Source organism: Macaca fascicularis, chromosome 16 (genome assembly GCF_037993035.2).
Source record: "Macaca fascicularis isolate 582-1 chromosome 16, T2T-MFA8v1.1".
In the NCBI taxonomy this organism is placed as follows: domain Eukaryota; kingdom Metazoa; phylum Chordata; class Mammalia; order Primates; family Cercopithecidae; genus Macaca; species Macaca fascicularis.
Window position 1 is genome coordinate 78702650 of NC_088390.1, and position 288358 is coordinate 78991007.

The 288358-nt window shown below is 47.9% G+C and overlaps 2 protein-coding genes and 1 long non-coding RNA gene across 18 annotated transcripts in view; all 3 read right to left on the reverse strand.

Moving 5' to 3' along the window:
- Positions 1-33283: 33283 nt before the first annotated feature.
- On the reverse strand, positions 33284-220590 carry LOC107127852 (uncharacterized). Its single transcript, XR_001486156.3, has 3 exons — positions 219986-220590; positions 58208-58270; positions 33284-34785 (listed from the first exon to the last, which is right to left on the reverse strand). It is a non-coding gene; the product is annotated as an uncharacterized lncRNA (long non-coding RNA).
- Positions 220591-226658: 6068 nt separating this feature from the next.
- On the reverse strand, positions 226659-269357 carry LOC102140719 (uncharacterized). 2 transcript variants are annotated; one of them, XM_045376771.2, is made up of 5 exons: positions 269182-269357; positions 267460-267563; positions 250725-250858; positions 245849-246098; positions 226659-226867 (listed from the first exon to the last, which is right to left on the reverse strand). In XM_045376771.2, the coding sequence occupies exons 1-4, from the start codon at positions 269326-269328 to the stop codon at positions 245869-245871; spliced, it is 615 nt and encodes a 204-aa protein (XP_045232706.2). In that variant the 5' UTR covers positions 269329-269357; the 3' UTR covers positions 226659-226867; positions 245849-245868. The 2 variants fall into 2 exon arrangements, 1 of the variants encoding a protein (XP_045232706.2); XR_012426084.1 differs by lacking the exon at positions 250725-250858 and having other exon boundaries at positions 267460-269241.
- Positions 269358-274734: 5377 nt separating this feature from the next.
- SLC39A11 (solute carrier family 39 member 11) overlaps positions 274735-288358 on the reverse strand; it is a 564073-nt gene continuing 550449 nt past the window's right edge. For all 15 annotated transcript variants that reach the window (XR_012426088.1, XM_065531931.1, XM_074020277.1 and 12 more), the window contains 3 exons: positions 277965-278063; positions 277592-277750; positions 274735-276444 (listed from right to left, as the gene is read on the reverse strand). Coding sequence is in view for 14 of the 15 variants with exons in the window: in XM_065531931.1 (XP_065388003.1) it covers positions 276366-276444; positions 277592-277750; positions 277965-278063 (337 nt within the window). In the remaining variant the exon portion in view is untranslated. The remainder of the gene's footprint in view (positions 276445-277591; positions 277751-277964; positions 278064-288358) is intronic.

The window sequence follows — 288358 nt, forward strand, 5'->3', positions numbered from 1 at the left end:
GCTGGTCTTGAACTCTTGACCTCACATGATCCACACGCCTTGGTCTCCCAAAGTGCTGGGATTACAGGCGTGAGCCACTGCCCCGAATTTCCAGAGAACCCAGCTAAAGGGGGAAAGTGGGGTATCTCAGGTTTGAGCTCATGTGAGCCCGACTGAGCACCCCCTGAAACAAACACCAACAGCACCTGACACTTTTAGAGTATTTTTCAGAAGACACTTTCAACTAGATCTCACCTGACTTGATTGTCATTCTGATTCTGGAAGCTATATGAGGTAGAATACTTTAATTGCAATAAATAAGTAAGGTTTACTGCAGCACTATTTACAATAGCAAAGACTTGGAACCAACCCAAATGCCCATCAATGATAGACTGGATAAAGAAAATGTGGCACATATACACCATGGAATACTATGCAGCCATAAAGAAGGATGAGTTCACGTCCTTTGCAGGGACATGGGTGAAGCTGGAAGCCATCATTCTCAGCAAACTAACACAAGAACAGAAAACCAAACACCGCATGTTCTCACTCATAAGTGGGAGTTGAACAATGAGAACACATGGACACAGGGAGGAGAACATCACACACCAGGGCCTGTCAGGGGGTAGAGGGCAAGGGGAGGGAGACCATTAGGACGAATACCTAATGCATGCAGGGCTTAAAACTTGGATGACGGGTTGATGGGTACAGCACACCACCATGGCACATGTATCCCTGTGTAACAAACCTGCACATTCTGCACATGTATCCCAGAACTTAAAGTGAAATTAAAAAAAAAAAAAATTAAAAAAACATAAAAAATAAGTGAGGTTCAAAAAATTTCAGGAACTGCCTCAAAGTCACACAGTGAAGCAGGGGCAAAGCCTTCACTAGCCCCAGGCCTCTGAACCCAGATCCCCTCTTAACTCCACTGAAGGCTCTGGCTCTCCCACACCATGGACTGAGCCTCGCAAGACAGTTACCAGCTCACATCCTCCACTTCAGGATACAAAAAACCAGGGACCCAGGCCTGCTGGCAGGAGGCCCCAAATTACCCAAGCTCTTGACTCCAAAATAGTGTTTGTGTGTCTAAGACCTGGTAACTTGAACTATGCTTCTCATTTTTGCCCTTTAAAGTAGACCGGGAGCCTGAGTCATGGCTAGCTGGGCTGGAAGGTGTGGCCACCCACCCATCCGCTCCTCCCACCCACAACCACTCCTGCCCTCCTGAGCTCCGGACAGGGCGGGCCAAGGGCCGTGAAGACAGGCTAAGCCCCCTTCTCCCCTTCTCTCTGCACACAGAAACTGGGCCTTGGTGCTGCCATGCAGCTTCTGACCCTGCACCAGTTTGGGGCGTCTCATGTAGGGGCAGTCCGCAGCATCTCTTAGTGCCAAATGCTGTGGATTGCATCTGGCTCCACTCACCTGATGCTTCCCAGCACAGGGAAGCCCCCCAGACACCTGAGACCCACACAGCAAACACAGGACTCTGCCTGCTAGATGGGGAGCATCTTGAGGACATTCAGAGGACCTGGTTCATCTCTAAAATGCCATGTCCACCGAGGTGACCACTCACCATGACCTCTCCACGTTATCTATTCAGCAGGCATTTGTCCATCCCTTCCCCCGACCTCCATCATCCTCACCCCACCAGCCAAGGGCTGTTCCTTTGGCATCTGGGACAGAGTCTGTGCCTTTAGAGAGCTCGTGGGCTGGTGGGCTAGACAGTCAAGGAAACAATTACCATTCAAACTGATTCATATGATTAGGGAAAGCATGGGGTAAAACTGTAAACCCAGGGGGAAAAAAATGTTAAAAACACATAAAATCCAGCCTGGGTTTATATGCGTTTAACTCGTACAGCCCATCCACTCCTTCCACCCACAGCCATTCCTGCCCTCCTGAGTTCTAGCCAAACTAAGCCCCCTCCGATCCACACATTAGAAAGAAGGTGATGAGGGAACAGAGACCTAAAACCTGGCTCACATCCTGTGTCCAACCAGGGCTCTGCTGGGTCAGTCTGGGTCAGCCCAAGGGACAGAAACTCTTGTCCGCGTTCTTTAGGTGCAGTAGGTACAGCCTCCTAGGAGTACTACAAGGACCACCAGAGACTCCATTCCCAAGTAAGTGGCTTTCTCCTGGGGCTGGGGGTGCGGGTAGGAATGCAGGTTTCCCTAGAACCAGGGAGCTAGGGGAGCAGGGAGAATTCTGATGAAAGCCTTCCTCACTGAAGGCAGTGTGGTGGCTGGAAGGGTGAACCCTAGAGGCAGGCTGCTCGAGCCACAGTGGCCTTCAGCAAGCAGGGGCATGAGGACCAGCAAGTAAGCCTCCAAAGGATAGCTCTCCAGGCCTGCAAAGAGCGAGATGCCAACTCGGCTTGGCGACCTTCCCAAGGGATGAGACAGTGCAAACCTCAAGGCCGGTGGTGTTATTCCAGACGCCAGGTTGAGCTTCCCTTCACCATCACATCAAGGCTCAGCTATGCCCAGAGAATGTGTCTGCACACGGGGAAGAGGGCCACCTCCCAGCCCCAGCCAGCCACCCAGGAGCAACAGGTTTGACTTTCAACCTGATCCTGTGACTAAATGTAGGCCCAGGCCAGACTTCTCCCAGGGGAAGACCAGACACAACTTGGTCACTTGGCTCCAAAGGAGTCCTGTGGAATAGGGTCTTATGGAAGAGAGTCTGTGATAACTGCCTGGGGGTGCATGGATGCAAAGCACAGAATTTGTTGGTGGGAGGGGGAGGATCTGTAGGACATGAGACAATTTACTCCTTGCTTGTTACATGCGGCAGATGCTTTACTAGGTACTTCCCATAGTTTAGTTCAGATCCTCTGAATCACACTGAAAAGTACGATTTGTCCTCAGTTTTCAGATGGAGGAACTGAGACCTGGAGAGGCTCAGTCACCTGCCTAAGGCCACCCAGCCCAAGTGATAGCACTGAGTTCAGAGGCTGGTGTGTCTGACCCCAGCATCCCTGCTCTCCTAAGACATAATCTGGCTTGAATGGAAGCACCTCTTCCAACTTACTCCATTTCAATTAGACAGAAAAGCTTTTCCAGCTGGGAGCAGTGGCTCACGTCTGTAATCCCAGCACTTTGGGAGGCGAAGGCGGGCGGATCACGAAGTCAAGAGATCGAGATCATCCTGGCCAACATGGTGAAACCCCATCTCTAGTAAAAATACAAAAATTAGCTGGGCATGGTGGCATGCACCTGTAGTCCTAGCTACTTGGGAGGCTGAAGCAGGAGGCCTCTCAGGCTTGAACCTGAGAGGTGGAGGTTGCAGTGAGCCGAGATAGCACCACTGCACTCCAGCCTGGCAACAAAGTGAGACTCCTTCTCAAAGAAAAGAAAAAAGAAAAGCTTTTCCAATTGTCCTAGGGACAGAGCTTGAGAGAGGACAGGGACAGGAAGCTGAGAGCTGGGACAAGGCTCATCAATGCAGTCAGTTCGGCTCAACCACAGGACACCATGCTTGGGGTACGGGGAGGATGATGGAGGGCCCACCAGAAGAAAGTGGTACCTACAGGTGGACCCCTGACACGGTTTGGCTCTGTGTCCCCACCCAAATCTCATCTTGAGTTGTAATTCCCAGGTGTTGAGGGACAGACCTGGTGCAAGGTGATTGAATCATAGGGGTGGTTTCCCCCATACTGTTCTTGTGATAGTGACTTCTCACAAGAGCTGATGGTTTTAAAGGGGGCTCTTCCCCCTTCACTCTCTTCTCTCTCCTGCTGCCATGTGAAGAAGGTCCTTGCTTCCCCTTCCGCCATGACTCTAAGTTTCCTGAGGCCTCCCCAGCCATGTGGAACGGTGAGTCAAATAAACCTCTTTCCTTTATAAATGACCCAGTCTCAGGTATTTCTTTATAGCAGTGTGAAAATAAACTAATACAGCTCCCGAGCTCAGCCAGTTGTCTTCACCAGAACCTCCTTTCTGAGATGCAGAGAGGACCTCCCAGGGGCCAAACACCTTTGTGCACCCAACTAAAGGCTCTGGCCCCCAGGTTCCATATCCCACATCCAGCCAGCTCCTGGAGCCAGGCAGCAGCCTCTCCACCCTCCTTGGAGGTGGCTGGGAACACTGGTGCCTGGCTCAGGGAGGCTCCTGGAAGCCCTGGTTATGGCTCACTGCACTCAGTCATCGGATTAAAGGGGCTCAGAGTGAGGACAGCCTGCACGGCTGGGCCTGCTGGGCTCCCCTGGAGCAAAGCCAGGCAGCCCTTCCTTCCTCTGGGCTGGCCGGTGGGGCACCAGGCAGCTTGAAGGAGCTGTGGACAGAAAACAGAAGCTGAGTTGGCCTCAACCTTTCCATCCAACTGCCACATAGGGCAGGGCCCCTCGGGGGCTGGAGGTGGCCTTTCCCAGGGGTTGGAGCCCCTGGACGGGGTGTTCTGGCCCAGCCCATTGGGGTGTTGCCCTGCTTGGCGGACAGCGTCCCACCCGGGTCTTGTTTAGAGTGAATCACTTGGAAAGAGACCTGTAACTGTATCCTGCAGGAAATCACAGGCTGGAAGCCAGAAAGAAACCAGGTCAAGCTTCATGGAATCAGGCCACCAGGAAGGAAGGCAAGGAGCCCAAAGCTTATGGAGTGTCTTCTCCCTGCTGGGCACACTCAGCCAAAGCAACGTGGCCCTTGTCCAGGGAGGTCGGGCTGAACCTCATTTCGCAGATGGGCCAAGACAGTGAAGTGATTTGGGGGTGGTTTAAATAAGCGGCAGGTGGCATAGCTGGGATGCAAATCCAGGTGTGCCCCACTCAAAGATCGATCAGTACACCATCAGTCACACCCAAGCCCACCCATTAATAATGCTGAGGCGGCCTCCCTCACCAGCACCCTCCTCCAAACCCCAACTTAGGAGCATAGCAGCAGACAACATGGAAGCTCTTGGAGGGCCCTCTCTATACGAGGGGGCGTAGTCTGGGGGTCAAAAGCATGCAACCTAGCTTTGAGTCCTGTGTCTGCACCTATGAGCTGTGTGACACCGGGCAAGTGTCTGAAATGAGGGATTCTGCATAATGTTCAGGAACATGGCAAGTGTTTCGCACATTTAGCTATTATTATTATCATTAATATGGATATTGAATCTCAAAGACCCCAGCTGGTGGCACCAGGCCTTCCCTTACCAAACCCCTCCCTCTAAACCCCAACCAAGGAGCAGGTCTTCCAGCAGGTTGCAGATCCCTCAGGGTAGTTCTGCAGAGGGAGTGAGACCGGCAGGAGAGGAGGAGCTCAGTGATTGAAAATAAACACTCCTCAGCAGACCACCCACTTCATCTCCCACCCCTCCCACTGTGACCAGGGCAGTGAGGAGAGAACAGATTCCTCCATCTAAGTTGAGTCAAGGCAAGCATGTTTCTCTTCTTCAGGGCACAGGAGGCCACGTGAAGTCAAACACAAGCACCCCAAACTACCACCGCGCGCCATCTCTCAGGTGCAGCCCCACCTGATGCACCCGGGGAGGAGTTAGAAGGTGGGAAACTGAGATCGTCACAGGCTGGGAAGCCAGAGGTGGGCACGGAGCACACAGATCGGTTCTCCATGCAAAGACACACGCACACTCCTGTCCGATGGTCCTCAGCTCAAATGTCCTGGCCTGTGGGTGAGCCACACCACCATCTGACCTTCCCCCCGAGGACAGGGCCCACACGGCCTGGGGGACTCTAAAAAGGAACTTGGCATCAGAGCCTCTCCAGGTCCCTAGAGACTGAACCTTTCTTATAGCTCCTGCCTGTGTCACACCCAGACCATCTTGGGATGTGGAAAATCCATTGTATTTGGAAAGAGAACAGCACCTTTTCCTCTTTCATCCCTCACTGGCCTCAGTCAGAATGCAGAGTTTCTGCAGGTCTCTCCGTTTTTGTTTTTGTTTTTGTTTTTGTTTTTGTTTTGAGACGGAGTCTTGCTGTGTCACCCAGGCTAGAGTGCAGTGACGCGATCTCGGCTCACTGCAACCTCCACCTCCCAGGTTCAAGCAATTCTCTTGCCTCAGCCTCCCAAGCAGCTGGGATTACAGGCAAGTGTCACCATGCCCGGCTTACTTTTATATTTTTAGTAGAGACGGGGTTTCACCATGTTGGCCAGGCTGGTCTCGAACTCCTGACCTCAGGTGATCCGTCTGCCTCAGCCTCCCAAAGTGCTGGGATTACTGGGATTACAGGCGTAAGCCACCGTGCCCTGCCAGGTATCAGTTTTAATACTGAACCCACTCTCTCTCCATGGAAGCCTCTGTCTACGTGTCCCGGAGACCCCGTGTTGCAGCCACGATTCCCGCTCCCCCTTAGACGTTCATAACACGGTGGTCTCGGAACACCCCCTCTCCAGCAGCTGCCAACCAACACCCGTGGGTGCCATCCAGGCAGCAAGCTCCACTCAAGCTGGGGCTCACCAGAAAGAACTTACTTCCAATTCTCAAGCCTCACCTCTTCAGCTTTGTTTCCACCCTTCACCACTCTCCACAGCATGCAAATAATACCGCATTTTATATGGAAAACACTAAAATAAGATCACACCTTTTAAAAGATATTTCCACCTCGCAGCCTGAAATCAGACTTCACCTTTCTCCCATTCCCCACAACCACCAGGCCGGCTCCCTCCCCTCACACACGCGCACGCACACATGCACACACGCACTCACACACTCACACACACCCGTTTCGCTACCAGACTTCCCTAAGCCACTTTAATTGAAAAGGCATGATTTAGACTAATTGACAGCAGATGGGTTCGGCTGCAAAATGCAGAGAAGCATTTGTTGAACATGATTTACAGCAACGAGGCAAAACTTTCTCCTTTTTATATCTTTCTCTGAGCTCCATGGCCAGAACAGCTCAGCAGAAATGAGAGGAGAAAAAAAAGTAATTAGTGTTTAATTTTTTAACAATTTTTAACTCCCTTTTTAATTGCTTTACATAAACCTGTCCTAGAATTTTACAGCCTTCAAATCTCTGTCTAAGTCTGGTCCTTGTTTCTGGTTTTAATTACAGGGAGGCTTGTCTGGCACATTAAATTAGAAGAAAAAAAAGCACACACAATTTCAAAACTATTTTGCTGTTGGACTCTCGACTGAACATCTAATATTTCAGCGTGCGAATGGGAAGGTACTGCCCGGGAGGGCTTTGGAAGGAGCAGACGTGGACCCAAGGGCTGCTGCAGCATTGTTGCATCGAACCAAAACTGTCTCTTAATGTTACGAGGAGGGAAAGAGCAGTCGGGAGACAGTATCTGATGGGCCATAGTGGCCCCTGGATGTTCAGCACTGCTTTGAATGCGGCTAGTTTCCTAGAACGGCTGTGTGCAGAGTTTTGCAGGCTTTGGTCAGGTTGTAAGTTCTTATTTTTAAGCCGGGCCATCGGATCTCATGCTCACTTCTCAGCAGTCCCTTTTAAGCAGGACAGCAACGAGAAAGAAGCACTGTGTGGAGAATACAAAGCAGATGGGTCTCCCCAGTGCAGAGTTCATATGAGGGGAGAGTCAGGGCAGCAGATTCAGGGCACACGATGGAGAACCAGGTGACTGTCTGCATCTTCCTTGCAGGGAGAGAGGGCTTGCACCTGGACTTGTATGAGCCAATGGAATCTTCTGTGCTATCCAGCATGGTAGCCACCAGCATCCATGTGGCTATTTAAATGTACATGAATGAACATTAAATATAATTTAAAATTATCTTCCTCGGTTGCATGAGCCACATTTCAACAACTCAATAGCCTCAAGAGGCAAGTGGCGACATAACATATCCCATAGCACAGATATGCGACATTTCCATCACCAAGGAAAGTTCTATTGGACTGGGATGCCCTAGACCCTTGCTATGGAAAGTGTGGTCAGTGGCTAGGCAGCTTGGGCATCCCCCAGGAGCTGGTTAGAAATGCAAGATCCAGGCTTGCTGACTCAGAATCTGCATGGTAACTAGACCCCCAGTGATCCAAGCACACATAATAGCATGTGTCCCGCTGGCTCATGAGGATGAAAGTCTCAGAAGCTCCCCCATCCTGTAGCCTGGAAGAACCCTTTCAATTTGCAGATTGCATGTGACCCTCTGGGTTGGGGGATTATGGTCAATTCCTCCTCTTTAAGCTTGTTTGTATCTTCTGGATTTCTGCAGTTACCTTTACTTTCTCAAAAAAGAAAGCCTGGCAAGGCAAAGTGGCTCATGCCTGTAATCCCAGCACTTTGAGAGGCCAAGACAGGAGGATCCTTGAAGGCCAGGAGTTCGAGCCCAGCCTGGGAAACATAGCAAGAACCCTCTTCTCCCCAAAAGAAGTTTTGAAAAATAGCCAGGTGTGGTGGTGCGTGCCTGTTGTCCCAGCTACTCAGGAGGCTGAGGCAGGAGGATCATCACTTGAGCTCAGGAGGTTGAGGCAGCCGTGAACGATAATCATGCCACTGCACTCCAGCCTGGGCAACAAAGCAAGGCCTTGAAAAGAGAGAAAGGAAAGAAGGAAGGAAGGAAGGGAGGAAGGAAGGAAGGCCGGCCAGCCTAAGAAAGTTATTTTACTAATACCACGGTTTTGCAAAACTTTGTTCTACCAGTAATACAAACTCCCCGCCTGCAGTTAATGTAAGAGCCGGCATCCATGCCACGGACACAGGAACCTGCTGGAAGCCGGCAGGGGAAGAAAGGTCACATCCCTGAAGCAGCAGCTGCCTGGGGCCTGGAGCAGGGCAACGGGGTGTGGATTCTCTTAAAGGTGAGTGTGCAGGCAGGGGGAGGGCGGAAAGATGGGGGCAAGGGGTGGTGTGTCATAAAATGTCCTGATGACATAAACCTTGCAGGGCCCAGCCCCCCACTCGCTGCTTGCGTTCATTAGCACTGAGGCCGCAGACCCCCTTGGCAGACCCTGCCCACGCCTGCCCTGGGCTCCTAGAGGACTCCTGCTGGGGGCCGGAGGGCTGCCTGGCGCCGCTGGGCGAGCAACTTCAGGGATGGAGCCAGGCCAGCGCCGGCTCCCCACACATGGTCATTACCTCCCGAAAACCCAGGAGTTATTACAATTAAAACACGTTGCAGGGGGGAGTAAGGGCTGGGGGAGGTCCCTTTAGGAAGGAACACTGGGATTAAAAGAAATTAGAGCGGTTGTCTTGGCAACGCAGCCAGGCTGGGCCTACCCTGTGATTATTTCAATGGGAACAGCAGGATGGGGGCTGAGTGGGGCTGGGATAGGGGGTGCTGGAGACCCATGTACCCAGCTGCATGGGTGAGAGCTGTGCTCTGCCCTCAGAATGGGACTCAGCAGCCAGGGAAAACGCTCCCCAGGGTGATTCCTGCTGGCTCTCCTGTTCTCTGTAATTGTTACTTATCCCATGAAACACTTAGTAGATGGCCTGCTGTCCTCCAGGGAGTTCAAACCCCAGACCTCTGTGATCCCTTTCTTTTTAAAATAGGAAACTCCCAAGAGGACCCCCGCTCTCCCGGCTTCACGGGGGGAAATGGCCCGGCCTGGTTTCCTATCAGTTCAACTCTGGCCATTCAGAGCCGCAGGTGAAACCCAACCGTCCCTTTTTCTAGGTGGCCTCGAAGCAAGTTGGAAGGGGCAGGAGAGCTGGGGGAGTGAAAACGTTTTGGAAGTAGGCCCATGATAATGAGCAAGATGGAATCTGTGCCTGGGACACCTCCAGGCACCAGCCCGGGACTGGGGTCTCCACGGAACGGGAATCCCGGTCTGGCAGAGCTACAGGCCTGCAAAAGAGAAAACAGTAATTAGTTCTCCATCTTTCTGCTTGTCTCAGCAGACCCGAGCACGTTTGGCAGACCGGCGAGGAGAACCTGTTTGGAAACCACTGGGGGAGAAGAGGAGGGGTGAGAGGAGAAGGGACAGGAGGAAGAGGAATCCAGTCTCCAAGCTTCCGGGGGGATTCTTGGCAAATTCCCACGTCCCCAGTCTCATTTCCTCTGGTACTACCTTAGGGAGGCTAACAGCAGAGAGAGGCCTAGAAACACCAGACCCAGTACACCAGAGGAGTTTCAGGTGAAAACAGGCGAGCCTTCCATGCGGAAGGTTAACTGTGCCAGAGGCAAGTCCCCCTCAGAACCCAAAGCTGGAGATCTCTGAGCTGCCTAAGCCCAGCCAGGAGATGACATTTAAGAACATTCTCTTCCTAGCCTCCCCGTCCCTTTTGAAAACTGATGATTTCCAACCTTAGGTAGCCACTGTTGGTTGTTTGGGGCCTTCAAGAGAGCTTTTCCTATTTATATGTGCCAGGTCTGAGGTGTCCTGATGGAAAACACATGGTCTTAGAGTTTGGCCTAAGTACAAGACTCAGCCACTGGATTCCATGTGACCTTCGGCAACTCATTCAACATGTTTCCTTATCTATAAAAGTATCATCTAATTTACAGTGTCATCATGAAGGCTTGAAATAATGGACTTAAAATGCCTGGCTTTAGGGTAACAAGTCGTCCCAATTTGTCTAGGTCGGACAGGTTCCCAGGACTTTCAGGTTTAGTGTCAGGCAGTCCCAGGTGAACGGGACAAGGTGGCCACCCTACCAAATACTGAGTATGCATGAATTGGCGGGGGTGGGTGAGGCAGCTATTTTATGTTGGGGTCTTACTCCTTTGTAAAATTCTTGACACATTCTGTGTATGTAAGTGCAAAAAGTATGTATACATACACACATCCATATACATGAACTTTCCAGAGAGAAACTGGGAGGCAGTTATTCACATTTCAAAAAAACCTCCACCTGGCAAAATAAAATGCAGCATCCTTCTGTACAAGATTGAGGCAGAGAAAGAGACTGTGTGTGATGGAAAACTCAGAGATAATAAGCTGATGGATTGGAAAGCAATGAGACATCATTTCTGAGAGCCTTTCATTTCTGGGGGAAACCCCAGCACTTTCAGAAGATTCTCTGAAAGTGAAGCTTTGCTGGACTCTCTCTAGCTACAGAGCCCAGTGCACCTGTAACGTGGCTCCTTCGTGCAGTGGCAGGAGATGCCAGCAGGCATGGGTCTAGGGAAGTGCTGTCAGGCTGGGGGTCAGAGGAGAGGGTCAAAAGGCTCCACGATGTGCTTCGAGTTCTAACTTGGCATTGCTTTTCATCACAGGAGAACTCTGTTTATTTTTCTTTCTTTCTTTCTTCTTTTTTCTTTTTTTTTTTTTTTTTTTTTTTGAGACAGAGTTTCACTCTTGTTGCCCAGGCTGGAGTGCAATGGCACTATTTCAGCTCGCTGCAACCTCCGCCTCCCGGGTTCAAGCGATTCTCCCGCCTCAGCCTCCCAAATAGCTGGGATTTCAGGCATGTGCCACCACACCTGGCTAATTGTGTATTTTTAGTAGAAACGGGGTTTCTCCATGTTGGTCAGGCTGGTCTCAAACTCTCGATCTCCAGTGATCTGCCCACCTTGGCCTTCCAAAGTGCTGGGATTACAAGCGTGAGCCACCGCGCCTGGCCCTCTGTTTATTTTTCTACTTTCCCCTTGGTTCAGAGGGTTCAGGTTGCCCAGGTTTTATCAACTCTGGAAAAACTTCAGGTGGGGAGTTCATGCACAAATAAAAAAACACCAACATCATAGTATCTTGCTGGAGTTTTTGTTTGTTTGTTTGTTTTTAAACCACCTAGTTCTTGGAACAACAGGTGACAGGGAATAGGAGAGAAAGGAAGACGACAAAAAGATCGCAATCCCCTCCCCATTCCCCCAGCTTCAAAACTCAGATGCAACGGGTGAATCATGCAGGCAGCTTGGTGTGGTGGGGGATCTTCAGAAGCAATAGAATCACGTGGAGCAGGCCAAGCTGAGACCCTAACCTGGCTCCACCACAACCCACCCCAGCCTGGGCTCCAGGGTCTGTAGGTGCAAGCCACCAGCTCAGCCAGGGGTCAGGGGAGGTGCAATGAGGGCCTTCTAGCTGTCCTCCCCACTTTTGTCCTCTCCTCCCCACCACCACCTGATGCTTTCAGGTGAAACCTGAGCCATGTGGCTACAACCACAACCCGTTTAATGAACTTCATTCACTCCCAGTCTCAATCGGGAAGAAAAAGGGCCCAGCTGGAAGCACATCCTGTCTCCCCCTCGGTGACGGTGACGGTGGGGCCGGGCACAGCAACAAGGAAGGATATTGGAAGGTGCTGAAAAGGGAGAGTTCTCCCTTCTCCCCATTGGAGGGATCAAAGGCTTTATTTAATGTGGCCAAAGCAGATCACAGAACCTCCAGGAGTGCTGGCTCCTCCCTGGCATCCCAGCCTGCCTCAGGCTCACAGGCTCACATGGTCCCAGATTCCAGCAGGCCAGCCCCATGGAGGCTAAGATTGCATCCTAGGGAGCCAACAGTGGCTGCTGGAGGTAGCCCAACCTTGTCAGACCACATAAGGTTGCAGACACAGGCAGCACAACGGTGTGTTGAGGGGTTGGGGAGGGGCTTGGCAGTGATGCCTGGGCTTATTTCTTGGATTGTTATTTTGGTAAGAGGTGCCCTCAACATCTTGGATAACTAAGGCTGGGCCCTGCGTGGAAGAGAGAGCTGAACCAAAGGTTATGTGACCACACGATGCACCCCCATCTCTATCCGAGCCTATTTCTGCCATTGCATTTACCAAACTACTTTGACATCCTATCTTTCCTTGCCCTTCTTCTCTCTCTTTCACCTCTTAGAGGGCAAGACTGAGCTTTCTTTCGTGCCTTTGTATCCCATGCAGACAGTAAGCACTAAATAAATGTTTGCTTACCTAAATAGATTCTTTACAGCTTTATCATGATGCACGTCTGCGGGGAGAATCTCCCTGGCTGACAGGCCAAATCCCAGGAGTCCAGACAGAGCCTCCAGGCCTCTTCCTACCTCTTGCCTCTGCTTTTCTACACATTTTCCCAAAGGAGGCTGGGAACTTGCTCCACTGCTGTGCCACACCAATTAACAACAACAACAACAAAAAACCAGAAGCCATAGAGGAGGAAAAGTAGCAAAGGAAAAAAAAAAAAAAAACAGACAAGGAGGAATGAAATGTGCATGTGTACACATATAATACGAGTTAGCCTATCCCAAAGCCCCCTGGACAGAAACCAAACAGGAAATCGAGAATCATTACCAAATGCACTTCCCCGGCTCACCCAGCTCCCGGCCCCCAGGAGTGGGTCAAGGATGCGCAGACGCAGCTCCTGGGGCCTAAGAGCTCCGGGAGGGCGGAGCTTTGATGGATTGATTGGCATTTCCTTCCCCAGCTTCCCTCCTGACCTCTGGAGAGGGCTTCTCCATGGATGGCTGATGGGATGGGACGGAAGCCTCTTGTTGCGGACACTGCCCGGGAGGAGAGGGGCTGGAGCTTTGCCACTGAGGCCTCCCACGGTGCTGGAGCAGAAGGTGACCGGCAGCTGGCCTCCCTCACCCCACTCCACAGAGAGCTGTGTGATGGCCCAGGCTTTGAGGTCAAGACCTTCTGCTCTTAAGAAAACAGATTTGAAATTTTGGCATCAAAATAAAATATGTGCAGAGGAAATAAGTAACCCTTGGAGTGCAACACAGGCCATAAGATTGAAATAAAATGTCCAAGCAGAAACCAGAGCTACGGTGGCCATAGGTTCAAGTTCATCCCGGCTGGGTCATTCCTTTTGCTCTGAGCTCTATGGAGGATTGAACCCTTGCTCGGTGCATTCTGCCTCAACAATCCATCAAGCTGTTTCTGTAAAGGGCTTGAGAGTAACTATTTCAGGCACTGTGGACCATCTCTGTTGCCACTATGCAGCTCTGCCCGTAGCATGAAAGCAGCCACAGACCATACATAAATCAATGGTTATAGCTGTGTTCCCATGAAACTTTATTTATAAAAACAGACAGCTGTTCAGATTTGGCTTGTGGGCTATATTTTACCAACGCCTGGCGTAGATCATGAAGACAACAGAATGATATAATGGTTCAAGGATATGGGCTTTGAAGTCAGGCAAACCTAGTTCAAATCTCTGTCCAAGACTTATTACTGCTGTCATCTTGGGCAAGTCACTTAACTCAATCAAGCTCAATTTCCTCATCTGTAAAATAGGATAATAATGCCTGCCTCACCAGGTTACTGTGATGATTAAATGATCTAATGAATGTAAAGTGCTTGACACTCAATAAATGCTGGCTGTTAATCATTCTCATTATGGGGAGAATTAAGTAGAATTGAGGGGAGGTAATTTTGAGCCTTTTACTATTCTTAGAAAAGCTATTGTTACTGGAAAGCTCATGCACACCTGGGTAATGAGGGCCAGCAGTGTCTTTCTGTGCAAAAATTTATTTCCTACAATTTAATATTCCGCAGATTCACTGCATGCTATTAAGTCAGTGGTTGCATATTAGCATCATCTGAAAAGCTTTTTTTTTTTTTTTTTTTTTTTTTGAGACGGAGTCTCGCTCTGTCGCCCAGGCTGGAATGCAGTGGCGCAATCTCGGCTCACTGCAAGCTCCGCCTCCCGGGTTTAGGCCATTCTCCTGCCAGCCTCCAGAGCAGCTGGGACCACAAGCGCCCACCACCACGCCCGGCTAATTTTTTGTACTTTTAGTAGAGATGGGGTTTCACTGTGCTAGCCAGGATGGTCTTGATCTCCTGACCTCGTGATCCACCTGCATCGGCCGCCCCAAGTGCTGAGATTACAGGCGTGAGCCACCGCGCCCGGCCCATCTGAGAAGCTTTTAAATCTCACTGCCCAGGCTGCAACCTAGACCAATTAAACCAGAAGCTCTGAGAGTAAGACACCCCCAGGCATCAATATAGTTTAAAGCTCCCTAGATGATTCCATTGTGAAGCCTAAGTGGAGACCCCCTGGGCTACACAGCTGAAAAGAACGGGGGAGAGTCCTCTTGTTCCTTACTACTCAAGGGTGGGTCCAGGGACCAGCACCATCAGCACTGCCTGGGAGCTTGTGAGATGTGCAGAATGTCAGGCCTCCAGCCCCAGACCTGCTGAATGTGAATCTGCCTTTTGACAGAATCCCCAGGGACTGATGTGCATATCTAGTTTGAGGAATATAGCTGTTCCACAGGCGCCCAAACTTGGCTCATGAGCAGAATCACATGCAAAGTTTAAAAAATTACTAGACTTCAGGCCAGCTCACATCTGTAATCCTGGCATTTTGGGAGGCCGAGGCAGGCGGATCACTTGAGCCCAGGAGTTCAAAGACCAGCTTGGGCAACCTGGTGAAATCTGGTCTATAAAAAAAAAAAAAATTAGTTAGCCAGGTGTAGTGGCACGTGCCTGTGGTCCCAGCTACCGGGGAGGCTGAGGTGGGAGGATCACTAGAGCCCAAGAAGTTGAGGCTACAGTGAACTGCGATCACGCCACTGCACTCCAGCCTGGGTGACAGAGCAAGATGCTATCTCAAAAAATAAATAAGACAAAAGAAAAAGTAAAATAAAATAATTTCTAGACTTCATCACCAACTCACTGAATCAAAATCATTGTTGGGTAGCTCAGGGATTGGTACTTTTCCCCAACATTTTATCTGAAAAATTTCAGACATATAGAAATGTTGTACCCACATACTTACCACCCAGATCCTGTGATTGTCGAGATTTTGCTACATGTGCTTTATCACAGATCTATGCGTTTATCCTTCGTTTATCTATCCATTAATCCAACTCATTTTTTCAATGCATGTCAAAGTAAATTGCAGGCATGAGGACACTTCATCTCTAAACACTTCAGTATGCACATCATTAATTTTTAACAAGGTCTGTAATTGATTCCTGGGCTGTGAACCCAACATCCTACCTTGGGCATTCAGGAGTTATTAATCTAGTGACACTCTCTCTGTCCTGAGGGGACAGTAGCTAAGACATTAGAGAACAGTCACTCACCACTCTCTGTATTCTATCTCTTAGTATTTAGTTAACAATGGCATTAAGTGTCTTTAGTCGTGTCTCCTAAACCTTCCCTGATGTTTTTCCTCCAAAGAAGTATCTCCAGGCAGAACACCCTACAGTCTTTCCACATTCCATTGGTAGAGACTAAGCAGAGTCTCCCACTGCAGTTATCAATTCTGCAGCCAACAACCTTAGAGGGGCTGTATCATCTTTGCTTCTGGATTTTGGCATATCATCGGTCAGGGTGCAGCAATTTCACCTACACATCTGGCTTTCCCTCCATCTTGGGTTTTCTTTTGACAAGCACCTGCCTAATACAAAAATCCAAGCCCTGCCAGGGCTGATGTGAACTCTAATAAGAGATATTTTTCTGGCTACGTCAACCCAAAAAGGAGGCTGACCCCAGGACACAAGGCAGGATCACTCATTCTGATCCACAGTTCAAGATCTTTTGGGAAAGAGGCTTATCATTCTACTACTGCACCCAGATTTTTTTTTTTTTTTTTTTTTTTTTTTTGAGACAGGTTTTTGCTCTGTCTCCCAGGCTGGAGTGCAGTGATGCAATCATAACTCACTGAAGCCTCAGCCTCCCAAGTAGCTGGGCCTACAGGTGCAGACCACCATGCCCAACTCATTATGTTTTTAGAGATGGGGTCTCACTATGTTGCCCAGGCTGATCTCAAACTGCTGGCGTCAAGCAATCCTCCCTCCTTGACCTACAAAAGTGCTGGGATTACAGGCGTGAGCCACTGTGCCCAGCCTGCACCCAGCTTTTTAGGAATCTTCCAGAATCCCTGAGGTGGGGCTGCAGTTAGTACCAGTTCAGTCTGTATTCTTCTGCTCCTCCCCAAGGTACTTGGATAGCCGCCAACGCTCATGGGATAAATTAATAGGAGTTACTGCCCCTAAAGAATTGCCTAACCACTTCCAAATGCTCTCTTCCAACAGTCTAGGAGAGGGCTGTCGCAGAGTCTGAACACACACAAGCCCCAAGACGCTCTATGTCACAGACAGAGACAGCTGGGTCACAAATAGTGTCATACATCAGCATTTCCACCTACAAAAATGGAAAGACACATGGGCTCCCCACTTCCAACCTTGCTCACTATTTTGCAGACCACCCACTCTCTGTTTGCACGGGGCCTCTAACCTTGAAACCCGACACCCTCCTTTCAGGAGCCACCCATGTTTAAACAAATAAATACCCCAAAGTAACCCACTCCCTGTTGGTATTCAAATAAATGGCCCAGGAAGGAGGATGGGGGGAGGGGGACTCCTGGGCCTCCTATGCCACTGGCCTGCCACAGAGCATCCTTGGGCCACTGCTATGCACAGGGCCATGTAGAGGGACAGCATAGGTGAGGGGAGAATTTGCTGTCACTGGAATTCAGGAAAGAGGAGGCAGAGAGATGGGTGGTGTCCAATCAAAGATGAAGCTCTGGCCCAGCAAGGTGGCTCACGCCTGTAATCCCAGCACTTTGGAAGGCCGAGGTGCGTGGATTACTTGAGGTCAGGAGTTTGACACCAGCCTGGCCAACATGGTGAATCCCTGTCTCTACCAAAAATACAAAAATTAGCCAGGCATGGTGGTCAGTGCCTGTAATCCCAGCTACTCGGGAGACTGAGGCAGGAGAATTGCTTGGGCCTGGGAGGCAGGGGTTGCAGTGAGCCGAGATCGCGCCACTGCACTCCAGCCTGGGCGACAGAATGAGACTCTGTCTCAAAAAAAAAAAAAAAAAAAATCTTTGAAAATCTTTGAAACACGTGCAGAGATTCTCTGTAACTCCCAGTTACTCAATCATAAGCCTTTAAATTCCTCTGGCCAGGGAGGGAGAGCTAAGAACCATTTGGTGGGTGGAGAGGAACAGGGATCAGTTATTTGATGAGTCAGAGACGCTTAAATGTAGTTCTGAGACTGCAGTTCTCACTCCTGCAGTGAGAAGGGGAGGGGGTTGGAGAGAAGTAGGAGAGGGACCCACACGTCCAAAAATCTCCTTGTCTCTGGCTCAGTGGTGAGAACCACTGAAATGTCTTGGTTTCATGGAATGTGGACAGCTAGGAATCAAGTCGCTTTGTCACGAGTCAGTTGGTCAACAGAGTTGCTACTATATTATTTAGGATATTTTAAAATCCTAAGAGGGATTTTAAAGCATAAGGAAGAAGATGACAATGGCCTGCTTCAGAGCTCTGGACAGCTTCCTATGAAGGAAAAGTAGGAGAAGAGATGCTCTCAAGGGTTGGCCTAGTCGGTTTATAGATGAGCAAGGAAAGTGTGAACTAGATTGTACTAGAAAGCTGGCCCCACCCCCCTAGTGTGTAAGGAAGTGAGGAGGAAAAAGGAGACCACGTTTCAAAAATAAACACAAACCCCAAAATAAACACTGTTAATGGAAGTGACTAATCAAGGGTGTGCTGAACTTGGTGGTTCTTGATAAGATACAGGAAGAAACGTACTTGGAAAAAATAACAGATCCCCCCCTCCCCGACCTTTTGGTAAATAAAGTGTTGGGGAGAAGGTGGGGGGATTAGGGTTCGGACTTGGTTCAACGCTGCAGCAGAGGTTAAAGACACAATTTCTCAACCTTAGCGCTACCAACTTTTAAGTCTTGATCCAGACTTTGTTGTGGGGGCTTGCCTTGTGCCTTGTAAGACTTTTTTTTTTTTTTTTTTGAGACAGGGTCTCACTCTGTCATCCAAGCTGGAGTGCAGTGGTGTGATCAGAATTCACTGTAGCCTCAACTTCCCAGGCTCAAGCCAACCTCCCACCTCAACCTCCCAAGTAGCTGGGACTACAGGTGCATGCCACCACACCAGCCAATTTTTTGTATTTTTTGTATTTTCTTGCCACGTTGTCCAGGCTGATTTTGAACTCCTGGGCTCAAGTGATTCACCTGCCACAGCCTCCCAAAGTGCTGGGATTACAGGCATGAGCTACCGCACCTAGCCACTGTAGGATTTTTAATAGCATCCCTGGCCTTTACGTACCAGATGCCAGTAGGACCCTTGCCCCTAGCTGGGACAACCAAAAATGTCTCCAGACATGTGAACAACCCCTGGATGGGAGTAGGGGGAACAAAATCACCCCTAGTTGAGAACCACTGATTTGTAATATGGGGCATAGCTCCTCTCAGTGAGAGATGGCTTACCATGACATAGGGCTCGGCCTAAGCAAAATTTGAGGCTAATTCAGCATCTGCACTGCAGGCCTAGAATTTGTCCTTCTGCAGCACTTCTCACTGTAGCCAGTTTTCCCTCTCCAGGGCCTCTGGCCGCTCTGCACTCCTGGCAGTCGGGGAAGAAACAATGAAAGGATGTGCCAGAGCCTCCTTGCCCACCTCTGGCATGTATGGCTCTGTGGGACAGACCCAGCTCTGTGGGTGCAGGATGGGTGAGTAGCGGTGCCTTCCTGCAGGGGAGTGGAGAGAGAGCAGGAAACACCGTATCTACCTGGAAGCTGCAGCCCCGTGTGAGGTCCAAGTCTAGTATCGTGAACCCTGGGGATGGATTTCAACCCCCACTCACCCCATCTGGCCTGGCACCTGTGGGCATGATGTAAATCGCAGCCCTGATTGTACGATGACTCAGCTAGAATGCACCCTTTGCAGTTGCCCTCATCCTCTCTCTTCATGTCACTGAAGAACAGAAGACCAGAGAGGTGAAGAGAAAGTTTATAGCAGCTAGCTGTTTGAGTCAGGATGAGTTTCCTCTTACTGCTGCAACAAATGGCCATCAACTTAGCAGCTTAAATCGGGACAAACCTATTATCTTCAATTCTGGAGATTAGAATTTCAAAATGGGTCTCACTGAGTCAAAATCAAGGCATCAGCAGGGCTGCACTCTTACAGAGGTTCTAGAGGACGATCTGCGTCCCTGCCTTTTCCAGCTTGTTTAAAGGCCACCTGCATTCCTGGCCTCATGGCCCCTTCCACCATCTTCAAAGCCAGGACTACAGCATCTACAAATCTCTGACTCCCCTGCTTCTCTCTTAAAGGGACTGTTGAAATTACCCTGGGCTTAACCCAGAATTATCTCCCTGTCTCGAGAACCTTAACTTGATCACATGTTTATGGATTCCAGGGAACAGGACATGGGTATCTTTGGGGACCATTCTTCTGTCTACCACATGGACAAAGCCAATACTCAGCTCAGGTTTCCAATACCAAGTCCAGTGGGTTTTCTGGTCGAGATTGCACCAAGAGCAAGACCATTATGCACAGGATTGCACAGAAAAGCTGGCATTTTGGCTTTTATGGGAGGGGTCTTCTCAGTGGTCCTCCTTAAACAACTCCAATAAGAATCAGATATAAATACAAGAGCCTTCTCTTTTTCTTTCTTTTTTTTTTTTTTTTTGAGACAGACTCTCACTCTGTTGCCCAGACTGGAGTTCAATGGCATGATCTCAGCTCACTGCAACTCCAGCCTCATGGGCTCAAGGGATCCTCCCAGCTCAGCCTCCCAAGTAGCTTGGACTACAGGCATGGGCCACCAAGACCAGCTAATTTTTGTTGTTTTTTTTTTCAGTAGAGATGGGTTTTGCTGTGTTGCCCAGGATGGTCTTGAACTCCTGAGCTCAAATGATCCACGTGCCTCCGCCTCCCAAAGTACTGGGATTACAGGTGTGAACCACCATGACTGGCCCTGAGCCTTCTTACCACGAAGACAGAGGCTGAAACCTGTAGATGTCTACTAAGGCCGTCGGTCATGAAAGCAATTATTGCCAGCCAAGAAAGCCTTCAAGGCCCACCACAATCCAGATGGGCTAGCCAGGAACCTCCACGGTGTGAGCTGTAACATGATGGGGTTTTATTCAACGGAGGATTTGTCTACTGAAGGAGGGAGGAACACTTGAATGAGTCAACTCCAATAGTTCAACAAATGTTCTTTCAGACTCTGACCTAGGCACAGAATGTAAGGGAGAAATAAGAACAGCCCTCTCAGCCCTGGGCCTCACAACCTGGGGCGGTGGGTGTTGCTCTCATTGTCTTCACTTTACAAGTGAAGAAACAGACTTAGATCACAAGGGCAAGAGCAAAGGAGTCAGAATTAAACTCAGACCTGCCTAACCCTACAATTTGACTCTTAACTGCGTCACTATTTGGAATTCCATGGGACCTGTATTAGTCCATTCTCACGCTGCTATGAAGAAATACCCGAGACTGGGTAATTTATGAAGAAAAGAGGTTTAATTGACTCACAGTTCCATGTGGCTGGGGAGGTCGCAGGAAACTTAAATCATGGCAGAAGGCACCTCTTTACAGTGTGGCAGGAGAGAGAATGAGAGCCAGCAGGGGAAATGTCACAGGCTTATAAAACCATCAGATCTTGTGATAACTCACTAGCACAAGAACAGCATGGGGGAAATCGCTCGCAAGATCCAATCACTTCCCGCTGGGTCTCTCCCACAGGAACTACAATTCAATATGAGATTTGGGTGAGGACACAACCAAACCATATCAGGACCCATTCTATAAAAGATATGTAGGAAGTGCTTCCTCAGGGGTAGAGGTGATTACTTCTACCTGGGGAAGGTTAGGGGAATGTTTATCAGGGAGATAGTGACACTAGCAATAGCTAACACATGAGCTGGATGTGTGACTCAGGCCCTGGGCTCTGAGAGTTACATATATTAATGCATACCTCCCTCTCCCACAAAAAAAGAAAAGAAAACCAGTGAGGTCAGTACTACTACAATCTTCAAATTATATAGGAGGATGCTGAGATGCAGAGATATGAAGTAACAGGCTTAAATCACACAACCAACACGAGGTGGGGCTGGAATTGAGATGCTATCCCATCCCCTTCCTCTGAGAATTAGAAAGGCATCTAGGAAGGGTCTAATCCCGAGCTGGAAAGGCATCCATGGGCTCTCTGTAGGGGCTCAGAAGGGCTAGACAGCCAGCCAGCTGGAAAGCAATGCGTTATCTCATGCATTTGAACATGTACAGGTCACCAACAGCTGTGCACAAAAAGGACCCCAGCAGGAAGCCATCCACTGGCCCCTGGACCAACACTACCAGGATCTTATCTGTTAGGAGGCCAGAAAAACAAAGCTCGTCAATGTGCAAGCACAGAGCTCTCTGGCTGCTTCCATTGGTCTCAAAGTTGCCTTGGCCAGGGGGGTCATTGACTATAGTCCATTTTAAGGAAGCGAAGAGACATCCAGGATGCCAACTGGGATCCAGGAGACAGAGCCACCTGTCCCAGGAGCTCCAGAGTGAGCCTTCATAGGGCCAATGGAAGCCACTCCTCAGACATCAGATTTCTCTTGCAAGACAAAGGCTAATGTAGGGAAGAGTTGTAAAAGACACTGTTTCCAGAAATCCTCTGACCACCCACAACGGCCTTGGCTTACAGAGTTTGCAGTGACCTAATCTGTATTTAGCAATGCTATCCCTTTGGTGGAGGAGGGTAAAGATTACCCAAATCCTGTAAGCAAAGCATCAACCACATCCTATGCTGTCTTCACTGACACATGCCACTGTGCTATCCAGGAATCAGGAGAATCACATCGTATGCCACTGTGCACCCAGGAAGCCTGACCTGCTGTGTCCTGAGTCTCACTCAACAATGCAGGCTACGGCGGCAGGTGTTCACTGCACCCGGGCTTTTTATTGGGTAGACTTGCGGAATTTAAAATCTCAGTTGCCTATCTCACCTTGAACAAGTGAAAATGGTTTCAGATGTTTCTGCCTTGCCCCATTTAAGTTTTCCCCAGCTTTGCTGAGCAGAGCTGGTCGGGACGTAGGGGATGGTTATGGGCAGTGGAGAGACAGGGAAAGGTAAGACCAGACCGCCTGGTCTGTCTTGCTCAAAGCCCTTACCTTTCCCTCTCCGTCTCCCCAACCCACGATTCAGAAAGCTGCAGCAGAATTGGCTTCCCCCAGCTGCCCTGGTGCATTCCTCCCCAACAATCTGCTTTCTACAAAAAAAAAAAAAAAAGTGTTCTAAATAGAGCGGAACTGAGCATGGGGCCACAGCCCGGATGAAGTCTTCCTCCCTGGAGAGCCCAGCGCCTCACATGGAGGCTGGTCCACCCCCAGCGCCTCTTACTGAAAGCATTTTTGACCCGGGAGCACCCGACCTTGACTGAGTGCACAAAGCTACCACAAATGGATTTTGCTTCTGCAGCATTTTGCCTGGGCTGGAGCCTTCCTCCCTCCCAGGCATCCCAGATGCCTTCTCTGGTCTCCTCTCCTTGCATCTGCCCTTACAGGCATCTAGGGGATCCTATTCCAGGTGAGGACTCAGAGTTCTGCAGCAGTCAGAGTTCTCCAATAACTTGCCTAGTGAGACTGGATGGCTCAATTAACCTCCCTGGACCTCAGCATTCCCAAGACGGAGGCCTGAGAACTAGGACCACCAGCTCTCTCTCACAGGATTAGAGGGTTGAGTTATAATTTTTAAGTTACAGTCTCCTGTTGCTGTCAAGGAGGCCTGAGCACCAGTCTGGGGGTGGGTCCCTTGACATTCCTCCTTGATTCTGGAAAGGTCTACCCAAAGCTCATACCCACCAGGTGCACAGCCAGCAGCAGCTTTCTGGAACCAGCCATGGCACACACATGGTTCTGTGCATTTCACCCATTAACACACACATCCAGAATCATTCCAATGCCAGCCCGGTTTATTAATGAGGTTCTCACACCCTCTGGAATAAGCACCCTATCCTTCAGTACTCAAAAGACAGGGCTCCCAAAGGGGAGAGTGACTGGTGGTTTCTCTTTTTTTGTTTTGAGATGGAGTCTCGCTCTGTCGCCCAGGCTGGAGTGCAGTGGCCGGATCTCAGCTCACTGCAAGCTCCGCCTCCCAGGTTTACGCCATTCTCTTGCCTCAGCCTCCCGAGTAGCTGGGACTACAGGCGCCTGCCACCTCGCCTGGCTAGTTTTTTGTATTTTTTACTAGAGACGGGGTCTCACCGTGTTAGCCAGGATAGTCTCAATCTCCTGACCTCGTGATCCGCCCGTCTCGGCCTCCCAAAGTGCTGGGATTACAGGCTTGAGCCATCGTGCCCGGCCAGTGACTGACTGGTTTCTCTTACCACCATGACACCAACTCATAACCCAGGTACCAAGCCTAGGCCAGGTGACCCTGTGACAGCCCTGGACCATCTTTGGAAGAAGGGTGGGGGGTGGGTGGCAATCTGGAAGGGAAGAGGTAGGCAAGCAGAGGTAGGAGGACCCAAGGGGAAGTCATGAGTCCCCCCTCTCCATCCCCACTTCTTGGGGCCTCCACTGAGTTAAAGCATAAGGAATCTGAAGCCAAACTGATTGTATGACCAGTCAATGAGTCAGTACCACCCTGCTCTTCATGGCCTCTCTGAGGTCAGCACCTCCAGGATATCCATTCACCCAACCAGGCAGAGGCAAGGAGTTTAGAAAGTGAAATTAACTGTGGCGTATACCTCCTTCCTTCGCCATCCCAACACAGAAAGAAAAGAGAGAGAAGAGGGGAAGGAGGGGACCGGAGGGATAGCTTCAAGTGTGTAAATAGGAATCCTGGATTATACAATGCATTCATAAACAAGAATAACACTTGTTCAAAGACTGTTTTTTGGTTTTGTTTTTTGCCTCCCGTCATGCACTTCTGAGCTAGGAAATATCTGTTCTTCTCTATTCCCTTCCTCTCCAGTCTGGTTCAGAGCAAGAAGAAAACTTAAAATGCTGAAACAAGGTATTTTTCCCCCTCTGGATGAACTGCTTTACAATAAGCTACCTGCTGGGGTCAGGAAACGTTAGATCAGAGGTTTTCTGCTCACACAAAAACTCATGAAGGGGGTCAGGCTGAAGACCGCCCCCTCCACCCCCCCCCCCCCCCAGAGAGATGGTCACCCATATACCAACCCTGTGGATCTGTGCCGCCTTTTATTGGAAACAATTTCTCCCTTTCTCCTTCACCACTTTGCCTCTTGGTTCTCCTGCACGCTGGAGGGGAGCAACCCCCGGCCAGCGCACCCGGGGCACTGTGTCCACACGGTCATGGGAAGTTGGAAGGTGAGGGGTAGTGGGAAGAAGACACGGGAGAGAAGGAAAGAGCTGTGCCCCATGTCCCAGTAGGAAACATATTTCCTTTACTATTAGGTGTGTTATACTCAGAAGAGAGAGGAATGATCAAAATCAAAATAAATAGCCAGCGGAAATAGGCAGCCCCTCCCTGGGAATGGTAATTACACAGGATGGAAGTTTATCCAAACACAGGAGAAAAAATGGTTCATGTTGGAGGACAGGGAAAGGAACGTTCTTTACTGGAAAGGAAATTTGTTTATGACATTTTATTTGCTCCTTATTTTTTAATGCGCTTCTGGCCCCAGGTCCTGTAAACAGACCAGCTTTTCCATTCTCTGGCAGTGCCAGGAGAGCTAAAGACCAAACAGGCAGAGCTGATGCCAGGATCCCGGGCCACTGAGGTCCCACAGTTACAGGAGCCCAGGCCCAGGCCGGGGGCTCTGGGAGGGCGCCTTGCTGGCTTCTGCAGTATGCAGGGAAGGGTGTGATTTGAAATCTAGGTGTGGAAACAGGGAGAAGGTTCTCTGCCTCGTGGGCTCCCCCAAGGCTTGGAAATCAGCTCTCTCTCTGCCCCAGTAGAGGGAGAAACAGGAAGGGCTTCATGCACCCAATGTATATGTCTCATGAGTGTTTTGCGGGGTCTCTGTAGTCGGTAGATGAAACTGACAGATTCTGGAGAGAGCTTGGCCTTTAGGAAAATGCCTGACTGATGTTAGAGTCACGTGAGACTGATGTGGTGTGCAGCATGGCTGGAAATAGAGACCACTGAGCAGTGTCTGCAGCTCAGCTCTGTCCCCAGTACCAAACAAAACCGCCACAGCCAGTAAGAGTCAGCGACACCTTCCCACAGCTGGACAACACAGACGCAATGGCAGAAGTTCACATTGGATGTTTCCTCTTCCCGTCTGGGCACAGAGACCATCTGAGGCAGAGTTATGGCAGACGGGCCCTGATGGTGCCATGTTCAGAGTATAGAGAGAGAGCTCCAATGCCACACTGCTTGGGTGCTGTGTTCCTGGCACTATCTTGGGAGCTGCACCTGTAATACCTTGGCCAAACTTTGCACCACCCAAGGAAGCAGTTTAAAGGAAGGAAACTGAGGCACAGAGGGGCTAAGTCACTCACTCAAGGTCACACGGCTAGGGGTGGGTGAAGAAGCTCAGGCCCGGGCACTCTGGGCCAGAGCCGTTGTCCTCCACCACGACTCCGTCCTGCTTCCCTCTGAGAGCCAATAAGCCTGGGCAGGAGTCCTCACCTGTCTGAGCCTGGTAGTAGAAAAGCACTAAGCCTGCACACCCAGGCCTGTCACAATGGGGCATCCAGAAGGCCAGACCCATGGGCCTCAATGACCACCACAACAGAAGCCAATAAGCTGCACCTCGGCAGCCCCACAAGGGAGTTCAGTTTGCATGGCAGGAGCTGCAAGTCCTCCCCAACACTCCTGCTCTCCACCCCTTCCTTCCACGGAGTTGGACATTTCCCAGCTCTCTTGCATCCAGATAGAGCCTTGGGATCAATTCCTGCCAATGGAAAGTGAGCAGAAGTGATGGGTGTTTCTTCCCGGCCAAGATGGTCAAACAGGTGCATATCCTCTCACAGCACTTTCTCTGTGTTCACTGGTAGAAGAGGACGCCTCTGAAGGTAGTGATATCCTAAAACAGAGGGAACCTGGGTCCCTGAATTTCTTCATGAAAAAGAGCCTCCGGCCCCCACTACTGCTAAGTCCCATTTGACTAATGTGCAAATGAGAAAAACTCATCAGGTGAAGGAACTGATATATGGAGGTGTTTTGTTACAGCAGCCTATGGTGACTGATACATACAGAACCACAATACTGCCCTTAGGGACAGGGGCCTATGGGTGGTCTCTACAGCAAGTCAGTACACCTCCCTCAGCCTACAAAACAAGGTCTCCATCCTTCTACCAAAGCCTTTGAGAGATTCCAAGGAGAAGTTTTACAAAGAGCTTGAAAACTGGAAAGTCCCATAAAACCACTGAACTTCATTATTTCCTGAATGGCCTGATCTTTCTTGGCTGAATGTTGTATCATTTCTCTCATGTCTGAAACCGTGCCTAGTGACTGCGGTTCACAGATGACATCCTCTTGGTTCAAACTCTTATTTTACGGGTGTGTATGAATTAAGAACGGGGTGAATTTTCAGTGTCTCTCTTCTCCAAAACAGGCAAAGCTTCTGCCCTACATTTCTGTTCTCCTCAATCCTCCTTTATCAGCTCCACACACCCCCATCCCCCCACCCCACCCCAGCAAACCCCCAGGAGGAGAAATCAGGAGTCAAGGGAGACAGACTCTTCCTCCCAGAGCCTGCTTGCCCCTGAGTGGTGCCTTTTCTCCCTTGGCCTTTGGTCCCCAGGTGGTAAGACCTTGAACCCAGGTCCAGTTCATATGGCAAGGGATCTGCCCATTAATACCCAATGTCTCTACCTGGGAGGTTGGATATTAATGGGCAGGTCCCTTTTGTTTGTTTTTTCTGTAGTTCTCCCTATTAGACAGAGTGAAATTATTTGGATATTATTGGGCAGATCCATTGTTTTTGTTTTGTTTTGTTTTTTAGTTCTCCTTATTAGGGGGAACGAAACTCTTTAGAAATTTTTATCTAAACTTTTGAACTGATATTTTTATTTCCCACCTTAAAAATGAAACGAGCTCATGGGGTAACTGGCAAAAATCAGACAGGATTCTATTTTCAGAAAGAGTTTCTACATGGAAACCAAGCAATCAGGCAACAAACAAAATTTCACTGCTGTTTGGAAAACTCTTTCTTTATTGATTTTTTGAGTCAGGATTTTACTCTGTCACCCAGGCTGGAGTGCAGTGACTCAATCATAGTTCACTGCAGCCTTGATCTCCCAGGCTCAACCGATTCTCCCACCTCAGCCTCCCAAGTAGCTGGGACTACAGGCATGCACCACCACACTTGGCTATGTTTGCTTTTGTTTTTATATTTTTAATTTTGTAGAGATGGGGGTCTCCCTATGTTGCCCAGGCTGGTCTGAAACTCCTGGGCTTAAGTGATCCTCCTGTCTTGGCCTCCCAAAGTGGAAAACACTTTATTGATTACTCCTGAACAAGCAAAAAAAAAAAAAAAAAAGAGCAAATTTGGTGGTACACACAATAACAGGTTGGTAATAGGAAAAGTCAACTCAACATCATTCTTGTACATCCTACCACGTAAAAGCCATCATACTGAAACTTCACAAGCTCTGAATTTGAGATTGTCCATGACCCTGGTTTTGAATCCCAAAGTACACATAAAAGACTTGGTCAAAGCGATTGATTCCTGCAAAGTCTTGTTTGCTGATGATTAAATGAGAAGTACATGAAATGCCCATCACAGTGCTTCCCATGTGACCCTGGCCATTTGGGAGCATTTCAAGGATAAATTTCAATGAGTAAAGGATGACTCAGTTCCTGTTCTTATAAAAGACAGAGAAAGAGAGTTGGGAGAGAAGAGGTGCTGAAACAAGTCCATTATAAGTGCAGTACATGAGATACTAAAGTGCTATGGTTAAGGAAGGAAGATTGGCATTTTTTTGAGTACCTGTGTCAGAATATGTGAGGGAGAGGTCACAACTGGTTGAGAGGGAAGGAGACATTCAGGAAGGCTTCTGAGAGAAGGAAGCATTTGAGATGAGCCTTGAAGCATTCGTAGGATTTCAGTACCCTGAATGCCCAATGTGTATCCTTTAAAAAATAGACTCTTCTGTGAAGAATTGCCAAAGGATTAACGATCATGCTGAATTCAATACAAAATCATTACTGGGCCGGGCATGGTGGCTCACACCTGTAATGCTAGCACTTTGGGAGGCTGAGGTGGGAGGATTGTTTGAGTGGAGGAGTTCAAGACCAGCCTGGGCAACACAGTGAGACCCCATCACACACACAAAAAATCATTACTGGAATGTGCAAGAAACTTTCTGAAGTAAGTAGTTCTAGAATGTGAGTAGTGATTTCGGAAGCCATAGTGCCCCAGGTAGATGAGTAAGATGCATGCTGAACGGTCACTGGGGTGGACCAGGAAACGGGCACTTAGGGTCTGACATGGAGCAGTGTGTCCTGCTGTGCTGTACCCGACAGTGGGTGGCTGTTAGCAAGCACCACCCCGGAGACCTTAGCACCCACAAACTGCAGTGTTTTAGAATAGGGTGGATTACGCTGTGGATGTTTAAAGCAAAGGATAAATAATGCTCCATCTAGTTTAGTTTCACTGCAGCTCCTACTTGAAAACTGAATAGACTCAGTGGCCATCCAGCCCCTCTTGCCCTGATATTTCACTCCATGGTGAGTCACAAGCCCTGGTCAGACCCTAATGGGCACAGCCTCACCTTGAACAGTTCCTCTTTCAGGCTGAAATCATCTGCCATGGCTGGGTATGAAGACTCAGATAGGGAAGTTAAAACTTAGAAATAGGCATACTCTGTTCTTTTCCAGTGCTTGTCATTATGCTGATTTTCGTGAGGGACAAGGCCTTTGCCTTACACCTGGGACCTAACATTAAGAGTCCAGGAGAGAGGATGGAAGGGACCCGCGAGAACCACCTGCTGGGGTCACTCCCCGGAGTCACCACATCCCAGGCATCGGCAATTCCCGGGCTAGCCAGAGCCCTGGGCAGAGACGGTTCTACAAGCAGAACATGTTTTTCACCCTTGCCCTTTTCACCCCTCCAAAACCCCCATCTAAGTTACCGTAAAAGGTGGGACATAGTGGGAAGGGGCAGGTGAAAGAGGAAGAGAAGACGGAGACGGAAAACAATTAAAAAAAAAAAAAAACCTTCAACAAAACTCGATAACCCAAGGGCCCAGTGATCGGCGCCGCATGGCATACAAAAGCCAAAAGGCAGGTCCCAGGACGGGTCAACTTAAGATTTAATATTTGCCTTTCACTAAGCAAACTAATAAATCCCCTACGGTTTTAGCCACGCAGAGCTCCCAGTTTTTATTTATTGGTCAAAACGGCAGGCAGGGTTTCTTTTTTTCCCTCACAGCCACCCTGGGGGTAAATAGTGGTCCCCCTTCCACCCCTCCTGTCATCGGCCTATATGTCTATTTACCTTCTCCCTCAACAAACTCATGTTCAGTGCAACTGACAATGCGTGCAAACAGCTTTGAAGTATTCTTTGGTAATGGACTTCCCGGACAGCCCTGTTTTTGACTGGCACAGCCAAAGGCAAAGGGAGAAAGGGCTACTGCTTGTCAGGAACCAGCTGGGCCAGGCAAGGCTGAGAACTTGATGCATGGCAGGAACCTCAGAGGATCGTCAGACCAACCCCTGCCCCTTCTCTGTCCCTTTTATAGATGAGAAAACTGAGACCCAGAGAAGAGGCTGGAGTGACTTACATGTGACCCGGACTTAGCCGAAGCCAAAGGCAGGGCCGGTGTCCAGGTTTCCAGACCCCTCAGTTCAGGGCTGTCTTCAGGCCTCCCTCCACCTGTTCTCCACCAGCGTGGCATAGAAGTGTCTTATCCAAAGTCAGCGGCCACTTCCAAGGTCACCTTGAAATCCTTTAAACTGCAGCCTCCTGAGCAGAGGGACTTGTTTCACCACGAGAACCTCCTATCTCTCTTGTCAACGTGACTAATATTTTCCCACATGGGTTTCCAGGGCCATTTGAAGAGGATCGAAGTTCTCCTGTGGATCAAGTTCCAATGCCATGGAAATCTCACAGGCAAGGCTGAACAAAATTGGGGGGTGGGGGCGGTGTCAGGGAGCTAATTTGAAATTGTTATGTTCATAATGAAATTAAGGCAAGATGAAATCCCTTTACATTGTACCTTGGACAATATCTAATGTCCTATTCTAAGATGAGACCTAAAACCCCAGCAAATCTTTAAGACATGGACTCCTAGAAGGCTGATAGCTTACCCATCAAATATGCCAACATTGTGGATGTCAGAACTATTAATAGAATAGGCTCCAGGGATCATGTGGCCCAAATCCCTCATTTTATATGGAAGAAATTAAGATGATGAGGGGCTTTCTGAGACAAAAACTTAGGTCTCTGCCTCCCTGCACTGCATTTTTTTGTTTGTTTGTTTTACCAGCATAAACATGGGGGAGAGGGCAAAATGCATTTAGCACAAAATCTCTAAGAAATTGACATTTGTGGCCACTTGGCAGTACATGAAACACTCTTTAAAATTCAACTGCTTCCCCATCAGGCTGAGTATCACTCAGCCTCTCTCATAGTCCTTTCTCCCCTGGGCTGAACGATCCCTTGCCAGATTTGAAAGGGGATTCCTGCATGAGTCAGAGATAAATCTAGAGAAGAGTGATGCTTCAGACCACTTCAGCCTCCTGGGTTCTGTGACTGCATGTGGATAAGGAGATAAGAAAAGAGAGGGCCAGGCACATTGGCTCACATACTTCAGGAGGCCAAGGCAGGAGGATCCCTTGATCTCAGGAGTTCAAGACGAGCCTGGGCAAGATGGTGTAGACCCTGTCTCTACAAAAAAATAAAAATAAAAAAATGAGCTGGGCGTGATGGCATACAGCTGTGGTCACAGTTACTCAGAAGGCAGAGACAGGAGGATTTCTGGAGCCCAGGAGGTCGAGGCTGCAGTAAGCTGAGATCACGCCACTGCACTCCAGCCTGGGTGACAGAGTGAGCCGGAGAGAAAGACAGAGAGAGAGAGATTGAGAGAAGAGATTGTTGCCTTTGACATAAGATCAGGACTTCTTTCGAAACCAAAGAGTGAAAGTGGAACATAAATGAAGGGATCATCTGAAATGCCTTCATCTTTTAAAAAAGAAAAATGGCACCCAAAGAGGTGGGTGAGCATCCCTCCAATGGTAGTGAAGGTCGTGAGTGAGAGTCGCTACAGGGGCAAACACCAAGGTGCATGGTATGTCCATACGTTCATCCCTACCCTAGCATGTAATTCCCTCCCTGTGGTCTTGCCATGCCAGATGAATGAAATTATCTGAAGGCCCCTGTTCCAGCACTGTAAACACTCATGCCTGTCTTTCAGCAGAAAAGATGGAGGCCAGATGCTCCGACAAGCAGCAACAACTTCAGGATGCCACGCAATCCTGAAAACCTGACTTTTTCTAGTCCACGAAAGAACCTGTCATTTGCCTTCAGATTGTTCTTACTTGTTATGAAGACCAAAAAAGTTGGGCTGGTGCAACTCTCCCTTACCCACTCCCCCTGCCCCTGCCCCGACCACCACCTCCAAGTTCTGCTCCCTCATCCCAGATAAAGTCAGTGTCTAGAAAGCTAAGTATAAACTGGGAGGCCCCACTGCACACTGAATTGAACTCAAAGGTTATCTAGGAGACTTTAGAGAGAATGTACATACTTAGCCCCAGTTTACACACCCTTGATATTTTAAAGGATTCTAGAGTTCAAAGGAATTTCAGGAAGTCCTCGAGCCAACTCCTTTGCTCCCCAGACAACACCATCCCAAAGATTTTAGTTCTTGATCTCTGTCTAGCAAAGATGCAGATTTGGAATCTTGGCTCATTATTCTACAGAGAGCATGTGTATGCGTGTGTGTGTGTGTGTGTGTGTGTGTGCTTGCACACACATTACAGGCTCTCTTCCTCAGTTCCCCGTGACTGTGTTAGTTTTGTTTCTTAATGAACTGTTTCTCCTGAGAAAGTTAGTTTCTCCTTTGTAAGTAAGGTTGTATTGGAGAGGAATCCCTGATACTTTGAAGGCCTGCCATGCCCACCATCTACAACACTCAGAAGGACATGGTCTCAGTTGGTTCTTCATACAACTCTACCATCCTGGAAACAATTGATTTGGTCAGCATTGGTGCCTGATCCAATAGCATCCACCTGTGGCTGCCTGAGGGCCAATGAAGTAACCAGATACAAGAGCTCTGAATGCAGATTGGCTAAACCAGTCAACAGCATCAGTCAGTTAATAGTAAGTAACAAAGTAGAGGCAGAGTCGTTGAGTCACCCAGGAGGGTGACCAGTTGTCCCAGTTTGCCCAGGACTGTCCCAGGTTTAGCACTGAATGTCCTTCATCCCAAGAAACCCTTTAGTCCTGGGCAAACTGGGACCATTGGTTACCCTCAGCTCATCACCACAGCAGAATTCTAGAGTCAGGGACAGCAAAACCTGCTGCTGAACAGAGGATCAAGATGACCATGATGGGATTGCTCGTTATCCTTGGAAACCAACTAGTGCTTCTGCGTCTGCTGAATGACCTTGGACTTTTTGAAAAGGCTTAGCTAGGCAGTGGTTGGGACTGTTTCCTGTCTACCTTACTATCACTGTGACTTTTGAATAAACCAGCATTTATGAAAGTAATGTAAGTGGATCTCTGTTCTTTGACACTTGTAGGAATCCAAGGAATACAATGCCTGTAACTGTGTGTCAAGCAAGGAAGGAAAAGGTGAAAGCCCATCAACAATCTGTAAATTTTAATAGCTCTAAACATTGTCAAGAGGTTCTCCTCAATCATTTTGTGATGAATCTGAGATGTCCACAAAGACTCCATTGTTCCACTTAGAAGACACCAGATTCACTAAATGTTCATACAAGCACACCAACTGCAACATACAAAAGCTTTAATTCTTTTTGTAAAAAGCAAGCCATCTATTTGCCTTGGAAATAATAATAAAGTACAAGTAGCTTTGACTCTGCATTTGGACAAGGGTGAACTATGATAGATATTTAGGAAGGGTTTTAAATCATGTGTATGGTGGCCACAGAGTAAAAAAGAACAGAGAAGACTCAAGCTATTGTCAGGTGTGTATGTGTCATCAGCACACACTGGGGGAGGAGGGTCCTCACTAAGTGCCACCATCCCTGGTAGCTGTTAGTCTGTCACGAAGCACCATGATCTGGCATGGACCCCCAACTGCCACTTGCGAGAAGGTCTTCACAGCAGACTGCATCTGTGTCACAAAACACGGCTGCAGTGAACAACAGTGTTCATTTTTTGCCCTTCCAAATGTATACTTATGTGTGATCCAAGCAAAGAAAGTTGAGGATGGAGAACACCAGCCTTCACCATCAGTTCCCCTGCTGAAGACTTCTCCAACAGCCCTAAGGTCCGAGAGCCTGATGAACTTCTGCACTGATCCATGTATCATTCTGGAACTTGATGGCTGAGGAATACAATGAGATCCCAAACAAATGAGAAGAGTTACTATTCCGAGGCTGCTTGCAACGCACAAACACTGGCCTCTTTAGACGGAGCAGGAACAAAAATTCAGATCCTATTTGACCTAAGTGTGGTTAACTATTCACTCTGTATCCGGCTGGAAGATAATGGAGCAAACAAGAATTGCTGAGTACAAAGGCACAGCAGACATGGGAGGCGGGGGGCAAGAAAGGGTGTGGTAGAAAGCCCTTTGGTTGCCTGAGACAGGGAGGGGGAAGAGTCTCATGAGCAGCAGCAGCAGGGGAAACATTTTCCACAAAGAAGAAGGACAAGGTCTGGCATAATGAGTCTTCTCCAACTGTAGGTCACCTCCAGCGATGCATCCCTCTGCTCCTTCAGGTCAACACAGACTATTTCTCATTGTGAAGGTCTTTGCTTTCTATCCAAATGGCTCCTCAAATCCAGAGGTTTCTTTATTCTCCAAAATAAGATTATTAGTAGTATTATTTTGAGACAGGGTCTCTCGCTCTGTTGCCCAGGCTGGAGTGCAGTGGGGTAATCACAGTTCATTGCAGCCTCAACGTCCCAGGCTCCAGCCATCCTCTTGCCTCAGCCTCCTGGGTAGCTGGGACTACAGGCACATGTCACCATGCCCTGCTAATTTTTTATTTTATTATTACTATTCTTTAGAGATGGGGTCTCCTTATATTGCCCAGGCTGGTCTTGAACTCCCAGGCTCAAGCGATCCTCCCACCTCGGTTTCCCAAAGTGTTGGGATTATAGGCATGAGGCACCATGCCCAGCCACGAATTTCTGATCAAATTTGGAGCTCTTGCCTCTCAAGAGGTGGTTCAGCCTTGGCCAGGTCCTTCCAGGGGGTCCAGGTGGCATACGGGGGTTCCACTAAGCTTCCTGGTGGGAACGTGGATCAGTCCTCCTTCCCATCCTGTGGATCAAAAAACAGCATGAGAGATCTATTCTAGCTTCTGCCTTTTCAGGGGCTAACATCACATTACTGTCTTTGGTTCATAATGTTTTAGCTGTTGAACAGAACACATACTTCAAAAAGCAGTATTTTAGTTGAGTGGGGTGGTGGGGGGGAAGCCTATTTATACCTCTCAAGGAACGATCCATCCCCTGAATCATCACCAGGAACCCTCCTACACAAATCCCACCACGACATCCAGAGCTGATTTTTTAAAATGCCACTGAGCACAGCCAGTCCTGAGGAAGTGGAAAATTCTGTTTTTCAGCCGGTCACCATTATTTCTGTGATTTACGGGGCAGGGAGCATGGGGGTGGTAGATCACCTACTTCATAGTGGAAAGCCAAGGCACAGAGGGTGCCGGTGTTCTTGCTACAGAACAGCAGGGCTCTGGTTCCTAATCCTCATGTTTAGGATTTACTAGGAACTTCTCTCTGCTTCTGAAACACCCTTAACAATAAATTAGGAACTTACCCAGAGTGGATAGCTCAGAGGAAATGGTAAGACACCATTAAATATATTTCTTCTTCCCTAATTCTGATAGCAAATAAATTAAGATGGACTTGGACTCATGACACTTTCCTTGATGTTCACCCCCCAGCATTACCTTCCATTACTGAGTAACAAATATATTGAATAAGACCAAATGCCCTCAGGAGACTGCCCTATTTTAAAACTGATGAGTCTCAGTAGTGCAAGTGAGGGGCCTTGTATTAGTCTGTTTTCACACCACTATAAAGAAATACCTAAGACTGGGTAATTTGCAAAGGAGAGAGGTTTAATTGACTCTCGGTTCCACGTGTCTGGGGAGGCCTCAGGAAACTTACAATGGTGGCAGAAGGCAAAGAGGAAGCAAGGACCTTCCTCACATGGTGGCAGGAGAGAGACGAGCAAGCAGGGGAAATGCCAGACACTTATAAAACCATCAGATGTCATAAGAACTCACTCACTATCATGAGAACAGCATGGGGGAACCAGACCCCATGATCCAATCACTTCCCACCAGATTCCTCCCTCCACACCTGGGGATTATGGGGATTACAATTCAAGATGAGATTTGGGTGGGGACACAAAGCCAAGCCATGTCAGGCCTATTCACAGATATAGATAACACAGGCCTTACTAAAGAGACTGCCCTCTGGGTCTCTGATTCTAGCAATCACTATCAATCCACAAGGAATACCTGGGCAACCACAAATCCATGCATTCACAAGTACCATATTGGATTAGATGCTGTGGATACAGGAATCAACCAGACAGGCAAACCCCACCCTCACAGGTCATAATGGAGACATAACATGGATCGAAGGTTTCCTTAGGCAAGCATGGGGCCAGAGGACAGCAAGGCCTTGAGGGAAATGCACCACGGATTCTGGGGGCATTCGGAAACCAACAGGCCCCCTTCTGTCCCTCAGAAGACCTGGGGGCCCTGCTTAACCTGGTGCAAAGGAACTCTCCTTCACAAAGGCTCTAGCTGAGACCCTGGTGGAGATGTGTGCAATGGCCAGGAAACCCAGAGAGAAGGGCACTAGTGACCAGAGATGAGACAATGACACTGTGGTGTTATTATACATACACACACACACACACACACACACACATGCGCGCACGGGTTTTCATCCAAAGTTGCTAGCTCATAACTCCCATAGCCCTCGTTACAGTCTTTTGCTATAACGTTGGGCCTCAGGAAACAGAATCCCACTCCTGCGCTCCTTACACCTGCTCCAAGACAGAACTCTAATCTTCCCCACCTTTCTGACTATGGGGCTTGAGGCCCTCCCCAGAGAGGGACTTGCCCTACACCTCGGGGAAGGAATGTTGATGTCATGAAGCTTCCATGAAACCTCAAGAGCTCAGGGTTCTTCAGGGAGCATCCAGACAGCTGAGCACACGGAAGTTCCTGGAGGGTGAAGCATCCAGGGAGGACAGGGAAGCCCCACACCCCTTCCCCCACACCTCATCCTATGCATCTCTTCACCTGTATCCTTTGTAACAGCTTTTAGAATAAACCACTAAATGGGTTTCCCTGAGTTCTGTGAGCTGCTCCAGCAAATTAATTGAACTCAAAGAGGGGAGTCATGGGAACCCCAACTTGAAGCTGGTCGGTGAGAAGTTCCAGAGGCCCGGACTGGCAACTGGTGTCTGGGGAGGAGGGGGCAGCCTTGGGTACTGAGTCCTCAACCCATGGGATCTGATGCTATGTCCAGGCAGATGGTATCAGAGTTGAATTGGTGTCGGGGAAAAACCTGCACACATTCAGTCACCGACGTCTTCCGTGTTGATTGTTGCAGTGTGAGAGCAGAAGAAGAGCATGGTTGGAAAGAGTTTTCCCTGCACAGTCATGATGAGAGCCCGGGAGGGACTGACGAGAAGAAAATGGTCCAAGACATTTCTCTGCGGATGAACTGGGACAGGAGAGTCTGCATTTTAGAATCGATTAAAAAATAAAAGGATGAAAATCCAAAAAAGCAACCAATGTGCAGACACAGAAGTGCTTGTTCGCTCTGGGCAGCTCTCTGATTGGTGGCCAAGAAGGAAGCCAGGAGCCTTTGCCACAGGTGTCGCCAGGGTCCTCTGGACACACCCTTTCACGTGGACCTGAAAACACCCCACACAAACCCAAAGTTCTGCCGACCTTCCTCTGGTTTCATTCCTCCGCCTGGGCAGTGGCCCTGTGAGCTATCTCAGAGACAGCCCTTTTCCCCTGGGAGACGCACGCAGCTCGCAAATTAATTGGCAACAGTCGGGTGAATCACACAGGGACCTTCCTTCTTGTTGCCGGGCAACTGCATGCACTTGGCAGTGGGACATTAAACACAGAGGGGAATGCTGTGAGGCATTTGCAAAATAAAATAAAAAGCAAAACATACAACACCCCAGACTCTCGTCCCAGCAGGGCTGGCCCAGCCAAGGGGTGTTTGGGCGCGATGAGGGAATCCACACAGGGGAGGAAAACGAGGTTAGGCCATAAGCAGATCCTAACTCTCCCTCCTCCTCACAAATCTAACGCTTCTAGATATGGCATTTGTATTCCACTAAAGACACACCTCTGTTAGCCTAGAGAAAGACCATAGGAGGCACAGGAATTAGAAGGCATCTAGAGATCTGATCCCCTAGAATTACAGGGAAGCTTTGCAAAGCTCGCTACGGAACTACCATAACTACTGATTATGCTTCTCCATCATACATCACTCCACAGGTTAAGTCACCTGGCTGAGGTGACACAGGCCCCTCCAGGGCAGGATCCTTCCCTCCACCCCCCTCTACCCCCAGGTCATTTCTACTTGAACGTTTTCATGTCTGTTGCTGTGGCCACTGGGAGCTGATTAGACAAACCCTCGCAACACTTTGCCTTGCCCTGTAGACCATATTTCTGGCCTCTTTAAAAAAAAAAAAAACCAGACAGAAGTGAAATCTATGTACATTCTGTGTTTGGAAAAAAAAAAAAAAGATGGGGACAAGAAATGGAAGAACAGTAGCAAGAGGGCTACTATGAGGGGCTGAATAGTAGCCCCCAAAGCTGTCCACATCCTGATCCCTGCAAGCAGTGAATCCTACCTTGCACAGCAAAAGGACCTGTGCAGATGTGAGTAAGGATCTTGAGAAGTTGGCCTGGACTATCCAGGTAGGCCCTAACTGTGATCCCAAGGGTCTTTATAAGAGGGAGGCAGAGGGAGATCTGATCCCGGAGAGGTAGTAGGCAGTGTGATAATGGAAGCAAGAGGTTGGAAGGATTTAAGGAAGGGGACAAAGAAAACAGATTCTCCCCTAGAACTTCCAGAAGGAAGCCCCACAGATGCCTGGACTTTTGCTCAGTGAAGCCAGTCTCCAGAACTGTAAAAGAATGAATTTGTGTTGTTTAAAGCCACTATCCTTCCCCAGGGCAGGACTAATCTTCCCCACCTTTCTGACTATAGGTCTTGAGACCCTCCCCAGAGAGGGACCTGCCCTATACCCTGGGGGAAGGAATGCTGACGTTATGAAGCTTCCATAAGACCCCAAGAGGACAGGGTTCTCTGGGAAGCTTCCAGATAGCTGAGTACATGGAGGTTCCTAGAGGGTAGAATATCCAGGAAGGGCATGGAAGTTCCACATCCCTTCCTCCACACCTCACCCCATGCATCTCTTCACCTGTAGCCTTCATAACAGCCTTTAAAATAAACCACTAAACGTGTTTCCCTGAGTTCTGTGAGCTGGAGAACCATCTTCTTCCTTGTCAGTCCCTCTGGGCCCTCATCGTGACTGTGCACGGAAAACTCTCTCCAACCGTGCTCTTCCTCTGCTCTCACCCCACGACAATCAACACGGAAGATGCTGGTGACCAAATGTGTGGGAATTTCTCCCCCCGACATGGAGCTGTGGACACCTGCTGGGTGTCCTCCAATTCAATTCTGACCACCGAGTTTGTGGTCATTTATCACACCAGCAATAAGAAACTAATCTTGTCAATACAGTGTTTGTATTTTCCCAGAGTTCTTTTGAAGAGAGTATCACAGGAGGGATATGGGTAACAGTGAAGGGGAGCTGGGCAAAAGGGGTGGGATCCGGAATTTAGCTTAGAAAGGTCGAACCAACACCCTGCAGCCTCAGCAAGAAAAGAGCAGGTCTGTGAGAGCATCGGCAAGAAGTGGCACTGGCTTTGAAGTGGGATGTTAAATTAAACCATTTGCTGACTATAACTTGGGCAGGTGGCTCCATCTCTGAAAGCCTCAGTTTCATCATTGCAAAATAGAGATATTATCATCCACCTTGCAAAGCTCTTAGGATTAAATGAGATAATACGTGAAAAGCAGCTGGCCCATGGTAAATGCCAAATACACCACAACCCTTAGGAAAGAGTAGGTGTGCACAGATGAGCATAATCTGTGAGTTGCCCACTGCCATATCTATTCTACCCTTTCCTCTTAGTAACAGAACTCTAATTTGGAGTTCACACGTTGCAGCCCACAGTAAAAAAAAGACTACATTTCCCAGCTTTCCTTGCAGTTAGATATGACCACATGACTAAGATCTGGCCAAGGAGACGTAAGCAGAAGCGTTGCAGGACTTCTGGGGAGGCTGCTTCAAAAGGTGCTGGAAGGAGCCCAGTTTTTACTTGCCTGCCTTTACTATCTTCTGCTTGCAATGAGGACATGATGGCTGGTGCTCCAGCAATCATCTTGGACTCTGAGGGACATGGAAAATGGAAGGCATGCAGTCAGATGGTCTAACAAAAAGATGGGAGTCCAGATGTCTGACCATTCCACAGCTATCACACTAGCCTTCAGTGGCCTCCCTCTGGATTTCTATGTGAGAGAGAAATGCTCTTCTGTCTTAGTTTAGTCATTGTTGTGTTGTCTTGGATTTTTTCTTTTTTTTTTTTTTTAGACAGAGTCTCGTCCAGGCTGGAGTGCAGTAGCACGATCTCAGCTCACTATAACCTCTGCCTCCCAGGTTCAAGTGATTCTCCTGCCTCAGCCTCCAGAGTATCTGGAATTACAGGTGTGTAAAACCATGCCCAGCTAATTTTTTGAATTCTTAGTAGACATGGGGTTTCACCATATTGGCCAGGCCGGTCTCGAACTCCTGGCCTCAAGTGATCCACCTGCCTCGGCCTCCCAAGGTGCTAGGATTACAGGCATGAACCACCATGCTCAGTCCATTGTCTTGGATTTTTAGTAATCATCATGGGTACAACATATCACAGATCTAGGCAAGTAGGATTCAGGAGTCACTCAGAGACAACGGTTCTCAAACTGTAACCCTGATCAACAAGCTTGACATCCCCTGGGAACTTGTTAGGAATGCAAATTCCTGAGCTCCACTCCAGATTTACTGAATAAAAAACTCTGAGAGTGCAGCCCAGCAATTTGCTTTAGTAAGCTCTCCAGGTGATTCTGATGCAAGCTCAAGTGTGAGAACGACTAGTCTAGAGCAAGATTTCTCAACTAGGCATGCTCGGGGCTGGACAATTCTTGGTTGTGGGAGACTGTCCCGTGCATTGTGCGATATTCAGTGCCATCCCCAGCCTCTACTCGCTAGATGCCAGAGCCACCCCCCACCCAACCCAGTCCTAGGCGTGATCATCAAAAATGTCTCAGACATTGGGGTATGCCTGGGATAGGGAGAGCGGGGAGCAAAATTGTCCTCAGTGTAGAAACACTGTCCCAGAGGAGTGATTCTTTCTTAATCTTGGCTACGCTATAGAATCACCTAGGAAGCTCTTCAAAATTCCACTGTCTCAGCCTCATCCCAACCCAGTTAAGGCAGAATCTATGAGGGCAGGACGGAGACAGCAGTGAAAACTCCCTAGCTGAGTGCAATGATGAGCCAACGTTAAGAATTGCTCATTGCAGAGGGGCAGCCAGCCAGAAGAGGAACTGTGTGCTCCGAGCTGGTGAAGGTACTGAACCCTGATTGTAAGCAGGACATAAGAGGTTCCAAAGCAAAAACTGTAATAAGAGTGGCTGGGGTAGACTTGGGAACCAATGTTGTACCTGCCAGATGGGTGACTAGACGGGGTGGAATTCCTGGCAGCTGTGTCACCTCATTTCCCATAAGAACAGGGTGGACACCTTTCAGTCTCTCACATAAATAACCACACAAAGCCTCAGTTTCCTCCCCTAATAAACAGCACACAATAAGCCAGCTCCCACAAGGTGCTAAGCATTAGCTCATCCCACGAAAAGAACTGTCTTAATAAAGGCAGCCATGTGACCGTGGGCCTCTTTCAAGATAAACTCCATGGGCACAAGGATACTCTCTGAGCAAGCACAGATTTCACATATATTTAATGGATCCCTGACAATAAGCTTGGCAATGGGGCCATAATGGAGGTGGAGTGGAGAAGGAAGAATGAAATGAGAAACCAGCGACCAAGAATGAGGGAGGGATGAATAAGCAGATGCCCTCTCCTTAAAAAGAAAGATTAAGTCCCATATAAATTCTTTCTCCTGCCGGGACTGACTTTTTTCTTCATGATTTCATTCCCAGCCTGCTCTGCTAAAATGCTGAGCCGAGCTTTTCCTTGTTTCCCTTGGCCTAAATCATTAAGTCCAGGATGTCAGTAGGGGGAGGCAAGGGGGTGTGGAGAAGAGGAGAAGAAAAGGAAGAAGCTAACTGACTCTCACTCTCTCAGGTGTACCGAGTCACTGCAGGACCAGGATCAACGGCTTCCCTGCACTCTGCATTTTCAGCCCCACTTGGCTAGCCCAGATGGAAAGATAAAGGAACAGGTACCAGTCTATAAAGCATACAGAAAAAGCCAACTCCCAGGGCATCTCCCAGAGGCCTTAGGGCCAGCATGTCCATTCTTTCCCAAGGGATTTGCCTCCTATTCTTTCAGTCCTTTTACTGCAGCTGATTGGGACAAGGAAGAAATCCAATTGCTCCATACCAGCAAGACCAGAAAGACAAGGAACCCAGGATTCTGTTCCAGGTTCCTTTTCTGTGCCTAAGGATTTCCAACAGGTCACTGCAACAAGTGAGTCTGAAGAATATAGGGCCTTGTTGCTTCCAGTGTTCCTACCTTCCTTTTTCTTTCTTTTTTTGAGATGTCATTTTGCTCTTGTCACCCAGGCTCGCTGCAACCTCCGCCTCCCAAGTTCAAGCGATTCTCCTGCCTCAGCCTCCCGAGTAGCTGGGATTACAGGCACATGCCACCACGCCCGGCTAATTTTTATATTTTTAGTAGAGACAGGGTTCCACCATGTTGGCCAGGCTGGTCTCGAACTCCTGACAGCATGATCCACCCACCTCGGCCTCCCAAAGTGTTGGGATTACAGGTGTGAGCCATTGCACCCAGCCCACCTTCCTTTCCTTACCCTCCCCACCCCCTCCTGACAAAGTCAAAGAGATCTCCCACTTGACTCAAGTCCCTGGGTTCCCTCTGGCCAGTAAACCTCGTGTGCAAATGTCCTGACTCTTGCAAACGTGTTAAAAAACAAACCTTAAAAAGCTTCCAGATGTTCTGTTTGTATTGTGGTGCTTCTCTGCTCTGGTCTCCAGAGGCCAATACGCAGTGCACAGCATCCTGACTGCCCAGATAAAATATGAGGCAGCCAAAAGGCACAGCCTGGGGGTGAGTGGGGATGACCCTTCCCCAAGGACCACAGCTTCCCCAGTTCACCCATTAACTCTTCCATTGTCAAAGGGCAACTTTCCATGCAAAAACCTTCAAATGGCTGCAAAGGAACTAAGCTTTTAGGTTTTGCCTCCTCTGAGTGTCCACCTCACCTCACCACTAAACTTCTCACACCAACTGCCTTTGGGATGTCGAGTCGGGGACTCAACGACACAAGAGTGACCCTCCTACTTAAGATGCTAAGTTACCATTTTCAAGGATATCTTAGGAGCTGGACCATCCAGAATGAGGGAACAGAGTTCATGCATTGTCGAGGCCCCTCTGGGGCTGGTGGCCTCTGATCTACAGAAAGGTAATTGCCAACGGGCCAGCTTGTGCACACACAGCCACACACGCAACCCAAGGTGCCCGCACCTGAGGGCCCACGATTCTTTGCACAGGGTGACGCCTGCTCCCTTTGATGCTTGCCGGATGTGTTCCCTTTGGGCAAAAACCAGGCCTCAATAAAACCCGGCATTATCAAGAGGCCGGTGGTTTGTGATTGCACCAGCCTGTTATCTCCGAGGCCCTGGGTGGGGCTGCTTTGCGGTTCTCCATTGAAAAGCATTAACTTATAGGTAGATCAAAGACCCTCCCGAACCAGCCGACCTGGATCCCTTGTTTGTCCCGGTGGACTGTGCCAAAAGATGGACTTTAAAGATAATAGGTACCCCAGTCCCAGACTCCCTTCTGCCCTCTCCTTATCATGCACTATGTCCCTCAGGGGCCATCCAACAGCCAATCAGAAAGCCTTTCCTTCTCTTTCTTCAGATGACCCATTTAACAGCAAGTGGGGAACCTGGCCGGACAGAGTCCTCGCCCTACTGCAACAATGAGGGTCGAGGGGGAGAGAGAAACAGTGACTTTGAGACCAGGCAGGAGCTCTTCTCCCCTTTGGGAATCAGGCCAGGAGTGAGATTCCAGAGAGAAGGTCGCTGGTTCCACTCTCTCCTCATGAGGGATAAACTGCCAGGTTCTCTTCCCTTGGTCCCTAAAGTTCCCTGTTGGCCTCTACTGCCCACCCAGATGTTTGAGAGCCCGCGGTCAGTCTGCAGTGAGGACACAGTGGGACCTCTGAGTTGTTTGGATCTGGGTCACCGAGCAGGACTGCCCATTGATATGGGAGAGAAAGAGCATGTATCCCCAGACTGTGGGTGCTGGCAGCCTGCTCACCTCCTGATGTTCCCCAGCCCGGTAGTGCAAGTCGACCTGGCCAGCTGCAGGCTGCAGTAGCAACCATGTTTTCCTTCTTGTGTTGAGGGTACCAAGCTCGCTGTCTGGCAATGAGGAGGCAAACGAATGAATGAATGAACAAACGAACAAATGAATGGATTGTGAGCAACACAAGCTAGTCATCTCAAAGCATGGGAGGCCCTTAGAACACGGACGCACTCACTCCTGCCAGTGGGAAAACACTTCAGGTGGTAATTCTCAGAGATCCCACAGCTTACTGATACGAAGTTGGATCGGGGTTCCAGTCCTGGGTTAGTTACCCTCTTAGGAGCGGTAGGCTCCTGGGCAAGTAACCTCAAATCTCTTGAGCCCATCTGTAAAACAGGGATAATTTCTAGGCTTGTTGTGAGGACTGAGTTAAGTACGAAAGACCCAATTTTTTTTTTTTTTTTTTTTTTGAGATGGAGTCTCTTTCTGTTGCCCAGGCTGGAGTGCAATAGCACGATCTCGGCTCACCGCAAGCTCTACCTCCCGGGTTCACGCCATTCTCCTGCCTCAGCCTCCCGAGTAGCTGGGACTACAGGCACCCACCACCTCACCCAGCTAATTTTTGTGTTTTTAGTAGAGACAGGGTTTCACCATGTTGGCCAGAATAGTCTCGATCTCTTGACCTCACGATCTGCCCGCCTCGACCTCCCAAAGTGCTGGGATTGCAGGCGTGAGCCACCATGCCTGGCCTATTTGTTCTTATTGCTCTATTTCCCTACGGCATTATCTCCATTTCAAAAATACAGTCAGCACCTTTCTGAAGAGGAAGGACATTAAGCCACTTCCATGGTTATTTTTCTGCTATAAACCATTCCTAAAAAGTGTACAATAAAGCCCAGATCCATCTTCCATTACTCCTTTTCTTTTCCTTTTCAAATCAATAAATTGTTTGTTAACATTTAGATTAACTCTTACCTCGCCTCCTTCCATATTCCCTCAACCACCCCTAAAAGTTCTGAGAACTTGTGTCCACGAGCAGGGAGGAAGGAGGTAATGAAGGCAGGAGTCATGATCAGGGCCCTTAAAACACCCTCACCATGAATGATTTAGCTCAGCTACTGGTAAAGATATGATTCCAAAACAGCTAAGACTCATCCAAACTCTAGCTTGGCTATTATTTCATGCTACCTTACATAGAAATCCAACTCCTGTATCTTTCCCTTGTATCTTTCATCTTTCTAATTTGTGTTCTCTCTTCCTTGAACCCCTGGTTTGTCTGTCTCTGTCTCACTCTCATTAGAGACACCACGGCCTTATGAGCCAAGATAGGCCAACTCAACTGGAAATGATGCTTATGGGGGCTCTGTCTGTTCTGCCTGGTCCTGGCCCCGCATGGCCTGGCCAGCTTGTGGCATCTGTGCCAAGGTGAGCGGGGGAGCTGGGCCTCGGCACCCTCCCATCACGACGGGGCCAGGCTGTTACCCAAGGCTGCAGCTGGACTCTCAGAGGCACGGGGAGGTCAGGCAGCAAGTTCACAGAATAGGCCACCCACACGGCACATCAGGGCTGCTGGACTGTCCCCAGGGCCAGAGCCGCTCTGGCCCTTGGCCCTGACTCGGAAGACTCCACCATATGGCCTCCCTCTGGGAGGGTGAGAGGAAGAAAAGAAGTAAACCAGGGGCTAGGAAGAGCCATGCTACCCTCTGAATGCCAGAGACCCTTCTTGGGGTTGGTGGGTATTAGATTTGCTCCCAGCAGGTCTGAGACAAGAAAGGGGGTGTCCAATAAATGAAATGGGTAACAGCTGATAGCAACACGATAGATGAGCAGATGAGATTGGGCTCTCCTTTCTGCTCTTCTCGGGTTGTCTCTCTCTCTCTCCAGCCCCTAAATGTGTTTCCAGGGTTTAATCTGAACTTCAAAAACCCTAAAGTTTTTGGGAGACTTCACACTTTTCTAATTAAAGACCCAAACTGGATTTTCATGTTTGCAGAGAACTTTGACCAAAAGTGTAGGCAGCAGAGCAAAACAGGAAGAGAATGATCTCTCTCTTGTTCTCTTGTTTTCTTGTTTCTCTCTCTCTCTCTCTCTTTCTCCTCCCCCTAAAAAGTACTGGGGGTTAGGGGAAGGAAGCAAACAAAACCTCTCTGCAGCTTTGGCCCCTAAGTCCCCTGAGCCTGCCAGTGTTCTGTTGACAGCCTTTCTCTTTCTGCGGTCCTATAGGCAAGAGTTCCATCCCTGTTGGGGCAGGGGTGGGGGTGGGGAGAGCTGGGCAAGGCTCTGGGAAAAGAGAGGAAGGAGGCAAAGAGTAGATTCTCTGGCACAGCTGCCAAGAAAAGAGCCCGAATGCCTCGTCTCAGCGGAAGGCAACCCTCCTGGACTCCCAGGCATGCTGGGGCTTGCTAAAAACCAGAGCCCTGGCTGGCAGAGGCGGTGGACAGGGAACCAGAATTCAAAGGGGCGGCCGAAGGAGGGGGTTGCGGGGGAAGAGGGGGAGGTTTCAGTGAATCATATAAATTAGAGACAGAAAGGATGTCAGGCCACCTTCATTTCCTTCCTCTTCTAATGGGAATTATCTCATTAGCCCCGAGCTTCCTAGAGGCTAACTTTAAATGATTCCTGTAATGGGGGTTTCAATGTACACTCCACCTCCCCATCCGATCTGACTCTTAGGAGAGCTAAGAAAGGCTCTTAAAGGAACAGCAACAAAAAGACACCAGTACTATTTACTGACCACTGAATATGTCATGCAACCTAAGGATGGCCCTTTCTCCTTCTAGGTCCACTTTTAGGAATTTATTGTGAGAAAATAGTCATGAATATAGTGATGAGCTGAATAATGGCACAAGCTCTTGCTCCCTTCCACTGCCTAATAAAAGACAGCCATGTTCTAATCCCTGCTATGTATGAATGTTACCTTATGGTATATGGTAAAAGGGACTTGGAAGATGGAATTAAGTTAAAGGTCTTGAGATGGGGAGATTATCCTGGATTATCCAGATGGACCCTAAATGTAGCTATAAGAGTTCATATAAGAAGGAGGCAGAGGGAGACTTGACTACAGAGAGGAGAACTCCACAAAGGCAGAGACTGGAGTGATGTGGCTCCAAGCCAAGGAATGCCAGCAGTCATCAGAAGCAAAGAAACAATTATTCCCTGAAGCCTCCAAAGGAAACCTGTCCTACTGACAATGACTTGGTTTTAGCTTAGCTCCAGAAGTCTCAGTCAGACTTCTGGCCTCCAGAGCTACAAGAGAGAATCTGTGTTGCTCTAAACCACCAAGTTTGTGGTAACTTACTACATCAGCTTCAGGAAGCTAGTACAGATAAAAATAACATTTTTGCTGCAAGGATTGTCATCAGAGCCTTATTTTACAGCAAAAGGGTAAAAAATATTGGAAACATAAAAAAAAACTATTAAAAAGTAACCATGTCATGTTCCTACAATGAAATACTAAACAATCAAGAAAATATTGAACTATTACTTAATGATAAAAGATTAACATCCTATAACTAAGTATAGTTCCTAAGTATTTCCATTTGATACATTTTTCTAATAGTAAGCATCTTATAATTCCTTCTGTCATTGTATAAGTTACACGTTTATTTGCAGAGTGGTATGAGTGTTAAGGATGGTTTGATCCCTTTCTATGAATAAAGATGCAGGAAATGGTGGAAATTTAGTAGAGGAGGTCAAACAGAGCAGGGGGTCCAGAGCTGGCATCCTTCTGGGCTCTGAAAACCCCCAAGGTTCCTGGCAAAAAGACTCTATACACACCTCATCCTGGCACCATGGGGCATCTGGCCTGCAGACCCTGCCCGCTAACAAATGAACGAGTCCAGTCTCCTTACCATGCAGCGCAATTCCCCAACCCCCCACCTCAAGTCTGTTTCTCCCAGACTTTTTCAAAGCATGGTTATTTTTGCTTCCTTACTCTTATCTGTCTCTCAAGGTTGGGTGGTGTATTCGTTTACTAGGGCTGCCATTTCAAGTTAGTACAAACTGATGGCTTAAAACTGTGAGAGAACTTATTCTCTCACAGTTCCAGAGCCCAGAGGGCCAAAATCAAGGTATGGAGAGGGTTGATTCCTTCTGGTGGTTTTAGGGGAGAATCTGCTCCCTGCCTCTCTCCTAACTTCTGCAGTCAATCCTCAGCATTCCTTCGCTTGTGGATGCACCACTCCAATCTCTGCTCCATCTTCATAGTGCCTTCCTTTCTGTCTTCTTCTCTTCTAAGGATGTGTCACTGGATTTAGGACCTGAATCCAGGATGATTTCATCTCAAGATCCTTAGCTAATTACATGTGCAAAGGCACTATTTCCAAAAAAGGTTAGATTCTGAGATTCTAGACGGACATGAATTTTGGGAGATCACTATTCAAACTATTACAGAAAGCCTTCAACTTCTCTTTCTCTTTGGAAACAGGGTCTCACTCTATAGCCCTGGCTGGAGTAAAATGGTGCCATCTTGGCTCACTGCAACCTCCACCTCCCAGGCTCAAGTGATCCTCGCACCAGGATCATCTACAAAAAATACAAAAATTAGCCACCATGCATGGCTAATTTTTATAGAGACAGAGTCTCCCTATGTTACCCAGACTGGTCTTGAACTCCTGGGCTCAAGGAACCCGCCCACCTCTGCATCCCAAAGTGCTGGGATTACAGGTATGAGATACCATAGCCCGCCTCCCTGCTCTCTCTCTAGTTTAGTTCATTTTTTTCTCTAAGTTTCAGTAATTCCACAAGGTCTTCTCTGATTCTTCCAGGTCCTATCCCTTCACAGAACTTTTCTGTAGTCTGCATTCCACAATTCAGCCATACTGCCATACTCCCATCCCCTGTTCATTGCCTAGGACCTACAGATGGAAGTATCCAAAGGCAGATGGACACTCCCTAAACGGATGAACTTCCCACCAACTGCAGGTGCCAATGTTAGAATGGGTAGCCTCAGGAGAGATAAAATTCTCCATCATTAAAGTGTCCAAGCAGAAAGCACCTATCTGGACAGGCTGGGAGGATGCTGTGGGTCTGAATGGGAGATGGAATTAGGTGGTCAAAAAGAGTCTGATTTTATTAAATATGAGAGCAAAGACTATACTCAAATAACTTCGCACAGTGCTGAGCACTGAAAAACCACTAAGCAGATGGGTATTACCCCACTAGGGATGCTCCCTTAAATCTCAATCTTCCTCCTTTCAACAAATGCATGAAACTCTACAAAGCAAAATAAACCATGAGAAAGAAAATGCTAAGACTGAGGCTATTTGTATATTCAATGGCCATTTGCAGACCACCTCCTTGGTATACTGCACTATGGGATAGAATCTGACACTCTTATGCGAGTCTGTCTTCTTTGACAGTAAGGTGACAAGCAGGGCATGGTGACATGAGCCTGTAATCCCAGCTACTTAGGAGGCTGAGGTGTGAGAATCATTTGAGCTTGGGAGTTCAAGACCAGCCTGGGCAACATGGTGAGACCCCATCTTTGATTTTTTAAAAAAGCAGCAGCAGCAGGTGATAAACCAGGGCAGATCCCATGCCAGGAGACCCCTAAATCAGCACCCCCAATGGTTACGTGACCTGAGAAAGGAAGTCAATGCCACCGGAGTGTCTAGATGAGCAGCTGGAGAGTCCCTTGGCTAAACCTAAGAGATGGGGTTCTGGGATCTATTTTTGCGCCTGCCCAACCCACTAAGGAAGGGAGAGAAGGCAGAGGAGCTGCTTTCTGCAGCAGCCAAGGGCAGGCTGTCTGCTCATCCTGGAGCCCAGACAAAGCACACCCACCCGGTGGTGATTTATCAGCCGTGGGAGGCCCAAGAAGCTCTTAAGCCGCAGGTGGGTGCCTGTAAAGCCACCCTCCCTGGGGAGCACAGACCTCAGGCCTTGCTCTGCTGCTAATCACCATAAGCACCCCGGTGCCTCAACCCCAATCTGGGTGGCCCTTAACCACTCCCACAGCCCTGTCACATGCTCGGTGATCTCAGCCGGCCTCACAGAAACCCTGTCAAGTAAGCAGGACAGGTGTTGTTATTATTCCCACTTTACAGATGGGGAAACTCTGGGGGAGCAGTTCGATGGTTTGCTCGGGGCCACCCAGGGAGCGCATGTCCCAATTCCTCCCATAGACTAGGCAGGCAAGTGGCATCCCCACTCCCTCTGTGCTGCCCGCCAGCGCTTGAGGGTTTTACAAAGGTGGCAACAAATACCAGGAATGTCTCTTCCCCCTGGGCCCTGGGCCCCTTTTTGGATGCTGGAGAGCCTGACTCACTAAAACTCCTGTGTCTTTCTGTTCAATCATCCTCCCTCCTCCCGCTTGACAGTTGGGAAGTGGAGGGGCAGGGCCCTGGCAGGAGTAGGCATAGCTTGTGCCCAGGCTGAGCCTCCCCCAGGAGCAGTAAAACATGCCTTTTGGGATCTGGGAGGAGAAGCTGCCCATTCTGTACTTTTCCAGACGTGGAGAAAGAAAGGAGAACGCGGAGCTGATTTGAACTCCTGGCTCAACTCATGAGCCCTGCAGAGGTCCTCAGAGATGAGCCTTGTGTTTTACTAAGCAGGCCCAGGAAGTGGTTTGGGGGACTTCAGAGCAGAATGGAGCAAGAGGAACACTGCCCTTGTTGGGAGCCAGAGGTCAGTGTGGTGTGAGTTAGTGATCCTTAGGCCAAGGGCCTCCACGGGAGGGTGGGGCCCCTGGACCCACATAACCCACGCTTCCCAAAGGCCTTCACTGCAGATGTGATGGAGCCACAGGAACCAGGACTCAGGAGGTGGCACCTGCAGGGCCAGGAGGAGAGAGACGTGCAGATGGGGCCAGCCCCTCCACAGCCCACTCCTCCTGGAAGCCCAGAGTCTGGCTGGCTCCTTGAACCTGATCTCCTAAACAGGACAAAAAACAAAAAACAAAAAACAAAAAACAAAATGTCGTTGTGATTTCCCCTGACCAACAAACTTCTTTTTCCCCCTTTCCCAACCCCTGTGGAATCTGCACCCTCAAGAGGCACCTGGGGAGCCACCAGCAACTAAGAGTTCAAGGGCCTCCTCTGCATTTGGGGTCAGGCAGAGAGGAGCCACAGCAAGGGAAGGTGAGTGGACAGTTGCAAGCTGTGAAAAGCCAAGCTGCCTCCAGGCATCTAGGCCTGCGTTTGGTTCCCATGACACTCTTACTGGCAGCGTTAATAACTAACCACGTCCCAGACAGGTGCTGGCGGCCTAGCCTTAGGAGTTCTTGTTCAGGGCTGGAAATGAGTCACTTCCCTTTTATAGTTTGCTAGGAGACTGAGTCACCCAGGGGCCGACCGTTTCACACAAGTTCTCACACCCTGGCCAACTAATGTCCATGTTCATACCCTAGACCTACCCATCTACCAGGTCAGCCGGGCCCAGTGGGGCTGACCCTCATGGTCTATGTCAAATAGCATCCCCAGGAGTGATCCAGTCCCTGCCTTCTCCCTTGGTCCCCCAATTCTCCCAATGGAGATGGCCCACTCAGCGTCCCAAGAGGCAGCTCCTGCCCGGGCAGCTGTCTGAGAAGGACAGAGTCTGACAGGTGGGCGCCCATGCCTGAGGCCCAGTTAGATCCACCTCATCTTTGACCTTCCTCTAAACATTGCTGTCGTGCGTCCTCAACCCTTTGTTTGGAAACCAAAAATACCAGAGGTGGAAAGTTCCAGAGCTGATGGACTAAAGGACAAAACTGCGATGCAGTAAGTCAGCTTCGTCCCTCTCGGGAAGGGCAGAGGCTGAAAGCAGGTAAACTGAGGTCAATGACTGTTAATACACTCCCCTACTTCAGGAGTCAGGTGGGAGGCAGGAGAGGTCACCGAGTCCAAGGCTCCGGGCACCCACACTCCTCAGGTGACTCTGGTGTTAATCTCTCAGGAGTAATCTCTTGATAGACAATAAATAAATGTCATTCAAAAAAACAAGCTCATATATATTTGTCAGTAACCCTTCTTTCCCACTCCCATATGGCCTCTCTTATGTTTGCCAGCAGGTGGGTACCCATGCCCAAGACCCAGTGACATCCACCTCACCTTTGACCTTTACCCTAAACACTGCTTTCATAACTCCTCAACCCAAGGGGTGCATTTGGTCTCTCTTTCTTAATTTAAAAATTAATTCTTCTTAATTATAAAAGAGAGTGTATTTAAGAGAAAAAGAAATAATGAAACTAAAAAATGGGAGGTTAAAAAAAAAAAACCTCCCCAAAATAGTTTGGGGATTTACTTTTTTTTAATCCTCAGAAAGTCCCTCTTGCTACCTGGTTTCTAAAACAGACAATCAACAGAGATGACATCAGATTAAACAGCACTGGGTGTCTCACTGCCAGGGGCTCCAGGCAGGTGTGAGACTGACAGGTTGAGAAAAGATGACACTATTTCTTCCCTTAGAAGATGAAAACCGAGGAGGAGAAATGACAGCAGAGGCTGAGCCCCGGGTGTGGTGGGAAACGTGACACCCTGCCAGCCGTTGGCCTTTTGGGTGAACTCCGCTCGCTCCTCTCCATGGGATGACACTGCAACCCAGCGCTTGTTAGCTCCCCCGTCTCTCTCTCAGGTATCACAGCCAAACTCAGCCCGGGGGCTCGGAAAGCTCCGCCTGTGGCTGTCTCACCTCCACAGAGCCCCCCTGGACTTTCCAAGCCTGCATTTTGAACTCTGTTGGCCGCGGCCGTGGCTTTCACTTGACCTCTGCAGAGAGAGAGGGGCTTTCCCTGGGACACACGTCTTGCACATAGCAGCTAAGGGCACCAGCCAAGCTTCGTCGATAGCACCAAGGGTCCAGATGCCAGGAGAGAGACTCCACCCCCGGAGGCGGCTCGAGAGTCCAAGTGAGTCATGAGGTCTGACCAGCAACCATAATGTCCCAGGGTGAAGTGGGAGGCCTGGAGATGGAGCCTGCGCAGGGACAGGAACCACAGTGACTCACAGTTGGACCCTGAGGGGAAGTTCCATCTGCAAGTCCTCTAAATGGCTCTGGTCCCCGGGTGAGCTCATCCCCACTGCCGCTGACACTCAGAACCAGGACTGGCTTCTTTCTCCCAGGGCCCGGGTTTTTCACTCTCAATTATGGTTATGGCAGAAACCAACATTCGAGCCGCAGCACCTCTCCCCTACCCACCACACACATACATGATGGATGGACCTGGGGAAAGAGAGTGTCCTCCTGGAGCGTCAGAGTTTTCATCTTTAAAAATAGTCCTTCCTCCTCATGATCTCACCACAGAAACTTTTGGAGCTATATGGTAGGGAATGTGACAGTTCTTTAAAAGGAAGTATGCGAAATCCACACAAGGCAGTAACATTGTAATATCACTGTTTATAACTGTGGCTCCAGGGACCCAGCCATGAGGCTACCATCTTGCTCCATCTCCCTGGGCCATTGGTCTGGGAACGGAAGAATGCAAGGCACTGGAGAGGAAAGGGTCCACACTGCCCAGGAGCCTGGCGGGATCACTCTGGAAACACACTCAACCTTGGGAGAAACACACAGCGAAAAATCCCACCACTCCCATTGCCCTTTCCTTTCTCTAAGCGTTTCCAACAGACAGCAACATGTACACAATTCTAAGGCTTCATCAGGTAGAAGGGGGTTCTGGTGTGGCCCTCAGCTAGCTCTCTGCAGTGTGCATGAACAGCAAGGTCCCCCAACAAAGGGCACCAGGCATTCATTCCCTTATAGATTCTATTTTCAGGTTACGTGCAATTACAGGAGAGTTGCTAATCACCACCAAGACGGGGCCGTCCCGGAAGCATTCTGAGAAAGACACGCTGGTTCTGTGAGCTCTGAAGCACCCTTAGTCTGTCCTGCCTGGAGGATCAATGTGGCCGGAGGATGAGAAAGACAAAAGAGGAAAGACGGCTGAACCAGTCATTCCTGCCGTGGTCAAGTTGTCCTTTCTTAGAGGGAGGAGGAAGACGGGAGGGAGCTAAGAGGCGGCAAGACAACAAGGAGACCCCGCAAAGAGCTTCAGAGGGGCCACGAAGAATGATCTCAAGCAGTATTAGCTGCTCCATGGCATGCTACTGTCCCGTTGGGTGTTCCCTGCACTCTGTACCCCTCAAGCCCTAACACCATCAGAACAGGAGGAAGGGTGCATTTGCTGTCTCTCTCTTCCTACCCATCTTCCCCTCTCCATTTCCTTTTTTTTTTTTTTTTTTTTTTTTTGCTGCTGGGGCTGCAATCTGCCAGTGTGACCCCTGGTGGCTCTGCAGCCAGGAGGGTGAGGAGAGTGGCCCTCATATGAAGCCACAACCCCAATGAAAGAGGCTATCCTGAATCCGGGAGTCACACGGTTGTTGAGTATCAGTCCCTGAGATGTGGCACCGTGGCGTGTCACCTCATCACCACCATCAATGTCATTCTATGGTAACGTGTGTGTGCCACTGTGTGCCAGGGACATAAACAGGCACATTCAATATCCCTCCTGCTTGGACCCTTCCCCCGCCCGCCCTCCCCTCCTCCTACTGGTCTCCCTGTTGCTCTCAGCTTCCCTGTAAAGAAGTCTTTTTCACACTGAGTTGGATCACAGCATGCTTTGCTCAAAACCCTGCCTGGCTCCCAGGTCCCTCAGAGGGAAGGCCCAAGGCCTCCGGGCCTGACCTGGTCTGGTGGTCACCGCCCCCTCAGCACTCAGCGCTCACTGAGCTTGATTCTCAAGCACACTATATACTCGCACCTGCTTTGGGCCTTGATGTACCTGCTCCATCTGTTTCAAAGGCTCCAAAACATCCTCCTGCAAGTCTGTGCTCAAATGTCGCCTTCTCCGTTCAGCCCTGCAAACTGCCCTCCACCTCTCTCCCTGCGTTGCACACTGGAGCTGCCTTTCCTGACTGTCTTTTTTTTTTTTTTTTTTCCTCCATAACACTATCACCTCCTTACATACTAGAAAATTTACATACTTACTATTTTTTACTGTTTAGCCTGCCCCACCTTGACAGCCAGTGTGGCTGCAGGACAGGAAAGGCAAAAGAACAATGATGGCTGACCCAATGCTTCCCGTCTTTCCTGGCCCCATGATATGGTTTGGCTCTGTCCCTATCCAAATCTCATCTTGAATTGTAGCTCCTATAATTCCCAGTGTTGTGGGAGAGACCTGGTGGGAGATAATTGAATCATGGGGACAGTTTTCCACATCCTGTTCTCATGGTAGTGAATAAGCCTCACGAGATCTGATGGTTTTATAAGGGGAAATCCCTTTTGCTTGGTTCTCATTCTCTATTGCCTGCCACCATGTAAGACGTGCCTTTTGCCTTCTGCCGTGATTGTGAGGCCTCCCCAGCCGTGTGGAAACGTGAGTCCATTAAACCTCTTTTTCTTTATAAACTACCCATTCTCAGGTATGTCTGTATCAGCAGCATGGAAATGGACTCATATACCCCATTAGAAGTCAAGCTCCATGCCAGCAGGATGGAGCCTGTTTTGTTCAGTGCCTGTTCTCTGCCTAGAGCAGTCCCAGTGAACAGTGAGTGTCCTGTAAATATCTATTAGGTGAGTGAATGAATGAATGAACTGATGAACAAGTGAAGGGTGGAAATGCTGCCACTTACAGGGAGGAGGCTATGCATCTTATGGAATGAGCTGGTCTTCAGGATGGGGTTCCCTGGGGAGGCGGGGAGAGGGCTGGCAAAGGCAGAAGGTGCTGCTTCCAGAAAGGCAGGCCTGCAGTTTGCCTGGAAATCCCCTTGGCATCACTCATCAACCCCCACCCCAATACACATCCAAACCCAAACAGTAGCTGAAGAGTAACTTCAACCATAGACTCTCTTTCCAGGCCCACGCTCCCACCGGTGAGTGCATGCCGTCATCTGGGCCCCTACTGCATGCTCCTTGGATCCCAGGATGACCAGTAAAGAAAGGATGGTGGGGAATGAAAGAGATCCCCTCTTACCCTCATCCCACTCTCAATGCACTAGCTGGGAAGGCAGAGCCAGCACTGCAGGTGAAGCTCTGAAGGTGAGATGGTGGGCAGGTAAAACAGCTGCCAGTCCCATGGACCCATGGCTGTGGGTTTTTAAGCAATGAGGTACACAGATGGTGACACAGGGAGGGGGTGTGCTGAGCACAGTGGCAGGGTGCAGTCAAGTCCAGTCTTGGGGTGAGATACAGACCAGGTGAGCTGGGCTGAAAGGATCCAAATGTGAGTAGGAAGTGATGGGAAGTGAGGTGGAGTGTCCAGTGAGATTTGGTTGCTCGGACAATAAACAGAGCCACGATGGTTTTTTTCTAATAAGAAAATGCCATGTCCAATGCTGGATTTCAGAAAGAGGCTTAGGGAAGAAACCAATAGGATTACTTTGGGGAGGAAAGACTTGGAGTCCAAAGGCTGGGGCCCCTTGTGGTTATCCCAGCTTGCTCTATGAAAGCCAATACCAGAGGGGTGGCTGGGAGAAGGGAGGGGAAGGATCAAATGGAAAATTGCTGTGGAGTCATTGTCAGGACTTAGTATTCTAGTGGGTGGGGGAGTTAAAACCAATGTCCACCTTCCTTCTACTTGAGCTGCGTGGAATAAGATAAAGATAAATAAGGAAGGGAACGAATAGGCATCCACTATGACCTAGACTTTGGATTTGGTTATTTCATTCAATTCTCAACCTCCCCTGAGGACAGGGTATTAGCATCAGCATCTCACAGATGAGGAAATTGAGGCTTTGTAATTTACCCAAGATCATATCCAGAGCTAGGGAGACTGTAAAACACAGAAAAAAAAACCACTGACATTCATTGTAAATGCATAATACATCCCAGGCACTGAACTGTATATTCTCCCATTTCACTTCAAAACATGGAAGAGATTATTTTTATTACCTCCATTTTATAAATGTGGAAAGCATAGTTCAGAAAAGTGAAGGTCACCAGCCCCAGGTCACAAAGCAAAGACGCAGTGGAAATGGGATTTGAACCCAGGGCATCCGGGTCTACACTCTACCGCTATACTAGACTGATAGTGACAAATTTGCAACATAATCTATCTAGTTCCAAAAATGTGTTTGCATTGTACAGCAACTCAAGCAGTATTAGCTGCTCCATGGCGTAATGTCCCCATTGGGTGTTCCCTGCACTCTGTAACCCTCATGCCCTGACACCATCAGAACAGAAGGAAGGGTGCATTTGCTCTCTCTCCTACCCCTTTTCCCCACTCCCTTTCATTTCCTTTGTTGTTGTTGTTGTTGTTGTTGTTGTTGTTGTTGCTGCTGCTGCTGCTGCTGCTGGGCCTGCAATCTGCCAGTATGACCCCTGGTGGCTCTGTAGGCAGCAGGGACAACCCTCTCCCAGGCTTCATACTACTTGAGATGATTTGCTTCCAATCAAATCTGACCATGTTCTGAGCTTCCAGCTTAGTACTTACGACTGAGACTTACAACCAGTGCTGTAACCGCTGTGGATGGTGGAATCTAGACAACCCTGGGCAAACCCAGCCCTTGCAGTAGGAGAGCGGCCCCTTGTTCCACATCCTGTTTTATTGGGAGCAGACTTCAGTTGGCAGCATGCCAGAAAGCCCTGATATCCCATATAACCCCATGGACAGTCTCTGTGTTTCTGAAGGCCAGCAGGTGCAATCCACCTGTTTATCTCCTGGACCCGCAGGCTTTGAGTCACCTGCCTCATGTTCTCCCTGCAAACTGCAAGACCTCTGTGCCCTGCAGGGGACTCAGTGTGCTCAGGGCAGGTAGCAGGACCTGTTGCATGGTGCCCCGGGGAGCTGGGAAAATTCACAGTCACTCGAAACAGCAATAGATCCCAGCAACAGTCCAGGCCTGGCTTCCTCACTCGTTAACTGTGTGACCTTGGGCAAGTGACTGAACTTCAGTCTCCCCATCTGTAGGTTGGGCATAACAGGACCTGACGGCTAGAGTTGTAAGAGGTGAAAATGAGTTGATTCAAGTAAAAGCCAGGAACACAGAGCCTGGCCTGAATTAATTGTGATGACTGTTTGTACTTATTAGCCCATGTCCCTGGGTCTCTCCGATGGCTAACTGCAAAGCTCCTGCCTGCCAACTGCTGCTCTGAGCTGGGGGCTTTAGGGATGTCTGGGCAAAGAGTTGCACTGAAGAAGGAGCAAAACCTCGAAGTAAGAAGAGCCACAGGGAGGCAGCTGTACTATGACTGCCAAGTGCAACTCACCTCTTTCTTGTCCTTCCCTGGTACAAAGCACCCACCGAGTCAGCCAGAAACCTCTGATTCCGCCTAGAAAAATAGGAGAAGAGTTACACCAGGAAACAAGATAACGAAACTCATCTTGAAGCTTAAATGTGGACGGAGTGGTTCCTCAGTACCAGACAGCTCCCCACAAGCACATAGGAGTTTAATAGCTGTTTATTCTTCCATATAGACTAAAACTACATTCATCAGAAAAAGGGGAGTAATTCATTTCCTATGCCAATTATGGATACGGCAAACTGAAGAATATTTTCAAAGAAATACAGTTTATTATGATCACAAACTTGACCTAGAATAAACTACGATGTCAATGGATATTTACACTGGATAGTAATTTTTTCAAGTTATAAAAATACTTAAGTTTACAATGGACATTTACTACAAAACAATCTAATGCCACAGTGCCAAGTTGTTCTGTTTTTATTGGGTCTTTTACTCCTATGATCCTATTTCTGAATTTTTATATGTTCTAATTTATTATATGTCTGAATTCACTCAATGGGATGACATATGAGGAGCGTCTAGTACCATGTCTGGTCCCTGTTAAGCACTCAATAAACATCAGCTATACTATTATTAATTATACGTTCCTGTGTGGGTTTCTCTTTCATTCCACCCATGTAATTCCTGAACAAACATACACAGATATCAGCATAGTTTCTGCTGCTAAAATAGATATTCAATCTTTAAACCCAACCTCTGTTCAATCTAATTCCGACACCAGGAAGAGTAGTATTTCAAAAGGTGTTTAAAGATAATAGCCCCATTCTAACTTTCCCCATCATTAGGCTCAAAGAAATCACTCTAGACCCTTAGGTTGGCAAATGAAAACAGAGAGAAGAAAGAAAAAAAGGAAAAAGAATACCATCAGATTTGAAACAGAAAACTTGTAACCTTCACACACAAGAGAAAGGATTGTCTCTGGCTGGTGTTTGTTCTTTTGCTGGGTGTACATTATACATTATCACTCCGGTAGTTTCTGAGTTACTGAGGACAGGGCTGAGCTGGTACCCTGCGGCCAACTCCATCAACCAGCACCTACCACCAGATCAGATTGGAGGTCCCCCTGGGCTCCGGCACCCCCAACCCCCACAGCAGCAATACATGTTTGCTGGGCCTGCCTCCCACTATCACACCCATGAACTTAACCCAGGACCAACCTCGAATGCATAGGCTCTTGAATGCAGGGCAAAGGAGGTTGACAGTTTTAGCCCTGATGAATCATGTAACACTTGGGACCTAACTGGCCAATGCTGGACCTACCCTGCAAATGCTAGAAAACTCACCAAAACAGAGCAAGCAAAACTTCACAAGACCCACCAACTCCAACCCTGGCATCTGGAATGGGTTGCTGTTTCTACTTTATACAAAGCCACCCCCATATGCAACCCATTTTCAGTTTGTTATTAGGTGGAAAGCATCCAATAAACTCATTCAAGCTAAAGCCCACCTGAATGGATGTAGCTTCAGTGTTACCCCTCCATGGGGGGTGCACACTTTATCCTGACTCAGTCTTGACTCTTCACCCTGTCCCCGTGAAGCCTCAATTCTGCCAATGTAATAATCGCAGGGATTGGGGAGAGAGAGTAGTGGGACACTGGAGAGGGATCCTTTTGAAATCCTACAGTGCGGAATAGATGAAAGAGGGGAGGCAGAGGCTTACAACCGAGGCTCTCAGACCTGGCTACTCATGGCAATTCCTGCCCCCTCCCCTGGACAGCTGGAAAATCATTCTGAAGCCTGAGCCCCACCCCAGAGGTTCTGATTGCTATAGGTGAGGCCTGGGCACTAGGATTTTTTTTTTTTTTTCTTTTTTAAGTTCCCCAGGTAAGTTTAATAAGTAGCAGATTCTGAGGATCATCTGGCCGTCTTGCTGAAATTTTGCATTCGGGGGGTCTGGGGTGGCAGCCTGAGACTCTGCCTTCCTAAACTTCTCCTGGATAAACCCAGCGCTGGGGGTCCTCAGAACATCCTGAGCTGCAAGGACTCAGAGGTATCCCCTCTTGCCCCTCCTATGCCCCTGAGGAACCTCAGGCAAGCTGACCACACCCCTACCTCCAGCCACAGCTTTCTCCTCTGTGTTGGAGAACACCACTTTTCCAGGAGGCCCCAGAGACGTGCCCCGTTGACTTCTCAAGTGCCAACTGGGTAAGAGACATTACTCATGTCCCAAGAGACAGCTGCCCCCTTCCCCCTTTCCTGTAATCCTGTTCGAAGCAGTCCAGCTTGTACCCTGAAGTGCACCTGGATCACTGCATCCAACACAATGGTTTGTTTCTGCTCTGGTCCTTAAAGGGAGTAGGGGTCTCTTGCCTGCTGGCTTTTTGCATCGGCAGGTTGACCAGGGCCACCAAGACGCAGGGCCGCCCAGGGAGCCTGACTCTGTCCGGGGCCCACTGGCCTTGGCATCTGCCCTGTGAAGCTCTTCCGTGACTTCACACACACCTCCCCACCACGTAGCACTGCCCTTACTGTCCTTGCCGCGGACGGCGGTGGGACAGGGAGTGGATGGCACTCCCTCGGAAAGAGGCCAACAGCAGCACACCACACCCGACTCCAAACCTCTGAGGGAGGCCACAGACTGCAACTGGCTACCCACAACCTGCCCCCAAGGGTCCCTCCCTGCCTCCCGCACCCCCCGCCCCACCCCTCCCAGTTCCTTCCAGACATTCCCAGGGATGCCTGGAGCCATACACCACCTAGTGGTTCCCAGCTCAACACCAGCAACAAGACACCTCCAACCAAGAGGGAAGAGCCCTCTCCTCCAGGACACCTTAGACTGAGGAACCGGGAAACAAAAGGCCCAGCAGGTGAGGCCACAAGGAGACATTAGGCTGGAATACGTCCAGTCCCACAGACTCGCCACCTTCTCCAAAAAGTGCACCAGGAACGCAGGAGGCCATGCCGGAAAAGGCTGCCACACGCTACAGGAGAAGACCAGGGTGGAAAGGGAAAAATACCTGGAACGGGAATGGGATGTCAACACTTTATGAGCTAGAGCCCCCTCTTTGGCCAGAATAAGAATTGCAGGTTGGGGGAATTCTTGGATATTCGGGATGGGTCCAAACTCAAAGTGGAGTGATTTCTCAACAAAACAGGCCAAGTAGTCAAGAAATCAAACCACTGGGTCCAATTTCTAGAAACCTACCCAAGGCCAACACATCTACTGGACTCCCAATACTTTTAGGGGGCCCAAGAAAATGTTCTAATTCTTTTTAAAACCAGAATGAATAAAACGACAGGAATACGAATGCCTAGATAACAACGAATCCAGCCTGACTTCTATTCATCCTTGTATCACTGTAATTGTAAAATACAATATTTGTTTATTTATTTATTTATTTATTTTTGAGATGGAGTCTCGCTCTGTCCCCTAGGCTGCAGTGCAATGGCGTGATCTCGGCTCACTGCAACCTCTGCTTCCCAGGTTCAAGTGAGTCTCCTGCCTCAGCCTCCCAAGCAGCTGGCACAAGCCACCACACCTGGTTAAGTTTTGTATTTTTAGTAGAAACGGGGTTTCACTATGTTGACCAGGCTGGTCTCAAACTCCTGATCTCATGTGATCCACCTGACTTGGCCTCTCAGAGTGTTGGGATTACAGGCGTGAGCCGCTGCGCCCAGCCGTAAAATACAATGGTTTTGTTTTTGTTTTTGTTTGAGACGGAATCTTGCTCTGTCGCCTAGGTTGGAGTGCAGTGGCGCGATCTCGGCTCACCGCAAGCTCTGCCTCCCGGGTTCACGCCATTATCCTATCTCAGCCTCCCGAGTAGCTGGGACTACAGGCGCCCGCCACCACGCCTGGCTAAGTTTTTGTGTTTATAGTAGTACAGACGGGGTTTCACCGTGTTAGCCAGGATGGTCTCGATCTCCTGACCTCGTGATCCACCCGCCTCGGCCTCCCAAAGTGCTGGGATTACAAGCGTGAGCCATCGCACCTGGCCCGTAAAATACAATTTTTAATGTTTTATTTTTATGGAGGAAGGGGCCTAGGAAGACAAAAGTGCCAAAGATCATGAACATCATCATGTGGTTCTGAATTTACCTACTTTTTTTTCCAGTCTCCAAACTTGTCAGCCTTTACTGAAACCCCTTGTTGAATGCTCTTTCTCAGAGACCCCCACTTGAGCCAGGGGACCCACCCCCACCTGCCTGCCATAGGTTCATCCTTTTTACTCCGGGTTCTATTGAAAGTTTTCTGACCCACTCCAGGCAAGTTCATCCCAGGCCCCGGCACCCTGGGCCTGTTTCTGGACAGGCAGAAGCTCCAACAGCTGCCACCCCCGCCTGTGTGTGAGAAGTGCAGACTGGCAGGATGGAGCAGCAACTCTGAAGGCCAAACACACACACTCAGCCCCCTGCAGCATAAACACGGAGCACACATCACACCCAGGCCTATAAAAGATAATTATACAATCTGATCTGGCAAATTAGTGCCACAGAATGTCTAATTCTCACAATGAATCCCAGGGTTGGATCGGCAGGAAAAATTAACCTGGATCTTTATTGGGATTTGCCCCCAGGTCAGGATTAGGGTTTATTTATCTCCTTTATTTTCCTGTTGCAGGAGGGTGGAAGGCCTTCTCTCCTGCCCGCCCCTCCCCACCGCATCCAGGCTTGGCTTTTTGATAAGCAGGCTGCCCGGTGATCTTTCCCACACACTACCTGACCCAGCTCAGCTAAAATCAAAGAAAGCACCAACTAGGAGATATGTGTGATGTTTTTTTTTTTATAAGGAAGAGAAGTTCAGGTATCCCATATCAAGGGATTCACTAGTTGGAACAAACTCAATACAAGGTAAACAAAAGAATGAACATTTCCAGATGGCAATGTACCTCCTAATTATTCTGGCCCGGCTCTGAAATGTTTACTTGGAGAACACTCACATATACACATTTCTCCAAACACCTTTTTCTTTCTTTCTCTCTTTCATTTGCTCTTCCTTTCCAAGGAGTCTTTCCAGAGGAGATAGTGATTAACAGGAGTCGGTGCTCATCTCGTATGCTCATTAAAGAGCTAGATCACCAAAGAATTGTTACCGCAACGCCAAGACAAGTTGACACCAAGCAAGGATTATCTTTCATCTAACAAAAACAAACCTGATGGCAGGCCGGCAAGTTCTCTCCTCTCTTTTACTGTCTTCCTGGGGGTTTCCCCTGCGGAAGATCGTTCCCTATCCAACCTCCCAAGTCAGCCCTGCAATGACCACACACCCAGAGCTTGAAAGACAAGGCTCCGGTCAATATAGAGGGTTAGCATTCACCCTTTCAGCCTACAGAAAATGGGAGTCTGTCAGAGAAATAACTCAAGCTTCCCTGCATCTAATACCCGTGTGAGCTACTCACAAAATTCTTAAAAAGTGCCTCTCTCTGAGACTGACCTGGGTGAAAGAGAAACTGTGCTTTTCTAGCCTTACCAGTGGAGGGTTACGGTATTTTGCTCTGGCGTGGGCACCAAACTCTTCCACTTTGGGCTAAGGTTTATCATATGTGGGCAACCTCACCCAAACAAATATATGTACAAGGGTAGAGGTGTGTATGTGTGTGTGCCTACATGTGTGCATATATATATTTTTTTGTTTTCAAGGACAATGACATTATGGAAAAACAAACCAGTTCTACACAACTGCCTCTGACTTAAAGCAATGAAAATGTTGTTTTCTTGTGCCTCGCCCAGAGGGATTCTAGGTGACCCAGTGAGAGGTGGCGGAAAGAGAGACTGGAACGTGCAAACCTACCATCAGCTGGAGTGCAATCTTTGTAGAGTTCTAGCCAAATCACAAACTCCAGCTCCAAATTGGGTGAGACGAGCGTGCACTTTTTGGAAGGAGATAAACACCCACTCCCCACAGGCTACATTGAGGAGCCTCACAAGGAGCTGAGAGAGAGCAAAGAAAAATCTCCCTCTTCCTGAAGGTGAACACAGGAGGATGCAGGCTTCATTCTGAACAGCCATCCATTCTAGGTGTGAATAGAGGCCATGGATGAGGAGTAAGAGAACGCTAAGGAGTCAGTAAAAATGCTGCAGACACAAGGACAAAACAATCTCAGCATATTATCAAATGATCAAAATCATGTCACACATGCATGGGTTCTACAGGCAAAGAGTTGCAGACTAAAATCTTAAGTCTAGACTTTTTTTTTTTTTTTTTTTTTTTTTTTTTTTTTTTTTTTTTTTGACACGGCGTTTCATTCTTGTTGCCCAGGCTGGAGTTCAATGGCACAACCTCAGGTCACTGCAACCTCTGCCTCCCAGGTTCAAGTGATTCTCCTGCCTCAGCCTCTGGAGTAGCTGGGATTATGGGTGTCCACCACCACACCCGGCTAATTTTTTGTATTTTTAGTAGAGACAGGGTTTCGCCATGTTGGCCAAGCTGGTCTCAAACTCCTGACCTCAGGTGATCCACCCGCCTCGGCCTCCCAAAGTGCTGGGATTACAGGTGTGAGCTGCCACACCCAGCTTAGTCTAGACACCTTCTGGGTGTCCGTTTTCTCAACTGAAAAATGGGGATAGCTGTAGTGACTACTTCTTGCCCCTTGTAAACCCTCTACAACCATAACTGTTATTTTTATTTGAGGATGTAAAATAGGACTATGCTTTTTTCTATATTGCTTGTTTCTCTCTATATAATTAATTCTAAATTAAACTGTGTATTCAACTGCTTTGCATATTTCCTGCACTATAGCAAGTAATCCATAAATGTTAGCTATTGCTAATACTGTAAAAAAAAATTATAGAATTGCATGGGTTATAAAAGCAAACTTGGAAGAAGGAAGCAAAAGGTTAGCATTAGTTATCTCTGGGTAGTCAGTTTAACAGTGATTTGTTTTCCTATTTTTACATGTCTAAAATAAACAGGCATTGTTTGATGAAGACAAAAGTGTCATGGTATTTAAAAGATAATAAAAATAAGATAGACATTCATTGTTTTGAACTAGAAATAAAACTATTAAGTGAACTTAAAAAAAAAAAAACAGTAAAAACAGAAGCTACAGACTTGTTTGCTACATCAGAGATGGATTAGAAATCAAGGATAAAGAGTATCCCCAAAAGGGTACTCTTGGGACCACCGACATGACCCAAAGTGAGACAAGAGCCAGACACACCCAGATGGCAAGTGCTGCTGTCAATTACAGGGATGGGAGGACAGTTCTTTCCACTGAATGATACAGTCAATATTGGCTTGAATGTGAACGTGACTGAGAATCCTAACCCAGCTGACAGGCTGCAGGCCACAGGGTTGAACAGACCTGCTCTGTGGCATTTCCCAAATACCTGTGCCATTATAGACAGACGGTTCTCACAACACCCGCCTTTCGGTTCAGGACCTACAGCCCCTTGCACTTCCCCACGCCTGTTACACAAGCCCAGGCTGGGAGCAGAGGCCATGCTAGAAATACGGGGTCTGTGGCCCCACATGAGCCCAGGAAAGCAAGAGTAGACTTGATCCTCGGATTCCTTCTGCTAACTCTTCAGGCTTCCCAAGAAGGTGGGAATTCAGGTGACAAGGGGGCCTCGCTCAGGTGCCCAGACCTCCGAAGCTCCCCCTTACTTTCTTGGCTCCCCTTCTTCCTCCCAGGTCCAGCACAAAGGGGAACCCGAGGCTCAGTCCTCAGCCCATCCTAATTCCTGTTGCTTCCCCTTTTCCTTGAAGATGTCCCAAACCCCTGTCCCGGACTTTTTTCCTAAGCCCCATTTTGCCAAATGCCTAGAGGGCAGGCTGATGACTGATTCCAGCCAGGATCTCAAATTCACCACATCCAAACAAATCCCCATACATCCTCAACCAGGCTCCTCTCAGCACCTCCCCATTTCAGGGAACTGAACCTCACTCTCTTGGTCACCCAGATGGGATGCCCTCCCCTCCCATAAAGCTCATCACTGGATCCAAGCACCTCTGCTAATGCTGTTCATGATCCATCTTCTCTTATATTCCTATGACCATCAGGTCTGGGATATTCCCATAATAATAATGTCATATGTTCCTTCCCTTCCCTTCCCTCCCCTTCCCTCCCCTTCCCTTCCTTTCCTTTCCTTTCTTGGTCCCTTCTGTGCTGCCCCCCCACCCCAACCACCACTCCTTCTCCTCTTTCTTTCATTTTCAGTTTTGAGACAGAGTCTTGCTCTGTCACCCAGGCTGGAGTACAGTGGCCTGGTCATGGTTCACTGCAGCCTCAACCTTGTAGGCTCAAGCAACCCTTACGCCTTGGCCTCCCGAGTAGCTGGGACTACAGACTTGCACCATCAGGCCCAGCTAATTTTTAAAATTTTTGTAGAGATGGGGTCTCCCTATTTTGCCCAGGCTGGTCTTAAACTCTTGGCTTAAGCCATCCTCCCACCTCAGCCTCCCACAGGGCTAGGAATACAGGTGTGAGCCACCGCACCTGGCCTCATCTCTTTACATATGTTCCTTTACTTAATTTCCTCGACAATCCTCCTTCATCTTGCATCATTTCTTGCCCTGTACACTGCTCTTCCATTCGCTATCTCTATTTCCATGCTGGAAATCTCCAAGATCTTTGATGCCTCAAGGTCTCTGTACTTGCTGTTTCCTTAGCTTGAAACATTTTGCTTAACTTCCAAAGTCTCCACTCAGACCACACTTCAGAGCCTAATCTAAAATCATTCTTGTTTATTTCATTTTGGTTTGTGTCTCTGTCCACGAGACTGTTAAGATCCTTGAGCGCAGACAGCTTGTCTGTTTTATTCTCCATTTTACAATCAGCACCTGAAACAGGCCCTTTTGGGGTTGAACGAATGAATGAACACGAGCATCTCTGGGTGAAAGATACGGCAAGGAGGTACAGGAAGATTTAAGACTTGCTCAGGGCCCTATGGCTGGTAAGCGGCCGTGTCAACCTTTGCACCAAGGTTCTCTAGATCCAGGGGTAAAGCTGTGAGTGACCTTCTACTGTTAAAGCAACACCCCATGTGGCTCCTTGATTTCAGATTTGCCTGTTCTGGTTCCTTCTACAGAGTTTTCCCAGCTGATCATTCTAAAACATCAATTAGTTCTTCCAGTCTCTGCTAAGTAGTTGTCAAGGGCTCCCTACTGCTTTCCACGTACAGACCCAACCTCTCTGCCCGAGGCCAGAGATGAGAGGCCATCTATACTCTGACCCCTTCTCTTCCCTCTCCAGCCTTGTTTGTAAGATGTCCCTATAGGCATCTTATCTCATCTCTACCCCGCCCAACACTAAAGCTCACTGCTCCCCACCACCTGTAACACCTTCCCTGCTTTGCCTCTCTGCAATACCTTCCCTTGAAGCCCACCCCAAGTCCCACCACCCATGAAAAGCCTCCTGATTTTCTGGCCCTTGGTGAAGGCTCATACTTGAGCCACAGGGTTCACTGCCTATGTCCCACACTTAGCAGTAAGCATAAGATAATGGGGGACCAGGCGTGGTGGCTCATGCCTATAATCCTAGCAATTTGGGAGGACAAGGTGGGTGGATTGCCTGAGCTCAGGAGTTCGAGACCAGCCTGGGCAACATGGTGAAACCCCGTCTCTACTAAACTACAAAAAAATTAGCCAGGTGTGGTGGCATGCACCTGTAGTCCCAGCTACTCCGGAGGCTGAAATACAAGAATCACTTGAACCCTGGGGGTGGAGGTTGCAGTGGGCTGAGATCGCACCACTGCAGTCCAGCCTGGGCAACAGAGCAAGACTCTGTCTCCAAAATAATAATAATAAGATAATGGGAAACAGGCTATCCATCCTCTTGCTCCAAAAATACCTTAAATTCCTTTAGGGTGGGTAATAGGCCTCATGTGTTTGAATTCCCAGAGCCTAGCACAGTGCACAACTCATTCTTTGGAGTAGCCCTGGTTAACTGAGAGCATGCTATGCCCTTGGCTCTGTGGTCTGTGGTCCTCCACCAACCTGTGCAGACAACCTCTGCAACAGCAGAGCTCTCTGGAGACTGCTAAACTAGAAGGGCTGGACTTTCTGCTCTTGGTGGCTTGTCCATCCCTCCAGTCTTTCCCAATCCACCTCCACCTGGAGCTGCTAACGACTGTCCAACTTTCAGCTCTCTCCCGGGTCTTCCTAGAGCAGAGTAGTCACTAACTTGAACTTACAGATGGAGCCCAACCCACTGTGCTTAAAAAAAAACAAAAAGTTTATGAGCCCATCGGGGGTTTTCTCCTTTAAAATCACATCTTTGCCCCTAGGGATACCCACTGAATACAGTGTCTGTAGCCATCAGCAAAGCAGAGGCCACAGAGGCCGAGCATCCCCTGGCAGAGATCATGATGTCACTGTGGTCAAACGCTGCTCCCAGCCTGTGAAGGCGGAACGACAGAAGGTGTCCTAGGCCCAGGTCCACCAACCTCATGCCAAGCCTTAGCCCCTATGTCTCGGTTTCACCATGTTTAAATGGAAAATAAAATGCTCCACTCAAAAACACTTTTCCAATGATATTTTAAGGAAAAATGAGATCACAGAAAATTAGGGAGGTAAGTTTAAATGGTGTGACCCCAAGCAACATTTTTTTTTTCAAAGAATCCCAAGAGGCTTGTTCACCAGAATGGTGGGAGGGGTGGGGAAGGACACTGGGGAAGACTGTAAGCCCCAGAGACCACCTGCACAGCAGCAACACTTACGCTAACGTGAAATGCTCACAATGCTACAAAAACCCACACCTATTGCACACAGCTCTGTCCTCCCCGGTCCTCATGCGCAACCAGACCCTGAAGTCCTTAGGTTTGTAAAAGCTGCCGACCGGCCAGGTCAACATCTGTCCCTGCCAGAGATACCAAATGTTTCCTAAACCCACCCCAAGCCCAGCTCACTGAGCTATGAATAGTTATTAATGTTAACTCACAGCATTAATTAAAAAACGTTCAGCCAGGCAAATTCTCATACTTTTAAAAAGTCATTTGGGTAATCGCCTTTCCATGCCGCAAATTTTCCAAACGACTGACAGGTTGACATTTCACAATGTTGTTTGTTTTAATCAAGAAGGGGGGGAAAGTCAGTGTGGTTCCCCAGTTCATTTTTCAGGTGCCTTGATTTATTGATTGGCAAATCCGCACTTAATAGCTATATAGCGAGGCTGGGGATGAAGGTGGCTCCCGCCGCCCTGGGTTGGTGTCTGGGCTGGGGAGGAGGGAAATGTCCGCAGGGCCATGCCCCAGCCCTTCCTCCCCCTTCTCTTGAGTTTTAACACCCAGCCCCCAGGGACCAGGGCCACACTGCATGACTCCCAACGCTTATTTCAGAGGCTCACCCTCCCTACCAGACAAGGGCGACTTCCTGAACCAACACCGAAGGCGGTGGTGCTGGTTCAGCAAACTCAGGAGTCGGGGGCAGTGTGGACTAAACCCTTGGTGGTTTTCCAACCTAGTCTTCAAAGCAGCAGAACCCACAGTCAAGCCAGTTCTATGAGTATGAATCCCATCTCCACTGTTTATCATCCTTGGACAAATGCTTTAACTTCTCTGTGCCTCAGTTTCCTCATCTGTCAAAAGTGGATATAATAATAGTATCTACCTACAAGTCTGTTCTGAGGGTGAAATCAATTAATATTTGTAATGCACTTGACATGGTTTGGCTGTGTCCCCACCCAAATCTCAACTTGAATTGTATCTCCCAGAATTCCCATGTGTTGTGGGAGGGACCCAGGGGGAGGTAATTAAATCATGGGGGCCAGTCTTTCCCATGCAATTCTCATGATAGTGAATAAGTCTCACGTGATCTAATGGGTTTATCAGGGGTTTCCACTTTTGCCTCTTCCTCATTTTCTCTTGCCACCACCATGTAAGAAGTCCCTTTTGCCTCCCATCATGATTCTGAGGCCTCCTCAGCCATGTGGAACTGTAAGTCCAATTAAACCTGTTTTTCTTCCCAGGCTCTGGTATGTCTTTGTTAGCAGCGTGAAAACGAACGAATACAGCACTTCAAACAGTATCTGCAGTAAAGTAAATGCTGTGTTTGTGTGGGTTTAAAAACCTCCCTTGTCCCTCCCAAACTGTAATCCAGGACCCCAACAGTCAACTGACAACAGAGTTGGATGTGCCCTGGCTGACGTGAGCAGGACAGGTTGGACCTCACCCATCGCTCTGGTGCCCTGTTTCCCCAGGGCACCACTGATGCCTCTCCAAGGCCCAGCCAGTCCCAGAGCACACGGTTTGAAAGCCACTGCTTATTCTAAGGACCATGGAACATCTTCAACTTTCTACTGGACACACACGCCTGGCCATGGCAAGAAGTCTTTTATGGAAAGCCAAACGCATTCTCCTGGCAAGGCCACGCGGAGCACTCCAGGCTCCCTCTCCAGGTGTCCCCCCACCCCCCGTGTCTGGCGGCAAATGGCTAATGACAGATGGGCAGCCAGGGGAGGCCTGAGGTTTGCACGGAGGCTCACACTCACCCCCCAGCGCATCACCACCAGGAGCACACTGCAGCCAAGCAGCCTAATGGAAACAGACAGCAGCGACCACACAGCCCTTAGGGAAGAAGGAGTTTTCTTAAAGAAAAAAAACATCACTAAGCCCTCAGGCAACCTTATAACAACAAAAGACAAGAAACTAGTGGGCAAAGACCTTGCTCTACAATCACCCACACACCATAAGGTATTTCAGCATTGATGGAACACCTACTATGTGCCAGGGATTAGACCAGGTACCAGAAATGCAAAGAAGAGAAGGCAGCTTCTAGGCTTTCCAGAGTGGAAATCTACTAAGAAAGATGATGCCAACTAACACTTATATTTTGTGATATGGATTATATATTATTTGTGATATGGATATACATTAATATATAGAATATGATCCATGTGCACACTGAGGCTGGGGGAGAAGGTGGCTCCCACCTCCCTGGGTTATTGGGCGGGGGCATCTGAGCTGGTGAGGAGGGAAATGGCCACAGGATCATCTGCCAAAGGGTTAACTTGGAAAGAAAGCTGTTGGGTGTATCTGAGTATGAATGGCAACTCTGGTATTCTTTAGCTGTGCCATCTTGGACACCGAGGTTTTTATAGCTTTTTAAGGCATGCACACCACCAGGCAGGCAGATAAATAGGTGATCAATTAATCGCCAAGGACAGGAAATGAGAAAGCCTGGCAGAGGTGGTATGTGAATGAGGCCATAGGGAGGTACTTGGCTGTGCTCAAAGTCAGATGAGTAAATGAAAGGAGCTCACAGGAGTGCAGGGATCGCGTGGCCTCGGGCCTGCATTTACCCTGCTTTATCATCTCCATTGGCAAGATCTGAACCATCCTTCCTCTTCCTTCCTGTCTCTCTGGGGTGTCTGGAGACACAGGAGAACCAAGCTGGGGGGCAGTGGTCAAGGGATGGGGAAAGGTTGAAGATCTTCGATTGCAGGAGGAAAGCCAGCTAGGAAGTAAAAGGATGATTCTTTTCCTTGAGGAAGCCATGTATGGGCAACGGTTGAAGGTGTCTTTGGGTTTATCAGAAAATCCTAACAGAAAAGAAATGATTTACCAGGTAAGAATGTGCAGATATTCTGAAACACTAAACTGAAATCCTAAAGCCCCATAATATGGCATCTTCTTTGCCAGGCTCGGCTGATTTTAAAGCCTCGTGCTGTGACCAGGAGCCTGATGAGAAGGTTGTTTAACTGGGTTCTCCTAATCCCAAGGCCACCCCAGAGCACAGGACGATGGGCCCCTCTTGGAACCAGGCAACCAGGGGAACCTAGGCCTGCTCCTCGTGTCACCCCACTGGCTTTTGTGCTGTGGTAGGAGTGTGGTTTTCAGAAAGTTACTTAAACCCAAAGTCTGAGATAAAGACAGAGATGGGAGCCTCAGTCATCCCATTCTAGGCTTCCGACATGGGACCTGCCAGTATCCCGGACACCTGCTAGTCCAATAGACATGATTAACCAGAGAGGAAGGCAGGGAGGAAGAAGGTGGGGAGCAAAGCAATAGAGGTCTGACCCTCCTCCTGAAAGTCTCAGAAACCCCAAACATGTGGTTCAACAGCCTCTTGAGGAGTATCACTTTGCACACTATGGCATGCGTATAAAGGAGCAAAGAATAAACATATGCCTTGCCTCCAAGGGCTTACAGTCAAATGCAGAAACTCAACGTAGCCCAACTCCACAGTGCACATATACAGGCTGTAGAATCATGCATGAAACCAAGACACGTGCAAGCAAAGTTTTACCAACGTATGCAAGTCAAGGTTCAAGTTTATAACCGAAGAGGCGGAGATTGGGTATGCCAATTGCCTTAAATGTTTCAGGAAAAAAAAAAAAATAGGTAGAATTTCAAATTAATGTAGGCATCAGTACAAGCTTAGGACTATTGGTTTCCAGTATCATTTAGTATACATTCAACTCTTTCTACTGGGCTGTTCGGAGTCCCACATCGTCTGCCTCCAACTCTCACGGCTTGTAAGTTTCTAGCTGGGTTTGTATTACAAGAACTTTGTAGGCTTATGTTTCTGTTAAGATGGATGCCTCTTGAAGGCATGGTCCAGAACCAACTATCTTTTTCTGTTGTGAGATGAATGTAAAACATTTCAGAGTTTCACCTTAAGAAATCCTACTCCGGCCAGGCATCGTGGCTCACACCTGTAATCCCAGCACTTTGGGAGGCCGAGATGGGTGGATCACCTGAGGTCAGGAGTTCGAGACCAGCCTGGCCAACATGGTGAAACCCCGTCTCTACAAAAAATACAAAAAATTAGCTGGGCGTGGTGGCAGGCACCTGTAATCCCAGCTACTCAGGAGGCTGAGGCAGGAGAATCTCTTGAACCTGGGAGGCAGAGGTTGCAGTGAACTGATATCGTGCCATTGCACTCCAGCTTGGGCAACAAGAGCGAAACTCCATCTCAAAAAAAGAAAAGAAAAGAAATCCCACTTCCCAAAACATCTTCCATTTAGTATAGGGGTGGAGATTATTCCAGTATCTTACGTGTAGAAAGATGTAGAGTAGTCCAATTCTGCCAGGCCGTTTCCAATAAATAACAGGCAAAACGTCACATCATGTAGTCAAGAGAGTGTTGAGAGAAGTGAAGGCTGTAACTCTGACTACTAAATGACTTAGGAGCCTCAGAGAGACACTTGCCTTATTTACATCTTTGCAAACTGTATACAGTGGATATTTGTACCTTGGGTTTTTTTTTTTTTTTTTTTTTTAATCTATGGTTATGTAGGATCAGTGAAATATGGGTGCCCAAATTTGGGGTAAAGAGAAGCCTTGGGGTGGAAGCAAAGCCAAGCCTAAAACTCCAAGCCCAGCCATTACTGTCTAGACCTCAGGGCCTGCAAGATTCCTACTGTCCTCCCGAAAAATGTCCTGGGCCTCTTGTGTAGACATATTCATACCAACTAGGCCCTTCAACCAGAAGGTTCTGACTATCAGAAGATACTTGGAGAAGACTCCAAAGTTCCCAACCTCCAGGCATTTGAGAATTCATAACCAAAACCAGGCTCTCAGTTTAAAGGGATACTGTGATGAGTGATGAAACATGTGAGCCTTTTGAGCCCATCTTCAGAAAGTGTCCACTTGACATGGTCACACAATGAGTAGCCTCTGAGGTGCCCAGGGCCACCTCTCACCCAGGCAACCACAGAAGGAACTGGGGACTTATACTAACACCAAATCAGAACCCACTACTTTTAGATACTGCCAAGAAGCAGAAGACTACAATTTATTGGTTAAGAAAAATACTCCCACAATTAATTATTCATCTCTGCAATAACAATAACAACCAATAGTGAGAACACATGATCCTGTTTGCACTTCTTTTCTCCATCTAAAATAAATACACCAATAAAAATTTAAAAATACATAAGGCCAGGCACAGTTGCTCACACCTGTGATCTCAGCACTTTGGGAGGTAGAGGTGGGAGGACTGCTTGAGGCCAGGAGTTCAAGACCAGCCTGGTCAACACAGGAAGACCCTGTCTCTCTACCTTATTTCTTTTTCATTTTTTGAGATGGAGTCTCGCTCTGTCATCCAGGCTGGCGTGCAGTGGTGTGATCTCGGCTCACTGTAACCTCTGCCTCCTGGTTTCAAGCTATTCTCCTGCCTCAGCCTCCCGAGTAGCCGGGATTAGAGGTGCGTACCACCCACACCCGACTAATTTTTGTAGTTTTAGTGGAGATGAGGTTTCACCATATTGGCCAGGCTGGTCTCAAACTGGCTGGTCTCGAACTCCTGACCTCGTGATCCACCCGCCTCAGCCTCCCAAAGTGCTGGGATTACAGGCGTGAGCTACTGCGCCCAGCCTCCAGCTTTTATAAAAAGAAAAAATAAAAATAAATAAATACTCCATAATCCCACAGCTCTGAGCATGCTGTAAGTCTGAGAGGTAAATAATCAGGTTTCAATGTTAAATGACAATCCCCTTTTATCCCCCTTTCCCTAGAAGCAGCCAAGTATAAACGAGAGTTGCAGGGACGTAGGAATCCAAAATGCAGAACTGCCCAACAGCAGTCGGGGTTTAATTTGCCACACATCTCCCGCTCTGGAGGTATTAACTCAAATCCTGACGGGGCATCGATGGCGTGGCTGATGCTATGTTGGGAGCTAGGGCTTCGCCTCTGCCTGGGTGGTGTGTATTCCAGAGGGACACAGGTCAAAACAAGTAAACACAAACACTCGGTTATAAATCATGAAGTTTCTGCAAAGTAGAATGATATGGGGGTAGGAACAGCATCATGGCGACTGCAAAGGCCCCTCCAAGAAAATGACATGAAGCAGATGCCTGACACAGATACAGTCAGCTGCAAGAATGCACCCAGGGAACTGCCTGCTGGCTGCACCCCAGGCAGAACTGGGGTGGACCCCAGCTCCAAAGTCACACTGTAGAAAGGGGAAATTCTGAAAATGTTTTAAAAAAAATAATTAGACTTGGGAGAACACAAGACCCATGAGGATACAGCCTGGGGAACACTCCTTTTTACAAACTGCAGGCATGACCTCGAGGTAAGGTGAGAAACACAGAGAGCCCTGGAGTGCAGTCCTTGTTCTAGCACCTTCCAGCCAGCTCAGTAACATGACAGTACGTTTTGAAGCAACGGGAAAAATCATGAGCTGTTGCCTTTTCCAGATACCCTTTCATCTTGCTAAGGCACCTTTACCCCTTGTGGTCTGGAGGGTTCTGGGAAGGCATTGATGAGGACCTCCAGTACATCCACCCAGCATTTTATCATCATAAGTGCGAAGCTTGATTACAATTTTACAAAATAAAATGAAGGCTTCCTGATTCCTAGTCCCTAGTTGGGATAACCTCCCCAAAGCAAGCCTGGAAAATCCCTGGGCGGCCAGGTCACTGGGGCTCAAAGTCCTCCTCCTCCCCACCCCACCCACCCACGGAAAAGTACTGGCATCTCAGAGGCTGGGTTTCTTCCAGGAGGCCCTGCTGGGGATGCGTCAGTGCCCCCAACCCAAAGCCCACAGGGAAATCTCACCCCACTGGGTTGAGCCCCAACCTCCCTCTCTGGCCCCATTGGTTTCACACCCTTGAACAATCCTGCCCAAATAACCTAGCAGCTAAGTGTGGCCAGGGGCCAGGAAAAAAGCCCTGAAAAGCAGTGAACTCTTCAGATCCGAGAGCTCACAGCTTGGCTGGGACGCTGCCCACTGTGGAAAATGGAACGTGAAGATCTGGTACAGTGAGGGTGGTGGGGGAGGGAAGCCCTGACCCCACCCAGCCTGCGTAAGAGCAGAGGGTCGAGTCCCCAGGGTATCTGGAAAGCTCTGGCAAGAGTGAGCAAAGGTGGGTGGCGATGGGGCCGGCGGACACACAGCCTCGTGCTTTTCATGCGATGACACACCTGACTGGCCAGGCACACCTGGACGTCGGGGCAGGCCAAGCTTTCCAACAGTCGCTCACTGTTCCTTGAGTGGAGAGGCCTGGCAGCTACGCTCCTCACAGACAGGGGGGCTTTTCTCCTCCTTGGTGGGCCACGCCTCCCCCAGGCACATACCGCCTCTGTCCGAGGGTTTCGTCCAAGCCCTGGGCTCTGACCACAAAAAGCGCCCTTTTCTTTGGTGGACTCACCTCAGACGTGAGGTACCAGAGAGCCAAACCGTCTGCTAAAAGGACATCCCCAGTACATTTCTCCCTGGGCAGAGGGTCTGTGGCTGGCGGCCACAAACAGCACATCCTCCCTCCATGCTGGGGCCTTACAGAATTGCCCATTGGTTCCTGCTATATTCATGGCACAAGGACAGCAAACTAAAGGAGCTCTTGGCTTGCTCAGGGTGCTCCTGTCTGACCCAAAGCAAACTGGGTAAATCCCTGGTAAAAACCAAGTTGTTGAACACAGAATTTCAGGTCTCGGCCCATTCGGTGCGGCCGTTCCCACTCCAACGTCTCTGTAAAAATGCAAAAAAAAAGAAAAAAAAAATACGAATGGTGACACCTTCCTCCAGCAGAGAGAGATTATGGCCTCCACCAAAACACTCAACGTGTTCCCGGCAGGGCGTCCACCCCAACTGTGGACACTAGATAGAGGGATACTTCTCATGAGAGTTTTGAGGGTTTCTGGTAAAAAAAAAAAAAAAAAAAAAAAAAAAAAAAAAAAAGTGAGTTTTTTGTTTTTTGTTTTTTGGTCATACAAAACCTGGTTGTGAGAGGAAAAGAAAATGCCAGCCCTGTTTGACAGACATCAGATTTACGATCGTTTTTTAAGCCTCAAGTACGTCACAAGAATCGGCTCACCCACTGCACTGCCCTGATTGTAAACACGGCCAAGTGCCCATCCCTGCTCTTCCCCTATCGGACCTGGGCTCCTCTGCTTCTGAACAACCCTTGTTTCCCTCCCCTGGTCTCTGGTGGGTTAAAAAGATGCCTGGCTGTATATATATGGAGAGAGTACACCATGGAGCTCTCCAAGCTAAAACCTCCAAGACAAACACAACCCGCTCACGCCTTCCCCGTCTGCCGGCAGGCCGCAGATGTTAATAAACATGGTTGGGGTTTAGGGTTCGCCCATTGATTCCTCCATCCATTTTACACTCGACAAGTCAGGAGAGCATTTTTTCCCCCTTCCCTTAACGTACAAACTCAGTAAACTGTTGTAAGGCTTGGCAATAAACTTGTGAATTTTGGACTCCAGATGTGGCTGGAAATAAAAGTAAACACAGGGTGTGAGCAACTGTGTTTCAGGCTGGTGTCCTGTGAGGCTGAGTCTGCAAAAACCAGTGCTCGGGGAGACTCATTTGCCCTTTGCCATGAGACACTGGGAGAGAGTTTTCCTAAAGGTAGGGATGCCGATTGGTACAGGAAAGAGATGTAGGGGTCCACTAGAAAATGTAGGTGAAGGATTAGAGTGCAGAGATTTGGACCCCTCTCCAGAGCACCATTCATAATCCATCCCTCTTGGCCAGGGTGGGTCACAGTGTGTCCTCCAGCAACTCTGGCTAGAACACAAGCCTATAGGAAGAAAGTGCTCAGATCAGAAGAAAACTGAAAAAGCCTTATCATGAGATCCATTTCCGGTACCATTCCTATGGAAGCAGGACACAGAGAGATGTTCAGAAAAGAAAGTAAAGGGTCAAGTGTAAACTGATAGGTCTACTTCAAACATGAATCAATAGGTTTTATTTGATTTTATAGGTCGAAAGACTTGTGGGGCTTGAGGGCGTTTCAAATCAGAAGTCCAGCTTATCTATCCATAGCAAGAGGAAGGACAGAAAATAACACGCACATCTGAGAAATGTACTGTGTATATAAGTTGCAATTATAAGATCCGTTTTTCATCATGCAGATAAAGACTGGATCAGGTAAACTACTGATCCAATGTCTGGAGATAAATTATTATTATCTTCTTTTCTGGGACCGAACAAAGATGGATTGTGAGGACCACTGTCCCCTTGTTAACACATATGCCCAGATTGTCATTTTCCCCCTTGCTACGAAGTCATTTCCAGGGGGGGATCATCTTCAGTATGTGCAGTTGGTCAAGACTTCACAAATATTTCCTCTGAATTCTTACCAAGAAAACCTTCGCTTTATAAATTTTTGTTTTATTACTTTGCTAAAGCAAATACACACCAAAAAAAACATGCGGTATTCCACTTCAGTCAAACACTATGCCTAGAGCTCCATCTCTTTTTATTTTCTTCTAAAGAAAAATCACAAATGCCAACTTATAACACAGCACATTTCTCAGATGTCCATGGTATTTTCTGTCCTCCTTCTTGCTATGAGTAGATAAGCTGGCTTCCGATTTGTGGGGCCCTCAAGCTCCACAAGTCTTTTGACCTATATAATCAAATAAAACCTCTTGGTTCATGTTTGAAGTAGACCTATCAGTTTACACTTGACCCTTTGCTTTCTTTTCTGAACATCGCTCTGTGTCCTGTTTCTATAGGAATGCTACCAAAAGTGGATCTCATGATAGGACATTTTTCAGTTTTTTCTCATCTGAGCACTTTCCTCCTCTAGTCTTATGTTCTAGCCAGAGTTGCTGGAGGACACACTGTGACCTCCCTGGCCAAGAGGGATGGATTATGAATGGTGCTCTGGAGAGGGGTCCAAATCAGTTTTCATGCAGGTGAAAACTTAGAAAACTACTGGGAACGGTGACTTTGGGTGGTGGGGGAGGGCAGTCTTTAGCTATATGCTTGCAATTTACCATGGAAAGAAAATGGTTTGGGTGTTACATGTATGGATTTTACATCTTGTTTTGTGTTTTTAATAAAACTCTAAAGGGAATGTTAAAGGCTTTCACTTCTAGATAAGAAATCACAGAATCATCAGATTCTATCCTCAGACTCAGGAAAGGTCAACTTTTAATTCTCTGACTCTGTACTTTGATATAATTATGGGCTAAAAGTCCTTCAGCGAGCTGGCTTGGCTTGTAGAAATGAAATGTGCTGCATATTTTTGGAATTAGGTGATGAGATGTAAAGACTAGAACATTTTAAGATGTTACATAAAAATCTGGATTTCTGGATGGTCTTGAAAAAATGAGAAGATCTGGCAATCCTGCACCTGTGTTCCTACATAGAAACAAATCACTAAAGCTGAGAAGCTGCTGTCTCTTTAAGGAAGGGTATGTGCTCTCCAGTGTACGACAATCCACATCACACTAAGGCATTGGCCTTATTCATTCATTTGGATCTTCTTCCTGAACCTTGCAGATATCTGAGTTTAGAATTCCTGGTTTAAAAAAATCATCATCTCCACTTGAAGATTCTTGTTTGATCTTTCTCATGTGAATATCAAAGATGGATATTAATATGCAACACAGCTTGGTAAAAAGAGGCTCACAGATAAGAGAGAATCTAATATCAAAGATCAATACTCTTAGAATTTCCCAGTGCAAATCAGTAGAACTTTCTGGTGCTTTGACATGTCGAAGTTCCTAACCATAAAACAATTTGGTTGGATGTGGTTTAGATCTTTGCATTATAGATGTTACTTAACAATAGCAAGAAGGAACCCAAGAAAGTATCCAAGAAACACATCTTACCTCCCAACACACACACATTCGAGTTACCACCATATGTGGGTCACAATACTAATGTGTTCTCAAGAGGCATATAATGTTTCAAGGGGCTTACAATAGAGCAAAGGTGTGTTTGTGTAACAGCATGGGAATCAGTTTGAAGGGGCTCCCAGAGGTCAAATCTGGGACAATTTGGGCACCAAAATAATTAAGCAAAGTAGTGATAGGTGAACCATTGACTAATTAGGAATTCATGAGCCTATACCAATAATAAACAGACACACAGACAAATAAATAGGAATACAGGAAGGTCTCTTGCTAACAGTGGAACGCCAAGAGCCAAACAGCAAATATTGAGGGAGAACTGGAGTTGGAAAATCATTTACAACCATTATGGTGAAGACCTGATCAAGCAAGAATCATCACCGGATGCTAAATCTGAAAGGCAATCTTTGAGAATGAGAATCTTTGCATATCCATATCCTTAAAGTGTCTCTCTACTAATTGCTTATTAGCTACAAGGGAGGAAAAACACATTAATTGTACAGTGAGGAAATCAGACAACATCTTACATAGATAATCAAAACTGACATCACCCATCAGAAAGAGATGGGCATTGGGTACCTCCAGATGTGGCATGCTGAGAACAATATCACGTCACCTATGCAGCATTGTAGCCAAGAATTCATAACTTCAATCTAATCAAAAGCAAACTTCAAACACAAATGGGGAATTTTTCATTAAAAAAAATGGAGGGAAACTATAGTCTTCAAAAATATCCATGTCATCAAAATCAAAGAAAGGCTATAGAAATCTTCCAGATTAAGGAGGCTAACGAGATATGACAATTTAAAGCAATATCTGACGCTAGATTGGATTTTTTTTTTAACTTTAAGTTCTGGGATACATGTGCAGAAAGTACAGGTTTGTTACATAAGTATACATGTGCCATGGTGGTTTGCTGCACTTGTCAACCCATTGTCTAGGTTTTAAGCCCCACATGCATTCAACATTTGTCCTAGTGCTCTCCCTCCCCTTGACTCCAACCACCTGACGGGCCCCAGTGTGTGATGTTCCCCTCCCTGTGTTCATGTGCTCTCGTTGTTCAACTCCCACTTATGGAGTGAGAACATGCAGAGTTTGGTTTTCTGTTCCTGTGTTAGTCTGCTGAGAATGATGGTTTCCAGCTTCATCCATATCCCTGCAAAGAACATGAACTCATTCTTTTTTATGACTGCATAGTATTCCATGGTGTATATGTGCCACATTTTCTTTATCCAGTCTAGACTGGATTCTGTACTGGAGAGAAATTGTGTCATAAAGGATGGCATTAGACCAACTGAGAAAACCGGAACATGGAAGGAGAACAGATAAAATAATCATATCAATGTAAATTTATAAAGGTGATAACAGAGTTACGGTTCTATAAGAGAATCTCTCTTCTAAGGAGACAGACACGGATGTATTTAGAAGTAAAGACCCATGTTGTATGAGCTTACCTTCAAATGGTTTAGGAAAAAAACTGCAGAAAGAGATAAAGGAAGATAAATTGAAAAAGTGAATGGGGTACAATGTTAGTAACAGGTGAATCCGGGTAAAGGGGTTATGAATGTTCTTTGTGATGTTTTGATAATGTTTAAAATTATTTCCACAGTAAAAGTTTTTTTAAAAAGTGTGTGCACATGCACGTGTGTGTATAAAAGCAAGACAGCACATGAACACACATTAAGTACAAACCTGTGGCACAAGCCACTCAGAGGTGAAGGAGGAAGTACCACTGACTGGAGAGGTCAGAAAGGTTGAACATGGGTCTGAGAGAGAGGGAGCTCTTAAGAGTTGAAAGGGTTGGGCTTTTAAGTCTAATAATAGGAACCAGCATCAAGCAACTGGAGCCTCCATGGCTGCCAGGGGAAAAATTTTTGCACAGAATGGACTCTATATGTCAAAAGGGAATTCATTTTAAGGCTGGAGAGACAAGGAGCCAGGGGTGGACCTAGGTACCAGGTCAAGGAGCTCACTTTCAGGATAGAGTCCAGCGTGGAAGCAGAGAACCTCTTAGCAGGAGGCAACACATGTATAACCTACTAGTTATACATAACCTACAGGTATGTAGGCTAGATTGCAGTGACAGGCAATCAGGAACTGCTGCAAAAATCTGGGTGGGTGGTCACCAAATGTCAGCCATAAATTCCTGAGAGGCCACAGCACTGACATTAGGGTCCCATAAGACCCAAGGACACTAAGCATTGTTGGAAGATTGAATATGTAACTTCTTACACAAACATGTTGTATTTTCCAACTCCCATAGACCACTATTTTCCAAATATTTACTAGATAAAATATTAAATCATTAGTCTACAGGAGTCTGTGAAACAATGTAGTACTAAATGGGTCTTCAATGTTCAAAAGAGTAAGAAGCTCTGGAGATGAGGCCTCAGCCTGCTGGCCAGGGCATTGCCATGGAGATCTGTCCAGGTAGGAGAACAATGCCTTTGGTTCACTTAGAACACATCTAAAGATGGCAGCATGTAATGTACTCCCAGAAAGTAGAGAGAAGAACAAGGTAAAGCTCTTATTTGTAAAAAGCTAGTGTTATGGCTCATGCCTGTAATCATAGCGCTTCAGGAGGCCAAGTTGGGCAGATCAGTTGAGGCCAACAGCTTAAGACCAGCCTGGCCAACATGGTGAAACCCCATCTCTACTAAAAATACAAAAATTATCCGGGTATGGTGGTGCACGCCTATAATCCCAGCTACCTGGAGGCTGAGGCAGGAAAATTGCTTGAACCTGGGAGGTGGAGTTTGCAGTGAGCCAAGATCATGCCACTGCCCTCCAGCCTGGGCAACACAGTGAGACTCTGTCTCAAAAAAAAAGTAATAAATTAAAAGCTAGTGTTACAGGTAGGGCATTTAAATCATGGTGACCAGCTGAGTAAGAGCCAAAAGGTCAAGGAATAAAAATAGAGTTCAATGTTGACGTCCAGACACGTTATTTTACCCTAATGAGAAATGCAGGAGCCTAGAGCAGAGATCAGCCTGGAAATGAGGACGGGTACGCTGGACTTCCAGGATCACAGGACTTGAAGTGGACGTACAGGGGGCCACACAGAGCTGACACTTGGAGAAATCTCAAGGGCTCAGATGCAAGGTTGGGAGTGATTTTTATGAGGGGTGTGGTCAAAACCATGGCAGGAGATTGGACTTCAGAGCAGAAGCCAAGAGCCAAAGCTCATTCCTGTTCAGAAAGCAGGAGGTGAGGTCTGCAGGAGCCTGGGGTAGTCAATACTGAATTATCAGGAGCTGAGCAACCACAGGGAAGAAGGACTAAGGAGGGGCGACTAGATCTGATGAGGTTTGCAGGGTACCAAACCACAGGGTCATAAAAGCTGGACTTGGATTTCCAAAAGGAAGGAATGTGTGAGCTGTTAAAATAAGATAGAGGATTCCCAGAAATCCCGACCTCTCTGTATAAGGAAGGAAAATATTAAAGGGCAGTGTCCAAGAAAAGTTTAAAGCTAATAAAGGCCCTTATAGAGGATCACAGACAGAGGGTTCAGAGAGAAGGGAGGGAGTAATGATTCATATCAATTCTCAGTTGCACCCACACTTCTTTGGGCTCAGCTGCGGAGAGAATCACAACCCAAGACTTGGGCAAGAACTAAGCAGCAACTGCTTGGGAGGCATGGGGTCGGGGAGTGTGGGCAAATTCAATGTCAGAAATTGTCTGAAAAGAGTCAAGGTGAGGATGAGGCACAAACAAACTGGAGAGGCTGTGCTCCTCAGTGACCTCATCTCTATTTGTGATTTGGGGAGTAAGGGGTTAAGGGCATAAGGGAAAGTCAGCACAGAAGTCGCTAGCAGAGAGAAGGGTAGGGAGGAGGCTACCAGCCAGGTAAAGTGCCCTGAGAGGGGTATTTTTATTTCAGTCTGAGCCCCGTCCCTTGTCCTCACCCTATTCTATCTGCATATCATTTACCTGCGTGTAGTTAGAAACCATGGCAACGAGGAAGCCTGAAGAAATGATTGAAATATTAGGAGGATACCAGGCCCCCACGAGGCCACACTTCTGTTTTCTGGGGAACCAGATCCCTTAGGAACAAAGGGTGGGATGACAGGTAGCCCACAGCAGTCGGTTCCAACAACCGGATTTGCCCTTTATGGGACAAATGAGCTGCCTGTGGTCAAACGGGACTGGAGATAACTGAAGCCTAGATTCCCAGTGCTGTACTGGCTCTGGGGGTCTTGGAGCCCCTCCTGCCAGCTCTCACAGTTCTGCGCATCCTACAAGTGGGAAGCAATGAAGTTCATGGACAAACACAGGAGGAATCTGCTGCTGCTCTTGGATCTGAGTGGTTAACTGTTCTGCATTCTTTTCCCCATCCATCCCCAGTGCTTTATTTTTATTTTTATTTCTTTTTAATTTTACTTTAAGTTCTCGGATACATGTGCAGAACATGTAGGTTTGTTACATAGGTATACATGTGACGTGGTAGTTTGCGGCACCTATCAACCCGTCATCTAGGTTTTAAGCCCCACATGCATTCTGTATTTGTCCTAATGCTCTCCCTCCCCTTGCCCTCCACCCCCCAACAGGCCCAAGCATGTGATATTCCTCTCCCTGTGTCCATGTGTTCTCATTGTTCAACTCCCACTTATGAGTGAGAACATGCAGTGTTTGGTTTTCTGTTCCTGTGTTAGTTTGCTGAGAATGATGGCTTCCAGCTTCATCCATGTCCCTGCAAAGGACAGGAACTCATTCTTTTTCATGGCTGCCATCCCCATCATTGTACCTATGATTGAGCAAGATCCCACAGAAAGGTGCTACAGGCTGAATGTTTGTGTCTCTCCCAAAATTCATACAATGAAACTTTAATCCCCAATGCGATGGTGTTTGGAGATAGGGCCTTTGGGAGATAATCAGGTCATGAAGTCCCCGTGACGGGATTAGTACTCCTATAAGAAGAGATATGAGAGAGCTTCCTCTTGCCCCACAACTCCCTCACCCCCAACCCTGCCTGACCTTGTGCGTCAAGAAGAAAGCCATCTATAAGCCAAGAATGGGGCCATCACCAAGAATCTGACCATGCTGGCACTCTGATCTTGGACTTCCCACCCTCCAGAACCGTGAGGCATAAAGTTGTTTAACCTGCCTGGTCTATGGTCATTTTGTTATAGCAGCCCAAGCTAGGACAAGAAAGTAAAGACTTTAGGAAAATGCACAGCTGTGAGCTGAGTGTCCACTTCTCCACGGACAAGATTTAGAGCAACTCAGAATGCCCCATGACTGATGGCAGGCACAGAGTGGTACCACAGAAAACTGACTCAACCCACACTGGTGGTGTAACCCAGGGGTCCCCACCCCCACCACCCCAGGCCACAGACTGGTACCGGTCCGTGGTCTGCTAGGAGCTGGGCTGTACAATAGGAGTTGGGCAGTTGGGGAATGAGTGAAGCTTCATCTGTATTTACAGCCACTTCCCATCACTGGCATGACCACTTCCTGTCAGATCAGTGGCGGTGGCAGGTTCTCATAGGCACGAGAACCCTATTGTAAACTACACATGTGAGGGATCTAGGTTGTGGGCTCCTTATGAGAACCTAATGCCTGATGCTCTGTCACTGTCTCCCGTCATCCCCACACAGGACCATCTAGTTGCAATGAAAGAAGCTCAGGGCTCCCACTGATTTACATTATGGTGAGTTGTATAATTATTTCACTACATAGTCAATGCAATATACAGTGAAATAATCGTAATATGTAATAATACTAATGTATGTAATAAATTACATATTACTAAAATGTAATACATAATAATACTAGCAATAAAGTGCACGATAAGTATAATGTGCTTGAATCATCCCGAAACCATCTCCCCAACCCCACCCCATCCCTGGTCCGTGAAAAAAATTGTCTTCCATGAAACTGGTCCCTGGTGCCAAAAAGGTTGGGGACCGCTAGCGAAACCAACATAAACAAAAACACACTCAGGCCCATCTCTCAAGCTCCAGCTTTAAGGACATTTTCTGCCTTGATGAATTCAATCCTGCAGTAGACAGCATGTGAAAGCCCAGTGCTGAAGGACCCCACATACCAGTGGGGTCAGCCCCCCACGAAACCACAGGACCCAGAGACACGTGGTGTTCCAGGAGCAGATTTAAATGTCGCTTGAATCCTGAGGATTTTACTTCATTATTTTTTTAACTTTCGGGAAATGGTATGAAATGGCTACTGTCATCCTTGCAGCATCTGCCTCCCAAGCCCACTGCATGGGTTCTCCCCTGACACCTCCCCTTGGCTCCCCTCCTGGCCAAGTTCAGAAGTGTGATGGGCGCAAAGGAAATGCCCCAGCGCCCACAGGCACCCAGAGGCTGCGTGCATCCTGGTGGTCCCTGTCGAAGCGGTCACGGCTCACCGCCAGACACCCTTGGTCCTTACGGCTCTGGCTCTGCCAGCCACAGACATCTTCAAACAGAGCCCATGAAAAGAAACACTGCTTCAGCTTTGCTCCCACCGCCATCCTGGGACCCAGGGTCCACAAGGAAAATATTTTCTTAAAGTAACTCCCTGATTTGTGGGGGTTTACCTGCCGTAGGGGAAATTTTTTAAAAAAGAAAAGGAAAGCATTAGGAGCTTCTGTAAGAGCAGCCCAGAAAAGAAATGTCACCCTTGCTCTCTCCAGACCCGCCTGAATTTGAGGTTTGGCACAAATACCAAGACAGGGCTGGCCAAGAGAAAGGTGTGGCCCGGTGAAGGACATGTCCAGGAGTCCAGCAACTGTAAACTTGAATCCCAACCCTAACCTCGCCTAACTCCCAGCCGGGACTGCCAGTGACTCACTCATCTCTCTTGCCTTGGTGGCACCATCCAGTAAAACACAGGACTTCTGACCTCACTGGGGAGCAGGAAGATTAGCTCATGTTTATAAAGCGCTTTGAAGATGAAAAAGCCTGTGCCTAAAGGGGGCTATTATTATTATAACTACCTGTGAAAAAAGAGAAAAAAGATTCCCATCTAGGTCTAATGATTAGCTCTCATATTCACAGAGCCAGAGGGGCAGGGAGGCACTGACTTAGTGGCAGCTCATACCTGTGTCCCTGGCACTAAGACGCTGCTTCCCAAAGTTTGGGATGGGGAATATCATGGGGGTGCCTGGATTGGTTTTAGTGGGCAGACAGCACAGAACAGTGTGTAATCACCAATGGAGAACGCGACTCCTTCTTCCATTCTTTTTTTTTTTTTTTTTTTTTTTTTTTTTTTTGAGACAGAGTCTCACTCTGTTTGCTCAGACTGAAGTGCACTGGCACCATCTCGGCTCACTGCAACCTCTGCCTCCCTGGCTCAAGTGATTCTCCTGCCTCAGCCTCCTGAGTAGCTGGGGTTATAGGCACGCACCACCACACCCAGCTAATTTTAGTATTTTTAATAGAGACGGGGTTTCACCATGTTGACCAGGCTGTTCTTGAACTCCTGACCTCAAGTGATCCACCCACCTGTCAATTCTCTTCTAATCCTACTGATTCCATTTCAAGAGAAAGGCTCCATTTGGCGCTGCCAGGTCTGTAACATCTGTCCCAGCACCAATTTCCCTTCATTATAGAAAGAGCAATAACCTCCCTCAAACTCAAGGGCTCGGCACACAACCGCAGCTACCTAGAATTTGTAAACACTGTTTCGATTTCATTGCGCTCATTATGTGTATAATTACTTTGAAATCTATGCTAAGTGATACCGACTTACTACATTTCATTTTAAAATCATGTTTCTTTGTTTTTTTCTTTTTCCAGGATCAAGCAATTCTCTCACCTCAGCCTCCCGAGTAGCTGGGATTATAGGTGCCTGCCACCAGCTAATTTTTGTATTTTTAGTAGAGATGGGGTTTCACCATGTTGGCCAGGATAGTCTCAAACTCCCGACCTCAGGTGATCCACCTGCCTCGGCCTCCCAAAGCGCTGGGATTATAGGCGTGCGCCACCGTGACTGGTCACAATCATGTTTCTTTAAATTGGAGTTTCTCAACCTCAGCCCTATTGGCATTTCGGGCCAGATCATTCTTTGTGGTGTGGGCTGTCCTGTGCCTTACAGGATGCTAATCGCCCTGTCCTGTGCCCTACAGGATGCTAAGCGTCTCTGGCCTCTTCTTCTCACGAGATGCCAGAGCATCCCTCCACCACCCAACTGGGACAGCCAAAAATGTCCCTAGACACTGCCCAATGCAACCTGGGGGTAACCCCCACAACACCTCCTCTGTTAAGAACCACTGCTTTTACATCAATTCACTTTAAAAAAAAAAAAGAAAAAAGAAAAAAGAAAAAGAAAAAACACTTAAATGGGTTTAAATAGTAAGCTTGTACTAAAATGGCTCCAGTTTAGGAAAACCTGTAACAGAGAAGCAGTCCTTCTCGCCCATGTCTGTTCTAGCTCCTGAGTCACGATCTAATGTCCCCAGGGCAGGCATGTGCTCTGGACCCCTGGTAGCCAAATACCATCATCCCAGTGGCTCCGTTCACGGCAGGGGTCCGATCTGTGCTGACTGATGAGAAGAGCTGTAACCATTTCTGGAAGTCATAAACAAGGGTGTTTGGAAACAATTTTCATTCCAGGCCCCTTCCCTGGTGTCAGGGCCCGCTTATCAGATCTTGAGATCTCAGTGGACACCTGCTTGTCATGGCTGGAGCAACTGCCTAGAGGGCAGAGAAAGGAGGCTAAAGGGGCATCAATGGAAAACAAGGGTGGGCCCATTCAGGAATGTTGTTAAGTCCCAGAAGGGCTTTACAAGAAAGATCTAGTCCTTTCTTCCACCTAATCAAACGAGAAACTGAGGCCCGGGAAGAAAGGCTCTATGACATGTCCCAGGACAGATTCAGCCTGTAACAGAACATGGCCTAGAACTCAAGGCTTCCTCCAGTATTAATGTTCTCCAGCACCACACTATGCATGGCAATCCCCAGGCTAAAGAAAATGTCACTGCTATAATACTCAAAATAGGAGGTAAAGGCTTATACATATGCTGCTTTTGATGTTTAAAAATCAGCAGCAGCAAAGCTACACAAAGGAAGTAATTAAAATCTGCATTGGCAGCCACCCAGTGGGCAGGGGGAGAGCCTGCTCCATTACCTCCTAAGCCCCCAGCACCCAACTGGCGATGCCGCTATCAGAGGCTCCTTGGCCCGCCTATCGCTGGGCTTTCCATGGGATGTTTTCCTTCCATCTGCCTCTCCTATCTGGCATTTTCTTTGGGATGGAGTCTCGCTCTGTCGCCCAGGCTGGAGTGCAGTGTCATGATCTCAGCTCACTGCAACTTCCACTTCCCGGGTTCAAGTGATTCTCTTGCCTCAGCCTCCTGAGTAGATGGGATTACAAGCGCACACCACCATGCCTGGCTAATGTTTGTATTTTTAGTAGAGACGGGGTTTCACCATGTTGGTCAGGCTGGTCCTCAAACTCCTGACCTCGTGATCTGCCTGCCTCGGCCTCCCAAAGTGCTGGGATTACAGGTGTGTGCCACCGCACCCGGCCCTCTCTGGCATTTTCATTCCTCACCTCCTTCTCCCGAGATCACAAGGAAGTTAAATTGCCAAACTTCCTGGTTCATGCAAAGTTAAGACTGTCAATTAAATCGATGCCAGAGAAAATAAAGTCTAGTTTTGAAGATTTGGTATCAGCACTGCTCAAAGTACTTCTCTGTCTCAGGGACCAGCACCAGGCTTCTAAATGAAATCACAACCACAAAAGGGGCTTCTGGAACCTTCAGCAAAACATGCTCACTGTCCTCCAGCCCTTTCTCTGGGGATCCCCCCTCTGGAGTGGGAGTAGAGGCCCTCTGTGCACTCTGCTCTGTGCACTTCCAAAGACACCCTAAGAATCAGCTTTTATTATTCCCAGTGTTCAGGTGAGAAACCTGGAGGTCACACGTCCCATAAATGACAAGACTGTGGACTGAGGCTTTAACCAGATCTGCTCGTTCCAAAGCCCATAGGGCTATGCCCTCGACATGCTGCTTCCCTATAAGCAAAGCTGATGTTGCCTGGAGATCCTTACTTTGTAGTTAGGAAAGCCAAGCCCAGATAGGCTAGGGACAGATATTAACAAGGCAACTTACCATTGCTGTCCTATCAATGGTCTGGGCCGTCAATCAATCCATCCATCTTCACTGAACCTGCCACATAAAATCCCGGAGTCAGCCATGCAGGGACCAGCCAGGCATGGGAGCCACGGTCTAACCAAGAACCCTGTGTTCTCGCACAAGCTTAGAGAGATGGCACATTCACGATGCGTGATTGATTGCTGATGAATGGCACAGTTACTACATGCTATAAAGTCCAGAGAAAAATCTGGACTTTCTTTCCCAGAAGCCCAGGAAGCTTCTGGGCTAGACTGGAGGACCTTGAAGGAAGATGAAACACAAACACACATTCTAAAAATCTATACTACGGAGAGGTTACAACACCGCAGTTCAGAACAGCACCACATCCCCTCCCCGCCCCTGACATTTCCCAGGCCTTTCTGGTTTTCCCAGTGCCTGTGTAAATGTGGTCCCTGGTCCCAGATGCCTGGTTCATTCATTCTCCACGTTTGATGACACAGGCAAACCCCTGAGAATGAATGAGCCAGAGGTAGGACAGGCCCTAAACAAAGCCAAGTTCGTCCCCGAGAGAATCAACAACCCCAGTATGAAAAGAGTGCTGTACAGTGGGATGGGACGGGGCAGGTGTTCTGATCTGATTACAATAGGCTGTCGGCAGTTTTCCGCTCCCCTGCTCACCTTAAATCTATCAAGAAGCTCCACTCCTGGAATCCCACACAGGTAAACCCCGTGACCTGGGAAGGATATTGATTGAAGGGTTGTCTCTCGTGGCGCCAAAGAGTTTGGGACAACGTAGGTGTCCATCGCTGGGGGAATAGACAGGTAAAGAAGGGCATATGCACTCTGCTCCTGCCTGGATCAGAAGCTGGCAAACTTCCTCTGTCCAGGGCCAGATACTGTTGGGCCAGGAGGCCCCAGTCACAATTCCTCAGCTCTGCCACAACAGTGAGAAAGCAGCCATGGATGACAGGGAAACAAATGGGCGTGGCTGGGCTCCAATCACACTCTGTTTACAAAAGCAAGTGGCCAGCCAGATTTGGTTCAAGGGACACAGTCAGCTGACCACGGGTCTAGAACATTCTTCCCCCAAGTATCTGCCCAGTCTCTGTTCAAATGTTATCCCCTGAGGAAACTTTTCTTGGCCACACTTTTTTTTTTTTTTTTTTTTTTTTGAGGCAGGGTCTCACTCTTTTGCCCAGGCTGGAGTGCAGTAGTGCAATCATGGCTCACTGCAGCCTCAACCTCCCCAGGCTCAGATGATCCTCCCACCTCAGCCTCCCAAGTAGCCGAGACTACAGGCATGCACCACCATGCCTGGCTAATTTCTGTATTTTTTGCAAAGAAAGGGTTTCACCATGTTTCCCAGGCTAGTATCAAACTCCTGAGCTCAAGCCATTTACCCTCCTTGCCTCCCAAAGTGCTAGGATTACAGGTGTGAGCCACTGTGGCTGGCCACACTCTTCTTTTTTTTTTTTTTTTTTTTTTTTTTTTTTTTTTTTTTTGAGACGGAGTCTCACTCTATTGCCCAGGCTGGAGTGCAGTGGCGCAATCTCGGCTCACTGCAAGCTCTGCCTCCTGGGTTCATGCCATTTTCCTGCCTCAGCCTCCCTAGTAGCACCTACAGGTGCCCACCACCACACCCGGCTAATTTTTTTGTATTTTTAGTACAGACAGGGTTTCATTGTGTTAGGCAGGATGGTCTCAATCTCCTGACCTCATGATCCGCCCACCTCAGCCTCCCAAAGTGCTGGGATTACAGGCGTGAACCACCGCGCCCGACCCATTCTTTTGTTTTGAGATAGAGTTTCGCTCTTGTTTCCCAGGCTGGAGTGCAGTGATGCGATCTTGGCTCACCACAGCCTCTACCTCCCAGGTTCAAGTGATTCTCCTGTCTCAGCCTCCCGAGTAGCTGGGATTACAGGCATGCAGCACCATGCCCAGCTAATTTTGTTTTGTTTGTTGGTCAGACTGGTCTTGAACTCCCGACCTCAGGTGTTCTACCCACCTCAGCCTCCCAAAGTGCTGGGATTACAGGTGTGAGCCACCACGCCCAGCCCTGGGCACACTCTTAACTGCATCCTCCATCACTCTTTATCCCTCACCCTTCTCTTTTATTCTACAGCATTTATCACTTCCAGATCAATTTGTCTATCAGCTTAGAGTCTGTCTTCACTCTAGCGAGGGAGAGCAAAGGTTTTTTCTGTTTTGTTCATCACTAGCGCCCAGCACTTAGTAAGCACTCAGTGAATATCTGTTGGGTGAATGGACGAGCAGCTGCCACGTTCATCCGAACACGTCACCCAACAATGTATGTGCCTCGCCTTTCAGGGCTAGAAAGGTCAGCCAGGTTGCCAGACCACCTCCCTGCCCCAAGGGAGGCTGCATGCAAAACCACCCCACACAGATCTCAATCTGTCTTTCCTTCCTTCCTTCCTTCCTCTCCCTTCCCTTCTTCCCTCCCCACGCCTTCCTTTCCCCTCTCTTTCTCTTTCCCTTTCTCTCCCTCTCTGTCTCTCTCCAGTGAAACAGGGCAGTGAGATGCTCGTTGGTACCAAGTCCCAGGTCATCGCTCTGTGCTGCCATTGAGACAACTCCAGGAGCCAACAGCATTTTCTTTTAGAATCTGCCAATCCCTTCCAAACATTCCACAGAGAACTTTAAAAGAGGAAAAAAAAAAAAAAAGAGAGAGAGAGAGAGAGAAGTAAAGAAAAGTGACTCCTGACAGCCCACCCTGTATCCACCAAAAGCCAGTCCCTCTTCTCTCCAGGAGACTCATAAAAGAATTTTTTCTTTTTAGCAGAGAATAACATTCACCTCTCTTCTTCTAGCTATTGTGGGTTTTTCCTCCCTAAATTCCAAAAGCAATCTTTCAGTGCTGACATAGTAAAATCTGCCTTCCTAAAAACCCTCAGGCCTTTTCAAGCAGCCAAAAACCTCAACCACTGCACAGCCCACAAGATTTTGCAGAAGAGATTATAATCCCCAGCCTCCCTCTCCTCCTTGTGAATCACAAACCAGCTCAACTCCAGTGACAGATTATGGAGCTGCAGCTCTGAACCCTCCATGGGTGGAGGCAGACCAGACAGGATTGCTGGCTGCAGAAAGAAAATCATTTCACCTAATCTGTGAAGGAACCAAACTGCAGCTTTTCTCTAAAGCGCAAGCTGATAGAACTTTGATGTATACTGTTCCTCTAACCCCAAGGCCACTCTTTTTTTTTTTTTTTTTTTTTTTTTTACCTCCTTGCTCTTGCAGACATGATTTATAGCAGGAGTCCCTAACTCCCAGGTTACTAACTCCCCCCGGTTACTGCTCCATGGCCTGTTAAGAACCTGGCTGCACAGCGGGAGGTGAGCAGTGGGTGAGTGAGCAAAGTTTCATTTGTATTGACAGCCGCTCCCCACTGCTCACATTACCACCTGAGCTCCGCCTCCTGTCAGATCAGTGAGGGTATCAGATTCTCATAGGAGCGCGAACCCTATTGTGAACCACACATGCGAGGAATCTAGGTTGTGCGTTCCTTATGAGAATCTAATGCCTGATGATCTGTCACTGTCTCCCATCACCCCCAGATGGGACCGTCTAGTTGTAGGAAAACAAGCTCAGGGCTCCCACGGATTCTACATTATGGTGGATTGTATAATTACTTTGTATTACAATGTAATAATAATGGAAATAAAGTACCCAAAAAGTGTAATGTGCTTGAATCATCCAGAAACTATCCCCACCCCACCCTACCACATCCATGGAGAAATTATCTTCCAGAAAACCAGTCCTGGTGCCAAAAAGGTTGGGGATTGCTGCTTGATAGCGCCCCAAGCGGCCTCGAAGTCTCTCACCTCTCAGTGTCCCTGGAAGACTTTTCAGCTACACTTTCTGTCCAACCGGTTCTGCCCTTTATTTTTGTTTCAGGGAGGATTATTGCCATGGCAATGTCCAGGTGACAGAAGCAGGAGGGGGAAGAAACCCACCTGTATTCAACCCCTAATCCCTTAAAGCCTGTCAGAAAGCAGCAGCCTTGGAAAATAAGAAGCCTGGCCAGTGTTTCCTATCGATCACAAGACAGAATAAACCAGAAAACAGCTCTCCACGAAGAAGTCCTGGTCAGTCAAGTGTCCCTCTGGGCTCTGCCAATCTCCCCACACAGGAGATCTGCCCGACACACATTTGCATTTTCAGAAAGAGCAGAGCAGAAAGGAAACAGAAAGCCAAGTCCATGGTGGGGGAGAAAGGAAAGTGGGTTTCCCATGAGATTCAGGTAGCTCCCACGTGTGCCTCCTATCTGGGCAGTGCTGGTCATTTCTGTTTGCTGTGCCCACAGTGTGGCCATCCTATCAGCACCTCTACCCAAGAGTGGGTGGAGCAAACAAAACAAAATTCAGTTCCTGGGTATTAGCTTAGCACCCAGTCCACAAACCTCCTCTGCCTCTGAGGAAGTGAGAGGCCCTTAAAGCTACGGGCGTTAACAAAAAAAAACAGGAGGAAATGAGGAATTCACTGGAAATTTTTGCCGTCTATGCTAAGAGGAACATCCCAGGCACCCACAGGGACTATTGACAAGTATCCACCCCCAAAAATAGATTCAATAAAACAATAAACTTACAAATATGAACTTGTAACTGTAGCTTATTATTCTTGGGGAAGTCTGTTTTATTTCTTTTTTATATTATTATTATTATTTTGAGACAGGGCTTTCCTCTGTTTCCCAGGCTGGAGTGCAGTGGCACAGTCATGGCTCACTGCAGCCTTGACCTTCAGGGCTCAAGCCATCCTCCTGCCTCAGCCTCCCACGTAGCTGGGACCACAGGTGTGTACCACCACATCCAGCTAATTTTCAAATCTGTTGTAGAGATGAGGTCTCACTACATTGCCCAGGCTGGTCTTGAGCTCCTGGGCTCAAGTGATCCTCCCGCCTTGGCCTCCCGAAGCGCTGGGGTTACAGGTGTGAGCCACCGCACTCAGCCTGTTTTAAATAAGTGTTGTATACTAGTGTGTGCCGGAAAACAGCTAATGGATTGACGAGCTTCTCCAACCAAATCGTGTCCCCAATTCATGCGTTATCCACTGACCCTCATTTAAACCTGGTCTCAGCTCCCTCTGTTTTCATTTCATTGTTAAGGAGGCATACGCTAGATCCTTCCTTTTTCTTGGGCTCAGATATCCACAGAGATACAATATTTTAAAGGTTTTCATGTCCTTGCCTGGCTTATCAAGGAAGTAAGGGACAGGCCAAGGGCTTCCCAGGTATGGAAAAATAATGGTTTTATAAAACCATGGCTGGTGACTATGCAAAGGGAAAGGCGGCTTCCCTTGTATCTGGTCATTGGGTTTGCTGTGTGCCTCTCAGGTTTACAAAACAAACTGCAGCAGTGACAGGCTGTGAGTGAGCGCTCTTCCTTCTTCCCCTATGAACTACCCATGCAGTAAGAAGGCCTGATGCACCCATTTAGCTGGGAATCGTTGCCAGACTTCCCCTATGAACTATCCATGCAGCAAGAAGGCCTGATGCACCCATTTAGCTGGAATCGTTGCCAGAACTTTAAGGCTGATGCCTGGGAGACCGTCAGTGGGCGGCACAGGGCTGGCCTCGCCTTTCTGAATTCAATCAGAGGTGGCCAGCCCCCTCTAACCATGATCCGAATGCACATGCCAGATGAGGAGCCGTGGTGGTTGAACAGGGAATGTTTCATGCAAATCATGGGTTTGGAGCAGGATTTTGTGGAGGGAGCATCCTTGAGAAAAATGTTGGGATGGCTACGGACTGGCGGGCTATTAGTCACAGAGCCGCCGCCTCCCCCACGAACCATGAGAGTTCTCACCACCCTGGATGCACAGATCAGCAGTTAATAATGAGGTCTCAGCATGGAGGAGACACATTCTTTCACACACACACGCACACACACATATGCACACCTGTGCACATGCACACATACATACAAGCATGCACAAGAAGCCTTAGAGCCCCATCTCCTTTTGGCTGGGATTTTGCATCCTGAGAGTCTTGGATGTTACCCATGGGAACAAGCTCCTCCGAAGCCACACATGGTTGAAACTCCTCTCCCAGTGACAACTGGGAGACGTCACGTCTCCCAGGCACTGTCTCCCTTGGGAATGTGTGAGTTGCTCCCCTGGGGCAAAGAGCAGCTGCTCGGGGTGACTCATAAATTGTGCTCTCAGCCCTGTCGCCCACTGTGCCTCCCGTCCATTACTCAGCCTTCTCCCTGCGCTTGTTCCTATGGGCTGCCCCTCAGCCCAGCTCCATGCTGCTCCCAGCTCACTAGGCACTTTGCAAGGATCGGCATTTACTTCAGGCGGCCTCTTCTCTGTCCCTGCCTTCTCTCCTCCATTAGACCCAACGCAACACAATTTGCCCTTTGAGGAGTTGGGAGTGGGAGCAGAGATCAGGGTGACAGGGGACAGAGAGATAAAGGCAAGAAAAGAATGTTCCCTCCACTGAAAAACAGTTCAGCCGCAGGGTCACCTCTTTGAAATCATCATACTCCCCTCAAACACAGCCCCCAGGCATTGCTTCTTCTAGGATCTGGGATCTTGGACCCTGAAGGGTCCTGGCTGCCTTAAATCCTTTCCAGAAGAAAGTGGAATGAGGCAAAGTATAAACAGACAAATACACCCAACAGGTGAAATAAAACTTGAGCTTCCTAAGCAATGCTCTGTTCCTACAAGTGGCTCCCGCTTTGTGGAAAGGCAGAGGGATGAGGAGGGTGGACATGAGTCAAGCCTCCCCCTTCCACTCCCCACGGCCAACCCCCACCCTGACCCATTCAACAGCCCAGGGAGTCACCTGCTTAAGGGAATCTTAGAACACACACCCTCTGCAAATACCTGCAGCTTGTGCACTGAAACTGAGAGATTACTTCCGGAAAAAATGACATCATCATCAGTACAGGATTCTCAAAGACTCAGTCCCCGTTTCCTTTTTACTTCTCTTATTTTAAAATACCAAAGATACCTGCGTTTTCTTCTTTTCCAACTGTTAGAGGGCTCTATTCCAATCAGCATTAAGCCCAGCAGTTTTTGCTCTAGGTACCTACTCCTACCCTCCCTGTTTAATAATCAGTCATCTAGAAGAGGGACTGGCAAGATTTTTCTGTAAAGGACCAGAGAGTAAACATTTTCAACTTTGTGGGCCACGATATCTCCATCGGAGCTACTCAACTCTGCCATTGTGGCGTGAAGCACCCATAGACAATGTGCAAATGAACAGGTATAGCTGAGTCCCAATCACACTTTATTTACAGACCTGGAAATTTACATGTCATATACTTTTCACATGTCACAAAATATTCCTTTTTTTGGTTTTAACTTTTAATGTGGAAACGATTCTTAGCTCACGAGCTGTACGAAAACAGGTGGTACGTTGGTCTTGGCCCACAGGCTGTAGTTAGCCAACCCCTGGTCTAGAATCAAATATTTAAATGGAAACCCTGAGAGCGTTCTTTCTTTTGAAAAGAAATATGATAATCATGATAATAGTTCCCACATATTGAGCACTTGTTCCATGAAAGAACTTGACATGGAAAAACAGTTGGTTTTTTTTTTTTTGGAAAAACAGTTTTTCATTCTCACATTAACATATGAGATAGGTAAATATTTTCTCTGCTTTTTGTAGAGGTAGTCACTGAAACTGATGAGAAGACAGTTAACTCACCAGGTTCACTGTAGCAAGGACTGGAACCTGAAATGCAATTCCAGACAGAGACACAGGATGTACGGGTTCAGCATCCTTAAAAACACAGATTCCCATATGTTAGGAGGTGATGAGAAGGAGGTGTCTGGGGAGCCACCCCTTGGGATTTATATCACTTGTTCAGAAAAACCTTCCATCAAGGCTACCACGAAGGAGTAGTCCTCCTGAACCAACTCCTCCTAAACATTTCACTCAAGTGAAACACAGCTCAGATGGACTCCAAGAACCCTTTAGAAATGGGGAGAGGGAGGAGAGTGGGTGCATTTGACAAATGGTTAAGGGCCACCTTGTACTGGGGGTCGTAGAAGGTACTGGGGGTGATAGGAGGAACTGTAATTGAGGAGCCAACTGCAGGGATGTGAGCCTTGGCTCATTATTTTTGGCTCTGGCAGATGCATGGACCGCCCGCCCCTGTGAGTACTACCCCAGGATGCCCCATGTACTACCCCCAACAGGAGGCCTCTGCGTCCAGCAGCCTCTGTTTCCAAAGATTTCCCGTTTCTGCCCTTCCTCTAGGCCCAGCCCTCCCCACTGTCCGCCTCCGAGGTCCAGGCTGGAGGCGAAATGGCCCAGAGCTGAGTCTGCTGCCACCCAGAGAGACGTCTATTCAAAATGAGGACCCTGGGAAAGAGTTGGGTGGCTGCTTTCAGTTCCTCTTAGGCCCGATGCCTGATTTCTTTTCCATTCCGGGCACTAAGGCGCATCTGGTCAGAAGAGCACACTCCTTGGCTGCCTCTGGGCCCACCACACCCAGTGGAAAGGCACGGATCCTGGATAGAAACCGACCAAAGCAAGACAAGGCCGTCTGCTGGAGCCGCCCTCCGCCCTCCAGACACACACGCTGGTTTCCTAATCCTTGGGATTTCAGGAAAAGGAGGCCTGACCCGCCACAGTGCTGAGAGGGAGGGAGAGAGGGAGAGAGAGAGGGAGGGAGGGAGGGAGGGAGAGAGAGAGAGAAAGAGAGAGAGAGAGGGAGAGAAAGACCAGGCGGGAGGCAAGCTTCTCATTATGTAAAACACTTGGCTCATTCCTCTTTCTCTGCATCCTGCTAGCGATTTTGTATCCGGTTTGGGAATTCCAGGAACATCTGCGATTGTCTTTTGCCCAACCACACATGTGCAAGCTGTAGGGCTCAGTCATGTTCCTACCTGCGGTGCCCTGTCATTAGCCCTGAACTGTGTGTGCTTTCTCTCCTCGGCAGCAAAACATATAAAATCCTGGCCGGCGACCACACCTGCAGGACTCCACCTCCCCGCCTCCTCCCACCGAGACCAAAGGCACAGAGACCAAGTCACCTTTCCGACAGTGAGAAATGCCAGGGCGAACAGGACTTGTCTGAACAGTCCAAGTCCTCTAACCAAACAGACAGTACATTTTTAACACAGCGCTCTCCCCTACCTCTCCCTGTTTGTGTAGCAAGGCCTGGGGAGGCCGGGTGGAAAAGGGGAGGTGCAATGAAGTTCAAGACTCTCAGAAGAGCTGCTCGCTTGCTTTGGTTCTATTTCAGCCAACACTGATGACCTCCACCCAGATCAGAAAGGAACTCTTTGGACTAGGAGCCTCCAAAGTGCGAGAAACATTGACCTGAGAAGCCAGCAACCACCTCTTCTTGCCAGTCTGAGTGTCAATCTGCAAAACGGTATAAAAAAGAATGCCTACTATTGCTGTCTTCTGAACTAAAAGAAGCGACGCATAGAATGCATTTGAAGACTGAATGGTACACAGTCTGCACTCAAACAGTTTGTTATGAATATTCATGATTACCATCAGTCCTCATCCTCTTTGTAAAACTCTTTCCCTCCTCCCTTTTCCACCATGCTGCACACTCCTGGCTCCCTTCCCCAGTCCCACTGTGCCCCCCATGTCCCCTGATCCCCACTGGCCTCCTCCCACCTAAACACTGCAGTGTTCTCCAGGAGTCCATCTCTCCTTAGTCTCCCAGCTCTCCCACTATGGACCCAGCCCATGACTCCAGGGTGTGGATACCCCCAGTCCCTTGGCACAAAGACTTTGGCTATCCCTGGGTCCAGCTCCATTCTTTGCTCCTACCTGTCTTGTAGCACTGCTGACTTCTTCATATGCTCATCTCCCACATGTCTGAGCAGCGAGACTCCATGCCTGCGTTTATCCCCACAGCCTGGTATTATGTGATGTGCGGCAGGAACCCAGTCAACACCGTTTAAACAAACAAAGTACTACCCCTGGCCCCTCCACCTCACTCCATAGCCCCATCTCTAGAGGTCAAGTCGACGTTTTCCCAAGCACTAGACTCAGGCGATTCCAGGAACTCACCAGAACCCCTCCTGTGTTCTCCATCTCAGCTTATTCACTGCACCCAGATCTTAGCACAGGGGAGACACTCAAGAAGTGTGTGTTAAATAATTAGGGAAAGAATGACCACTTGTCTAGCTCAGGTTTACACTTCTGACGTCATCTTGGGTGCACCCTCTCTTTCCCCACAAGCATTCTGACGCCATACTGTCACTTCGACCTCCCCAGTGGCACCTGCTTTCATCCCCGCTTTGTCTCTGCCACTGATGAGGCCTGGACCCTTATTGCTGCTCCTCCAGTCCAGCGGCCAGCCCTCACCGCCATCTGTCCCTCCCTAATCTGCTCTGAGAGGACCAGTCCAGGTCAATTTCTAACTCACAAGCTTCCCAAGCCTCCCACACTCACAGGTCAGCTATAGAAACCCTGTCCCTTCTTGGCCCCACCCACCATTTCAACCCCATCTCCTCCTTCACCTTCATGGCTCCAGTCCTACCCAGCTACTTACCAGTCCTGGGAAGCCCTGTCCAGATCCACCTCCGGTCTTCAGCTCAAAGCAAGCTTCCTCTGTCTCCACTGGCCATCTCTTCTTCCCCACTACAGCTCAGTCTTCACAGCAGCAAGCCTTCAGGGCCTCCTCCAAACTCCTCTCTGACAACTCTCCCTGTTTTCCCCAGACGCTCCGGCCACATTCACACACTGAAGTCAGGGGGATCACAAACCCAGAGGACACAAGCCAGACACTCTCCTTTATGTTATGTTTGTTTGCCACCCCTCTGAAGATAGGGACCGGATCTTACGCTTCTGGGCCTGGAAGAAAACACCTTCCACAGAGCAGACGCTCCTATGTTACGAGCATCTATTTACACATGAGTCTACATAAGTACGTTTCCTTCTCCTCACCCAGTCACCACAGGAGTAAGCCCTATGCACTTTACCAGCGACCACCTGGCAAACCACAGGGCTCCCATTTCGCTCACATCAGGTAAGACTCATACTATCTCAGGAAGCATCTAGTTTGGTGGCTTACGGTGTGTCATCTGGAGGCTTCCCCTTGGGGGCTTTCGGGAAGGATAGCAAACCGGGGCATGCCTCTCAGGACCCTCCAGCCCCCTTCAGCTGCCCCATTCAGACGTCCCACAGAGTCCACTTTTACGTAAGATTTTGTTTACACGAAGGGATGGCTACAAGTTGCCATCCCTTCGTGTAAACAAAATCTTATGTGAAAATGGTTACACAAATAGGTGGCTACAATTTTTTTTTTAACTAAACTATCAATATACTCCAATCAGTTTACCTTATACAAGAGGTGAGAGAGGACCAGAGAGGGAAGGCAATTTGCCCAAGGTCACACAGCTAATAGGGGGCAGATCTCCCTCCAAACTGGCCAGTGCGCTTACACCTGCCACATAAGGCCACATCCCAGGGAGGGGCCCTGCGGCACACAGAAGAGAAGCAGCTACACAAACCAGGGGTTCCCCCCCAGTTCCAACCACGGGTTCCACCACCTGCCTTATGTCCTTCAGTGGACCATTCAAGACCTCCTCAAAGGTAGAGGGGTCTCAAACTCAGTGGTCTTCAGGACCAGGTAGCAAAGAGGAATGTAGCTTCAGGTAGCTTCAGGAACCAGGTGGCAAACAGAAATGAATGAAGCTGGCTGGGCATAAGAATTAACTAGAAGGGGAGAGAAACCATGATGAACCCAAGGCACTTTGCATTCCACAAAGTTCATGGCCAAGGGAGAACCCTGACTTGGTGTCCTCAACGGGCCCACTTTTTCAATCAAAGCCAGAGATCCAAAACCTCATAGGAAATATCCACCATTTCAAAATTGGCAGCTAACTCAAACAATTTTAGCGCCAGGTATCAGTAAAAAATAAACACACCCATATCCAGGCCTCTAGGCTGTTGGTTTGTGAACTCTGCCCCTAAGGAATGTCTTTCTGGTTGAGAGATCAGTTAACAAGACAGAGATGCAAGGTCTGAGATCCTGAAGTTTATGATGGCCCTTGGGTCTGAAAGAAGCTTTCTAGCACAAGATGTAACTTTCCTTTTTTTTTTTTTTGAGACAGAGTGTCTCACTCTGTCATCCAAGCTGGAGTGCAGTGGCATGATCTCGGCTTACTGCAACCTCCACCTCCCAGGTTCAAGCGATTCTCCTGCCCCAGCCTCCCGAGTAGCTGGGATTACAGGCACGTGCCACCATGCCTGGCTAATTTTAGTAGAGACAGGGTTTCACTGTTTTAGCCAGGATGGTCTCAATTTCCTGACCTCGTGATCCTCCTGCCTCGGCCTCCCAAAGTGCTGGGATTACAGGTATGAGCCACCGCGCCCGGCTGATGTAACTTTTCTAAAACTGAGGTGATTTCAAACAACCTACACAAATCCAGTTCTTGTATCCACGGTGCCCAGACAGCAGCTTGGGATATAGAGTGTTCTGGGGAAAACAGGCAGCAGAAACAAACCAGTCGTGTTTTTCTAATAAAACTCTTAAAGTGCCCTCCTTAAGTAACTCCGGTTCTGATTTTAGAGCAATAATGACGACAATAAATTAAAGAGAGGAGTCCTAGCGGTTTCCAGCCCGAAGTCATTCTCTGATGGAACATCCTAAAATTCAGACAGACATAAGTAGGAGAAATGACCCTAGTTATCAGGGCCAGCCCATCTCCACATCACTTTGCATCCCGTCCATAAAACAAGATGATTTACAGATACAGAGGGAGGGACCTTTCGCTTCCCCTCTGCGAAATTTATTCCTCTTTAATGAGCTGCCATGCCTCTCCCTTCCTTCTAATCTCTTCCTCCCCTTGTTTGCTCACCCTCTCCTGCCTCTGCTTTCTCCTCCTCCAAGGGAGAGTCAGCGTGTCCAGGTGGCAGGATGCTACTGGTAGAATAAAATGCTTTAAGAACAAAAGAAACAAGTGAAGTTGGCAGAAGGAAGGGAAGCTACCTTCAGACTGAAGAGGCTGGACTGGCAGATGTGGGATTTCCTAGGCCCCACCTGGCTTTTATTGGGGAAAGAAACTTATTAAAGTGAATTACCCCACCTCTGGTGAAGAATCAGAATGTAGTGCACAGTGGCCAATGGGGAATGGGAGAATGGATTCCCATAAGGGAGACATGAATGATTTCTGCTCCTTGCACACGGCTTTGGGACTAATGCAGACCAGGATCTATAATCAGACACCGCTGCAATAACCCCACATGCTTACTCTTTCTTGCTCCCACATCATCCTTGTCTTCTCCAATAAGTGATCACCCTGAGCCCTGGAGGCAAGAGGTTAGCAAGTGAGAGAAGGGCTTGAAAGTTACACGCCTATTGATAAAGATTCCTGCCTTGGACTATGAGAAGGTCTCCTCTAGAAGAGAGTAAAAAAATCCCTCAACGCAAATAATAAAAAACACTTGTTTGATATATGAAAAAATGCTCAACATCATTAAGGATCAGGGAAATACAAATCAAAACCACAATGTGATACCACCTTACTCCTGCAAGAATGGTCATAATAAAAAAATCAAAACATAATAGATGCTAGTGTGGATGCAGTGAAGAGGGAACACTTCTACACTGCTGGTGGGAATGTAAACTGGTACAACCATGATGGAAAACAGTGTGAGATTCCTTAAAGAACTAAGAGTAGATCTACCATTTGGTCCAGCAATCCCACTCCTGGGTATCTTACCCAGAGGAAAAGAAGTCATTATCCGAAAAGATACTTGCACATGCATGTTTATAGCAGCACAATTCACAATTGCAAAAACGTGGAAACAACCCAAATGTCCATCAATCAACGAGTGGATGAAGAAACTATATATATACACACACACACACAAAAAAAATACATACATATACACACATATATACATATACATATATACACATATATACATATATACACATATATGCACATATATATACATATATACACACATACATACACATACACACATATATATGATGGAATACTACTCAGCCATAAAAAGGGATGAATTAATGACATTCACAGCAACCCGGATGAGACTGAAGACCATTATTCGAAGTAAAGTAACTCAGGAATGAAAAACCAAACATCATACGTTCTTGCTCATAAGTGGGAGCTAAGCTATGAGGATACAAAGGCATAAGAACGACACAATGGACTTTGGGGACTCAGGGGAAAAGGGTAGGAAGGGAGTGAGGGATAAAAGACTACAAATCGGGTGCAGTGTATACTGCTTAGGTGATGGTGCAATAAAATCTCACAAATCACCACTGAAGAACTCACTCATGTAACCAAACACCACTTGTTCCCCAATAACCTATGGAAATAAAAATTACAAAAATAAAACACTCTTTGTCATACTTCACAAAGCTCCTTCATTGTCATGAGCCCATTTGGTCCTTTTGACAACTTCTTCTAGGTCAGTATGACTTCACCTTATGAACAAAGGACTAGGACCCAGAGAGGTTCAATGACTTGGGCCAGGTCACACAGCTCGCTGGTGACAGATCTTCTTACTCCAAGTCTAGAATTATTCTTACTTAACAATCCTACCCAGGTTGCTTGGGGTCAGGAGACCAGGAAAGGAAAGGAGGAAAAAATATATATAAAAGAGAAAAGTGCCCTATCCATGGTGAAAATAAAAGATCAAACGGAATTTTTGCAAGTCCTTCTCAGACAACACTGAGAAACAGCCAAGCATGTATCTTGCTAAGTCACATTTTTCTTTTCAACAACAAGAGAGATTTTTTCCCCCTCTGCATCCCAAAATTATGTTGTCTCTCTTCCCTTCAGGCCCCAAATGCCTTTTAATGTTTGCAACAACTCTACAAGGAGGAGAGGGTTGAGGCGGAAGACAGTCAGGCGTGATGGACTCCAGATCGCCCATAACTACATCAGAGGCCCTCTGCACAAACTCCCCAGTGGCCAAGTAACCCAGATGGCTCCTCTGGGGCTTTTCTCTGAGTGAGACAAGGCAAAGTCAAGATTGTGCTGTGGTCTTCAGGCTCCAGACCCCCAGGTGCTCAGAAAGAAGGGTCTGTGTGGACTGGGTCTGTGTGTCGCCTCACATGAACCCAGGACACACACCCCCACTGCCAGACAGACACCTGGGGCCATTTGACGGAATCTGCTGGAAGTGAAATGAGGATTTCCGAAGAGTATAGACTGGTGTGAGCTGTGAGAATCTCACAGTACCCGCAAGAGCCTGTATGCAGATAGAATTGAGACCAGGTGGCCTAGCAAAAGGGCTCCACCCACCCTGAGTAAACTTCAAGGCCAACCCACACCTCAGACCTGGTAGATCAGTAGGCTGGTCTCTCTTTTTTTGTGTGTTGTTTTTTTCTTACTATTTCTCCACGGGAACTTCCATGCAGATGTGCTGACTGGCTCTGACCCTAGTAAGAGCAATGGGAAATTCCAAGTTTTCACTTTTGCCTCTTGAAGTTGCAAGGCAACTACCTTGCGACATCAGGAAAGGCTGGTTCATTATACTAGCCTTAAAGACACGAGTACTAGGTCCTAAACTAAACCCTAACCCAAGCTTTGCTCACACAGTGAGGAAGGCTTTGGAGAGAATGAAATGAGACCCTTATGGGGGAAGGACACCCTCTCCCTTAAAAGATTCGAGTAGAGACATTTAGTTTGGGGGCTCTCAGCTCCCGTTCTCTCCCTCCTGGGTTGCTCAACCCTCCCTCAGGTACCCAGCCTGGATCCAGGTCTGCCCACAGGGCCCCGGAAGGTGTTAGCTGATAATCAAGGCAGTCATTTAACCGTCTATCTGCCTAAGTGTATCCAGCTCCTCCCAGGGACCTCTGCAGGTTAAGAGAAGGCTCTACTTTAGGGTGGACCGTTCTTTGTTGAGGGGACCGGCCCTGTGCACTGTAGGATGGTTGGCAGCATCCCTGGCCTCTAACCACTAGATGCCCAGACCACCCCTTTCCCCGCAAAGCTGTCACTACCAAAAATGTTTCCCGACATTGCCAAAGGTCCTCTGCAGGGCAAAATCGCCCCCGATCGAGACCACGGATCTAATGGCAGAGGTCGGTACAGAGCTGACAGCGGGAGACCCACTTCTGAAGCGCCATCAGATAACCACCTGGGCAGCTGCCCGGCCAGGTTTGCCCACAAGACTCTGATCACAGAGCATTTTGGAGACCTCAAGGTGATGCAGCAGAGGGAACAAAATGGCCCTTCTACCTCAGAAGCAAAGGCAAAGTCGGGTTTCCAGAGCTCTGAATCCTTGGCAGGGGCACGGGAAGGAGACGTCAAAGGGAAAGCCGGACTCAAACGTCTCAGAGAAACCAAGGGCCACTTCCAAAGTCCTTCCTTTTGAAAGGAGATGGCTTGTCTCACTGCTGTTTTGTTTTCCAGTCCTTCTTTATTCGCTGTGGTTAACTCCTCTTCTCCCAAGGTGTCCGTGTGTCCCTCCTAAGGAAAAGCCTGCTACTGTTTGTCAGTCTAAGAGGAAAGAGAAACCTGGAAAGGCCTGGGCTGCTTTGAATTTACCTGGGCAGGTGTCTGTGCAGCCTCTGAAACTATCCTGAAGTTGGAGTCCAGCGGGGACTCTGATTAAGATGCAGAGAAAACCAGAGAGGAGAGGAGTGAGGTGGGGGGCGGGGGCAGGGGCGGGCTGATTAATTGAGAAAAACGCAACCATGCCGTGTTTGAATAAGATTGCCCGGTGGAATGCAGAGCCCTTTTTTTGTGTGCTCATTCGTTTGAAACAAAAGCGAATAGAGGGAACTACAAAGGGGTCAGGGGGAGGGGAGAGCGGCAGCCAATGGATTCCTGCGAACAGACCCTGTGTGGGGGGACAGAGGCGCTACCTTGGCAGGCACTTGTCAGGGCAGTCACGGGCATTTGCGGATGAAATCTTTTCCACACAAGTCCTTAACTTCATTTTGCATTCCTATTCTACCATGAGGAGTTCATCTCCAAAATTTAATCACTTAAACTTCCTCTCTAGACCAGCACGGTCCAGGACAGAAGCCTCTGGGCAATAAGCCTTAGAAACGTGGCAAGTCTAAAACTGAGATGTGCTGTGAAGTGTGAAATACATGCCTGATTTTCTAGAAAACGTATATTTTCTCGATAATGCATATGATCTTCCTAATAATTTTTTTTTACATCGACTGCATGTTGGAATAGGATTGGGGATATACTGGGGTAGAGATCAAATACATAACTGACATTGACTTCATCGGTTTCCTTTGTCCTCCTTTCAATGTGGCTACCAGAAAGTCTGAAATCACCTGTATGGTTTGCGTTTTATTTCTCTCGGGCAGCACTGCTGTAGGTGGATGATTCTGGGTAGCTGGTCTCTCCCTTCCACCCTCCCTCCTGTCCTGGGTTGCAGACCCTCCTCAGACTGTCTGGATCCTTTCCATGAGCATATCAATCTTCATTCATTTGCCAAAGACGATTTGTGTGCAGAATTTTTTCTGCACACAAAGCACTACATTGACATCTGCAGGTGATGCCAAAATGAAAATCAGACTTTTGGATAGGAGGCCAAGGCTCCGAAGAACCCGACAAGGCCCCTTAAGAAGCAAGGCTGAGAGAGCCAGCCCCAGGGCTCCCACCGACAGAGAAAAGGCGAAGCCTTCTTCCAGGCCTCGGCTGCCATATTGGACTGGTTCCAACTGAGCAGCCGGGGAAGGTCCGTTTTCATTTCACCTTCCACACAGAAGTGGCTTTTCTGGTTCTGCTTATCTTCCGGGTGACGCTAATCCTGCCACCTGTTGTCCTTCTACAGATCACAGCTTTTTTTTTCCCCCTTCTGACACAAGGATTGTACGGTTTTGAGAGAGGAGCCTGTGTTTGAGGAGATGGGGTGTCAGGTCCTGGCCCCCGACCCAGCACCTTCGCTGGCCTTCAGCTTTGGTTTATGGCAGGCGCAAAAGAAGGCAATGGGAAGTGGTTAAGTAGGGCATTCTCCCAGCACTTTGGGAGGCTGAGGCGGGTGGATCACTTGAGGTCAGTAGTTCGAGACCAGCCTGACCAACATAGTGAAACCCTGTCTCTACTGAGAATACAAAATTAGCTGGGCGTGGTGGCAGGTGCCTGTAATCCCAGCTACTTGAGAGGCTGAGGCAGGAGAATCACCTGAACCCGGGAGGCGGAGGTTGCAGTGAGCCAAGATCGTGCCACCGCACTCCAGACTGGGCGACAGAGCAAGGCTCTGTCAAGAAAAAAGAAAAAAAGCAGTAGCAGCAGCGCATTCATGGGCAGGCACAGTGGCTCACGCCTGTAATCCCAACATTTTGGGAGGCCCAGGCAGGCAGATTACTTGAGCTCAGGAGTTCGAGAACAGCCTGAGACACATAATGAAAACCACCCCCACCAAAAATACAAAAATTAACCAGGTGTAGTGGCATGTCCCCATAGTCCCAGCTACTCGGGAGGCTGAGATGGGAGGATGGCTTGAGCCTGAGAGGCAGAGTTTGCAGTGAGGTGAGATCGCGTCACTGCACTCCAGCCTGGGTGACAGAACGACACTCTGTCTCAAAAAAAGAAAAAAAGAAGGGCATTCATCATCCCAGTCCACTGTATGGACTTTGAAGAGTATTTTTCATCCAAAATGTCCAGTTAAATGTATCAGTGGTCAGTAGGATCTAGAAGAGGGGTTCTCAACGGAGCAATTTTGACCCCCACTCCAACGGGCATTTGGCAGCATCTGGAGACATTTTTAGTTGTCACAATGGGGGAGGTGTGCACTACTGGCATCCCACTGCATACAGACCAGGGGTGCTGCTATACATCCCCCCACCAAAGAAAATTATCTGGCTCAAAATGGCCATAGTGCCAAGGCTGAGAAACTCCGATCTAGAATATGAAGGAGACCAGTATTCTCACAACCCCCACCACCACCAAGCCAGAGCTTGCTCTAATCTCTGGCATCAGGAGTATCCATGCTCCTTCAACACTACCTTCCAACACACCTGGGAGTGGATCCAGGAAAACCTGAAGGATCAGGACAAGAAGAACAACTGGGAGAAGAAAAACAGCACAAACATGATTAAATCAATTAGTCCCACTAATTACCAAGTGTCTAACTTAGCACCTGGAGCAACAGCTGGGGTTGCACAGAATTGAGCAAACATCATCCCCAACTTGGGCAGGCTCTGGGCATACTGACTTGCTCCTCCCTGCCTTCTTCTGGCAAAAGACTTCGAGTGAGAAAAGACTAAGCAATAAAGACTTAGAGCAGAGTGACCGCCCTCTGGAGGCAGGTTCAATGCCACAGCCACATCAGGCGCACCTGCCCACACCACCGAGGACATTCCCGGAAGAGACAATTGCACAAGGCAGTAACACCTTCTCTTGAGCTGAGGTCCTGGTTTCCCAAGCTGCTGACATCTGCAAACAACCTCCATGAAAAAGTCCAGGGAGATCTCCCACCTCCATCAGTATTGCTCATCCTATGCTTATGAAATACGCAAAGAGAATGAGATTGCCTCTTCTCCCGAGACTCTGCTTGAACTCCTTCTCTACTCTGTTCCTCTGGGTCTGTGTTTTCTCAATTCCTCAATTATAAAAGACCTGTTATTTGTTCTACGAGGTGCTCCCACAAAGACCCACAGCCCTGCATCTTGATGCTACGATTTCCCTCCTTGGAAGTGGCACTAAGGCTGCCACTGTAAAGTCTAACCAGAAGCCCGCTGAGCTGGTAGCCTCACCCAGCCACTCAGTGGCTCCACACCACCACAATGCAGTAACCAGACCCTGTTGCACCACGCATCTCACAGCTGCTTCCTCCTTGTCACCACTGAAATGCAGCTTTCCACAACCACATGGCTGCAGGTAAGGTCCTCCAGGACTTTGCTCAGGGACCACATTTAATTTTGATGTAATACCTGCTGTTGAAGTTATTCTCCCAGGTTCCATATTTTACCTGGTTAACTGGTGGCTCCCAGAAGATATGTCCACATCCTAATCCCAAGAAGCTTTGACTATCTCCTTATGGGAAAAAGGATCTTTGCAAATGAAATTAAGGATCTCAAGATGAGATCATCCTGGATTACCCAGGTAGGCCCTAAATCCAATAACAGGTGTTCTTTATAAAAGAGAGAGCGGAAGACAGACACACAGAGGGAAAGGCCATGGGAAGACTGCTGTGATGCGACCACAAGCTAAGGAATGCCTGGGGCCTCCAGATGCTGGAAGAGGTAATGGAGGGTTCTTCCTTGGAGACTTTGGAGGGAGCACAGCCCTGCTGACAACTTGATTTTGGACTTCTGGCCTCCAGAACTCTGAGAGAATAAATTCCTGTTGTTTTAAACCATGCAGTTGGTGGCAATTTGTTCCATCAGCCCTAGGAAGCTAATACGCACATGTTCAATCCCACTCCTAGTCAATCACAAGCATTGCCCAGTACATAGCTTGTTTAGCATAAAAAACATGGAACTCTCTACTTGAGTTAACCATTCATTCATTCATTCACACTTTCATCTGATATCTGCCCTGCCCAAATGTCACCTCCTGCTGGGCTCTCCACAACAACCCCACTGAAAAGGGCCTTACTCAATCTCCCACATGTCCTTCTGCAGCCTCTTTATCTTGACTTCTTCCTTCTTTATTGTTCCTCAAATTCTATATTTGTATACTTGGATATTATCTATCTCTCCCATTTGAATATATGCTCCTTAAGGGCAGGGTTGTGTTTGCTTATTTACTGCTAAAACTCCAGCAAGGAGAATGCCTAGCACATAGTTAGCTATTAAAAATATCTGGCTGGGGATGGGCACGGTGGCTTACGCCTGTAATCCCAGCACTTTGGGAGGCCGAGGTGGGCAGATCACTTGAGGTCAGGAATTCGAGACAAGCCTAGCCAACATGGTGAAACTGTGTCTCTACTAAAAATACAAAAATTACCCAGGCGTTGTGGCAGGCACCTGTAATCCCAGCAACTTGGGAGGTTGAGGCAGGAGAATCACTTGAACCCGGGAGGCAGATGATGCAGGGAGCTGATATCGTGCCACTGCACTCCAGCCTGGGCAACAGAGTGAGACTCAGTCTCGAAAAATAAATACATAAATATCTGGTTGGATAAAGTCATAGTCCATATTTTCAAAAGCAGAGATAGTCTAGAACATGCTACTATATCCTAATTCTGGAGCATTTCTGCAAATAAAAAAACTCCCTGCATCTTCCCTTTGGGTTACCAAGGATTTTGACACATATCACACTGACCCCCTGAGAAATCTACCCTGATTTGTCTTTTGGGGAAAAAAAAATGGGAATTTTCTCTGAAGGGAAATTCCTGTGCTCCTGGTGGATAAATAAAGCACATTGCCTGAAATGCCCCTAAATTTTTAATAAGTGTTTTAACATCGTTTATTGCATCTCCCATTGCTAGCACTTTCTTAAAGAAACACAAATTAAGAGGCACAGTAGGTGATCATTTGGAGAAGGTCATGCTGAGGAGCAAACATGCTCCCCAGTGTTGGCCAAGTGGATGGTCAACAGAGATTTGCAACATCCCTCCACCTGGGGATATTTATGACGTTGACATCACAAACAAGACCTCTTCTTTAGGGACTCCAGATCAAAGAAACTTCCATGTGAAGGAATGACATTCCTTGGTCGATGGGTAGCTCAGCCCAGATAAGCTCAACAGGACTCCCAATAACTGGCCATAGAGCATGCTCTGGTCTTTCCAGAAGGTACAAATGGGGCCCTCCCTCTTCACTCTTTCCTAAGATTTAGATCTGCTAGGAACATCATGGAACTTTTTGAAGTTGGGATAACAAGTAAACAGAAGTCTTTTAAGATTTTGATGCAGGGGACATTAACAGGAGACAGAATTCGGAGTAGCAGGAGAATTTGAAAATGTTAAAGAAACTTTGTCCTTCCAAAGAAAGCCAAAAATATTATTTGTACTTCAGTCTGCATTTGTCTGGAATGCTTACAAAACTAATTAATATGGTGGCTTCTCTTTTTTTGAGCTTCCAGTTAAAAATTGCAGACTCACCATTTTGTTTTCCTGGCCTGGGGAAAATGTCTGAAAAAAAGCTCTTCCCTACAGAGATAGAGAAAAGAACAAAATGAGCCCCTCTCTGATAGCAAAAGGATATCGCCTAAACGGAGCGCATTTTAACATCTTCTGCTTTAGGCTGAAATGGTTCCGCACACACTGAAATCCACCATCTCTCATCACATTTCCCATGGAGAACTTAGCCAATAAAGGAAGTGACATCTCAGGTGTTGGTCCGACAGCCATCCCAATTACAAAAGCCATCTCCATTATAAAAGACCTGTTATTTGTTCTACGAGGTGCGTTTTGCCCCAGCTGTACACAAAGGACAGCACTGGCATAAAATGATGATGCAGGAGTACTGACAGCCAGAATGTTGCCGTGACAGTCAGAAAAGGTTAAGATGACCAACTAGCATCCCTCCCTGGGCAGGCAGATGAAAAAGAAAAACCTCAGTAAAAACAAAAGTTGGATCATGTGTTTCTTAACTCTTTACCCATTCCAAAAAAAAAAGCTAGTGTGCCTCCCTTGCTAATAACAAGAGGAAGAGCAGTAACAATAGTCATAAAAGGCTTCCACGAGAGGGGCACCCACCCTGGACACTCCACAGGCATCCTTTTATCTCCCCATTCACCAGTGCCAGCGCATCATGGTCTCGGTTCTAGAGATGACGACTTTGAGGCTCAGAGGAATGGAACAGCCATTTGCAATGAAATTATTGTTTGGTACTGTTGGGTGCTGTATTCATTTGTTCTAACATTGCTACAAAAAAAAAATCTGAGACTAGGTAAAGAAAAGGGGTTTAGGCCGGATGCAGTAGTTTACGCCTGTAATCTTAACACTTTGGGAGGTGGAGATGGGTGGGCCACATGAGGTCAGGAGTTTGAGACTAGCCTGGCCAAGATGGTAAAACCCCATCTCTATTAAAAATACAAAAATTAGCTGGGCATGACAGCACGCGCCTGTAGCCCAGCTACTCAGGAGGCTGGGGAAGGAGAACCGCTTGAACCTGGGAGGTGGAGATTGCAGTGAGCCGAGATGGCATCACTGCCCTCCAGCCTGGGCAACAGAGCAAGACTCCATCTGAAAAAAAAAAAAAGAAGAAGAAGAAGAAGAGGAAGAGGAAGAAGAAGAAGAGGAAGAGGAAGAAGAGGAAGAGGAGGAGGAGGAAGAGGAGGAAGAGGAAGAAGAGGAAGAGGAGGAGGAGGAGGAGGAAGAAGGAGAAGAAGAAGAAGAAGAAGAAGAAGAAGAAGAAGAAGAAGAAGAAGAAGAAGAAGAAGAAGAAGAAGAAGAAGAAGAAGGAGGAGGAGGAGGAGGAGGAGGAGGAGGAGGAGGACGGGGAGGAGAGGGAGGAGGGGGAGGAGAAGGAGAAGAAGAAGAAGAAAAGAGGTTTAACTGGCTCAAAGTTTCACAGGCTGTACAGGAAGCATGGTGCTGGCATCTGTTCAGCTTCTGGAGAGGACTCAGGAAACTTACGATCATGGCAGAAGGCAAAAGGGAAGGAGGCCTATCTTACTTACATGGCCAGAGCAGATGGAAGAAAGAGAGAGGAAGGGGTGGATGCTACACACTTTTAAACAACCAGATCTTGTGGGAACTCTGTCACAAAAACAGCACTAGGGGAATGGTGTTAAGCCATAAGAAACCAACCCCATGATCCAATCATCTCCCATCAGGCTCCCTCTCCAGAATTGGGGATTACATTTCAATATGAAATCTGGTTGGGGACACATATCCAAACCCTATCAGGTGTCAACTTTGACATCCCAAGATTCTTCAAATACTTATCCTCCCCAGTTATCCTAAAGCTGAAGGCATTCATTCTCAAACACTTTAATCTCAATAACCTCTTCTGAGGATCCCACTCATTACCCAGCTTTTCCCCATACCTCTCAGCATTGCCAGATCCCATCCCCAGCAACGCCTATCCCCTGGGAAAGAATTAATGCAGCCAAAGTTTTGGAACCCAAGGTTCTCCAAATCCCACACTTTGGCATGAAAAATGGTCAATGTTTCTAAGAACCCCAGGGGTATTTCTCTTGCTATCATGATGATACAACCAGAATGTAGGCAGGACCATCAGACTGTCACACCCATTCAGGAGCCTACCTTGGTGACCCATGATTCAGCACCCCTATTTTCATTCCTGGTCAGTTTGTCCAAATACGAAGCCAGGATCAGCAAAGTTTTTCCATGAAAACCCAGAGAGTAAATGTGTTTGGTCTGGTCAGCCACACGATCTCAGTCGAAACTACTCAACTTTGCTGCCGTAACTCAAAAGTAGCTACAGAGAGTATGCAAATGAATGTAAGTGGCCGTGTTCTAATAAAAGTTTATTTACAAAAGGTGGCAGGCTGGATCTGGCTCATGAGCTGTAGTTTGCCAACCCCTGTATTAGACTGTAAGCAGGCTGAGGTGAGGGACTCCGTCCTTCAGTTCTCTGAATCTTTTTCAGACTTTGTCCAGAGTCCTGGTTAGACAAGGGACTTTGCGAATGTCTGCTGCCTGCAAGGAAGTTCCCTGGAGATCCACATGGGAAGAGAGAGTAGTGGGAAGGACAGAGGCTTTAGAATCACATACACCTGTGTCCAAATGCCAGCTGTGCCACACAGCAGTCATACACTGTGGTCTCATTGTCCTGAACTTGAGTTGTAAAATGAGAAGAGCACTATTTACCCCATAGAATTGTGAGATTCAAATTAGATTGAATGTTGATAACTTAAAAATAAAACATACAAAGAGTGCTGAGAAAGTAGGTGCAAGGTTAACATATGGCTGAGGAAATTTTGGGTAACCTTTCTGAAGTCTGCCCATCTATCTATTTGGGGTGTCATTGATCTGTGTCAAGGACTATTGAAACATACATGGCCGGACGCAGTGGCTCACGCCTGTAATCCCAGCACTTTGGGAGGCCAAGGCGGGTGGATCATGAGGTCAGGAGATTGAGACCATCCTGGCTAACATGGTGAAACCCCGTCTCTACTAAAAATACAAAACATTAACCAGGCGTGGTGGCAGGCACCTATAGTCGGGAGGCTGAGGCAGGGGAATGGCGTGAACCCAGGAGGTGGAGGTTGCAGTGAGCCGAGATCGCACCACTGCACTCCAGCCTGGGCGACAGAGCAAGACTCCATCTCAGGAAAAAAAGAAAAAGAAAAAGAAAACAAAACGTACATATTTCTCCTTATAAAAATTTATTTCAACAAAATAATCATGGATATATTCATAGGTTTTGTTATAAGGATGGCCATTGCAGCAACGTTTTTAATTTTTGCTACTTTCAACAACCTAAATGTCCAACCACAGAGGATTAGTTAAATTAATTAAAGTATACCATGCAATATACCGGGCAATTGAAAATGCTGTAGGACAGCAGTTCTCTATGCATGGTCCCTGGACCCTGAGAGTTTCCTGCACCCTCTCCTGGCAGGGAGGGCAGTCTACAAGATAAACACTATTTTCATAATAATATCAAGATGCTGAGGTCAGGAGTTCGAGACCAGCCTGACCAACATGACAAAACCCCGTCTCTACTAAAAATACAAAATTAGCCGGGCGTGGTGGCAAATGTCTGTAATCCCAGCTACTCAGGAGGCTGAGGCAAGAGAATCGCTTGAACCCAGGAGGCGGAGGTTGCAGTGAGCCAAGATCGTGCATTGCACTCCAGCCTGGGCACAAGAGTGAAACTCCATCCCACCCCCCAACAACAACAAAAAAGAAAAGATGCTATTGCCTTATTCACGGAGTACATCTGCACCAATGGTGCAAAAGAAATGGCAGGTATAATTATCAACACTTTGGCATGAATGAAGGCAGTGGTGCCAAACTGCTACCACACACTCACCATAAATATATATGTATGCAAATTTCACCTAAGACTATCCTTGATGATGTAATAAAAATGCTCAATTTTATAAATCTTAATACTCTGTATGACAAAACGGGAAGTGTGCATAAAGCGTTCCTGACACAGAGTGGAATATGATGTTTGTCTCAAGAGAAAGCACTTAGGGGAGTGTTAAGCTGCCAGCAAAACTAGCTGCATTATTCACTGAACACCATTTTCACTTGAAAGAACTGACAGACAAATTCTGGGTATTCACACTCGGGTATCTCGCAGACATTTTCTGGAGAATGAATTAAGCAAGCCTGTCATTTCAAGGGAAAGAATAACGGTGAAAGATGATACAATCTGAGCTTCAATAAAGAATTATAATTTTTAAAAATTTGTCTTCATCACCAGGAACTTGACAGATTCCCGGTCCTGACAGACCCTTCTAATATCAAGGGTGAGGTTAAAGAATGTGATTCTTTGACATTGTAAAATGAAATGTGTTTATATTTGGAAAACCTACATAACTTAATCGAATCAACATTTTCCAGATGACTAATAAATGATGTTTCAAAATCTGGCATGGATAAAAGATCCATTCAAAGTGACTTTTGTGAAATATCAAAAAAATGCGTAATTATCTGAAAAGGCTATGAATATACTCCTCCTTCTTCCAAATACATGTCTGACTGAGGCTGGATTTTCTTCATATACTTTACAACAACATATGTCCTTATAGATGGAATGTAGATGCAGATTTCAGAATCCAGCTATTTTCTCTTAAGCCAGACAATATAGAATTTAGCAAGAATATAAAAAAATCTTACTCTTCTCACTAATTTTTATTTTGGAAAATATAGCTATTTATCATAAAAAAATATGATAATGTTAACATGCAATGGGTTTATCATTTTAAAATAAAGTTTTTTTAAATTTTTCTTTTTTTTTTTTTTTTGAGACGAAGTCTCGCTCTGTTGCCCAGGCTGGGGTGCAGTGGCCGGATCTCAGCTCACTGCAAGCTCCGCCTCCCGGATTTACGCCATTCTCCTGCCTCAGCCTCCCAAGTAGCTGGGACTACAGGCGCCCACCACCTCGCCCAGCTAGTTTTATGTATTTTTTAGTAGAGACGGGGTTTCACCGTGTTAGCCAGGATGGTCTCGATCTCCTGACCTCGTGATCTGCCCGTCTCGGCCTCCCAAAGTGCTGGGATTACAGGCTTGAGCCACCGCGCCCGGCCAAAATTTTTCAATTTGAATTTCGAATATAGTAAAAATCAATAGTTCTGACCAACAGTAAAAAAAAAAAAAAAAAAAAAAAAAAAAAAAAAAAAAAAAAGCTCTTTGGGGCTCTAATTAAAAAATGCAAATGAGTCCTGAGACCAAATGTTTCAGAATCACCATGTAGAAGAATATTTAACAACGAGAGGAAATACCCACAGAACATTGTTAAGGAGGGGAAAGTCAGACTGTAAAAGACTCTAGCAAATACAGGTGATTTTATTTCATGTTTTGGGGTGGTAGGGGGTTCCTCTCTTTCTAATTTTCCAGAATACACAATGCATAGGTGAATAGTAAAGAAACGCTTTCAAAATTATTTCAGGTCTTGCCCCACTTAGACTCTCTCGAGACGAAGTCTGTAAACAGTACCTAATACATAGTAGGTGCTTATTAGCTCTTTCAGGCGGCCTAAAATAGTTTTTCACACACAGGCAATGACTAATTGGCTTCACATTAGTGTCGTCGTCTCCCTGTCATGCTGGAGGGAGGTTTCTTTGCTTAACAAAAAGCCTCATACTTTAAAATATACATGCATATATATTTCTGAGCATAAAATATATATATATCTTAAAGTATGTAATATATATCACCTACACAAATATAGCATTTAGTCAACTCTTATATTTAATATCATTTTCTACCATGCAAAGAACACCATTTACAGTGCACCTTAGGCTTCAATGTAGAATAACCTGATTCCTAAAATCTATTTTCTTCTGGGAAGTGGAGGAGCTACTAAATTCTCAAACAACAACAACGTACGATGATTTCAATTAAAACATTTCTTTTTTAAACCATGGGAGATGCTGGGAAAGTCATAAAACTCAACCCAGGTTGGAGGTGAGGAGTCCTAACATCCAAGAGAAGGTTGAGAACGGAAGCTTGAATTTGTTTACTTTCTGCGAGCAGGAAAAATAATCATTCATAGCAATGCTCCCATATCATTAGAAGATGCTAAGAAAAGAATAATTTTAAAAAAAAGAGAAACTGCCTGGTCTTTGGTCACCTTGTTCGTGCTGGGTGGCCTTGAGTAACCAACTCTGAGATTTCTGTTTCTGCAGCCGTAAAAATAAGCTAATGAGCATTTCCAGGGGGCCAACGAGCGCCAGAATGCTAAAGACCAAGGTGGTTGGTTCGGAAGAATTTCTGGAATGGGCATCCTGGCTTTCAGAAGCTCCAGAAACCTCCAGCCTGGCACCCAGGAGGAATGATTCTGAATCTCTGCTCCCTCCTGCATGGAGAACCTCTGGGAGGCCAGTTTTGAAAACCATTCTTGTTGACATGCAGAGCAGCCAGTCCTGTTTCCCCCAGCCCTGGGGCCCAGCATCACGGCCCCTGAGGCTATTTCCTGGTCAGACCCAAGGCATACACAAGACCCCTTCTGAGGTTTTCCATGCCACCTCTCCGGGCGGCTCTGGCAGGTCGACATTGCTCCCTTAGGCTGCATAATTAGCAGGATTCGAGTCGCCATGTGGTTGTGGTTGCCCGCTCCAAACACAGCCCTGCAGCCCCCTCCTCACCGGCGCCACCTCCACCGCCAGTCCACACACGTCCCCACCCTTTCTTCCCCCAGCCGCACCTCACCCACTGTGGGTCCCCACACAGCAGCTCCAGAGCTGCCGCCATCCCTCACATTGACACGTTTCCTAATCCTCTGGCAAACGCAGAGCAAGTCCACAGAACCCTGCTGTCACCACCTCGGAGCCAAACTTAGTCTCAACTCATTTAGAGACTTTGCAAGCTATGGTGGGAAAAAGGAAAATGCACAGAGCTCAAACTAAATCTGTGTCTATCATCTAGATCCTGTCCTCTCCATCCCATGCCATTCTCCCTGCCTCTCCAACAATCACAAATCCCACTATTAGAAGGTAAAGTTCTAAGAGGTCATTTCGTCTGTTCCTCGGTCTTTGGGTAGGGCTGTCCTCAAAATACACATGAAAAATAGCTCTGTCTATGCCTACAGGGCTGAGGCCTGTAGGCCTTGTATAGGTGCATGGGCAGTTAACCTACAGGTGAATGCAGTCAAGTTCACACCTATGGCTTCAACAAGCAACACTAAACATACAACCAAACACCATCTGTACCTGTCTCCGTGCTAACTGGGGACACTCCCCTGGACCACACTGACAGCCTCCTCCTCCCCACCCACACCATCACGACGTCCTCTTCAAGTCGACCTGGAAAGGGCAGGAGAGCACACAGGAGTTGATGACTTTTCCATTTTAAAGAATAGGGACAAGCGAAGCATTCCCTCTCCTGTGTTCGAAAGTTTACTTGCAGCTTCAGCAGGCAAAGGGCTTTTTTTAATATAATAAAAAAAAAAAGTTATATGACTTTAATTAAATGCACTTATTAAAAGGGTGAAATATTTGGAGAGGCTGTTTTTGTGCTGGAGGCACATTTTCCAGCGTGCTGTAGAGCGTCTGCATCCGCCCGCTCTAGGCAATTTTTAATGCACAAATAAATCCGCACCTGACGTGCTGACAGATTATTATGCAGTGTGGCAGCCAACAAAAGTAAACACAGGGGCAAGTTTTAACCTCTTGCAGTCACAGAGCTTTCCCTGCTGGGCCCAGCTCAGGTGTACAGGACTGCTGGCAAAGCCGTTTCTTCCAGTTAGGCATCTTCCTGTCCAGGAGCCCAGCCTTGGAAACAGGAGGCTGTCATCCTGTCTGGAGTGTGGCATAAGCCACAGGACAGGAGACGAAGGGAGGGGACAGAGAGGAACAGCAGCACCACATCACATTCCCCAAGCACCCTGCCTTCCATCCTGTTTATACTGTGGCCATAAGACCCACAGGCTTCTGCCCTCCGTCGATCCTTCCAGCCAGCAGAGCTGGCTGTGCAGATGTAATGCCCAGCCAGGTGCTTCTCCCAGCTCTGCCCAACGTGAAAGAGTCAGGACAGTTACTAGAGAGCTAGAGAGTAATCGGGCAATTTCCAAACTTTGGACTTTAAGTTATGCACATGTAAATTAGTATATGGTCAATGCATTTCCTGAAACCGAACTACAGAACTGCTCATCTTCTGTGGCTCTGGTTAGATAGGGCTTGCAAAGCGACACTCCTGGAAAGGCACACGTTGCAATGGTCAGAGGCTTTGGTTTTACTTGCCTGGCCTCTGTGACATAGCTCAGTGGGTTCATTTATTTTGCATCTCAAGTTTTAGCTCCACGGCTCCTAGATTTTTGAAAACCTAGGTTTCCTCATCTGTCTAATATGCCTTCGGCTGGGGGAAGGAGAGTCTTGGGATGAAGCCATGTTCTCCCAGTCTGTCAGGGTTGACATTCACTGATCCATGAGACTCTATTACCCTGTCGCTCAGATCAGACAGTTGTATTCTGCATCTATGAATAATAACAGTTATTGTTATCCTAATGTATTTGTTTACTACAATCCATACTCAATGCTTTAATACATGCTCTCATTTTATCTTCAGACTCTCCAAGGTCTAGATTATTAATCCATTTATTATCACCCCTAATTTGAATATGCACCATGTTGCACAGTGTTCACAGTCATCCAAGCTTCATCATGTTCATTCTCTCAACACTCTTATCATACTCGGTTTATAGATAAGGAAAAGGATGCTTAGAGTGTGTTATTTTGCCCAAGGAATCCATTACATGAGCCAAAATAAAAGCACAAATACAAAAAAAAAAACCACCACATGAAACTTTAACTCACTAGAACATAGATACTGCAAATACAGAGCAGATTAGGCCAGGTGTGATGGCTCACGCCTGTAATCCCAGCACTTTGGGAGGCCAAGACAGGCGGGTCACAAGGTCAGGAGATTGAGACCATCCTGGCTAACATGGTAAAACTCCATTTCTACTAAAACTACAAAAAATTAGCTGGGTGTGGTGGCGGGCGCTTGTGGTCCCAGCTACTCAGGAGGCTGAGGCAGGAGAATGGTGTGAACCCAGGAGGCGGAGCTTGCAGTGAGCCAAGATCGCACCACTGCACGCCAGCCTGGGTGAGAGTGAGACTACGTCTCAAAAAAAAAAAAAAAAAAAAAAATACAGAGCAGATTAATTAGGACCAATGAATAAATATTCTTCTTTTTTCTCTATAAATAAGACTGGGGACCCATATATTTATTTTTAAAACAACAGGAAAAGTTTTGGCAGAATGAAATGTGATCAAATAAACACAGAAAATTCCTGCAGTGGGTAGAAGGCTAAGGGAGGTGACCGTCAAGAACCCTGCCAACACATCTGTTTGGTGAACTGACAGCTTTGACACTGGAATCCACACCCTGCCCCTAAAATTTGGGGGAGAAGTTTTGGCACGAGCTTTACATTAGCAACATCTCCGTTCACATTCTACCTCTTCATGACACTCAGATTGAATGTCCTCTTTCATACTGGCTGAGAATTTTGGGGCTGCGGCAAGGAAAGGAGAAGAGAATTTATCCTATAGATTCTCTTTCTTGGCATACTTTCCCTCTGGTCTAGGAAAGACCAGCAAAATTCTGATCATCACACTGAATGCTTCTCCCACCAGCACCCAGGAGAACCAGTTAGCCATTACCAGGTAGATCATGTCTCTTGCACACATTTGTCAACCTCCTGAGTTTGGGGAATGCCCCACCTCATGAAACAGATGCTAATACCTGCTACAAAGGCTGACAATGCCAGGCCCTTCTATTCTCAGCCTCCCTTGCATCTAAGGCAAGAACACCAGACTTAGGTTCCCCTAGTCAGTCACAACTATGCCCAACTTTGAGTTAGAATCAGCAGAAGCCTTGAAAGATCCACTCTGGTGAGGGTGGGGGTCACAGCAGAAAGTATTTGAGTACTTTCTAATTTGAGGCTATTACAAAAAGTGCTACTATGAACATTCTAGCTCATAGAACACTGGTGGCAGGAGCAGTGAGGTACAGGAATTCTGGCAAAGCAGTGGTGTCTCTCTAAGCCACGGCCTGCTCTCTCTAAGATAGGGATTCCAGTGAAGCCTCCTGCACCCAGTGCCAGTGGTGTAGGCTAAGATGGGTGTGCCCAGCAGTAGGAATGATATCATCATCAGACCAGCTTTTCTGTGCTTAAGACATGTTCTTGGCAGCAGAACCTCCAAACCTGGCATCCTTACCCTCATGGAGATGCTGAGCTATACAATCTGCATTTTTTTAAAGAGATGGTGTCTCACTAGGTTGACCAGGCTGATCTTGAACTACTGGCCTCAAGCGATCTTCCCATCTCAGCCTCCCAAAGTGCTGGGATTACAGGTGTGAGCCACCACGCCCAGCCACAATCTGCTTATAATAAACCCCTCTTTGCTTTAAATTAGCCAAAGGTGACTTCTGTTGCTTGCAAACAAGAACCCTGATAGATATAGGATTCTGTACAAAAACCCTGGCACTGGTGCTTGGAAGTTATACAGCACTACATCTGTTCAGTTTTGTTTTTGTGTGGTTTTGATGTTATTAACTTTTTGGGCAATAACATATGCAACAGAAAAATGCACATTTCATGACAGTACAGGTCATCAAATTTTCATGAAATACACACAACCATGTAACAGGTACTCACATCAAGAAACATATTACCAATCCACTCAGAAGTCCACCTCCTGCTCACTTTGTCTTTACCACCAAACAAGGACAGCCACTTTCCCAACTTCTGACACCACAGAGTAACTTTACCTATTTTTTGAACTTTATGTAAATATAGTAATACAGTATATAGTCTTTATCCAGTCTAGGTGTGATCTTTGTTATCTGTTTATCTGTCACTCAACATTATGTTTGAGAGATTCCTCTATACTGTTTTGTGTAGCTATAGCTATTTATTTTCATTGCTGTATAATATTCTGTTAAAGGAATACACCACAGTTTATTTATCCATTCTACTGTTGGTAGTCATTTGGGTACTCTCTAATTTGGAGCTACTATAAAAAAAATGCTGCTATAAACATCCTAGTACAAATCTTTTGGTGAAATATGAACACATTTTTGTTGGGTATATATCAATGCTCTTAAAGTATGCATATGTTCAACTTTAGCAGAGACTGCCATATATATTAGCATGATTTGTTTCTTTGTTTAAGACAGGGTCTCACTCTGCCGCCCAGGCTGGAATGCAGTGGCACCATTATGACTCACTGTAGCCTTCACTTCTCGAGCTCAGTCTGTCATCCCACTTTAGCCTGCTGAGTAGCCAGGACTACAGGTACACATCACCACACCTGGCTATTTTTTCTTTTTTTTTGGTAGAGACAGGGTCTCACTATGTTGCCCTGGCTCAAGTGATCCTCCCACCTTGGCCTCCCAAAGTGCTGAGATTACAGGCATGAGCTACAGCAACTGACAACAATAATTTTTAATTAGAAAAACAATTTTTACCCCAAAGGCATGACGCTGGGAAAGAATAAGAAGTGTAAGGAGACGAATGTAGGTAAAACTTCATATGGAGGCATTTCCCCCCTTTACTGCAGAGGTATTAAGATGTATAAAGACCCTGCTATTTGGCATTTTGCCACTCGGCTTGACCTGGGTTAAATAATTGCTGACAGGTCATTGTGAAAGTCAAGGGCACAGCTGGGACAAGGCATTTGAACTCTTGGCCTTCTGACCCAGCAGCAGAGAATCACACATTTTTGCCAGCACCACTGGCCCCAGGGAATCAGCAGCCAACACTAGCGTCTCACCCAGTATCACTGCTTTCTCCAGCATCTGAGAGGGGATGGCTTGCATTTGGAGCCCTATCATGGGCCTGAATGCCTCCAGAATCAGCAGTCACTTAAATTAGGCCAAGAGGGCCAGGTGTGGAGGGGATGAGGTGGGGATTGGTGGAGATTTGAATAAACTGAGAGTGAATGTCCAGTCTTAAGGAGACATTTATTACTCAGGTTGTTGATTTTTGCCAGATGGGAAAAAAGAGGCCATTATTGCCAGATTTTCTGGCTTTTCAAGGGAGGCTAGAAAACTGTTTTTGTTTTTGTTTTTTAAATAAGAGATTGTAATTTGTGTCGTTGGCAACTAATTTTAAGAACGTAAACATGGACTACTGTTAACCAGATAAAACACATCTATGGATCAGATCTGGCCCAGGAACCACTGGTTGATCATCTCCAATCTGGAAGGACTCAGCATTTCAGGCTCAAAGGAGAGGTCTTCTATGACTGCACAGAGCACACATGAAAGAAAGCAACTGAACACCAACTCTGGAGAGCACAGATGTTTGGAGTCTATTCCAAATCCCCTCTCTCTCTTACATGGAGAAACTCCCTCCATAACTATGACCTGCTTGGTTACCTCGATGACTTCATCATTAAATAAAGAGCCCTTTAGATCATGAACACCTCAGACAAGGTGCCTCACACTTGAAGAAAACTGAGGCTTTTTTTTTGTTTTTCCTTTGCATCTGGCCATTATGTGTCCTATAATGACTGCAGGTCACTGGCTCTGCCCCCAGCCCTCATTTCTCAAGGCAGAATCCATTTGAGTTGACGACACCTGGAGCAGTTAAGCAGAACTTGAAGAACGATTTACCCACCAACAAGTTATCAATGAGAAGACACTCTCTTTAGCAAATCAGACCTTGTTTCCAATCAGCCCAGTCTCCATGCTTGAGTTTTCAACATTTTACTCAGCAAAGCTGGCTGCAATCACATGAATGTCAATGGGCTACTTAATGCTTCCTTTCTACTTCTTCCCCAACCCGTAATCACAAATACTATTTCTCTGCCTCTGCCCTCCTTCCCTCTACCTGACTGCCCTCAGAATACCACACACGCATATACACTCCACTTACACATGCACACACACACGTCCATTCATCAATTCCAAGAGCAAATTGGTGGGAACAATGTAGCGACAAACATATGGGAATAGGTCTGCATTTACTTCCACTTGTCCTCACCACCCACTTTCTAGTTCCTAGTTAAGTATCAGGCATGTAGTGGGTGTTTGATAAATATCGCTCCAATGTCCTGTAGTTCCTCAGACAAATTTGCAAGACCTCACGTGTGCTATTAGAATCAAACAGCTGTTTTGGAGTGACATGAGGGCTTACCAAGGATGTAGAATCTCACCACGCCCTGCAGACAGGTCGAGACAGGCGTTCACCAGACAAGGAAACAGGGACACAAAAAGATGCTGAAGCCATCTGGGCAAAGGGTAGTTTGGAGAGGCAAGAGGAAAATCCTGCTGCAAGATCCGAAGCCTCTAAAACCCTGGTATGCCTACCTCCACAGTGGCTACATCTCATCCAGTGATCATGACAATTATTCAATAAATTACTGTGTTCAATAAGTATTAGCTACATACCAGACACTTGACGTCATGCACAAATGTCATTCTTGCAGCAATTCTATAAGACTCACTGAGGAATCTTAGGATAAAGAGCTTGCCCAAGGAGTTTACCAAGTTAATCTCAGAGGTTCCCAAGGGAGAACGTGGAGGAATAAGGTGAGGGAACATCTGGGGTTGTCACTACACACAGGTGACTGCTGAAATTCAGTAGGCAGGGGGCAAGGAAGCCGGAGGTCTGCGTCACTCAGGTCTTTTCCCACCCAAATGCCATCAGCAGCCCAGTTGAGAAACACTGGTTTTTAAGCAAGAGCAGAGCCAGGATCTGCACCTCCCTACAAGCAAGTCTGCTCAACAGCCCCTGTCCTTCCGCACCATCCCATTCTGAGGCTTCAAAGCCATTAATGTCACATAAGCTACTTACTGGTAGAACAACTAACTGCCCTTTCAGTAATATCTTATGGAAACTTCAGAATGTAGAGAACAGATCCAGATCTAGAACAAAAATCTGTTCTCTCCCCAATACAGCAAAATATTAATAGATTTTTTTTCAGACAGAGTCTCACTCTGTCATCAGGCTGGAGTGCAGTGGCGCAATCTCAGTTCACTGCAACCTCTGCCTCCCTGGTTCAAGCGATTCTCCCACCTTAGCCTCCCAAGTAGCTGGGATTACAGACACGCGCCACCACGCCAAGCTAATTTTTGTATTTTTAGTGGAGGCAGGGTTTCACCATATTGGCCAGGATGGTCTCGAACACTTGACCTCGTGATCCGCCCACCTCGGCCTCCCAAAGTGCTGGGATTACAGGTGTGAGCCACCGTGCCCGGCCTTGCAAAATATATTTAAGATGTAACTTCCATATATAAAGCAAAGTGCTGAACTCAGTGTTGTGAGAAAGAGCTTCTTTCTTTTTCAAGACAGAGGCATTGCTTCAAAGGCTGCAATTTCGTAGAAGAAAAAGGAAAGGAAAAGAATAATGCAGGCTGTGAGTAGCACCAAATGCCTAGTAAAGATCATATAAGTGGCTGGGCACAGTGGCTTAGGCCTGTAATCCCAGCCCTTTGGGAAGCCAAGGCGGGCAGATTACCTGAGGTCAGGAGTTCGAGACAAGCCTGGCCAACATGGTGAAACCCAACAATACAAAAATTAGCTGGGCATGGTGGACCGCGCCTGTAGTCCCAGCTACTAGGGAGGCTGAGGCTGGAGAATCACTTGAAGCCAGGAGGTGGAGGCTGCAGCAAGCTAAGATCGCACCACTGCACTCCAGCCTGGGTGACAGAGCAAGACTCTGTCTCAAAAAAAAAAAAAAAAAGATCGTACATGTTCAAAGTTTTCAGCACCATGATGCAAGGCTCAGAGCAGGCTTCATACAGAAGGGAGGACTTCAACTAGGTTTCAAAAGCTGGAATTGACTCCCATCAGCAGGAAAGGAGGGAAAGAGAGACAATAAAATCAGGAGTGCAGAGGTAAGAAATCAGCTTGCCAAGCTTGAGGGGCACCGAGGGGACCACCCTGGATAAAACACAGAGTCCGTTTCATAGCAGACAGGGGTAAATCTCAAAAGGTATTTGCACGGGATTGAGGAAGGATTTCATCTCGATCCAAGGAATTCCGATCTATCTTGTAGGAAGTAGGAATCCCTCACGGGTTGAGTGCAGGAGGGATGAAAGTGGTGTTTTCCGGAATGAACAGACTGCACAAGAGTGGGTGGGGGTGAGTGGTCAGTTAGAAGTTCTCTCAGTAAATCCAGCATGAGTAAGAGTCTCCATGAGGTAGGAGCAACGGAAACAGCCACTGAACCCTGCCAATTCCTTCTCAATACCCGTTTTTGTGTTCGATTGGATAGGAACCATTTTGGGGACCTGAGAAAAGCGGAGGGGTTGAACCTTACTTCATAATGTAGAGGCTGATAACCAGAAGAATGATGGCCCTACTGCTGATAAAATATTGAGGACAGGGAATTTAACCACAGAACCTTCAGGAAGAAATGGCCAGGAAATAGTAACTGCTAACGAGAAATCAGTGTTGTGGTCTGCAGACAACCTGGACATTTTCAGACACAAAAAAAAAACCTCTCCCATCAGCCAGGTTTCAGGAGATGCAGCAGTAGCAGCTTCATATGGTAATCTGCTATGTTGGTGGCTCCCAATGAAACTCACCTCCCGAGATCCGTGTCTTCATTTAATCCCCTACCCTTGAATTTAGGCTGGCCCTGTGACACGCTTCAGTCAACAGAATGTGGCAGAAAGTGATGCTGTACCAGTTCTAGGCCTAAGCCTTCTGCTGTGTATTAGTCTGTTCTCATGCTGCTAATAAAGACATACCTGTGATTGGGTAATTTGTAAAGGAAAGAGGTTTAATGGACTCACAGTTCCACATCACTGGGGAGGCCTCACAATGATAGCAGAAGACAAAGAAAGAGCAAAGGGACATCTTACATGGTGGCAGGCAAGAGACAGAATGAAAACCAAGTGAAAGGGGTTTTCCCTTATAAAACCATCAGATCTCCTGAGACTTATTCATTACCACGAGAACAGTATGGAGGAAACCACCCCCATGATACAATCATCTCCCACTGGGTCCCTCCCACAACATGTGGGAATTATGGGAGCCACAATTCCAGATGAGATTTGGGTGGGGACACAGCCAAACCATATCAAGTCTGTCTTGCAGCTATCTAAGAAGTCAAGTTAGGCTGGGCATGGTGGCTCACGCCTGTAATCTCAGCACTTTGGGAGGCCGAGGTGTGCAGATCACGGGGTCAGGAGATCAAGACCATCCTGGCTAACACGATGAAACCCTGTCTCTACTAAAAACACAAAAAATTAGCCGGGCATGGTGGCGGGCACCTGTAGTTCCAGCTACTCAGGAGGCTGAGGCAGGAGAATGGCGTGAACCCGGGAGGCAGAGCTTGCAGTGAGCCAAGATCACGCCACTGCACTCCAGCTTAGGCAACAGAGCAAGACTCCATCTCAAAAAAAAAAAAAAAAAAAGAAGGCAAGCTATCCTCTGGGATAGCTTGAAAGACCACGTGGAGAAAGAGAAGCCCTTAAATGATATGAAAAAAGAGAGAAAGGTCTAGTGTCCTAGTAGCCCAGCTACTAGGACAAGCCCAGTCCCCAACCAATTCTCCAGCAGAATGAAGCCTTCTGAGTAACCACTGACCAGACTAGCAGAATAACCACCCAGCCAGGCCTAAACCAAACCCCAGAATCCTGGACAAATCCAACAGTTGCTGTTTTAAGCCACCATGCTTCGGGATGGTTTGTCACTCAGTCACAAATAACTGATACACTTCCACCAGGCCATGGGTTGTGCTGGAGTGCTCTGGTGGTCCATGCCAGCAATCAGATCATGCAAAGCTCTGTGCACAGGCAAATATACATGTCTTTCCTTGGTGATGGGTAGTATGAACATAAAGAGAAGCCACACAGAGCCACTGCCATCTGCAAGTGCTCTCTCAAGCTACTGGTGCCCAAGCTTGGCACATAGTTGGCACCTAAATAAACATTTGTAAAATGGATGCAGAGCAATCAATCTGCTTTTAATGGACTCCAGAGAAGCGTATCCAAAGCTTACTTATTCCTGCAAACCTTCCCAGAAACTTGTAACCTTCAATGTCAGGAAATGTTCTCATAAATCTGATCATACTCCCTGAGGCTCCTGAAGCTCATTTCCTCTTGTCCAGTATGAATGGATAACAGCTGGTCACTATTCCAATATCCACCGACACTGCACCTTCCTCCACCTTGCTGAGTTCTCTCATCCAGAAAGAAGACTACTGCCTCTGCCTCCTTGAAAACTTGATTCTTTTCAACCTTTTCTAGAGAGGTGCTATTTCTGTTTAACAAGAACCTCCTGGGGATCTTGTTACACTGTAGACTGTGACTCTACAGGTCTGGCATGGAGCCAGAGATTGTGCCATCTAACAAGATCCCAAACGATGCTGATGTCGCTCGCTGGTCCAAGGACTACACTTTGCATGGCTGCCTCATTTTACAGATGAGGAGCCTGAAGTGCAGAGTGAGGGAGGGTCTACCACCAACATCAGAGCCCTGGGCCTGATTGCACAGACCCTTCCGAGTTACGTGACTGAAACCAGTGTGGGAAATCAGGGCAGGTGTTTTTCAGTTGGAGTGGCTCTAGAGCAGCTGCTCCCTTGCCATCTAACGTCAGGCTGGCTGCCTTGGAACCATCCAAGAAGCTTCTCAAAAGGCGGATTCACAGGCTTTCCTGCTGGAGACTGACTCAGTAGACCTGGCCTGCGGCCCTGGGAAAGTGTGTTTTCCCAGGAGCTCCACGGGTGATTCTGATGCACAGTGGGTTTGAAATTATTCATCTAGAACACAAGAGAGGCAGTGACCCCACGAGAGTAAGACTCAAAAATATTAGCTCACTAGTATTTATTTATTAAGGGGGTTCTATGCTCCAGCCACTATTCTGATTTAAATCCATACGTTTTGTTTGTTTGTTTGTTTTTGAGACACAGTCTTGCTCCTGTTGCCCAGGCTGGAGTGCAATGGTGCGATCTTGGCTCACCGCAACCTTCGCCTCCCAGGTTTAAGCGTTTCTCCTGCCTCAGCCTCCCGAGTAGCTGGATTACAGGCATGCACCGCCACGCCCGGCTAATTTTTGTATTTTTGTAGAGATGAAGTTTCACCACGTTGGCCAGGCTGGTCTTGAACTCCTGACTTCAGGTGATCCGCCTGCCTCGGCCTCCCAAAGTCCTGGGATTACAGACGTGAGCCACTGCGCCCAGCCTCATATCATATGATTTAAACTTCACTACAACTTCATCTAGTAAGTGCTATCATAAGTCCAAATTTATAGAGGGGAAACTGAGGCACAAAGCAGCTAAATAACTTGGCAAAAGTCACATCCCTACTAAGGGGTTGAGAAAGGGTCAGAGGCCAGTTCGTTTATTTCCAGAATCCACCTGTTAACTATTACGTTGTCTACATCTTATCTAAAGTGAAGATAAGCTCCCTGGAAAATCCCAAGGGTAAACTGATTGACAGAAACAGTGCTTTTCAAAGCAGAAGGCGGCCGGGCGCGGTGGCTCAAGCCTGTAATCCCAGCACTTTGGGAGGCCGAGGCGGGTGGATCACGAGGTCAGGAGATCAAGACTATCCTGGCTAACATGGTGAAACCCCATCTCTATTAAAAATACAAAAAAAATTAGCCGGGTGTGGTGGCGGGCGCCTGCAGTCTCAGCTACTCGGGAGGCTGAGGCAGGAGAATGGCAGGAACCCAGGAGGCGGAGCTTGCAGTGAGCCAAGATCACGCTACTGCACTCCAGCCTGGGGAACAGAGTGAGACTCCGTCTCAAAAAAAAAAAAAAGCAGAAGCCACACAACACCAGTCCTAGAAAACATTAACGCATACTCGGTGGCGGCAAATGGTAGATGATTTCAGTCAAATTTGGGAACAGAGAGCTAAACACCTCTTGTTCTCACTCATGTGGAAGCTAAAAAAGTGGATCTCATAGGAAGTCAAGAGTAGAACAGAGGTTATTCAAGGCTGGAAAGGGTAGGGGGAAAAGAAGGATAGAGAAAAATTTGTTAAAGGCTATAAAATTACAGATGGATAGGAGAAATATGTTCTAGTGTTCTATACCACTGTAGGATGACTACAGTTAACAATGATAAATATTTTCAAATAGCTACAAGAGAGAATATTGAATTTTCCCAACACAGACAATGGATAAACATTTGAGATGATGGATATGCTAATTACCCTGATCTGATCAATATATATTGTATATATCAAAACATCACTAGGTACCCCATATATTTATCTACAATTATTATATGTCCATTTAAAAATAAATAAATAAGGGTTGGGCAGATTGGCTCACATCTGTAATCCCAGCACTTTGGGAGGCCAAGACAGGTGGATCACCTGAGGTCATGAGTTTGAGATCAGTGTGGCCAACATGGCGAAACCCTCTCTCTACTAAAAATACAAAAAAAAAAAAAAAAAAAAAAAAAAAATTAGCCAGGCATGGCGGTACACACATGTAATCCCAGCTACTTGGGAGGCTGAGGTAGGAGAATCACTTGAACCAGGAGGCGGAGGTTGCAGTGAGCTGAGATCGTGACACTGGGTGACACTCCAGCCTGGGTGACAGTGTGAGACTCTGTCTCAAATAAAAAAGAAAACTAACTAACTAACTAACTAAATAAATAAATAAATAAATAAATGTTAAATGTGGGAAACACTGAGTTAAACCAAACTAGATGGATTTCTTCCTGTGGAACTTCTCACAGACTTCACCAGCAAGCATAAGGAAATCAGTTTCCAAGGTAGGGGGTGGTGCATTTTGTAACATTCTCCAAACATACTGGCCTGCAGAATCCCTTTGTCCAAAAGCATCTCAAGACATCATGAGGATGCCAGGAAACTAACTGCCTGTGGGAAACGTGGGCCCAAGGCAGTGCTTCTCAAACTTTAATATACACATACAATACCTGGGACCCTTGTTAAAATGCAGATTCTGATGCCACAGGTCTGGCTGCATTTCTAGCAAGAGATGCTGGTGTTGCATCACCCTCAGCATGGCAGGGACCTGCAGCACAGCTCTGGCTAGCTCTGGCCCCGCCACCTCCCCAGGCAAGGCTTCTCCCAGCTCAGCACCCCCAGAGGAACAGCCCTTATGCAGACTTCCAGGGCGGTCTGGCCTCTGCTTACCTCCTCAACCCTGGAACTATTCAACAGAGTACAAGTTTCATCACAGGCCCCCAGGGAATCCAGACCCTTCTAGAGATCTAACCCTGGGTCCCTACCCCAACCCTTCTGTCTTCCACGTGCCACACCCCTCCCTGCCCTTGCCTCAGAAAGCCCTCATTCTGAAGGTCAGATCCACTCAGCGGTCAGCCTTGCTCGCCAGCTGCCCAAGGTGGCCGGGATCAGCGGTGAGGAAGGGAGAGGAGGTGAAAGGAGGATAAGCAGAGAGCAAGGAGGCCCTGTGAGGTCTTGTGACCGACTGGGCCTCCTGGTGCCGCCGAGGTGGCAGTGCCAACGCGCAGTGCTGAAATACTTGGCCTGTCTCCGGAGCAAACACCCAATCCAAACAGGCCCTAGTGTGTCTCCGAACAGACTGTGTAAATAAGGGGGGAGGAAAGAAAACCCAACTGGCCACAGATCCCGCTTTCAAACACGTTGAAAAAAAATAATCCCTCTCTCGCTCACTCGCTTACTCCCCTCTGCTGGCTCTTTTTTTTTTTTTTTTTTTTTTTTAATTTCCACCGGTGCCGAGGCCTCAGTGGAGCCTGGCTGGCGGCTTGTTAGAGCCTGCAGCCTACCTGTCCTGCATAGGAATGAAGCCGGGAGGAGTTACACGATATGCCCTCGTTGCAGGCCAGGGACACAGCTACTGCATTCAGAGTCCAGGAAACAGAGCAAAAGCTGTTCTCAGAGTGCGGCTGAGCGAGGAGCTACAGGGGAATGGAGGGGACCAAGCTGCATGGAAGACTGTCCCATTAACCTGGCTTTTACCAGGGTGGCCCTGTCCCTAACCCCTAAGAATCACGCCCTGCATCCAAACAGCAGCAACCCCAGACAACGGGATAAGAACTTTCCCGAACAGAGCTAGATCTAGAAAGCCCAGCACAGGGAGCCGAGCCTGAGCAGCCTGTCTCCAAAGGTGGCTCTGAACTCCACATGTGTATACAGACAAGGGGGCGACTTGCACGTGGTTTGTTTCTGGTCTTGTAGTCGGTTTGGAACTTTCTAAGTCAGGGTGAGGCGGGGGGATTGTGCACGTGAGTCATGTGCAGATTGGAACCCATCGCCCCCCTCGGCCTGCAAGTTAAAACAATTGAATTGTCCTTCTCAGCGTTTGCCAATGTCTCTTACTCAATCTTGGATCAAAAGGGCGTTGGAGGAGGAGGCTGGGAGGGAAATCCAGACAGTTCTCCGCCTCTGACATCAGGTCCAGCTGTTAGCATTGTGCTGTGGGTCCCTGAACAAGAAGGAAAGTCAGGACTGTTTTGGCCAGGTAAGTGAGGAGCCAGTGTTGGGTGATTAGGATCCACGCAGCCCTCAGAGGCGATACAAACGTGAACTGGACATTCTAGGAAGAAAGAGGTGACTGCCAGGTGACCTTTCTAGTTCACATCCACTCACCATTTCCCTCCTCGTTCCTATTCTTAGAAATAAGACTCTGACGCTCTCTTTTATACAGGCTAGTCCCCTGTAGCATTTCATGGTGATTATTTACAATCCTCCTGACTTTCCCAAGAAGAGATCAGACTTAGCGGGGTTAGTCCTCATAGCCCAAGGCCGGACTGGAAGACAACTCCACATCCTATGTCCAAGAATATCATCAAATCCTTATGAAGCATCAGTTGTTGTAACACAATTTTAAAAGATTGATTCAAAGCGCCTGTCTGAGACTAAGCAGATCTGTGGGTCGAGCCAATGCCACACCCATTGTGGTCTTTATGCTTCCTTCCCAAATTAAAAAAAAAAACAAAAAAACAAAACAAACAAAAAAAAAACAGCTCTTACACATTAATCTCAATTTAACATGGAGTGTCCATGGGGTATACCTTTATGGACTTGGCACCATATCCAGCGGAGAGCCCAGAGAAATCAGATAATATGATCTTAGCTTTTAAGGATTTATACCTTTGCTGGAAAAGACCCAATTTACCCACCAAAGTTCAATGCCTTTAGTTTCTTCAGATTGTACATGCTTGTAACTAAAAACTCCCCTTCCTTGAGCGGTCATTACGTACCAGGCACTATCCTAAGGGCTTTCTAGGCAGAGGCTCTCACTTCCACAACCCCCTTGTACGGTGCAAACCACTACTATCCCATTGCACAGATGGGCACATGGAGGCCTAGGGGACAAGCAACATGACCAGGTCCTACAGCTGCGAAGTGACAGTGTGCGGACCTTGATTCAGGGTGCACGTCATCCCCTTGTGTCTCTTATAGCACTTACCACCTTCTTCCTACCTGGCAGTCAAGCTTGTATTCACCTTCCGTCTCTATCAGAGCTCCCAAAGTGCTCTGAGCGCCTTCCTTCGCACCGCATAACCTTGAGACGACGTTTATTGAATAAATGACTTGTAAGAGAGAAAAAGGGAAACTCTACTTATCCCTTTGTTCAAATATTTATTGAGCACCTACTATACGTCTCTCACTCTGCTGGACATGGGACCCAGGTGGTCAGTCAGAGGTCCTGGCCTCATGGGCCAAGTCTAGTGAGGCTGATCCCAGAGTCAGAGAAACAAGCTGCACCCACATCAATCCCTGCAAAGCATTCACGTGCTCCCTTCAGAACCAGGCACTGGGGACATGTCCATGAAGTAGGCTCTGCCGTGGAGTTGTTTATCCTCTGAGGGGAGAACACATCCACAAGAGAGGGAAAAACATGGAATTAAAAATCTCTAACACTCTAAACAAAAGGGAGGTTTCTAAATCCTCGAGAGGTCAAACTAGCTGGGTGCAGTGGCTCACACCTGTAAGCCTAGCACTTGGGGAGGCCAAACCTGGGCAACATAGGGAAAAAAAAAAAAAAAACCCTCTACAAAAATAAAAAATTAAATTAAAATAAAATAAAATAAAATAAAATAAAAATTAGCCAGGCATGGTGGCGCATGTCTGTGGTCCCAGCTACTCACAAGGATGAGACGATGAGACAGGAGGATCATTTGAGCCTAGAAGGTCAGGGCTGCAGTGAGCTACGATCACACCACTGCCCTCCAGCCTGGGTGACAGAGCAAGACCCTGACTCCAAAAAAAAAAAAAAAAAAAAAAAGAGGTCAAACCGAGCTAACTTGGCACAGTATGTCCTACTTTGTGTGAGAATTCCTCTCCTGCCATTTATGTGACTCTGGGTCTCAGCAGTGACAGAGGTAACACACATATGGTAAGGACACAGTGAGACACCACTACATACCCACCAGAATGACTGCAGTTTTACAAAGTGGCAGCACCTCCTCCGTGAGGACTGGAGCAACTAGAACTCTCAGACATTGCTGGTGGGAGTGTAAGCAGGTACAGCCACTTTGGAAAAGGTCTGGCAGTTTCTTATAAAATTAAACATACACCTACTCTATGACCCAGCAATTCCACTCCAAGTTATTTACCCAAGAGACATGAAAACATGTGTCCACCAGAAGCTTTGTTCAAGAATGCTCATAGCAGCCGGGCGCGGTGGCTCAAGCCTGTAATCCCAGCACTTTGGGAGGCCGAGACGGGCGGATCACGAGGTCAGGAGATCGAGACCATCCTGGCTAACACGGTGAAACCCCGTCTCTACTAAAAAATACAAAAAACTAGCCGGGCGAAGTGGCGGGCGCCTGTAGTCCCAGCTGCTTGGGAGGCTGAGGCAGGAGAATGGCGTGAACCCGGGAGGCGGAGCTTGCAGTGAGCTGAGATCCGGCCACTGCACTCCAGCCTGGGCGACAGAGCATGACTCCGTCTCAAAAAAAAAAAAAGAATGCTCATAGCAACTTGATGCAAAGCAGCCAAAACCTGGAGGCAGGGCAGGCACCCAGCTAGAGGAGAAATGGACACACAGCTGTGGGACGGTCACACAATAGAACACTGCTGCGCAGTCAGGAGGAGCAAAGCTCTGATACAGGCAATAACACGGAGGAATCTCAAAAACAGTATGCTGAGTGAAAGAGGAGTTAGGCAAAAGAGCACATCATGTGTGACTCCATTTATAGGAAGTTCTCCTAGAACAGCAAAATTAGACTAGGCAGAAAGACATCAGAAGAGTTGCTATGGAGATGTGTTAGTCTGTTCTCACACGGCTAATAAACACATACCTGAGATTGGGTAATTATAAAGAAAAAGAGGTTTAATGGACGCACAGTTCCACATGGCTGGGGAGGCCTCACAGTCATGGCAGAAGACAAAGGAGGAGAAAGGCACGTCTTACATGGCAGCAGGCAAGAAGAGAGCTTGTGCAGGGGAACTCCCATTTATTAAACCATCAGATCTCATGAGGCTTATTCACTACCATGAGAACAGTATGAGGGCAGCTGTCCCCATGATTCAATTACCTCCCACGGGGTCCCTCCCATGACACGTGGGAATTATGGGAGCTACACTTCAAGATGAGATGTGGGTGGGGACACAGCCAAACCATACCATGCCACCATCATGGAGGGTCTAAGGGTAAGGGTGGATGGCAAAGACCATGGAGGCACTTTGTGGGGCACTGGTATTATTCTGTACCTATGGTACTCTTCAGATTTGCTGCAGTACAGTGCATGCAAATTTTACTTTAAAAGAAAAAATATCTGCCATCAAATATTAAACTCTAGTGAATGATCTGAACCCTGTAGTATTTGGAGAGAAGAATACTAAAGTCCGCAACTTACTTGGAATGGATCAAAGAACATGGGACAAAAAGGAGCCTGAAGAGCAGGTAAGTGATAACGCAAGTCAACTGTGGAACACAAAAGTCAACTGTGGGCCAGACGCAGTGACTCACGCCTGTAATTCCAGCTCTTTGGGAGGTGGAGGTGGGTGGATCACCTGAGGAGTTTGATAGCAGCCTGACCAATGTGAGGAAATACCATCTCTACTAAAAATACAAAAGTTAGCCGGGTGTGGTGGCGCATGCCTGTAATCCCAGCTACTTGGGGGAGGCTGAGGCAGGAGAATTGCTTGAACCTGGGAGGTGGAGATTTCAGTGAGCCAAGATCGCACCATTGCACTCCAGCCTGTAGACTCTGTCTCAAAAAAAAAAAAAAAAAAAAAAAAAAAGGCTGAGTGCAGTGGCTCACACCTGTAATCCCAGAACTTTGGGAGGCCAAGGCGGGTGGATCACAAGGTCAGGAGATCAAGACCATCCTGGCTAACACGGTGAAACCCCATCTCTACTAAAAACACAAAAAATTAGCCGGGCGTGGTGGTGGGCACCTTTAGTCCCAGCTAATCGGGAGGCTGAGGCAGGAGAATGGTGTGAACCCAGGAGGCGGAGCTTGCAGTGAGCCAAGATGGTGCTGCTGCACTCCAGTCTGGGCGACAGAGCAAGACTTCACCTCAAAAAAAAAAAAAAAAAAGTCAACCATAGAATCTACATGATGGGTATGTGGGTGCTGGTGTCTAATTCTTTCCATTTTCTGTATATTTGTAAATTTCCATAATAAAATATTGGCGGTGGAAGGAGGAAAGAACATCCCAAACAACTTCGTGTGAAAAGAACACTGACGTGCGGAGTTTTCAGAGGGGTTTACACAAAGCCTTGGTGTATAAATCAAGGGGAGTCAGGAGAGAGGAAGGGAAGAGAAGGCCTTTGGGGCACTTGGGGTTGGATTTAAAGCCACCTGATGTAGAGATGCACTTGGGGTCTGAGCTCAGGCCAAAGTCGGAGCGGCCTGGGTCTGCATTCTGTTACCCACAGCAAGATGCAATTTCCTGTTCCACGAGATGAAGCGCCCCTCGAATTTGAAATACCTCTCACTAAATAGCATTTTGATGAGTTAAGTGTAAATGAATCAGAAACAAATGGATTAAGTTTCTCAGCATACACACGTAATTGACACACACACAAAAATAAAAGAAACGGGGAAGGAGGCAACATGGGGCGGGAGGGAAAGGGTCTCCGCTTCAAACTGTGCATAAAACCAACATTTTAAAAAATACTTGATTGACTTGCGGATCTCCATCCCAGACACGGAGGGCTTCTGGGCCCAGCTCTTTAATATTCAAATGACTGTGAAAAATATTTCTCCTCCTGGAAAGCAAAGGGAAGAGGAAATGCTTTGAAGCCTTGCTAGTTATTTAATTATTTTTTTCAAAGGTAAGGCAGTATATTTTTATCCAATATTAAATAAACATTTTTTTAATGGTATGTTCAAAGCCTTTAGGCCTCTGATGTTGGTTTGGGATTTTTTGTTTTGTCTTGTTTTGTGTTCGAAAGGGTGAGTGAGGATGACGCTTTTTCTTGCCAAATGTTCTGAAATTGCAACATTAGACCCAGGAAGCCTAAGCATCCTCTCTGCTACCAAGGAGGACGGAGGCTCAGACGGGCTTTAGTGACCTCTCTCGAGGTAAGCAGTGGCCCAGCTGGGATCAGAATGCAGGTGGCCTGGATTCTAGGTCCACGTGTAGAATGTTCTACTCTGAGCAGGAAAGCGATGGGCTTTAGCTCTGAGTTAAGGACCCCAGGGCTATCCTTCCTACGCAACAGAGCTTATAGAAACATATTTTATCAGTCACCATCCATCAGGGATGATGACAGTGACCATCTCCCCAGGGATACTCGCGAGACTTCTCAAGTACTCAGCGATCCAGGAGAGCAAGGACATGTGAGGTCAATGGACCTCTATGTGAGGATGTGGGCTGAGAAAACAAAACAAAACAAAAAACAAAAACACGTATGAAGGATTTTCTCTTCACTGGCCTAATTTAGACATAACCTATACAAACACATTGCACCAAGATTATTTGGGGCACAGGGCATGAAATAGTGAGATGGGAATAGGAAGGGCATAAAGATGATCCTCAAATACTCCATGTTTCAGTAACAGCCCCTAACAGCCCATAATTCAGTGCATTAACAAATAAATAGAATTCACACTCTCCTCTATCACAGAAGCAGTAACGACTGGCATAAAAGTTTCCAGAAAAGATGTGTTCAGGGTGAGATATATTCAACACCAGAATCTGCTGGAGACAGAGTTCTCCGGGCTCTTCCCGTAAGTGACGGAAGCATTCATTGTTAGTAACACTAAATTGCTTCCTTTAATTCTTGCAATGGCCTTGTGAGATCAGAGTCATTAAACACATTTTTCGGATTTTTTTTTTTTTAATGGGCCACAGACAAAGTAACTAACCAAAATCACAGCTGGCAAGCGATGGATTCAAACCCAGGTCTCTCCAGTTCCAAAGTCCCTGTTCTAATCATAACCTCTCTTCCATGCCTGGCTGTACCCAGAAGGGCAGACTTCAACCCAGAACACCTGTGAATTGTGATGGAGAGATGGGCTCTAGTATCCGAACAACAAAATTATAGGCTACTTTCTTTTCACAGAACAAATGAGCTTTATTGGCTTTTGTTAACAAAATTATCACTGAAAACTACAAAATTAAGATTACCCATAATCCCAGCATTCAGAGGTAACCTGTTAATCTTTTGTTTAAAATCCTTCCAAAAGTCTCAAATGTGTTTATGCCTTTTGGAAAAAAATTTATTTTATAACCATTTTGGATTTACAGAAAATTGACAAAGATAGTACAAAGAGTTCCTTCACCCAGCTTCGCCTAATGTGAACATTTTACATAACCACAGCACATCTGTCAAAACTAAGCAATTAACATTGGTACATTACTTTTAACTAAACTACAGATTTTATTCAGAGTACTCCTGTTTTTCCACCAATGTCTTTTTTCTGTTCCAGGATACCACATTGTAAGGCACTCATATGGTTTTAAAACAAATTGATTGTACACAACAATATATCATGGACATATTTCTTTATCAACCAATACAAGTCTATAGCACCACGTACCACCTTCTGTCGCTTTTTCCTTTTCTTTTTTTTTTTTCTTTCTTTTTGTGAGATGGAGTTTCGCTCTTGTTGCCCAGGCTGGAGTGCAACAGCGCGATCTCGGCTCACCGCACCTTCATCTCCTGAGTTCAAGCGATTCTCCTGCCTCAGCCTCCCGAGTAGCTGGGACTACAGGCGTGCGCCACCATGCCCAGCTAATTTTGTATTTTTAGTAGAGGAAGGGTTTCTCCATGTTGGTCAGGCTAGTCTCGAACTCCCAACCTCAGGTGATCTGCCCATCTCAGCCTCCCAAAGTGCTGGGATTACAGGCATGAGCCACCATGCCCGGCCTATAGCACCATTTTCAATAGCTCCCTAATATTCCACTCTATGGATGGGGTTACCTTGCTCCTGAAGGGCGTTTCCATGGTTTGCATTTTTCACTGTCTCATAAACACAGGATGGGCAAACTTATCAATGGTGTCCTCAGAAGAAATTTCTAGAAATGCACTGATAGCATGTCAAGAATATGCCATTCAAGGCTTTTCGTTCATTTGGCTATTCTCCTCTGGAAAGCCTGAACCCATTTGCCTTACCACCAACAAATGAGTAGCTTTAACTTAAATTCATTTTGGACAATAAGTGACTTTTCTGGTAAACTAACTTGTCCGCTACCCTGGAAAGAAAATACTATGGGACTGGAAAGAGTTAAAGGACTTTCAAGACAGTCATGTTCCCCAAAACTAGACTGATGATTTCGAAGAACCATCCAGAAGTTAAAGTTCCATTCTCGTCAATTCAAGTTTGTCTCACTCTCCTCTCTGGGTCTGACAGCGAAAGAGATCTTCGGGCTTTCGGCATTTCAATCATGGAATTACTTTCGGGGTACGGGGGCAACCCCCACCGAGTTTAATTTCCTTCTCATCTCTCTGTAGTGTCTACTGAAACTCCCTAAAGGAAAAGCTTTGAGCAGGCTCCTGTAGTAATGCATGCAACAGGAAGAACAAAGGATTTGATAGTCAGCAAAGTTATACTACGCCTTTTTTTTTTTTTTTAATGGTGAAAGGAATGGGGGAAGGAGATTATAAAACTGCTTGCATATCTAGAAATAGTTCAAATTGAGCTTGAACCAGGAACCTGCCCAGCATGCTAACTGTGGCCATGGTGCCTCGTCCAAAGGAAGCCCATATTTTATTTTGAGACTCCTGTTCTTTGGTGCAAAACACTTTGTCCCCACGCTTAGAAACACTATAAAACGCTATATATTTAGGATAACTGGGAAAAAAAGGCGGCTTGGAAGGTTTCGATAAATTGAGCCCTACCCCATGCTGGGGAATTCTTCAGCGCCATTCTGGCTTGCAAAAAGAAAAAGAAAAAAAAAAAAAGAAAGAAAGAAAAAAAACAAGCTACTGGTCAGAGGGAATGCTCTTCCATGCCAAGCTCAGCTTGAATTAATACACAACACAACCTCTTAAAGAGGGACACTGCTTTAAACTAAGAGTCTCTTCTGAAAACGTAACTGATTTGAAAAAGCAGCAGGAAGTTGGGAATATTCTGGAAGGAAAAAGGCTGCAACCTGAGACATTTTCTTCACCCCAGTGTTTGCAATCTTGTCACTCTGGTCAAGGCCACACCTTTAAGTCAGGAGGGACAAAGCCTTTGAAGTGAAGGATGCCAGTTTTATTTCCCCAAGCAAAACAATGCCCAGGACCCATTCCGAGCTTGCTGCCTCCCTGGGGCCTCTGTGGTCTGGTTGAGTGGCTAGTAGAACCCATTTCACTTTGAATTCTGCCCAGAAACCACAGGAGGATCAGTCCACAGAAGAGAAAAATCTAATTGGTTACAGGGACTTAGCATTTGCCCAGAAGACATTCATGCCCTTTGTCCTACAAGGTTTCCCAGCCACCAGGGAGGAGAGGACTTCAGTCCAGGGACCACATATAGAACCTGATTACTTTCAGTTACGAGATGGATTTGTTCTGGGGATCTAAAGCACAGCGTGGTGACAATGGTCAATAATACAACATGGCTCGCTTGAAATTTGCTAAGAGAGTAGATCTTAAGTGTCCTTACCCCCCCAACCCCACACACACGGTAATTATGTGGGGTGGTGAATGCACTGATTAATTTGATTGTGATTAATTTGGTTGTAAAACTCATTTCACAATGTATATCAAATCATCATGTTGCATACCATGAATACATAGATACAATTTTTATTTGTCAGCTGTACCTCAATAAAACTGCAGAGACAGAAAAACAAAAGAGATGCTTTCTCTTCTTAGCTGATGGAGTATTGCTTAAGTACAGGAGGAGCAAGTTACCGCAAAGAGAAACTAAAGCCTTAAAAACCAAAGCACTGGGCCGGGCGCGGTGGCTCAAGCCTGTAATCCCAGCACTTTGGGAGGCCGAGACGGGCGGATCACGAGGTCGGGAGATCGAGACCATCCTGGCTAACATGGTGAAACCCCGTCTCTACTAAAAAATACAAAAATAGCCGGGCGAGGTGGCGGGCGCCTGTAGTCCCAGCTACTGGGGAGGCTGAGGCAGGAGAATGGCGGGAACCCGGGGGGCAGAGCTTGCAGTGAGCTGAGATCCGGCCACTGCACTCCAGCCTGGGCGGCAGAGCGAGACTCCGTCTCAAAAAAAAAAAAAAAAAAAACCAAAGCACTGTTACTTCCGCGTGTATCTTCCAGGGTGAAGCAAGCACATTTCTATGAACGGGAGCCTTTTTAGGCCTATTTGGAGATCTCTAAAATTAAGGTGATTCAACCTACCAACCTTAAATTGAAACCCAAGCCATTACAAGATCAGACTGTAGGGTTCTGAAGGAGTGTCTAAGTGTACGTATGTGGGCTTTGTCATGAAGCAGAATTTGAGAAAAGGGACCGCACTGATGTGGTCCTTTCCCAAAGCCCCACGCTGTAAGCCATACTCCAACAGTGTTGTGTGTGTTTGCTTTCTTTTAATTGTGAATAGTTATACATGCTCTGTAAGCACAAACTGTAAAAGAGAGAGGTTATACGAATAGACCTCCCTACTGTAAATAAAACACGCTGTTGGGATCAAGTAAAACTTGCAACAAATTAAGCCTGACATTTAGGAATAACCATGGTGTAATTGAGCTACACAGAAATTCAGCATAAAAGATAAACTTCCTAAGGAGGTGACTCAAGCCACACCTCCGGGGGCAGATAGTGGAAGGCGAAAGGGGACCAAGGAAAGTAGCAAAGTCCCTGGAAGTCCCTCCGGAGGCTGAATCAGAGAGGCTTCCGCCAGGGCTCAAAGGCAGGCACTGTGGATCCAGAATACCACTCCGTGTTGTGTCAGAGGATTAAACAGGGTCCTGTGATGCCTATTCTCAGGCCCGGAGGTGGCTTGGGAGCACCTGCTGGAAGGACAAGGTCGAGATCCTCAAATGTCCCCTTCTCTTGGTCTCCAGGTCATTGAACTTATAGGAGTCACTGAGGGACAGCCACACTCCTCCTCCTTTAAAAACCACAAGCTGCCTTGCGGCCCTCACATCACCTGTAAGGCCATCCAATTATATATTTATTTCATTTTAAAGAAAATATCAGCAAGGCACGCCTCACGCCTGTAATCCCAGCACTTTGGGAGGCCAGGGCGGGCAGATCACTTGAGGTAAGGAGTTTGACACCAGCCTGGCCAACATGGTGAAACCACGCCTCTACTAAAAATACAAAAATTAACCATGCATGGTGGTACGCGCCTGTAATCCCAGCTACTTGGGAGGCTGAGGCAGAAGAATTGCTTGAACCTGGGAGGTGGAGGTTGCAGTGAACCCAGATCGAGCCACTGCACTCCAGCTTGGGCGATACAGCGAGACACCATCTGCCCCCCCGGCCTCCCGCCCCACACACACACACAAAAAAAATCTGTAAGAAAGCTGGAGTGCTTTCAATTTCTCACAAACTCGATTGGGCTGGTTTGTCTGGTCTACTTTCCTAGCTGGGACCAATCACAGAAGCACCCAGGGTTATTTACACGAACACCAGCTTCCAGAAAAATCTGCCCCTCCTCCCTTAGGAGGCTCTCAGGTTCCCCTGCTGCATAGACCTGGGGCAGCCACCACATTTCCCATACCCTAGAGAAGGAAGAACAAAGAGCCATTTGCAACACAGGACACTTCAGGAGGGAAATCCAGGGGCGGCCTCAACCCCTAAAGTAACATGAGAGCTCGATGCTCCCTAAAGAGCCCAGCAGAGAGGGGCAAGGAGAGTCACCGAAGTGGGTGGGCAGCCCATCCAAAGGCTGGTTCACGGTTTGCCCCGGCCCCTCCATCCTCCCACCAGAAGACAGGAGGATTGATTTCACTCCTGGGTCATTCCTGCCAGCCCCTCCTTACTGTACCTAGAGGTGGAGGTGGGCAGTGAGAGGGACAGGATGGGAAAGCCTTGGTCCCAGGAGACTCTGGGCAGGGCCCTGGATGGACCACCCAAGCCATCCCGCTGCAGCAAACAGATGGTGTGGGCCGCCCGGGGACTGCAAAGTGCACTGCTCAGCTCTTGTGCCACATCCCAAGAGGGATGCCTGTGTTCACAGGGCCTTATTCTACACACACTCAGCCTAGCCGCAGCTGGAGTCTACTAGGTGGCAAAAAGGTTAGCCATAAGAGTTTGGGAGTCATTCATTCATTCATTCACACCTTCAACATTTTTTTTTTTTTTTTTTTTTGAGACAGAATCTCACTCTGTCTCCCAGGCTGGAGGGCAGTGGCACAATCTCGGCTCACAGCAGCTATGACCTCCTGGGCTCAAGCAATCCTCCCACCTCAGCCTCTTGAGTAGCTGGGATTACAGGTGTGCACCACCATGCTTGGCCAATTTTTTTTTTTTTTTTTTTTTTGTAGACATGGGGTCTCCCTATATTTCCCAGGCTGGTCCTGAACTCTTGGGCTCAAGTGATCCTCCCACCTCAGGCTCCCAAAGTTCAGAGATTACAAGCATGAGCCACTGTGCCTGGCCACATTCAACAATTAAAGAGCCTAATTTGCCAAGTAAAACCATCCAGCTTCCCAGTCCAGTGGAAGGGGACCTGATATGGTTTGGCTGTGTTCCCACCCAAATCTCATCTTGAATTGTAGCTCCCATAATCCCCACATGTCATGGGAGGGACCTGGTGGGAGGTAACTGAATCATGGGGAGGGGTTTTCCTATGCGATTCCTGTGATAGTGAATAAGTCTCATGAGATCTGATGATTTTATAGAGGGCAGTTCCCCTGCACACACTCTCTTGGCTGCCACCATGTAAGATGTGCCTTTGCTTCTCCTTCCGCCATGACTGTGAGGCCTCCCCAGCCATGTGGAATTGTGAGTCCATGAAACCTCTTTTTCTCGATAAATTACCCAGTCTCGGGTATTTCTTCATAGCAGTATGACAACAGACGAACACAGGACCAACATTAATCAAGCACACACAGCAATGAGTCTATGACTGTAGATACAGGTGGGCTCTTCCATGCTTGGGAACCCCATTGTGTGAGCAAGCTAACAAAGGATTGGCCTCGAAGGGTAGCGACACAACCTGAGGGAGAAATAATTCATCTGCTCTTGACTTTGGGTAGTTACTTAATCCTTCTAAGCCTCTCTTTCTCATCTGTAAAATGGGCCAGTATATATGTGACTACGGGTAGGCTTAACCGTGGGAAGGTCTTCAAGGTCTTTAGCAAAGTGAAAACTCTCAACACATGTTAACTTGTGTTAGTAGAAGGGCCTCTTGGAATGAAGGCATCAAGCTTAAGCCCACAGAGTCGGTCCCTGGGCTTTCCATAGCAATGATCCAATGCCCACACCCATCTCTTCCCTGGCAGACAGGCCTAGCCTATTCCTGAATCTCAGTAGATTCTGATAGATTCCCTCATCTTTGCCATTCCCTCATTTAGCCTGATTCCAGCGAGAGCCTCTAACCTCCCCTGTTATTTCAACCCTGGATCTCTTTAAGCAGCCACTGCCAAGCTGTGGGGGATTCATGGTGATTCAGCCCTGGCCCCAAGCAAGCTGGATGTGCTATCGCTCAGCCAGGATATGGCTGGGAGCCCGCAGGCTGCTGCGAAGAGACAAAGCTGTTCTCTCCAGCCTTCGAAATCACCCTTCCTTCTACTGACAGGCACATTGCGGGTCCAGCACCATCCCCAAGGTGGTCAGAGGCTGGCTTCAGTCTCTTAAAGAGTGTGCAGGCAAGACAATCATCCACCTCCACCCCAGGAGGAAAATGAGGCAGCTAAGTAGTTTCCTCCCGCTCTCTTGCTCTCATGTAAGGCAGCTAATCTGAGTACAGACAGAGTATTTGCTTGTTTTCTCCTTCTTAGGAGGCAGGACCAGGGAGAGACCCAGCAAAGAGAAGGTCCCAAGCCTAGCTCAAATCTCCTGGTCCTGAAACATTCAGGAGCCGCCCCACTTCGATGGTAATTGGCCTATTTCCATCTGGTTTCCAAGCAACGTGACACAAAATCCCCAGGAACCTTATCACAGAGCCAGTGAACTGGAAGGGCCTGGAGATCGCTCCGGCCCAAACTCCCTGCACCAAAGCATGCGGGGCGACTCAGACACAAAAGGGAGGAAGGCACAGTCTCTGCCCAGAGCCCACAGTGGCCCCAAGAAACTTCTTTTACCACTGAAGAAGAAAGGGAGGTCCCGTCTTTTGGAGGCAAGGCAAGATCACCTACAGAGGGCCTGAGGCCGAGCAACTCACTAGAGGTTGTTTTCTGCATGATCACCTTCCCTGCGCCATGAATCCCTGGGCTGGGTGGGTTAGGGGCTTTCCAGGTAAGAGCCAGGGTCAGCGCCAGGACATGATGACAAGTCTGTCTGAACCCTTTCCGCAGACATGCAATTGACCTCCCCCAGCTAAGCGTCGCTCCAGTTAGAATCTTTCTAAAACTACACAGACAAATGTCTAGCAATTGTCATTCAACTCTCACAAAGGAGGGGTTAAAAACTTGCCCTTCACTCATGTTAATGTGTCTCCCTTGTACCACTTTCTCAGTATGCCTGAATCTATTTCATCTCAAGGGCCGTACATCAAGCACTGCCTTCTCAGGTACTCAACTCCGCATGCCTGGATGAAGCCACAGCACTCCGAATCTGATTATGGGGATATTTTAGGAAGAGAAGCTTTTGCATTAAAAACTGAAATCCTAATCAGGCACGGTGGCTCATGCCTGTAATCCCAGCACTTTGGGAGGCTGAGATGGGAGGATCACTTGAGGCCAGGAGGTCAAGATCACTGTGGGCAACACAGTGAGACCTCTGTCTCTACAAAAAATAAAAAATGAAAAAATTAGCTAGGCACAGTAGTACATGCCTGTGGTCTCAGTTACTTGGGAGGTTGAGGCAGGAGGATAGCTTCAGCCTGGGCGATCAAGGCTGCAGTGAGCTCTGATGGCACCACTGTACTCCCGTCTGGACGACAGAGCAAGATCCTGTCTCAAAAAAAAAAAAAAAAATGGAGTCCACTGAACACGAAAAAAGGGTGAATTTTACTGTATGTAAATTATTCCTCAATAAAACTGACTTTAGGAAGAAAATCCACAGGCTCACCCTTCCTAAAGAAAAAATACACATATAATATCAGGGAGAAGGAAAAAAAAGAAGGAAATTTACGTCTTTTTGCTGGACAGAAGTACGGTGCTTGCTTTTTCAATTAAAAATAAAAGGCTACTCCTTTAGGAAACAAAAGTGGGTTCAGCTCCAACAGCCAAGCAAAGCAATGGACTCACCCCACTGAGGATCCCACAGCTGGAAGGTCCCTGACCTACTTCCGCCCAGCTCGCCTGAAAGGCCCACGGGGCACCAGCCAAGAGTGGAAAGCAGAGCCGGGCAGCGGGTGCAGGGCGGTGAGCAGCGCACTCCCTCTCTCGCCCCACAAGAAACACACAGGCTGAGGGCAAATGATTCCCAGACAGGGACCTGATGAACAAAGAGGTTACGCAACTCACTAATCACTCAAGACAGCCAAAAACAGACCCTGACATCACGTGCCCGTGACCATCCCCACGGCCTGCCTGTGAACTCCCGGAGAAGGTATTCAACAGTGTGTGGAATTACACTGAGCTTGAGTCGGGCCACAAATAAAAATAAAGTCACTTTTCCCCTAATCCTGTAAGAAACGGAGCACTCAGGGGCACATTTAACTCTTTCATGCTCTCTAGAGCCCATTTGGATCTCACTGGATTCACAGGCTGCCCTGTCCCCAAGGTTTGGTGGGACAGAAACATGAGTATAGTAAGAATTATCTTAGACTATAAGAAATTCCAAAAATGGTGGGGTTAAGGAAAAAAAGGAAAAAAAGGAGAAGGAATGGGGAAATTCTGTTACGGTCCTGCATATAACCAAGGTTTTCTGCTTGTCACAGACCAAACCATGATCTGAGTTTGGAGCCTTCTAGAATCCTGAAAACTAGCAAATGTATCTACTGATTGGAGCCTTCTAGAATCCTGAAAACTAGCAAATGTATCTAGTGACAAGCTGCACTAAAGCCCTGTGCGGTTTCTAAAAGTTGCCAAAAACTCTAGAATGGCAAAGGTTGATGGGGTGGTAGGAGGATGGGGTACTGCACTGATTATGTTTTTAACCTAGATTTCATTAACAATCACCAATTACCGTATACATCCTAAACACCAGGCACTGCACAAAGTAACTTACGGTTATTAGTGCATTCAATCATTATAGTCCTAAAAGATGGGCACTGCCACTTCTGTTTTACAGGTGGGAGCACTGAGGACACACAGCTAGGTGATGGCAGAGCTGAGACTCAAACCCCCAGCTAACCCCAAAACACACACACTTAACTTTGTCCATCCCGACCCTGATTAAAAGTGAGGGGCTTTTCTACCCAGTGCGCTGAGCCCAAGTGCCCAAAGATGAACTGTTTCCATGAGTTGTCAGATTTCTGACCCAGAGATGGCAGGACAGAAGCATCTGACTGGATCAGGGAGGTGGCAGAGGCCCAGGGAAGAGGGAGGGCCTGGCAGTTTCAGTGAAAGTCAAAATGACCTCCCCAAGTATGCAGCAGAAAGTCTCCAGGTACCAGGCCACTGCTGGAGAGATCAGAGGCTCAAGGCTGCCAAGAACAAGGAACTGCTGCCAGAAATAAGTTAAGACCACCCCACAGGTCTCCAGTGGTTGCCCATCATTCCTTAGATCAGTCTCCACCCTCTAAGCAGAAGACAAAAGTGGATCTCCAGAACCTTGAAGCTATTATGCCCTGTGAAAGAAGCCAGACACAAAAGGCCACATATTGTGAGGTTCTGTTTACGTAGAATATTCAGAATAGGCAAATCCATAGAGCCAGAAAGTAGACTAATGTTTGGCAGGGGCTGGAGGGAGGGGAGCATGGAGCATGACCGCCTAATGAGCGCAGGCTTTCCTTTTGGGGTGGTGTATGCATATGTCCAGACTCTTCAAAATGTGCAATTTATGCATACCGATTGTCATTCAATAAAGATTTTTAAGGGCCTTGGAAAAAAGTTTTGAATACAAATAGTGGTGATGATTGCACAACACTGTAAATGCTCTTCATCTCACTGAACCGTATACTTTAAGTTGGTTAAAACGGTAAATTATGTTATATTGTTATATGTATTTTACCACAGTTTTTTTTAAGGTGGAATCTCCAAAGAATCCTAGAACTCATCCAATCAGGCATGAAACCGAAACACAGAGTCGGGGCTCAGCTTCTAAGGACTGTGAGGGTTAGAACTGGACGTTCCCCTAAGACCCTCAAATTCATAAACTCAGTGTTTAGAGAGAGGGTGGTGCCGGCAATGAGGGAAGGAAGAAGGCCTGCGAGGCAGCCAGGCCAGACAGAGCACTGGCTCCTTCTGAGGAGACCTGGGGGAGCGAGGTGCAGCCAGGGAGACAGGGCCCCCTCCCATGCATCCTTCCCCAGCCCCCCTCGCCTCTTCCCACCTGGCAGGCCTCATGCTTCCTTCCTTGGGGCTGGGAGCCCAGTGCCCTTGGTCTGCATCACAGAGTCAACAACAATTTATCTGAACTGAGCAAACAAGGCAGCCGTAAGTGGCGGAACTCTGACAATATTTAATGACTCCGGGGGTGGGGAAGCTTTGCAGGAGAAGGAGGGCAGGCGAGGAAAGGAACCAGAGAGGAGGCAGAAAACTCCAGGGGAAATTCCGTCGGGGGGAAGATAAAAGGGGGCTGTAAAGCAATTTTGACAGGTTAACAGACAGGTAATATTCCAACGGTGTTTACTTAACCAGGCTAGCACTCCATGCAGCCCCGATTAAGCCGCGGCACGAGAGCCTCAGCAGCTAAGGGTTTCACAGAAACAAAGATCTAGTCACAGAAAACCAAATAACAGCCAGTCAGATGCTGGCAGCCCGGCCTGCAGCTCCCCCAGCTCGGAAGCCACACGGAGATGCTTCCTGGAGACCGATCTGGACAGATAACTTGCAGCGGGTACCTTGCTGGGCCTCCAACTGGGAACATAGGGCCTAGCATCTGACAGTTCCTCGGAAACGGTGGGGCATGGGCACCAAGGGCAAAGCGTCCCCTCTTCCCTCCCACGTTGAGGCAGACCAGTTCTCCGATCCTCAGTCTTACGAAGACAGCCTTGCTGCTTCCACCCGCTGGCCAGGGGGCTGCTGGCTCAGGATCTTCAGCCAGCAATGAAATTCATGCCAGCTCCCACCCAATCCACCCACCCAGATGCAAACCCAATGTGATCTGCCATCTCTTAGCTCTCATACACTGAGCAAGCTCCTTAGCCTCTCGGGGACTCAACTTCCTCATCTGTAAAATGGGGTAGTAAATTTCACAAGCTTCTTTAATTCATATATCACTGATTATTAATTATCTGTTAATGTCATTAAGTATAAATAATGCAAATAGTCCCCAATATACAATTTTCCTACTTTATGATGGCATGAGACCAAACAAATTCAACCAAAACCACACTTCAAGTGCCCATACAACCATTCTGTTTTTCACTTTCAGGATACTAAAAAAATTCAATAAATTATATGACATATTCAAGACTTTATTATAGGCCAGGTAGTGGCTCATGCCTGTAATCCCAGCACTTTGGGAGGCCAAGGCAGGCAGATAATCTGAGGTAAGGAGTTCGAGACTAGCCTGGCCAAAATGGTGAAACCCTGTCTCTGCTAAAAATACAAAAAAAAAAAAAAAAAAATTAGCTTGGCATAGTGATGCATGCCTGTGGTCCCAGCTACTCAGGAGGCTGAGGCAGGAGAATCACTTGAACCCAGAAGACGGAGGTTGCAGTGAGCTGAGATTGTGCCATTGCACTCCAGCCTGGGTGACAAGAGTGAAACTCCCCCTCAAAAAAAAAAAAAAAAAAGATTTTATTATAAAACAGGCTTTGTGTTACATGATTTGCCCAACTGTGGGCTAAAGTAAGTGTTCTACTCATGTTTAAGGTGCATTAGGCTAAGCTACAGTGTTTGGTAAGTGCAGTGTCTTAACTGCATTTTTGACTAACAATATTTTCGTCTTACGATGGGTATATCAAGACATGATCCCATTGTAAGTAGAGAAGTATCCGTATTTAATAAATAATTATAAGGAATAAATAAATGAGGGGTTATCACGGTGTCTGGATGCTAGTACCTACTCAATAAACTTCAGTTTCCTTATGCAACTGTCTTTACCACTCACGTGGCCAGATTTAGAATGTGATCTTCTGAATATAGCAGAACAACCTATTGACAGGAAGATGCTTAATTTTTAAAATACCTGAAGGTTATTATATCTCCACCCATGCTCTCATAGAATGAGGAGGAAACGCTGTTGGGACCAGAAGAGGTGTCATGCTGGCTTAGGTACCAGGAGAAGCACCTGAGACACCCCAGCTCTCTGAGACCTTGGCGGCCTCACTAAGCAACTTGATACGGTTCCATGTTCCTGTATTTCTCAGAGGACATAAAAGTGTTCAAAGCCCTGGAACCAGCAAGCAAGAGGTGCCAAGATCTTGACTTCATTTCCTATAGGGTTCCCTGGCCTCTGTTACAGGACACTATTTTGAGGTTGGATTATATATTTTTAGGTTATTTGGAAAATCATTGTGGCTTTAAATAATAAAATTCTGAGTGACATCTGTCAGCCCTGATTACTGTGAGTCTGCTAAGCTGCATTTTCTTTCGTTTTCGTTTTTAAAAGTGCAATGAAGTAAGTGTTACCCAGAAAGGTTTGTGAGAGTCTGCAGGGTTGTGTATTAAACACTCTCTTGAAACTGGTCCCAAAGGCTTGTACCAGGGACCTAGCAACAGGCCTGGGGTGGTACACCCAAGAGCTGAGCTGGCAAACACTGCCAAAAGCAGGAAGCGGGACTGAGGCTCCTGCAAGGAATCACGGGGGCACCTGGTCAACCTCCTTCATTTCACCAATGGGGAAGCAGAGGCCCACGGAGGTTGGAGACTTGCCTCAGATGTACAGACAGCCATGGTGAAAGATGACAAGAGGCAGGTCTCCCCACAGCTTCATTCAGGACTCTCCGAGTTACACTGTGAGGCCCATCAGGTCTTCTTATTCTATGAGTAGCACATCAGTAAGGTTCGTATCCTACTCACCCAGTCCAGAAATCACCTCATGGAAGGGTTCCTCTACATAAATCCCTGTCCTTCTTCTTTACTTTCAGGATTCAATCATTGTTCCTACTCAGAAAAGTACTTTTTTTTTTTTAAGAGATGGGGTCTAGGTGGGTGTAGTGGCTCACGTCTGTAATCCCAGAACTTTGGGAGGCCAAGGCAGGTGGATCACCTGAGGTCAAGAGTTTGAGACCAGCCTGGCCAACATGGTGAAACCCCGTCTCTACTAAAAATACAAAATTAGCCCGGCATGGTGGTGCATGCCTGTAATCCCAGCTACTTGGGAGGCTGAAGCAGGAGAATCGCTTGAACCCAGGAGGTGGAAGTTGCAGTGAGCCAAGATTGCGCCACTGCACTCCAGTCTGGGCAGCAAGAGCAAGGCTCCGTCTCAAAAAAAAAGAGAGAGATGGGGTGTCACTATGTTGCCCAGGCTAGTCTTGAACTCTTGGCTTCAAGCAATCCTCCCACCTTGGCCTCTCAAAGTGCTGAGATTATAGGCATGAGCCACCACACTCAGCCTTGAAAAGTGTATCTTTTATGACTACCTGTTGGTTATCCATCATGTGAGTCTCACCTAGTACAGGACTGGTGGTTTAGGAAATACCTGTGGTTGTCACAGTTTTGGTCCTGCAGGGAAAGTGCAAAATGAACTTGGAATGTGTGGCTTCAGGCAGTCTCTTCCTCAGAAAGCAGGAACCCCTGGATCAGATCTACCAAAAGCCATCCTCCCTCCCACCATCACCACCCACCATGCCCTGCGTATCAATAGCTCATTGATCCTCTTCTTCAACAGAGGAAAATATGGATACAAAGGAAGGTTATTTGTGTCCAACACCTTGAGGTAGATGCCTGTGAATGCCAAAAACATGCCAGAAATTCATCCAGGAGCAATGAAAAGTTAACAATCAAACTCAATGCTTTTTATTTTTTTCTTTACTTCTTTTTTTTGTGTGTGTGGGTATGATTTTACAGAATCCTCCTTTTTCCCCCAAATAAGTTTGATCAGCTTGCATTTCATGTCTGAATTAGGACCTTAATTCAAGACCCAGCACAGGGAAAGGAGTCAATCAGCACCTGATGAATAAAGGGATGAATCTGGAAGGCAAGCCTTTTAAAAGAAGCTATTAGATGGGTAAATGCCTATAAAATAAGCACATACTTTGTTATGTGGAACAAGAGATGGGGGATGGGTTGGGAGTCCCATTCTCACCGATGGGAACCTCATTTTAAAAGTTTTCAGGTTTGGCCGAGCGCAGTGGCTCATGCCTGTAACCCCAGCACTTTGGGAGGCCGAGGTGGGCAGATCACTTTAGTTCAGCCTGGGAAACATGGCAAAACCCTATCTCTACAAAAAAAAAAAAATACAAAAATTAGCCAGGCCTGTAGTCCCAGCTACTCAGGAGGCTGAGGTGGGAGGATGGCTTGAGCCCAGAAGGCAGAGGTTGCAGTGAGCTGAGATCGCGCCACTGCACTCCAGCCTGGGAAACAGACTAAGACCTTACCTCAAAAAAATAAAAACAATAAGCCAGGCACGGTGACTCATGCCTGTAATCCCAGCACTTTTGGAAGCCGAGACAGGCGGATCACCTGAGGTCAAGAGTTCAAGACCAGCCTGCCCAACATGGCGAAACCCTGTCTCTACTAAAAACACAAAAAATTAGCCCAGTGTGATGATGGGCACCTGTAATCCCAGCTACTCGGGAGGCTGAGGCAGGAGAATCACTTGAACCCGGGAGGCAGAGGTTGCAGTGAGCGCCACTGCACTCCAGCCTGGGCGACAAGAGCAAAACTCCATCTTAAATAATAATAATGAAAACAATAAAAATGTGAAAGCGTTTCCAGGCTTTGAACCATCTTTCCTGACAAAGACCTCTGTGATGTGGTTGTGGAGGTGGGGGCGGTTTGTCCACGTTACCAAGAAGAAAACCAAGGAAATGAGATAATGAGAAGCTATTCCAGGGTCTGCAATGAATGAACAGAAAAGCTGAGACAAGCACTCAGTCTGTTTCTCTTATTTGATATTTTCTCTTCTCTTAAGATGGTTTTTTAAAGCTTTAAATCTCTCGAAAAATATATCTTACACATTGCACTGAAAGCCTTCAGATGCTAACTTAGGAGACAATGAAATCATCCCATGTCCCCTCAGCCTTGCCAAAAGCTGATGTCTAAACCACGTCACCATTCATGGCCTTAAACCCTGGCTAAACAATCATAATCACATTTCTGGAAATCTAGGAATGGTGGCTGCCAAAAGCACTGAAGTATTAGACCACGCCTCAAAGCTTTCTGTGCAGTGAACACTAGAAATAAGGAACTGTATGAGATTACCTGCTTAAAGAATCCACCCTCATAATTCCCCTTCTAAAATACAAACTACACCTGGAAGTTCCCAGACAAGACAACGGGTCCCTGATCAGGAACACAGGAGGTGCCCAATACGTGTGAAATATAGAAGACTTAGGGTCTATGATACACATGCATTAAAAACTCTGTGCTCTGCATGTGGTCCATTCATACAGTGGAATATTATTCAGCCTTAAAAAGGATGGAAATTCCTGGCCAGGCACGGGGGCTCACGCCTGTAATCCTAGCACTTTGGGAGGCCAAGGCGGGCAGATCACGAGGTCAGGAGATCAAGACCATCCTGGCTAACACGGTGAAACCCCGTCTCTACAAAAAGAAAGAAAGAAAAAAAATTAGCCAGGTGTGGTGGTGGGCACCTGTAGTCCCAGCTCCTCGGGAGGCTGAGGCAGGAGGAGAATGATGTGAACCCAGGAGGCGGAGCTTGCAGGAAGCCGAGATCGCACCACTGCACTCCAGCCTGGGCAACAGAGCGAGACTTCGTTTCAAAAAAAAAAAGGTGGAAATTCTGATACATGCTACAATGTGGATGAACCTTGAGGATGTTAAACTAAGTGAAATAAGTCAGTCACGAAAGACAAATACTATATAATATCTTTCATATGGGGAACATAGAACAGTCAGAGTTGTAGAGATGAAAAGCAGAATGATGGTTGCCAGGGGCTGGGGAGAAAAGAGAATGGGAAATGATTGTTTCATGGGGATACAGTTTCAGTTTTGCAAGATAAAAAAAAGTTTTGTGGATGGATGGTGACGATGGTTGTACAACAGTGTAAATGTGCTTTATGCCACTGAACTGTACACTTAAACATAGTTAACATGGGGGCCAGGCATGGTGGTTCACACCTGTCATCCCAGCACTTGAGGAGGCCTAGGCAGGAGATTTGTCTGAGCCCAGGAGTTCAAGACTAGCCTAGGCAACATGGTGAGACCCTAACTCTTAAAAAAAAAAAAAAAAAAAAGGCCAGGCGCAGTGGCTCATGCCTGTAATCCCAGCACTTTCAGAGGCTGAGGCAAGTGGATCACGAGGTCAGGAGATCGAGACCATCCTGGCCAACATGGTGAAACCCTGTGTCTACTAAAAATACAAAAATTCACCGGGCGTGGTGGTGCACGCCTGAAGTCCCAGCTACTCAGGAGGCTGAGGCAGGAGAATTGCTTGAACCTGAGGAGGCAGAGGTTGCAGTGAGCCAAGATTGCGCCACTGCACTCCAGCCTGGGCAATAGAGCTACCGTCCATCTCAGAAAAAAAAAAAAAAAAAAAGGTCAAATGGTAAATTTTATGTTACGTATATTTTACCACAATTAAAAGTAAATAAATATGCTTTTAATCCACCTTCTTCTCAATATGATAAGAAGCAGAAAGAGACTCCTTCAACAGACATCATTTCAAAGTTGTGCTGCCTCTCAGTCCATAACCCTAGGAACCCAAACAAAAAGAAGTCAACATAAAGGGTATTCGGGGGTCTCCAGGGGGCCTCCCCAGCATCCTGGGACTCTACTTCCTCCAGGGGGAGGTAAATAAAATCAATTCATCAACCAATCAGCTCACTGGAAAGCAGGAAGCAGAGGGACTCTCTAAAATCAGCCCCGATTGCTACACAGGAATTGTCCAAAGTCCAAAAAGTTGCCACCTTTTAAAGGAGGCAGAGGAGAATACATAAAAACCAAGAAGGAAGAAACAACAAAGGTGGGGTAGAGAAGGACTCCAATGCAACCAAGAAGAAGGCTTCTAGCCTGAGACCTGGCTGCCAGGGGCAGAACCCAAGTCAGAGGCTTCTCTGGCATTTTCTTTGCTGCTGGGCAGGCAGGAGTTCTCTCCAGAGGAACACATAGCTTTAGCCCCTCTTTGAAAAATTTGCTCCAAGGAAAAGAAAACACGTTTAACCAGAGATACAGGATAGAAAGGGTGGCCAGCTCTTAAAACTTGGGCCATAAATGTGCTTGGAGGTTGGTTTTGCCCTTAAAGGAAATAAAATTTATGGTTTGTCAGATAACTAGAAAGAAAAGCCCTCAGAGTGGAAATCTGGCCAGATAAAAGTCTACGGATGAATAAGAAGTTTTCTTAAAATGCAGTGCTTAAATATTTCAGTGAGAAAAAGATCTTAGGATCTACCAAGTTGGTTTTTCTTTTTCTTTTTTTTTTCTTTTTTTTTTTTTTTTGAGACAGAGTCTCACTCTGTTGCCTAGACTGGAGTGCAGTAGCACGATCTCAGCTCACTGCAACCTCTGCCTCCTCGGTTCAAGCGATTCTCCTGCCTCAGCCTCCCAACCAGCTTGGATTACAGGCATGTGCCACCATGCTCAGCTAATTTTTGTATTTTTAGTAGAGACAGGGTTTCACCATGTTGGCCAGGTTGATCTTGAACTCCTTGCCTCAAGTGATCCACCTGCCTCAGCCTCCCAAAGTGCTGGGATTACAGGCGTGAACCACCACGCCCGCCCAGTGTTTTTAACTCAAACCAAACCTAGAAAAACCTCCACAAGCAAATATCCCTTCTTTTCTTTTCACGTGGGCTTATCTTTTACCCTTAGCTGTAAGAGAGTAAACCTTCCCTTTACAACATCAACCATCTCCATATTGTGGTTACCTGGGGAAGGAAGCGGAAGGGAACTGTTGACTGACAAGTGACAAGATGGCACCTTCCAGACTGACAGCAATGTTCAATAATATCCTGGTTTGGATGGTGGTTACATGGATGTATACATATATAACAATTCATTGAGCTGTCCCTAAGATTTGTGTACTTTGTACACATTATTCTTTAGCAAAAAGCGCGCGCACACACACACACACACACATATATACATACATACATAATTTTTAAATTACCACAGGTTTATTTTGTGCCCAGCTGGAGCCAAGTTGGTTGTAAAAAGGGGCCCTGATCACAGTTAGTTCATTCACCTGCACTCCCGCCTCCCCTCTTAATCCGCCACAAGGTTATCCAAGCTGGCTCCACCAACAAGCCCTCTGGAAAAAGGAGAATAATGGAAACTCAGTCCAAGGAGCTTATGTCCCGTTTGGAGGGGTTTTGCAAGGCAGCAGATTGAAACTAATGACAGAAGTAACTGAGATTCTTGCCAATCAAGCTCTCCCTGAATCATGCTGAAATCTGTCACTCAAGAGCTTCTATGAGGGTGTCTCACTCTTGCATTATAGGGTAACATGGAACAAACATTCTTACCATGGCAGCCTTTCAGACACCAAAATTAGGTGATATTCTCAGTCACCTCTCATCCAGGCTATTCATTCATTCAACATACAAGATTTACCAAATCTGACAACTGTTTCTACACAGGGTTTTCAGACGGTCTCACTGTCCTGGCTCCAAATATGCCCTTTTTTTATAAGGACACTGTTGCATTCATGAGGGCACCACCCTCATGACCCAGTGGCCTCCCAGAGGCCCCACCTCCTAATACCATCACATTGGGGATTAGGTTTTAAGGCATGAGTTTTGGGGGAGACATAAACATTCAGACCATAGCACTGAGCAACTGTAAAGAACTATTAAGTGTGAACGGCTGGGTGCGGTGGCTCATGCCTTTAATCCCAGCACTTTGGGAGGCTGAGGTGGGCAGATCACCTAAGGTCAGGAGTTTGAGACCAGCCTGACCAATATGGAGAAACCCCCTCTCCACTAAAAATACAAAAAATTAGCTGGGCCTGATGGTGCATGCCTGTAATCCCAGCTACTCAGGAGGCTGAGGCAAGAGAATCACTTGAACCCGGGAGGCGGAGGTTGCAGTGAGCTGAGATCACGCCATTGCACTCTAGCCTGGTCAACAAGAATGAAACTCGTCTCAAAAAAAAAAAAAAGAAAAGAAAAGAAAAAAAAGTGTGAGCAAGGTAAGCAGATACCCCTTCTCCATCCCATCAATGTCACCGCCATCCTCCTGCCACTCAATTAGGAAGTGTCTTCTCAGTCTTGTCCACTCTCCTCCTCCCCTCTTCCCCTAGTCCCCACTGGTCCTGTTCCTTCTTCCTCTAAGGAATTTAATACTTTCATTTATGGAGTCATCATCCTTGGGGTGGGTCGCCCCAAGCCCTTGGGTCATTGCAAGCTTGTGTCTGATACAGATTCCCAGGTCTGGCTTGTGACCGACAGGGTCAGAGTCTGGGATGAGGCTCAGAGTTGGTGCTGTGAGTAGGCACTGAGAGGAAAGGCACACTAGGGCTGGCACTGCTGTTAGAGCCTGCCAGGTCTCACTGGTCAGCTTGACTCGCCATTCTAACCTGGAGGGTGCTCCCATCTCCGCATTTCTCCCACCCCATGTCCACCTCCACGGAAGGCACCAGCCTTGTGGCACAAAGGGACCACAATGCTGCAAGCTCAGTGCTCCAGGACGTGGGTTCCTCCCAAGCTCTCCTCATGCCACACTCCGTTTTCTCATCACCTCTGACTGCCCCTCACCACCTATAATGCTATTCATTCATTCTCTGCCTCTTCAACTCTGAAATGTTTTTCTGGTCTTCTCTGCTGCCTCTTCCCTGCCTGCCACCCTCAACCCCAGGGAAGTTTTCAAATGCTTTCCTGGCTGGCACCATCCCAGACAACTCATGGAGAAGCAGCCATCTCAAGTCCCCCCTGTTCCTGGGGTGGCCACTCTCCTTAAGGCTACAACCTGGACCTTTCCATCAAGGCCAATCTCCTTCCTGTCACCTCCTCATGTTGTCCTTGGCCCTGTGGGTCACTAACATCATCCTTCCTCCTTGGAGACCTGATGCAGTCCACACCAGCCACCCATCAGCTGGTGACGCCCTCCTTGTATGCCCGTAGCATCCCCCGGGGCCATTCTTGACTCACACTGCATGCTGTCTCTCCCAGCACTACCTAGAGGCTTCTACTGTGCCCCCATCACAACCATCATCGCAATAATAGCTGATACACACTGAGCGCACAGAAGTACCAGACACTGTCCCAAGCATCTAATAATTCTTAACTCATTTAATCCTCTCCAGTGTATGTGCTCATTATTTTTAGTCTACCCATTCCACAGATGAGGAAACTGAGGCACAGAGAGGTTCCATAACTTGCCTAAAGATACATGGCCAAATGCCTAGATGGTCAACTCCTTGAGGAGTACAGTGTATGTGTGTGTGGGTGTGCGTGTATGTGTCTTCCGACTTTTCCAGGTATCTTCTATAATATTTCATTCATTCAATCAGCATTCATTTGCCTTCTCTTCTAGTATATATTCTTGTTTGAAGGATGGAAAATAAGAATGGATAGATGTAGACTTGCAGTGTACCATCCTGGGTTATTACCACTGGCTCTGTTTCGGTCTAGGTGACACTAATGACTTTTTCAGTCTCCTAGAAGCCTATTGTAAATGGTGATAATGTGGCCTACCTCTCAGTCTGCCCTGGTATCGCCATACCTGCTCACCAAGCTCGCTCCCAACTCCATCCCCCCTCCCCACACACACACACAGGCCTTCCGCTGGCCTTAGAAACCGACAAGTATCATCCATAAGGAAATGACATAAAAAGATCGATAGTCTGTCTTTGAGGCCTACACCACATGACCTTGGAACATCCAAATCAGGGTTTATCCTTAAAGTTAGCACAAGGAAAAGACACCCACTGGGGAAAGGGAGGCCCAGGGGTAGCCCTGGAGCTGGGACCAGGATATCCCCAGGCCTAACGCCCTGTCTCCCCTGCTAACCACAAGATGGCATGGTGCAGAAACCCAGAGAGCAAAGGTGCCAGGCTCTTCCCGGAGCTGCTATTTCTCCTAAAAACTTGGTCTCCAAAGGAGATCTGCATGCCTCATTTGCTGCACAAAATAGAAAGAGCAGCCCTCATGTTTCAGTCTAAGGCATTCATTTGTGGTTTTTATTTATAGTCCTGCATATATTTGTGCACACATAGATACACCAGCCAGGAAGTGCAGGTCCAGGTACACACGTACACACAAACACACACACACACACACTCTCTTTCTCTCAGAAAATCAAGATTTATTTGTACATACATACAGCCCAGTTAAAGATAAGTCCATTCACAGTCCCTAAAAGAAAAACAACAATTAAGCTGCACATTTTCAATTCCAAAACCACTCTAAAAATAAACTGCTCGTCAACTCAATCGACTTTCAAAGTCACACAAATTAGTGTGGATAGTAAAAATTCTAATAGCTTACTCCTTTGCTCTTAATTAACCTGAGAATTTGGAACACGGAGGGAAAACAAGAGAACATCTAGCCTCCAAAATTGGTTCCCGAAGCAGCCTGTCTCTAAAAGTATAACAATATCTCTCTTGGTCTCTGCTCTCTCTGTTATTTAGGAATCACCTGCAATCTACGCAACCCGTTAAGAGGAAATTTAGCCACTTGTTAGGCCGTGCATCTTGTTCAGATAACCTCACAGGAGTGGGGATGAGGGACAGAGAAAATATTCCTAATGATATGATGGATTTATTGCTGTAGACCCAGAGGCATCAGAATATGCCAAGAGATGCACCCGGTTAGATGATCCTTTGTACTTCAAAATAGCACCTCCCTGCCAGCCCAAAGAAAATCCACAGAAAACAATCACCGTTGATGTGATATTCAAGTAACTATCTCTCCACATATTTGTCTCTTTCTTCATTTTGATGATCTTCCAGTACATCACCTCCCTTCTTCCTATCTCTGTCCTTACAAAAGAAACGCAAGTCCTCTCCTTCCGCCCACATACCCACTTTATGAAAAAATCCCCGGCTGGAGCTATCTGGGGCACATAATCTAGGAACAAAGCCTGCAATAATGTTGCAGGTTGCAGCCCATGCTTTATCCAAAGGGTGGGAACATTTCTGTTGAGCACACAGAGGCCAACTGGGAGAAAGAGAAAATGCCATCTGGCTGGCAAGGGTTTATGTCTGTACCCACAGCTTAACAGAGGGGAAGCCATCAAAGGGAGTATGCTTTGTAATTTCTTGAGGGATATTTGAGTTTAGAACAAGAGGGCAGTGAAACAAGAGTCTGCAATGCTCTGCCATTTCATGGTGGAAGAGGCTGCAGCATTCCCAGGAATTCTGAGGAGGAATAAAGGAGACTTCCAAGAAATTTCCAAGCTGGGAAGAAATGTACAGGCCAAAGCTCTAGAGCTCTCAGGAGTATCAGCTCACTTCTGTGTCAAAACTGTCCCCAGGCTGGGCACGGCGGCTCAAGCCTATAATCCTAGTACTTTGGGAGACTGAGGAAGGCAGATCACAAGATCAGGAGTTCAAGACCAGCCTGGCCAACAGAGTGAAACCCCATCTCTACTGAAAATACAAAAATGAGCCAGGTGTGGTGGTACATGCCTGTAGTCCCAGCTACTCAGGAGGCTGAGGCAGTAGAATGGCTTGAATTCGGGAGGCGGAGCTTGCAGTGAGCCAAGATCGCGCCACCGCACTCCAGCCTGGGCAACAGAGCAAGACTCTGTCTCAAAAACAAAAACAAACCATCCCCAGAGGATGTTTTATGTTAAAATTTGAAGAGCACTTAAAGGAAGACAATGACGTAGGCATCTTGGTTAGAAATATCACCCTCAGCCTCCCCTTTAAGAGTCACCCACCCTGGCCTCCCCTGGCCTCAACACCATTCCCAATAAAGTAACCCCTATAGACTCCCAGATATGTAGCCAAATTCCTTCTGAAGGGTCATTAGCTTAAACGCAGAATACATAAAAACACAGAAGGCATGAAAAGTAATTTAAAAAAAAAAAAAACAAGTGCCCTTCTAACACCAAACACACTGGTTATTCTAATAATTCCATGTCTCCAAAACTCAAATTCCGGCCATCAATTCAATCCACACTAAGCGACAATCACTCTGGAAACATCATATCAGTTCAAAGTAACAATTCTATATGTCCACAATAATATCCAAAGTTTCACCAAAACAATGTGGATGTCAGGTTTGCCTTTGACTATTGTCATCATAGAGTTTCTTATTTTATCACAAAGAAATACGGAATTAAAGATATGAAATGAAAAAAAGGAACATTCTGGCCGGGGAGAAGAGGGAAGTGACGTTATTGGTAATCAGAAAGATAGTAAGAGCTAACATTTTTTTGAGCGCTACTTCCCGACACTGAGCTATGCATTTTACACCCGCTATCTCATATCCCCTTCCCCCACAGCCTGTGAGGGATGTATAGCGAGGCCCATCTTACAGATGAGGAAACTGAGGTTCTTAACAGTGAAATAATCCTAGTGTCAGCATGGAAGGTGAAATAAATAAGACAGAAGAGATTAAGAGAGACCGATTACAACAGCCTAAGAAATAAATCATCTGATCGAAGCTAAGGAAGTTGCAAATGACAGGACTGAGCAGAATTTAAATGCAGGGGATGAGAGAAAGCGGAGAGTTAAGACAATTATGCGTTGTTGTTGTTTTTGTTTTATTTTGGGGGGTTTATTTTTTGAGATGGAGTCTCACTTTGTCACCCAGGCTGGAGTACAGTGGCGCGATCTCGGCCCACTGCAACCTCTGCCTCCCGGGTTCAAGCAATTTTCCTGCCTCAGCCTCCCGAGAAGCTGGGACTACAGGTGTGTACCAACATGCCCAGCTAATTTTTGTATTTTTAATAGAGGCGGGGTTTTACCATGTTGACCAGGCTGGTCTCGAACTCCAGATCTCAAGTGATCCACCCACCTCGGCCTCCCAAAGTGCTGGGATTACAGACATGAGCCACCACGCCCAGCCAAGACAATTACGTTTGGACTGCTGTATAGAAATTGGTAACAGGAACATAGGTTTGAAGAAGATGGGCAGTAATTTAGTTTCAGAACTGCTAAACTCGAGAAACCATGGGCCCCCAGGCAGGGACAGCTACTAGGCATTTAACGGTACCCACAAGCCTTTCCCAAACCCATGTATCAAAACAAATCCACCTATAACATTCAAGTTTTAACCCTTTTGGGAAGTTTTCCTACCAACTGGTCTGAAAGCAAATCAAAAGTATACTTTTGCCTCTTTGAAACCAGTCTGGCCAACATGGTGAAACCCCGTCTCTACAAAAAATACAAAAATTAGCCAGGCGTGGTGGTGCACACCTGTAATCCCAGCTACTCGGGAGGCTGAGGTAGGAGAATAGCTTGAACCCGGGAGGCAGAGGTTGCACCGCGCTGAGATCATGCCACTGCACTCCAGCCTGGGACAGAGCGAGACTCTGCCTCAAAAAAAAAAAAAAAAAAAAAAAAAAAAGAAGGAAAAAGTATACTTTTGCCTCTGAGATAGATTGTGACACAGGCAAGCCCTAACATCACCCCATAACTCTACAGCCTTCTCATTCGACGTCCTGGGACACAGTGCTTAGCTTCCAATGCCAGGATTGCTGCAATCCCATTCGCATCCCAGCCTTTAGCAAGCAGAAAAGCCAAACAGAAGAGGCCCAAAACAGTCCTTCCTCCTCGGGAGTGGTCTGAAGGAGGCACTGGACAGGTCTCACCTGACAAGGCCAAGGCAGCTTTCTCCTCCCTTTGGCCTGGAGAGAAGAGGCTGAAAAATTATCTGCACAGGAAGAAAACAGGAGGGTCTGAATGCCAATTCTTGAACAATTCTGCTTAAAGAATCAAAGTCCTCCACAAATATCCACTGTACAATATGCTACTGGATTCTGCAGGAAAGCTTTCTGTGGGACCATCCTGGGGCTACTCGATGCCCACCAAATACACAGCCCGATAGCCCAGCAGAAAAGAGGTCTATTAAAATCTCCCATTTTGGGCCAGGCGCAGTGGCTCACGCCTGTAATGCCAGCACTTTGGGAAGCCGAGGTGGGCAGATCATGAGGTCAAGAGATGGAGATCATTCTGGCCAACATGGTGAAACCCCGTCTCCACTAAAAATACAAAAATTAGCTGGGTGTGGTGGCACTTGCCTGTAATCCCAGCTACTCCAGAGGCTGAGGCAGGAGAATCACTTGAACCCAGGAGGTGGAGGTTGCATTGAGCTGAGATTGTGCCACTGCACTCCAGCCTGGAGACAGAGCAAGACTGTTTCAAAAACAAACAAACAAAAAAAAAAACACAAACAAAAAAATCCCTGTTTTGGAGGGCAATAAAACTCCATATGGAATGCCCTAAGAAGGCACAAATTCAGTGATATCCCAGGTCAGCGCACGTCCTCACCATGAGCAAACGGTTGACAGTACATGCCTAAGACCAGAGGCTCCCCTGGCCACTCCCAGCAAGCACCACACAGAGCTCCCCAGCTACAACTGCAGCTTCCCTACTAGAAAGGAGAAAATAGGCTGTTTAGACCCAGACACCTAACTCTTTGGTCCTTTCCACTTCCATCCCCTGCAAAACTTTATCATATCACAAACAGGCAGTGACAGCCATGCAGACCAAATAGTCCACATAAGCACCTGTGCTTCGTGGCCCTCTTGGATGACAGGGTCATACACCCAGCACGTTGTGGACAATGGGCTGTGAGCAGTTCTCCCGTCTCTCCTGGCTGCAATGACCCTAAATCATAGGTTCAGATGGAGGTGGTATAAAATGGTGGAGCCACTGTCATCCTAATTTCCTGAAGCACAGCCTCCCTCCTCCACAACCCATATTATTCATATAACACAAATAAGGAAGCAACCTTTGTTTTAAGCCACTGACATTTGGGGATGTTTGTTACTGCAGCATAGCTTAGCCTATCCTGACGAATATATTCACTATCTAAGACCCTTGAGAGAAATTTCTTTTTCCATTCCTTCTCTCATTAAAACAAGGCTGACATCTTTTAACACTCTATTCAAGATCCTTCTTAATTTGTCCTTGACATAAAAAAGCCACTGTTCCAGCAGACACCCACCTTCCAAGATTCCTATACAGATCCTTTCACACCTCTGTGCCTCTGCACGTGCTGTTCCCTCTCCCTGGGATGCCCTTCCCTACTCTCCCACCCTGCAACACTCTTTGAACCTCTCATCCTTCAACAGCCATTGAATGTCTCTCACAAAGCCTCCCTACCAGCCTCAGACAGACTGAGCCATACATCCCCCAGGGTATCCCTAAGAGTCAACTTCTCTTCAGCCATGGATCACATACTATTATAATTACTTGTTGACAAGTCTGTCTGCTTGCTGTATGGGAACTGTCGGTGAGGGCATTCAGCTACCTGAATCTTTTTATCCCCAGCACAGAGCACAGTGCCAGGTTAACAGCACATGCTACACAAATATTTGTTGAATAAATGAACAAATGAACAAATTTCTCCCATGAAGATCTACAGATAAAAGGTCTTAAATAAAAACACTATACACATGTATCAAAACTTATTTCAGGTACAGATGTTTACAAGCAGAAGACACACATCTCAACCACAGGGCAGCTGGAGGGAACAAATGTTCAGCCCACAGTTTACTTAAGCAAATGTATCCACTGTCCTTTTTGCCCACGCAAGCAAACAACTATTTTGCTTCTCTATTTTCAGAAAGTGAGTTTTTAAAAATCTCAGAAAAAGGTGGGGATGCAGGCCTACCTCTGTTCACCTAAGGCTTAGGCCTAAGCCCAAGCAGGTTCACCTTGGTCTTTTGTCCATCGATCCAAGGAAAGATTCCTCAGCTGCTTCCCAATCAGGAGAAAAATCGACTGTCTGCTTGATATGACAACCACAGGCCAAGCCAACAGGGTGGGAGAAGAAGGGCTGAGTGTGTTCAAACCAAGGACAGTGAACTCCCCTTGCTTGCTCCATCCAGAGACAAATGAACAGGCACGTGCATGTGGCTGTCATCCTGTGATCAGGGTGTGGTCACCTGGATGCCCTTCTGCTTGGAAACCCTACTGGGGATGCAGAAACCTCAGAGGGGTCTGAGAACAGCACAACCTTGTCCGGCTGATTCTTCAACAACTGCCAGACAATAGAGGTCAAATCTCAGAAGAAAGCTATGATCTCCTCCAGCCTCTCTGTCTAGAGAGCTCTTCAAACCCCCCGGGGCATCCTCAGGCAGCCTCATGGAGCAGGGCAGGTAGGCTGTCTCTGCCACTCCAATGGGGCATCTTCAGCTGGGTCAGGCTCACAAGAGGGCAGAGAGCAAGTCAATCCTTCGGTTTCGTTGAGACACTCCTGCGTGCTATCCTGCCCTTCCCCTGAGTGGCGGGTTTTTAGGCCTCCAGAGCTTGGCGTCACGTGAAAGGGCACTCACGAGCGGGGGAGGCAGGCAGACCCGGTCAGGTCGCCAGCTTTGCTACCAGTAAATAAGCTGTGTGACTTCAGCCATGTAGCTTAACCTCTCTGAACATGTTTCTTCATTCATAAGTATCAATGAGACTTCCCTTCCAGAATCGTGGAAGGTGCTGAACACATGTGCAGAATACTTTCTGGGCACGGTAGGTACTCAATACATGGAAACTAACGTTTACGCTGTGTATTCCCACAACACGCTTCGAAGGCTGAGTCTTCCGTGGTTCCCTATGAAGGGTTGTTCTCAGCACAGGCTTGTCACAAACAGGATGATCAGGAAAACTTTGCCCTGTCTGCAGGCAGGATGCACATATGACGACACACTTCCAAACATGCACGGAAGTCTCAGCACAGACGCCTGCCTGTGACGGTGGAGCTCACGCAGCCTGTCGCTCAGCCTCACGCGAGACGGTAATTGCCTCGATACATCAATACACGCCAAGGTCCTCCCAGGACCGTTTTCATCAAGCTTCCCCGCTTGATGAAATATGTCATATCAATATCCCTACGGAGTTATTTTGAGAGCTCAATGAAGGGCCGGTGTCTCCTGTCCTGGCAGTAAATACACAAGCCAGCCACCAGCATCATAAGACTTAGGGTAACACCACCACTTGCTGAGGACAGATCATCTGTGGGGACGTCGAGGGAGGACAGGGTCTGTGAGATTTCCGGATAACCTCACGTTGGATGGAACACAGGTCATCTCCATCTGCCTGGGGTCACTTCTGGCTTTCGTAGGCTATGACTGGCACCCATCTTAACTGGAGGTCTATTCCTTAACCACTTCTGTGTGTGCGCGCGTGTGTGTGTGTGTGTGTGTGTGTCTTCCAAAACTGTGTTGTCACACTTTGTCATACAGACTGGAAAGATCTCGGTGAGCAAATCCTAGGGACAGCAGCCCTGCAATGAAGTCGGCCAGACTTAAAGAGGAAATGGATGGCTGACAGCTGACAGCTGTCCATCACAAAGTCCCTCCCTACAGACATCAGGCCCAGCAGAAAGTAAACGCTGTCACCATAGCAAAATCAGTTCCCAAGTTTGCTGCGTGACAGCCTTCCCGTTGCCGCCACCCGGCAGCAATCCTTCGTCACCATCTTCACCCTCTTCAAAATGGAAAGGACCCGAGGATCCCTGCTGCTCCCCGGCTGATGGATGAGACTTTCATTGAAACTCATTCTCACCCAAGTGTCACCTCAGCCATTGCCCTGCTAAGCCTCGCCCCCCGAGAGTCCAGTGAAAGGCTTTTTTCTTCTTTAAAGGAATCTGGGGAACTGAAGGGGCATCCAGACAGAGGCACGTAGGTGAGGGGCCTCAGAAGTCACCCCAGATCTTTCCACCTGCCTCAGCAGCTGTCTCCTCCTTTTCTCTCCACTCCACCCCCAGCCCCACCTTCCTGGAGGGTACTGTCTTCTGGATCATCCCCATCGGATGCCCTGAGTCACATCTTCTAGCTCCTGTGTTCTCTTCACCTCCACTAGTGAGGATTCTACACAAATGTGCACACATATGTGCACACACAAGCACCCGGAAAACACACATCCTTCAAAGGAATGTTCTTTTTTTCTTTTTTTTTTTGTTTGTTTGTTTTTTGACAGAGCCTCCCTTTGTACCCCAGGCTGGAGTGCAGTGGTGTGATCTCGGCTCACTGCAACCTCTGCCTCCCAGGTTCAAGCAATTCTCCTGCCTCAGTATCCCAAGTAGCTGGGATTACAGGTGCCCGCCACCACACCCAGCTAATTTTTGTATTTTTATAGAGACGGGGTTTTGTCATGTTGGCCAGGCTGGTCTCGAACTTCTGATGTTAGGTGATCCACCCACCTTGCCCTCCCAAAGTGCTGGGATTACAGGTGTGAGCCACCACACCCAGCCAATGTTCTTTATGAGTAACAGACAAGACGTGGTAGACACCTTTTTTTCTCATGTCTCATGACCATGACTAGGAAGATTCATTCTTGAATACTCCTTGAATATCCTTTGTTCAAAACTCCCAGTTTGTTTCTCGTGCAGTTTCTGAGATGGGAAATCCATCCCATGACTTCAAGAGGAAGAGAGCCATTAAGCTCTAAACTGGAGATGCTGAGGCAAATAAGTGGGGAACTACCATTTGACAGGATGCCCACAGGGCAGGAGAGGGTGATGGAAAGGGTGATGGGGGCCTGGAGAGACAGCCAGTTAGCAAAAATGGTTAAGAGTTAAGCTCTGGGGTTCAAATTCTTGCTCTAACGCTTGACATCGGGGCGACTTTGGGCAAAGTACAATGACTTCCCTGGGTCTCAGTTCCTCACCATGGAAATATAGCAACATGTACTGTTGGGGTCTTGGGTGGATTAACTGGAATGATCTGGACAGAGCCCTTGGCACAGTATTTGGCTCATAAGCAGCATTTAATAATTTTCTAGCTTCTAAGAATTTACCACTCAATATACGAAAATCAACACAAAATGGATCCAAAATTTAAGCATAAGGAAAAAAAAAGAAATTACCCTCCATTATCTCAACTGGAATTCACATCAACCCTATGACTTGGTAGGTATTTGCGCCATTTTACAGATAAGAAAACTGAGGCACAGAGTGTCCTGTGCATCCCCCAAGATCACGAAGCCAAGTAAGGGGAGAGCCAAGGTTTGAGCCCAGACGGCTGTGGCCGCAGAGAGACGGGCCCACCCCTGGCACAGCAGACCTGAACGTCCAGGCCTTTCCTGGGCTAGCACAGTGCCTGCATAGCTGCAGTGACTACAGTAGCTGTTTCGTTTGTCCTTGTCCCCTGCAGTTTCTTTCCAGAGTCCCAAGAAGCCACACAACCCCTCAGGAGGAGATTAGCAGCAGCAGAAAACAGATATAAGAGAAAGAAACTTTTCTTTTTCCGGGCCAGAGGTGCCCTGCTGCGCTGGAGAGAAGCTGGGAGGAGGGAAAGCTAATGCCAGCCCCAGCCCGGTTTCTGCCCGCTGCTGAGCTCTGCACGCTCGGAGCTGCAGGAAGGCGGTCAGCTCTGGCAGCCACACTGTTTCTGTCCCAAAGGGAGGACAGACCTAGAAGAAGCGGCCTGACCTGCCTTCTCCACCTCCGAATGCCCTCACCACACACACACTCACACACACACACACAGACACACACACACGCCTTTTGCATTTATCCTGGGGTCCTCCAGAGGGACAAGGAAGGGCCTGATTTAGTGACCCCTGAGCCCTGCCTCTCAGTCCCCAGACTCTGGGGAGCCTGGGAAGCCTCCGACCTACATTCAGATGCCTAGGGGTTCGGGGAGGGGCGTTCAAAGCTCAGAGGCCTGAATTCAGCACCCTGCTCAGGCTCTTTGAGAACGGCTGACTTGAAATGGGGCCTGCTCGCTTTGCAAAACAAATATGGGCAACTCTGGTCTTCCAGACAGAGCTCACAATTGTGCCCTCCCTGGAAGCTCAATTCAGTCATCATCCTCCAAACGTCCAAATCCCAGTTTCGGTGAGGCTATCTCACTCAGCAACCTGGCCGGGAGTGACCTGCATGTGAAACTTCAAGAGTGGACCGACTTGAGGGAAACTTGCAGAAACCAGCTTGCCAAGGAAAAGTGCTCCCAGTGCATTCAATGAAAAACAGGCGACCCAGCTAAACTGAGTAAACTGACCCAATCGGGGTGATGAAAGGGAACGTATATCTGTGCAATGATAATAAATCGTGGAAAGACATATTAAAATACAAAAGCCATTTCTAGACGCAAAATCATGGATGCTTTTTATTTCCTTCTTTGTGTTTTCCGGTATTTTTACAAAACTGCACTGCAGAGTATCTGGAATCAGATGAAAAGTTCATTTCTGAGAAGCCTTCTTTTCTCTTAAATGTTCTTCTTTTGCATTCCATTTTGGCCAGCTCGCCTGAACTCTGCGTTCAAACACCTTTCTCTCCCAAGCAAAAGTTCCAAGAGGAATCATCTGGAGCAAAGTTAGAACCGCAGGGAAGGTTGAAAAGAGGAAACAGACCAGCCTGGCCGGTGGAGGTTAAATTAAACTGCAGTTCTCTAGCAGGCCCGGGGCTTGGTCAGGAGCTATTGGTAAGATGGCAGAAACGGAGTACAGGCCAATAAACAAATCAAAACAAAAACAAGAAGCAAAGAAAGAAAGAAACATGTTTTAAGAAGAATAAAGTCATTAGGTGGCCAAGGGCCGCTGCAGGGCCATCCAGGCCAGGGAGAAAAACACCACCAAGGACCCAAACTTCTTTCACTAGGGGAGCTGCAAGCAGGAGGTGCTGGCTCTGAGCAGCGGCTTTGTGCTTCGGGCAGAACTGGCCGCGGGGGCTGCGCCCCACCAGCCGCGCGCCGGGCGGGCGGACGCGCCGGGCACAGCCAGGCGCCGGGGGTGACCGCGGCAGCACCGGCCCGGCGGCTGGAAGCAGACGCGCCGCTCCGCCTGCTCCCTCGCCCGGTGGAGCCACAGCGCCATCAAGTGGCCACTCGGCGAACGGCCGCACAGGGAAGCGGCTCAGGCCCAGGGAAGAGGTCCAGGGTTCCCAGCCTCAACTGTCCCTGGGGAAGGGTCTGGACCTGCCAAGCTGCCACTCCAGAGCCTAAGGCAGGAGCCTGCAGACGGACACCAGCTGTCCAGGCGCACTCCACCACCCAGAGCTGCTCCAGAGGATGTTCGGGAATCCTGCCGCCTCCTTTGGAAGAGGAGTTACTTTTGCAATTCCAGGCCCACTCTCTCCTCCAGCAAGTTGCTCAAAGTGTAAAAGGTCTGGTTCTCAGAGTGGAGCCAGAGCAAAGGGGGCATCTCGCTGCTCTGGGGCATCCTGCAGGGGATGGCGCAGGTCTGCGGTCCACGTCTGTGAGCGGACACCATTGGTGCATGTGTACAGAGAATCTGGGCGGGCCCACTGCCCACAGCCCTTCACGGCCCACAAACCTACAACACATCTCTCCTGGAAACAGCACGTCATCCCATGGGCCTCCTGGTCTTTAGGCACAAATTATGGGGTAACTCAAGAAGAAAGCACGTGATATGGTTTGGCTATTTGTCCCCTCCAAATCTCAGACTGCAATGTGATCTCCAGTGTGGGAGGTGGGCCTAGTGGGAGGTGCTTGAGTCATGGGGTGGATCCCTCATGAATGGTTTGGTGCTGTCTTCACAGTAATGAGTTCTCACTTGAACAGTTCATGTGAGCCAGGTGTGCTGGCTCACACCTGTAATCCCAGTACTTTGGGAGGCCAAGTCAGGTGGATCACTGGAGGTCAGAAGTTCGAAACCAGCCTGGCCAACATAGTGAAACCCCATCTCTATTAAAAATACAAAAAAATTAGTTGGGCGCGGTGGTGCGCACCTGTAGTCCCAGCTACATGGGAGGCTTGAGGCAGAAGAATTGGTTGAACTTGGGAGGTAGAGGTTGCAGTGAGCCAAGATTGTACCACTGCACTCCAGCCTAGGTGACAGAGCAAGACCCCATCTCAAAAAAATTAAAAAAAAAGAAGGAAGAAAAGAAAGAACGAAAGGAAAAGAAAAGAAGAAAAGAGTTCATGTGAGATGTGATTGTTTAAAAGGGCCTGGTACCTTCCCCCATCTCTTGCTTTCCCTCTTGCCATGTGACATGCTGGTTCCCCTTTACCTTCTGCCATGATTGGAAGCTTCCTGCGGCCTCACCAGAATCCAGGCAGACACCAGGGCCGTGCTTCCTGTACAGCCTGCTGAACCCTGAGGCAAATAAACCTCTTTTCATCACAAACTACCCAGTCTCAGATAGTCCTTTATAGCAATGCAAATAGACTAACACATCCCATGATCTCCATCCACAAACCACTGGAGGAACCCAACAAAGCAACAGGAAAGTTCTCAGAGCACCAACCAGGAATATACATATTAATAAGAACACTGTAACAGGAAATACATATTAATAAGAACACTATAACAGGAAATTATAGGAAAAGCATAGAGCGTTTGCTCTGTGCGAATGCCTTCTGTACTTCATCTTCTTTAACCTTTACTGCCACCTTAGGACATGAGTTTTTTTATGATTTTTGTTTTTTGGTTTTTTGTTTGTTTGTTTGTTTTGTTTTTACAGAAAAGGAAACGGAAGCACCCAGAGGTTCAATAACTCACTCAAGGTTGCCTGGCCTGGAGTCAGAGCCTGAGATCCAGCTCCTTCACTTACCTTCCTTGATCCCATCTTTCCATCCATCCCCCAACCCCCAGCCATGGGTGGATCCAGGTTTTGTGGGACCTGAAACATACATGTTTTCCAGAGGGAGAGGGAGCCTCTTTAAGATCATGAAGTTGTAAATACACAGTTGAGGCCAGTCACTGGGGGCTGTGTAGGGGAGGGGCTCTGCCTCATCTCCAGGGTAGATCCACCCCTGCTGTTTAGACAGCCCCCTGCCCAGGAGCTGGCTTTCTGGAGACGCTCCTCCGCATCGCCCCTCACAGCCATTTCTCTGGCTTCTGCGATTGACTTCCACGCCCAGCTTGTCCCTGGAACTGCTTTGACTCAAGGTCACTCAATGACAGTGCAACTGCCAAGTACAATGAGTGCTCTCAGCGTTTCCCTCCAAGAGGAATTTGCAGCCCTGACATTTGCCTTCTGGAAACCTCGTCTCCCAGCATCCAGGGCACCACAATCCCCTGGCTTCCCTCCTACCATCCAGCCCCTCTTTCTCTGTGTTCCTCATCAGTGGATCTTCTGCAGCCTGCTCCTAAAACCCCCAGGTGAGCACAGAACACGAGAGAGCGTAGCCTCTCAGCCAGCCAGACCCAAGGTTTGATCCCAGAATCCCGGTTAACAGCCGTGTAACCATCAGCAAACGGGTCACCCTCTCGGAGCCCATTTCTCTCTTCCATGTAATTGGGGTTGTACATCAGAAGTTATTTAGAAGATTAAATGATATCCTGTGCTTAGTATGTTTAATAGGATGCCCGCCCCAGAACAGGGCTCCTGGATCACGCTGAGGGTCACTGTCAGCCTCGAGCTCCGATCCATCAGTCTGTCCTGCGCACTGGATTAACACTTCACTGTCTGCAGAATCAGACCAACCAGGGTCCCGCTGAGGAGCACATCTTGTCTGAGAGTGCCCTTCCTACCATCCTCAAGCCTGCCTTCCTCCCTTTTTTTGCCAGTTTCTGAATGATACCACTGGCAGTTCAGCATTGAGACATCCAGGATTCATTCTGAATCCAGCCTCCCCTGCAGGAAACATGGCCCTGGAATCCATCATCCCCTAAGAGTCTCCCTCAGACCACACCCTCCTCTCCCACATGGGTCCGGGAGTTCCTGATCTCACTCTTGAGCCCCTGAACAGCCTCCTAAATTCTAGGTGTCTATCCCGGTCCCGTCTCCCCACTGCCCCCAATCCAGCCTCCTCACCAAAAGAGTGAGCTCCTCAGACACATCTCAGATCATGCAGTTTCTCCACTTAAAACGCTGTGATGTCTTCCCCTTTCCCTGGGTATGAAGTTCAAACCATGCCACAGAGCTCGGGGTCATCAGACCCCTGCTGCCCATGCGCCCACCTCATCTCCCCTATAACCCCCTGCAGGATTTGCTCAGACATTCCAAACTACCTGCATTCCCCAAAACATGGCACGAGGCACCCTCTCCCTTCCATGTCCCCTGTACACATGATGTTCCGCCACCTGGAACACTCACCCATTTCTCTGCTAACCACTTCCAATGGCCAGTATAAATGTCACCTCCTCTTGGAAGTTACATCACTTCTGGGTGTCTCCACTTTCTTATCTACCATGGGATAATGATGGGATCTCCCTTGGGGTGTAGAGAGAACAAATGACTTAGTCCACTGCCTGACATGAGCCAGCGCTGACCAAGAGAGGCTTAATGTGAGCCCCGAAAGTAGTTTTCAGTGTTCTCACAGCCACATAAAAATGTTAAAAAGAAACAGCTGAAATTAATTTGAATCATAGAGTCGATTTAACCCAATATATTCCACTGTCCATCATTTCAACATGCAACCAATATTTTTAAAATTATTCACGAGCTATCCTGTGTTATTTTTTCATACTAAGTCTTTGAAACCCACTGTGCATTTTATGCTTGTAACGCATCTCGATTCACACCAGCCACTTCTGAAATAAATGCTCTCAGACCACGTGTGGCTTGTGGCTGCCGTACTGAGCAGTGTGTGAGGTGTGACTCCGCTGGGAAAAGACTTTCAGGATGTGCACCTGGTCTGCTCCAGACTCTACCATGCACCTTTCCCATTTGCTGAGGTTGCTTTTTTTTTTTTTTTTTTTTTTTTGAGACAGAGTCTCACTGTCTTGCTCTGTTACCCCGGCTGGAGTGCAGTGGCGCGATCTCGGCTCACTGAGACCTCCAACTCCCTGGTTCAAGTGATTGTTCTGCCTCAGCCTTCTGAGTAGCTGGGACTACAGGCATGCACCACCATACACAGCTGATTTTTGTATTTTTAGTAGAGACAGGGTTTCACCATGTTGGCGAGGACAGTCTCCATCTCCTGACCTCATGATCTGCCCACCTTGGCCTCTCAAAGTGCTGGGATTGCAGGCATAAGTCACTGCACCCGGCCTTTTTTTTTTTTTTTTTTCTTCTTGAGACAGGGTCTCACTCTGTCATCCAGGCTGGAGTGCATTGGTGCGATCTCAGCTCACTGCAACCTCCCCCTCCCAGGTTCAAGTGATCCTCTACCTCAGCCTCCCTAGTAGCTGGGACCACAAGTGTGCACCACCATGCCTGGCTAATTTTTGTATTTTTTAGTAGAGATGGGGTTTCACCATGTAGGCCAGGTTGGTCTCGAACTCCTGACCTCAAGTGATCTTCCCACCTTGGCCTCCCAAAGTGCTGGGATTACAGGTGTGAGCCACCGCACCCAGCCAAGAAATAAAGTTCTGTTATGTATAAGCCACCCAGGGACTTTGCTATAACAGCCCAAACAGCCCAAAAGAGAAATCTTCTCCGAGACCCTCCCTGAGGGTGCCAGTGGGGCCTGGGTTTGAATCCCAGCTCCACTACTCATTGGTCTGAATCTTCTTTCTCAGTATTTTGGAATTTGTCAATTTCTAAACTTGCTGGAACTATATCATGGCCTAGGATGCATTCACAGAACTGCATTTGATGCTTGTGGACACACGTTTGGCTTTTTGGGCTCCTGCCTTCATAAAAATATTTTTAAATTATATTTTATGACTGCGTTGGTATAGTGAAAATCTGGGTTGGATACATTATTATATATTCTTTATTATTATATTCATTTTTTCTTCTGATTTTAAAGGAAATTAAAACATTTTCATAGGATCCTAAGTGTTGTGGGCTTGGACGCTGTACCCTGCCTGGGTAAGACCACTCGTGGGTAAGAACATGAGGTTCTCACCTGTAAGGCAGGATTTTTATAGAAGGAAGATAGGTCTTTCAACCTATGTCCTCCTTCTGTTCCACAAAGTGGAAAAAGCCTTGCAGGTCCCAGAGGCTGCAGCCCTATTTATTCTTCAGGCCAAGACTCTCAGAACAGAGAGCACCCATGCACCCCGCAGGCTGTAAGCCATCTCCCTGCATTTGGGACTGTCCTGAGGATGGCGGCTTCGTTTTGGTCCCTCCCACCTGAGCACTCCCCATTCCTTACACCAAGCTGAGCCTTAACCCGCACCCACTCTATTAGTCCATTTTCAGACAGCTGATTTTAAAGACACACCCAAGACTGGGCAATTTACAAAAGAAAGAGGTTTACTAGATTCACAGTTCCACATGGCTGGGGAGGACTCACAATCACGGTGGAAGGCTAAAGGCACGTCTCACATGGTGGCAGATAAGAGAAGACAATAAGAGCCAAGCAAAAGGGGTTTCCCCTTATAAAACTATCAGATCTCGTGAGACTTATTCACTACCCTAAGAACAATACGGGGGAAACCACCCCCATGATTCAATTATCTCCAACTGGGTCCCTCCCACAACACAGGGGAATTATGGGAGCTACAATTTGAGATGAGATTTGGGTGGGGACACAGCCAAACTATATCACCCTTGGAATGTAATAATCCAGGAAAATATCTGCCTCCCCCACCAGCAGGAGCTGAGCCTGAGACACAGGATTCCCTTTTGATTCATCTCTGCCTCCCAAGGCCCAGCACATCACTCTAGAGGGGAATTAAATATTTACCACATATTCATTATGACAACCGTCCATTCTAAGTACCTTTACACGTGAGGATCCAATGAGCTAACGTAGAGGATTTTAGCACCACGGCATCAGAAGAGAGCGTTTTTATTTAGTCCCCCCTAAGAAATAGGTGTCATTTTTTCTATTTTATGGATGACTTACAAAATTTGCCCAGGGTCACTCAGGAAGTACATCTTGCTCAAGCCACGTTTATTATATGGCAAATACTAATTACTCCTATTTAAAAACAAACAGGCCAGGCACAGTGGCTCACACTTGTAATGCCAACACTTTGGGAGGCTGAGGCTGGATGATCACTTGAGCCTGGAAGGTCGAGGCTGCAGTGAGGTATGACTGCACCACTGCACTCCAGCCTGGGAGGCAAAGCAAGACCCTGTCTCAAGAAAAATAAAATAATAAAAATAAATTTAAAGCCATCAAAAGGTGAACCTTCAATATCCGGTCTGGCTACAAAGCATTCCAGGAACGCAGGCACCAAGAGCCATCTATTCCATTGGCTCTGGCCTCAAGGAGTGAGGTGGTCCACAGTATGACCTATAAGGGCCCACAGACAAGGGTTCAGGTCATGGCTAAGGGTGGAATCCTGGAGCCAGAAGCCTGGGTTTGAATCCCAGCTCCACTACTCATTGGTGCTGTGGCCTTGAGAGCTGATTCAACTCCTCTCTACCTCAATTTCCTCCTCTATAAAATGGGGCTGATATTGTTCACTTTTAACATTGTTGCAAGAATTCAATGAGTCAATTCAAATGTAACTGGCAGCCTTCTAAGAGGACCCTACTGGTCACCACACATTCATGCCTTGTATAGTCCTCTCCCCTGGAGTGTGGACTGGACCTAGAAATTCACATGTAACACACAGAGTAGGACAAATGTGATGAGCTACCACTTTCAAGACTGGCTTATAAAAGGCTGTGATTTCCAACTTGCTGGCCCCTCTTTCTCTCTCTCTCACTGACTTTGATGGTGTCTGCTGCCACAAGGTGACCTGCCCTATAGAGAGGCCATATGCCAGGAACTGGGGCCCCAATCCAATAGACTGCAAGGAACTAAACCTAGCCAACAGCCATCGAGTGAGCCTGGAAGTGGATCCTGCCCCACTCGAGCCTTCAGATGACTGTAGCCCTGGCCACCACCTTCACTGCAGCCTTAGGAGAGACCCCAGGCCAGTGACCCCAACTAAGCCACATCTAGATCCCTGCTCCACAGAAACTGTGAGCTAATAAATGCTGTTGTGAGCTGCTAAGTTTGGGAGTAATTTGTTACACAGCATTAGATAACACATAAAACAAGTAAAGTACTAAGAACAGCACTTGGCACACAGCAGGCATTAGAATAGCTGCTGAATGAGTAAATGAAAAGGAAAACAGAACATTAAATTCTTTTTTTTTTTTTTTTTTTTTTGAGATGGGAGTCTCGCTGTGTCACCCAGGCTGGAGTGCAGCAGCGCAATCTTGGCTCACTGCAAGCTCCGCCTCCCGGGTTCATGCCATTCTCCTGCCTCAGCCTCCCGGGTAGCTGGGACTACAGGCGCCCACCCCCATGCCCAGCTAATTTTTGTATTTTTAGTAGAGATGGGGTTTCTCTGTGTTAGCCAGGATGGTCTCGATCTCCTGACCTCGTGATCCACCTGCCTCAGCCTCCCAAAGTGCTGGGATTATAGGTGTGAGCCACCATGCCCAGCCCAGAACATTAAATTCTAAACTGATGACTTACTGCTTTGAATCTCTTTGCAATTAAGGTGGGGTACAAATTAACAATTCTATAAGTAATGACCTCTCCACCAGATCTGAACAACTCCCAACATTAGGACCAGCCTGCCTGGCTGCTTCCAACCTAGTTAGATTTTCAGCCTCGCTACTCAGCTACAGTAGCCTCTAACTGGTCTCCAGCCTTCTCTTCACTCCTCATCCCCAATCTTCTCTTACATACCATGGGTAAGTAAATCTCCCCTGAATCCTCCTGTCCAGAGCTTTCTTGGTGCCTTTGGCAACATCAAAGCCAAAACCATAACTCAGCATGGAGGGCCCTCCCAACACCACCCCCAATCCCTGCCTAGCCTTCAGCAGAAGCTGAGCCTAAGAATCTACTTTGTACACCAAATCTTCCCCCATAAACTACCATATGGCTGTGTAGATTCTAAGTCTCACTCTTCCCCTTGGCCTAGCAGACTCTCACCCATCCCTCCTGACCCTGTCACTGACACTGGCCCTTAAGTCTCTGAAATTAGGCAGGGCACCCCCAGTCTGCATCTCAAACTCTCACGCTAGCTAGGGCTGTGGCCCTGTTCTCTGCATTCTGGCTCCTTTGCTCAGAACATCCTAAGGGCCTCTATTTTTATGGGCACCCTAACCAAGACCCCCTCTAAATTTCTCTCCACCTCCTCCAATTAGCTTCACGCCTTGTCCCACTGAGATAAGGAGGGCAATTCCTTACTGACATCTGAGAGGTGGCTCCATGCCATTTTGTCCAGCAGGCCCCCCTGAGGCATTTCCACTGTCGGCCAAGCCCTGATCCATCCCTAAACACTCTCCTAACCTCCTCAGCCCAGATGTTCATGTGTCACCCTGGAGAAGTGGCCTTATGGGATGCTATGATATCCATCCCTAAGGTCCACTCCCACAGTCCCACCTGTGCACAAACTTCTTTTTTTTTTTTTTTGTTAATGAGATGGTGTCTTGCTCTATCACCCAGGCTGCAGTGAAATGGTGAGATCTCCACTCACTGCAACCTCCGCCTCCTGAGTTCCAGCGATTCTCCTGCTTTAACCTCCTGAGTAGCTGGGATTACAGGCACCTGCCACCACGCCCAACTAATTTTTGTATTTTTAGTAGAGAGGGGGTTTCATCATGTTGGTCAGACTGGTCTCGAACTCCTCAGGTGATCCATCCGCCTTGGCCTCCCAAAGTGCTGGGATTACAAGCATGAGCCACCATGCCCAGCCAGCTTCTCCTTTTAAATAAACCAATGAGCCATGCCTCAATTCCCCCTCCCACCAGCTGCATAAAAACTCCCACATGTAAACTGCTCACTTCTCCTTCTTTCCTCCTTACTGAGTGAGGTAAAGTCCCTTCTCTCAGAGAATTCCTGAGGTCCTGAGGTGAGTGTCAGTAAACCTTCCAAGAGCACAACCACGTGTCCACAGCATCATCAACTCAGCCATCCCATAAACCTCTGGGCAGGTTGTCATGGAAACCCCTAGGAAAAGGGAATCTCCTTTCCATGGCTAAAGCCCCCGCTTAACCCAGTTCTCCCCTCACCTCCTCAGATTCAACTCCAGTCAAAATTGTCTCCTTTTCACCTCCAACTTATGACTCAATCGCAAGAAACAGGAGCAGCTTTCGTATCTGTGCTGAATGGAAGTGAAATCTTAGCCACGGCGAAACACGCAGGGGAAGGCGGGGAGGGGCGACCTTGGTGTAAGTGACCCCTGCGGGGGGTCACAGCAGATGCCCAACCAAACACTTGAAAAAAATAAGAAAACATGTTCCTTATAAGGAGTCAGACTCATTACACCAGCAGATAAAGACAGAAAGTCCCTCCCCCAGACGCGTGGGACTGTGAGTCTTAGCAGGTCATGCTGACGCATCTGAAAAAGACACCCGTGGAGGCAGTAGCCTCTGTGCACACAACTCACATGCACACTCACAAATGTGGATGCATGCCGCACACATGTGCACATGTATACACTCATACATCTAGTTACACATGTGCACACCCCCCATGCACACATCCCACACACACACCCATCCACACACTCATACACCTGGGCACACACACGTGCACACACCCCATGCACACACCCATCCACACTCATACACCTGGTGCGCGCACACACACATGTGCAGACACTCCATGCACACATCCCACACGTGTACCTATCCACACACTGTACACCTGGGCACACACACACACATGTGCACACACCCCATGCATACATCCCACACGTGCACCCATCCACACACTCATATACCTGGGCACACATACACACATGCACACACAGCCCATGCACACACCCATCCACACATACACCTGGGCACACACACATGTGCACATGCCCCACACGTGCACCTAGCCACACACTCATATACCTGGGCACACATGCACACACACATGCGCACACACCCTATGCACAGATCCCACACATTTATCCACACATACACCTGGGTGCACATGCACACACACGTGCACATATTTCATGTACACATTCCCATACACTGATCAACACATTCATACACCTGGGCACACTCACATTCACACATGTGCACACATCCTACACATGCACCTATCCACACATTCGTACACCTTGGCACACATGCACACATGCATGTGCACACATTTCATGCACACATCCCACACATGTACCTATCCACACACTCTTACACCTGGACACACATGCACTCCCACATGTGCACACACGCCATGCACACATCCCACACACACCCATCCACCCACTCATATGCCTGGGCGCACACACGCACAGTCACACATGTGCAGATACTCCATGCACACATCCCACACGTGCACCTATCCACACACTCATACCTGGGCACACATACACACATGTGCACATACCCCCCACACACCCATTCACACACTCATATACCTGGTCACACATGCACACACACACACACATGCACACACCTGTGCACATATCCCACACACACACGTCCACACACTCATACACCTAGGCGCACATACACACACACGTGCACACATTTCATGTATACATTCCATATGTGCACCCATCCTCACGCTCATACACCTGGGCACACATGCACACATACACACACCCTCACACTCGCCCCGGATTCTGAGAGCAGCCCTGGGCGGTGTGCAGTCAGCTCCATCCAGGAGGAAGGGGCTGACACTCAGAGACCAGAGCCACCTCCTCTAATCTCGAATCCCACACTCACCAGGCAACAGCCTGTATCATCAAGTGGCCCCCTGGATGCCTTGAAACCAGGACGCAGGTGCCTCAGCCAGAGGGTCCCGGCAGTACCCCCTTGAAGAAGGACGGCTGAAAAGAGACATGAATGTCTGATGGGCGCACCCCTTCCTGTGCTCCTCCAGAGCCATCTGTCATCAGAGAGCCTGGGCATCTCCAATTCCAATGAGTCAGCACCTCCAAAACCAATTCCCAGACCCTGGAGAATGACAGTCACTAGAGTGAGGTCTCTGACCCCTCTGGAGCTCTCCCCCCATCCTGTCACCCCTGCCTCTCAGCCCAACCACCATGTAACCCTAGGGGTGCTGAGAAGACAGGGGAAGAAGAGGGGAAGGGATGAGGGTGGCCCTGCACGTCTGGGGTCATCAGTCCTCACAAGACACCACGGGCCGGGCGCGGTGGCTCAAGCCTGTAATCCCAGCACTTTGGGAGGCCGAGGCGGGCGGATCACAAGATCAGGAGATCGAGACCACAGTGAAACCCCGTCTCTACTAAAAAATACAAAAAATTAGCTGGGCGCGGTGGCGGGCGCCTGTAGTCCTAGCTACTCAGGAGGCTGAGGCAGGAGAATGGCGTGAACCCAGGAGGCGGAGCTTGCAGTGAGCCGAGATCGCGCCACTGCACTCCAGCCTGGGCAACAGCGTGAGACTCCGTCCCAAAAAAAAAAAAAAAAAAAAAAAAAGACACCACGACTACAGACACCACAGAAATCATTTGGGCTGAACCGTGTGAGGTCCAGATGGCCCAGATCCAAACCCACCATATCCTGGCCATGGCCTTGAGACGGTACTGAGCAGTTGAAGAGACCAGTGTCTGTACCCACCTTGCAGATCGTTCTGACGGCTAAGTACTGATAAAGACCTCTGCTGGGGAGAATACATGCATGACCTCCACCTTGTCAAGGTGACAATCAATACTTTATAGATGATAAAGCTGGGGGCGGGGGCAGTGATTCACCCAAAGGAACACTGAGGGTGGCAGCACAAGGATTTCCACGCCAGAGTGGAGGCCAAGCCCGGCTGCTTCTCCCAAAGGAGACAGTGACAAGTGCTCACAGGTACCACCGTGGCCGACCACAGACACGGCCCTGGTGCAGCCCCACCACAAAACCTAGTTCTCACTATACCCAAGACCCCCAGCTAGCCCAAACCCAGGCGAGCAATTCAACATACTCATTGTTACAGGTTCCAAGAGTGCAGAGCCAAAAGAAATGACAAAGGACTATTCACTCAACACCTCAAACCCAAACTAGGAAATATCTTTCCAAGCATGAAAGAAATTGTTCCAGGATCAAGACAAGGAAAATGCACTTTCATAGTATCCGTGAGCTCACACTGATATAAATGAGTGAGTGAATGAACAAATAAATAAACGAGGGAGAAGGGACAAAATTTCCTGAGGAAAGAACTCCAAATAGTGTATTTGGACACTTCCCCCTCCAGGAAATTGAGCTTATGTCCCCTCCCATTCATGTAAAGGGGCTGGACTTGGTGACTCTCCTCTAATGAAGGGTACAGAAAGGGAAAAACAGCAAATGGACAGTGAAGAAAACTGGCGGACACCACCTTATACGAGTGATCAAGGTCAAGGTCACCAGTGATGAACCCTGCTGATGCCATGTACCCACTGATCCGACGCAATGAGAACCCTTCACCACTGTATGCCCCCCGAAACCCCAGTTTATTATGAGAAAACGTCAGACAAAACCAAATGGAAGAACATCCTTCAAAATACATGACTAGCCCTCTCCAAAATTGTCAACGTTACTAAAAAACAAGAAAAGACTGAGAGAAACATCCAGAGCAGAAAAGACTAAATACAAGGTAGAATCCAGATTGGTTCCTCAAATAGTAAAAAGGATATTAGGCCAGGCGCAGTGGCTCACGCCTGTAATCCCAGCACTTTGGGAGGCCGAGGTGGGTAAATCATGAGGTTGGGAGATCAAGACCATCTTGGCCGACACGGTGAAACCCTGTCTCTACTAAAAATGCAAAAAATTAGCTGGGCATGGTGGTGCATGCCTGTAGTCCCAGCTACTCGGGAGGCTGAGGCAGGAGAATCACTTGAACCCGGGAGGCAGAGGTTTCAGTGAGCTGAGATGGCACCACTGCACTCCAGCCTTTTTTTTTTTTTAAAAAAAAAAAAAAAGAGAGAGAGAGAAAAGAAAAATGATATTAGTGGAAAAACTAGTCAATAGAGACTAACTCTATGGTTTAGTTAATAGTATGGTTCCAGTGTTAATTTCTTAGCATTGACAAATGCACTTTGATAATGTTGACATGCTTGTTGTATGTATATAACATAGTATGAAGATGTTAATACTGAGAGAAACTGAGTGAGAGGCATATAGAAACTCTTATTTTCTGTAAACATATTTTCTGTAAACTTTTCCGTACATCCAAAATTATTTCAGAAAGTGCATAATTTGTAGAAATCTTCAATAAAGCAACCTGTGTCATACAATGGGACGATGTCACAAAGCCGTATACAGTTTCACGGGCGATAGGCAGCTGGATCCTGCCCCTAATTTTTAGAATGAGAGCATCTACCAGATGCCTTAATGTTGCTAATTCACAAACCACCATGATCAGCCTCCCTGTGAATGGAAAACCGGCAGTGAGAGAGCTTCAGTCGCTTGACAGTCACATTCATGTGTGCACCTGATCCGGCGCTGGCTCCAAAGCCCATGTTCTTTCCCACACGCCCCACTGTGCCCCTCCGAGACCGGAACCGTGGAGAACGACCACCTCTTCCTATCATGCCCCAGTGCCTTGCAAGACACAAGCCCCTCCGGAAGGGGCCTCTGTCCAGGGGTCCATGGTCCCAGATGCTGGAGTGAGAGGTTCTTTTGAAAGCCGATACATGGAATAACCACGAGGTGGCGACAGGCCCCAGCAATGTCAAGGAGAGATGCCGGCGAGCCCAGAGGAGCTGCCTGAGCTCGGGCGCTGCTCTTCGCCTGACTTCCCTGCTGGGTACAACTGGTTATAAGGAGTTACTTTTGTAAGGACAGAAGCGAGCGACTTCCCTCAAGCACTGTTGTAACTCTGGAGGTCCATCCGTCAGGAACAACGCAGACTGTGCCTTCGCCGGCCTTTGGCAGAAACCGGAAGAGCTCTTTACATAGGACCACACCCCCAGGCACGCACACAACACACACACACACTCAGACACACACCCAGACACTCACACACACACCCAGACACACATACCACACACCCAAACACCCACACAACACACACACCCCGACATGCACACACCACACACTCATTCACACACACATTCACACCCACTCACACACACCCCCAGACACGCACACAACACACACCCACAGACACACAACAGACACACACACTCAGACATGCACACAACACACACCCAGACACAGACACACAACAGACACACGCACTGAGACATGCACACAACACACACCCAGACACACACACACACTGAGACATGCACACAACACACACCCAGACACACAAAGACTCAAACACACATACACACACTCAGGCACAAACCCAGACACAATCATACACACAGACACACACTTATGCACACTCACACTCATACATAGACACATACACACTCATACACCAAGATACCTACACACCCAAACACACACTCATACACAGACATACAGTCAGATACACCCACCAGATATGCACACTCAGACACACTCACATACACACACTCTCCCACATACACACTCCTGGGAGGGATCCTGCCTGTAATCCCCATTGCCTGCATTTGAATCCCAGCTCTGTCACTTCCCATTTATGTGACCTCGGGCAGGTGGCTTAGCTGTGGTCCTCACCTTCCCCATCTAGGGCCTAGAGACAGGAGCAGGGCTGAGCCTGCTGGATTTTTTCATGTATAGCTGAAAGTCACTTACATCAGAGCCTCATCAATGTCTGGCACTTTTTGCTGTTGTTTCTACCACTTGAGGGAGTGTATTTACCCCACCCCCAGTCCTCTGTATTCAACAGAATACAATTCTTGTATATGAAGACAACACAGGCTTAGCATGACAAGCCTAGAAGAGATCCTAATGAACAAGTGCCCTGCTGTCTACTCAGTCTCCGAAAGAAAAGACTGGAGATTCCTCCAAACTGCAGACTCAATTTATGGGAGATGCTCTCCACCTCTAACCGGTGTCCAAGAATCCACCATAGTGGACCATCTTGTTACCCAGGGAGGACTTGAGGGCACCCAGACCTTGAAGGATGCGCTAGGAAAGTCACATGGGCAAAGCTGCAATGTTTTCTGAGAGTTTGGTTTTTTCTGATGGTCAAAGTGAATGTTTAGGATCAACTGCGTTAAAAACCTTCTCTAAGCTAAAATGCAACAGCCCTATAATGAAGAGGACTTGCACACTCCAGCAGGGCCTGCTATTCCTGTAGGCCCTGGAGTGTTTATATGAGACAGACTCAAATATTTTCTGGAAACAGTCACATTGGAGCAGAGCAGGGTGATGGAACCTCCCAGGAAAGGGTGGCACCCATGAGTCCCCGGATTTTCCCTTTACCACCTCTGCAGAAGAGATGCGTTCCAGGGGACTGGCAGAGCAGAACTCCCCTTCCCCCACCCCATTGTGCCAGCTCATCGTCACCAAAAGCTCCACTGCCAACACACAGTTCATGGAAGGAAACATGCACTTCATGGAGGGAGAGAGAAAAATGGGAGTTCCATCTGTTCTTTCTAGACCAGGGGTCCAGAGAGCAGGGGTCCTAGAGCAGGGGTCCCAGGAGGCTAGAGCAAGAGTCCCCCGACCAGCAGCATCTGCATCGCCAGGGAGCTTACGAGAAACACAAATTCTCAGGCCCTGCACCAGAGCAACTGAATCGGAACACTGTGGGTGGGACCAGACATCTGTGTCCTAACAGGCCCCCAGGGAGCTCAGAGGAGCTCCAGCTGGAGAAGCACTGCCCCAGATACTCCGAGGAGTACGGTTTATCACACCCAGCAGCCACTGCACTGTTCCGGCCTCTCTCAGAGTAACCTTTACAGACCTGCTCTGGGTTTTTTGTTTGTCTTTTGTTTTTTTTTGAGACGGAGTTTCACTCTCGTTGCTGAGGCTGGAGTGCAATGGCGCAATCTCGGCTCAATTCAACCTCCACCTCCTGGGTTCAAGCGATTCTCCTGCCTCAACATCCCGAATAGCTGGGATTACAGGGCCTGCCACCACACCCGGCTAATTTTTTTTATTTTTAGTTGAGACAGGGTTTCACCATGTTGGCCAGGTTGGTCTAGAACTTCTGACCTCAGGAATTCCTCCCACCTCAGCCTCCCAAAGTGCTGGGATTACAGGCGTGAGCCACCACACCCGGCCCAGACCTGCTCTTTGGTATTTATGTCACAGGCCTCCTTAGTAGAAAGTGGCAGGGAAAGGACCTAGAAGATCCTTGAAGCTCAGAACTTCCTGTGGGAAGAGGATGCCTCCACCACAGGGCATTCCTGGGGAGCCCGGGCATCTCTCTGCACAGTGGCAGCACGTGGATAACGTCTCCTAATGAGAATTGATAGAGCTGACTCAGAAAGTGCTAGACTACACTGGACCACAGCCCTGCCACCCCTAGCAATTAATTCTATAGGGATTAGAGCAGAATATTTTATCCCAGCTTTGCCTATGGCTTTTATGTTATTTTTCCCTATTTTTCCTTTCTTCCTTTATTTTTATTTTTTTAGATACAGGTTCTTGCTCTGTCACCCAGGCTGGAGTGCAGTGGTGTGATCACAGCTCACCGTAACTTCAAACTCCCAGTTCAGTCTCTGAAGTAGCCAGGACCATCATGCCAGCTAATTTGTTTTTTTTTTTTAAGATAGGGTCTCACTATGCTGCCAGGCTGGTCTCAAACTTCTGGGCTCAAGCGATCCTCCTACCTGGGCCTCCCAACGTGCTGGAATTATAGCCATGAGCCACCACGCCTGGCCTTTATTGCCTTTACTTATGAAAATAACATTTTAAATAAAATGCCTTAAATCCTTTTGGCGATAGGCCAGGTATATTCAATAGTCTGCCAAAGACATGTGGCTTTTCTAAAGCCATATCCATCCATGTCTGATTGTGGTGAAAGAAGGGAGACCCAGTTAGGCTGCTGGTAAATGTGAACATGCGCCTGCAATAATATAACCTGAACACTAGAGGGCACCAGAGCCCAAGAGTCAGGCAGCCCCAGACCCGGCCCTGAGCAGGAAGCACCAGGCACAGTAAAAGCCGCCCTCCAGACCCCATAAGTATCCGGGCTGCAAGATCTGCAAGATCCAGACCCTCCTCAGCCTCACACCTCCAAACACTCACCTGCCCGTGTTCACCTGTGGGGTGGTCAGTAAGCAAGTGCCCATGGACACACGGAGCAGGGCTGCAACCCCAGGCCATCAGTCTACATGCGCTCCGAGCCCCCACTGCATGCCAAGTGCTGCAGGGAGGGAACCATGATGGTGCCGCTGCACGTGTGCAGAGCCTATCACTTACCAAACATGTTCGACCACACACAGATACACACACATGCACATACCCCCTCTTTATATCATCCCCAGCACCCAATAAGACCAGCTCCATCACGCCATCCCGCCAATGAGAAATATGAGTCCCAAGAGTGCACGGTGACTTCTCAGGGTCAGACGTCCTGGCTGGCTAGCAGCAGCCCAGCTGGGAGGTCCCACTCGGCCCAGGGTGGTTTTCCACTTTAGCCCAGCACCTCCCAAAAGGCAAACATGAACTTGTTCTCAGGAGTCCTGCCCGCGATAACCCGGAGCTGTGCTAAGCCAGGAGTGAATGCTGCTAACCAAGCTCAGGGCGCGTTTCCAGGAGGCTGAGCTCGCACAGCCACAAGGTCAAAGCCACCACTCAGAGAGCTGGAGCCCTTTAGCTTCCCGGCGCCTCCTGCCAGTTCTTCCCGTAAACGTCTGTGGCTCATGCAGCACAGTATTCGGTTGCATCTGCTTCTTCATGGCTCTATAAAAGGCAAGGTGGGGGCTGTACGTATGTGTGTGCATGAGTATGCATGCACGTGTGTATGTACACATGTATGTGTATTTATGCTCCCACCCCCCAGAGGCACCATGGGCCACAAGGGACCTGCCTGTCCTCCCTGCACCTCGTTCTGGCCACAGTGGCCAGTCCTCTACCCCTGCCCCCAGCCCAGCAGTGTCCTGCCCCAGACCCACCGGGAAAATGTGAGGGAGAGACAAGGCCACCTGCACAAATCCACAGACGCTTAGAGGGTGACATTAGGAAAGAAACTCCAGGCAACCCACCTGTCCCGGGGCTCACGGGGAATCATGGCTCTCCGAGACACCCAGCCTGACTCCCTGGACACAGCCATCATCCAAAAATGGCACCAGAGGCGCAGTCAATTTTTTTTTTTTTGGTCTATAATCTTGCTCTAGTTTTTTGCACTTATTCCCTTTTTGTCCTAATAAATAACTTCCATCAAAAAGAATCCCACAAACATGGTAATTTGGCAGAGAACAATCATATGTCAAACTTTCCTACATCTACAAGAAGAATGGATCTGTTGAAACCTATTTAAGTCTCAAATGATGTATACAGAATATAGAGAATGATATTCTTTGCTGCAGAGAAGAACATCTGTCTCAACCAAAAACCTGGCTGAGCAGGGCCGGTGCTGGAGCAGGGTGTGGGGCAGAGTCCTCTTTCCCATGAGCACTTGGATGGGTGTCTTCATGAGACCCACTGGGGATGGTGGTGGGGAGAGGGCTCCCGGGGCTGAGCTCCTGGGGGTAAGCTGTAACATTATTTGGAGACTTTTTATCTCAGACTGAAGGGCTCCGTCTTGGTGACCAGGGCAGATTCTGCCACCCTGCAGCTGTTTTGGAGGAAGGTCAGGGAGGCCCACGAATATGGAACCAACCAGGAGGAGGTTCTTGGGACACACAGATCTGAGACAACATAGCCCCAAGCTGATGTCCCCACCAGACCATCCGTGAGACACAAACCAGAACCCGCCATACTTTGAAGGGTTCATGAAAATGTTTTCACTTCTTTTAAAATCAGGAAAAAAAATAGAACACATGCTTTTAGGTAAAAGAAAATGTTTTAATATATCAAAATATTTGACATTTTAATATATTTTTTAAGTAGGAAGGGATCCAAGAGGGCAAAGTTGCCCAGAACGTGCAAAAGTCAGAACGGCCAAAGTGGCCTGGGAAGAAGTTTCCAGAACTCCTGAGCTAGGACAGCTGAGGTACACTGACAACCGTACCACAGACAGCCCCCCAAAGCCAGATGCCCCTTCTCATGGGCCCTGAGAGGGGAGCTACTGCACCTGCCAAAGCACAACTACATTGCCCAAGGTGCTTCCAGCTGCAATGCGACTCTAAGAACTGTATCCACTTAGGAAAGATTTTTATCCAACCCTGGAGCCAGGCAGGAGTGGGCGTGGAGAGCTGGGTAACAGCAGAAAACCAGGAAGACGCAACTCTCCCCATTCTCCTAAGACAAACCCTAGTGCAAGGCTCCACTGGGTCTCCTTCCATTTCTATTGACCATGGTAATATGTACATACCACGCAATTCGGCATTTTAACCTATTTCAAGTGTACAATGACAGCACATGCACAGTGTCAGCATCACCACGATCTAGCTCAGAGCGCTGTCAGCCCCTCTGGAAGGAAACTCCACCCCATTCATCAGCCACTGTCCATCCCTGACCCCAGCTCAGCCCCTGCCAACCACTAAGCTCCTTCCTGTCTCCGTGGGTTTGCCTATCCTGGACATTTCATAGCCATGGAATCGTGCCACAGGGGGCCTTTTGCGTCTGGCTCCTCTCAGCCTCAGGCTTTCAAGGTCCCTCCATGTTGGTAGTACATGTCCGTGTGCTTTGGTCCTTTCTATGACTGAATAATGCCCCACTGCCTACTACTTCCATTGGATTTTCTCCCCTAAGGGGCATGAAAGCACTAATAAAGGAAAGCTGGAGCCTCTACGACTTATGTTAACAAACCTTGGCTCCAAGCACTCACCTAGGTAAGAGATATGGGTCCCGAGAACCGAAAATGACAGGCACGCGCTTTTTTATTATTTATTTGTTTTTGTTTCATTTTTTTGCGACGGAGTCTTGCTCTGTAGCCAGGCTGGAATGCAGTTGGCACCATCTCGGCTCACTGTGATCTCTGCCTCCCGGGTTCAAGCGATTCTTCTGCCTCAGCCTACCAAGTAGCTGGAATTACAGGCGCTCACCACCATGTCCGGGTGATTTTTGTATTTTTAGTAGAGACAGGGGGTTCATCATATTGGCCAGGCTGGTCTTGAACTCCTGACCTTGTGATCCGCACCCCCCCCCCCTTGGCCTCCCAGAGTGCTGGGATTACAGGCGTGAGCCACCGCACCCCACCTATTAATTTATTTATTTCGAGACAGAGTCTCACTCCACCACCCAGGCTGGAGCACAGTAGTGTGATCTCGGCTCACGGCAACCTCTGCCTCCCGGGTTCAAGTGATTCTCCTGCCTCAGCTTCCCAAGTAGCTGGGATTACAGGCAAACATTCGTAAACATTCCCATACATGTCTGTGGCACATGCTGCATGGTATGCAGTTGAATCTGCTGCCTCGTGGCTCTATAAAAGGCAAGGTGAGGGGTGTGCGTATGTGAACACGTGAGTATGCATGCATGTCTGGCTATTTTTTTCATATTTTTAGTACAGACAGGGTTTCACCATGTTGGCCAGGCTGGTCTCAAACTCCTGATCTCAAGTGATCCTCCCACCTTGGCCTCCCAAAGTGCTACGATTATAGGAGGCAAGCACATTTTTAAACCATAAAACACATGAAGTCAGATCCACCTGCAAGTGTGCATTCTCTCTGGCATCAGCCCTAACTGTCTCCCTCTCTTCCATCATTCAAGGTCCCAGGGAGATGAGTGCTGACTCAGCACTTAGACCAGGGGATCCAGACGCCACCCAGAAAGCCCGGTCTCTCCTGTCTTGGTGGTAACCTGGTCCCTTTTACCTGCTGCTCTGGCAAACGCCAGCTGCTGGGCGCTTCCTCCTCCTTCATGAGAAAGGGTGAGAAACGGGGGTAAACAACCCAGCAAGGGCAGGTAGGGAGAGAAGAAGGAAAGGCTAAGACACAGATGGGAGAGAACAGAGAGGGAGAAGGTAGGGAGAAGATGGCCCGCTTGGGCCCACTCCCCAGTGCTCAAGAAGCAGAGTTTTTTAAGGACAGCTTTAATAATGAGAGCTCTTCTTTGAAGCTCAGGGGGATGGATGAAGGAAGAGTGTGAGACCCACAGCAAGAGCAGCAAGCTGACACCTCCCTCGCCACAGCTGGAAGCCGCTGCCCACTGACCAATCCCATAGAGGCCCTTTACTCCCCAGCCTCAACACCCCTGGCCAAGAGGACCCAGAATGGACAGCATAGTTGTTGTTGCTCTTCCCCCTCTCCCAACCTCCCTGGAGCTCAAGGAACGGGATAAGGGTTATGGCTGCCAGATCAGAGACTCAAGTCACTTCACATGTTTCTTTTTTTTTTTTTTTTTTTTAAATAAAAAAGGCACAGAAGTACAAAGATGTTTATTGCAATCTGTGGTGAAAAACTGGAACCCAAAGGCCAAGATTTAAGGAAACAGTAGCCCTCTGACTCACTGGCCCACAAGCACCACTGAACATAATTATCAATGTAGGCTGCAACATAGAACATCGGTCTTATTATAAAGTGAAAGAAGGAAGATACATAGAATATCCATGGAATGGTTCTATCCTGCCAACGTGATATGAACATCTGGTTCAGAGCTTCAAGAAGATAGCAAATGTATTTCATCTCTAGGCCTCTGTCAACTTTTCAAATTTTCTACCACTGTTTTAACACCAAGACCACCATAACAGCCTTAGAATTACGCATTTGCAACTTGCGCACCTCCCTGACATCTCCCGTCCCCTCTCTCCCTTTACAGAAGCAATTACTTAGAAGAGGTCTCTTGGGCCAGGCACAGTGGCTCACGCCTGTAATCCCAGCACTTTGGGAGGCCGAGATGGGCGGGTCACTTGAGGTCAGGAGTTCGAGACCAGCCTGGCCAACATGGTGAAACCCCATCTGTACTAAAAATACAAAAAATTAGCTGGACGTGGAGGCAGGCACCTGTAATCCCACCTACTCGGGTGGCTGAGGCAGAAGAATCCCTTCAACCCGGGAGGCGGAGGTTGCAGTGAGCCGAGATCATGCCACTGCACTCCAGCCTGAGCGACAGAGCGGGAGACTCCATCTCAAAAAAAAAAAAAAAGAAGAGCTCTTGGAATAAGAGCTAGACCATCCACCACACGTGTGTTCGTGTGCACACACGCACACACAAACACTCTGCAGTTCCACTTAGCCATTCTCAAGTCAGAGCAATCGGTGGCTCTTGAGGCCAGGCCATCATTATGGGGAAGACAATGTGGCTTTTCTCTTTCAAGGGCTGTTTGCTTAACACTGAGACCTCCTGAGCCCGAGCAAGGTTAGGAAAGGAGGACGACTTCTCAGCTCTGTGTCTGGAAGGAATCCCAGCGCAGACTGCTCCCTGCTTTCCGACGTTCCTTGTGCCCAGTGGTCCTCCTGGGATGGAAAGGCAGGGGCAGAGAAGAGCAAGATGGACTAGAGCCAAGCATCACTGGGGATGGAGGACGGCATGGAAAGAGGGTGCCCCAGGGCCGCTGGGCAAGCCTAGAGATTTGTTTTTCCTTTGAGTATCTCCCAAAAATTCTTCACTGGAACTCGAGCCTGAAAGTCCACTCAAGGGAACAAATCCGGAGGCAGCAGCCGTGTGCCAGGCAGATCCAAGAGCAGAATGGCAAAGTCTTCAAGGATTGCCAGGATGTGGAGTTTGACAGTGGAGGAAGAGAAGAGATCAGAGGCCAGGAGTTCACCAGCACAGCCCCAGTTCCTTGCACCAGGACAGTTTCGTGGCCAAGCCCTGCTACCCTATTAGTTAGGCGCCCCAGCCACCCTTGAGAATCATGGGCTAAAGAATTCACTCGCTACACCGCTGGCCGGTATGGCTTTTATCCTGTTACGAAAACCCCCAGTTTGGCCAAAAGATAAAATGGAAGGGAAAAAGAACTTTCATGGTATTGCTTACATAAGATTAAACTAAAAGTCAACATTCTCCTACTCCTTAATAGCGATCTTAAGCAAATTACATTTGCTTTGCAGCCTATTGTACAGGCATTCAAAATCAACACAAAGACAAGCACACAGGCATGTGAAAAAACAAAAACAAAAAGTTAAGTTAAAAGGTGGGAATCGGTTGGGTGCAGTGGCTCACACCTGTAATTCCAGCACTTTGGGAGGCCTAGGTGGGCGGATCACAAGGTCAGGAGATCGAGACCATCCTGGCTAACACGGTGAAACCCGTCTCTACTAAAAATACAAAAGAAAATTAGCCAGGCATGGTGGTGGGTGCCTGTAGTCCCGGCTACTCGGGAGGCTGAGGCAGGAGAACAGTGTGAACCCGGGAGGCAGAGCTTGCAGCAAGCCGAGATTGTGCCACTGCACTCCAGCCTGGGCAACGGAGCAAGACTCTGTCTCAAAAAAAAAAAAAAAAAAAAAAAGCTGGGAATCAAACCGCATGCTCTAAGATCATGACTCTGCAAAACTCAAATACAGACCAGGGATAAAAGCGATTGTCAAATGTGTAAATGCACAACAGGCATTTTTAAATGCAAAGTTGTTTGGAATAACAAATATGCCTCCAGTAGTAACATAAAATCAAAAGAGAAACTTCTCAGAGGATCTCAGTGGATGGCAGCAGAGAACATCGTTGCATCTCCATGTTCAAAGGTCCAGCCTGCTTAACCAAAGCCCCATCATCAAATCAACCTAGATGGAATAAGCATCTCCCGCCATCTTCCTCCTGCCCCTGACCATGGGTTAGGAGCGGGCAAAGCCCCTGCAGCCTCCTGATAGGTGATCTGAACACTGCCTGCCCCAGAGCTGAGCTTTCCAGCTTCTCTGGCCACACCGTGGCTGCAGTCCTGCACTGCCCTCCAGCAACCCTTGTGCACTCGTCTGCCCAAGCCTTAGTCCTCTCTTCTGAGGCTCCCCTCCTCCCTCCCCACAGCTATGCCTCAAGGTTCCACGTCCACCTTCTTGATCATCTCATGCACCACCATGGTCTCCCCTATCTGGGAGCTGTGGTCCATTCATTCTGTTCTCCTTAGTGAATCCGATTGTTTATCTCATGCCTTCTCTCCCAACTCCTGGCTGTGAGCCCCTGGAAGTCCGGGGCTATGTCAATTTCACTTTCTCCTCCTCTCCCGACATCAGACCTTCAACAGGGGTTTGCTGAATGAATAAGTGGCTTCTCCCTTCCTGTCTCCTTCGACTGCAGTTAGGATGGTCAGGAGGAAGACTCAAAATAAGATGAATGCATATCTCATTTTTAATAACGAACAGCCTAAAAAATCAGCTGGGGAAGAGAAAAATCAGCCATAGCACAGGGAGCCTTGGGGAGAGGAGGGAACTTCCCAACACTGCCCGACACACACCCCAGAACCCATCTAGCAGGGGTGGCATGGGTAGGAACAATGAGAGGGGAGAGTCCAGTCCTTCCTGGCTGGGAGGAGGGCTGGACCACGTTCCAACCTTCCACTTACTTTAATTGCCAGGAAACAGCCCTTCTCTGTCTGTCATTATGACTTAATTAAGCTACAACAGCAGGAAGGAGGAGGCCAGGTCCTTCAAAACTGGCAAGCAGGGTGAAAAGCCTGGTCAGGGGCCTGGGCAGGAAGGGCTGAAGACCCCCACAAGGGCAGCCCCCCCACCACACACACACACACACACACACACACACACACACACACACACACACACATACAGGGGAGCTTCACCTTTGTTTCCGGTTAACCCATTCACCACCAAGAATGCAACAGTCTGGACACACAGAGGAGGCTCCATGAAAAAAGTTGGTGATGGTCACTTTCTCAGAAGCATTATACTAAAGCGAGAGGAGTCGGACGCAAAACACTACACGTATGATTCCATTTCTAGGGAATCCCAGAAAGGGCACATTCATAGAGACAGAAAGCACATCAGGCCGGGTGTGGTGGCTCACACCTGTAATCCCAGCACTTTGGGAGGCCGAGGTGGGCCGATCACCTGAGGTCAGAAGTTCAAGACCAGCCTGGGCTAATTTTTAGTAGAGATGGGGTTTCACCATGTTGCCCAGGCTAATCTTGAACTTCCGAGTGTCACAGAGCCTGGGGCACGGCAGGTAATCAGTCACCCTTAGGTGATGGCCTCCTTGAGGAGGTGGAGCCACGCATAGGTGGGCAAGAGGAAGAGGAAGAGCATTCAGGATGGAGAACACCCCTAACAAAAAGCAAAGTGTGCATCGCAGAAGGAACACTGACCGCAGAGGGGCCTGAAGAGACCGCCTGGCAGACAATGTTTCCATCTCCCTGAGAAAACCTCCCGGCCGGGCGCGGTGGCTCACGCCTATAATCCCAGCACTTTGGGAGGCCGAAGCAGGTGGATCACCTGAGGCCAGGAGTTCGAAACCAGCCTGGCCAACGTGGCGAAACCCCGTCTCTACTAAAAATAAAAATAAAAAATAGCTGGACGTGGTGGTGGGTTCCTATAACCTCAGCTACACGGGAGGCTGAGGCAGGAGAATCGCTTGAACCCGGGAGGCAGAGGCTGCAGTGAGCCGAGATCGTAACATTGTACTCCAGCCTGAGCAACAAGAATGAAACTCTGTCTCAAAAAAAAAAAAAAAAAAAAGGGAAAAGGAAAACCTCCCAGATTCCACAGCTCAAGATGGCAAGCCTAGCCCAGGGCAACATCTACTCTCCTTCCTCCCTCCTCGGCTCTGAGTCCCCCTTGGAAACAATGCCGGAGGCCCCAGCTAGGGACTCAGACCCCAAACAGTTAATAGGGAAGATAAGGGCCGTTTCCTTCAGGGAAGAAAAAGGTCCCACTGGAATCTGTCTTAGCCTAAGTGGGCTGTCTTCATGAGCCTGATGTTGAAAATAAACCTCCAGGGTCATCATACATGAAAAATGAGGTAGGACAAAAAGGGGAAAAAAGGAAAAGGAAAATCACATCAGCCTGTGGTACAATGCCTGGGAGGAGGGGCTGGCGGGCGGCCAGAGTCAACACGGCCAGCTGGGGAGGGAGGCCGGTGGGGCCTGAACTGCCCGGGAGAGGGGAGAAGCAGCAACGCACAGAGCCCCCTCCCCAGATGGGGAAGAACAGCCTCGTTCCACCATCACCCTCTGGGCTGGGAAATGAGGATGGATCTACTGACTTCTCCAGGCTCTCCTGCAAATGCAACAAAATGCAACTCGGATGGTCCAGAAACTCTGGCAAGACTGTCCGTTTACAGGTAGCAGGACACAGGCTGTGGAAAAGAGTTCCAGGCTGCGGAAAAGAGTTCCAGGCTGCAGAGCTGATGCAGCCAAGTCAGCCAGAGGGTGACCTTGAGCCAAGTCATTTGACTCTGTAGGCCTCCCCTCTGTCACTGTGAAACAGGATCCCAACAGCGACCCCTGGCAGGTACGGAACGCCTGCAAGACCACGGAACGCCTGCAAGACCACGGAACGCCTGCAAGACCACGGAACGCAGGGCCCAGAGCAGCCCTAGCCCTGCATGGTCACAGGCAACATCGCCTTGTGCTGAGAGCACGGCCTGGAGCCAAGGGCTTGGGTTTGGGGCTCAGTGGCCCATTTAATAGCTATGTGCTCTGTGACAGGTCGTTTTCCCTCTCTGTCTCCTCATCTGTAAATCAGAGATCGTAATAATGCCTACCTCTTAGGGTCCTTGTGAGAAATAAATGAGTGTTGTAGGGCCGGGCACCGTGGTTCACGCCTGTAATCCCAGCACTTTGGGAGGCCAAGGTGGGTAGATCACTTGAGGTCAGGAGTTCAAGACCAGCCTGGCCAATACGGTAAAATCTCATCTCTACTAAAAACACAAAAACTAGCTGGGCGTGGTGGCAGGCGTCTCTAATCCCAGCTACTTGGGAGGCTGAGATATGAGAATCATTTGAACCCAAGAGGCGGAGGTTGTAGTGAGCCCAGATCACGCCACTGCACTCCAGCCTGGGTGACAGAGACTCAATCTCAAAAAAAAAAAAAAAAAAAAGAAAGAGTGTTTTATGTGTGTGTGTGTCTGACTAAACGTACGTGTAGGTATGTATGTGAGCCGTGTGTTGGTGGGATGGTGCCTGGAAGACAGAACGGGCTACTGTGTTAGCAATACTGTGATTAGCAAATACTACTGTAGTGCTTAGAGTTGACTTTCAACTGTAGCCAAGGTCATAACAACCTCAATAACACAGAACCACTTTCTCAGAATATGCATCCGGCCTCTCTCCCATCAGAGGCAGCCTGAAGGGGCTAAACAGACCCCTGGTTTGTCCTGTGTGATTCTGACCACACAGGTTCACGGAGTTGGTTGGAGCTGAGCAGCCACACCCAGCAACCACATTGTCTGATGGCTCCTGCTGGCAGGCTCACACGGTACAGGGCCTCCTACACCACTCAGGGCGCTGTCCTGCACGGAGAACCTCACCGAAGGTGGGGGCACCACTCTTTCCTGGGGTGCCATGCCTGGCGCAATCCTTATCAGTGTATATCACGTGACCAAGGAAAAATTCACCAAGGACTCCAGACTTGGGCCAATGAGGCCAGTGCTTCTGCCAAAAAGAGACAAGTGGGCTGGGCACGGTGACTCACAGCTGTAATTCCAGCACTTTGGGAGGCCGAGGCAAGTGGATCACCTGAGGTCAGGAGTTCGAGGCCAGCCTGGCCAACATGGTGAAACCTCGTCTCTACTAAAAATACAAAAAAATTAGCTGGGCATGGTGGCGGGCACCTGTAATCCCAGCTACTTGGGAGGCTGAGGCAGGAGAATCATTTGAACCTGGGAGGTGGGGGTTACAGTGAGTGGAGGTCATGCCATTGTACTCCAGTCTGGGTGACAAGAGTGAAACTCCGTCTCAAAAAAAAAAAAAAAAGAGACAAGTGGCAGGCACCAATGGGCACATTCCGTGTTCCAAGCACCATTCCCAGCACACACAGCACACACACACACACGCATCTATAAGCCCTTCTGGTAAAAAGAAGTAAAAGTGAGTCCCTGGGTTTGGGGACACACAACCACAGAGGACAGCAGGGGCCAAGTGAAAATGTGGGGTGTTTTCAGGAGGTGGTCTCTGAGGGTCTCAGGAAGGAAGCACTCCAGCAAGAAGGTATCTGCCCTCCTCATGCAGCCTCCACTCGCTTGCAGGGTCCATGGTGACCAGGGGAAGGCTCCTGGGCACCACACCGGTGAATGCCTTCACCGATGGATACAGTGTGACCAGGGGAGGGGCTCCTGGGTACCGCACCCCATGAATGCCTTCTCCCCAGATCTCATGGGGCCTGACTCAAGGCTCTGGGGCCTTCCCTGCCCCAGGGCCAGATCATCCAGGCAGGCTGAGCAGAAAGCAAAATCACAGCCCACAAGGAGCCCCCACATCAGAACAGACCCCCTCCATCATCCTCCCTCCCCATCCCCTGGGACACTCCAATGTGATCCTCTCTCGGGCCATCCTCAACGAACAGGGCTGATAAGGAAGTGGCTCCTCTAAAGCTTAAACCTGCCCCAGAAATGCACGGCAGCTGGATCAGCCACCCTGGAAACTTCCATCAGCCTCGGTTCTTTGGTCTTCTCAAGCCTCTTTTCGGGGTCCAGGTTCCCAGAATAGAGGCAACAAATCTCCCAGAGTCCTCCTCAAATGCCTCTGCTTGCCCTGACCTCCCTAAACAAAGGTGCTTTTTTCCCTAGCTCCTCGAGGTCACCATATTTTCGTCAGACCTGTGCTTGTTTTCTTTCTACTCAGCCCCATCTTGGCTTTGCCCCCCCAGGCACCACCGTACCCAGGAGACAAACCCTGTATTGTTTTCATAGACCTAATAAATGACATCGCTCCCTACCTCCTGCCACTAACTCACTAGCCCTCCCAGCCCCCCAGGATCATCTAAAGTCTCGCTTGTGTTAAGCACCCCCCTCCCCTATGAAAGAACAGGCGAGAGAGAAACCTGTCTGTCTGAAGGGGCCTCCCCCTCCGCATGTTATCAGGTGAAGATTCCATCCAGAGAGAGGCAACATCATAGGTGGCCAATTTAAACAATCCCAGCCTCTTCCTCTGGCTCAGGTCTGGAATTGAAGGGAAAGTACCAAGGTGGCAATTAACAGTGCTGATGATAAAACAGAAGGATGTTCAGTAAGTTTTTCAAAACACATCTTTCATCAGCAAGGTTTCTCCTCACCCCTTGAAAAAGTCAACGATGAAAGGGGTAGAAAAGGGAGTAGCCATTTACGCCTAGTGTTCCATTATTGGAACGCTAAGCATGTGGGTGTTTTTATGACCTACTGCTTAAGGTCATCACCAAGGTCTGATTTTTCAAATTCAAAAAAATGGCGACCTCAGGCATAAATGGGTTAAGCCTGGAAAGACTGAATTTTTCCCACTGGTCAAGTTGATGAGGTTCTTCAGATGTGCTCTGGGAGGGGACTGCTGGCGCCTGAGAAGGCTGATCACCCGTAAGAAGGGCTTGCTCTGCTAAAGTATTTGGATGTGGGATGCAGATGCACCCGTGTGCGGGAGCAACAAGAGACGCATGTCATCCTGTCCAAACAGGGACTCGTGCATTGCTCTGACCTTCCAGAGCTCGTGAATCGCAAAACAATATCCCCAGAGCCTCTAGCTTTTGTCGGGGGTGAAATAAACCAGAAAGAGACAGCAGCCACCAACCAACTGATCTAAGCCCAGACCTCGCCTTCAGCACTGCAGCTCATGAGCCACCCCTTGGGGCTGGTGTAGGGGGGAAGCAGCCACCTCTGGGCCTCATGACTTCTGAACCCAGTCTGCCTGCCTGTCCCTTGCTGCCCTCGATGAGGCTGTAAGGGGCAACAGGCTCTCCAGGTTTTCACTGCCACTGCTGCAAGAGTCTCATCCTCCTCCAGGCAAGGGCAAAGAGTCAGGATGATTTATAACCAGGGGGGTATTGAGCTGAGCCACAGGGAGGTACAAATGAAGAAAGAGGAGACACGTTCACGTGCCTCCCCAAACCCTCATAAGGACACAGGCATGTACAGCCTACAGCATGTGGTTGTTCATTTACAGAGCCGGAGAGCACCTCAGAATACTCATCCCTGGTATTTTGCCTATGAAATAAACAAAGGCACAGAGAAGTAGAGAAACTTGCTCAAGATCTTCAGTCAGGTGCAGTGGCTCATGCCTATAATCCCAAGAGGCCAAGGTGGGAGGATCACTTGAGCCCACAAGTTTGAGGCCGGCCTGGGCAGCAGAGAGAGATGTTATCTCCACAAAAAATAAAAATAAAAATTAGTCAGGCATGATGGTGCACGCCTGTGGCCCCAGCTACTCAGGAGGCTGAGGTGGGAGGACCACTTGACCCCAGTAGGTCAAGGCTGCAGTGAGTGGAGATCATACCACTGCACTCCAGCCTGGGCAACAGGGTGAGACCCTGTCTCTAAAATACATTAATTCTTAATAAGTAAGTATGTAATCACTGTTCTGGGAAATAACAGGCTATGACTGAGACCCAAATTCTCTGACTCCGGATCCAGTGCCTTCTCATCCTCCTCCTGTGCATCACCAATCTATCGCTGACAGGACTGAACCTCTACAGAATGCAATAAGTGGGTCCTAAACACTCGCCGTAGGAAACGAGGGTTCTCAGGATGGAAAGGTATGGAAATGGCCAGCACACACCTGCAGAGGCAGCCACCTGCCAGCAGTGGCTGGGACTGGAGGGACTCCAGGGAGAACGGGCAGTGAGAACCCTCCCCATCCATCCCATCTGCTGTCGGCCCCATTGGGTGGACGTCATCTGCTCTAAGTGTCCACGGGGATTATTCCGGATCCCATGCTTGGCAGGGACCTCGACAGAGTCATTCTTCTTCTCCTGGTCCAGTCCAGGAGCCCACCCTCTAACTGTCGGAGATGGGGCTGCTGCTATTTCTCCAAGAAATCTAGCGTCGCCACCTCCCATCCCACGTTCCCATTCCCACTGCCCTCCGCTGCCTCCACCACACCAAGGCATCGAGACCTCTGGCTTCTCCCTTTTGCTCTGCCCTGTCCCCCAGAACCTTCCAGCCTAACCCTCCTTTGTGCCATGTCACTGGTGCCTGTGGCTGCATGTAACTGTGGAATGCAACACGCCTTATTTCCCACTCAGCCCCCTTTAAGCTACATCCTGAATTCCCCAAACCACTCTTCCGTCACCTGTTCTGCTGCTCCCAGGCGCCTGCACGGGCAGGTAAGCATCTTTTCTAAGTAGTGCACTGTGCTTCAGAGACTGGGTCCCCCTTCCTCCTGCAGGCTGGCCATGTACAGAGCCCAGAATCTTCTCCTTTCTGCACGAGGTCAAGTTTCACCAACATCTCTCCTCCACCACTCTACTGTTTTAGGACCAATCTCACCGCCCCCTCAGATGGTCCGGTTCACACTCTAGGCAGAGCCTTATTGGAAGGACCTCAGGTCCTCCAGTGGGATAAGGTGGGCTCAGCCAGGCTGGGGAAAGGCCCAGATCATCCTGCCCATAGAGGGAGTCCATGCCCCTAACAGCCCCCACAGCTGTGCTCTGTGAACAAGGACTCTGAACTCAGTGGTAAAGCTGGCCTGGGGAGGCCCTTCTCGCCTGCCACAGCACAGACCCGCCACCCTCCCTTCTCCAGGCCTCTTACACTTGCAACTGGGGTAGGAAGAGCTGGGCTGCACACAGATGGGACCCAGGGGCCAGTCCCTCTCCAGTCTCCTGCCCCAACACACACACAGATCAATCCCCATGGCCCAACACTCCTCCAGGGAGAAAGAAAATGGGAGAAGGGTCAGGAATTAGCATCTGGGAACCTTATCAGGGTTCCTCTCTCCAGGACACCAGCAGGGAAGGGTCCCCCTCGACCACAGCTCCAGCCAGGTTTCTAAATCTTGCTTGTTTGCCGAAACAGCCAGGCACCTCCCTTCCAGCCCAGAGCGAAGGGCTCTACGACTCCGGCCTCTTTCTGCCACCTCCTCCCTGGAGGTGAGTGCTGAGCCCTCCAAAGACACACAACCAGAAGAGACACGGGCCAGCAGAAGCACACGCCATCCCTCACCGGAACCTGAGTGGCAGAGCCCCAGCAGCGCCCAGGGGAAAGGCAACGGTGTAAGGACAAAACCCTAACCAGCTGCTGGAAGGCAAGGGCCTGCCAATGCCTTTCATCTTGCTGTAACCTCGACCCCTCAGCCCAGCTCACCCCCTTTAGCCACCCTGGGCCCCCTGACCTGGCCTCCCGCTCTGCGGCAGGCAGGACCTTTAGAATCAGACACCCCAGGGCTGGGACTTCAAGCATCCCACCTCTGGGAGACATTAGGTAACTCACTTTCCCTCTCTGAGTCTTGCATTCCAGGTAAGATGAGACTATTTACCTCCTCAAAGACCTCATAGGATTAAATGAGATGTTGACACACCCCATTGCACTGAGTCACATTCATCCATCCCTCCTCCCACCAATGGCCAACCACAGGGCATCTCTGCTTTACATGACCTACGGCAACTTGAGGCCATTCACAGTAAAGGGCGCTCCAGACAGTGATAAGGAGGTAGAAGGGTCCCCGCACACCCCCCTCCAAAGGGGCACACACGCAGATGGCCAAATGCATTCCATGAAGCAGAGCCAACCCAAAGTCCCTTACACTAAAAATAATCAAACACACACACGTTGGAGCCCAGTCCGCAGAGCGGGTGAGTATTTCCCTATCCAAATAGGTGGCAGAAAAAAAAAAAATACCAGAGACTGACTTCTCTCTGGCAAGTCAAGACAAACTTGCCCTACAGCACCTCAGTAGCCAGCAGAGAGAGGAGGTCATTTGGGACCATTTACTTATGCGGGAGTCCCTCCCCCATGCTAAGATTTCCCCTAAAAATAAAATGATAAGATAATAACTCCTAATGCTCTCCCCAAATCAGTACCACACAGACCCCCCTCTTCTGTTTGCTCAGACCCCCGCTCTCCAGCACAAAGTCTTTAGTGGTCTTCCTGCAGGGGTGAAAATAAAGGGGGTTTTGTTCTTTTCCTCCCCCCTCCCCCCCGCAGGGCTGAGTGAGTTTATCTAACGCTGCAGCAGTCTTTGTAAACTGAGTGTCCCAGGGTAAACGCTCCCTTAAGAGTCGCTTGGCCTGGGACAGAGGGACCCTCTCCAGAGGAGAATGGGGAGCTTGTTCCGATGGTCTTTTAATATGGGGGGCGGGGTGTCACCAAGGACAGGCCTCCAGCACACTCACAGAAGGGTCTCTGTCCTGAGGCTACAGTGGAGGGAATTCTTAAAGACACAGATGCTGAAAGGGGGAAGGAATTTTTTTTTCCCCTGAGGGGAGGGGAGGGAGGTTAGGGCGGGAAGGAGAAGGGGGAGTGGCGAGGACTCCTCATTCCCCAGAACAATTCCAGTTACAACAAGGCGTCTCTATGCCTTAACAGCAAGTGAATGACAAGCCGGTGAGCAGCCCCGCAGAGCGGAATTCTCCTCCCAGCCGGATCTCCCACCGACGTGTGCTTTGCAGCTCCTAAATCCAGGATGGGAGCCCACCAGCACGCAGAAAAGAATCTCACTTTTACCTAAGTGAGGGGCCTGTGTCACAGTGCCCTAAAAGATCAATCCTTTGAAGGCAGTTTGAATCCAACGGTCCGGTCCCCCTCTGGAAAAGGGCAAGCAGAGTGCCCTAAAGCACTTAAATAAATAAAATTATCTCAAACCTCAGGGAGAAAAAGGGTCATTTACTCCTCTAATTTATTTGGGTACAAGGTCACAACAAAATAGATATTCCCAGCTAGAGCTATCACAAATGATGTTCTCTAAAGATTGCTCAGCAAGACTGTTTTCTTTTTTTTTTTTTTTTCATTTATGTTGAACAGAGTTCTTCTCCAAGAAGTCGAGTTGTATTGCAACAAGAACTGGAAGCCATGTGTCCACTGAGAACAACCTGGCATCTCGCCTTACCCGCCTTGCTCAAGGTCACCTATGGAACACAGTGAACAAAACACAAAGACACCCTCCCTGCTCAAAGTAACCAAGACATCACGTAGTTCTGAGATACACAGAGAGGAAACTGAGGCCCCAATATGTGGTGTAATAAGCCCAAAGCCATGAGGCAAATTAGGAGGCCAAGACTAGTGGAAAAAACAGGACTCCTGGGGACAGAAAACCACGCACAGGGGATAGAAGCGTGCAATGTGCAATTCTCAGGACCACTCCAAGCAAACACCAATACTACCTTCTGAAAGCTGCTTCTACAATGCCGTATGTTTAGGCTACTAAGCCAGAACCCATTGACCAGACACCACTGTCACCACAGCCACATCAAATGGCAGACCAGTGTGGGCCTTCAACCCACCGAGTCGCCATGTATACACAGTTAAGTCTTTTTTTTTTTTTTTTTTTTGAGACGGAGTCTTGCTCTGTTGCCCAGGCTGGAGTGCAGTGGCACGATCTCGGCTCACTGCAAGCTCCGCCTCCCGGGTTCACGCCATTCTCCTGCCTCAGCCTCCCAAGTAGCTGGGACTACAGGTGCCCACCACCTCGCCCGGCTAGTTTTTTTTGTATTTTTTAGCAGAGACGGGGTTTCACCGTGTTAACCAGGATGGTCTCGATCTCCTGACCTCTTGATCCGCCCGCCTGGGCCTCCCAAAGGGCTGGGATTACAGGCTTGAGCCACCGCGTCCGGCCCACAGTTGAGTCTTGAACAAGGTTTGAACTGTGTGGATCGACCGATATGCGGTTTTTCTTCTACTTCTGCCACCCATGAGACAGCAAGACCAACCCCTCCTCTTCCTCCCTGCAAGCCTACTCACTGAAGACGACGAGGGGGAAGACCTTTGTGATGATCCACTTCGAGTTAGTGAATAGTAAATCTATTTTCTCTTCCTTATGATTTTCTTAATATCGTTTTCTCTAGCTCACTTTATTGCAAGAGTATAGTATATAATACATATCTACTGTATCAATACATAATACATATAACATACCAAATATGTGTTCATTGACTGTTTATGTTACTGGTAAGACTACTAGTCAACAGGAGGCTAGTAGCAGTTAAATTTTAGGGAAGTCGAAAGTTACATGTGGATTTTCAGCTGCACGGAGGGCCAGCACCCCTAACCCTTGCATTGTTCAAGGGTCCACTGTCTTAAGTCTTTACTAGCATCAGCATGAGGCCAGGTGCTATGAAATCAGAGTGCACACCTATGACTAAACAGAAGAAAAAAGATCCAGGTATGTGAAACCATCATGGCAGTATATGATATTATAGTTGTCAGTATTATGGAAGTTTAAGGAAGAGAAAAATTGGATGAAAAACAAAAGTTTGCAAACACAGAGTTAGCACCCAACCCACTGATGAGTTTATTCAGGCATAACCTGGGCAAGCACTGGACACTGATACTGGATTCTATGTCACCTGCAAGTCAGGTATCCCTAACCATGTATTGGGAGAGTAAGGAAAGGAAAGGAGGAGGACACAGCCCAGGAGGAAAGGAGTGCTCAGCAGGTCACAGGGAAAAACCAGTTGAGACCAGAACCCATTCTGGACCCCAGGGAGGAAGCGCTGAGGAGGCACCTCCTTGCTGCCACTCCTCTCCTCCGCTCTGCCCCGACTCCTCTCCTGTCTGCCCACTCAAGCTAACAGAGATTCCTGGGCTGGTTATTCATTAGATTTGCATTGCACAGTATATGACCGCTTTCACGTAAGTCATCTCACTTAAACAAATGGAAACCATAGCCCAAGTTCTATACTTCCGAGAAAAAAGTTAAAAGGGAATTGGACCTTCCACACACATAGAACCAAGGAGCCAGTCCATTTCTTTAAGAGAGACACAAGATTTAAGCCAAGAAGGGGAGGGAAGTATGTGGAAGGAGGAATGAAAGATTCACTGTACCTAGTCCAGTGAGTGAGACATATACCAGCTCCCATCCTCCCATCCCCCCAACCTCAAGGCCACACAGAGGCTCATTCTCTACCCTCCCAATCATGTCAATTAAGAGGTTCTTTGTGCAAAGGACAGAGTGCATGGCAGCTGATGGGTGTGCAGCTCAGATGGGGCAAGGCTTTCTCACAGGGCTCCCTACCCCACTGAAAGGTGATGTAGGTACAGCCCCGGGCAGCACTCCCGCTTTCCAAGCATAACAACCGAAGAGTGAGCCTACCAATAGGTCTGCTCTGAAAACTCAACTTTGAGCTCAAGGAATAAGGTATACACAACAATGTCCTGGTCAACTGAAAGTTAGAGCCCTCGAACGCAACATTTCCAGTGAATGCCTTGATAATGGATCCATCTCCTGTTCCATTGTCCCACTGTGCAGCCAACCTCACATACCTTCTTCATCAAGGATGCCGGGACACCCCTTCCCCCTGCCCCCTAGAATCATCCCCCTAAACACCAACGATCACAGGTGGAAAATGTGATAGAAATTCAACTGAGCATGCCCTGGCCTCAGCATCTTTCATGGGATTTCAACAATAGGGGAATCCGTGATGCTGATGCATGCTCTGGACATGTACATCTCCTAAACAAATACAGTCAGGACGGTACTGTGGTCAAATGTACTGGTTTTAAGGATGAACAGATCTGCATCTGGACCCTGGCCCTCCTGCTTGTCTATTGGGAAATGTGCCATCATTTCTAGCTCTCCAAACCAGATTTTATGTCTGCAGAGAGAAACCTGAGGACAGCAAGAGAGAAGAGGCAGAGCTGGAGGAAAAGCCTGGAACCTGGAGAGCACTGCATGAGAGTTTCTCATCAGGGAACCCTAGTCAACCAACCTCTCAGTTGGTCTTAGTATTAATAACCTTAACATCGATTTCACTGTCCCAACTGTAGGGAAGGATGGAGTCTATTTCCAGCTACACTCCTGAAAGGATGCAGGTCTCACCTCTATCAGCAGAGGGAAGGAGAAGCACTGTTTTAAAGCTGTCAGTGGGTTACTAGGAGGAAGAAGTGAAGGATGAATCATAGCGATAGAAGCATTATGAGGCCAGGCATGGTGGCTCACGCCTATGACCCCAGCACTTTGGGAGGTGGAGGCGGGAGGATCGTTCGAGCCCAGGACTTCATGAACCAGCCTGGGTAACATAGTGAGACCTTGTCTCTACAAAAAAAATCAAAAAATTAGCCAGGTGTGGTAGTGCATGCCTATAGTCCCAGCCACTCAGGAGGCTGAGAAAGGAGGATAGCTTGAGCCCCAGAGGTTGAGGCTGCAGTGAGCCACAATCAAACCGCTGCACTCCAGCCTGGATGACAGAGTAAGACTCTGTCTCAAAATAAATATATAATGTGAAAACCATTTGATTTGTGACTTCTAGCACTTTCCAAGAGAAACAGGATCCAGCTTGCAGCTAAAGGCTGGATGGATGCAATCACATGCCCAGTTGGAAGCAGATCAAGTTCCAGCTCTGCCTCAGACCAGCAGGGTAACTTTGGACAACTGACATAAGCTCTGGGAGCCTCAGCATCCTTGTCTGTTAAATGGGGGTAACAGTAACTACACTTCCACAGGACATACGGCACCTTTAATACAGGATACCCACCCCCTCTCCTCTCATTTCATCACCTACCAAAAAAGGCTATTCATACTCAAGCCGTAGGTAGAAAAAAATCTGTTGCTATGACAATAAGATTTTTTTCTGACCATGGCAAACGAGGACAGCTGGGAGCACCTGCCAGGGCCGCATGGCTTCCTTTCAAAGCTCACACAACCCATGAGCGTGAGTCACTGCTCCTCAAACAAAGCCTACCTGTGTAACGTGCGAACAAAGTAAGCAAAACAGAGTCTCCCACCTTGAGCTCAACAGCCTGGAGATCAAAGCTGTCTCTCGAACATGGAGCACCCAGAAGATCTGCTTCCAAGTTGGCACATGAATGTGTGAACACAATGGAGCCCTCCACATAAATCCACTTGTGTGGCTGCTTCTGGACGAGCTCTCTGTCTGACCTCCCTGTATTCTCAGTCTTCCCCACTGGGCTGCCAAACACAGGAGGCTGGTGAGAAGTCTGCACAAATCCATTGCCCCTAGCTCACGTCGTCAGGCTTTTCATACCAGGAGAACAGAACTTGCCTCCCAAGGTAGACTGGGAGCAACACCATTAGTCTAGAGATGCAAGTGTTTCCCTTTCTGTGATGAAATCTCAGGCAGCAGGTGCCATTCTAAGCACCCAGTTTTTATTCCACTAGCAACTCTTCGTGCAGGTCAGCGAGAACCCAGTCATGGGTGATCAACTGCAAGGCTGGATTTAGCGACCCAGGAGCCAGCTCCCTGTTGGAACAAGATGATGTCCCATGCAAAAATAGACTCTGGGGTTCAGAGTTTCAGAAGAGGAAAGAACTTTTGAGGTCCCTTCATTTGTCAACTTTTATTAAGCATTAATATGCCCCCAGCACCCTCCTAAGATACCAGGTATACAGAGGTAAGCAAAACTAATTCCCTGCCCCCCAAAGCACACATTCTGGTTTATTATCCCAGGAGTCCAATTCATTCATAGTGAACAATTGGTGGTATTGCCCTGCATGTACCTGTGCTTCCCAAAGGCCATATGAAAAACAGAATTACCATATGTTCCAACAATTCTACTTCTAGGTATATCCCCAAAAGCACTGAAAGCAGAGACTTCAACAGATCATTGCACATACGTGTTCCTAGCAACATTATTCACAATGGCCAAAAGGTAGAAGCTACCCAAGTGTCCACAGACAAATGAGTGGATAAACAAATGCAGAATCTTGGCGGCTCTGGGGAACCTCGCGACAGAGCTAGATGTGACGCACATGACCAGGGGAGAGTCAATCAATGTGTCCCCCGGACCGCGGCTCCTGGCCAGAGGTGTGGGTCTAGGGGTGAGTGTTGCTACAGGGTCAGCTCTCAGGAAGGCCACCACAAAGCCATTCTCTCCCTCTGGATCTGTAGAGTCAGGAGGCCTGCCCAGATGAGAAAAGTAAACTTGAGAATGAAACTGTATACAGAAGGGGAGAGAATGAAGAGAGAGAGACTGAGCTCACAAATCACCCCAAAAGCACAACCCCACACTTCTCAGTTACATGAACAACCAAAACATCCGTTGTTTTAAATTGGATACGGCTGGTTTCTCTGTAACCTCCAACAAAAATGACCAACCTAAAAAACTCTTCCTTTTGTGGATGAGGAATTGGGCCCACAGACAGAGGACCAGGGACGTGTGCAAAGTCATACAGACACTTGGTACTGGCGCAAGACGGGTCCAGTGATGGGCCTGGGCCAAGACCTGATTTTGAACTGTGGCTCCATCCTTCAAAGCTATGAGACCTTAAGGATATTCCTTCATGCCTCTAAGCCTCAAATGCTGGAGATCATAACATCCCAGGGCTCCGAGGATTAAGGGAAATAAAGACTCTGGAAAAACGTTCTCTGAGCCTGCCTCTCTTTCTGGACATTGCCCTGCTGACAGGCAGCAGGGGCTGGTTGGAAACTGATAGGGTTTGGCTGTGTCCCCACCCAAATCTCATCTTGAATTGTAGCTCTCACAATTCCCACGTGTCATGGGAAGGACCAAGTGAAAGGTAATCGAATCATGGGGACAGGTCTTTCCCATGCTGTTCTCATGATAGTGAATACATCTCAGAAGATCTGACGATTTTATAAAGAGGAGTTCCCCTGCACAAGCTCTGTCTTTCCTGCCACCATGTAAGACGTGACTTGTTCCTCCTTTGCCTTCCGCCATGATTGTGAGGCCTCCCCAGCCATGTGGAACTGTGAGTCAATTAAACCTCTTTTCTTTATAAATTACTCAGTCCCGGGTATGTCTTTATTAACGGCATAAGAACGGACTAATGCAGGGATCATATCTGTTGAATCCTTACACAGGGTTGGTACAAGGAATTGGGCCACGGGGCCGGGTCATTATTTGGGCGACAAGCAGCGTCACCCAATGGCCAGTTTGAGCGGTGAACCTTGACTGCAGGCATATGGGCATCCTCCCCACAAGCTGGTACCTGACAGACAGATGCCCAGGATGATAAGACCCCAGAGAAAGGTTTGAGGAAACCATTCCGGTTCAATCACAACGGTGCGAGCAAGGAATGGGGGGACAGCAGAAAAAGAAGGCAGCGAAGGTGACGAGAAAAGCAATTCCAAGAAAGCCCGAACAGCCCAGCAGTCAGGGTGGAATGAGAAACCCGGACCACCTCCGCTCCTTGGTTAACCGCATTCCTGGTTTCCACTTAGAAATTTAATTAAAAACCCAAACACCTGAATTTCCCGCTGGCTTGCCAGTGGCCACAGATTCCCTGAGGTTCAGAAAAACCTCCCTCAGCTTAGTCCTGGGTCCTCTAAAGAAGTTTAGTCTGAAACCAAAGGAGGAGGGGTCACGGTCACGAATCAGAGAGAAGAGGCCATGTTCTGGGGTCATGGAGAATGGGTCCTGGGGGGACACCCCCACCCCTCCCAGAGAGAAGAAAGCCTCCAGGCAGGGGCGACCCTGTTCCGTCACCCCAACTTCAGGAACAACAGCTTTGCTTCTTGACGTTTGATTTTTTTTATTCATTTTTTTTTTTTTTTTAGAGACAGGGTCTTGCTCCGTCACCCAGGCTGGAGGGCAGTGGGATAATCATAGCTCACCACAGTCTAGACCTCCTAGGCTCAAGCGATCCTCCCACCTTGGCCTCCCAAAGTGCTGGGATTATAGGAGCAAACCACCACGCCCAGCCACTGCTTAATTTTTAAAAATAAAAAGAAATATCACCATTGAAAAGTTAAAATGGAAAACAGCCACATTTTTGGTGGCTCTAGGTGACAAGGTCACTTTCCCGTCCCATGCAGAGAAGGTGCAGAGGCTGCGAGGGGGTAGAGCCCTGCAAAGGCTGGGATCAAATATTGTCTACCATCTGTCCCCCAGGGTCAGTGAAATCACTTACTACAAACGCCTAATCCACCTGGTGGCTGGACATGCACATGGGGCATGCAGGAGCCAATCACAAACCAGAACCCACAGGAGCCTTGGGGGCTCAGACTTAGCCTAGGGAATAAAACCACAGAAGGGAGGTGACCATCTTCACCCAGCCACACACCCCAGGTCCCCACGGGAGCTGCCACCGAACTCTGACATCCACCATGATGCTCAAAAGGCTTTTTTTTTTTTTTTTTTTTGAAACGGAGTCTCACTCTGTGGCCCAGGCTGGAGTGCAGTGGTACGATCTCTGATCACTGCAAGCTCCGCCTCCCAGGTTCACACCATTCTCCTGCCTCAGCCTCCCGAATAGCTGGGATTACAGGCGCCCACCACCACGCCCAGCTAATTTTTTGTATTTTTAGTAGAGACGGGGTTTCACCGTGTTAGTCAGGATGGTCTCGATCTCCTGACCTTGTGATCCACACGCCTCGGCCTCCCAAAGTGCTGGGATTACAGGCGTGAGCCACCACGCCCAACCTCAAAAGGCACTTTTTAAGCAGCTCAAACTGTGCAGAAAAGTGTTCTCTACTTAAAAAAAAAAAAAAAAAAAAAGTCCACTTCCAGCAAATACATAGGAAAGCGTGACTCCGCAGGGCAAGCAGCAGAGAGGATTCGCTCTAGAATTCTAAGCAGTGAGTCCAGTCTCTATCCTCCAGGCCCTTCGTCTCCACACCAACACTTCCAGAACACTCGCTTTTCACCATGTGTGCCAGATTAGGAGTTAGAGCGTGAGGGCCGGTCTGCAGGGTCAGTATCTATCCACATCATTTCACTGACTAGTGCTTTAATGCCCCTCCTGTAAAACAGGATGACACCTGATCATTTCACCAGGTCGAAGGTACTATCAGATGGGATATGGGCACAAAAGCAATTGGAAAACTCCAGTTCAAAGAATCAGGGCCTAAGGAACGTGCTGGGTCATCAAACCTTTTCATTTAGAAAGAATAATTGTGGCAGATCCAGAGCTGGGCGCCACCCCCACTGCTCCTCGCTTTCCCGGGCACTTCAGTCTTCATGAAGATGGCTTTCTTAAAGCAAAAAGCACTTCGCACACATTAGGATGGCTATTCTTAAAAAAAATAAATAAATAATAATAATAATAATAATAAAAAGAATAAGAAAACAAGTCTTGGCAAGAAAATGGAAACTTTGTGCACCATTAGTGGGGATGTGAAATGATATAGATGCTATAGAAGAGAGTATGGCAGGCTTGGCGCAGTGGCTCACACCTGTAATCCCAGCACCTTGGGAGGCCAAGGATCACCTAAGGTCAGGAGTTCAAGACCAGCCTGACCAACATGGTGAAACTCCATCTCTACTAGAAATACAAAAATTAGCCGGATGTGATGGCAGTCACCTGTAATCCCAGCTACTCGGTAGGCTGAGGCAGGAGAATCACTTGAATCCAGGAGGCAGAGGTTGCAGTGAGCTGAGACCATGCCATTGCACTCCAGCCTGGGCAACAAGAGTGAAACTTGGTCTCAAAAAAAGTTTTTAAGTTAAAATTTTAAAAAAAAAGACAGTATGGTTGTTCTTTGAAATATGAAAAATAGAATTACCATATGGTCCAACAATTTCACTTCTAGGTATATCCCTAAAAGCACTGAAAATAGAGACCCGAACAGATCACTGCACACCTGTGCTCCTAGCAACATTATTCACAATGGCCAAAAGGTAGAAGCTACCCAAGTGTCCACAGACACTTGTATTTTTAGTAGAGACGGGGTTAAACAAAATGCAATATAAATATACAATGTAATATTATTCAGCCTTAAAAAGAAAATTCTGACATATGCTATAACATGGATGAGCCTCAAAGAAAGTAGACTAAAGAAATGAGCCAGGCACAAAAGGACAAATCCTGTATGATCCACTTCTATCAGATACCCAGAGTAGCCAAATTCATAGAGACAGAAAGTAGAACAGTGGTTGGCCGGGGCTGGGAGGAATCGGGGAATGGGGAGTTTGTGTTTAATGGGTACAGAGTTTTAGTTTGGGAAGAAAAACTTTCTGGAAATAGGTGGTGATGGTTGCAGAACAATGTGAATGTACCAAATACCATAGAACTGTGTACGTTAAAGTAGTTAAGATGGTAACTTTTATGTTGTGTATATTTTATCATAATAAAAATGGTGGGCCAGGTGAAGTGGCTCATGCCTATAATCCCAGCACTTTGGGAGGCTGAGGCCGGTGGATTGCTGGAGCTCAGGAGTTCAAGACCAGCCTAGGAGACATGGCAAAACCTCATATCTACAAAAAATACAAAAATTAGCTGGGCATGGTGGTGGATGCATGTAGTCCCAGCTACTCAGGAGGCTGAAGTGGGAGGATGGCTTAAACCCGGGAGACGGAGGTTGCAGTGAGCTGAGATCATACCACTGCACTCCAGTCTGGGCAACATAGCAAGACCCTATCTCAAAAAAAAAAAAAAAGAGAGAAAAGTAAAAATGGTTTAAAAGTTTTCAAGTAGTTAAGTGAAGAAGGCATAACTGCAGAAACCATCATTGTCACTTAAAGCTCAGTAAAGGTTTTTCTCACATAGTGAAATTGTCCCCAAAGACCAGCACCTCAGACACCTTCCTTTCACTTTGTCAAGCGCAATAGAACCTCCGCTTCCACACAGGCTGCTAAATCTTCAAGTCAGCTTCCAATGGGCCCCTAAGACCACCAGAGCCCACATGCTGAAGAACCAAAGAGGTTGCACCAATGCCTACAAAAGCATCCAGCAGGCACTCAATATTTGTAGAATTAAGGTAACAGGAAGTCCATAGGTAAATGATTTGAAATACATCTATCATTAGAGAAGGAATACTCCATGGCTAGCTCAAAAAGCATGCCCCGAAATCCCAACTCAACCATCAGAAGGCACTGCTGGGCGGCAGGCATGGTCCTTCCTGGCCTGTCCTACTGGGACTTCCCAGTCCAGTAAACAACAACAAAAAAAGTAAACTGCTAAAGTAAAATGACCACTTTTGAAGCAAACGAGGAAGTCTGTAAATCATTAAAATTGGACCCTAACAATCGGCATCTTCCAAACCATGGGGGAGCCTCACAGACCTGGGAGTCGGAAGGTCCAGTTGATTTCTGGAGCTCCAGAACTGCAGTCCCTTGATCATACCCCTAAATGAAGCCACGTCTGTTTAATCACATACAAAGGCACCTGGTTTCCAGACGTCCATGCAAAAACCTGTACCAACAAACCAAATATGGGAGGAGGTGATGATGATTCACATTACAAAAAGAATTCCTGGGCAGAAACTTGCCACTTCAGCATTCTTCTAGGTTGCACGATTCCTTCGGGCCTTTTGGATATCATGTGACCAACCAAGATTGGTTTTGTATAAATGTTTTTCCAGGCACAGACCTCGTCTGTGAAGCAGGAACACCCAGCTGACTTTGAACAGGGGGTCTTTCGCCAATGGCATAGTTGAAAAGAATTGATCCAGGATCATTCCTGTCCTCTTGTGAAGTGAGCTGGGTGCATCAATCACGTGAACAGGGAATGCTAACTTGGTGTGGAGCACCCCAACCAGCTCCATGATGACAGTGACATTGTCTAGAACAATGGTGGCCACAGACAGAAGCGGCAGTGGTCTGTGTGGGTACACAAACAAATGTGCCAGGATGCTGCCTGGTCAGGGGCACGTTCCAAGCTCCCAAAGACCTTGCCTACCTGAGAGGAGAAAATGCCCAGAGCTGTAGTTCCTTTATCATTCACCCAAATGCAGCCACTCCTGTCTTAACCAAGTATAAAGGGCATCTGATTTCAAGGCTCCTATGTAAAAACCTGTACCAGCAAACCAAATAAGTACATGCGGGGGCCCAGACCAGTGGAGGTAAACCAGAAAGGCTTCCTGGAGGAGGAGGAGAAAGAAAAAAACACTGTAGTTGGGTAAGCTTCAGTGGCAAAAGGTTCAATTAAGGCTTTATCTGGCCAAGAAGTCAGTCAACTTCCTGTTTCTTCAAAGTGTCCGTGTCAGAATGGCTTGGATGGCTTGTTGAAAATGCAGACCCCCAAGCACTAAAGGTGAGGGGCCAGACAGGGGTGGGTGCTAAGAATATTCATTTTTAACACGTTCCGCAAACAATTCATTCTTATGCAAACCACAATTTGAACACCAGGGGACAGGTGGGGCAATCTCAACGTGAACAGTCTGCACTGCACTGGAGTAGATTCTAGAAAAGCTGCAGCATCTGACTAGGGAGGACCCACCAGGAGACGCTGAGGACAGGGACAGGCAGGTGTAGACAGAGGTGCCTTCCAGAACTGTTTAGTCACAACACCCGCAACCCCTCTCCCCGCGAGACTTCCTGTTATGATCCTCATTGGAGCTGGCTAGTTACAGAAAACATGTGTACCAGTTCACAAGGAGAGAGAAAGACATGGATATCCTTCTGTTTACAAGCTACGGTAGGAAGGCTGGGAGTATTTCAAAAAGGAAAAGAAAAATCAAGTCTCGGCAACCAGACCCTAACATCAACACAGAAACTGTCTAGAAAACAGAAATCTGTTTTGTCGAGATTTAAGTAGCATCAAAACTTCCTTATCCCAAACAAACATCGCCTTCGCTCAACGCAGGCAACCATTCCAAGTCAGAAAACACACAGCGATACTCAAAGCAGACAGCCTCAATTCACGCGTGCGTTACTGACTGACCATGCGGTCGCTTTATTGTAAGGACAGGAGAAGGGACCCTTTCCTGGGTTTCTTCAAATTCACACAAGTGGACTCTTATGCAAAGAACCTGGCCGGGCGCGGTGGCTCAAGCCTGTAATCCCAGCACTTTGGGAGGCCGAGACGGGCGGATCACGAGGTCAGGAGATCGAGACCATCCTGGCTAACACGGTGAAACCCCGTCTCTACTAAAAAATACAAAAAAAAACTAGCCGGGCGAGGTGGCGGGTGCCTGTAGTCCCAGCTACTCGGGAGGCTGAGGCAGGAGAATGGTGTGAACCCGGGAGGCGGAGCTTGCAGTGAGCCGAGATCTGGCCATTGCACTCCAGCCTGGGTGACACAGCAAGACTCCGTTTCAAAAAAAAAAAAAAAAAAAAAAAGAACCTGGGCTAGCCTCCATCCATATCAGCCACCTCCAAAAATCCCTTCGGGCTAGCTCTCCTCACCCCAAATCTTCTCCTGGAAGAAAGTCCCCTAAAGAAAAGGAGAATCACTTCCTAGCCCAAAATTGCCTAACAATACCCTAAATCTGTTCTGAGTTCAGAGCAGAAATCCGTGTTCCTTCCAATCTGTTCAGATAACCAGGAAATGCTGTACCTGCTGGGTCTGCACGTTTAGCTCCCGACACACCTGCTACTGCAGCCGGCATGAGTCACCCACACAGGCATTGCACGGTGTACTTGTCAACCACGGATTCAGCGGCTCAGCAGCCTGCTCTCCCGCACACCGGATGGCAACTGTCTACCCCCAGAAGACGTGTCAGGGCAGACTGGGTAATAACCCAGTTTCACTCAATGACACACACGTTCCTGCTGTAGGTTTGGGGAGAGGAAAGGAGGGAAGGGGTACACAGAGATCTGTCCCCACTTATGGGCAGGCTCCCATCGGCCCTGGAAGCCCGATACAGCTCTGCTACCGTCAGTAGAGGAAGGGTAAATTCACTCGGGGAGGAAAATGGAAATAATGTCCCAATTTCAAACCTCCTCCTGAACAAAGCCTGTCTTCTGTCCCACTCCAGGTTCCCGCTTTTTACAAGGTCCCATTACAGGATCCCAAATTGGACCCTGGACCAGAAAAAGGACATGAGTGGGACAAATGGAAAAATCTGAATAAGGCCTGTAGATTAGTTAAAAGTGTGTGTCAATGTCAATGTCCCAGGTCTGATCATTGCACCATGGATATATCAGACGTTAGCATTTGGGGAAGCGGGGTAAAGGATATAGTGGAGCCTTTGGCATTATTTTTGTAACTCCTGCAAATCTAGATTTATGTCAGAATCAAAAGTTAATTTTTTTAAAAAGACAGCATGTTAAATCTAGCTGCCTGATATATCTTACTTTATGGTATTGCTTTAAAAAATGTACATCGGCCGGGCGCGGTGGCTCAAGCCTGTAATCCCAGCACTTTGGGAGGCCGAGACGGGCGGATCACGAGGTCAGGAGATGGAGACCATCCTGGCTAACACAATGAAACCCCGTCTCCACTAAAAATACAAAAAAAATTAGCCGGGCGTGGTGGCGGCGCCTGTAGTCCCAGCTACTCGGGAGGCTGAGGCAGGAGAATGGCGGGAACCCGGGAGGCGGAGCTTGCAGTGAGCCGAGATCGCGCCACTGCACTCCAGCCTGGGCGACAGAGCGAGACTCCGCCTCAAAAAAAAAAAAAAAAAAAAAAAGTACATCATAATCCCGACGGCAAATTTTAAGTTATTCTCCTACCAATGCTGATCAATTCTTTGATACAAAAAGAAACAAAACAAAACACTTCATTTGCTCAGCAGCCATTCACTCTGTGCAGTTTCTGCGTCCCCGCTCCAAGACGCAGTATTATCTGATGGGTAAGTGGCATCTTTTCCTCCAAGCCCATCTCAACAATGTCCAGAAATAGAGTTATTCCTTTGCTTTAGACATAACTCTAACTTAAAGCAAATATAGCAATTTCTGGGAATTTTCCAAAGAAAATAATACGAAATGTGGACAAATCTTTATGTACAAAAAATGCTCACTGTATTACTTCTAAGGGTAAAAATTTGGAAACAACTTAGTGTCCAACAATAGGGAAATTGTCAAGCAAATTATGAGTCAATGCCTGCAGCAGAATACAGTTACCATGCCATCACGACATGGGGGAAATGTTCAAATAAAATTACACAAAAAAAGACGAGGAGAAAAAGTTGTATATTTTGCGGGATTTCACCAGTGAGGAAATAGATCAAATTGCCAGCATTACTGTGTGAATTAGATGTTTTTCCTGCTTTGGGCACTTTTGTGTAGTTTTCTATAAAAGAAAGAGAAAGAGTATGGATTACTTTTTAAAATCAGACAGGGAGGAGGGGTGGTGGCGTTGATTATCAGTTTGCCTGAAGGTTTCAACTATTCCTCTCCCTCAGTCAGTCTGAGCACAGAACTGGGGTGGGAGCAGAGGGTGGGGAAGGGCCGCAGGGAAGCTGCTGCGTCAACCTGGGCAGTTCCAGGACCTGCATGGGGCCAGGGGCACTGAGGGCCCCAGCTCCCGGGGTAGGAGGTCGGGCCACTATTCACTGCCTTTTCTTCTTCCAGTGCTGCTTTACCTTCTCTTGCTCCTGGAGCAGTGCTCACTGGAGACACTGGGACCCTGAGCGCTGACCAAGAGTGATCCCTGACAGCGTCTAGATTTCTATGCAGAAGGGACTGCTGGGTGGGAAATGGATCACCGACAGGTTCTAAATGAGAACCTACAGGCTACAGGAGAGGGTTGAGGGGTGGAGGAGGGAATCCCACCTCTGGGAAAGCATCCTCAGGAAACCTGCATAGGTCCTGGAGGTGAGGACAAGTACCAAGGAGGGAGAAGGAAAAGGAGGACCCTGGTTAATCTGCACGCCAAGGGCGGAGTCGCTCAGTCATTCATTCAACAAACATCTATTCAGTGCCCACTCAGTGACAGGCACCGCGCTGCCCCCAAACAGGGCAGACACAAAAGGATAAGGGCAGGAGGAAGCTATGGATACAGAAGCGGTGTGCTTTCAGTTCCGGACTCAAGACGTAAGCCCTCTCCCCACATTGGCCAAGAAACCACTTCCACTAGCAAGTTGCGCCAGAAAGGGGAGGTGGCGAGTGGGCTCACTGGACTGAATTCCTGCCACCTCCCACTTATTCAGAAAGCTCGTCCACACCCTGGCCAAACGCATCCCCGCGTCCGCCTGACGGGTGGCCCAGTCCTCGCCCGAAAGCTGCTCGCCAAATGCCCCGCTCACCCCCCAGCCCCAACGGTGAGAGGGGCTCGGCCGCGTCGCGTTCTCCAAGCGCTGCGCCCCAGCAGCCTCCCGGGTCGCCAGTGGGCAGACGCCAGGAGCTCACGGAGGCGGCACCGCTCCCGAAGTAACGGAGCCCGGAGAGTGCCCAGGCTTTAAGGCAAGTACAAGGGGCCGAGCGGGTTCGCCGAGGACGCGCGGGCGTCTCCCCCAGCTGAGGTTCGGTCCCTCCAGGCAGCCAGGGGTCGGCAGCGCTAGAGGCAGAAGGACGACGGCCGAGAACGCCCAGGATGGGGTGGTCGCTGACCACCGTGTCCCAGGCAAATCAGCTCCGCTTGGAGGCAGGGGGATGACTAAAATGACCTCCAAGAAGATGTCAATTGCAAGAACAAAAATTTCAACCCAGAATCTCGGGACCTTCGGAAAACAACGCGGAGCAAAAAAAGAAAGAAAAGAAAGTAAATCAGATCCCTTCCCCGAACCGCAGGGAAACTTACCTCCAGCTTGGCGACCCAGCTGTTAAGTAGAACGAATCAATCCACGGACGGAGAGGAGATCGTGGGTCTTCTCAGCCCAGCTGACACACACCAAGTAATCCACGTTAAGGGGTCCGCAGCCCCCCACCCAATTCCCCACTTTCCATCCAAGGCCAAAGCGCCTGGTCCAGACCCTGTCCTCTGCGCTCCAGACTCGCGGAGGTCGCGGGCGGGGGTCCCCAAGCGGCCGCATTCTCTTCCCCAGGGGTGGGCGCGCGACGAGGGCGGGGACTGGGCGCCCCGCGGACCCCGCGAGCGCATCCCGCCTCCTCGCGCTGGGACAGCACCCAGCCTGGACGCCGCTCCTCGCCTTTCTTCCCCGCGCATCGCCAGCGCGAACCAAAGATCCCCGCCAGGAAAACCCCTCTGCCAAGCCGGAAAGCGCCGAAGGCGGATCGTCTCTGGGACTTGGGTTTGCAGGTTCACAAGGCCCGGGAGGCTTACGGTGGGCGCCTGCCTAGCATAGGGTCCTTGGGGAGAAGCGCAGAACAAGAAATGCCAGCCTCGGTTGCCGCGTCCTCAGGCTACCAGCGCCGCACCGCGCACCCGCGCCGGCTGCGCGCTCTGTAGCCGGCCGGGCCATTCGGCCCTTATATACTAGGCGGACCCGCGACGGGGCGGGGCGGAGCGGAGTGGGTGGGGAGGGGGCGGGGGAGGACGAACGGCTTCCTGGGAGTCGTAGTTCCGCTACGTAGTCCTGTCGTAGTCAGGACAAAAGTTAAACAAGAATGGAAACGGTTGGGCTTTGCCCACCACAGCTGTCCTCCCTTGCACCCTTCCTTCACAGACAAAGCTGGCATTCCAGTCCTATTGTCAATGCCGCTAGGTCTATTCTGGCCTTTGTGCATAAGGTGGGTCACACCAGCCGGGCATGCTGCACAGGATGGCAAACCTTGGTAGCCCTAGAGTCAGGCTATCCCAGCTGGGCCCCAGTTCTGGAGACGAGAGGTCCGAGGTTGCTTGCTTCTGGGGGCCGTGAGGGAGAATCTGTCCCGTGCCTCTCTGAGAACTGGTTGTCACTGGCTGTCTTAGGTGTTCCTTGGCTTGCAGCTGCCTTACCTTCATCCTCCACCTTTTACACGGTCTTCTCCGTGTATCTTTTCACATAGTTTTCCCTCTGCGTGAATCTCTGTCTCTTCACACTGTGGTGTTCCCACAAGGATGCCAGTGATATTGGATAAGGGGCCTACCCTGATCCAGTATGACCTCATCTTAACCAATGACATCTTCAACAACCCTATTTCCAAATAAGGTTATATTCTTGGAGGTCCTGAAGATTAGGACTGCAATATATTAATATTCTGGAGTTGTGGGTGGGGGGGTGGAACAATTCAACCCCTAACAGGTCTTCTATGCTTTGTTGCACCTGTTAACAGCTATTGTGACTAATCAACCCTTTTGATAAAAGCAAGCCCTGAGAAGCAAGGTGAAATCACAAAATCACTGAGGCTGTGACAGGAGAGGAAGCCAAGAACATTGGAATCTCCTGGGCCAGGTTTCCCTGTCGCCACTGTGGGATTGCTGGAGAGGAAATGGTCAGAAAAAGAAGGCATCAGGTTGGGCGTGGTGGCTCATGCCTGTAATCCCACCGCTGAGGTCAGGAGTTCGAGACCAGACTGGCCACCATGGCAAAACCCCATCTCTACTGAAAATACAAAAAAAAAAAAAAATAGGTGGGTGTGGCGGTGCACGCCTGTAGTCTCAACTACTAGGGAGGCTGAGGTATGAGAATTGCTTGGACTCGGGAGGTGGAGGTTGCAGTGAGCCGAGATTGTGTCACTGCACTCCAGCCTGGGCAACAGAGTGAGACTCTGTCTCAAAAAAATAAAAGAAGGCATTAGTATCGGAAGTAACAGGAGGCACCTGGGTAAATGGGGTTGGGGAGGGGAGAAGGTAAACAGGGCGTTTCTAGATGCTCCTGAAGCACAGACTTGATTTTCCACCTGCCACTGTGCCCAAGTTTTCCCCCATTCAAGTCCCAGGCTACAGGCAAGCTCAGGTCTGGCCCTGGAATCCTGGCTTTCACTGGTGCTGACATTCCCGGAGAGTCAGTGGCAGTGCAGGGTCTCGATTGGCCACCATTTCCACTCTGAACTCACAATCAACTCCTCTCTTGCTTCCAGGTAAGAGAAAAACTGAGGCCAAGGTGAATGTCAAAGGCAGGGATATCCGACCTCCCTAAACCCTCCCCTACAGGATGTTGAGGATAAAGCAGCTTTGCTGCTAGGAGTTGCCTGACCTTCTCCCCACTTCCCAGAACGCGGGCTGCATGTTCCTAGCAGGCGAAAGGGCATCCAGCTGTCTCAAAATGGTATGGGTGCCTATCGCTGACTCTGCATGGTTATTGTTTTCTCCTGCATTGTACTTCATTCTAGTCCTCAATCTTCTTAAATTTCTGCACAGCAAACATTAGCCACTTGAATAATTTGAAAAATACAGAAATTAATTTTAACTAGTCATTTCTTTCTTCTCATTGCTGTGAGATTGATTTTCCCCAGGTAAAGCTGGAATCATATCTCTTCCTTGCTCCTAAAACATCCAGAGAGGTATAAACCCAGGTTTAGCTTAGCATAGAGATGACAGATACAAACATACATACATACATAGCTAGATAGAGGTAAACATAAGAAATGTATATATACATGCATTAGCACATACACATATATTTCCTTTCTCTCTCTGCTGAGAGGGTCCAGAAGCAATCATTTAGCACCTAGGTTTGTTTCTTATACTATTGTCCAACAGAAGGAACCAGAGCTCATTAGAGAAACAGCTGATTCTAGGACTGGGGCAGGAAATATGCAAGATGAGCCTGGAGCACCTTGTAGTGTCAGAAAGTAAGAAAGTGCTAAAACACTGACACACAAGCACACACACCACAGAACGGTGGGGCCATGACAGAGGGACACAGAAACCAACTGGAAGAGCTCTTAATTGCCAAAGTGGGGGAAACATTTGAGCAACAACTGAAGTAAAGTGGTATTAGACTATAACCAAAGTATTAAAAAAATTCCTGAGTTCGTATTGACATAATTAGGTGATTGGATAAATAAATACACAGGAGAAAAGAAATCTGTGCAGAAGAATTTCAAAAAATGTATGTAAATACTCTGCCCTCCAGGAAGTGGAGTATAAATCCCCACTTCTTAAGCAATGGCTGCACACAGTGACCAACTGAGGGACAGTCTACAAAACACCTGATCAATAACCCTCAAAACTGTCAAGTTCACCAAAACCCAGGAGAGTCTGAGAAACTGTCACAGCTCAGAGAAGGCTGAGGAGGCTTGATGACTGAATGTGGTCTTCTGGATGGAATCCTGGACCAGAAAAGGGACATTAGGTAAAACTAAGGAAATCTGATAAAGTGTGGACTTTAGTCAATAGTAATGTACCAATACTGATTCATAATTGCTACAAATGTGCCATGTTAATGTAAGATGTAATAATAAGGGAAATTGAGTGTGGTCGTATTAGTTGGCTCTCACGCTGCTAATAAAGACATACCCAAGACTGGGTAATTTATAAAGAAAATGAGGTTTAATGGACTCACAGTTCCAGGTGGCTGGGAGGCCTCACAATCATGGTGGAAGGCAAAGGAAGAGCAAGGTCACGTCTTACATGGCAGCAGGCAAGAAAAAATGAGAGCCAAGTGGAAGAGGAAACCCCTTATAAAACCATGAGAGACTTATTCACTACCAGGAGGACAGTATGGGGGAACTACTCCCATGATTCAATTATCTCCCACTGGGTCCCTCCCACAACACATGGGAATTATGGGAGCTACAGTTCAAGATGAGATTTGGGTGGGGACACAGCGAGACCATATCAGTAGGTATATGGGAGCTCTCTGTACTATCTTTGCAATGGTTCTGTAAATCTATTCTAAAATTGAGATGTTATTTTAAAAGTTACATATGTGTTTAATATAAATATGCATATATATGGATATATGGTGATAAAAACAATTGCAATATCAACCCTCTCTCGTGTATCAAATTTTCTCCTTTTTTGAGTAGATTCGTGGCTCTCTATTCTGTTCCACTGGTCAGTTTTTCTAACTCTGTACCATTATCATGCTGTCTTAATTCTAATACCTTGTTTTCTTTTTTCTTTTCTTTTTTTTTTTTTTGATTTAATCTCACTCTGTCCCCCAGGCTGGAGTGCAGTGCTGCAATCTCAGCTCACTGAAACCTCTGCCTCCCAGGCTCAAGCGATTCTCCTGCCTCAGCCTCCCGAGTAGCTGGGACTACAGATGCGTGCCACCATGCCTGGCTAATATTTATATTTTTAGTAGAGATGGGGTTTTGCCGTGTTGGCCAGGCTGGTCTGGAACTCCTGACCTCAGGTGATCCACCCGCTTTGGCCTCCCAAAGTGCTGGGATTACAGGTGTGAGCTGCCGCGCAAAGCCCATTCATTTGTTACACCTTAATTTTAATTTTGAACTTCTCTCACTTTGTATTCTTCAAGAGTTTTTGACTATTCTTAGACCTCTTCATTTACAATTAAATTTAGAATTAGCATATTACATTTCAGGTGAAAATAAATGAAAATTGCAGAGGAAAAATAACTTCAGAAGCCCCTCATTGCCCACAAATTCACATGTAAACTCAACAGCCTGGCATCAATGCCTTCTACAGCCTAACCTCAATCTACTTTTTCAATCTTTTCTCCTGTGCTCCCCAATAACCCGTGTCCCATGCTCCAGGAAAATTGGAATATTTAATATTTCCAAAAAGACCCCAACTTCTCTAGTCCTCACTGTGGCTTCTCTGCTTATGGAGCTTTGTCCTCTTCTTCTATCTGCTTTTTGGGGGCAGCTCACTCACCACCTCTTCCGTCAAGTCTTCCCAAATCCCCAGCAACTGAGAGAACTCCATTAAACCACCAAGCACTTTGAGTCCCTTTCTAAACTAAGTTTCTTGAGGTCTTGCATTTTATTCCTCTTTGTCATGATCCTCCTGTCCCCACCATTTAAAGTACTGCACATAGTTGAGGCTTATTAGGTATTTGGAAATTAACTGTGGCACTTGGATCAGAGTTCTTGGTGCCAGCATACACTTGTCTTCACGGGAAGGACCAACACCATCATAGGCGCTGGTCTTGTCAGAGAGCTTGCTGGGTGCCAGATACTGTCCTGAACCTTTACAATGTATCCCGTCACATAATCTCCAAGAAGCCAACAGTAGGTGCCATGATTAACCCTATTTTAGAAACAAAGAAATGAAAACTGAGAGCAATGAAGCACCTTGCTTAATGTTGCAGAGAAAATAGAAGGGCCGGGGTTCAAATGTAGATTCCTCTCGCAGAACCTTCACCCTCCTCCACAGTTTCAGATAACGTGTCTGTAAATTTCCCAGCAGCAAGGACTGGATCTTTTTACATCGTTGTACCTGCTGCACCGAGGATCTTTCCAAGAAGAGTAGATGCTCTGCACAAGTTGATGTAAGAATGTGACTGAACAGGTATAAAGCACCCAGCACACTGCCCTGCCCATTACATGCACTAAATAAATGTTAGAGATCTTAATGAGCCTACCTGTTCTGCTGTCCTTCCTTCTGCCCCCTCCCTACCCTGTCTGGGCTCTTCCATTGCCCATCCCACTCCCCCTTGTTTGAAAGGTGTGGCTTATGTATTGGACAGAGCAGATAAAGAATCTTTCTACCATCACGGAACATTCTATTGGACAGGGCTGCAACATCAGCATCACCTGAGACTTCATTAAAAATGGAAGACTTCATACTGTTCACCGAGCATCGGAATCTGCACCGCTGATGTGCATTATTTTTATTCTTAATTTTGGAAGTGGATATAAATATGCATAGTCAGCCCCCTATGTCCATGGTTCTGCACCTGTGGATTCAACCAACTGCAGATCAAAAATATTCCAGAAAAAAATTCCACAAAGTTCCAAAAAGCAAAACTTAAATTTTCTTCGCACCAAGTACTACATTGAATCCACACGAATGAAGTGATGCACAGGCATTGTGTTAGGTATTATAAGTAATCTAGAGATGATTTAAAGTATATGGGAAGAAGTGAGTAGGTCATATGCAAACACTAAGCCATTTTATGTCAGGGACTTGAGCATCCTTGGATTCTGGTATCCTCAGGGGGTCCTGGAACTAATCCCCCATGGATATTAAGGGTCAACTGTACATAATTTTAGGATTTTTTTAAATTAGCAAGTCAAAACCCCTTGGACAGAGTGTTTTAAACAAATCAAATGATATCCTATATCTGGTCTTGCAATACTCTTTTTTTTTTTCTGTGAGCTGTATGTTGTGCAGAACTTTCATAAATCTAGCAGTTCAGGGCAGCTATAGTATTAGGGAATCATTTGACACAAAGGAAATTTTAAAGGAAGTTCATGGCTGGCCTGATGCCCCACATTGAGCGAATGCCTCAGATCACAGGATATGCAGATATCTACAGTTGGTTAAAATATGTAGATACACTTGGTATCGAGATCCAAAAATATCAAAGGGAGGTTTGCACAAGGAGAGAGCCAAAGCACTGTGGCATGTTGGAGAGGTGAGAGGGCGTGCCAGTGGGATCTAATTATAAATCCCAGGCTGCTAAGGTTTTCATGCTTGACACAGAGATTAAAATAACTCAAAAACAAGCAGTCACAGATTTCAGCCAAAAACACGCTATTCTTTAATGGAATGGCTACTCCAGGGTTACCAAGAAATTTCAGAAGGTGTGAGCCAGTCCATTCAATTTTCAAACAATTGGAAGAGTGAGTCCTCATGCATATAATCACGTGAGGGGATCGTCAGAGTTCAGACCTTTCTTTCCATGTCACGAGATGCTCCAGTTTTTTCTCCATCCTCTTCTTCTCCCTTCAATAATAAATGATAAAAAGCATTCATTGAGCACTTACTAAATGTTCAGCTCTGTGCTAAGCACTTATAAACCTTTAACATTCACTGAAACCCTAAGAGATAGGAAATATGATTATTACTGTGTTACAGACGAGACAGCAGAGGCTCAGAGTAACTTGCACAGGGTCACGCATCCCTTTCCGCCGTCTTCCTCCTTCCTTCCTCCTGGCTTCATCAAATGAACTCATCCTTCTTTGCCTCCAGGGGACATCTCATCTCTTGAGTCCCTACATTCTGACTCTTACTTACCTCTACCATGCCCTTAAAAGTGTCTTCTCGGCTGGGTGCAGTGGCTCAGGCCTGTAATCCCAGCACTTTAGGAGGCCGAGGAGGGCGGATCACTTGAGGTCAGGAGTTTGAGACCAGCCTGGTCAACATGATGAAACCCCGTCTCTACTAAAAATACAAAAATTAGCTGGGCATGGTGGTGCATGTCTATAGTCCCAGCTACTTGGGAGGCTGAGGCAGGAGAATCACTTAAACCCGGGAGGCGGATGTTGCAGTAAGCCGAGATGGTACCATTGCACTCCAGCCTGGGCGACAGAGCGAGCCTCCATGTCAAAACCAAAACAAAACAAAACAAAAAACAGTGTCCTCTCCAGGGCCCCAGGAACCTGCTAGCCACTAACTACCGAATCCAGGGTGCTGGTACTAGCCTTCTTAGTTTTGCCCTCTCTGCAGTTTGTTTTTCTGAAATCCCCTTTTCCCTTGGCTTTTGCCATCGTGTGCCAGGCACAAGGTCTCTGCCCACTGACTATGCTCACTTCCCACCCCCTACCTGTAGGATGCATCCCAGGCTCTAGTCCTGAGCTGTCCTGTGGTCTCCTTTCTTCAGTACCTTGCTCCCTCTCATACCCAATCCTGCCAACGAAGCGGTTGGCCTGATTCCAGGTCTGCCTTCCTGCCTGCCCGTTAGACATGTCTACATCAGCTGAACCCCAGGCTGTCTAAGAACAAGCTTCTATAACCACCCACTGATGACGCCCCACCCAATGGCCCCTTGCTGCCATATTGCCCTGCAGCCACAGCGGACAATTCCAGCAAGTGTCCACCTCCTGCTTCAGCCACCTGTAACTCTTGTTTTTTTTCTTTCTTTTATTTTTCTTGCTGTTCTTTGGGCTTGTTTAGTTCTTTGCAGAAGCATCTCAGAAGTGCCAGGGGTTTACCCTCTCTAAGGACAACCCTCAAGGAAGGGAGTCATTAGATAAATATTCCATCTTTTTCATCCTTTGATTGGGCAATCTTGTTTTTGTTTTTGTTTTCGTTTTGAGACAGGGTCTCTGTCACCCGTCACCCAGGCTGGAGTGCAGTAGTGCAATCTTAGCTCACTAAAACCTTGAATTTCTGGGCTCAAGTGATCCTCCCACCTCAGTCTCCCAAGTAGTAGGACCAGCGACTACAGGCACATGCCACCACACTTGGCTAACTTCAAAATTTGTCTTGTAGAGATGAGGTCTTGCTATGTTGCCCAGGTTGGTCTCTAACTCCTGGCTTCAGGGAATCTTCCCGGCTCAGCCTCCCAAAGTGCTGGGATTACAGGTGTGAGCCACTGCACCTGGCCTGATTTGGCACTTCTGAAGTGTATTTTATTGAGTTGCCCGGAGGGTCCCCAGTGAGATTCAGCCCCGTATGCCCACAGCATAACCTCTCATTCGCCACCACTTAATGACTTTTTTCCCTCCCAATTCACTCCTTGTGCTTCCAAAGATAAACTCACAAATCCAGTTGTACACAAACACTTCTCTGCCTTGAAAAGAATCCAAAATAAGATACTACACACAAATCATTTTTTTCCTGCTGGATTCTTTGCTGAGGCCTGTGATTTTTCCAAGTCTCCTAGACATCAGGGTTCAAAGCTTAGACACATTTTTTATTCTTTTGCTCTGTCCCCTTTACCCCTCTGAGTGTTTGTGACTCATGGCTTTCAAATGTCTAATATTTCCATTATTCCATTCTTCCCAGCCTGGTCCAGGTCCTTACAACCTCGCACTGTGATGACCCCACCACCACCACCATTGCTCACACCATCCCATCTGCCAGAAATGCTCTTTGGACTTTGCTGGGCTTGTCCTTGCAGAGTGCCTCTTGTGTGCCCTGCCTTGTGCCAGGCAGGTACTTCAGGCTCCTGGGATGACCTTCCCTCCCACCCCATCCCCGCGATGGCTGTCTTCTCAAAACTGCCCTTACATTATCATGCACTCCACTCATCTGACACCGAGACATACTGTCTTTCACCAGTGGTTATTAAGATGTGTACATTTCTGGCTCCCCCCATTAATTTTAAGTGTTCTGGGATCAAGGAGTATATCACGTGCTTTCTTGCTTTTTTTTATTTTTTAGTCCTCTCAACAGGGGCTCAGTCAACATTGGCTGGTTTCATTTGATGGATAATGTTAAACTGCCAACAAAGTAAATGCAGGTAAACAGTGCTCTTGAAGGTGGGCAGACGCACTCCTTCCCCAAACTGTGCTGAATCAAGTTCCAGACGGCTCACCCACAAAGCCCTAACCAAAAGCTTGGTATAACAGCAAGCCGCCCAAGCCGGTGGAATTAATTAGCCTGCACGTACGTGCCAACATCATTCTACCCGTCAATACTCTTGATGGTCTGTGGTATAAAAAGGATAGTGCCTGTCCCAGAGGCGTTATGAAGAATGTGAATTGGTAGCTTTCTGTCTCTAGATTAAGCAGTGGTGACCATTCATTCATTCGTTCAATAAACATCTATTTAGCACCTGGTAAGCTCCAGGTACTGTGCTAGGCGCTGGGGATATAATAATGAAGGTGAGAGTCAAAGTCCCTTTTTTGTGGGGAGATGGAATAAATAAGTGAACAACTAAATTAAATTCTTACAGAGTGTGATAAAAACAAGGGAAGACACAAACCTATGTTATATTAGAGGGAAAAGAGGCTTCTTGAAGAAGGGATAAGTTATGAAACTGATCAAAACTAGATCATCCATCACTGGTACATACACACCCATCACACCCAGATCAGTGATGGAGAGGCAGGTGATGTTAAAGGAAAATCTGGCCAGACGTGGTGGCTCACGCCTGTAATCCCAGCACTTTGGGAGGCCAAGAAGGGCAGATCGCTTGAGCCCAGGCGTTGAGGCCAACCTGGGTAACATGGTGAAACCCCATGTCTACAAAAAAAAATACGAAAATTAGCTGGGCATGGTGGCACGTGCCTGTAGTCCCAGCTACTTGGGAGGCTGAGGCGGGAGGATTGCTTGGGCCCAGGCGGTCGAGGCTGCGGTGAGCCATGATGGTGCCACTGCACTCCAGCCTGGATGACAAAGAGAGACTCTGTATCACAAAAAGAAAAAAAGAAAAGGAAAATCCACATGTTGTGCCTTGGAATAACTGGAATTCAAAGCTAGTTCAGCAAATGGCAGTGTGAGCAAAGGGTCTAGTCAAGTTGACTTTGGCTTTAAAAGCAGACAGAGAAGTTTGGTGAAAGGGTGATGTGGAGGTGACTGAGTCAAAGGCTGGAGTGTGGAAAAGAAGTGCATTCCAGAGGTATGATGGAGAGAAAAGCAAAGCTACCCTCTCTTCTACAAGAGGACAGTCAGAACAAACGCAACACAGTCTCACATCCAGGGGAAATGTGATTGCAATGGCTTCAGAAAGACCCAGACACCCAGAAGTGCCGGCACCAGGTGACAGAGGGAGGGGAACCCATCCAGAGGACACCTTCTCCCTGTGGCAGAACTAGCAAAAACAAATAGGGCAAAACAGAAAGGGGACCTGGTGTGTGTGGGTTCAGAGCACGACTTCCCCAAGCCTCCTGCAGGGGGTTAACTGGAAGTCCTACCCAGATTTTGCAAGAAGCTTTGTCATGCAAATATTCTCTAGGCCATCAGTTCAGGTACTCATCTCAAATGCCCTCCCTTCTTCCTGGGTCATTTCTTCCTTTCCAGGGAGCAGGTCACAAGGGCAGGCGTGGGAGATGTGATTGAGCTGTGCTGGGAAATGCCTCGGCCCCACCCCACTCCTACTACCCCCCGTGAGGAGGAGGCGCAGGCGGGCACTGCCCTTGGAACACTAAAGCTTTGTTTCCTGGAGGTTCTGAAATCAGCCTCCTCACGTACCTCACCCAACACCAAAGGTTCTGTCTCCACTTCCTCCTCCACCAAGGACTTTGGGGGCTAGAAGGAGAATGGGGGAGAGCGGCAGAAAGGATGGGTAGCTAGTTAAGCCCCACATGTCTGTTCAGGCCTGTTCAAGCCCAGTGAGGTATATGTAGGTTCAGAACTGGTCACACTTCCCCATCTTACAGATGAGAAAATTGGCTTAGAGAAACTGAAGAATTCGACCCGGGTCAGATGGTGGGTAGACGCCGCACAGGCTTTGAACTCCGGTAATTCCAAGGGCACAAGCTGTGTATTTTTCCTGTAACATCACCTGTCTCCTTGCCAGCCGGGCTGGAGAGATGGCTCTCTGTTGAAGAAATCTCAGGTAAAAAGAAAGAGGAAACTCAGATTCAAGTTCAGGGTCAGCCCTTAATTACAGTGTGGGTTTCCTGTGGGAAAATGAGGGGTTGGCCCCATGTACAAGTCTCCGATGAGGTCATACGCCGTAAGTCTTTTCCATGGGCTCTGTAGAAAAACACAGCTGATGAAAAAAAATAACAAACCATCACATTGTTATTCATTTATTCATTCACTCATTCAATGAAATACTTATTGAGAGGCTTCTAGGTGTCAGGCCCAGGGCAGGGAAAAATAATAAGGATCTGATCCTTCAGCCTAGAAGTGAAAGGCACATTCTTAGGAAGTCTATTCAACTCTTCATTTTACAGAGGTATAAAGTGAAGCCCAGAGAGGGAAAGCAACTCACCCAAGGTCACACAGCGAGGTAGCAGCAACCACCAAGACGTAGGGTAGCCTGCCTGACAGTGGCCCTGTCAGCAGCCCAGGCTATCCGAAGAAGGTAGGACATGTCATTCAGTTCAATCTAATAGACCTGTTCTAAATCAACTAAGCCAGAAAGCCAAAACCTGCTTACGGGGCCCCACTGCAGGTCTCCTTGGGAAGAGGAATCAGTCACTGATCTTTTGACAGAAATCAGTCACCCTGCAGGAGATGTCCTACAGAGATGACGAGCCCAATTTGTTGCTGAAGCCCTCACTTTAGTGAGCCCAGGTCCTAAGCCCAGCATTAAAGAGAACATGCCTCCCTCCACACTAAGTCCCTGTCAATATTCATCCAGCATCTAAAGTTCTGGCGCCAGAAGCTGCACCTCCACAGATCTTCAAGCTAATCTGTCCTAGCCCAGGTGAGATTTTTGCATCCAAAGAAAATAAGACTTTAGACGGATTACCCAGGAATAGGACCCGATATCCCAGGGACTAACCCTCTTGCCCTGCAGATTGCTGCCTGACCCCTCCACCTGGCTGACATGTCCCTGGGTAGACAGCTCTTCTGGTAAAGAAGCATAGAAGATTCCGGGAAGCAGGCAATATCAGGGTCATGGCAGGTGCTAGAAGAGTCGCCTTCTGTCCTTGAAAGCTGAGGTTAAGCCACATCTGATGACCTCAGAGGACATGGCAGGTGAGCATGGGACCGTAGCATGGCAGAAACCCAGGACCGTAGCGTGGCAGAAACCCAGCCACCTGCCAGGGCGACGCCTGCACCCCCGGGGAACCACTGTAAACATCTGACCCTCAGCATCACGCAACTTACCAGAGACCAGGCTTCAACACAAGCCTTCATTTTCTCATTAATAAATCCAGTGGTTTCCCTTGGAGAGACTGCTGCTAGCCACTAAACAAACCAAAAAGAAAACTCTCTGGAAAGGCAAATAGGTTTTCAGGCCAATTCTGATGCATCTCAGCAAAGAAGTGGTCTTCGATGCCTCTAAAGCTTTTTGTCTTGGACAACCGGCGGTGGAGCTCCAGAACTCGGGCCTCCACACCTGACTAAGAGATTTTGTCTCTAAAGAGCCACAGGCTGGAAAGCACAGGCCGTTTTGTTTCTCCCAGCACCAGCAGGCTCTGAGGAAGATGGAGTCTGCATGAGATTTAGAAAGGTTGAGTAAAAAGACACAGGGAGAGGCCGGGCGGGGTGGCTCACCCCTGTAATCCCAGTACCTTGGGAGGCTGAGACAGGTGGATCACTTGAGGTCTGGAGTTCAAAACCAGCCTGGCCAACATGGTGAAACCCTGTCTCTACTAAAAATACAAAAACTAGCCAGGTGGGATGGCGGGCACCTGTAATCCCAGCTACCCAGGAGACTGAGGCAGGAGAATCACTTGAGCCCGGGAGGCTGAGGTTGCAGTGAGCTGGGATCACGCCACTGCACTCCAGCCTGGGTGACAGTAAGACTCCATCTCAAAAACAAACAAACAAAAAAAGACACAGAGAGGGAGAAAAGGAGGCAGAAAAGGCCATTTCTGCTTCTCATATGTACCAATGAGGCAGTCACTTCTGCCTGGGACACCCTCCTGTGCCCAGGAGCTTTGCATGTCTGGCTCACTCCTACCACTCAGTTCTCTGCCCAGTGTCACCTCCCTAGAAGAGCCTTCTCCCACCATGCTGTAAAAGGTGCCTCCCACTTCCCTGTCACCTTCTAACACAGTGCCCTGTGAACTGGGGTAGAGGAGAAACAAGAGAAGAGCCCCGCACTGAGTATCGGAAGAGATCTCCGCTGAAGACAGAAAGAAACCCCCACTGAAAAGGGGAAGAACCTCCTCTGACCATGGGAAGAGCTCCCCAGGGACCATAGTAAGAGCCCCCCCACTGACTATGTGAAGAGCCTCCCTCTGACCATGGGAAGAGGCCCCCACTGAATATAGGAAGAGCCCCCCAGTGACTATGGGAAGAGCCCCCCACTGACTTTGGGAAGAGCCCCCCAGTGAATATGGGAAGAGCCCCCCGACTATGGGAAGAGTCCCCCAGTAAATATGGGAAGAGCCACACTTTGACTATGAGAAGAGCCCCCAACTGACTATGGGAAGAGTCCCCCATTGACTATGGGGAGAGCCCCCCACTGAATGGGAAGAGCCCATCCACTTAATATAAGAAGAACCCCCCCTCTGACTATGGGAAGAGCCCCCCACTGACTATCGGGAGAGCCCCTCACTGACTACGGGAAGAGCCCCCCATTGACTTTGGGAAGAGCCCCCCACTGACCATGGGACGAGCCCCCCACTGACTATGGGAAGAACCTGCCCCTCCACCCCTGCCACCAAGTATGAGAAGAGATCTCTACTGAATAGGGGAAGAGGTCCCCACTGAAAAGGGGAAAAACCTCACTGAGTATAGGAAGAGCCCCCCCACTGATTATAAGAGCCTCCACTGAATAGGGGAAGAGGCCCCCAATGAGCACAGGAAAAGCCCCCAACAAAGTCATGCTCCTGGCCACTTTCCCCGCCTTGTCCTCAGAACAAGCCACTGACTGGTGGGCAAGAGCCACGGGCCCAGGTTTCTGGATTCAGCTGCTAATTCATCTGAAGTCTGTAAGGACTGGACACTGAGACTCAGAAGTAGTCCTGCTCTACAGATCCTAACTTGGCCTCAGAAGACTGTCCCTAGAGCTAGACTGAAAGGGGGAACCAAGAGCGCAGACAAGCCCACCTGATCCCAGGTGAGTCAGGTCCTCCAGCCTAGCTCTGATCATTAAAAATCACACATGGGAGCTGCACCTGCCTGACTGCTGTGCCCATGTCTCTGTTGGCTTAAAATCAGGCAGAGACCTCCTTAGACCCTTTCTATGTGTTTGTTTATTTTGATCTCTCCTCCATTGGAATGTAACCACCAGAGTCTCTGCTTTTGCTCACCTCCGTATCCTTAGTCCCTAGAAGGGTCCCCAGCAGCTAGTGGGTGAGTATCAGATATATATTGCTAGAGAAAACAGATCATCATTATTCAGGGTCTACTATATGCTAGACATGAGATGGATGTCTCCACCTGATCCCCTTGACACCCTTTAAGGATGATGTGATTAAGCCCATCTTGCAGTTGAGGAAACTGGGATTCAGAGACAGACAGTGAGCTTTCTAGCATGATATTAATGAGGAGCATCATGCCAGGCCCTGAAGTGCAGGGCGCTCTCATTCCATGGTTTTACCACTCGAAATCACACTGGAAGTTCAACACTACCAACAGCAATCATTTCAAATGAAAAGAACAACTTTTAAATTACTTTGACAAGTTGACTTTCAACCTACCTATTTTCAAAAAGTATTTGAGTCAAGAAGAAACAGAATATCTAAACAGACCCATAACAACTAAAAAGAGACTGAAGTTGTTAAAACAAAACAAAACCACATGAAAGGGAGCCTAGGACCAGATGGCTTCATGGATGAATGCTACGAAACATTTAAAGAGGAATTAACTCTAATCCCTTACAAGCTCTTCCAAAAAAATAAAAGAGGAGGGACAACTTCCCAATTCATTCTATGAGGCCAGTATTATTACCTTGATACTAAAACAAGACAAAGATACCACAAGAAAAGAAAAATGCAGACCAATATTCCTTATGAGTAGATGCAAAAATCCTCAACAAAATATTGTCAAACTAAATCTAGCACCATATAAAAACAGCAGACACCATGACCAAGTAAAATTTATCTCAGGAATGCAAAGATGGTTTAATGTAGAAAAATCAATGTGACACACCATATTAATTGAACAAAGGACAAAAATCACATGATCATCTCCATTGACACAGAAAACACATTTGGCAAAATTCAACACCTTTTCATTATAAAACACGCAACAAACTAGAAATAGAAGGGGATTTCCTCAACTTGACATAGGGCATCTATGAAAAACTTACAATTAACATCATTCTTAATGGTGAAAGGCTGAATGGTTTCTTGTCAGGAATAAGACAAGCATGTCCACTCTTACCACTTTTATTCAACATTGTAGTGGAGGTTCTAGCCAGAGCAATTAGGCACAAACATTAAAGTCATCCAGACTGGGGGGGGGGGGGGAAAGGAAGCAAAACTATCTCTATTTGAAGATGATATGATAACAATAAATGTTGGTGAGCACATGGAGAAATTGGAACCCTCATCCTCTGCTGGTGGAAATGTAAAATGCTGCAGCCACTTTGGAAAACAGTCTGGTGATCCTCAGATGATTAAATATAGAGTTACCATGTGACCCAGCAATTTCATTTCTAGGTATATAGTCAAGAGAACTGAAAACATATGTCCATACTAAACTTGTACACACATATTCATAGCAGCATTAATAATAATAGCCAAAAAGTAGAAATGACTCAAATGTTCATTAACAGATGAATGAATAAATTGATATATCCATAAAATGGAATATTATTCAGCCATGAAAAAGAATGAAATACTAATACATGCCGCAGCATAGATGCACCTTGAAGCCAGACACAAAAACCACTAACTGTATGATTCCATTTATGTGAAATGTCCAGAACAGGCACATCTCTAAAGACAGAAAGAGATCAATGGTTGCCAGGGGCTGGGGGATGCGAGGAATGAGAAATGACTGCTTATGGTTATGGGGTGTCTTTTGGGGGTGCTGAAAATATTCTGGAATTAGATAGTGGTGATCAATGTATGACTTTTCTGAGTTGTATATTTTAAAGGGTGAACTTCATGGAATGTGAATAATATCTCAATAAGCTGTTATTTAAGAAAACGAGGCCAGGCGCAGTGGCTCATGCCTGTAATTCCAGCACTTTGGGAGGCTGAGGCAGATGGATCACTTGAGGTCAGGAGTTCAAGACCAGCCTGGCAACATGGTGAAACCCTGTCTCTATTAAAAATACAAAAATTGGCCAGGCATGGTGGTGCGCGCCTGTAGTCCCAGGTATTCGGGAGGCTGAGGCAGGAGAATCGCTTGAACCCGGGAGGCAGTGGTTGCAGTGAGCTGAGGTCATGCCACTGCACTGCAGCCTGGGAGACAGAGCGAGACTCCAACTTAAAAAAAAAGAAAAAGAAAAAGAAAATGATAGGAGATGCCCTCAGCAAAAACACATCTCTATAAATTATAATCAAGACCAGTAACATATGATACAAGTAGAGACAAATAATTAAAGGGAGAAGGGAAAAGCAAGCCGCTCATGAGTAATAAGGAAAAACACTCTCTGAGTGATGGCCTAGTCTCATGCTGGCATTCCAACTGAACCTTGTGAATAAAGGCACATTTGAAAAACACTGTCATTTCAACGTTTCCCAATATAGCAATGCAATACTACCAATATCATCAAAAACAGTTGGAATGTAATATTTAATGGCAAATGGTGAGATCTAGAAATTTTAATACAAGCCAAGGAAATAAGAAGGGATCGTCTGCTCTCCATTCTCGGCCATTTGAGTCACTCTGTTGAAGTGCATTTCTGTGTATACATTTGATTTCATGTTAATCACCACTGCATTTCTAGCTCACCATGTGGCTTTTGGCCAGGCATTCACAATTCACCTATAAAACGAAAGGGTGGGGCAACATTCTTTGCTGTTCTAAAATCTATGACTTGACTTGGTTCAACCGGAATATATGAAGCATGGAAATCTCTCTCTTTGTGTCCTTGAAGGGTTTACATTTCTTTTAATGGCCACACATTAGAAGCAAGAAATAATGGGCCACGTCATTATTAAATAGTATTTATTTCAAACCCAAACGTTACTTTTAATGGGGTACTAAACTAAAAAGCAGAAGTATGCAATAAGAACAGAGGAAATGTCATGTCCTCCAATCTTTGCTCAAATGTCCCCCCTCTCTTTTTTATTTTTTGAGACAGGGTCTTGCTCTGTTGCCAAGGCTGTGAAGTGCAGTGATGCTATCATAGCTCACCAGAGCCTCGATCTCCTGGTCTCAAGGGATCCTCCCACCTCAGTCTCCTAAGTGGTTGGTTCTATAGGCGTGCATCACCATGCCTGGCTAATTTTAACATTTTTTATAGAGATGGGGGTCTCGCTATGTTGCCTAGGCTTGTCTTGAACTCCTGGCCTCAAGCAGTCCTCCCATTTCAACCTCCCAAAATACTGCTTGAGCCCCTGTGCCTGGCCAAATGTCTCTCCCCGCCCTTTTTTTTTTTTTTTTTTTTTTTTTTTTTGAGATGGAGTCTCACTCTGTCTCCCAGGTTGTAGTGCAGTGGCGTGATCTCGGCTCACTGCAACTTCCACCTTCCGGGTTCAAGCGATTCTCCTGCCTCCCGAGTAGCTGAGACTACAGGAGCATGCCACCATGCCCAGCTAATCTTTGTATTTTAGTAGACACAGGGTTTCACCATGTTGGCCAGGATGGTCTCGATCTCTTGACCTCATGATCCAACCACCTTGGCCTCTCAAAGTGCTGGGATTACAGGTGTGAGCCACCATGCCCAGCCCCAAATGTCTCCTTTTTAAAGAGCTCTCAGCCTCCATTTTTAAAGAGCTCTCAGCCTCCATTTAAAATTGCAACCCAATGGCCATGCCTCTCTCCAGCACTGGAGATTGTCTCAACTCTGCTCTCCTTTTCTTTTTCTGTAGCACTTATCAACTTCCAGTAGATAATATAATTTACTAATTTAACACACCTATTATTTATCACCTGTAGGAGCAGATTTCTCTAATGTATCCTATGCACCCAGCATTGTACAGAAGAGAATTCTGAGCAGGAGAATTGGGCCTTTTCCAGTATACTGAGACTTCTTCCAAAAGTTAAGAAAATGTTTAGCTGGAAGATAGTCTGTATCAGTCTGTCCCATCTCAGTAGTTGCCGTGACTCTGCTTATCATGTCCATCAACAATCAGAAAATAATGCAGCCATCAACAATCAGAAAATAATGATCTGTTCCTACAGCAACACTGCAGTTACTCAGTTTATATATTTGTTTATTGAACTGAGAACTTCTGTCTATTAAATTGTGAATATGTCAAATGGTGTTTGTTGAGCTGAGAGTCTCTTTATGCTGATAAGTTTGTTTCTAAAAAATAATTGCTGTTTTAGAATGCCTGTAATGCAAATTATTCCACCGGGTACCCGCTCCTCCTTTGAGATCAATACTTCCCACCTGATCCCACGTTCTGGCAGGAGCAGCTCTGTTGGTGCATGGCTTTCTTCCTCCCCTTGGCTACAGTTGACGGGTCCAAGGATGGGCATCTGACTTTAGCTGATCCAATCAGAGTCCTGCCTTGAGATTTGGCTAACTAGAACTGAATAAGGGAAATTTGCCCTCATTGAAAGCTGCAAGATGTAAAAGTCAAGGGTCAGTCAGCACTCATGTTTCCTCCTAAATGAAGAAAGCAGATCTGTAAAGAGATAGAAGAAAGCTACATGCAGAGAAAACTCATTCCACGCATGTTCTGAAGATGGACTATATTCTTTCCTGTTGATATTTCATTCTTTCTTTGTTGTTGTTGTTTTGACATAATCCTTCCAATAAATACCTTGGGATCCATGCTAGTCCCACTTGGGGATCTACTCCTTGCAGCTCCCAATCCATGCATTAAGAGGTTATGATAAAGACAATCACAGCTGGCTAGGCATGATGGGCCATGCCTGTAATCCCAGCCCTCTGGGAGGCCGAGGCAGGTGGATCACCTGAGGTCAGCCTGGCCAACACACTGAAACCCTGTCTCTACTAAAAATACAAAAATTAATTGGGCATGGTGGCAGGTGCCTGTAATCCCAGCTACTCGGGAGGCTGAGGCGGGATAATCACTTGAACCCAGGAGGCAGAGGTTGCAGCGAGCTGAGATCACACCATTGCACTCCAGCCTGGCCGACAGGTGTGAAACTCGGTCTCAAGAAACAAAACACAAAGACAGTCACAGCAACTATTGAGACATGGTGTGCATGCCTGTATTTTAAAACAGACTGATACTTACAGACTATCTTCCAGCTAAACATTTTCTTAAGATTTGGAAGAAGTCTCAATAAATTGGAACAAGTCTCAATTCTCTTGCTCAGAATTCTCTGCTGCTCAGATGATGATGGTTCCATTGGAGGTAGCTCACTAGGGCAAAGAATCTGCTTCTGTCATGGCCAGAGGAAAGAAGGTGGAAGCTGCTCAAAAAGGGGAGCTTCAGTTGGAGCAACTCACCTTGGCACTAAAAGAAAGATGTGGGCCGGGCACGGTGGCTCACCCCTGTAATCCCAGCACTTTGGGAGGCTGAGGCGGGAGGATCACGAGGTCAGGAGATCGAGACCATCCTGGCTAACACGGTGAAACCCCATCTCTACTAAAAATATAAAAAATTAGCCAGGCATGGTGAGCGCCTGTAGTCCCAGCTACTTGGGAGGCTGAGGCAGGAGAATGGCGTGAACCTGGGAGGCGGAGCTTGCAGTGAGCCGAGATCGTGCCACTGTACTTCAGCTTGGGTGATAGAGTGAGAAAAAAAAAAAGAAAGATGTGAAGTCACTTGGGGAAGTCAGAAGCCAACAAAGGAAGACACAGAAAAATCCAGAAATGTTAAAGAGAATGAGATCAACAACTGCTACATTAATAATCAGAATGATAGAAGAAACCTAGAAAATTTGCAGACTGCTTCAGTTTATGAAACTTTTCTCAATTATAATATTTATTTGTCCATTCCATTTTGATAAGGCCTCTGTTTGATCAGAAATACCATGTATGAAAGAAGAGAAAAAGGATTTGTTCTGTGTGTCTTTTTTTTTTTTTTTTTTTTTTTTGAGACAGAGTCTTACTCTGTTGCCCAGGCTGGAGTGCAGTGGTGCAACTCGGCTCACTGCAACCTCCACCTCTCGGTTGAAGCAATTCTCCTATCTCAGCCTCCTGAGTAGCTGGGACTACAGGCATGCACCACCTCATCCAGCTAATTTTTGTATTTTTAGTAGAGCCGAGGTTTCACCATGTTGGCCAGGCTGGTCTCGAACTCCTGACCTCAAGTGATCTGCCTGTCTTGGCCTCCCCAAAGTGCTGGGATTACAGGCGTGAGCCACCGTGCCCGGCCCTGTGTGACTTTTGACTACGGTTTTTGGATGAATCAGGGTCCTAACAGGATACAAACAGCACAACCAATTTGGGGGACTGAAAAGAGTTTCAGACAGATATGTATTATGGGATGGGCAGGGTTCAAGGAAGCCAACAAGGGAGAGTGCAGGTTCATGGGGCCAGCAATGGTGGGAAGGCATGCCCCCACGCTCTGAGGTCAGACGGGGCAAGGGGAGCAGAATGTTTCCAGAATCCAGAGACAGCAGCTGCAGAGAAAGAGCAGCCTGCCAGAAACTGAGGCTACTTTCCTTCCACCCACTAATCTCCTGCCATTCGCTCCACTTGCTGAACTCAGCTGGAATCCAGTGGCCAAGGGAGCTTGCTGCTGCAATCCGTACAGGGCAGCTCTTGGGGCACTGATTAGGGGTGACATGGAGACAAGACCGGGATGGACAACGGAAGGAGATCCAGCTCACGTTTGAAGGATGTTTCCACCCTCGTGCCAGCATTAGAGGGAGATGCTGGGGAGAGACAGTGCCCCTGACATCCCCCCCAGCTCTAGACCTCTGTTGCCACTTGGCTTTGGGACATCTGTCCCTTGGTACCTCTCAGATTTAGCACATCCAAACCAGACCACTGAGCTTGCTACTCAGTTCTGAGCCATCCTTGGACCTCCTGATGATGTGTCATGCTATTTTTCTAGATTTCTCTTCCCAGTCACCCAGGCTTAAAGCCTCAGGGCTACCTCCATGGTGCCCTCTTTGACAAGCGGTCAGTTGCTACCCCCTCCCTCCACATTCCTGTGCTCCTCCATCTCACCCATCCTGTCTTTTCTCATTTTCTTCCAACTAGACTGGTGGCATCTACTTCTAACTGTCATCACTAATCTCTTCCCCTTTAAATGTACCCTACACACCACAGCCTGATTAATCTGTCTAAAACACAGCATGGATGGTGACTCATCTACCCATGTCTTAACCAACCCAGCCCTTCCTTATTCGCCAAATATGCCCCATGCTTGCCTGCCTTCATTTCTTGGCTAAAACCTTTCCTTTGCCTGGAGGAGGGGCTGCCCTTTATCTTTTTCTCCTGAAGCCAAGCTTTCTTTTATGCTCCCAAAATATTTTCATCTTCCCTCCTCCCCTCTCTCTAGATATTCTGCTTGTACCTTTCTTACGGCACATATTCCAGCTTACCTTATGTTACTGTCATTCGGGACATGAGTTCTTTCTTATTTTCCTTACCCCATTGCAAATTTGAGAGCCAGGGTCATGCCCTGTTCATTTCCGTAGTTGCCCCTGAGACCTGGCCAAACAGCTGGCACATAGTAGGTGCTAAATCCCCATGCAGTGAATGAACGGCTGTGGCTATCACTTAGGATATTTTCCAAAGACCATATGTACAATATATTTCTTGGCCTGCCTCTCTTGTCTACATAATGATATAAATCAAGGGAGGCCCTAACGAGTCCCATGTTGATTGTGGGGTATATGACTAATCCCGTAATATACTTGGACTGCTTTATGAAAGCACTTTTCAAACAGCTTTATAGCATATCTAGGCCACAAGGTTGGGAATAGATACCTAGAGATTTATTGGATCATTAAATGAACTAGGGAACAATAGGCATTGTGTTAATTTACATACACAGTGAGAGAGATCCAGGATACTTAAACCATCCCCATGTTAAAAATCAGCCCTCAGGCCCCATGTAATCTGCAACTCGCCCAAAAGTACCCCCACGAGGTACGCAGGAGCCTCTCCTCAGGCTCATGGAAACAGTAACAAAAGTCTTAAAGTCTTAAGTCCACCACAAAGATCTGATCGGTGTGGGCGGGGGAGGATGGGGGGTGGGAAGAAGAGAGGAATTGTCAAAAGTGCAGTGATTTAGTGTCTGTCTCTTTCTTCCCTTCTCCCTCCCTCCCTCCCTCCCATCACCCTGCCTCCTGCACAAGGAACTATTGAGAAGGCACAGAACAAACGCTCCCTTATGCGGCTCCCACAGCGTCTCTCGGTTTGTCGGAGACAGCTGCCCGAAGCACGCTATGGTTACTCATTACCCGGGTTCCCAGGCAGGAAAAGGAGCAAACTTAATAGACCCGAACTAACCCTGAGCTCAAATACTCCAGCCATAAATAAATAAATAAATAAGTCAGGTGTACCAGGGGAAGCGGAGAGGGAATGGCTGGGGAGGGGTCGGCAGTGTAAGTGGACTGAGTTGCAGGGGGGGAAACACAACCCAAGAGTTTCTGAAAGGGGAGGGGAAGGATGGAGGGAGGGAGGAAAACTCCTCTCTCCCTTTGGAGGAAGGACAGAGGGTGTTTGTGTTGCTTACTTTTCCCTGCCTGCAGAGTGGACGAAAGGCTCTCAGTTGGCCATCTGGGGACCTTGCGGAAAATTAGAACTTTGAGGGGAAAGGAAAGAAAGTCCTGTTTCTCCAGTGTGAGATGTGGCTGGGGTTTTGCTTTCCTCTTAACTCACAGAGTAAATGGCTTAGTTCACGGCCATGGAAATGCCCATTGAACAGATGGGAAGGGCAGGAATGGAGAGAGAAGCAAAGGGACTGAGGGGCAGAGTGACTGTTGGCAGGAAGCTACTCATGCCCCAAAACTTGAGTCGTCTCTATGAGTGCTCCTCAACTCACACACTTTTGCACCACCCCCTACTCTAGAAACACTGGGCAACGTCTGGAGAGGTTTTTCATTGTCACAACTGGGAAGCCAGAGTGGTACTGGCATTTAGTTGGTGAAGGCCAGGATGCTACTCACCACGCTACAAGGCACAGGACAAAGCCCTGTAACAAAGAATGATCCAGGCCGGGTATGGTGGCTCACGCCTGTAATCCCAGCACTTTGGGAGGCCGAGGTGGGTGGATCACCTGAGGTCAGGAGTTCAAGACCAGCCTGGCCAACATGGTGAAACCCCATCTCTACTAAAATTACAAAATCAGCTGGGCTTGGGGGCAGGTGCCTGTAATCCCAGCTACGTGGGAGGCAGAGACAGAAGAATCACTTGAACGCGGGAGGCGGAGGTTGCAGTGAGCTGAAATCGAGCCATTGCACTCCAGCCTGGGCAACAGAGCAAGACTCTGTCATCATCATCATCATCATCATCATCATCATCATAAATGATCCAGCCTCAAATGTCACCGTGCTGAGACTGAGAAATCCTGCTCAAGATGTAAGTCTCAGAACCCAGCCTCCATCCCAGGCTGCCTCTAATTCTGCATATGGCATCTGTCAGTCCATAACAGGTCCATAAATTCACTCCTTCTTCCAGGGTGAAAAATTGAGAAAAATCATAGAACAGCACATGCAATGATGCATTGATGATCTCCTTCCCGCTAACCCTGTGGCCAAGAACACAAAGCAAACACGACCCCAACAGAGAAGGCAGGGGAGGAGCACACCAGTCAAACCAGCATTCCCTAGTCCCCGTCTGATCATTGAACAGACTTGAGGGGGCGCAGCACCTTTTACCTGGTCTTAGAATTTCGGCCAGCCTTGGCATGTTGGGGGCTTGGGAAGCTGCATTTTGCGTTTTGTTTTATGGCTTACTCTGGACCTCAATTTAATCAAGTCAGTGAGAGTAGGGACAGACCCCAGTCACCACCTCAGGACCATGGCAAAATTTAATGAGCTTTTTCAGGAATTTAAAGTACTCACAGAAGGGCCTTCTGCCAAAATGAAGCATGGCCCAATGAGTGTAGCCCAGCGCAGTGAGGGTGGACAACTTCAAGGCCATTGTTTTTCGGGGGGCTGTGGCAGCTAAGAGTTGCTGGGCCCCGCACAACCCTCAAAGTACTCCCAGGAATGCCACTGGTCTTTCCACAGCTGTCCAGGGGTAGAGAATCCACTGAGGGTCAATGACTCTGTTAAAGTCATGCCAGTACCTTAAAGGTTTGTGGTGGGGGGTGCTGTGGAGGAGTTGGGGAGGGATTATATCTGTAGTGTGTGCACGTATGTGATGTGCATGTGCATGTATGTAATGTGTGTGTGGATGTGTGTGATGTGCAATGTTTGTGCATATGTGTGTGCTTGTACCTGTATGTGATGTGTATGCATGGCATGTATGCATATATATAATCTGTGTTTATGTGTGTGCCTGTGTGTGTGTGTGTGTATGGCACACCAACTGATCAATGCCAGAACAAGAAGACCAAGGAAGATCCAGAGATAAGACTGTCCTACCTCTGATTGATGGGCATCTTTGAAGAGGTAGGCTAGCATCTAGAGGTTTCAAGAGGAAGCTCTGCAATTTCAATGCTACTCTCTACTACTTCTCTGCTACTTCGGAGCTACGTTACCTTGGGCAAGATGTGTAACTTCTGGAGGACCCAGTTTTTTCATCTCTGTAGAGGGGCAATAAAAGGACCTACCTGTGGGTTTCAGGAATTAGTGAATTCATGGAAAGCACCTAGCACTGGGCACAGAGCAAGCACTCAGATGTTGGCTGTTCCAATTATCACTGCTTTGGGAGACAGTTCTTCCTGGAGTCTAACCTAAGGCTTCCTGCCTCCTTTCCTGCCTCCGGGGGACTCCATTCCCCTGATCACCATCTCTGTGTGAGACAGTCCTCTTGACTTTAGCTGCTTCTCTTTGGGAATGTCAGACGTCAACACTCCAGCTGTCCCCGGTTCATGAAGCCCAGCCAGGAAGGAACCGGGGGAGCAGATCACCAACTCTCAGCCTCACACGTGCCTCGGGGACCCCAAATCCTTCTCTGGTGGCCCGGCAGACTGAAAAAGTCTGGCTGGGGTTTTCCCCGCTTCTGCCTGCAGCCAATGCCCGCCGAGGCTTTCCCTCCTAATTCCCCAGATGCCTGACGGCGTTATTGCCACAATAAAGCAATGACAGTCCCCTATCAGCTCTCAATCAGCCTAGCCTGCCCTTCGCAACCGGTTTGTCAGACCGCCCCTCCCTTCCTCGTTGTTAGCTCTCTGCTTGCTTATCTGCTGCTGGAGACAGAAGTCTCTGGTTTAATTGTGGCAAATTAATGATTGAACTCCACAGCCAGCTCCTCCCCAAGTGCACGACAATCCCTCCCATTCAAGGCGCCAAGAAGGAACTCACTGTCATCGCCGAGACCAGAGTCAGCGGGTGAAGGCAGCGACCAGTTCTGGAACCACATTCAGTCCCACACCCAAGCAGCTGAGCAAAGCTCTTCCTCCTCCATGAGGTCTCTCCCAGCCCTTCGGTTCATGACGCCTGGGTGAGACAGGTCCGTGTAGCAACACGGCTGCACTGAAGCTTCCTTTGTAGATCGATCGATGGTGCTGTGCCACATAACTCACCAGCTTACTTCGCCTGGGCATGTGAGCACCTGTGTCCGATGAGAGCAGATACATAATCAGTGTTGAGTTAATGAAGGAGCACAGATGAGTCTCCTCTCCCAACTCAATCAATTGTATTGTATAATGGTGGCTGTGTATTTAATAACATGTAACTCACAGGCACGGTTTCAAGCACTTCCTCCTAATAACTCTACGAGGTAGGTACTGTTGCCATCAACACCTATTTTACAGACGAGGCAACTGAGGCACTGAGAGGTGAAGTTGCATGTGTAAGACTCCAGTGAGTGGGAAACTAGGATTCAGATTCAGCGTCCACACACCTAAGCATCACAGGACACCCCACCCATGAGGATGCTGCCCTTATATAAAATGGTAAAGTGAAAACCTGGAATCTACCACTCAACTGAAGATCTAGAAGATGAATCCATGCCTCTCTCTGACTTTCTTTTTGTTTTTTTGAGATGGAGTCTTGCTCAGTCACCCAGGCTGGAGTGCAGTGGCACCATCTTGGCTCACTGCAAGCTCCGCCTCCCGGGTTCAAGCAATTCTCCTGCCTCAGCCTCCCGAGTAGCTGAGACTACAGGCGCGTGCCACCGTGCCTGGCTTTTTTATTTTTTAGTAGAGATGGGCCAGGCTGGTCTCAAACTCCTGACCTCAGTGCTGGGATTATAGCTGTGAGCCACCACGCCCGGCCTCAGTTGCCCTTCTCTCTTCTCCCCAGAACAACGAACACGCTGAATTTTGTTTATTACTTCCTTTATTTTCACTGTGGTTTTAATACATATTGACATGTCCCCAAATAACATGCTTGGCTTTTTGAACTTCATAAAAATATCTTTATGTTATATGGAGTCTGCAACTTCCCTACCCTGAAGTCATGAACATGTTTTTCTATATTTTCCTGCCTACTCCTCCGATGTTCTCTGTCTACCTCAGTACTCCTAGGTATAACCTAAGCTATTTTAATTTGTATTTAAGGATATGTTCTTTGCCAAATGTTATCGAGTTTACAAAATAGCTCCTCATCCATCTCTTTCAGCACACAATGCCCACTCCTTTCTTTTTCTAACCATCTAGAAGCCTCTACAATGATGGTACCCATGTTTGACAAAGGGTTTCTGGGCACTTCCGGACAGCCTGGGAATGTATTAATAGTTGGGAACTGAGATCAATATGTCTTAGATGTTTCATGGCCTAAGGGACAACAGCACAGCATTGCAATGAGGCTAAGAATGGGCTTTGGAGTCAGGCGTTCCTAGAGTTGAATCCCTTGCGTCAATCAGCTGTTGACATAAGAGTGTTGCAAACAAATGACTTGAACACTCAGTGGCTTCAAACAAGGGACATTTCATCCTGCATTTGCAGTCCTACAAGGCTGACTGTGGTTCTGTGGTCTACAATGGACTCAATGTGCAGCTTAGCGTGAGTATGCCTGTTGACTGAGCTTGGATCCCAAGCTATGGGTTGGTATCAGTTATCTACTGCTGTATAACTACCCCAAAACTTAGTACCTTAAAACAACAATTATGATTTCTTTCTCATGATTCTTTGGGTTGCCTGGGCTGATCTGCTGATGTTGCCTGGGTTCACTCATGTGGGTAGGGTCCAAGACAACCTCACCTGTGCAGCAGTTGGTGCTGGTTACCCACTGGGGCTCTTCCATTCTGTTCCATGTGGCTCCTTCTCAACCAAGCTAGACAGACTTCCTCACAATATGGTGGGCCCAGGGTTCCAAAAGGGTGGGAGGCCAACATGCAAGGTCTCTCAAGGGCTAGGCTCCAGAACCCACACCCTTCACTTCTGCCACATTCTATTGGCCAAAGCAAGTCACAAGGCAGCCCCCAGGTGTGGGATGAGAGAGAAACAGACTCCTGCTCTTGATGACACAAGTGGCAACTTCACACTGCAAAGGCCCATGAGTTGAGGGTGGTGTGATTCCTTAGTTGGTGGATGGCAACGCAGGGAGGTGATGAACACAGCCTAGCACATCCGGGCCCTAGTCAACTCATGTTTTTTTCTCAAGCCAAGACTGAAGGGCCAGTTGTAACCTGGGACACACACTTCTTCAGGTGACCACAGGAGCCCAAATCAAGCCAAACTGTACAAGTACCTGGCAGCTACTACTCCTGGTATGGTTGCTAACATTCCATCAGCCAAAGCACATCACATAGCCAAGGCCAACATCACGGTGCGGGGATAGCAGGGAAGGGTGTGTGTGTATAAAACTAAACAACAATCCAAGCTATCATAGCCCCACTGTAAATTCTCATTCTTAGTTGACCCATCAAATACATGGGTTGTTTTAAGGCAAAGCGACCAATTCATCCCTATTTGCTTGGGACTTTGTTGGATTTAGTACTGAAAGTCTCATATCCCAAGAAACCTCTCAAACCTGTGCAAATGGGATGGTTTATCTTCCCTATTCTGAGGACTAAAGGAGATCCTCCCAATGGCTGCCAGCCAGATATCATCATTATGACTAGCCCCATTCTGTGGAAGAGAAAAGCAACTTTTCAGTGGCCATAGAGACAGTAGGTGGAGTAGCCAATATTCAAACCTGACCCTATTGAAGCAGCTCTCTCTTATCATACATTTCCCATACCTGTTGCCTCCACAGTCCTTCTCATTTGAGGTCTTCCTGGTCTTTATTTTTTTTATATTAAAACAATTTTTTTTTTTTTAAGACTGGGTGTCGATCTGTTACCCAGGCTGGAGTGCAGTGGCGCAATCTCAGCTCACTTGCAACCTCCACCTCTTGGCCTCCAGTGATCCTCCAACTTCAGCCTCCTGACTAGCTGGGACTCCAGGTGTGTGCTACCATGCCTGGCTAATCTTTTGTATTTTTAGTAGAGATGGGGTTTTGCTACGACGCCCAGGCTGGTCTCAAACTCCTGGACTCGAGCAATCTATCCACCTTCGCCTCCCAAAGTGCTGGGGTTATAGGCATGAGCCACCATGCCCAGCTCAAAACGAAATGTTTTAATTGGCAAACAATAATTGTACATATTCCTGGGGCCCATGGTGATGTTTCCACACATATAATGTATAGTGATCAGATCAGGGTAATTAGTGTATCCATCATCTTAAACATTGATCATTTCTTTGTGTCAGGAATATTCACTAGCCTTCTAGCTATTTGAAACCATGTATTATGGACAATCTACGGTGCCATAGACTAGAACATATTCCTTCTATCTAGCCGTCATTTTGTATGGATTTCAACAAACCTCTATAAAGGGGAATGAGTTTCTCTCTGTAAAGGGAGAAACCAAGTCCCAGGGACATCTGCCAATGAGGAATATGGAGTACTGGGGCCAGCCTGGAACAGAGGCTAGTCACAGGAAACAGAGGGGCTAACCCATAACCAGGAGGAGGCCCTGAGAGACAGGGAGGAGGATGCCGCCTGGGCTTGGGCTGGGCTTGGCTGAGAATGGCTGAACCTCAGCACTATGCCTCTCCAATCTCCCGTGACTTTAAGCTTTGGGAAATGGCCCATGAGGTCTGACCCGCTAGAGTTGGATTTCAATCCTGCCCTGGGCTCTAACTCACTCACTGTGTGACCCGGGGCAAGCTGTTCAACCTCCCTGGGCCTCCATTTCTCTGTTTATGGATGACCTGCCTGTCTTCCCAAGAATCACTGGGAAATGGAGCCTTGGAGTTCCCTAGAGAAAGGAGGTGTTATGGTAGGCTATCTGGCCACCATCTTGTAGGTGAACCCCAAAAGAGTGGCTTGGTAGTTTTTTTCTCAGAGAAATTCCACAAAGAGGAGGCATGTTACAATGGAAGAATATTGGATTTGGAATCAGAATACCAGGTTCCAGTCCTGATTTGCTATTTAAAAGTCACCGATTGTCTCAAAGCTATGGTCTTGCTTGAGTGTGAATCACAATTCTTGCCTTGTACGGGGAGGATCAAATCAGGTAGGAATGCAGCCACATCAGTCACCTGGAAGGAACATAGGCATCCGCAGAGGAGGGCTGAGGTGTGGAGTCTTTGCCCCAACATCAGTTAAGTGGTGAGTGAATTGACTTGAATGAAACTGATGAGGATGGTGGTAACGATGCTCTAAAGCACCCGAGATTTCCCCCGGTTCCCTCAGGGAAGCCCCACTCTGAGACCTGAGACCACCACTCCCAAATCCCTGTCCCAGATTCTTTCCTTTTCCGAGGGCATTTAGAGGACAAGCACCTTCTGATCGGAATGTTTTCCAAATACTCAACATCTGGAAGGAGCTGTTACAAAGGCCCCCTTTGTGCAGCCGGGAAATGGGCTGGCAATAAAACAGGGCCAGACCCCGCCGAGCTGGGAATGGCAGTGGGGAGAGGGTGGGTGAGAGGAGCAGCGCAGAGCAGCCTGGGAGGAGGACCTGTGAGAGCAAGGTCGCTGAGAGGGGTGTCCGGGCAGCATGGGACAATGGAGAGTGGCCATTGCATATCCAGCGCTTTCTATGCGCTTTCTCTATAGTGTCTTATTTATGTAAAAGAAAGTTTCGGCAGTGGTCACAGTGAGGGGGGAAGATGTATCTGAAGCATGGTGGGAAAGATGGGAGAATTCACTCAACAGTGTAACATTTTTCAGGTCTTGACCGAGAAGGCAGAAAAACCTTCCCTGCTGGAGTGTTAAAAGGTGACAATGCCCCCAACCCTGTTTCTAACCTGCATCATTCCTCCACTTCCTTAGAGCCATGTGCTCAGAAAGCAGGTCCAGGTCCCCTTGCAGGAGCCTCCTGTCCCTTTGGTCCAGCAGGTGTCTGTAAGTCTGTGTGCAGGCCCTCGGGGGTTTATGGGACCTTTAAGAACAGAAGATGCAGTGCCATGGTTCTTCCCATCTATTCTACCGCAACCAAGCAATGCTCTGCCCTTTCTTGTATGTCCCCTGGCCCCAAAGCAGTCTGAAAACACAAGGGAGTTCTCTTGATGGAAACTTCTTGGGAGACTGCAGGACTGCTATGCAAAAGCCGCTTCCCAAAAGCCAGAAAGCCGTCTGCTGTTTCCTTCCAAAAGTATCTGGAAATCAATTCAGGCAGCTCTTGCAGAATCTCAGAATCTCGGGGCTGGAACGAATCTCAGGAATCCGATTGCAAATGGGCAGTGGATGGACCACCTGCTTGAGACTCCACGAGGGGGCTTGTTAAACATGCAGAGTCCCAGGCTGGGCCCTGGAACCACCTGGTGAGGGGGGATGGGGAGTTGGAACCCAGAAATTTACATTTGTTAAACTCTATGAGTGATTTTTCATTCAAGTGTGAGCAGTATTGATCCAAATCCTGACCCAGCCTCCAGGACAGCAGCACTTGCTAAGGTAAGACACACAGCTGTTTTTTTCCATTTTTAAACTTAAATAAGGCTGCATGCATTTCCCTCAGCATTCAGAAAGGCTTTCCCAACTTTCTTTTTTTATATCTAATCTTAGCTTTCTGAGCATCCTCCTGGCATAATTTATTGAGCACAGACTATCTACTGGACGAGTTCATTGCATATTGCCTTTTTACTATTCATGACATCCTTTGAGCCACATACAGTTGGAGGCAGCTGGAGAAGCAGGGGAAAATAAGAAGAAAGGAGGTCGTGGGAAAAGAAGGGAAAGGCAGAGAAGAGGAAGACATTCCCTTATCCCCTGCCTTTGGGAACAATAAACTGACTTCTTGGTGTGTCCTGGTCATTTTTACAACTGGAGCAGATAGAGTGTTATTAAAACTCAGAACTGCCACATTTGTAAAAACTAAATTCTACTTTTGTTTTTCCAGATTTCCCAGGCCATATTACATCTTTCTGACCAGTTGGATGTTATAGGAAGTCAGCTCAGATGCTTCTAGGAAACCTTAAGCTTTTGTGAGAAAAAGAAGGCATGCAGCTGGTACTAGCCTCCCCCTCTTCTCCCAGCATTGGACAGTGCATTCATTTTCTAGGGCTGCCATAACAAATTACCACCCTCTGGTGGCTTAAAGCAACAGGATCTTATTATCTCAGAGTTCTGGAGGCTTAGAAGTTTAAAACCAAGGTGTCGGCGGAGCCATTCTCCCTCCAAAGCCTCTAGGAGAAAATTTTCCTTGCCTCTTCCAGCTCCTGGTGGTTCTTGGCTGATATGGCTTGGCTTTGTCCCCACTCAAATCTCATCTTGAATTATAGCTCCCATAATTCCCACGTGTTGTGAGAGGGACCAAGTGGGAGGTAACTGAATCACAGGAACAGGTTTTTTCTGTGCTGGTCTTGTGATAGTGAATCTGTCTCATGAGATCTGATGGTTTTATAAAGGGGAGTGCCCCTGTACTTGCTCTCCTGCCACTGCCATGTAAGATGTGACTTTGCTCCTCAATCACCTTCTGCCATGACTGTGAGGACTCCCCAGACATGTGGAACTGTGAGTTGTTTCAACTTCTTTCCTTTATAAATTACCCAGTCTCAGGTATATCTTTATTAGCAGTGTAAGAACAGACTAATACACTGGCATTCCCTGGCTTGTGACAACGTCATTCCAATCTCTGCTTCTGTCTTCATACGGCCTTTTCCTCCCTGTCTTTGTGTGTCCTTCTCTGTCTCTTATTATAAGGACACAATTACTGAAGCTCACTCTAATCCCATATGATCTCATCTCAATCCTTAACTACATCTGAAAAGATTCTATAAGGTCACATTCTGAGGTTCCAGGTAGACATGGATTTTGGAGGGGGACAGTATCCAACCCACCCACAGATAGGGACATTGTACTAGTCCATTCTTACGCTGCTATAAGGACATACCTGAGACTGGGTAATTTATAAAGGAAATAGGTTTAATTGATTCACAGTTCTGCAGGGCTGGAAACTTGCGATCACCGCAGAAGGGGAAGCAAACACGTCTTTCTTCACATGGTGGCAGGAGAGAGAAGAATGAGTATGAGCAAAGGGGAAGCCCCTTATAAAAGCATCAAATCTCATGAGAACTCACTCACTGTTACGAGAACATCATGGGGGAAACAGCCTCCATGATTCAATTACTTCCTACCAGGTCCCTCCCATGACACGTGGGGATTATGGGAACTACAATTCAAGATGAGACTTGGGTGGGGTCAAGCCAAACCATATCAGACATGATTTACAGGGCCACAGCAGCCTGAGGGGCAGCGTGAGGACAAAAATAAGCTAAGAAAGGAGGCAGAGACATCAAAGGCTACATGTGAAGACTCTGAGCTGAGTCATGAGCTGTCAGGTCTGGAAAGAGTCAGTGCAATAAAAAGCAGCATGGTTCACATTGGCTGTGGAGTCACCCAGACCTGAGTTTAAATTCCAGACCACCGTCACTTTTAAGGGGAAACTCAGAAGAGTTTTCTCATGGCTTTAAACTTATCTAACCTCTTTGAAAACTTTATTTGAGGAATACCCAAGATAATGCACTCCATAATTCACTCACACTCCTTGTTCTTTACCTAAGAGCAGCAACTTTGCCTTACTTATTTTTATATCTCCTGCATATGACACATAAGATACAATAATTAATATTTGTGGACCCAGAGTAATCAACCAAATATTTGTTATGTGTCAGTAGCTACTTAAATATTACAAGGCTTCAGTTTCTACCTGTGAAATATAGGGATTTGTTGGGCCTGGGTTACTGGAGTGTTACTGGAATAACAGGTAATTAAAGATCAGGAAGGCTTCCAGTTCAACATGGTAGATGAAGTATGCATGTGTGCCCCCCACTCCAATCTCATATTAAATTGTAATTCCCCAGTGTCGAGGGTGGGGCCTGGTGGGAAGTGATTGAATCATGGGGGTGGATTTCTCATGAACGGTCTAGCACTCTCTCCCTTGGTACTGTCCTCATGATAGTGAGTGAGTTCTCATGAGATCTGGTCGTTTAAGTGCAGCATCCCCCCGACCCGCGCTCTCTTGCTCCTGCTCTGGCCATGTGATGTGACTGCTCCCCTTATCCTTCTGCCACGATTGTAAACTTCCTGAGGCCTCCCCAGAAGCCGAGTAAATGCCAGCACCACACTTCATGTACAGCTTGCAGAACCGTGAGCCAATTAAATCTCTTTTTTTTTTTTTCTTCATTTTTTTTTTTTCTTTTCTTGAGACAGAGTCTCACTCTGTTGCCCAGGCTGGAGTGCAGTGGCACGATCTCGGCTCACTGCAAGTTCTGCCTCCCGGGTTCACGCCATTCTCCTGCCCCAGCCTCCCAAGTAGCTGGGACTACAGGCGCCTGCCATTGCGCCTGGCTAATTTTTTTGTATTTTTAGTAGAGACGGGGTTTCACCGGGTTAGCCAGGATGGTCTTGATCTCCTGACCTCGTGATCCACCCGCCTCGGCCTCCCAAAGTGCTGGGATTACAGGCGTGAGCCACCGCGCCCGGCCCGACTCTTTTCTTTATAAATTACACAATCTCAGATATTTCCTTATAGCAACATTTGAATGGCCTAATACAACATGATTCTTTCCACTCCTTCCCTAGGCCCCTGAAATGATACTAAACAAAATTAAAAGATAAAAAAAAGTCAGAAAGACAAAGAGAATGAGAGAGGAGAGGACATGAGAGGGTTTTGAAAGTCAGCAGCTCTCTCTTCCTCGGCGCTGCCTACAGAGGTGGCAGCCGTCTCCTACTCGGCGTCGTGGCCCCCTCAGACCCCTCCTGAAGCCCAGGGTCATCAAAAACAGAACCAAGAAGTTCATTTGGCACCAGTCAGATCCATATGTCAAAATTAAGTGTAAATGGCAGAAACCCAGAGGTACTGACAACAGGGTTCATAGATAGTTCAAGGAGTTAGAAGTGCTGCCAATGTGCAACAAATCTTACTGTGCTGAGGTGGCTCACAATGTTTCCTCCAAAAATGGCAAAGCCATCATGGAAAGAGCAGCCCAGCTGCTCTCAGAGCCACCAGCCCCAGTGCCAGACTGCACAGCGAGGAACATGAATAGACAGCTCACGTGCGTATCTTATTTGTGTTTAAATAAAACCATAAAAACTGCCTGAAAAAAAAAAAAAAAAGAAAAAGAAAAAAGTCAGCAACTGATTTAGCTGATTAAAAAAAGTCGAAGCACAACTGACTACAGAGGAAGAGGCCATGCAAGGTAGCCCACCCACACCTTGACACACCAGGAGGTAAGGAATTGGATGGAGTCACCTGTTGTCTCCCAAGGCAGTGTATGCAATGGGGCAGGGAACAGCAGGCTTCCTTGAGAGACTGTACCAAGCTACCGGAGCTCCCGGATCCCCAGCACACCCCTGCCCTATGCACCAGGCAATTCCTCCTCTGCCACAACAGGAGACAAAACAGAACCAGGGAGGCTCCAGATGTGGGGACTGCATAGGGCAGGGGCAGCACAAGGACCAGAAGACAGGGGTACTAAAGAAATGTCAACATGCCCCTTCACCTAGTTTGCTCTCCAAATGTTAGAGACCAACTTACAGTCCACCCATGAGCATCGTCTGGATTCCTCTGTGGTAAGATAGATCATCCCAAGAGAAAGCCCTAAAGATAGTGATATTTAAGAGTCTCCAGTGAAAAGTGGAGTCTCTCTCTGGCTAAGTGCCCTACAGCGAGATTTACCAGCTGTCTGGTCCCATCTCCCTCCACCCCTACATCCAGAGCATTCAATGAGGCAAGCATCATCAGGCAGTTGGAGAAAATTCCCAGTAGGAAAGACAGAGACTAAAATAAGAAAATAGTGTGGGGTGGGGTGGGGGTGGGGGGTGGTGGGAACAGGGGAGGAGAAAGAAACCTGGAGAAAATAGGGAGCAAAAGAAAACAAAAACAAAAATGATGACCTCCTTTCATTATTATCCCTGGATAGATAGAAGAAAGCATTGCATTCAAGAAATAAGAACAGAAGGCCACAAGATGGAATTTTATGGCAACTAGAGCTTTTAAAAATTACTAAGTTTCTCTTATTCCTCACTAAAAGAAACAATAAGACAGAATGATGAAAAAGAAGATCAAACCAGGGATTCCAAGATCCAACAAATAAGAATTCCAAAAGAAGAACAGAGAACAATTGAGGAAAGGAAATTTGAAATATGAAAGTGAACATGAGTTTCCATATTGAAATGGATGATCAGGGGCCCAGTTCAATGAATGAAAATAGACCCATACCAAGACCCTGTGTCATGAAATTTCAGCACATTAGACAAAAAATAACCTTCAAAGGAGAGAAGTAGGAGGTGAGGAAAGGAGAGAGAGGGAAGGAAGGAGAGAGAGAGAAATTTCATATACAAAAGAAAAGGAATCTGAAGAGTACTGAACAATTTTTTTTTTTTTTTTTTTTTTTTTTTTTTGAGATGGAGTCTCGCTCTGTCGCCCAGACTGGAGTGCAGTGGCGCGATCTCGGCTCACTGCAAGCTCCGCCTCCCGGGTTCACGCCATTCTCCTGCCTCAGCCTCCGGAGTAGCTGGGACTACAGGCGCCCGCCACCACGCCCGGCTAATTTCTTTTTGTATTTTTAGTAGAGACGGGGTTTCACCGTGTTAGCCAGGATGGTCTCGATCTCCTGACCTCGTGATCCGCCCGCCTCGGCCTCCCAAAGTGCTGGGATTACAGGCTTGAGCCACCGCGCCCGGCCGAGTACTGAACAATTTAATAGCAACACATAAGATGAGAAGGTAGGCCAGGCGCAGTGGCTCACGCCTGTAATCCCAGCACTTTGGGAGGCCGAGGCGGGCGGATCACGAGGTCGGGAGATCAAGACCATCCTGGCTAACACAGTGAAACCCTGTCTCTACTAAAAACTTCAAAAAATTAGCCGGGTGCAGTGGTGAGTGCTTGTAGTCCCAGCTACTCGGAGGCTGAGGCAGGAGAATGGCATGAATCTGGGAGGTGGAGCTTGCAGTGAGCTGAGATCGTGCCACTGCACTCCAACCTGGGAGACAGAGTGAGATTCCGTCTCAAAAAAAAAAAAAAAAAAAAAAGATGAAAAGGTAATGGAGCAATAATATAAAATTTCTAAGATAAAGTGATTTTCCACCTAGACTTCTATAGCAAACAAACTGTCAATCAAGTGTGACAGAAACATTTGAGGATATGCAAGTTCTCAAAAAAATTCCTTCCCCAGAAAGCTATGGAAGGATGTGCTCCATCAGAATGAGGGAGTAAATCAAAAAAAAAGGAAGATTTGGGAGAGCCTGGTAGCAGAGTATTTCATTCAGGGATTGCCTAGGGTGGCATAAAACAGATTCGTAAGCAAAGAGACATTTATTGTGCTCAAATACAAAAGTCCAGTGGGAGCAGTCATGATACAACAGTTCCGTGATGTCCTAATGTGCCCAGTGCTGACTGTCTGTCTTGTCTTACCAGAGCTGGTGTACAGATTCCACCCTCATGCTTGCCTCATGGTGCTATGGTGGCTGTCCCATCTCTAGCTTTTCATCTGTATTCCAGGCAGGAAGAAGAATGCAGCAAATGAGAAAAGAATAGCATCTACCTCAGAAAAACAAAACTTTCTTAGAAAGATTGTCAGCAGCCTACTGCTTTTGTCTCATTGTCCAGAATTGTGCCATGCTCTAGCTGCAATGGGCTGGGAAATATAGTTTTTAGGTTGGTGCGTTAGTTTCCTATTGGTGTTGTAATAAAAAACCATGAAGAGTGGTTTAAAACAAAGCAAATGTATTATCTTACAGTTTTGGAGGTCAGAAGTCTGAAGTGGATCTCACTGGGCTAAAATCAAGGTGTCCTTGGCAGTGCCAAGTGCTTTTCTGGAGGTTCCGGGGAGAATTTGTTTTTTCATCTCTTCCAGCTTCTAGAGACCATCTATTTTCCTTGACTCATGGCTCCTTCCTCTGTCTTCAAAGCTTACAATGGCCAGTTGAGTCTTTCATACCTTGTATGACTCTGACACTCTTCTGCCATCTTTGTCCATTTACAAGGATACTTGTGATTACATCTGTCCATTGGGAAGATCCTGGGTCACCTCTCCATCTCAAGATCAGCTGGTAAGCAACCTTAATTCCATTTGCAAACTTGAATCCCTTTTGCCATGTAACATAAGACAATCACAGGTTTTGAGGATTAGGACACAGATATCTTTTTTATTTTTATTTTTAACAGAGATGGGGTCTCGCTCTGTCACCCAGGCTGGAATGCAGTAATGCAATCGTAGCTCAGCTGCTGCCTTAAACTCCTGGTCTCAAGCAATCCTCCCACTTTGGCCTCCTAAAGTGCTGCTGGGATTACAAGGATGAAGAATCATATCTGCCCGGGACATACACATTTTTAGGAGACCCTTATTCTGCCTACTATCTACTATACTGGGCATAGTAGACATAGTTGCAGCATTGTATAAAATCTGGGTCATTTTACTTTTTTTATTTGAGACAAAGTCTGGCTCTATTGCCCAGGCTGGAGTGCAGTGGTGCCATCTTGACTCATTGCAACCTCTGCCTTCTGGGCTTGAGACATCCTCCCACCTCAGTCTCCCAAGTAGCTGGGACTACAGGCACCCACCACCAGGCCCCACTAATTTTTGTATTTTTTGTAGAGATGGGGGTTCGGTGCCCAGGCTAATCTTGAACTTGTGAGTTCAAGCAATCCACCTGTCTTAGCCTCCCAAAATGCTGGGATTATAGGCAATGAGCCACAGCCCCTGATCTGGGTCATTTGATTTAGTGTGAAGGGAAGTGTGAACTTAGGCAGGCACACATGCTAAGGATTATGGAGTAGAAAGATGGGAGGAGGCAGGGGTCCCCAGTGGTACCACAGAGTCATTTCTCCAACCCCAGACTGAACCTCTGCTGTACTTCAAGTTACACCAGAGAAACCTACCCTTATGTGGTTAAGCCGCTTTAGCGAGGCTTGAGTTCCATGAAGCCCAATGTAAGCCTAAGGAAACTTCCACGTTTTAAGGTAAGAATTCAATAGATAATGTTTAAAACCAAAACAAGGAGAAATTCCAGGACGAGTATGGTATTGGGAAGTAGGAGGTAAATATCAAGAGAAACATCTAAATCAGAATTTAAAGAGGTGCCCCCGGGGAGCAGATTCAGAGTTGGGGACGTAGAGGACAGAGCATGGCTGACTTCCTTCAAAAATGGTTTTCATGCCATTTGACTTACTAAGCTTCATTCATCTGTTATTATGCTGAATGAAAATCAATGTTTAATTCAAAAGTGATGATAATAGTTTGGAGCACCTATAGCAATAAACTAGGAGGTGCAAGAAAATTATCCACCCATGCAATTCCCCCGACTGGGCTGCATCAGGCTGGAAGGGTCATGAAATGGTTTCTGCAGGGGCCACCATGGAGCACAAAAAGGAGATGACCGCACAGCCTTGGCACAACAGTGGTCCCCATTTACCTTCCCCAGCGAGGGTGCCCAGCATCCTGCCAGCCGTCCTGAGCTACAAAGGACAGGCAGTTGGGGCAGAATCATTTTCTTTCCCTAACAAGATCTCATTTTAGGACCAGAGCTCAGAAGAGCAAACCGAGAAAAGAAAAGTCAGGGGCTGGTTTCAGGGAGAAGAGTGACCACGGGCCATTCCTTGGGCCATGTCTGCTTCTCTAAGCCTGGCCCTGGGGAACAAAACTTAGATCTTGATCATCCAGCATAGCTCTGGCATGCTGAGCGTGTGATACACCTGTCTCCACCGTCAGGCAAATGAGTGGGTTCGCAGGCAGAGGCCTGCCCTGCCAAACAATGCTCCCCTTTGTCCCCGCCCAGGGCTCAGGAGCCACAAGGAAGCCAAATCCATCAGCACTTGTCAGGGCCCTTGATGCACACAATGCAAGTTATGATCCACACTCCCCGGCAAAGCCCCAGGCTTCCAGCAGGCAGCATTAACTGACACGCAATGTGTCAGTCAGCCTTCTAAAAGCCGGGGTGGGGACCCGTGCAAGGGGCCGACTGAGCTCTCATTCCCAGAAGCCAACCAGAGCCAGTAAAGGGGTTGCTGAGACTCCAACACATCATTTTCATAAAAACAACCCCAGGACAGCCTTGCATTAGGAAAAATCATTTCCCGTATTGGGAACGGGCTCTTCTGATGGTGGCTTTAGTAAACACCATGCACACCAGACCTGTGCAGTGCACGCCCTTGGCTCACGTGCCCGACAGCTTACGGGACGGGCCAGGGATGAGGGAGTCTGGAAGTATGAATTCCCAAATCAGACGTCGCCTGGAAAGCGTCGCCCCCTCCTTCGTAGCCAGCAAGGTGGCAGGCTTTACAGAAGCTAGGGGATTTTGTGACCAAAAAGAACCTGGAAGAGGCCTCCGTGGAGGCTGCCCATGTTACTGTGTGCAGTTCTTGGTGCATCCTGCAAACCACACTGGTCTGTCCTTTTCTGTTGGGTCACCCCCTCCCTGCCTCCGCCCACCCACCACGTGACTGCCAGTCACCAGGCCAGGAATATCACAAGTGTCTTCCTCGGGCAAATAGCCGTTCCTCTGCAGGCACCTGGACTGACCCTGGCACTCGACACAGAGGGAGGCGACGGAAGATGAGTGTGTGTGTTCAAAGTCTGCAGTCCCCTGGGGGGGGTCACTGGCACCATCTGTCTCGGCTACTGGGGCAAGGCAAGTTCAGAGCTACAATTAGTGCTGATTCAGCCATGCTCCCTCAGTCTCATTCCCTAGGCTTCCTCACAAGCCTAGTTATGGGCATGAAATGAGCTAGGGAATGAGTTTTCAGAAAAGCACACATGTTTCCTTAGAAATACAAGATACTTGAGCCAAATAATATCAAGTAAGATTCTGTTGTTTTTGGCCAAAGGTCACTGTTTAACTTAAAGGAAAGCAATAAAATACATGCAATATATAAATTCTATAAATTATAGTTATAGAGTAAATTATAGTAAATTTATACAGTAAATTATAGTTACATAGTAAATTATATAGTGTCACTTTTTTTGGAGTGATAATGGTACTGGAGTCACATAAAAAAGAATGCCATTCCTTCTCAAGATACATACTAACCTGTTTATGAATAAAATGACAAGATGTCTGTTTATTTGTTTTAATTTCTGGGGGAGATGGAGTCTCGTTTTGTCGCCCAGGCTGGAGTACAGTAGCACTATCTCAGCTCACTGCAACCTCTGCCTCCCAGGTTCAAGCGATTATCCTGCCTCAGCCTCCTGAGTAGCTGGGATTACAGGCCTGTGCCACCACACCCGGCTAATTTTTGTATTTTTAGTAGAGAGGGGGTTTCACCATGTTGGCCAGGCTGGTTTTGAACTCCTGACATCAAGTGATCTGCCCGCCTCGGCCTCTCAAAGTGCTGGGATTACAGCTGTGAGCCACCGCACCCAGCCTGTTTGTTTGTTTTTAATAACAAGGAGGAGGAGGCAGGTGAAGAGGGCAGGACTGGCCAAGGGTTGACGGTTATTGGACTATGTGATGGGGACATGAGGGCTCATGACACCATTCTGTTTGCTTGAGCATAGGTTTGAAATTCTCCATGATGTAAGGTTGAACAAAAGCACATTTTAAAGATCAAGACAGAATAAAGAATAAATCAGGAAGTGAACAAACTTATGCATGCCTTGCAAAACAAATGATCAGATCTGGCCTCGCTTTGAAATTATAGTGGCTAGAACAGATTTGGTTTTGCTTTTCGTAACCAGACAGTAAGAAGGTGAGGAGGCTCCTGTGGGTGTCAGACAATAAACCACTCGCTGGTTTTTGGTTCTTGTTTTTGAGATGGGGTCTCACTCTGTTGCCCAGGCTGGCCCTCACCGTTTTATTAGGATTCCAGAGCAAAACCTAGTGACAATTACTCTCAAAATATATCTGCTGTAGTATCAGACTTATGTCTAACAAAGTTAGTGATCAGACGGGAGGCTGACTATCCCTAAACATAGCTCAGTGTCTCTCGCCTGTAATCCCAGCGCTTTGGGAGGCCGAGGTGGGCGGATTACCTGAGGTCAGGAGTTTGAGACCAGTCTGGCCAACATGGCGAAACCCCGTCTTTACTAAAAACACAAAAATTAGCCAGGCATGGTGGTGCGCACCTGTAGTCTCACCTACTTGGGAGGCTGAGGCAGGAGAATCGCTTGAACCTCAGAGGCTGAGGTTGCTATGAGCCAAAAATCACGCCACTGCACTCCAGCCTGGGTGACAAAGCAAGACTCTGTCTCAAAAAAATAAAAAATCAAAACAAAAGGACAAACTGGTCAGGTATAATGGCTGGCAACAATCTCTTTTAATCACCTGGTACCCTAAGGTAAAGCATCCCCAAAAACTTCAAGGATATTTTTATTACTTTTGTATGCTATTTGAGAGAGCCGTAATTCCATTTTTAGCTGGTGCATTGTTCAAGCTAATGTTATCTACTTAATCTTTTCCTCTGGCTATTTTGGTTCTTAGCAGGTTGTGTTGCTTGAGATTAAGATTAGAGAGGTAATATCAAAACCACCAGTTCAATACCTGAATTGTAACAGACACATCCACCTGCAGAGATGTTCTTTCCTTCTGATTGGCAAGATTGTAACCTACTTCTCAACTGATTTCAGCATCGAACACCCCGGGCTGGCTCAATTCCTTTCTACACCTGCCAAGAAAATCTAAGTGGATAATGATGGTGACCAATCTACAGGCCATGGGCAACACAGGAAGTCAGTGGGCCCGCAAAAAGCTGGGCACCAGGTGCTACGGGTAATATTCTCAGGGCCCAAAATGGGTGGCACCAGCCTCCCTGACCAGTCAAAGGAGGCAGGAAATGGAAGCTGAGCTCACGGTGGGAGGAAGCTGGGTGTGGGTGATGGTGGCAGCCCTGGGCAGAGAAGGGTGTGTTTCTGAGGGCGCCTTGTGCCCTACCTGTTTGCTGCACCTTTCCAAACCACAAAGACCTGCCTGCAGCTCCCTGCCAAGGCTGATCACAATCTGCACGCTATCGGCATTGTCATCTCTTATGCAGATGCACACTGAGTTCCCCGAATTCTCAGGACGCACCCCTGAGGAATCTTGCCTTTTCCCTGCGCCATGCCGCTTGCCCATTCAGGCACGTGGCAGCACACCACCACAGGGATGCCCAGGGTGCCAAGCTGCATGCCCGCTACCTCCCCTCCCTCCTGCTTCCTCAGCCCGCCTCTTCTACCTTAACCCTGAGCCTCAGAAGGAGGCTGAACCATCTCCCTGTTTTCATTCTTGTCTTTTGCAGTTGGGAAATGAATCTTCAGTGACAGAGCCCACAGAGGAAGACACCCAAACCTGACCCTCCTTTTAACCTTGCGAGCACTATCACCCAGCCAGATACCACCACTGTTTCCCGAGGACTAAGAGGGATGGCCCTTTGCCTGGTGGAGCTGTGAGGACGATGATGGGAAATGGGCATGCTGGCATCGGAGTTTTTCTGGATTGGAAAAAGAGGATTTTACTTTTCAGCACCTGCCAGCATGATAGGTTTGCCAAGAATTCCACACTAAACAAACACACACTCCTACATCACCCCTCCTCCCAAGCAGGCATAACCCACTGGGGAAGGAAACAGCTTAGGAAGGCGGATGACAGGGGTTCGTGAACCTTGCTAGTTTCCAGGGCACAATCCATTTTAATCTCTACCAGAGGATTTAAAAGTCTATTCTGTCAATATCGCCCTTATTAGTAAAGTTTGGGTCCCAAAGCAAGAAAACTAAGGCTTAATTTTGACTTAGAAGATTGTTGTTGTTGTTTTACTGTAAGTTTTGAATAGGTAGTATGTGTGTGTATTTATACATATACATGAATAACATTTATTCATGTATATGTATAAACAATTAATATATTTTATATTTTAACATATAATACATATTATATAATATACAATATATAATTATAATATATGTAATTATATATAATATAGTATATAAAATATAAATTTATAATGTAATATATAAATATATAATATAAATATAATATATAAACATATAATATAAATATAATATATATAATTATATATTAAAATATATTATATAATTATACATATATTTCAATATATAAAGTATATGTATAATTATATAATTATATATTAAATGTATAATTATAATATATAATTTATATATATTATAATTATATATTTTATATAATTATAATTATATTTATATAATTATTATATGATTATATAATATATAATATATAATATATAATTATATATTATATATTATAATATATAATATATAATTATATGTATAAAGTATATGTATAATTATATATTTTTAATATAGAAAGTATATATTATATATAATGTATATGTAATGTATATGTACAATTATATATTTTATATTTTTAATATATACATATAATGTATATATGTATAATTATATATTTTTAATATAGAGCATATTTTAATGTATATATAAATTATACACATGTATATACAATGATATGTACACACATACAAATGTATATGTCAGTATTTATGTATATATTTAGATTTGAAAGCCTTGGGGGACATGTAGGTCCATATCCTCTAGTAGACATCGTAGTGGGACCCTGGCTTTTGGTTACTGTTTCCCCCGTGTCTCCTATTCCCTTTCTGTCCCATATTTTCTTGCAAAGAACAAGCAATGACTGAGGCTTTCATAGCCATTGTCACAGAATAGGTCCTGTGGGGAGTTGATTTGTAAAAAGTTCCTGAACCAAAATAAAGGTAGTGACCAAAATGAAGGCATCTCTGCCACCTCTCAATTGGTATCGATGTGGAAACGGTAAGTTGATCTGAAGCTTCTTTGTGCCCAGCCCCACTGTGCTGACGAGAGCAGACAGGGTGGGAGAGAGAAGGGCACACAGAGTGGACCTGCGGATGCCATTCCTCAGGCCCTTGAAGGAACCAAGAGTTGGCTGCAGCCCTGACCCATAGTTCTGGGAGATGGGTCCGTGGTAACCCCGCAGGGAAGAAGAGGGCAAAAAGGCCAGGATTCCCAGGGCTCATCCAGAACAGCCCATCTGTCCAGACGGGTATCCTTGATTCCAGTACCTTCCCTGCTCACACATCTCTTTCATCCATTCATTGTACCACTTTGAAGTGTAGAAATATGTAAAAGAGAGAATAAAATCACATCACTGCATGTAGTTTGCTGTGTCATGCTTACCCTAGTGGATGAAAAAGAGGCCCATGCACCTATAGAAGCCACTCTTGAGCCAACAGACTATGGCAGAAGTGATGGGATGTCATGCCCATGCTTACGCTATATTACATAAGACCCTCACTTGCTAGCTGACTCAGTCGAGGGGCTCTCCTTGCTGGTTTGATCAGTAAGCAGCCATGCTGGGAAAAACCCATGTCCCTAGGAGCTGAAGGAAGCCTCCAGCTGGCAGCCAGCAAGAAGTAGGGTCCCTAGTCCCAAACCTGCCAGAACTGAATACTGCCAGCAACGGGAGTGAGTTTGGGAGCAGATGCCTCCCCACTCGAGCCACTGGAGGAGACTATAGTTAGGCCAACACCTTGATTACAGCTTGTGAGACCCTGAACAGAGGCCCAGTTAAAACTGTGTCCAGATTTCTAACTGAGAGAAACTGAAATACTCACGTGTTGTTTTAATCTGCTGAATTCATGGTGGTTTGTCACACACAAATAGAAAATGAATACAACGACCATCTCCCACCAAGTTACCAAATATGATCAATGTTCACATGGAAGAAATGTACAGACTCATACATTATCTATTCAAGAGCAGTCCTTTGTTTTTTAACCTGTGTTACAGGCTTGTTAGGAACTGCAAAAATTTACATTTTTTTTATTTTTTATATTTTTTTGAGACAGAGTCTCGCTGTGTTGTCCAGGCTGGAGTACTCTGGTGTAATCTTGGCTTATTGCAACCTCTGCCTCCCGGGTTCAAGCGATTCTCCTGCCTCCCACTCTGGCCTCCCAAGCAGCTGGGACTACAGGTGCGCAACACCACACCCGGCTGATTTTTTGTGTTTTTAGTAGAGACAGGGGTTCACCATGTTGGCCAGGCTGGTCAGGAACTCCTGGCTTCGTGAGATCCACCCGCCTTGGCCTTCCAAAATGCTGGGATTATAGGCGTGAGCCACCACTCCTGGCCAAAAACTTTACATTTCTATAATTTCACATAATAAGTTCGGTAAGTATTTTCACTGAAACAGCAGAAAGGGAGCTGGTTCTAGCTGAAGACAAACTTTGAACAAGTTTAAATTTTACTAATCTTAAATCAGTTCAGCCGGGCGCGGTGGCTCACGCCTGTAATCCCAGCACTTCGGGAGGCTGAGGTGGGCGGATCACGAGGTCAGGAGATTGAGACCATCCTGGCTAACATGGTGAAACCACGTCTCTACTAAAAATACAAAAAATTAGCCAGGTGTGTTGGCAGGTGCCTGTAGTCCCAGCTACTCGGGAGGCTGAGGCAGGAGAATGGTGTGAACCCGGCAGGCAGAGTTTGCAGTAAGCCGAGATTGCACCACTGCACTCTAGCCTGGATGACAGAGCAAGGCTCTGTCTCAAAAAAAAATCAGTTCACTATTGTTTTCCATGGGACACACTCCAGGGCATGGTGGGGACAAAGGCAGTCTGCAAACTCAAGTGCACATTGAACCCGACCCTAAAAGGCAAAGGTCAGAGAAAGGGTACACCTCCGACCTCCTTCCTGCACAACCACAAAGTGGAACCCAAGACTTGGCTACAGGCCTCCCCTCTTTGCATGTTCCCCAGGCTTGCCCCACGTTTCCACTTTTCCCTGATGCATCCTGGGCTTCTTGGAGGTCATGGTGAGAGACAGGACTAGCTGGATTTCCTAGGCCGACTAAGAATTCCTAAGCCTAGCTGGGGAAGGTGACCACACCCACCTTTAAACACGGGGCTTGTAACTCAGGTCACACCCGACCAATCAGGTAGTAAAGAGGGCTCACTAAAATACAAATTAGGCTAAAAGCAGGGTAAAGAAATAGTCAAATCATATTTCGCCTGAGAGCACAGTGGGAGGGACAATGATCGGGATACAAACCCAGGCATTCGAGCAGGGAGTGGCAACCCCCTTTGGGTCCCCTCCCATTGTATGGGAGCTCTGTTTTCATGCTATTAAATCTTGCAACTGCACACTCTTCTGGTCTGTGTTTCTTACGGTTCGAGCTGAGCTTTCACTTGCTGTCCTCCATTGCTGTTTGCCAGCCGTCTGCTGACTTCTACCCCTCCGGATCTGGCAGGGTGTCCACTATGCTTCTGACCCAGTGAGGCACCCATCGCCACTCCCGTCCGGGCTAGAGGCTCGCCATTGTTCCTGTGTGGCTAAGTGCCCAGGTTCATCCTAATCAAGCTGAACACTGGTCACTGGGTTCCATGGTTCTCTTCCATGACCCCACGGCTTCTAATAGAGCTATAACACTCACCGCATGGCCCAAGTTTCCATTCCTTGGAATCAGTGAGGCCAAGAACCTCAGGTCAGAGAACAAAAGGCTTGCCACCATCTTGGGAGCTGCCCACCCCATCATGGGAGTGGTTCGCTACCATCTTGGGAGTGGCTCACCACCATTTTGGGAGCTTTAAGAACAAAGACCCACCTGTAACAATGGCTCTTGTAATCAGTGAAGGGAGATGCCAGCTTGGCCTTAAACCCCAGGGCTGGGTCCTCACCACGTCCAAACAGGCTGGATCTGCTTACTCCCTGCCAGGAGGAGGGAGGCCAGTGAGAAATGTATTATTGTGGTTCATCGTGCACCAGAGAGTGGAGACTATATCAGAAAAGGCCCCGCATGATTTCCAAACTGATCTTTTAATTTGGGGGAGGACCACGGGCGGTGAGGATGCTGGGATACAGGTCCAGAGGTTCACCCTCTGCAACCAATCACACACCTTTCCTTGGGCCCACACAAACCAGTTGCTCCTCTGTTACAGGAAAAGGGTCCTAATCCAGACCCCAGAGAGCGTTCTTGGATCTTGCACAAGAAAGAATTCAAGGCAAGTCCGCAGTGCAAAGTGAAAGCAAGTTTATTAAGAAAGCAAAGGAATAGAAGAATGGCTACTCCACAGAGCAGCCCCGAGGGCTGCTGGTCACCTATTTTTATGGTTATTTCTTGATGATATGCTAAAAAAGGGGTGGATTATTCACGTCTTCCATTTTAGGGTAACTTCCTGACGTTGCCATGGCATTTGTAAACTGTCATGGCGCTGGTGGGAGTGTAGCAATGACAACAACCAGAGGCCACTCTCGTCACTATTTTAGTTTTGGTGGATTTTGGCTGGCTCCTTTACTGCAACCAGTCTTTATGACCTATATTGTGTGCTGACCTCGTATCTCATCCTGTGACTTAGAATGCCTTAACTGTCTGGATATGCAGTCCAGTAAGTTTCAGCCTCGTTTTACCCAGCTCCTATTTAAGATGGAGTTGCTCTTGTTCACATGCCTCTGACACTTCCAGCTCTTCCACTCAGGCACATCTTCCCTGTCTTGGGGCAGAGGGCAGTAGCCCTGAGGATTCTCAAAGGTCCGGGGTCCCCTGAGCAGCTCCATCAGAAGCCCCATCGGGGCTCTCTGACGTCTCTCTGAGGACAGATGATGGCTCCCCAGGACCCTTTCCCTTTTAAGCCGCCGGCAGAGTCCAGGCACTTTCACGGGGTTGAGAGTTAGAAGGTCAGAGCGCGGGAGAGAATCCAGAGGTAGGTTCAGGGTTACTGTTTTGCTCAGCCCTGGATGGCCAGGCCCAGCCCCCAGCATCCTGCTGGAAGACGGACAGCGACGGTTTAGTTCTTCCCAGGGCAGGAGAGAGAAGCACAATTGTGGGCTGGGTTCCTTCTGCCTCTGAACACACCGCCACCCCTTCTCCCCGTTGCTGGGCTGGGGTGTGTGGGAAGATGAAGGAAAAGTGAATTAACTAAATGGGGTTCCTGCAGCGTCTGGGAAGCCTCTAAACCCCCAAGCACCTCAGGCCTCCCTGCCCTGATTCAGAGGTGATGTTACCTAAAAGCCAAGGAAGTCTGGGCTTCGGGGACCCTCACTCACAGGCCCCCTTCCAAAAAAAGCCCTGCACCTAAGTTTGTGTTGGGACTTCTGTATTATTTTTCCCAAAGGGTGCTCCCCACGTTGGATACACCTCCGGCCCCCAAAATCTGGATCCACCCTGGAAAGGGACAAACTGGGGGCCGCCGACCCACAGACGGCCAGCGGGGAGTCCGACTGGCCTTGGTATCTCCAAGAGAGGTAACAGCGGTCGCCTCTTGCGTCCCTCCCGCTCCGGGGCGCATCGTCCCCTGCGTGCAAAGCCCAGCACCGCCGCGAGTCTCACCTCCGCCCCGCGCAGGTAAACAGCCACCAGCCGCCCGCCGCCCGCCCTGCAGGGCAGCCTGGGGACCTGTTCCCGGCGCCACGCCCGGCGCCCCGGGGAGGTCCAGCCCACAGGCCCCGCCGACTGGGCGCCGCGCCTCGGGAACATGCACCGGCGCAGGCAGCCCGGCCTCACCTGGCCCCAGCGCGGATCCGGATCACACCTGCCTGCTGGGTGATCCGAGGGCATTCGCAGAAGGGGGGGGGGGACAAGACCTGGGAAGGGACGCCTGTGGCTCAGAAAGACCCTCAGGCAGGACCGGGTGGGGGGTGCGCTGATAAAAATTCCTGGAGCTGTATAATTCACATCGCAGATTTGTCCCTTTGCCTCAATCTAAAAGGAATGGGAAAGAACAGCCGCTGGGCTCTCATTTGCTTCCAACTTGCACAGATTCAACCACCAATTATCCGAGAGGAGAGGCGTGCAGGGCGTTGGGCCACGAAACTGAAAGCTACAGGCAAGTCGCGCGGGGGAGGTCGATTTCTGCGTCCTGCTGCCTCCACGCCCAACGAGAACCCACCCCGCCATTGCGTTCCCGTCCTCACAGATAAAGACAGGATAATAATATCTGCCTCACCGGGGATTCAAGGTAGTGGTGAGAGTGTAAAACCCCCGGTCTGGTAGAGTGAATACCTGAGCAATGGCCTTCCGGTCCCGTCTTCAGCACAGCACGACGGAAATGTCTTCTGTTAGGACCCCAGAGAAGATCCAGACGCTGACACCTGCCCCCACTTCTCTACTTCTCATCATACCAGTCACCTGGAAGAAGGGTCCATTCAAAGCAAAGCCTAGAGCCAATGAGTTGTTTCTGCCATCAAACAGTCCATGAAGCCCAACAGGCAGTCCTGTTTTTTTTTTTTTCTCTTTATTTTGTGACAGAGTCTCACTCTGTCGCCAGGCTGGAGTGCAGTGGCACAATCTCAGCTCACTGCAACCTCCACCTCCTGGGTTCAAGTGATTCTCCTGCCTCAGCCTCCCGAGTAGCTGGGATTACAGGTGCACGTCACCATGCCAGCTAACTTTTGTATTTTTGGTACAAACGGGGTTCCACCATGTTGGCCAGGATAGTCTCGATCCCCTGACCTTGTGATCCGCCCACGTCGGCCTCCCAAAGTGCTGGGATTACAGGCTGAGGCAGGAGAATGGTGTGAACCCGGGAGCTTGCAGTGAGCCGAGATCACACCACTGTACTCCAGCCTGGGCGACAGAGCATGACTCCTTCTCAAAAAAAAAAAAAAAAAAAAAAAAAAAAGACACTGGCAAGCTCAAGTCCGAAGTTATCAGCTGAAGGAAGAGACTTAAACCAAGCCAAGGGCTTCCTATGACAGTTCTGAAATATCCTCTTCCCTCTTGAGTCCATATAACTGAGAAAACATAACGGCCAGGCATCGTGGCTCATGCCTGTAATTCTAGCACTTTGGGAGGCAGAGGCAGGCAGATCACTTGAGTCTAGGACTTTGAGACCAGCCTGGCCAACATGGTAAAAGTCCGTCCCTACTAAAAATACAAAAGTTAGCCAGGTATAGTGGCGCGTGCCTGTAGTCCCAGCTACTGGGGAGGCTGAGGCACAAGAATTGCTTGAACCTGGGAGGCGGAAGTTGCAGTGAGCTGAGATCGTGCCACTTGCACTCCATCCTGGGTGACAAAACGAGACTCTGTCTCAAAAAGAAAAAAACAACAACAAAAAGAGAAAACCAAAGGTAAAATTTGATCCAGAGGACTGGCCAAATTTCTACACTAGTAAAATCATGGCCTTGCTAAAGAAATTTGGAGTATTGATCAGGAAGGGGTAAGACCCAGAGAACCGAAATGGAGACAAATGAGAGGATTTGGAAAACCTGAAGTTCTCTGAATCACCAATCCTCAAAGAGCCTCCTTTGTCAGTGGAAACCCTCTTCTCCAGTCTTCTGAAGCCCTTCCTAACGACACTACCATTTCTTTGCCTCCTTTGCAGTCTCACTGCAAGAGCAAGCCAGTTCTCCTTATGCATTACCCTCGACTGTCTCCAGAATGGACAGTTAGATCTCAACACTTCAGAATGAAGGAAAATGGCAAGCTCAAACCAGCGAGGATAAGGATTAGAAACCAATGTGATTTCAGATTTTCCTAACTGAAGGTGCTTAATAAATGGGTGGAAGAATATCATTTTACACTGGTCTGATGTTGTTGATATACGTTGCAGAGATTCGGGATTGACTGTGTTGGCATGAGAAGCTGGGAGTAACTTCTGAACTGGACTGACTACTGGACACCAAGTGATTATCCCTAATGTATTACATGTCATTTGCAACCCAAGTTGTCCATCATGTACTGAGTCATCTGACACACTCATAAAATCCCATTACCAACTGGAAATGGCTTATGTGGGAATAGCCCATAACCAGGTACTGAAGGCATAAGTGCATTATATGCATAGGTGGTTCATTCCCTGTGTGCCTCCCCCTCACCCCTTTATCAATCTAACACTGGCCTTAAGGGGGGTTTCCCAAGAGCCAGTGACTAAGAGAGGAAAAACCGCTGAGCCTCATTTACAGATAGCTTCACACCACATGGTCACCTACCTTCTTTTTTTTTTTTTTTTTTTTTGAGACGGAGTCTCACTCTGTCACCGAGGCTAGAGTGCAGTGGCATGATCTCAGCTCACTGCAACCTCCGCCTCCCGGGTTCCAGCAATTCTCCTGCCTCAGTCCCACGCAGCTGGGACTACAGGTGCATGCCACCATGCCCAGCTAATTTTTTGTATTTTTAATAGAGAGGGGTTTCACCGTGTTAGCCAGGATGGTCTCTATCTCCTGACCTCGTGATCCGCCTGCCTCGGCCTCTCAAAGTGCTGGGATTACAGGCGTGAGCCACCGCGCCCGGGGCCCTACCTTCTAAATAGGTGACTGTAATGTTATAGTTCAGTGAGGATAGCAGGTGAGAGGGAGAACCTCCTGGGGAGGAGAATTTGAAGCACGTAACTCTGTCCACTTTGCTTGGAAGGAAAGAAAGTTTGATGCAAGAAGCTACACCAACTTCTGAGCAGTGTAGATGGGGGGTTCTGTTCAACTGGTCACAAACTTGAAAGAAGAATGACTGGAGGTTTAATGACAGAGGAGAGGCGCGGGAAGTCATACAAGGCTTCACTTCTCAGAATGGGCCAAATTTGAAAATGTTTGTTTTTTGAGTAAACCATCATCCAAAATACCCATATGGCAAAAGCTAATAATAATTAGTTGAACCAGGCCATCTGCTTATGTGTGATGATTTCTTTTTCCAGGCACATCATTGCTTCCTCAACTGATTCATGAGCAGAAGAGTCCGTGCTGGCAACACACAGGAACTGTGATGGATTCAACCACTTAGGCTTTCCATGATCAGGGCAGACCTGGCCCCTGTGTGCACAGGGTTTATCAGTGACCACCCCTGAACCCCGCAACTGACCAGACTCCAGGGACACCATGGGCCACGTCGTTGCAGACTGATGACTTTGGACCTCTTCCATTACGGAAAGGGCAGTGATTTCTTCTCACTAAAACGGGCTCATGTCTGACTTTGGAATTGACCTCTTGCCTGTAGATCATCATGGCATGCTCTATAAAATTGCTTCTGATCACAGAATTCACTTTACGGTGAAAGAGGGAAAGCAATGGGTGATACCCTTGTCAATGGATCCTGTCACCCAGAAGCAGTCATCTGTATTCAGCTGTGACATGATTTATTGAAGATTTCATTTCAGGACTGAGAGACGATCATACCTAAGGAGACTGAACTATCATCCTTTAAGAGGCCTGTTTGTTCTGAAGTAGGGAACATCACATGGTGCTATTTCTCCCACAGCCAGACTAAACAGGTCTGGAGGAAGGGGAAGTAGGGACGGTGCAACTTCCATCTTACTTAATGGCTCTCACTCTTCAACTTTTTCTTCCACCAATTAGCGATTTTAGTACCCAGGAAAGAAAGGTTGCACCATTGAGGCAGCTGGCCACTGGGGTGGCTCCCTTTGGAAAGGGGATATAAAGTGTTTGTATGAGTAATTGTTCCATTAAAGCAGACATTTTTTAAAAAGGTGAAATTTGGGGAATTAGAGTGAATATAGATGCTGAACAGAAAAAGAGTGATATAGCAATAGTCTGGACACGTGGGCTGGCCACTTAGAATTTCACATGCCATTAGGTAAAAAAAAGTGGGTTGACAAGGCTGGTTGCAGTGCCTAGTCCTGGGAAAATGCTGCTGTACCACGGGGGACAGGCCAGGGTGGCGGCTATGAATGAAACTCAAGTGGTCCTCTCAGGAGCTGCGTCCTCCTCCTCCTCCAAGGGTGGGAGTTAAAGGAAGACTGTTGCCATCATGCATATAGGCAGGGCCACCTTGGTCTCTATGCCCTTAGGAAGGAGGAATAGGGTCATGGCTAGTAGGTCACACCCCAGTCATCTGAGGTACTGGCTGAAGACAGAGCATGGACTTGGAATGGAAACTGGAAGAGGGAAACCTAAACATCATCCAGGATCTCTTCTCTAGGGCAGAAAATGAGAGCTGTAGCCTCTGCTTGTACTTCCTGTGTTGTGTGTAGCCTGAAATATTTTAACTCATTGCCTCTCTTTCCTCTCTCTTTATTCGTTTTATTGTATATGGGGTGCACGGTTATGGTTATGTAACTTCAGCTCAAAGATACAGAATAATGCGATGGACTTGTTAACCCACGGAGGAGGGGTATCCATTACTCAGAGACCCTGAGTACAGGAGTTGAAAGACATTGGGGTAACCCTGTTGGAAAGGGATGAAAGAAGTTTATTGTATGAGGAATAGCTATATATTTTAAGCAAGAGTTTTTTCTTTAAGTAAAGCTAGAAGAATTGGAGTATATGTTGATATCAAACAGCAAAAGAGTAAGGCTTTAATGAACTTAATAAACCCTTTTTTTTTTTTTTTTCTATTTTGGCTCTGCACCATATGAACTCATTCCCAAATTTGGAAAATCCACTATTATGCGAGTCTTGGGAAGGGGCAAGATCAACTAGTTCACGGGCACAGGATCTAAGCCCTGGCAGCTGGATGTTCTGATCTAGAACTTCGAATGTGGAGCCAGGACACAAAGAATCCAGCTCAGTGGAGTTTGTTCTTGTGGCGGCAGTGGTGGTGGCATCAAGGTACAGCAGTTTCACTGGTGTTGTCCAGGATCTAGGGACCAGCTCTGGGGGCTGTGGCATCTAAACCAAGCTGTTCTCCAGGCATGACTGGGTCATGGCCCCAGACCTGTGGCTTTCTTGGATCCAACCCCTTTTCAAGCCCGATTCTCCGAAACAGCTTGTGAGTTCCCTGATAGCCTTCCATTCATTCCCTTTTCTGTTTAAGTAAGCTGCTGTTGGATGCTGTTGTTGCAACCAGTAATCTGACTAGCCTCTTCCCATCTGAGCTCTTTCCTTCGCCTCTCCTAGTGTTGGGTCAGGGAGGTGTTAGTTCCAACTTTAGTTAGCTCTTTTATGATCATCCTTGCCAAGAAGCAGCTTTAAGAAGTACTGAATGCAACACGGGTCATCCACAACATCCCCTTTATTGATATTAATCACAGTTATGAGGTCTTGTCCATCAGTAAGCACAATTTGCATTATGTAGAACTACATACAAAGACATAAAAATAAAACATACATACACCAACCACCACACCAGTTAATCTCAACCAATCAAACCTCTGAATTTGTCTTCAATTTTGATCATCAGTGCTTTGGAAGAACATACATAGACCCAGCCCAAGGTTGGCCTTTGGGGTCTGAGAGCATTCACAGAGCAGGAGATTCAGCCTTGGAAGCAACTGAATGTGTAAACTCTGAGAGCAGACACTGACAATGCAATGCCTGCATACCTGGCTCCTGGGCTGCCTGCCTTCTCAGCAGAGCGCACTCAAAGTCTCACGTGTTCCTCTAACCAATGAGGACGGCAGGCCTTATCTGTGTTTGAAGTGGACAGGTCAGTGTTACCCCTGTTGGAGAAGCTATGTAAGAAGGAGTAGGCTGGCTTTTGGTCTAGTTTGACTCATTCTTTATAGGGACATTTCAGAATGATGAGTTGGCTAAAATTTACTTTAGGGGGGAAATGTAAAATTACCTCTTCTTTTCCCATCCCCTTCTTCCTTTCCCATCCTGAGCCCTCTGGCAAGGCCTGTTGCAGCTCAAGAGGTTCTGGTCAGATTACAAGTTACCAAATGGTCAACAGGGAAGGACCCACTGCAGATTCCAAAAGTCTTTCATTCACTTGAGTTAACTGAAATGGCTCCTTCTTTGAGTAATTGAAGAGTTTGAGTTCTAGCAGTTTGCTGGTGTCTCCAAGTCTCTTAGAAAAATGATGGCTATAAACTTATCAAAATAAATGCCTAAGAAATTTGGAAAGCGCGACAAATGGCCTTGCTCCTGGAATCCATTGACGGCAGAGGCTTCCGATCAAACCCACACTCTGTCTGTCTTCTTTCCACAAGGCTCACTGTGAGTTCACAGTTGTCCTCATCCCCTTTCCTTCAAGAATGTCAATCTTTGCCAAAAAAAAAAAAAAAAAAAAAAAAGCCAGACTAGCCAGTTTCCTTCCCTTTGTCTGTGTCTCCCTCCCATGTAGTATCTCCTTGGGGGGAGGTAGAGGAAGGTGTATTCCTCTCTGGGCTGGCTCAGCCTTGGAAGGTAGCTTGCTATCTTTATGATGCTCCAGTTCCAGCATTCTAGATGGGTAAAGGCTCAGCAGTGATGAAGCAGGAGGGGCGGATGAGAGGTGTGCTGGCCACTGTGCCCTGAGTCACTAGGCCACCAAAATGCTTAGGAGATAGAAGGTAGCTCGCTTCTATAGGTGACCTTGAGGAGTTGGGAGGGAGATAGAAGTTCCCAAAGCAGAGATTTCCCTGATCTGGAGTTCCTTGATAATCCCACTGAAGAGAGAGTCCATTCAGTGGCCAAAACAAAGAATCTGTATTTCCATGCCACCTTAAAATTCCCCATTAAATCAAAAATCTCCCTCAAAGCAAAGTAAAAATGGTTCTATTATAATCAGAGTCAATCAGGATAATGAGATGAAGAAGACAGGAAAAAAAGTTTTAATGTGAAGAAAGAGGCTTGTGGTACCATAGAAGCCAACCACTGCTGTTTCCTCGTATGGCCTTTCCTGGGGTCTGAAGCGTCTCAGCCCTAGCCCAGGCCGACGTCCAGTGACATCATCACTACAAATCCCAGGATGGAGGCCCAGGATGCCAGTTTCCCATTACCACTGGAAGAGAAGGACAGGGAGAAAAGTCAGACCTTAATGCTCCCTGAGGCCACAGCTAGGCTGAAGGCATCCTCTGCAATGTCCAATTCCAAGAGAAATCACACTACCATTAATAATGGTAACATTTACTGGGGCTTACTATGTGCCAGGCAAACTAATGAACTCATGGAACCCCAAACAGTAACCTCATGAGGTGTCATAATTATCCTCATTTTACTGGTGGGGAAACTGAGTCAAAGAGGAGTCACTTGCCCAAGGTCACCTATGATGGTTCTGTGGTCCATGTGTGAGTGTTAGAGGGGTGATAACTTCTTAAACATATTATTTAATCTGGCCTTGTAAACTAGCCTCAAAATTATTCTTCTATAAAAAACAAAATAGGCTGGGAGCAGTGGCTCAAGTCTGTAATCCCAGCACTTTGAGAGGTCGAGGCAGGCAGATCACCTGAGGTCAGGAGTTTGAGACCAGTCCGGCCAACATGGTGAAACACTGTCTCTACTAAAAATACAAAAATTAGCTGGGTGTGGTGGTGGTTGCCTGTCGTCCCAGCTACTTGGGAGGCTGAGGCAGGAGAATCATTTGAACCTGGCAGGCAGAGGTTGCAGTGAGCCGAGATCACGCCACTGCACTCCAGCCTGGGTGACAGAGAAAGACTCCGCCTAAGAAAAAAAAAGAAAAAGAAAAGAAAGAAAAACAAAACAAAACAAAACGACAACAAAAAAAAAAGAAACAAAGCAAACCCTTACTCCCGCCTCCTGACACCTGGTCTATAGCCAGCCAGTGAAGACATGCATGTATCACCTTGAACGACATTTTAGAGCTCACCTCTCCCCTCATTCCAGCCCCAGAGAATCGAGAGAGAGGATGCGAGAGAATATATAAAAATCATAGTCTACTGAATCAAGGGACAGGGGGCAGGTGCATATGCCACTGCCTGGTGTCACCTCATTTCTTGACCCACCTGCCCTTTGCTTCTTTTCTTTTAGTTTCAGAGAGCACAGTTGAGGAGGGAGTGGGGATGATCTTGAGAAGGCAGAAAGGGGAGGGAATAAGGAAAGGAAAGGCAAATGAAGAAAGAGCATATTCCAAGGGTGGGGTCCCAGCCGGGACTGGGACAGGGACAGACAGGAAGGGAAAGTTCTCCAACCTGATCTGGGCTTCGGGGATGATGTCGTCCATGACCACGTAGACCATGGCACCGGCAGCAAAGGCCAGAGCATAGGGCAGGATGGGCTCAGCCAGCACCACGGCAAAGGCACCAAAGACCCCGGCAAGGGGCTCCACCATGCCGCTCAGCTGCCCGTACCTAAGGAGAGAACAGGGACATTTACCACTGCAGGGGGAGGCAAGCAGATGCTCCACGTGCCCAGGTTGTTGGCGCAACCCTAGCACACGGATGCATGTCATTCTATGTCATATCTGAGCACGGCAGTGCAAAAGCACATCACTGTTTTGTTGAAAGAAGCCCACATGGAGATTGCTGAGGACCTGATATCAGACATGACCTTGCCCTCACTCACCAGAAAGCTCTCCAGGTGGAGAAGCCTGCCCCTCGCAAGGGAAGACTGACAGCCAGGCCCTCGGGGAAATTCTGGATCCCGATTCCAATGGCCAAATTCCTGAAAAACCAAGAAAGCACGTGAAGGCTGTTGTCTGGAACATATGCCCATACAATGGGAGTCCCTGGCCGAGGCCCAGACCTCCTTGGGTGCTAGGAAGCCAGCAGGAGACCTGTGACCTGCAGTAGGAGAGGAAGGAGAAAAGTCAGGACGTGTGTGTAGGTAAAGAGCAGGGGCCACAGGAGGGAGTGACGTGAGCCCTCTACCCATCATGCTGTCCTGGATCCTGGGCAGGTTCTGTCCTTACAGTGCTTTGCTACGGCACAGAATACACTGGCTGGCTCTCGGGGTGCCCTGAGTTCTGCCACATGGCTGTATAACTTTGCACTTTTCATTTTACTTTCTACACCTCTGTTTCTTTTTTCTTTCTTTTTTTTTTTTTTTGAGATGGAGTCTCACTCTGGAGACTCCAGGCTGGAGTGCAGTGGCATGATCTTGGCTCACTGCAACCTCCACCTCCCGGGTTCAAGTGATTTCCAGCTAGTTTTTGTATTTGTAGTACAGATGGGGTTTTACCATGCCGGCCGGGCTGGTCTCGAACTCCTGACCTCAAGTGATCTTCCTGCCTTGGCCTCCCAAAGTGCTGGGATTATGGGCGTGAGCCACGGCACCCAGCCTACACCTCTGTTTCTTATATTCAATTTGGGGACAACAATATCTACCATAAAGGATTGCTGAGTGACCCAATGACCCAATAATGCCTACCACATCCTAGCATAGAGAGGTGCTCAACACATTTTGGTTTCTGTTCCGTTACAGCATGGAAATGGGTATATCACATTTTATCCAGAAGCAACTTCAGAAATGAGACAAGGAAGTGCAGCTGCCGACGCTGATGGTGCCGCAGATCTGGCTCTGGGCTCAGGTTCTCCATGGGCTCTGCAGGTCTGGCACCATCGCTGCATTTCTCTGGGGCCCCAGTGGTGCTCACAGTGATCTTCTCACCTCCTGCCTCTGCAGGACAGTGAGGAGCTGTACCAACAGATGTCTGTCTCTGAGAACCTGCTTTCTGCACAAACCAGGCATTGGAGTGTGAAAGGACGAAGAAGCAAAATGGGATGCGTACAAATGCAATCTGTGACCGCATGCCTGGCCTCAGGGGGCTTAGTATTTAGCCATGGAGACAGCACAGCCATGGACATGAAGAACCCTCATTGTGGATGCTGCAAACTACAGCAAATCAGCCAAAAATCAACTTGCACAGGAAGCAGAGGCATGATCGGAGGGAAATGGGGTCAGTCTGAGTGCCTTAGGAAGGCCCTTTTGCACATGAGACTCTACCCTGGTCGGACAGGTCCAAGGAGCAGCCCTGCCATGAAGGGCCATCTGATCCACAAAGATCTAAAGGGCATGAGAATGCCCTTGGCAAGCAATGCTGGTGTGTGGCCCGAGGGAGTTGTGGGTAGGTTAGACAGAGAAGGGAAACTCCACCATCACTGACTTTCAGGTCAACTGGCTCATGTCCATCCATCTTGCTGCCAACAGGAATCCACCCATTGCTGCAAGGGAGTGTTGTAGACTGGAAGCTGGGCCCCCTGCCTATGGCCTGCCCAGGCTCCCAGGACTGGGACACACTCGTGGCCCTGAAGATCCTGTTGGGCCTGATCCGGCTGTCGCCTGAGTTCTAGCCTCCAGCAAAGAACACCAAGGCGAATCCCCACTTTAGCATCCGACCTCCACTTTGTTTCAGGGCTTGGCCTTCACCCCGTTTTTACCTTTATCCCCCCAACTCCTGCACATGTTTCATCAAGGTTCGTAGTTCCAGATACCTCAGGAAGAAGCAGCCCGCACCTCGAGTCTGCCAGTCAAGTAGACTCTTAGGAACTAAGAGCTGCCCTAACACAGTCTCACACCTGTCACCACTTAGCTCACATGTGGTTCATAGAATTAATGCCCGTCCCATCACTTTTTGACCAGATTACAATGAGCCCCTCAGCATCTACCCATCAGCTTAAAATCTGCCCCCCGTGCGTAACAGCGTTGAGAGTCACTGGCCTAAGCCGACATCAGAGGAGGTGAGGATGAGGAAAGCAGTCCAGCCCACCTCCCTCCCAGGAACCCTGTCCCTACTATCCCAATTCCCAACACAGACTGGGAGCCGAGGACACCTGTGGCCACTACTGAATACATCAGGAGCCTGTAGCCACGGTGCTTACTGTATACAAGATCTGATTTCGAGAGCTCTGGAGGAGATCCGGAGCAACAGAGGACAGGAGTAGCCAAACAGGTGGTATTCAGGGATGCGGATACGTAACAGAAGTGATGGAGAATAGTGAGCACCCCGTGGCAGGGATGGTCCCCCTCGGGTGGGGTGGGGGGAATGAGCCCTGAGCTGATGTAGGAGCCACGGGGCCTAGACTGGCTTGGGCGTGGAAAACTGTGAAGAGGGACAAATGCAGCATCCCCAGGGGGCATCTGAAAAGTGATGGCATCTTAAAAATGATCAGTTCCTTAATTAAGGAAATATTACGGTCTCTTGGGGCTGTCAGAGCCCTTGAAACTGTGTCTCCAACCTGCAGTCAGGACTGTTCATGAAGTGGAGTGGATAGACAAGAAGACACCCAACCACACCAGCCCAGGACATGTCCACAAATGCTGCGTCACTCAGCATTTCCCACGAGCCTACCCAAATCCCTGTCTATGTCACCCAAGTCTGTGCTCTCCTTTGACTCCTTAGAGAAGGGCTCAGACATGCTCCAACTTCATCCCTTGATCTAGCGGGCAGCAAACTCTTTCTGTCATGGGTCAGATAGTAAATATTTTAGGTTTTGCAGTCCACTGAGTCTCTGTTGCAACCACTCAACTCTGCCATTGCAGGTGCAAAAGCGGCTACGGACAATATATAAACCATTGAGTATGGCTGTGTTCCAATAAAACTTTATCTATACAAACAAGTGGGGGGCCAGATTTGGCCCATGGGCTGTAGTCTGCTGACCCCTGCCCTGATAGCTCAGTGGCTGCAGAAAGATCTGACAAGATGAAACCACAGACCCTGGGCACCGCAGACCCTATGTCTTCTTACGTTGTCATGGCCATGCATGTGGTAGTTGAAGTTTGGGCTTTGCCGTCTGACTTCTTCTGTCCAAATCCCGGGTCTGTGCTTTGTTAGCTATGCTACTTTCCATTTCTCCAAATGTAGAATTTGAAGAACAATAATACCCACCCTCACTTCACAGCATTGCTGATATGATTACCTGGGATGGTCCCTCTCAAGCCCTTAGCACATGGGAGCTGGTATGCAGCAAGCACCTAATCAATGCCTGTCCTGGGGTGGGGGTGAGTGTTATCACTGAGGTTGCAGTGTGAAATGACAGAGACAGGGACTTAAGGCTTTTCCAAGAACTCATGGGTCCTCTTTCCAAGAGAGACTAAGATTTTCCACCCTGAAGCCAAAACTCATTCCTCTGAAAAGCTCTGCTTCAAAGAGACCTGGGCTTGGCTGTTTTGCTTATGGCTCATCTGGGCTTGAATTCCCACCGGCACTCATTCATTTGATCTTGTTGACACGTCTGTGAGATTTTTACATCACTTGTAAGATTTTGGCGAGAACCACTGTGCAACCTGAAGGCATTTCAGATACTGTGTTCCTGTATACTGGTTGGTCTGTTTGGGTTGTACAGAAACTCCCAGGAGATGTGGACTCTTGCTTCTCCTGGGCTGGCATCCTTCCTCCTATCACCTCCAGATGCCCCTGAGCCCCAGTAGATGCCTGGAGGCCTGGAGGCTGGACGCTTACCTGGACACAGAGCAGGGGAGAGCTGCTGGAAGGGAGTAGGGGGCATTCTGATGAGCCTGGGCTTGACTCCTCTGTTGTGTGCTTTTTTTGAGATGGAGTCTCGCTCTGTCATCTAGGCTGGAGTGCACTGGCACGACCTCAGCTCATTGCAGCCTCCATCTCTGGGGTTCAAGCGATTCTCCTGCTTCAGTCTCCTGAGTAGCTGGGATTATAGGCATGCACCACCACACCCCCCTAAATTTTTTTTGTATTTTTAGTAGAGACAGGGTGTCAGAATGTTAGCCAGGCTGGTTTCAAACTCCTGACCTCAGATGATCCACCTGCCTCAGCCTTGAAAAGTGCCGGGATTACAGGTATGAGCCACGGCACCCGTTTTTTTGTTTTTTTGTTTTTGTTTTTCTTTTCCCTTTTTTTTTTTTTTTTTTTTTTTTTTTTTTTTTTTTGAGATGGAGTCTGGCTGTGTCGTCCAGGCTGGAGTACAGTGGCATGATCTCAGCTCACTGCAACCTCCGCCTCCTGGGTTCAAGTGATTCTCCTGCCTCAGCCTCCCGAGTAGCTGGGATTACAGGTGCCCACCACCACTCCCAGCTAATTTTTGTATTTTTAGTAGAGGTGGGGTTTTACCATGTCAGCCAGGCTGCTCTCCAACTCCTGACCTCAGGTGATTTGCTCCACTCGGCCTCCCAAAGTGCAGGATTACAGGTGTGAGTCACCTCACCTGGCCTGCTGCACTTTTAAGTATGGAAAGCTCCATTGGATAATTGAGCCCTGGGGGTCACCTTTGAAGACTTTGTCCTGGGCAGCTGGGGGCAGTTTTACACTTCCCTGAGAAGTGCTTCTAGGAGGTGAGGCCCTGGGCAGGAAGTCAACTGTAGCTTACATATCCTCCACACAGTCTTGATCTGTCCTAGTTCAACAGGAGAGAAGGATTTGGAGAAATTAGACAGGATGAAAAAGGAAATCTAGCTAGAGATGTTTAGGAAAAAGGTGCTATTCTGGTCCCTTGTGTTTACAATGTGTGTGTGTGGGGAAGGGTGGGGCGTAGGGAGTGAGCGGGTGGCCCTGCTTAGCCACCTTGCTGTTCTTCATTTTCTCAGTCCCTAACATGTCTTCCTAGCTAGTCTATGGGGGAGGACGAAAGGGTCAGGAGTTCTCTCCCTCTCCGTGAAAGGTCCTAGGCTCCCCTCTTCTGCTGCTCTGCCAGGGAGGGTGATGGGTGCCGCTTCTGGTATTGGGTACAGGATCAGAGTTAATGGCTTCACTTCTTCCCTCTGGGACCCTGGGCCTAGGACTCGAAAGCTAGCTTTGGAAGACACTGTTGAGCCCTGCTTCAGTTACAGGATACTGACAAGCATGTTCTAACCAGCCCTGGGCAGAAATACGGCCTGTTCGCGCGGCTTCTGCTACCAGTTTCATGTGCAAGCTGACCCTGAGCTCCTACCCCAGAAGTCGGGGGCATGCAAAGGTATTTCTGTTGAGGACAAATTCTTAAGGACAAATTCTTGCCAATGTTTCATAAGCCCCTGCCCCGCCTTCCCAGACAGACCCTCGCAGGGGGGCCCCTTCCCTGCAACTTTGTACATATGTCCTTGCAGCCCTCAAAATGGTTGAGCGAATACAACCAGCTTCCTTGACCTTTTGCAAAGCCTCAAGTGCAAGGTTTCTTTCCAATGAGGAAGGCCAAGGTTTCTGTTTTCTTGGCCCTTGCTGGGCACTTGGTGACTGGCTGTCAGTCCACTGCCATTGCCTGCACCTCATATTCACAGGCAGGCACACGAATGTAGCCACAGAGTGGCAAGCCCAATGTCACTGGCAAGTCAGAGGTGGGGCTCCCCGTCCAAAGTCCTCACCGTGACACAGCGCTGACTACAGTCATCGCCTGGCGGGCTATGGAGAGCCTCCTCCACATCCTGTCTGGGAGCCACCGTCCTGATAAGCAGCACAGAAACCCCATTCTTCCATCCCTGGCAAACCTCGTTACCTCTGCCTTGCCCCAGCCCTGGCACGGGGCTGCCAGCCCAAATAGCTGCCACGCCCTCTGGATCCTGCCAAGCCTTTCTCAGCAGGGCATTGCGTTGCTGGGCAGTCACGGAGTCCCTCCTGACACTCCTGGGCTCCTTTGCTGCCCAGCAGGGACTGGCACCACAGCTTCTCTGCCTTTCCTACCTGTCATGCATAATACTGTTTAATTGGGCTCTCCTCCACACACACACGTATACGCACAGGCCCATCCATGTTCCCTCGCCCCGCTGCATGTTGGGCATCTGTCAGAGGCCCACTGGTGGGGGTGACCCAGTGGAGGGCACAGTCCCTTCCAGCCCTCTCCTCTTCTTCAATCACCTGCATCAGCTCCAGAATGGGATATGAATCCACAGCTCTCAGACCTGAAGACACATGTCAGTTACGGGGAGCACCGGCAAATGCTGATGCCTGGGACCCGCCCTGGAGATCTCGGTTTATTGCCGTGGTGTTGAGCCCCGTGTGTGCAAATTTTAAGAGTGTGCAATGGTGTTGAGAGCCACTGGCCTAAGCAGGTGTCAGAGGAGATGAGAATGAGGATGGAGGCCAAGCCCACCTCCCTCCCAGGAGCCCCTTCCCTGCTATCCCAATTCCCAACACAGTCTGGGAGCCGAGGACACCTGTGGCCACTACTGAATGGATCAGGAGCCTGCAACCGGGGTGCCTACTATATACAAGATCTGATCTGGGGAGCTCTGGAGGAGATCTGGAGCAACCGAGGGCAGCAGTAGCAAAGCAGGTAGTATTTAGGGATATGGATGCGTAACAGAAGTGACGGAGAATAATGAGGACCCCGTGGCAGGGATGGTCTCTCGGTGGTAGGGGGTGAGACCTGAGCTGACTTAGGAGCCATAGGGCCTAGACTGGCTGGGGGGTGGGAAACTGTGAAGAGGAACAAGGGCAACCTCCCAGGGGGAGCTGGGGGCGTGGAGGATGCCCCAGGTTCACCAGCTCCCCTCCTGCAGCCCTGCTGTGCATTCCTGCAAAGCCTCCAGTCTAACTAAACACTCTGCACTGACCATCCTGGGCAGGTGGGGTTGGTGGGCCATTCCCTCCCTCCTTTAAGCTCTGGGAAGGGAAAGCCCAGATGAGAGGTTTCCTTTCCGGGATGGGCCATGAAAATTCAAAACAGCATTCAAAAGCAACGGGGAAAATACCAACCCATGCCCTTCTGAAGACAGCGAAGCTGCTGTCTTTTGGGTTCTGTCCCCCCCCAGCAGTGGCACAAAGACGCCATTACTAGCCTGGGCCACGACACATTAATGGGAAGGAGAGGGAAGTGGAGACGAAGGGCTCTTTTAGAAAAAGAGACTGCAGGCTGTCCCCTGACAAGGTCCCTTGTCCCTTCCGTGACAAGCCAAGTCCCATGGCAACCTGTCACCAGAGCCTGACTGACAGCAACAAGGCAGAGGCCTCTCGAGAAGGGCCAGGAGAGGGCCATCTGTGTGGAGAGTGGGACAGGAGAGGAGAGAGGGAGCGTGGAAAGGGAAGGAGAGGGAGAAGGCGGGCAGGGAGGGTCGACAGGGCAGGGTGTCATTGGGGAGGAGGGGGGCGGATGACTCCTGGGGTTGGACTGCGCCAGCAAGGACAAGAGCAGCCCCGACAGGCCTCTCCCAGGGAGGAACCCAGGGTCTGTCTGCGGGGGCTGCCTCACGAGGCAGGGTTTGCCTCGGAGCGTCCAGAGTTCTCTTTTCCTTAGGAATCAGAATTTGCTAGGAAGGGGCAGAACCAGAGAAGCACCAGGAAGGGGGGTCCCATCCAGCATTGGGGGAATCAGGGTTTATTTTAAAAGTTCATTTCCTATTATATTTTTATTTTTATTTTTTTTAAAACATCGAAGGCCAGGCTTGGTGGCTCACACCTGTAATCCCAGCACTTTGGGAGGCTGAGGCAGGAGGATTGCTTGAGGCCAAGAGTTTGACCAGCCTGGGCAATATAGCAAGACCCTATCTGTATATAATAAATAAAAAGAAAAAAGAAAAAAAAAAGAAAAAAGAAGAACAACGAAGAACAGAATTATCAGGCGTATTTCAAAATCATTCCTGAAAAAAATAAATAAATAGGCCAGGCACGGCGGCTCACTCCTGTAATCCCAACACTTTGGGAGGCAGAGCCAGGCAGATCATGAGGTCAGGAGTTCGAGACCAGCCTGGTCAACACGGTGAAACTCTGTCTTTACTAAAGATACAAAAATTAGCCAGGCATGGTAATGGGTGCCTGTAATCCTAGCTACTAGGGAGGCTGAGGCATGAGAATCACTTGAACCCGGGAGGCAGAGGTTACAGTGAGCCGAGACTGTGCCACCGCACTCTAGCCTGGGCAACAGCGTGAGATTCCACCTCAAAACAAACAAACAAACAAAAAATAAATAAAAATAAACATCAAGGAGGGGCAGAGATGGAAGAGAGAATGGCGAGAAGGAAGACAACAGAAGATCACTTCTCTGACTTTGGGCAGGAGGGAGTAGCAATGCTTTACCTCATTAGAGTGTGCAGGCCAATATGTTAAGAGGTCAGAATTCCCTGAATACAGTGTCCCTTTTGGGACAGGAACTAGTGTGCCCAACCATTCCGGTTCACCAGGGACTCCGGGGTTTCCCAGGATGCAGGACTTTCGGGGCTAAACGTGGGACAGTCCCTGGATAACTGATGTGAGTTGGTCACCCTCAGAAGTACTCACAAACAGGGTAGGTGGCAGGGGCAAGCTAGGGTAAGAATTTTAATTTTCCACAGGGGATATATACAGAATCTTAGAAGCTAAGCAGATGTTTGAAAAAGTAAAAAGCCCCACCTAGCACTTGCAATGGTCTAATGCAAATTTTGACCACTTTTAGCTGGTTGGATCGACTTCCCTCTAGAGAGCCAGCTTCCCTGAAACCCTCACCAGCCCCACTGATGCTGGGTTGGTCCTTGTGGGTGCTGTCTCCAGCCCAGCCCTGAGTGACATCCAGGAGCTGGGCGGGCACGGCAGAAGCAGAAGAGATGGCCTCCCTGCATGGACAGCAGCAGACACTTTGCTTTCTTGGGTAGGGACATAAAGAAGCAATTCAGGCTGCTTAGGAAACCCCCAGAGGTGACCTGCGAGGAAGTGGGGAAGGCCCTGGGCCCGTGCACAAATAATGACTCCTAGAAGATGGAGGGGGCTGGGCCCACAAGGGGTGCCAAGGAGGTGCAGGCGGGGGAAAGGTGCCCATTCGTGGGCTTGGCATCTCCATGGGCTGGATGCAGGGGCAGAGGTGGACAGCCTGAGGTACTTTTCCAGAGGTCTCTCTCATCCCTTGCTCTTCCAACCTGGTAGAGGCTGATGGCTGATGGCCAGGGTCCCATCAGGGTGCTAGGTAAGAAGGGCCTCCCTCCTCCTATCTTCAGAGACCACTAATCCCAGTGGGCAACAGGAAGAAAGGCATCCCCGGCAGGCAGTTGTTTCTGCTTTTTCTTAGAGGCCTGACCCTGATTCGCCCCAGGGGCTGCGTCTCATCTCCTGCATCCTCCTCCTACTCAGTGACCCCCTACCCATCACACATGTTAAAAGTTAGGGCCCTTGGAGGTCGCCTGGCTCAGTGCATGGAATGTTAAGCTTGTTAAGGTAGAAAAAGGAAATGTAGACAAGTTCAATGCCTTTGGAGGCCCTGTGATGTGTAGTGCCAGTCAAACACACCAGTCAAACACATCTGGGTGGGACCCCAGGTGCACAGGTAGGACCCCGTGCAAGCTCCAGATCACTCAGCCTTTCCTTTAACTGAAAAATGGGCGTAGAATTCTCCCCACTGACAGGGCTCTTGTGTGGACGGCAAATGATCACTGTGAAGTGCCAGGCTCATCTCGGAGACCAGAGTGATGCTCTTTAAATAGCAGCCACTGTTAAAACTGCCCGAGGCTGCTGAATGAGGTAGTGATGAGCTGGGCACTGAAGCCTCCTATTCCCCCCAGCCTGGTGACCTCCTAGCCTCACACCAATTTCTTCTACAATGGGTGCGCCTCGGCCTTCTCAATTATATGTCCTCCTGGGCAGAACCATGTCCTGCAGTGGCAACTTGGCCACCTGGGAGCCTCTTCTCAGGAGTCACTCCAGAATCAACCGCTAAGCCCTGGCCATTTGCAAGAGCTCATGCCACATATGAAGAAAGATGTTTGGAAGGGCCCCGTCTTCAAGGAACTTACAATATGATGCAGGGCAAAAGATCTGCCTGCAAATGACTCCAACACAGCATGGGACTTGCTAAAGGCCATAAGAGTAGCACAGAGCATTAGTGGGGAGGATGACTTTGGCAGAGACAGATGATCCAGGAAACCTTGGTGAAGAAAGCAACATCCAAGATGGACTGTGAAGGATGCGGACAATTTTAATAGATAAAGATGGGGAAATGTATTTCATTCAGAAAGAAGGAACAGAGTAAGCAAAGATGTGAGATGATGTGGCGGGGTGAGCCAGGTCTTCCTTTCTCTCCCCTTCTCCAAGTCCAAGCCAACATACAAACAAAAATAAAACATGCATTCAAGCCAAGGCCTATCTCTCTTACACATGTGTCCTCTGTGACTCT

Bases quoted from the DNA above. Each gene is read 5' to 3' on its own strand.
- LOC102140719 (XM_045376771.2), bottom strand. From the start codon at position 269,328: ATGTTCCCGAGGCGCGGCGCCCAGTCGGCGGGGCCTGTGGGCTGGACC. The intron at 267,564-269,181 runs GTGAGACTCGCG...TCCTCCTGGCAG, and splicing joins TTTACCTGCGCGGGGCGGAG to GGAGTAAGCAGATCCAGCCT. The intron at 250,859-267,459 runs GTGGGTCTTTGT...CTGTTCTTAAAG, and splicing joins TACAAGAGCCATTGTTACAG to GTCCCATAAACCCCCGAGGG.